This window comes from Sinohyriopsis cumingii, chromosome 3, assembly GCF_028554795.1.
Source record: "Sinohyriopsis cumingii isolate HCF-2022 chromosome 3, ASM2855479v2, whole genome shotgun sequence".
NCBI lineage: Eukaryota > Metazoa > Mollusca > Bivalvia > Unionida > Unionidae > Sinohyriopsis > Sinohyriopsis cumingii.
Genome location: NC_142963.1, coordinates 25,992,813 through 26,281,170, shown reverse-complemented (window position 1 = coordinate 26,281,170; position 288,358 = coordinate 25,992,813). Strand labels below are relative to the sequence as shown.

General features: G+C 34.7%; 2 protein-coding genes across 4 annotated transcripts in view; one reads left to right on the top strand and one right to left on the bottom strand.

The window, feature by feature from the left end:
- Positions 1 to 109,740, top strand: part of LOC149802580 (uncharacterized) — a 139,416-nt gene extending 29,676 nt beyond the window's left edge. Inside the window, exons 6-32 of one of the 2 annotated variants that reach the window (XR_016420062.1) lie at positions 2,770 to 2,850; positions 3,569 to 3,661; positions 9,580 to 9,642; positions 10,778 to 10,837; positions 16,363 to 16,467; positions 17,025 to 17,111; positions 23,354 to 23,416; positions 32,581 to 32,640; positions 40,612 to 40,815; positions 42,952 to 43,132; positions 52,649 to 52,725; positions 53,818 to 54,112; positions 56,735 to 56,811; positions 57,182 to 57,476; positions 64,586 to 64,674; positions 66,039 to 66,279; positions 70,519 to 70,598; positions 75,275 to 75,470; positions 76,744 to 76,826; positions 80,120 to 80,333; positions 83,433 to 83,518; positions 92,745 to 92,961; positions 94,694 to 94,845; positions 100,596 to 100,676; positions 102,173 to 102,346; positions 102,761 to 107,562; positions 107,711 to 109,740. Coding sequence is in view for 1 of the 2 variants with exons in the window: in XM_089951852.1 (XP_089807978.1) it covers positions 2,770 to 2,850; positions 3,569 to 3,661; positions 9,580 to 9,642; positions 10,778 to 10,837; positions 16,363 to 16,467; positions 17,025 to 17,111; positions 23,354 to 23,416; positions 32,581 to 32,640; positions 40,612 to 40,815; positions 42,952 to 43,132; positions 52,649 to 52,725; positions 53,818 to 54,112; positions 56,735 to 56,811; positions 57,182 to 57,476; positions 64,586 to 64,674; positions 66,039 to 66,279; positions 70,519 to 70,598; positions 75,275 to 75,470; positions 76,744 to 76,826; positions 80,120 to 80,333; positions 83,433 to 83,518; positions 92,745 to 92,961; positions 94,694 to 94,845; positions 100,596 to 100,676; positions 102,173 to 102,346; positions 102,761 to 102,802 (3,396 nt within the window). In the remaining variant the exon portion in view is untranslated. Of the gene's footprint in view, positions 1 to 2,769; positions 2,851 to 3,568; positions 3,662 to 9,579; positions 9,643 to 10,777; positions 10,838 to 16,362; positions 16,468 to 17,024; positions 17,112 to 23,353; positions 23,417 to 32,580; positions 32,641 to 40,611; positions 40,816 to 42,951; positions 43,133 to 52,648; positions 52,726 to 53,817; positions 54,113 to 56,734; positions 56,812 to 57,181; positions 57,477 to 64,585; positions 64,675 to 66,038; positions 66,280 to 70,518; positions 70,599 to 75,274; positions 75,471 to 76,743; positions 76,827 to 80,119; positions 80,334 to 83,432; positions 83,519 to 92,744; positions 92,962 to 94,693; positions 94,846 to 100,595; positions 100,677 to 102,172; positions 102,347 to 102,760 lie in introns of both variants that reach the window. The other variant, XM_089951852.1, reaches the window with a different exon arrangement.
- A 10,542-nt stretch (positions 109,741 to 120,282) lies between these two features.
- Positions 120,283 to 267,369, bottom strand: LOC149802579 (kinesin-like protein KIF19). 2 transcript variants are annotated; one of them, XM_089951850.1, is made up of 21 exons: positions 266,985 to 267,369; positions 254,741 to 254,821; positions 228,101 to 228,211; positions 197,228 to 197,315; positions 192,717 to 192,850; positions 171,419 to 171,544; positions 162,589 to 162,868; positions 160,976 to 161,160; positions 160,268 to 160,424; positions 154,452 to 154,548; positions 153,273 to 153,350; positions 152,485 to 152,555; positions 151,352 to 151,536; positions 149,935 to 150,148; positions 144,931 to 145,043; positions 142,836 to 142,906; positions 137,591 to 138,182; positions 133,792 to 133,879; positions 129,711 to 129,743; positions 123,222 to 123,290; positions 120,283 to 122,007 (listed from the first exon to the last, which is right to left on the bottom strand). In XM_089951850.1, exons 1-21 carry the CDS (start codon positions 267,030 to 267,032, stop codon positions 121,871 to 121,873), a joined length of 2,958 nt encoding a protein of 985 aa, XP_089807976.1. In that variant the 5' UTR covers positions 267,033 to 267,369; the 3' UTR covers positions 120,283 to 121,870. The 2 variants fall into 2 exon arrangements, with proteins under 2 accessions (XP_089807976.1, XP_089807977.1); XM_089951851.1 differs by lacking the exon at positions 129,711 to 129,743.
- Between the last annotated feature and the right edge of the window lie 20,989 nt (positions 267,370 to 288,358).

The following is a 288,358-nucleotide window of genomic DNA, read 5'->3' as shown; positions in this document are numbered from 1 at the left end:
ATATTAAAATTTTTAAAGTTTTCTGTGTTATGTGAAAGTGTAGGACAAGTATATATGCTACAGAATGAGTTTGAGCTCAGATTGCATTTATGTGATCCCAAAACTGATTTAGCATCACAGGATAATAATTTGACAGGTTCTTTTTGTCCCTGACACTGGTGAATCAGAACATTTGGATTTTTTTTTATTTCACAATTACATATCAAGGCGAAGTTGAGTGGTACACATATGAATTCACTTTATTTCTTGAGAACACAATCCTAACTGATGGGTAAACAGGAATAAAGGACAGTGTGCTTATAATAGCAGATGGGAACTAGATCCATTGTACAAGTATCTGTTAAAACAATTAAGAGAGACACTGAAAGGCATTGTGTACAGCATATGATTGAATGTTAGACATTTCTAAAACTGGTGAAGGTGTCCTGAAATAGCATATTAAAGGTATCAGTCATACGCAAAATGCCTAATATTAACCTAGTCTAAAATACTTCACTCTTCGGTGCATATTCATTCGAAAGTGATTCAGAGAGAATGAAGCATGTGATGATTTGGGGGAGGTAATAGTACCCACTCTCCCCACAAGTCCAGCAGAAATATGAAATCTGCTCCTTCATGCAGTCGTCAAAACTTTTATGACCAAAGTTATTCTTAAAGCTGAAAAAATATTGGGGACATCGAAACTGGTGATTTATCACAATTTATATCAGTCTTCTGAAAATAAAATTAATTTTCTTTCCTGCTCTGTTTTCTTATAGTAATATTGCAAAACAGTTTTTATGTGGGAAGAGGAGAGCATCATGCTTGTGTGTACTAAAAAATGATATTTCAGGACCATTTGTTGTTTACTTGTCAGTGTTGTCTTGTGTTAATGTTTTGAGGTGTGATAGCAGTGAAATTCAGATAGGACTTGCGATAACAGCCAGTGATGTTTTTAATGCATGTTGTAATTCTTAGACTCCAATGCACTTGCAGCTGATGTTTTAACTATCATAATAGCGTACGGCAAATAAAACGTACAAAAAATATTACATATCTTTGTCAAAAACAATCCTTAAAAAGCATGAAGGTTGCTTCTCTGAATCATGAAATAGTTCTTTTTACATGCACATTAATAATGAAGTTAGTCAACACTGCTAGTCAATCATAATCACTCCATTTGTTATGATACATGTCTGTTATGCAGTTTCTGAGATGTTCTTACTAGTTTGAATAACACAGTGACCATGTGATGAATGTACCATATATACTCATCTCACATACAGACGCAGAATACTGTTATGCATATTTAACTTGTATTATTTGTTGTCTTTTCTTACTGATTATATATTACTTACCTTTGTATTTTGTCCTGACTAGGGACATTGAATTTTGTAAGCATCGTATTACATAGCTGATATTTCTTTGTCAGAATCAATTGAATTTTGTGATCATTATCAATGGAAGTAATTATGTTAATATGAATCTAGGACATTGAAATTCCCCTTTGGAAAAAGCTGCTGTACCAGATCTTTGCCATGTTCGTATTCTGTTTTCATGTCTTAAATTTTGTTATATAATGTTGTTTACTTGAGAAATTGGGTTGTCATCTTAAGTTTTCCCAATAAAACTGATGGCCTCATTTCCATGATAATGATGTATTTAAAGTCTGTTTGATAGTTATCACATATAAAATTGAAGAAAGCTGTACTGGGGAATGATTACTGTTGCTGTGACTCTCAGAATACTAGTTTTAGTCCTCCAGGATACGTACATGTTTACAGCTTTTATTACATTTTATTCAGCACATGTAATTCAGTAAACCTACAATGATCCTCCCTATTGACCACTCCTCCTTTTGGATGGAGCTGCTGAGTCGGTTATTGTGTGTTTTGATGTACAGTAAAACCTGGAAAAGTCCTTGTGCTGTGGGACCTCATTTTGATATGCAGGTCAGAAGGCTGGAGCATTTAGTGTTGTGATGTCCATTAAAACATCCATCTGTGACATTTTTCTAGTTTGTTCTATAACTTTAGTTTTACAATGTCTGAAGAAGCCTGTTCGTTTTGGTTTCCAAAGGTCAGAGTTACTGACCAAAAGAATAAAAATGGCATCATGACTTAATTTTTAGATTAAGTTCCTTGATGAAACCTTGTGGACTTTTTAATAATTAAAAACATCTAGACTTTGTGGTCTTGAAGTTGGAGGTCATGGTTACGGTAAATTAAACAATACGGTAATAGTTTCTGCCAGTAAATTTACTTCTAGACCATATACTGGATGAAAGGTCATGGTCATTAAGATCTGTTGGTCAGTTGGCAGTTGATCATACCTTGCCAGTACTTACATAGAGGGCAATTCAACACAGGGCAGGTTATGATGTGGCTTTCGTTGTACACATTTTTCTTTTAAGTTTTCATGTGTTTCAAGTTTTTGGTGGCTTTTCAACTGATGGTTTGATGTTGGAACTATCAATCAGTTTAATATTTGGTGTTTGAGTTATCAAAGTTTTACGCTATCTCAAGGGGAAGATGGGTATATAATGTGTTTCCTTGGATGTATTTTTAGCTTTTGAAATTGGCATGGATAATATGAATTGAAATTTAGTTTTCTTTTTCTTCCTCCCTATACTTGTAATTTTCCCTCTAACACTTTCCCTTTTCTTAAATTACATCTAGTATGTTCATTTATTGAAAGTAGTTAAAAAAAAATCATAGGAGTAGTCTAAACCCTACTCAAATCCACCGTTTTATTGATTTATCTATTAAAATTCTTAATCATATGTTTCAGAGTGCAGATGTGATTTGTTCTGCTCTTGGGTTCTGCACTGGTCTAGAGGACCATGTTCCTCACTCGATTCAATCTCAAATGGTGAGTATTCAGTTTGGAGGGGGAAAGTTCATTATTAATAAAAACCAAGTTGAATTTTCTATTGCAAAGATAAGCTCAGTTTAATATTTTTTTTATTTTTAAATTGATGTGTCTGTCTGCAAATTGTTCATTCATTCATATGTCACTGTGTTCATCTTGTAATCTCACCCCATCTATACAGATTGACAGAGAGGGATCATATTTAGTAGAATGTTTTACGAGGATGACAATAATGGTTTTGGATTCTGGATGCAGCATCTGAGTGAGAAGGTCATATAGTTGAATGGTCAAATTTTCATAAGTAGTATAGATTAATCCTAGTGTCCTGAAATCCATCAACAACATTTGGTAATGATTGTTCATATTTGGTATCATATTTTAAGAGAATATGCAGATTGTGAGAAGGTGATGAAGGTTTTGAGTCCTGATTAGAATCAGTTGGGAAGTTCAGATCAAAGGTAATATTTTCATGGAAAATATTTATGGACTTCTTGTAACCTTAACTCAGAGACACTGATTGAGTTAGGGTGATAAAATATTTTATATTTTGTGATGACAAATAGAAGACAAAAAAGTGTATAATCCTGAAGAATGATGAGGCTGGTATGGATGGGGGATGGGGAGTGGATGTGGGTGGATGTTTTAATAAAGAAAAATGTTAGGAATTTTGTGATGGCTACCATCCTGTGTACTTTATTAATTGAATTTACATTAACAGATAAGCCAGCCATCCCAGCCAAACTCTACCTGTGATGATTGTAAAAGGTTTATTGGAGATATCCAGGCCATGATAGTGAGCAATGAAACTCAAGTAAGTACTTTCTAAGGTTTCTCCTAGTTAGCATTTTAAACCAATGTATATAGTAATTCTTGAATTGGTCTGTCTGTCTTTTCATCTAGCTTAGTCTCATTAGCACAACTAGTTTTGCAGGTTTTGATTGATTTGCATAAAACAGGATAAATAGTGTGGTCAATATGTGCATTCCTTCTGCATTTTTGTAAGAGTATATGCCCCTTTAGACTGATGCATTCTTTAGTGTAACTAGCCCCAAATATTTTGATAGATTTTTATGAAAGTTGGTAAATACCATGGTCATCACCTGAAGATGTGCTTACTGACAGATCACTTTATTATGTCACTTCTTGGAGTTATTGCCCTTTGTCTTTGTTCCCTAATGCACAGTCTCCTTAGTGCAACTAGTCTCAGTTTTGATGAATTGCCATGAACCTGGTAAGTATTATGGTCATCACCTGAAGATACACACGTAACAAAGCACTTGCTCCTGCAGTTTTGTTAGAATTATTGCCATTTTTGTCTTGTAGCCTAGTTCTTTATGGGGGGGAGGGCGCTCACCAGTTATTATGTACTTTTGAGAGAGTGACGTATGTAAGGTGAAGTTGTTTGCATTTAAAACATGCACAATGGAGAGAATGTTGGCATACCTCTGTGCTACATTAATGTAATGTGGATGGTATTTCTTTGGAAATTGTACATGATCTAAACATACTTCTTAGTAAAATGACTGCTCCATTGTGCTAAATAAATCAGCCTGAATTAGTCTAAAGTACACTATCCACAGCAGTTATTAAAACAGGGAAAATGAATTTTGCCAGACTAGACAATACCAGCTTCTGAAAGTGCAATGAATGAATTACCAGATATATAAAATGTAAAAAAAAGTTATCTGCTCTTTTTTGTACAACTTACCTCTGAAGTTCAGGAAGTAAAAATGACCAAGTGGAGCTAGCACTTTTTTGAAAGGTGCATATCTGGAGTAAGGCCAAGCTGTATGCTCTATAACCCATATTACACCCACCAAAATAAAGGGAATTAAAAGTTCTTTGAATTATACCTAAGATATACAAGGTCTTTTTTAAATAGCCAGTATAACCAGTGAGGAAAGCCGGGGAAATTCTTTTTCTTTAAAATTCTAACCCTATGCTAAATATGAAACTGTAGAGTGCCACATATATAAAACAATCTTGTTGGCACAACAATTCCTGAAGTTTTTTTTCATGAATTGTCATGAAGCTTTGTAAATAATATGGCTGTCATAAGAAGATGCACATATTAACCAATCACTTTGCTCTCTCAACATTTTCTTGAGTTGTTGCCTTTTTGTCTTGTAACTTAATGCAGTCTGGTGCAGTATCATTAACACTAGTTCTAGTTTTCATGTATTGCCATCAAAGTTTGCAAATATTATGAAGATGTGCATATCGACAAATCACTTTGCTCCCACAATTGTGGTTAGAATTATTGCCCTTTTTGTCATGTAGCTTAATGCTTTGTGTGACACAATCACATTAGTGCTACCAGTCCAGCAGTTGTTTACAAATTGCAGTGAAGTAAATATTATGATCATCACCAGAAGATGCACATGTCAGCAAATTACCCTGCTCTCATCGTATTTTCTTAGAGCTAATACCCTTTTTGACTGTAACTTAATGCTGAGTATGATGTGGTATCGTTAATGCAAAGAGTTCCATAGTTTTTTTTATGGATTGCCATCAAAGTGCATAAATATTATGGTCATCAAATGACAATGCACATATCAACAAATAATTTACTCCATTTTTTTGTTATTGTTAATTTCCTTTTTGTCCTGCAGCTGATTGAAGTGTCAAAAAGAATCTTGGGAATACAACTTGTCTTGAATATTTTTATGGATTGCAGTATAGAACAGAATCTTGGGAATACAACTTGTCTTGTTTATATTTATGGATTGCAGTGTAGAACAGAATCTTGGGAATACAACTTGTCTTGTTTATATTTATGGATTGCAGTATAGAACAGAATCTTGGGAATACAACTTGTCTTGAATATTTTTATGGATTGCAGTATAGAACAGAATCTTGGGAATACAACTTGTCTTGTTTATATTTATGGATTGCAGTGTAGAACAGAATCTTGGGAATACAACTTGTCTTGAATATTTTTATGGATTGCAGTATAGAACAGAATCTTGGGAATACAACTTGTCTTGTTTATATTTATGGATTGCAGTGTAGAACAGAATCTTGATAATACAACTTGTCTTGTTTTTATTTATGGATTGCAGTGTAGAACAGAATCCTGGGAATACAACTTGTCTTGTTTTTATTTATGGATTGCAGTGTAGAACAGAATCTTGGGAATACAACTTGTCTTGTTTATATTTATGGATTGCAGTGTAGAACAGAATCTTGGAAATACAACTTGTCTTGAATATTTTTATGGATTGCAGTATAGAACAGAATCTTGGGAATACAACTTGTCTTGTTTATATTTATGGATTGCAGTGTAGAACAGAATCTTGGGAATACAACTTGTCTTGTTTATATTTATGGATTGCAGTGTAGAACAGAATCTTGGGAATACAACTTGTCTTGTTTTTATTTATGGATTGCAGTGTAGAACAGAATCTTGGGAATACAACTTGTCTTGTTTTTATTTATGGATTGCAGTGTAGAACAGAATCTTGGGAATACAACTTGTCTTGCATATTTTTATGGATTGCAGTGTAGAACAGAATCTTGGGAATACAACTTGTCTTGCATATTTTTATGGATTGCAGTGTAGAACAGAATCTTGGGAATACAACTTGTCTTGTTTTTATTTATGGATTGCAGTATAGAACAGAATCTTGGGAATACAACTTGTCTTGCATATTTTTATGGATTGCAGTGTAGAACAGAATCTTGTGAATACAACTTGTCTTGCATATTTTTATGGATTGCAGCTTATAGCGGAATCTTGGGAATACAACTTGTCTTGTTTATATTTATGGATTACAGTTTAGAAAAGAATCTTGTGAATACAACTTGTCTTGCTTATTTTTATGGATTGCAGTGTAGAGCAGAATCTTGGGAATACAACTTGTCTTGCATATTTTTATGGATTGCAGTATAGAACAGAATCTTGGTAATAGAACTTGTCTTGCATATTTTTATGGATTGATGTTAAACTTTGCACATAATATCATTATGTTAAACCTGTAATTGACAAATCTTTATCTTCATTTTTGTTGTAGTTCTTCCCCCTTTTTCTTAAGCTGAATGAAATGTGTGAAAACATTATGTGAATGCAACTAACCCTGCAGTTTGTTAGTTGGACTGCTCTAATACATAGTATATATTATGATCATCATCAGAAGATATGCTTGTTGACCAATCATTGTACTAAGTATAATCGGAAGCCTTGTGCCCTTCTTTGGACTTAAACTTGTTTCTATATGGGGTATAGATGGGGTCAGGGAGATGTGGGTATATTATTTAAAATTGCTCACAATTTCTCTTGTCATTTATATTGTTCCCTCCTTTGGTGCTGGACAGTGTATTTTTCTGTCTGTCCATTTATCGTTTTGTTGTTTTGTTATCCATACATTGGGCTGTCCATTAAATTGCTCTGTGTAACTTTTAAATCTTCAGAATTCTTGAAACATGGTGTACTTACAATTACTATCGAGTGTGTTGCTTTGAAATCTTTTAATTCCATGAAACTCAGTATGAATACCATTACTACTATGGCTTGAGTTACTTGACAAGTTAAGTATCCAAATTTCAAAATAATGTTTGCAGTTTTTATGCTAACCAGGATTCAGAATGTTATTCTTTTTATGCCCCACCGGAACATGTAATAATACCCCTTTTTATGACCCACCAGGACATGTATTGTTACCCCTTTTTATGCCCCACCAGGACATGAAATTGCTACACCTTTTTATTTCCCACCAGGACATGTAATGTTACCCCTTTTTATGCCCCGCCAGGACATGTAATGTTACCCCTTTTCTGATTATCCATAAGTCTTTGCATCTTTCACACCTTAGATATATTTTGCATTTATGTCAGTTGTTAGGTGTTTTATTAAGTTTATTTATGTTTGATGAATTCATTTCAGTTTTTTTGCCACATAACTCTTAAGTTTTCTGGCAAAGAAGGATGAAACTTGGTGATTGTATGTATTACTATGTAGGAATTTGGTGAGTACTGCAGTCATTTTAAGGTAAAGGTCAGAGGTCCAAATTATTAAGTATTATATCTGATCAATCTGTTTGCAGCCCTTAAAAGGGATGAAAGAAAAACAATTTGGACAGCATTTTTTCTCATTGATATTTGCATGCATTCTGCATATAGCCTGATCTTAATACATGATGGTGCACATCTTATACATTTTTAGATCATGAAGCCCATTTTTCACAGTGCTGACACTTTAGTAGATGTTACAGACCCACTTTACACTTGGTCCTCTCAGGTTATTAGATATCGCGCCCCATCTTACACATGACCCTGACAGGTTATTAGATAATGCAGGACATGGTCCTGACACATTATTCAATGACACAGACCATTTTACACATGGTCCTAACAGGTTGTTAGACGATGCAGTCATTTTACACATGGCCAGGACTGGCTGATAGGTGATAGTCATTTTTTTACACATGGTCAGGACTGGCTGATAGATGATACAGTCATTTTACACATGGTCAGGACAGGCTGATAGATGATGCAGTCATTTTACACATGGTCAGGACAGGCTGATAGATGATAGTCATTTTACACATGGTCAGGACAGGCTGATATATGATAGTCATTTTACACATGGTCAGGACAGGCTGATAGATGATGCAGTCATTTTACACATGGTCAGGACAGGCTGATAGATGATGCAGTCATTTTACACATGGTCAGGACAGGCTGATAGATGATAGTCATTTTACACATGGTCAGGACAGGCTGATAGATGATGCAGTCATTTTACACATGGTCAGGACAGGCTGATAGATGATAGTCATTTTACACATGGTCAGGACAGGCTGATAGATGATGCAGTCATTTTACACATGGTCAGGACAGGCTGATAGATGATAGTCATTTTACACATGGTCAGGACAGGCTGATAGATGATGCAGTCATTTTACACATGGTCAGGACAGGCTGATAGATGATGCAGTCATTTTACACATGGTCAGGACAGGCCGATAGATGATACTCATTTTGCACATGGTCAGGACAGGCTGATAGATGATAGTCATTTTACACATGGTCAGGACAGGCTGATAGATGATAGTCATTTTACACATGGTCAGGACAGGCTGATAGATGATAGTCACTTTACACATGGTCAGGACAGGCTGATAGATGATAGTCATTTTACACATGGTCAGGACAGGCTGATAGATGATGCAGTCATTTTACACATGGTCAGGACAGGCTGATAGATGATACTCATTTTACACATGGTCAGGACAGGCTGATAGATGATAGTCATTTTACACATGGTCAGGACAGGCTGATAGATGATACTGTTCATTAGGATCTGGATCTGGATCTGCATTGTTCTGCCATTGTGTCACATTATTAACATAACGGACCTAACATGTGCTGATTTAAAATGAAATTCATAAAATTAGTCAATAATAGCTTTTGCAAGACTTGGTTAACAAAAGATAAAAAATATTCAACAGGTTTCATAAATTTTGTTGGAAATGAGTGCAAATATAAGATTGTTTACTACATATCATGAGTATTGATTTTATTTATTACAATGGCAAATAAAGTGGAACAAACTAACTTAACTAACTTAAGAATAAATTCAGATGTCTGTAAAAATTGCTTGGCCTTAATGGGTGTCATATGTGTTATGTTACTACATGTGTGTAATATGGTTAAAAATTATGTGGGCTTATTAACCTAAGTAGCAAGGTGATCATGTGATGAAAATAAGTATAGTATCATTTCTTACAGAAAGAAGTGGAAGAGCTTCTGACACAATTACTTTGCCAGTGGCTGGGTCCCTTAGAGCCCTTGGTAAGTTGGGTCATGTGACCCCAGTCTGATCTCAGGTCTTTAAATTCAAGTTTTTTACTTTTAATAATGCTTTCTCACATGAATCATATACAGTGTAATCATTTTTTTAATTTAAGCTTAGGGACCAATCATATATATTGTAATCAATTTGTATATAAGCTTAGGGACCAATGGGGAAAAAGAGTTTGTTTCAAACAGATTGCCTTAAAATTGGTTTTAATATACAGATTAGTGTCACTTCTGTGTAAGCTTGGTGTTAAATATGTAGATTAGTGTCGCTCCTGTGTAAGCCTGGTGCTAAATACAACTATTATTACTGCTCCATTTTAAGCTAGGTGTTAAATACATAGTGTAGTATCACTCCTGTGTAAGCTTAGTGTGACATGGGTATCCCTTGTCCAGCAGTGACTGAATTGCTGTCAACTTAAAATTTTGTGTGGAAGTTTCTGTAACAGAGGATAATTGGCCATTAGGAAGCTGGTGATGCAGTGAGCTCTGTGGAATTGTATTTTTTATTATTACTTCCACCAGTTTTAGGACATACAAAAAATGGAAAAACATTTCTTTCTTAAAGTTAGCAATACAGTATTATGAAAGACTTTACAGATTTTAAAGACTAAAATATTTTAAAATATTTTGTATTTGAGGGCATGTCTCTTTAGTGCTATCAGTGTGTATGATCCACTGTTATAACCCTGTCTGGTGAATTCCGTGAAAACTGTCCCCACTCAGTGTGTGAGATTAAAGCAATTGTTTGATAAATCAATTTGATTTTAATTGATCTCTAGTAATTTGTCTCTGTTAATGTAGTTATATTTAAATTAAAGTGATAGTATCATATACTAATTTGTTGTATTGTCATGGATAACAATTTTCATGTCTTGGAAAAAAAAGCTATATTTTCATTTATGCTTAATTTGACAGTTATTGAGAAGAGGTCATTTGTTTTCACAGAAAAATAATGTTTTCTTGGATCTTTAAATTTGTTGTTTATAGCAGATATGAAATCCACCTAAATTAGTATCCCTCGAATAGTGTATTGATTGTAAATAGAAATTAGATAAATGAGATTGGACTATATATACTGTCTTGTCTTTAGAGTAATTATACTTACCATTTCTTATTCCTCATTTAGTGCCAGCAGGTTATAGAGGAGTATACCCCCATGATACTACAATTCCTTGCTTCACAAGTGGTGAGTACAGCAATATAGATGTCAAGATAGATGGTACAGATATCAGGATATATTAATTTATTCAGTATTTTTTGCATTTGTCATTATGGAACATTCATAACATTGAAAATACTATATTGAGCCTTGAGCTAAAGTATAGGCTTGTTTTCATCTCTCTCCTCATTAGGCCCCCCAGACTATGTATGTTTCCATTCAACTGTCAGCACACTCCACCCCGACCCTCTGGCTATCAAGAAAAAATTAATTGAAATTGATTTGAGCTTCTAATTGAGCTGCTTTTGTCTAGTACTTGAAGTGCTTAGCACATTATATATATATAATATTTTTTTTAAAGAAACTATATACACTAATTTTAAAACCAGTGCAGTAGGAAACACATACTATATTTTGGGGACTTAGCAATAATATTTACTTTTACTTTTGTGGGTAATGTGATTAATGAAGGCATAATATTTCAAACATTGAAACATACAAACAAGGCAAATGTCATGACTCTATGGTCATAAACTAAAAAACAGAAAGAAGCAAAACCAACAAGTTTTGTGAAACTTAACAAATAATTCAATCAGCCAAGTTATAAATGAAAATGTGAGAGGAAGTTACAGTATTATGAAGTGAATACAAAATAATCCTGTAAGAGTTCTATTAAAGTGCAAAAGTATGAAAAGGTTTGTGTAAACTTCAGAACTGGAAATGTACTGGTCCACCAAGATTGTGACATTGTCAAAATGGCATTGTCCAGATCTCCGTTGAATAATTCAAAATAGTTCCAGAATAATATTATAGTCCAAAAAATTAGCACATACTTTCTGTTTCCAGTCCAAACAAATGTTTTTCATCGAAAATAATATCTAAGTACAACATAAAACACATCTGCATACTTGATGTTACAGCAGGAACAAAAGAAATAAGAATGGCTCCAAAATAGGAATTAAATCTGATTGCACAGTTCTCTCCTTCTATTCACCTTCTAGACCTAACCCATCCAATAATAATTCTTCTAAGACACAACCTATCCGATCTGTCCAGGGAGAAAGAGACAGAATATTGTAAACATGTTTACTACTTATTTTTAGTAACTGTGAAGACATACATAGCAACTATTTGCAATTTTGTGTTCTTTAATATCTTAGAATAGACCCTATGCACTTACACCACCAACTAAACATAATCTGTACAATTTACAGCCATGAATAAATATTACACCAATGAGATAAAATTGTGTACGAAGAGTTACAAAAAATATAGATGTACATAAGACATTAAAAGAACAGTGTACATAAAATGTTATGATAATGTCATACAGTAATTTATAAGCATTTGAAGCAGAAACATGTTACTGTATACCAGCAAATCATCAGATGAAATAAAAAAAAGATGAAAATGTTTGCATTAATGGAGTGTTGGTGTACATAAAGGTATATCAGCTTCAGTTTGGGTGGTATGCAGTATATTTATAATAGCAAAATACATATTGGAGATCTAACAGCTTAGAGTGAAGTCATAACTAGTTATCAAGCAATTCTCATATTTGTAATTATGTACTTCAGGACTGCCTTGATGATCTCTTTGTTGACCTCAACCATTTGCAATGGGTTATGCTTTAATAACAAAGTTATATCTCTGATATAATGTATCATTCCAATTGTTTGGTTTTTGAGGGTAGCATATTTTTTACAGTCTAAGAGAAAATACTTTGCAGTTTCTGGTTCACTGCATGAATATCTGTTGCTAAATGACAAATGTTTTTTTTTTGTTTGAAAAGATTGTCTTTGAATAAAATACAACTAAGTCGAAGTCTTATGTACATAATTTGTGCTCGTCTTTCTCCTTGATATTAATAGATAGGAACTTTTTCTTGATTCATATTTAAGTCCGATATAAAAGAATACAGTATTTACTCACATATAAACCTGTTCACATATAAGCTGACCCTCAAACTGAATAGGTATAACCACTAAAAAGTGCATGACCCACATATAAGGCAACCCACAACTTTGTGACATCACGCGGTAAGTTCTAAATGCATTTATTTTGGCAAACTTATATTAACAAAAATTATTAAACAGAAATGGTATAAACTTTTTTTGAAAAGTAATTTATTTAATTTTTTGTTTTCTTATTGTTTTTGCCTAATTTAGATTTGTTTATAACTTGATTGAATGATGATAAGAATTGAGCATTCGCAAGTTGCTGTAACACTACCTCATCCTTTTGACTCAGTTATTGTTTCTTTATGCATTATTGCATTGGACATTTTATATCAGTGCACCAGTAAGTACGTTTTTATTTTGCCTTGAAATTGTTAACATGTAACTCTATTAAAATGTGATCCCAGTATGACAACACAACGAATAACAATACAGTTTGATTCACCGCTTGCAATTAGGCAGCAGGACATATTACATAATGGTGCCACCACATGTCCATTGTAGGTTTAATCATGCGTTGAATGAAGTACATCCCTTGGAGTCAAATCATGGGCACCACTGCACAAAACTTAAATGATATCTCCAAAATACAATAATGAAGTTTGAGAAATAATGCTTAGAAAATTATGCTAATGCCGTAAAAGCCGAGTTTTAGTTTGCTTTGATGTAAGTTACCTAACACCATACATGTCAACTCTCACACTGGGAGGAAAAAAAAAACTCCCGATTTTTAGGTTCATTCCATGCCTACCTCCCGATTTCATATTGTTTCCCCGATTTTTGCAGAGAACTCCCAATTATTACATTATGTCTTTGATTTTCATTTATCCTTAAAAAGAGAAGCCCTACATAAATAGATACATCAGATGCAATCCATGGAAGCCATGTTCTGTTGTATCACCTGTGAATATTGTTGTGACGAAATAAATACTTTACTAGAAAGAATTTGCTTCTTCAGTAAAGAAAATGTTACATTTAAACATTACTCACGTAAATTTACGATTGTTTTACCTCTACAAGAATAAAAAAAGTCAGAAAATAAACCACAACAATAAAACTGTCAGCGATTAATTTAAATCCCAAGAATGATCACAATGAATGCTGCAACTCCATATGCTATAGTGCCATTCCCACCAAAGAAACTTACATGAGTGAACACTGGCATTTTTATACCGTATATACAAGTGTTAATTACCATGGTTAAATCGAAAGAAGGAATGAAAATACATAACACGCAGCATATGTGCCCTCAGAAGACTAATTCAGACATATGTTTATAGTAAACAATACTAAATGCCTTATGAATTGACAATAAGGAAATTAGATTGGATATGCAATGAAGGGAAAATACTTGCCACATGTACGGTACTGTGAGACTGCCTATTTAAGTACCTTTTGGTTCACCACAATTGGGAATCCTTTATTTGCCAATCGATTGCTTATGCTTGCATAACTCACAGTAGTGTAGAACATGTTTTTTTTTGAATGATGACGGAGGGCCAGTCATTTTCATAAAATAGTTGCATCAATAAGCAGGATTAACTTTCACTTAGTCACGCTGGCTTTGTTGCTTGTTTATTTAAGACTAACATTTAGCTATTGTGCAGTTTGACCACAGCTGAACTGAATATGAAAATAGGGCATGTCCTGGAGGAAAATAAGGGGCTTCACAGGGAAAAACGACGCATCCTTTGTAAATCTCATGCATATTGCACCCATAAGATCAGTTAATATTTAGTGAAAACGGGGTTTTAAAAATGCCATGAAAAACCTCCCTATTTTAGGTCCCAATCTCCCTATTTTTTAGTCAGTCTCCCTACATGGATTTTGAAAAGTTTACAGGTATGCCTTACATCCTGTTTTACAAAACTATGGTAATCGTGCTAATATTATGGAATGAAAGGCAATTGCACATCAATGTACTGGTATACTTGCCGGTCAAAATTCCCTCTCAACACAAGCCAGTTTCAGGGTTTTAATGATTAATTGGCCTGTATTGCTGTCAGAAAATGAAAGACAAATCAGGCCAACTATCAACAAAGGAGCTGCCATTGTGTGGAAAGTTTTGATGTTGTTCAGCCAAAACACAAAACTAAAGTAGATTGATGATGGTAATGAGAATTTAACCTTTATTATTACAACTCTTCATGAGTATGTAAGTTATGCTGGTTATGTGCCTTGTACAATTAAATGTGCTTACATTTTCATAATTATTACCTCAGTTTGTAGGATAACTTATATCATTGAAAATGAGTAACTTTTGAGCACATGATTCAGCGTAAATGAAACAGCTATTAAGGACTAGCTAAAATGTTATCTGGAAGAATGCAATTTGGTTGAAGCAATGAATAAAGCAAAATCTGCATCTAATATGCTTGGGAATAAATAAGGATTTAAGTGACACTATGCACGCTTTGCACTTTGTAAGTACTGTACATTATAGTTCAGCCTGGTTTCCCAGGTAAACTCAACCGGCCCGTAAATTATGATGTCTGTATTTACCTTTATTTAATTTCATGTTGGAGAAATCAGAAAATATGCACATGCAAAATAATAACAAAATCAATCATTGTACTTTGTAACAGTTTAATAAGTGTCAGGAACCGAAAATTTTTATTTTACATTCATGTCTTAGGATATAGAAAAAAATATTTTTTGTGTTCCAAGATTTACAGTCATTACGGTAGTCAACAAAAAGACTTAAAAACTGTCAAGTTTAGACATTGGACCGCCGATAAGCTGACCCCTTTTCTTCCAGGGCTTTATTTTTTCCTAAATTATTCGGCTTATAAGGAAGTACACAGTATAATGAGGAGGTGTTTCAAATTTTCAAAGAGAAGATTCCATTCTGTGACAGACTTTGGAAAAGAAAGCTGACTTTGATAGAGATTTGTCCTGGCAAAGGGCATTTGTAGGCTTCTTCCATAACAAAGTTGTATATTACTTTACTGCTGTACACATGGCTGAACCAAAGCCTATATGTACCCAGGAGCCTAACCATGACAGAATTTAAAAAAATTATTCCTTTGTGAAAACTCTGATCTTAAAAATCAATCTCCAATTTGTAACTTCATGAAACATTTAAACTGCATTTGTATCTATAACTGAGGACTCGTAACAAATACACTAATTTGACAGTTGAAAATCATGTTTTATAATCATGTTTTATATGTATCATGTAAGCAAAATATTGTACACAAAAAGATGCCTACTTCATTTATACAAAATTAAGTTTTAGTCATGTGATCTGTGATCAGCATTTCACATACTTAACAATCAACTTTGTTTCTCCTTTTCAGTCTGTCCACTTTTATGTAAGTTTATTTTCAGCTAATTTCCCATCAGTACTACTTGCTCTACCTTTACTGAGGCACTTTTAAAGTGTTAGGATCCACAGCACATGCCAACCTTCTGTAAACATTACCTCCCTTGAGCAACGATGACTTGTTGTTTATCCAGCCATTGACCGATTTTGTCAACTCATTTTGCACTATTTCCCTTGCTTACACATCCATCATCATATAACAGATTTTGTGGCCCCATTACTTGGCTGTTTATGAGAATTATATGTATTTCTGCTTCCGTATCCCCCAGGATGCAGACGTAACTTGCCGAGTGTTGGGCTTCTGTGAACAAAACCTGGAAGCTGCCTTCAGACTGAGAATCAAACTTAAGGAAATCTTCAAACAGATTCCAATGGTATAGTCTCTTTGTTGCATGTTGAATACCCAACAAATTTAAAATATGTGAAAATTGCAGGATAAATCTAAAATTGTAGAACTTTAATTTTAATTATATATTTAAGCTTAGACATTTGTATTTTCAAGTTCATATATTTTGAGTTTAAAATGTGGTTCTTTTTATCATTATTTAAAATTGATTTGTATGTAACATTAGTTGTCCCATTGAAAAGAACGGCCAGTGATAGGGATTACCCAGCCTAAGCATTTTTTTGTATGGATGTATTGGTGTAATGGCTATGATCAGTACTACAATCTTATGCAAGTCGTGAGGTTAACCATGGGGAGGTAGAAAATCATATGACTTCTTGTGGTTATGTTTCTGAAGTTCAAGATCCTATATTTAATTTTAAGATTAGTGGAGTAAGAGAAGACTGTTTATTATAGCTCTCATGTTGGGAGGGTCATTAAGCTTACCTATTTACATGTATTTGGATTTTACAATCCTTATCGTGGCTGAAATTCTTACTTTGGCTAAAAATCCCTGTTAATGACCAAAATTATACCATTTTGCAGAAGCCTGTTGGAGGAACTGAGGAGTGTGAGATATGCAAAGTGGTGGTACAGGAGCTTCAGAACTTGGACAGAGATGAAATAACGCAGGTAGTCTATCAATTTAGAAAAAAAGCATAATTCTGTATTTGCATTTTTGCTGACATCAGCATGAGTTTTGTCCTAAGCTTACTAATTGGATTGCAATTAGTCCTCAGTTTTGGTAGTAAAAAATCGTATTGAGTGTTATTTAAGTATGAAATGTTTGAAAGTAAATAAATACTATATACTTCAAGCTTGATATGTAAATTAACTGAATGCATGACAATTAGGTATTATATTTTCAAGACCCCTACCTCTATTTCTTCATTAAATCTGTCCTTTATTCAGAAAATTATTCACTTTTTAAAAACTGAGTTGGGAAGTTCACCTCTTTCAGTTCTAGAATTGACCCATTTAGCAGTAGGTATATTGTATCCCTTTCATTGTCCTTACATTAAAGTTAATGTTTTGTGACGTCAGGGTTTTGTTTAGTAATGTCAGTAGGTGTTATGTGTTCATTGCTTAGTAATGTCAGTAGGTGTTATGTGTTCATTGTTTAGTAATGTCAGTAGGTGTCCTGTGTTCATTGTTTAGCAATGTCAGTAGGTGTTCTGTGTTCCTTGTTTAGTAATGTCAGTAGAGATTATGTGTTCCTTGTTTAGTAAAGTCATTAGGAGTTCTGTTCTTTCATTGTTTAGTAATATCAGCAGGTGTTCTGTGTTCAATGTTTTGTAATGTTGGCGATTTGTGTTCAATGCTTAGTAATGTCAGCAGGTGTTCTGTGTTCATTGTTTAGTAATGTCAGTAGGTGTTCATTGTTTAGTAATATCAGTAGGTGTTCTGTGTTCAGTGTTTAGTAATATCAGTAGGTGTTCATTGTTTAGTAATGTCAGTAGGTTTCATTGTTTAGTAATGTCAGTAGGTGTTCATTGTTTAGTAATATCAGTAGGTGCTATGTGTTCATTGTTTAGTAATGTCAGTAGGTGTTCATTGTTTAGTAATATCAGTAGGTGTTCTGTGTTCATTGTTTAGTAATGTCAGTAGGTGTTCTGTGTTCATTGTTTAGTAATATCAGTAGGTGTTCATTGTTTAGTAATGTCAGTAGGTGCTATGTGTTCATTGTTTAGTAATGTTGATAGGTGTTCATTATTTAGTAATGTCAGTAAGTGTTCTGTGTTCGTTGTTTAGTATAGTCAGTAGGTGATACTGCTGGGTATTATCACAGTGCATCATGTGATAGCTTTAGAATGATAATGATTACTCTTTGTATTTGCATACGAACCTTGTCCAACTGCATATTGCAGAGACTCAGATCTTCCATCATGCAGTTCACCAGCTGATCAAGGTTTATGCAGTTTCTTAGGTGTTATCAGTAGGACAAGCAGTACAGACCCATATTTGCTGGTGAATTATGGGATGGCATTTCAGAGTCTGTGTTGTTTGCAGATGGACCTGACCTTTTAGTAAGTACATATGGTGGTGCATCCATATCAACAGTATGTCTGAAATCATTATTGATGATGTGTTTGACATGGTATTGACATATCGTTAATATTAGACTTTAATGAAAAATCTACAGACATAAAAATATGTTGTGCAGTTTATTAGGATTATAGTGATTATTTTGGTACTTATGACCTTTAGTTTACACTCCAAACATAAGACATTGGAATATTCTTAATATTTGCTACTTTCTTTGAAGACAAAAATATGCCAAATTCAGTTTCTAATTACAGTTTGGAGAAAGGCACTAAAGTCTTTTGTTGATGAAAAATGTTGTTTTTTTTTTTGTTTTTTTTATGTTCCTAATTAGGCAGGGGATGTATTAGGTCCATCTGTTTCCTGTTTTATTTCTCCACAATTAATATTCTCCACCATCCACTGTTACCAAAATTTGTAAATAGTTTGCATTTAGGGTAAGGGCTATTCCATTTAAACATACCACTACCCCAACGGACGGCAAAATAAAAAACTTCCATGCATGGTCATCAGTAAACAATAATCACTTCTGTGCCAGGTCATATCAAAAGAAAAAATGCTTCTATCGGTGGTGCCTATTTTATTTTAATAATATGTTTCTATAATGCCACCGTTGTGTTTGTTTTCTCTTCTGTCCCCCCCCCGTGTTAACAAAAATAACGTCATTGCGGATTACTCATCATAATTCGCTGGATTTCCGGGAAAATAAAAACTAAATCAGCAATTTCCCGATGAATTGTAACGGAAATACGGAAACAATGGGAATGTGGATATCTGGAAGTCTTTGGATGTAGCCATATATGGTAAGGATGCTGCAGCCGAATATTTAGAACATGACATAAAATGGCAACAGAAATACAATGCAACATGTGGTCCGTCGAAGATGTGGGGATATGGCTGACTTTTAGAGGTGAGAACTTGACGATAGACAGAGACAAGGTTGAGACATTCTTCACCCTCAGAATTAAGTTTGAAAATCGTACATTTGAAACTCTGCAAACCTGGAAAAAGTCCCCTTCTCTTAGCTTCCATTTGATTGGTTAGAACTATTTGTATGACAAGTACGTGCTTCCGAAAAAAACACGACCTTGAAATAAACCGGATTGTGCACTTTCTCACGCGACTTCATATGACCTTTTAACCTAAACTGCACGTAACATAATAATTTTGGTACCTATGTTTTGCTCTGACAGGCATTCGACTTTGTATGCATACTAAAACTTTGACATACTGTTATACATTTATGGAATGCCAGGCCATTTTCCGCACACTATAGCTTGACATGGCCATGATCGCACCTACTTAATATGCAAGTGCACTGCACTGCACAGAATGGAATGCTGTCTTCTCATTGGTTGACCGAAAATGAGGTACTGAACCTAGATATAAACTGATTTTCAGTTGACTATAACGGGGACAGTATTCCATTTTTTGCGTTGCACTAGCATATTAAATGGGCACGGTCATAGTCATGTCGAGCGATAGTGTGGGAAAATGGTCTGGCATTCCGTAAATTTATAAATACTACGTAAAAGTTTTAGTAGGAGTATGAAGTCGAATGCCTGAGCGAAACATTGCTACCAAATTTATTACGCTACGCACAGTTTAACTTAAAATATCAGCGTTGATTCTTCAATAGTTAGTCGCAACAGGGGATGCTGCTAGAGGGCACTGGCGATCAAGATTAACATTTTCTCAAAATTTCAACCTCATTACACCCAGTACTTTCTCCGCTTTAACATGTAAAAAGCCGACATTATTACATCCGAATGTATTTATGGTTGAAAGGTCAAATGTCTATATTTAGCATATATAAGATTGGGCCATTTCTACAATGTATTCAGGGGGGAATAAAAACCGAAAAACGAATTTTTCAAAATGCTGGAAAACTAAATAAACGACCATATACGCTCACCTACGCCTACTTTTTAAATACTTTGAATTTTTTTTTTCGAGAATAATGGTAAAATGTGTGCGAATATTTGCGGAAAACCCATGAATTACAACTTTTTCAAAGGTCACCCATGCCAGCAAGAATGGTAACTCTTCCCGGCACATGGGTACGTACAAAATGTAAACAATGACAACAATACGACATAATTTGGGTTCAAAAACACACAAAAACGATTGTATGAAAAGGCAGACGTTTATACAAAGGAATCGGATTATACAGACGTACTGTCATTCATTATACCAAACTTATTACAAAATATTTGTACAACTTTTGTTGTGTAATATATTTTCGAGGTTAGAGACTCGACGGGAGTATCACTCACTGGCTCAGTGATACTAGACATATTGATAATATATATGTGATTGTTATCACTGAGATATTATCAATGTCAGGTCATCTGTTCTAAGTAGGATTTTTGTCTAGAGACACTGGTGTTACAATTAAAATGTTCATGTTTAGTAAGGACGGAAAAGAGGTACAAGTTCAAATATTTTTCAGAATTTTGAAGAATGAAAACAGATTCATTTAAAATTTTCATGCCATTATTTTGTGAATATCTGTGAATATTGTCATCATTAGTCAAGTAATAGGGAATCAATCTGTAGTATTTCTCCATTTAAACAAATACCTAATCATAAATGTTTCTTGATGACCAACTTAGTGCCAGTTTCTTCTCTATCTCTGACACCACAGTTGTCTTTACTTCACAAACTATGTATATTGCTCAAAACAAGGGTCAGAATTATTATGAAAATATGCAAATTTAGGACATCCAAAATTTAATGTTGCAGCATCCAAGAACACGATAATGAATATGCACTATTGGTTTTAAGAGTAACATACAGTTTCAACTTGGTATGACTCATGATTATGCTATTTCATGCAAAAATGTTAGGGGGCGTGTGATAAAAAGGCACAGAAAGTCTTCAGAAGTACATGGAACATAGAAAAAGTGAATTTATTCTTGAAGCTGAATGTTCACGACACATTTATATATAACCATATTTAAAAAAAATGCAACTTTCAGCATGAAATAACATGAGGTCATGAATTTTCAAAAAGTGACCAAAGAGCGATATTAAAAATGGTGGACGGTACATGTGTTTGAATGCTTCTTGTGAAGTTATTTGAAAAGCTTACACTTTTCTATGTAAGCCGGAAATGGACTGGTTCCCAGCATGTTGTTCTTATCTTATTACTCACTGTGGGTTTGCCATTGGCTGGCCAAATACAGTTTGGTACTCTCCATAAATAATGCACTGTTACTTAAATCTGCTGTGAGTTGTAAGATAAAAGACCAATTCCGGCCAGTTAATGTAAACATTCATAGAAGAGTCACGAGTTTTGAAATATTTCCTCTAAAACAATCATATCTCTGCATTTTCACTGTTTGAAGACAGCAATATTTAGATATGAAATGATAAATTATTGAAAATTGGACAAATTATTCACAAATCACTGTGAAAATAATGGTTTTTATGGTTCTACAAATATGTCAACCTTGTAAAGAAACTACCATATTTCCAAATACTACTCTTTGTCATGGGAAAACTGTTTTGTGGAATTGTTTTTGGTTTCTGAACTACATGCATCTGCTGATCCAATGAGTTTTGTGTGGTTGAAAATTGCAGAAATTTTACAGGTGTAATATTTGACTAATTAAGGCAAGATACAACAGTAGAGCCTGGGAAAGACAACAACCATGTGTGTGTATATATATATATATATATATATATATATATATAGTATGGTAATGTTTTTGTTTTGTAATGTTTGAACATATAAACATGTAAAAACTTCAAATGGGTTGGCTGAGTATCCAGTGATACTGTGTGTAAAAGGTGTGATATGAGATGTGTCATCTTTATATAAGACAATTAAAGCTGCATGTTCGCAGTCTGTTGGGGAAAATTTTCCATGTTTACAGAAAATAAAAGTAATTCAGGCATCTTGTGGTTTTTAAAATTTCTTTAATCCCTTCATATAAAATACATATTACCTTGTCTAACTTGAAAATAATTTTTAAAACTTACATGTATGGCCCTGCTATCAAATTTCGTATATAATTTCTGGGTACTATTATTTAGGAGCTGTTAATCATATTGATCTTAAACTATGTAAATATTGTGCTTTTAATCCAAAATAAACTGTCAAGGCAATGTTTTGTTCTTAAACTTGAAAACCATAAATACCCGGTTGATCAAAAATGAACAGCTCATTTTATTATTACTATTCACAAAATGTTTTTATCTTTAATTATAAATATTGATTAGATCCATTATATTTTATTTCTGACTATTAAGTTTAATACTTATATTCAAGTTACAAATACTAAAAATTCATCAACATATAATTCACTTCTATTAAAGTGATTTGTATGCACGGTAATGAATTTCCAAAATTTGCTTCTATGCATGGGCATGGGTGTCCAAAATTCACTGCTATGACTGGTAGTGGTAAAAAAAAAAATCACCTCTATGGGTGGTCACCCATTTTTGAATGTGCCTCCCCCCCCCCCAGGGGTATGTTTAAATGGAATAGCCCTAAGGATGAAGCCTATCTATGGGAGTTAAAAATCAATGGTCATGGTCACTGTGCCAGAGGAAAAACAGTGTCTGCACATTAATATTAGTTATACATCATGTACCATACTTTGCGGATGGCTTGCACTTCTGGTAATAAAGCAACTTTTAAATTGTGGTGTCTGAAGGTCAAAGGTCATGATCATGGTAAGTTTAATAAGAAAATAATGGTTTTTACAGTTATATTAGTTCAAGTCTGCATGTGCTGACCGAAGGTCAAGATCATGAGAACCATTGGTAGATAATCTCCTGAGTCAGTGGCTTACTTGTGCCTACATGCCTAATCTTTTTTTCAGGAGAAGGTGAAAAATTTCATCGAGACAAAACTGTGCCCCAAATTGGCATCAATTTCAGGCTTTGTGAGTACTTAATATTTACTTATATTTCTGTTTGAATTCTTTGTATTGAACTGGCACTGTTTACAGGATGAAGGAAATATCTGATAGACATGAGGATTTTCATTGCAGTGAAATTTTGATAATTCGGATTAAAATTTTCTTGACTTTTTACATCTTGTTTTGGCTCTAATAGAGCCTTTCTCCATCAAATACATTACCAGTCGCATTAACATTGTGAACATCTTTCTGCTTTGCCTGGAAGCCAGCTGTCCTTACACCAGAAAATGTCTCTTTGTCAATAAATGTTGTAGGCAAAAGGGATGCAACTCCAATAGATCATCTCTTATCCCACTAGGTGGCAACCTGTAACTCAGATGTTGTCAGTTTTTAACTTTCACTTGCACTGTCAGTAGGCCTTCAAGGAATCAAGTGGATTTTAAATGTTTTCATCCATCCACCTTTTATTGTTGGTTATGCAGCAAGTCTGAGCATTGTAGTATATATTACAATTTTGCATTTCACCTTCAGATACTTCCCTGATCACATTAACATTAGGGATATAAGCTTAATACCTCCTGAATCAGCCCTTGAAAAAGACAGCATGCTGTCTTTTCCATTTATATCTTATAGACAAAAGGTAGTAGCCCTCCTTTACCCATTATCTTCCCTTGCCACTGCCAGGAGTCCCATGTTTTAACCTTTTGCTGTTGATTCAGTATACTTGGGAATTTCAACTGCATCTTCAAATTTGGATAATTTGTGCATAATGACATATCTGCCACAGGTTGTATACATTATTTTATTTCATTTTTGCCAATTTGTTTATGCTTTTATCACATATGCAGACTTTTCTATTTCTGACCATATGCATGTTATTGCTCGCTCTGTTAGTAACATCTGTTGTTTTTGTGACATATTGACACATTGTATTAACATTTTGTTGCTCTTGCCATTTCAAAATCTAAAATGAATGTTCCAAATGCAAGAAATTTAAAGCTAAGAAGAAAAACCTTGAGTAATGCCTCACTTGTGTTAAGTGCACATCTTCATGGACGTGCAATGTTTGCGCAATTTGGTCCAAAGATATGTGATTACTATTCGAAGCAAAATGGCAAAGAATAGACAGAGAGACTAAGCCCAGCATCGAACAATCAGATGGCATGAGCATCCATTCTAGAAATGAATCAGCAGTCACCTAAATGGGGTTCATTGGTTCCCATTTACCCCACCAAATTCAAAATGGAAAATGCCGTCTGCTGTGGTAACCTCCATGGAAGTGGAGGGGCCAGGCATGGACATTTTGCCACCCTACCACTGCCTAGATTGTCACTGGAGCTACAGTTTCTCAGTTTGGTTTCTATGGAGGATGTACCCTCTTTTCTTGCCAGCCCACTGGGTGTAAGTTCCCCTGCCTGCCCAATCATGGCCTTTTGGTCAGAACAACATGGGAACCTAAATGACAGTTCCTTCTGCTTTACAAATAATATGGCAATACTGGTAAGGCAGCTGTCTGAGGATCTCAGAGAGATAGCCACCTGTTTCTCCACACCTGTGATGTTACTGTACTAGACCTGTATAGAGATCATAATGAAAGATCAGTCCCTATCATTACTTCTATTGCATGGCCAGTAAAAAAAAGCCCCAAAACAAGCCATCTGTATTGTTGTTTACAAGTCCACATCAGGATCTTTCATGCTTCTGGTAAATCAGCCATCCATACCAGGATGACAAGTCCTACAGATACAGACATGTAGATTTTCTCCATGGTGAATGTTTTGATGATTCTGATGATTGATCCTATTCCAGCCCAGCTATGGAGAGGACGGAGTTAAATTTGATGCTGCTGTGGAGATATATTCTGTGCTGCTGGCTTTGAATGCACCCACATCACCACACAAACCTTTCATTTCAAGGTCTCTGTACATTTAAAATAGGCAGCTGATTGTCTATTCTTTTGTCTTCTTCCAGAGTCTCAAAATCAAAGAGATAACTGACTGCCTCTCCAGCAAAATTAATGATCCAGTCAATTCCATGGCATTTTGTTCCTGCCTTTAATACAAATTTGTGGCTGTCAGTGTAACTTTTTATTTCTATTAAGTGGCCAGAAAGATTTTTACCTCATTATCAAAGTTGGTTTGAAACATTTTGCCATCACTTCAGTGTTAGATCTTGCATCATTAGTGATTTTTCCCCCTCACTGAGAATTTGGGTAACGATCTTTGATTGGCATCCACAGCATGGATCGCCAGCTCATTAACAGAGCAACTCACCATTTCGCAGTTAATACCCAGACTGCAAATCTTGTGCAACAGGATGCTTGTCCATGTACAGCAACTCCCAAAGTTCACATGTCTTGATATTAAGGACATATTTTAGGTTGCCCCAGCCCATTGGAGGCAAGATAGAGGAAATGAGGAAACAGGCAACCCAAGAACTGCCACTTCAACTTGCAGCTCAGCCTCCACAACCCTACAGATGCAGTCAGTCTCTACCCCAGAGGAGAAACAATTGGCATTATTAGGACAAGGGATCATTCTCTGGACAAACACAGAACCAGTCACAACCCCAATCCAATATCAGGCAGCCATAGCAAACTCTGTTTAGGAGGTTGGCTTATCAGGGTTGGGTGGCTGCAGAAACAAAGTTACTACAACCCAATGCCTCCTAACTCCAGCTGACCACCTGCAGACAGCCTACTGGTAGGTGCCAGACTCCTGCATTTCAATTTGCATTGGATTACTCTATTTCCAGAAAAAGAGTGGGCAATACAAGAAATTCTGGAGGAGCATCAGATTTCATTATCCAACTGTCTCCTCTTTTGTCTGATCCACTAGTTAAGGGAGTCTTGTCACAGCATGCAGTGGGAGATCTGGTCACTGATTGGTGAAAATTGTTTGCAAACCACAATCCCTATTGTTGTATTCCTTGTACCAAAAGCCAGTTTCAAGCTTGGGCCAATCATTGACCTGAGCTGGCTGAATATATTTCTTTGTTCAAGACGGAGACTCAGTTGATCCAATTCTCCATCAGAAGAGACTAGTTTGCTATATATATTGACTTGACTGATGCATACTTCCATGTTCCTTTACATCCAGTATCATGGGAATTACTTTAATTTGCTTACAACAAAACTAATGACCAATTTCTAGCTCTCCCATTTGGCCTAAACATCAGTTCATGGGTTTTCACCAAGATTTTGAACAGCATTCTTACTAGTACCTTTCAGCTTCATCTGCATCAGCGGTGGCATATCTGGACAAAATCCTCCAGAAACATATGGTATGTCTGTTCTTGTCAAGTGCAGAGATGATCTCGTATTCCTTTTACATCTCAGTTTATTTGTCAACTGGGAATAGTTTGACCTCTGTCCATCCAAATAGTGCTTTGTCCACCTTGGTATGGAATTTATAACCAATCTCAGTCTCATACGACTACCTCACATTTCAGTGATACATATCATCAAACACACTTCCAAGATGAAGTGGTTCGTGCCAAGAGAGTTTTGTAGCTCCTCAGATTATTCAATACTGCAACAGACACGATACCACTGGGCCATCTTTTCTTGTGCCCTTTTACAAATGACATTTCTAGCTCAGTGGCATCCCTGCCTGTCCACTCAAACAGAGTCACAGGTGAGATAATATCATTCCTATGTCAGTGGTGCAACTACGGTTGACTCCTGAAAGGGATTCCACTGGAAATGTCCCAGCCTGAAGTTTCAGTATGTATGGACATCTGTACACATGGTTGGGTGCCAACCTACTGCTGGGCTTTGAGACTGCCAGCAGCATGTGGGATCAGATGATTTTTGTCTCCAAATCAACCTACTGAAAATGAAGGCTATAGTCAATGCCTTTCATTTCTATAGAGGCCAGCTCTGTGAGGAAGTTGTCTTAATTGTGTCAGACCTACCTCTTCACGCAAGCAGGAACTAAGTCACCTGACTGTTGCATTTTGGATTGACAGCTGTGTTCAAATCACATTTCTGGCAGAATCGGTGTCTTGGCTGATACTTTGTTCGGAAAAGATCAGACTATTCATACCAGATGATCTATTCACCAATTGATCTTTCATTGGATTTGTGCACTTTGTGGGCAACCAATGATCAACCTTTTTGCAACAAGGTGGAATCACAAACTGCCCACCTTGTCTCCAGTCTCAGATCCAGCAGCCTGGGCTGTGGATGAATGTGTGATCAGTTGGTAGGGTCTTTGGTCCTTTGCCTATCCACCCCCCAATTTTAGTACCAACAATTATTCAGAAATTGTGGTCAAAAGTGCTAACTGATTCAGATCACCCCTCTCAAATGGGACAATCCCTGGGTCAACAATCTTCTTTATCTGGAGATAAATCTAACCAGGGAGATTCTGGCAAAGCTGAATCTTCTTAAACAGTGGTCACAGTTATTCCATCCCTGTCTGGAACTGACAGCTTCTTGCCTGGTTCTTTTCAGGAGTGCCCTGTGAAGGAAAGCTTTAAAGCCTTTGATCATGGAAAGAATCTCATAAGTAACAAGGCTTTCTGCTTTGAAGACCTGCAAGGGAAAGTGGTGTATATTCAGGGACTGGTGAAGGACAATAACATCATTTTCAGTGCCTCAATCTTACAACTGGCTAAATTTTTCCTCTGACTTTTGGAGGAGAAAATTTTTGGACTGTATTGCCACCAAAGGCTGCCATTCCATGATATCTAACACATTCTAGTATCATGGCAGATGAGATTTTGATCATAAGAAAGATCTGTCAGACCTTCTAGCCAATTTGGACTTGAATAGACACAGGTCCCTCACCCTGTTTCTGAAATGGAATCTTGCTTAGGTCCTGATATGGCTCAATTCAGACAAAAAAGAGGTGTTTAGTCAGGGCCCCGATGAAACTACTGTCATCCAAAGCTTGTTTTCAGTGTTGGCTTGCAGTGGAGTGAGTTACATGTGCTTTCAGCAGACCCGAATTATCTTCAGTTCAGATCAGATGGTTCTGTGGTAATGATGCAACCAAGTTTTGTTGCCAAGAATAGGCTGTCTTCAGTATGCAATCAGAGTTAATATCTCTTTGACAGATAAGTCAAGAGAGGCGTCCTTGCATGATCCAGTCTGAGCAACTTAAATCTTTTCACTAAAGCACCGAAATTCAAATTTGATACGGCAAGGTCTGCCCTATGCTTATTTTCATATCCCTATTTATGGCATGCAGATACCTTCATTTTGGTTACTGTGGAGTGATGTACAAGTTCTAAGTACTTCTGTTTTTCCTCAGCCTCAGCCATTGGGCTTTCACCAGGACACTAAACTGCATCATAACTTACTTAAGGATGACCTCATCCATGATGATGTTGGCTTACCTGGAAAATATTTTGCACAAACTTTTGGTAAGTACACTTTTGTTTCAAGACATGAACAACCTACATTACCTTCTCTGCAGTCTTGGGTGGATAGTAAATCTGGAGAAATCGGACTTTGTTTCTTCCCAAGAATTTAATGCATCCAGGTATGATGTTTCAAACCCATATTGTTCATCTCCCTTCCAAACAGATAGACTAGATTGTTGTATCGTCTTAGCAGATCTCTTCCAAAAGGTTTATTGTGATAAGAAAGTTTCTTTAAATCCTCTGCATCCTCAGCGGTAGATGTATTATCCTTTTATCACCTCGCATGTGCCCCCAGCAGATGACACTCCTGTCTGTGTCTCCCAGTATCTGCTCTGCTGAATCACTGCATCATAATATCAATGAACATCAAACACTTCCTGTCTCAGTGGCAAAACTGGGAATGGCTAGCAGTGAGATTCTCATTATAGGCTCCACAACCAGTGTTCACAATCTACTCAGATGCCACATTTTTAGGTTATGGAGCACACTTGCTCCCATACTTCATGACAGTCAGTGGCAAGTGGTCAGATCAGGAGAGGATCTGCACAACAGCCTGCTAGAAATAAAAGCTATTTTTTCCACGCTTCCCTCCCATGGCATGATCCCATTCATTCAGTTACTCTCTTGAGATATGTCATATATATATTGACAGTTGTGACTTGCTTCATCAAACAAGGCATTCTGATATGGTGAATGCCTCCACTGTTGTCCCATTAGCAGTCAAGTCCAACACATTATGGACAGGCTCATTGTCATGGCAGACTCTTGATCAAAGGGAGACCAGATGCTTCACATGGAGTGGTCTCTCTATATTTCTGTCTTCTGTCAAGTCTGCACCGTATGGGGATGACTGGGCCCTTGAGCCCTTATCTACCACCAGGGACTTTTCCTACCATTCATGGCAGGAGAGCAAGATATAGCCCCACAAGCTTGGTTAAAGGGAGTTATTAAATCTGCATACTTTGACCTCTCAAAGGACTAAGTATGAATTATAAAGATTTCAGTTGATAAAATTTGATCTCTTTGAGCTTGCCATTCAAATGCAATGTCTCAGTTCAAGACAACATGTAGTTGGTGGGCTGGCATGCCCAGTCTACTTTTTTCCAGTTTCTATTTACATGACCTGTCCTAGCAACAAACTGAGTTGAATCTCGTCAGAACTCTGGTTGCTGTCCAATCAATCTTCATGCCCCACAAATGATAGCACAACCACCAACTCACTCATGACCAGTCAAATTTTGGTAGAGTCACTGGAGGATATTCTTTTCTCTTCATAAGCAATTGTGTGCAGGAACCCTTAGGGCCGGCCCTCCTTGCACACACATGACCTGAGTCAGTCAGTTGTGCTAATTAACCATTTATTGCACTTCTACAGCATCATTCAGGTAGAGGATGGATTGTCAACATTTTGTCATCCTCTTACCTAATTTCCTAACATTAATGTGATCAATTAATTGATGGAGAAACAAAATTTTGTAGTAGATTATGTTTAAAAATACTTACCTGATCACATTACCATTAAGCCATCTCAACCATCCTTACAAATGCCAGCATCCTGACTCATGGACAGTTCAAATTAAAAACTGACATCCAGGTTATATATTACCACCTAGCAGATTAAGGGGAGGTAATGTATAAGAGCTGCTTCCCTTTGTCAGTATCATATACATGCACATTTTCATGTCTATAGGAGTTCTGTATTCTAGTAGCAGAAATTATTTTTGGAGAAACACAATTCACTTCATAATTTCCTTCCAAGAGAGAGAATTAATGTTATACTATTATTGACAATCTAGAGGAATGATTGTCATGCCATATCTGATAATTAGTCATGTAGTTCCTATATGTTCTCGTGCATAAATTGGCTCTTCTGCCAACTGTATAGACCCAGATCTATTGTTGCATAATGCACCAACTGATCTTGTTCTCTGTAGTTCGTTAGCCCTGACCAGCAGAGCAGGCAGCATGGACCCTGATCTGCCATTGTATGTGGGTCTATGTTGTTAGTAATTGGACTTGTACATGATTATGTACAAATGTACTTCCTCCAAAGATCATTTATTGCAGTATTTCCTTCTAAACAGAGAACAGCTGATGACATTTTGCATCAACTTCTTCCTTCATCGGCAGTTTGTAGTTATTACATGAAATGCTCAGTGTTTACAAATGAAGTGATTGGTTTTTATGGTGTCCCATAAAATATGTTTCATAATCTATGAGAGAAACACGACAGCTAACATCTTTACTTTTATGGCAACTGGATGTCATGCTGGCTTTTTTCAGTTGAACAGTACTGTGCTACTCATCTTGATCGTTATCAGTGTTAATAATAGCCAGTAATTATCAAAGGATAATTAAAATACTCTATGGATTAAAGTGATGTACTTTGTTAGCTTGTTCAAACAGGTATTAGTATGCTGAATTTAGAAATCATTTATGAGATTAGTTTCTGCAAAACCCCATTATGTGGCTACTTATGAAAGATAAATATGACAGTGGTTATACTAATATGCCAGCTGGTGGTCATATTAGAAGGGTGGCTGTCCAAGAGGGGTAGTTTTGAACAAACTGATTGGTGGCATAAATCAAATGGAGCTGTTCGAGAGTCGGACCACTGTATCAGAATTCATTTTATTGTAATATGATTTATTGTATTAGATCATTAAATGTATTGACCAGCTATTAGTCACTGTGATTTTTTTAAGGGTACATCACAAATTACTGATGCTGTAAAGATGTATCTGTATCACCAGGAGAAAAATTTGGTTGATACAAAATAATTTTAGTCTTGTCTTGGTCTATTTCCTTCATGAAGATTGGCAGTAGAGTCTGTTGAGATTTACCACATTTTCCTTACCAGAATTGAAGTAGCTGTACCAATTAAACTTTGTTCAAAATTTACTCTTTTTTTCAATTTTGAATAAATGTGTCATTTGTGAATTTATTTTGGTAAATGGTTTATATTTAAATCAGCAGTATAAAAGTGATCACAAAATAAACATAGAATACATGATTACTACATTCCAGACATGTGCTTATGTCATCCAAAATTCCAATCCCATGATTCATAGCTTGAACTGGATACATTGCTTGATGCAAGGGAGAGAAAACCATATTGCTCAGTAGTCAATCTACTATTTGTGTTTTGTTCTCCTTGATTTGAATTCCATACTGAGGTGAGAGATTATTGCATCATATATGTTGTCATATAAAAATATTTACATGCAGTAGACAGTGATTTTATGGGTGAAAGTCCAAAATGATTTGTTTGCAGAGTGGGATATACACTGAAAATCCTGATAACTGTCCCATCACAATAACTTGTAACTGGCCAGTAACATGTACACAGTTTTGTATAATACACTTCTAGTATGAACCTGGTGTATGTGTACATATTAACTGTCAGAGATGCATATTATATATCCCGTATCATGTTTGTACTTGTACACAAGTACATTCATGTATTTATAAAGGTTCCTCTATCTTCCTGCACCATCTTGGAGAGAGTTAAAACCCTGTGACATCATTTTCAAGGAAATTTACAAGTGCACAACATGTTTGACTTTGAGTTGAGACTAGGAAACAGGGGTGGTCAAACAGGGCAGGCAAAACGAGGAACTTAGAAAGTATTGTGACAGTGCAGCTTGTCAACAGATTCTGGTTTTCTTGTGACCATAGATTCAATATCAAGATTATCAAACATTATCAAAAAGCTTTTTATGCAAAATGAAGCAGACGTAATCATCATTTAACATTGGTATAAATATTATGTATTGATAATATTGCTTATTAAAATGCATGCAATGGTTGTTTTGCAGTGCCAGCAATATGTGGAAGAGTATGCACCAGTGGTCTTCATGCTTCTAGCCAATGAGTTAGTAAGTATTACTTGCCATTAATGTAGCAGACTGCTCAATTTACAACCATAGACTGTTCATATTGAACTAAATTTCATCGTGATTATGCCGTAAAGTGAGACATTTGTCACCATACTAGCTTTGTTATTGTTGTTATCATTCTGCTATGGCCTACCTGATGGCAATTTACATATGATTCCATAGGTTTGAGCCCTGGATCTGATCTGATCGTACATTATTAACAGTTTTGTCACTTCTCACAGCCAGTTCTTTTTTTAAAAGAAAACAATAAAATTTTGTTTATAAAAATGAAATAAAAATCAGAACTTGAAGGAAAATGTGCAAGTGTATAAAAACTGCAGACTTTATTGATACAGTGCTGATACTGTATTTTTTAGGATATTCTATGCATCTATGATTAAATCATTTTGATGCTGCTTAAATATAGCAGATACTTTTTTAATAAACCATCAAAGGCAGACCTGTTTACATGTATTGATCCTGTATATTTTGTACAGATGAAGCCAGAAAAATACTATGGATTGTCTTGGCAAGAATACTTAGAACAGCCAAATCAGCAAATAACTACATGTCTTAGTATTTCTTTCCACTTCCTAATTTTCCTTTTTTTTTTTTAAAGTTATTTGATCAATGTCAAGGAAGTGCATATTCAATGGTTGCGGTGCAAACCAGCAAAATGTTTGCAGGCATTTAAGGGAAGCAACCAGTAGTTGTTTTTAAATATGGACCAGCGTGGTGTGAAAAGAAAATTAGAAGTCGAAAAGTTGAGTACTAGCCAGAATTATATAAAGATTTATTTGGCTGTTTATAAAACACTATTTTAAAAAAAGTTCATTATGTTCACTGTGGTGTGTGTGAATCGGATTTTTCTGTCACACATGTTGGTAGACGTGATTTAAGAAGAGATACTGAGTGCAAATCCCACAAGAATAGGCTGATATAAAAGCCTCAGATAAGACTCTATCCTCATTTTGTAAAGCATAGTTTCGGACAGTGAGGAAGTGCACATTATCCATGCTGAAGGGATGATGAGTGAGCTTTTGACAAAGTTAAACTTGGCATTGAAAATAGCTGATTCATTAAGCCAGGAGTTTTAAAAAAATGTTTCTGGACAGCAGAATCTCAGCATGGAAGGTAAACTATTTAAGAATACAGGTAGAACAGGTAGAGTGATACTTGTGTTAGGAAAAGGTGTTTATTTTTTGGTAAAAGAAACATAATTCTGTATTTGTCATTAAAGACAATAATTGGATTTGAGGATGAATTTTTTTAATTTTTGAACTGTTAGCTTTATAGCTATACTGTTGACAGTGGTTGAAAACTATGGAAAGACTGCTTTCGGACAACCGATTTAGCTGGGAAAAGTTAAACAGATCTGCAGCAATCAAGGTCATGCTAAGTCTAATAAGAAAATAATCATTTCTGCACAGTTAGTTTAGTTCACCATGACCAAATGTAAAAGTCAATGATATTATTGATAAGTAAAATCCAGCATCAACCATGCCCTATCAGAGTCTGCATAAAGAACTATTACACATGGGACAGGCATAATGTATTACCATAAGGTAGTGCATATTATGCTATGCTGTCCATCAGTACATATGTCTCACCATCTTACCCTTGTTTATTTCCACATAGTAGCTTGAGTTTTCCATTTCAAAATTTTTGTAGGTAGCTTGTATTTTGGGTAAGGAAAAACAGAAATCTTGAGGTCAAATGATCAAAGGTCAGTACACTTTGACCTGAGAAGAAAAATTGTGTCCAGTAAAATTTGTTCTCTGTCACAGACCTGTGTCAAACTTTGTGTATGGTTTGCACTCTAAGTAATATATAATCTTTTGATTTTGGGCTGAAAAGGTCAAAATCATTATGGCAGAGGAAAAAAGCTGTTTCTGCATAAAATGTTCGTTTCTTAGCCATGAACTTTCACCAAAGTTTGTGGATGGCTTACATATTAGGTAAGAAAGAAGCCTATTAAATTTAGGGTCAAAAGGTCAAAGATCATGGTCACTGTGACTAAAAGACAATGTGTTTTTTTTGTAACTATTCTTCTAGACGAAATACCATGGCCAAAGTTTTGTGATGGGCTTTTACTTTAAGTATGGTCTATAGATTTTGGGGTCTGAAGTTCAAAGTCATGGTCATGGTAAGTTTAAGAAGAAAAAAATAGTTTTTGTAAAGTAAGTTTAGCTGAAAAACATGTTCTTTGAACTGAATTTTAGGTGATTGAGACACAATGCCTTAATAATGCCTGGATAGATGACTTTTTGTGTGGGCATTTAATTCTATTCTCACTACTCATGTTTCTTTCAGATTCTGTAAAAAGAATATAGAATATTTCTCATTTATTTTACTGAATCAGCTGTGTATCATAGATTCATATTTTCATAATCATTGTTTCAATGCTTCTTAGTTTCAGTATTGACATAAGTACCAGCATGTGCATTAATAAATGAACAACACTTTATTTGGTCAAAACTGGTAAAGTAGTTTTCCTTCTTGAGCACACATTTCTCAATCCCATCATGTTTGCAGCTTGATACCCCATTGCTAGACATCACTGTAAACTGCCACACTGCAGACATCTTAGCAATATAACTGAAAAATTGTTAAAGCTGTGTTAAAACTCCAAATCACACACACACTCAGTCCCAGCATTCTTCATGGAAGAAAGTAGCTGCTTAAAGCTGCTTAGACCTTTATGATTTTGGTGAGCACACCATGGTGGAAGTTTGACATGGTGAGCACACCATGGTGGAAGTTTGACATGGTGATCACCTGAGTGTTTTATGTGTGTCAGCCTGGCATGCTTCATGAAAGGGGAGTAGTTGCTTAAACTGACTAGAGCATCAGGATTTCTGTTGAGCCCACCATGGTGGAAGCTTGACAAGTGTCCATGTGTGTGTTAGCCCTTGCATTTGACCACATTAGATTAACCTTGATGTTGACAATTTTTTTACTTTCCTTCTTTTGAACACGATTTTATGATACCTTTGTACCAGTTGGACTATAGCCTCATTATGCACCAATCTTTGTCTGGCTCAAAAATAAATTATTCAGTGACTCCATATTGGGAGAAATAATGTACTACCAAAGTAAATAGCTACCAGTAGAAACAAAGGGAGCTGACTCTTTATACTCATATGAGGAAAATATGATAGTGTCAATATGCAATTAAGATGATCTTTAATCACATGTAATTTATCTAAATAAAATTCATTATATGCACAATAAATGTATTGCTTAAATTTTGGCATATTGGAAGCTAAGCATTTTTAATCTGAGCATCTGCACTAGTTGCTTTATGTTTCTCTCAAATTTGTAATGATGCAAAATAATTGGAGCTAGTAACAGCAATCAATAAATATTGAATGAAAGAAACACTTTTTTGTGATTCCAACTAATGTTTTTTAATATCAAGCATAAATGAAAAATTGTGTGGCACACAGTTCCATACATGAATTGGTGCAGTCCAAATCATTCTTTGCTAATATAGATTTTAGTCATGTTTGGAGAGTTACATTCAGGAGAATGTTTAAGATGCTGACACATTTTGGGAAAAACAGTTCCTCCTTTAGAATGGTAGCTATTTCATGCAAGCTGCATGTTGCCTGTATTTGGTTAAAATGTTAAAGAAATTGCGTTGACCACAGCAAATAGCAATAAGTACAGGGCTTGAATTTAACACAAATTTCTTTGTAGCCAGAAGGACTAGTGTACTGAGAAATTTACTAGTCCTGACAAATATTTACTAGTCCTGTCCACAAAACAATGTCACACACTTGTATTGAGATTAACAACAATTTTATTTCATAAATAGCATTATTGTTTGAAATGCAGAAGTACAGAAGTATAAATCCTACTTCAAATCATCAATCAGTCAATTCACATTTCTTGTTTCTCAAGACAATCTGGGTCCGATTCCAGAAAGGGATCCAGGTGTCCTTTCTCATCCTCCACCTGCACTCTGGGTCCATATGGTGTTTGTTCTGGTCTCCTGACACGAATTATTTAAAGTAAGAAAAGGAATGGCACAGTGTCCTTTGTATAACAAAGTCCGAGCAAGAAACACATTTCAAAATACGTGCCTTTGCCCCCCCAATTAAATGGGGTCTCCCTAATAAAGATGTGACTTCAGTGGATGTTCTGCAGGATCAAAGCAGTGGCTATTGTAAACACAGTTATAATATTATTAACATCAAAAGATAATGTTTCAGCTTGGAAAATGTGTGTTCCTATCAAACGAAGCCATCTGACACGGCGCATTGTATTTAACAGCTCCATTTATGGTCTCGTCATTAATAGCGTAAGTTTGGTAATTGTTCCTAATTAATTGGACCTCAATGTATTGTTGAAATTAATAATAAGCGGGAAAATTTCAAATCTTAGATGCCCTTGCTGAGAGATTTAATTCCCAACAAAAATGTACGGCATTCTGCTTGGATATCTCCACGTGTATTCAATTATTTGTTCATTCTTGTATGGGAAAAAATATAAAAACTATTCTTATTATCATAGAAAAAGTAGTTGTATGGAAAGGATGTGTCATTAATGTAATCGTAATAAATTGATCCAATTATTATAATTATTTCAATAGAAACATAAAATATGCAGTTTCCCCTTTGTGAATATTGGAGCATTTGGCTAGCAAGCAAAGAATAAAATTAAAAAAACCTTAAACAAACAAACATGGAAACTAATTTCTTTGACTAGTTGATGCCATGTTCTTTTGTGTGGTAAAACGCTTTGTAGTTTGTTACTGTGGTCGCGTGAAAATAGTGTGATTCCAGGTTATTTTTCATTTAATTTGCTATCAGATTAATTAGGATCAGTTACCAAACTTCCGTTGTTAATGATGGGACCATAATTGGCGCTGTTAAGCGAAATGCACAAAATCAGATGGCATCTTGTTATAGAAACACACATTTCTGAGGCAGAAATTGACTTCATCTTCTCATGCTAATATTTTATGACTGTGTTTACAACGGTCACTGCGTTGATTCTACAGAACATCTGCTGAAGTCAAGTCTTTATAAGGGAATGGCAAAAACAAATGCTGATTGTTGATAAACAAAACTTACTAGCCCACTGGACTAATAACATTATGAAAGTTACTAGTCCGACAGGAAATCTACTAGCCTCTGGCTAGCGGACTACCGCTAATTTCGAGCCCTGAAGTAGCATTATCATGATTTTTTGCAATGTATTTCAAACTAGGATCAATATGGTGGTTTGTGAGACCTCTCATTTTTGTTGTTGAAAGATCCATAAATTGACTCTGTCTCTCTCTCTCTTTATATCTTTTCTAAACCTCCAAACAAAATAACTTTCATGTGCTCTGCTCCTGTCTAGTAATATCGTGTTCACTAACATAGAGGATTTTTAAAATAATTTTGCACAAATTATTTTTCAGTTGGTAAGATTGAATACACTGGACAACAAATTTTTACAAAAGTCATGTTACTGAAATAAAATTAGTCAATTCTTATCAATTTTTATGTGCTGAACACGAATATGACAGTCAAATTGCAAAATTGGCTCTAGTTTTTTTGTAATCTGCAAGAAATTAATGTTTACATAACGAAATGCATTCCAATAGTAAAAGGTCAACTGTAATAGCCTACCTATAAAAAATCAAGTCATTGACTACATCTTAGATTTCTTCGCCTGTCTCTTGTACAGCTGTTCGGGAGCATCTCTGAGGAGTGTCCAGCAGTAGTCAGCCAGCATTGTAGTGGACCATTTTCCCTGGTATCTTTGTTCCACTGTTGCGATATCTTGATGAAAACGTTCGCCGTGTTCATCACTAACAATACCACAGTTGCTAGGAAAGAAATCCAAATGGGAATGAAGGAAGTGAATCTTTAGAGACATATTGCAGCCAAGTTTCTTATACTTCATCAACATGTCTTCTACTAGTTCCTTATAGTTTTCTGCCCTAACATTTCCGAGGAAGTTTGTAGAAACTAGGCGAAAAGCATTCCATGCTTGTTTCGCGTCACCTTCCAGCAAGTTGTTGAACCGGTCATCTTTGAAAAGCTCTCGAATCTGAGGACCCACAAAAACTCCCTCTTTAATCTTTGCTTCGCTGAGTCGAGGGAATTTTTCATGCAGGTATCGGAATGCTGGCAAAGTCCGGTCAATGGCTTTCACGAAGTTCTTCATCAAACCTAGTTTGATGTGAAGGGGTGGTAGCAAGATTTTCTGAGCCTCAACCAGAACTGGGTGTTGGATATTCTTCTCTCCAATGGCTACATTCTGCCTGTGAGTCCATTCCTTCCTCATGTAGTGCATTTCCCTTGCTCGGCTATCCCACTCGCATAAGAAACACATGTATTTTGTATATCCTTGCTGCAGTCCCATTAAAAGGGCAACTACCTTCAAATCACCACAGAGGTGCCAGCTGTACTTGTTATACTCAATGGAATTCAGTAGCTGCCTTAAGTTATCGTATGTCTCTTTCATGTGGACAGCATACGCTACTGGAATAGATGGAAGAATGTTTCCATTGTGCAAAAGCACAGCCTTGAGACTCAGTTTCGAAGAGTCCACAAATAGTCTCCATTCTTGTGGGTCATGAGTGATTTTTAAAGCATTCATGAGGCCCTCAATATCGGAACAGAATATCAGATTACTTTCCTTTCTGAAGAAAGGCTCCAATTGCTGGTGGCGCTTTCGATATGCATTAATTGTGACATCTTCTTCTAGAAGATTCCATTGTTGGAGTCTTGATCCTAGCAATTCTGCCTTGTTCTTTGATAAGTCCAAATCACGAATCAGGTCATTTAGTTCTTCCTGTGTTATTCTGTGTGGGGTTGATGATGCACCACAGTGAAAATCTGGATCACTGCATGCTGATGGACCAGGGGAAGAACAGGTCGACTCACCTTTGTCTTCGTCAGATGAATCAAGAGAATATTCTGCTGGAGGTTCTGGAATAGGAAGTCCCTCACCATGTGGAACTGGTCTCAATGCAGACGGAATGTTTGGGTAGACTATTCTCGACTTCTTTCGCTTCGTTATTCCGCCGGAAAGAGGAGGAACCAAGCAGAAGTAACAGTCATTTAGGTGGTTGCTTGGCTCTCTCCACACCATTGGGACTGCAAACGGCATTGATGACCTTTTGCAATTCAACCACTGTGAAAGCTGTGTTGTACATGTAGCACAGCATATATGCGGAGCCCAAGGCTTGTCTTGGTCACCAACCTTGCATCCGAAGTAAAGATGATATGCCTTCTTCACTTGAGAATTGATACTTTTCTTCTGGTTGGCAAATGTCACTTCCCCACAAATATAGCAAAAATTGTCCGCGGTATTAACACACTTTCGAGGCATTACTGTTCTTTATTGTACGTAAATGGATAAAATAATAAGTTTTATGTAACAGTAGCTTGAACTGTCTCGCACAACGTCTAAAATATTTTAAATGCTGAACCTATCTGATTGGGCTTTATATAGTACACTGCTTACGTCAGCTTCAGCAGCCGCCTGGCATTAGTATAATAGGCCTACACATGTATAGTACACTGCTGACGTCAACTTACTTCAGCAGCCGCATGGCATTAGTATTGCATTGCATCAGAAAATGATGCAATCAACTGTGGATGATGTGAGCATGATGGTATTATGCAATGTTACATCATTATTCCGGATGTTGCTGCAGTCCTACTGGAGAAATTTACACAGTGAAACATAGAAAATGAGGTATATGAATATCTTCAAAACGAGAGCCAATACAAATTTTTCAAGGTTATATTCGTGTTCGGCACACCAAAATACTACAGATTAGGGCCTTTTCAAGTCAGTAATGATTTCACTGTTGACCAGTGATATCTGTCTTTCTTTGGCTTATATAGTAACAATAAATCATTTTAAGCTATAATGTCATAAATAATGAAGCAAAATAGTTCATATTGAAGTTAGAAAAGTTGATGATAATTGATTTTCACATTATTTCATTTGTTTTGTCAGGATCCAGATACACTCTGTGCATTCATAGGCTTCTGCATAAATCCAACAGTCCATAAGGTTATTGATGCCCCACTTCTGACTTTGGCCAGACCAGTTTCAACCACCAAGCTACAGTCAGATTCAGTTAAACTTGATATTTTGTGTCCAGTCTGCCATCTTGTAATGGTGGAACTGGACCAGATGTTGGGAGAAAAGGCAACCAAGGTATGGAACAAAGTGCTTACCATGCATTTTTAAATTGTGAGTAACCCACTGCTTATGTGCCCTTTCACTTACTTGTTCCATTTTTTAGAATTTAAAAATATTCCTTAGAGTGTCTCTAAATATAGAATTTAAAGACATTTTGGTCTGTTGTTTGGCCTTTATGCCTCAAACAAGGCTAGTTTAGGTCTTTAGACTACTATCACAATTAGATATGATATACCTTAGCAAAAATTAGAAATGTAAAGACTGCTAGTAAGGGTAGAAAACATTGTTGATCATGTCAGATTCGTTTATCTGGACCTAATTTGCTCTGTACATAATTTAATATACAAATAAGCCCATGGTATGTACAAATAAGGAGATTTTAGTTAGAATGCAATTTATTTTGAGCACAGACTGAGAGATTTTCAAGATGTCCATTATGGCAGCCATATTAGAAATCAGATCAGCAGCATGTTCATTTAGGATTAACTAGTCATTGCAAGAAATCCTTTGGTGAAAATCCCATGTTGGTGTGGCCATCTATTTGCAAGGAGAGGCAGTAAAAATATTTTCAAAATGGCTGTTATGGTGGCCATATTGGATGTCAGATTGCAACTGTTTTCAACTTTGACCAACTAGTCTTTTGCTGAAAATCTCAATTAGTATGACTTTTTATTCAAGAGGGGTAGTTATAAAAACATTTTAACATGGCTGTCATGGTCGCCATAGTGGAAATCCCAAGCAGCAATTTTCGAAGTTGCAGTAGGGATAAGAAACTTGCACTAAGGGAATTGATGGCAGATGATGAATGAAGGACCATCCCATTAGCTCTTCTGGTTTATCACCAGTAGAGATAAAAGTCTGGAGAAGCGTCATTTTCTTTTTATGATGACTTTCATTAAGAAACAAATTAATGTGGAAAAAACAAGAAAGGAATACGTGATATGGTGGAACTCATACAACCACCGTGTGACAGGACATGCCTCAAAATTAAATGCCTTTAGTCTAATGACCACAAAACTTGTATCTTACAAATGTAATTAATTATGTTTTAACTGTTTATGTTTTTGGGGACTCCCATATTTCCAAGAAGTGTACAACTATGGTACAGTGATCAGGAGCTCTTTACCTCAAAGTCTTGTATGATTAGTTCCACTGATACATTGTTATATTTTCCATGATACCCGGTAACCATTTTAAACAAATCATTCAGATATATTTCAAAGATAGCCGATAAAACATAACTGGGACATTTGCGGATGAATGATTTGCCATTTATTACTGTCAGAGTACATTGCATTTTTTGTCTTAAAAATATGGATAAAGGTAATTTTAAAAAAGTTCAAATTTGTCAAGACAGGTTTAACAGAATATTTATTTACCTCAAAAAAAGGTTTGCTAAGGTATATTATTTGGACATTTTGGAATCAATGCAAAAACCAATTCTGGCTAAGTATATACATTGATGTACTTGGGTCATAAAAACATGTACATTTTACCAAACATGTATCATAAAAGTATATCCAAAATCAAGATAAACAAATTTGAAATGTTTAAAATTACTTGAGTCTATAAGTTGGTCCTGCTGTCAGTTCTCAGTAAAAGAAAAGTAAACTGTAACCAATGCATTAACTGTTGTCTTTATGCAGTCTGTAAACATGTTGGGGAAAAATATTATTTAAAAAAAAATATCTTCACCTATAATTCTGGTTATTTCATATGAATATGTTTTATGTCAGAATCATGTGTTCACTGTAGCAGAAACATCAATTCTTAATTGTTAATCATTACTGACAATGCTAACAGACTCTAATTGTCATATTTTTATAACATGGTCCATGTGCAGAATGAATCTATATTTTAGTATTAGGTTATTCACACATGCCTTTATAGTATGTAAAAATGTGACCATTTTTGTCACATGTGGACCACTTGAAATTTCTTTAAATGGTTCTGATTTTAGTCTGTATTGTGTAGCCAAACCTGACATCATAAGCATGTGCATATGTCCTGTTCAGATTTTTTAACCTCAATTGCAATTTCAGACAAAGCCTAATAGTACCTACCCCTTATTTTGAGAAACAATTGGCAGGGCTGTAAATGGGTTCCATTGGATTTAAAATTTACTGCCACATATAAAAAATATAATTTCAGGATGAGATCAAAGCAGCAGTGGACAAGGTGTGTGACCGCCTCTCAACCTCTGATTTACAGAAGCAATGTGAAGCACTTATTCAGCAGTATGAGGATGCCATTATTGATTTCCTAGTACGGGAGCTGGACCCATCTAAAGTCTGTGTCTATCTTCGCCTCTGCTCATCTCAACTTAAAAATGGTAAGAACCTAAGCCATTGTAGAGGAGGGGGTATGTAGGAACCCTTGACTCAATCTGTCTGTCACACAATCTTATTAACTGCACTTTTTGATAGCTTACCATGAAACTTGGTAAATATTATAGTCACCACCTGAAGATGTGCATGTCAATAGATTACTTTGCGCCTGCAGTATTTAGCTAACCTGGCCAAAGTTCAACGAGTTTATGATATGAACTTCTGTGTTTTGTCCATCAGCCATCCATCAACAGTTACTCGCAAAAACTAAAGAGGTTTCATTTCTGATTTTGATTTGGTTTGTAAGCATATATTATCAACACCTGGAATGAATTCAGGAATGAATGACATTATTTCAGTAATCCACTCATATCAATGAGGTAGGTCATCTTGCATTTGATTGGCTGAACTTATGAATACTCCAGAGGCAATATTTCTGATTAGATTCTGACCTGAGTTGATATATAAGGTTATATCCACTAAGTTCTTGGATGAGCTTGATTAGGAGCAGTTTTCATGCATATTAATGAGATGATCTTGAATGTGATTGGCTGAGCTTGTGACCACTGTCAAGGCCATATTCTGATCAGATTTTGACCAGATTTGGTATGTAAGCTTACATCATCACGATCTTGAATTATTTCCATTATGAGCAACATCCATGCATGTTAGTTAGGGGATCTTGCATCTGATTGAATGAGCTTGTGAACACTGTAGAGGTCATATTTCTGTCAGATTTAAATATATTTAATGTCAGATTTAAATATATTTAGTATTAAGCTTGTATCATCAGGATCTTTGACAAGTTGGATTATAAGTGGGATCCAAATGAGGTGGTTTTAATCTAACCTGCAACTTTTAAATTATGAGTCCAATGACTTAACTATTGAGCCACTGCAGCTCTTGGTGGGAATCTCAGTACAGTAGTTTCAAAGTTATGACAAGGGATGGGACCCTGAGGAGAGAAGTAATGACAGACCTAGTAATTCATGTTGACTGAACAGATTAATTCCCCTTACAGTGTAAACCAAGTTTGTTCTTTAGGGATGGAGCTATGTTTCAGAGTTTTGAATCAGGGGGAGGGGGAAAATCAGGAGGGAATGCAGATGGTATAAATGACATTATTTTTGTGCTGAGAAAGTGATCTGCTATAAATGGTTTGCTTTTGCTAAACAAAATAAATTACAATAACATTTATTGACAGTGCAGCATCTATATGCTCAAGCTTTTTCTTTCCTCTTGACAGTTTCAGTACATATGTGAATTTACATTCACAACTTGACACATGTCAACTACCCGAGTGAAATTTGGGCCACTTGTAACAAGAGTTGTTGCCCATTTTGATAATCAGTTGAATGTAGTATACGACAGAATCTTGGATCCGCATGAAATGTGATAATTTTATGGTCATCTGGAGACATGCATTGCAACAAATCATTACTCCAACAAGTTTTTGTAAGAGTTATTCTCCCCCCCACCCTTTTTTTGTTGTTGCAGAACAGGAGAATTGTATGAATACAACTGGTTCAAGCTTTTGATGAATTGCTGTGATATGTATCATAGTCATCATCTGCAGATGTGCATATCAACAAATTCAAGTTATTGCCCTTTTTGGATTGCAGCTGGATGTAGTGTATAACAGAATCATATTTTTAGAGTTATTGCACTGAATGATAGTATTTTTTGAATGCAGCTAATCTCACAATTTGTAGCAGAGTGCCATGAATGTCTGTACATGATAAAAGGTCATCATTTAAAGATATGCATATAAACAATTTAATATCATTCATATATTTCCTGTCACAATTACATAGCTTAGCTTTTGTGGGAGGGAATTATCCTCATCCATTTAATATGAATTCTTCCATGGAGTGAACATTCCAGAAATTTCTTTTAAGATCAGATGAGTAGAACATAGACCCAGTCTCTGACTGCTCAGGCTCATGTGTTATAGCCATCATCTTTCTTTCGGATATCATTTATATTTGCTCTTTTTAAAATCTCGGTTGACTATTTTGCCTTCAGCCCATGTTTAAAGCACACATTTGGCATCTGACTGTAGTTTTCAGTATTTTAGAGTGTTGTACCCTCAGTCCTTGAATGTTGTTCCTTGAAATTATTATTGTATTCATTTTGCTTCAGATCTGAGTTAAGTATTGCTTGTGTTAGTAAATCATGCTTCACCACAGGTAGTATTCACATCAGTTATTATAATTACAATGAGCCAACTTGCAATGTCGCTTTTTTTATATTATTTTGCTGGTTTCACTTTACTGTCATCAATACCTAGGTAGAATACTGGAATTTTAGATAATGTCTGATTACAAGTCTCACACCACTCATTCATTTTCATTATACCCTGCCAACAAGTAAGGTATTCCTGTTAATACGTAATCTACTATGATCATCAAATTTGAATATTGTTCTTGTTTTAATACATTTTCTTTGCAGAGCAATATTTCAAAACTGGTGAAATGTGAGCATAGTAAGGTCCCTTTATACACCACCCCACCTGCCTGCCTTTTACCAGTTACAGGTGTCTGTTCTGCTGCCTATGGTCATATGAGGTTTGTGATCTTGCAGAGAAAAAATCTACCTAAAAGGGGAAGAGGAAATGGCCTCCCTTCCCCTCATCTGAACTCTCAGGATTCCTTTGCTGAGATCCTTAGATGTTTGAGAGGAAAGATTAGTTCTTCATCTCAGAAGGGCATTCCTTGATCTACTAAGAGCAAGTAGTGCCCCTTGCCTAGTGCGGAAGGAGCAGTACATCTAAGTCCAGTGCCCTTTGGCAACAGGCAGATCAGGCCTTCCAGAGAGAGGAGGGTTGAATATAGCCCTATAGGATCTGAGGAGAGGTCCTCTATAGATCACAGTTGCCTGACCAATCATTGACTGGTCATCAACCAGTCACTGGTTAATGGCAAGATGGGGACGGGGATTGGGTTGAGATTGGTAAACTACCCTTCCCTTTGATCCCTCTTAATCCCTAGGTATTTGGGGACATCCACTTCAAGGAAGTGACATGTCTATCTTATTTATGCTATGATGGACATTAGGGCCTTTGCCTTACAGCAGGGTTGATATAGTGCCTTGCAGTCTAACATAACCCCCTCACCATGTGGAGTCCTAATGGAAGGAGAGATGCAGGTCTTCCCACCTCCCCTGATGCTCCAGGAAAGTTGAAAGATGTTCTTATTCTCCTGCCAGATCTGTCACAAACAACATCTTCCTTATTCACCATGAGGAATTATGGGATGAGGCTCCTCTTACTCTCAGGTCTTCCCTGCACCAGAGAAACATGGGGTCGCAGGAGTGAGAGCAGGACAAAACATCCTGTTAGTCCTCATGGACTCTCAGGAGTTTCATGCAGAACATTCTGAAGTGATATCTCCTTTTCCCTTTTGTTCCCCTTCCTCCTCCCGCTTGTCAACCCAGGTAGTGGAGGAAAACCAGATTTGATCTTTTGGCAAGGCAATAAATGGAGTTTGCTGTCTTCTACGCTAGGATTTGAGTCCCCACCCCTCATGCATAGAAGACACAAAATATTCTCTCCAGATAACTTCTTCTTCTTCGTTAGCTTCTGCTGAGATATGTTGTTGCTCCCAAACTCCATCATGGAAAGGAACCTTTCTCACAGGTTTAGTAAGGGTCAAGAGAAGTGTAAATTTGGTCAGCCCAGCCCCTTTTTTATTGAGACCTGTGGTCATGGCAGCTAGCTACAGGGCACACACCAATGCCTGACCTCTTAAGCTTCCCACCTTGGATGCTGAGCATCACAAGTGGATATTTCCACAGGTACCTGCGCCCACCTTCCAGCCAAGACATTGGAAGCCTTAGAATTTAAGGCTGAGTCACTGACTCCAGCTGAATTACAGCATGTGCTGGAGGAGGTTGCCTAATCATCTGTGCATGCATTATCCAAGTCCATGGTACTGTCGGTAGGATCTGGACACTTTGAAGCTATTACTGGAGCACAGTGAAAACCAGGAGACTGCTGCCCTGGAAACAGAGACTCTTCAGAGGGCTTATTCTGTCAATGATTTCTCAGGACCTGAAAGACCAGGAACACTGGTCCCTCGCATCCTCATCTGGCCTATCAAGAAGGCTAGGAAGAGGAAGCAGGGTCATCCTGACCACCTGTGGCCATCAGTGAAATTCTTTAAAGCTGTGCAGCCTCAGTTCAAGAAGCAATCCCAATTTAAACCTCAATCTTGCCCATCATGGAGAAAAAAGATGGTTAGACAGGGTCACAAGAAAGGCCTAGGGAGAAAGTTTGCAGGCCCTTCTTCTTTTCCAAATGAAAGAGCAAGGAGATGGCACCCAAAAGGATTTGCTTCCTCCTCTGCAGTTTACCCTTCTGTCAATTTCCATTAATGCCAAACTAACCCTTTTTTCAAGAAGTTTGGTTGAGTATAACTTTGAGCAGCTGTAGCTAGCTAGGCAGATGTAATGTTTTATGAACTAAGAGGAAGAAAATGGTGCTATGCACTAGGTGACCGCTCTGGTGGCCTAGTGGTTAGAGCATCCGCCTCAGATGCAGGAGGTCATGGGTTCAATCCCTGGCCGAATCATACCAAAGACTTATAAAAATGGTACTAAGAGCTGCCTCGCTTGGCACTCAACATTAAGAGGTTAGTGTTAGGGCTGGTCAGCCTGGTGTCCGGATAATGTGACTGGGTGGGACCTCATGCTACATGTCTGCAGCATGATGCCCTAGTTACAGATGTCACTATAAACTACCACATTGCAAACATTGTAACCATATGACTGAAAAATTGCTAAAGCTACATTAAAAATCCAAATCACACACACACACTATGCACTAGGTGAAAATTTACCCGTAAGGGTCCATCCGGCTGCAAAATCTTGTGAATGCAACTAGTCTTACAGCTTTCAGTTGATCACCATGATCACCATGGCATTTTGTATGGTATCCTCTGAAGATGTGCATATAGACAAATCACTGTGCTCTAACAAAGTTTGTTGAAGTTATTGCCCTTTTTGTCCTGCAGCTGAATTTTGTGTACTACATAATCTTGTAAATGGAACTTGGCCTGCATTTTTTATGGATTGATGTGAAGCTTGGTACATGTATTATGGTCATCATCTAAAGTTTCACATTTTGACAACTCTTCATGTACAAAAGTATGAGCTGTAAAAGTATTGCTGTGACAAACAGTCCTATGAACACCGAGGTTACTACTTCTGCTTGTGCTGTGCTTGTGCCATGTAGAACACTGAGGTTACTACTTCTGCTTGTGCTGTGCTTGTGCCATGTAGAACACTTCTAATGAAAGGCCTCTCAATCCATGTACAAAAGCTTGAAAGTTATTCCACCTTAAAAATAGGAAGTAAACCCAATAATTTTCTAATTTTTTCTTGCTCATTTCATTTGATGACAGTGTCTTTTTTCTGTTATAGAGTCATACATTTTTCGTACTCACACACATTGCAGCCTTTAGTCATGGGTCCATAGTGCATCATCACAGATTGGAGTAGCATTATTTTATGTGCAGGTATTATGTGTGCTTTAATAGACTCAAAAGTAAATTGCTGTATAATTTCCACATACAGGTAAGTTTTCTGTTTTCTGTTTTCTTTACATAGCCTAGGTTCTAGTCATAGCATATAGTTGTACCATATGTACTGGCTTATTAGGTATTGTCAAACTGCAAGTAACAAAGATCCTGATCTGCCATAGCATAATGCGACTGCAGACGAGGGTATATGTTTTTTGTTCTACTGATTACTCCCAACAGACTGCACAGACCCTGATCTGCCTAGGTATTATGTGAAGGCGGATCTGGGTCTGCAGTTTACTCTTGAACACATCTTATAAGTGAGTATATACAGTAGCTTTGGTGACTTGACCAGTATTGGCAGCAATATGACCATTTGTAAAGGCAAGTTCATGTTAGAATTTATTTTATTACATCCACTTTGTAAATATTAACAGCAGCACTTCATTACTTTTTTTCTGGTACTGGCAGCCACATGGGCCCTTCCATGAGAGTTTTATCATCATCCTTTTTTTCCATCAACAGCCAGATGTACAGTTTCGGCTTCAGTTGACTTAATAATCAAGAAGGGAAAAATGGCACTTATAGTGCTACTACAGATAGATCAAGTTTCTGACCTCTTGGTTGCTTACAAGTACTGGACTTCAATTATGGCAGACTTTTCTATTTGCAGCAACACTTTCCAGCAAATTTTATGAGGTGGATCTGTAAGAATGATTTTCACATGGACACCCCAGCAGTAGACAGAGATATTGGCAGTGTTGAAATGATACACAGTATTTGAAGTTTTTTAATGACACAGAACTGTTGGTGTAGAATGTGATAGCAGTGGGTTCTTTGTTGGACTTAGTCTCATTGACAGTCTTCCAGCAAGCTGAAAATGGTTTATAATCAGTAAAGGCAGATGCACTACAGTGAGAGATCAACAACCGTCTCCAGAAAAAGGGCAGTAGAGATTGTTCATAATGTAACATCATGGGGTGGGGGGTGGTAGACTGTTCCTGGTCCTAAAGGCTTATGGCAGTTTTGATTGGTGATAGATCTAAGCATCCTCCATTGTTATATTTGTGCTCCATAGTTAAAAATGGAAACACCAAAGTGGGTTTTAAAAATGCTGTTCAGCATGGAGACTTCGCTATCAGTGTAGTCCTGTAAAATGGATATCTACATCAGTGTAGTCTTGTAAAATGGATATCTACATGTTCCAGTTCATAAAGCTACCAGTAAGTTCCAGCTGTTCTCTTTCAGGGAGACAGTTTTCCTTTTTGGGCACTCTCATTTTGACTTGGCTCATGGGTCTTTACATGTTTAATGGACAGAGTAATGGCCAATTTCAAGATCATCTCCATAGCTGTGACAGCCAGGAACCTGGATGGCATTCTTCAAAAACGCCAGTTGAGTTATATTTTTTGGAGCAAGACATGATATCCCTTGTTACTTTCCTTCTCAGCCTTGGATTCCATGTAACAAGGTAAAATCCGAGAACATGCCAACTCAGCATTTTATCACTTTGGGTATGGAGTTCAAAACATGTGTAAAAACAGAGTACGTCTCCCATAGTAACATGCACTGAAAAACAGTTCAATGATGGCTTCAATTCTTACACAGGAGAGTTTCTCAGCCAAATAATTCCTTTGCTTACTGGGCATAATTAATGCAGCAGCAGACCTTTTCTTCATGGGTCATTTATTATTATTTTATGAGACCATCGCAGATGATTTTATTCCTTGGCCCAACCAATACTAGTCTTCATGTATATGAGGTTCTGTCTCAGAAGATGGGAAGAACCTCAGTTGACTCATGCTGGGTGTTCTCTTGAAGGTACAACCTTCAGAGATGATGGCTTCCTTGGTTCACCTATTTCTTCCTACTTGCTGTAGTGACTGCAAGCAGAATCAGTGAAATACATGCCTTGTCAATGAATATCAATCAGGATAGGTCAGTGTCACTGCCATGAACAGGTTTCTGCTCATGGGATATCAGTCTTTTGTTGTAAAACCTCATTCTATCCCGGACCCTTCTTCTCATGATCTCTGATGTAGTACCTAATAACAACAGAGCAGATGCATTGACAAAGACCTTCATCTATTCTCTCCAGTGAAAAGGAAAGGAGAGCAGGCATTCTCATCCTGGATGAAATGGTTATCTGCTCCACATATTGAAAATTAACCCAAGATCACATGAAATTGCTTTGCATTTTGGCTCATGAAGTTAGGGCAGTTCAACAAGCATTGCATTTGAATGAAACTGTTCCCTAGCTGACCTTGAGTCGGAGCTTAGAGTAAACTTTCTCAAGCTTCTACCTGTGTATATATATATTGTTTAACTCCTGGTATATGATTTGATTAAAAAAAATTAAGTTTTTATTTATAGCTGTAAATTGTACAGAATATATTTTTTGCCTACATGACCTGAATTTGTTAAGGGCCATAATATTGCATAAGCTGTATAAAAAGATGTTTCTAGAAGAATTCATTAACTTCCCATCGGTTGGGATAGGTCACTTGCTGACAAGTTTGATGCAAAATCAGTAGTGTGATCTGTCACATGGAATCTATTGCAAAATATAGTTGCAATAGACGGTGTATATAAAGAGAGGACTGAGCACTCAGTTTCATTGCGATTTTGGATTCACTCACATTTCTTGTGTTCCTGTTGTAGGTCTGCAGATATGTTTTATGTTGTACTTAGATATTAAAGAGAAAAAGCATTTGTTTGGACAGTTCATTGGAAATAGAAAGTGCTCATTATTTGGACTGTAATATTCTGGAAATATTATAAATTATTCAGAGGAATTCTGGACCACACCATTTTGACAACATCATGGTTCTTTGAGGACCAATGCATTTCTGGTTTTGAAATTTAATAGAAACTTTACATTCATTTAGGACTTTCATAGACCTTTATAAGGATTAGTTTGGATTCACTTCATGATAGTTCCTCTCACATTTTTATTTTAACTTTGATAATTAAATTGTTTTGTTGAGTTTTACAAAACTTATTGGTTTTGCGTGTTTTTTTCTGTTACTTGCTTTATGACCACAGAGTCATAACGTACCTCAGAGATTGTTCATCCCAAAGAGCTCTGCTTGACCTAGGTTATTCAGCAGCTTCTTAAAGACAGTTTGATGATTTCCACTGGATTTGTGCAGGGAAATTTTTCCCTTGCATAAAATATGTGCCTTGGCATATGGAGTGTTCCAGCCAGGTTATCAGAGATGCTCCCAGGGTGCATGATCATGTGATAGTGCAAAATTTGTATGATTCACACACTTGAAAAGCTTTGGTACACAATAAGTCCTGCAAATTATTTTAAGTTGTACATCCAAAAATGTAAAGCAGTAATACAAAAATTTCTGTTATGATAAATTGAACAAGACTCTAAAATAAATTCAAAATTATAGATATTTTTTTATATCACCATACCTCTTCCACTCCAGTGTCTGCAGATGTGCACTAATACAAAGGGATACATGGAAATCCTGCCAATTACTTATAACTGAAACGTGTGTCCTTTAGGAGTTCTGCTATTGATACCCTTATTTTCATATGCACATATGCAAACTTTGGTCCATTTCCAGAAAGTGAAATCAACCATGGCAAGACTTACTGATTATATTCAATATGAAGTTAGTGGTGGCGGAATGTGGAAAGTGGACATAGGTCGGTGGTGGCGAGAAGGTGAAAAGTAAACAAGAGAATGAAAGAAAATAGCATAGTTTCTTGCAAAATGGAGGACAATATGTCAGTAGGAATGTCAGATGCCAGGTTAGATTTATTGCCATAAAAAAATGGCTTATACAACTAGAGGAAAACGGTTGAAGATTGTGACTTTGATAGAGTCCTGACAGAGGCAGATATTTAAGTGTTAGATAAATATTAAACTGTCTGTTTTCTGCCCCCCCCCCTTTTTTTTCTCTTCTACTTCTCCCCTTATTGTGTTGACAAGGGGCTAAGTTATAGCAGTGTTTCCTGAACAATTATTTCAATTTTTGGTTGCAGTTGGTGATGACTTGGACTGTGAACTCTGTACAGCAGTTGTTGATGCAGTGGAGAAGGTCCTTAAGGGAAAGACAGAAGTATGTATACTCCCAAAATAATACAGGACTGTATTGAAAAAGGAAACTCATTTGGAAACATAACACTAGTTATATTCTGTAAAAATGTACCATTTAACAAATAAGACTATGTTGTCATTCAAACAATAAATGTATTTTGGGATTGAAAATAAAACCCAGTAATTTCTTATTGTATATACTGAACACAGAAATTTACTGTGTAAAGATTTGTAATTCTTAAAATCTTTTTTGCCTTTGCATTTTCTTATCATGCATACACTTTTTTGTGTTCTTTTATCAAACTTTGATTTATTTCATTAATGATATGAAAAATTCTTCACCCCAAGATTTTGCTACAATCAAGTTCTAGACTAAGAACATCTATTTAAATCTGGTGAATTCATTATTATGAAAGGTCAGCCAATTTTTGTGGAATTTATAGTTGTTACAACCTCTAGTTTAAGGTCTTGCTCCCTTCCCCAGTCCTTAAGTTGAGATACCAATAAAAACTTTCATGTTTGGGAAAACCATGAAAATAGATGCTTACAAAAATATATGAATTCACTGTACATTAGAACCTTCTGGGGACCCATGAAATGTGTACAATAGAACCCATGTGTAAATAAACTTCTGGGGACCCATCAGACATGCACATCAGAACCAATATATAAATGTGTACATGGAATCCAAGTGTAATGACCCATGACACATGCGCTTCAGAAACAATATGTAAATGTGTACAAAGAACCCAAATGTAATGAACTTCTTGGGGCCTATGAAATGTATACATCATAGCCCATATGTAGGGAACCTCTGGGGACCCATGAAATATGCACATCAGAACCAATACATGATTAACTTCTGGTGACCCATGAAGTGTGTACATTAGGGTCCATTTGCAATGTTCTTCTGGGGACCGATGAAATGTGTACATTATAACCCATATGAAATGAACTTTGGGTGACCAATGAATCTTGTACCTCAGGATCAATATATAATGAACTTCTGGGGACCCATGAAATGTAGAATTTATTATACTTCACATAGACAAAGATAGACTACTGGAAGAAATTGTTTTAAGGTGATTATCATTTTTTCTTTTGACTTTTGTAGAAAGATGTTGAAGCAGATTTGGAAAAACTGTGTGACTTCTTTGGACAATACAAAGCTCAGTGTCAAGCATACATAACTGCTTATGGTTCCTTAGTTTTGAACTTGCTGATTCAGCAAACGGATCCCAAGTATCTCTGTGGTATTATCAAGTTTTGTCCTTCCAAACTCCAAACCCAAGTAGATGCAGCAATCATGAAACCCATATATGTACTGCCAATTGTTTCTGTACCTGAAGTGTTTGCAACAATTGTGAAACCTGATCAAGTACTTCCAATTGTTCCAGGACCAAAATATGGTAATGGAAATCCCTTCTGGCTCTACCTTTTGTCCTTATAGTTTGATCTTTCTTTTTTTCTCCAATGTATATTTGCTTCTCTTGGTCTGCATGTATGCATGCTCATTGTAGCATGGTCACATATCAGCAGGTGTATAGGGTGCATGTGTGTGTGTTTGTGCATGTGTGTGTGTTTGTGAGCATTCATGCATGGTCACACACATGCACATGTGTGTGCATGCATGACTTTTACAAAATAGACATTTATTTACTACAAGCATGCCTTTGTCACAGTATGGTAAAATGTGGTAAATCTGTCCCATCCAGACATGTTTAATTGTCTCCATCTGCTGCCAGAGTTGTATCCCCATGGTTTCAGTGTCAAGTGTGGGTATATTGCGCTACCCTCCATCTGTCCATCAATCCAAAACCCAGTCTTCTGTTCATCAGTCCATAACCAAGTTCCTTGTGTCTATCAGTCCATAACCAAATCTTGTGTCCGTCAGTCCATAATAAAATCTTGTGTCTATCAGTCCATAACCAGATCACATTATTTCCTTCAATGAATAACAGATCTCATTGTAAACGACTGGGTGAAGATTCACAAAACTTAGTAGCTCTCTTTTTTCACTGTATTATTCTTAAGTTAGGTCCAAAAATTTCAATTCCATGACATTTTGAAATGTTTTTAAACCAAATTTTGTGTATGCTGTCACAGCAAGAAGATAAATCATGGGTTTAATGGATTCTATGTTATGACCCATAGGGTTTCACTAAAAGACTTCTTGTAATGTGAAAGGAAAATGGTGCCCATATGGTGTGCTGTATTCTTTGAAAATTGTTATTGCTACTCCTCCTGAATGAAAAGTCATATCAGCATAGAGTTTTCACTAGAAGGCTTATTATGATGTCCAATTGGTCATTGTCGTAAATGGTACCACCAGGGAATCCAGTATGGTCAGTGCATTGGCTGTCTTGGAAATCTTGGTATTGCCACTCCACCTAATTGGATGGTCATATCAACATGGGATTTTCACTGAAAAACTACTTACAATGTCTAACTTGTCTGAAATGAAAATGGTGCTGATGTAACATCCAATATGAACACCACAGCAACTGTCTTGAAAATATTCTTGTTGCTACTCCTGAGTGGAAAGTCATAACAGTAGGTTGTTTGACTTCAAGACTTCTTATGGTGTCTAGTTGTGATGATTGTATTTAATATCATTGCTATTCCTTGGTGAAAAAGACATCAGCATTGTTTTCAGTAGAAGACTTCTTTGGATGTCTAATTAGCACTAAATGGAAATGGCAACAATTTGATAACCAGTATAGCCACCATGGGAGTCATATTGAAAATCATATTATTGGTACCCTCCCTTAATGAAAAGTCATATTTTCTAAAGCGTTTCATCTGAAGATAAATTATGATATCTACTTTGACCTAAATGAAAATGATGTCAAACTAACCTATTAATAGCAGCCATAATGAACATATTGAAAAATCTTGTCACTCATTCCCCTGATTGGATTGTATTATCAACTAAAAATCTTCTGATGATATCCAGTTTCTCCTAAATGTAAATAGTGCTGATTTTAATTCTAGAATGACTGTCATAGCCATAGATGGTTTCAACACTCAGCAATTGAAAAGATACTGTCCTATCTTCAACTCTTGGAAATTCTATTTTTGGACTTTTGAGTATCATTCCCACTGAGGGAGTCTTCTTACAGTTATTTCCCTTTTTGCCCTGGTTGTAAAATAGAATTTTTTAATGCAAGTTGTCTTACATTTTGTTTTGGGATTGATGTGGTATTTGGTATGTATCATGGTCATTATCTAAAGGATGCACAGTTTGACGACTCTTCATGTAACAAGTATTGCCCTGGCTGACTATGAGCTGTAAAATGTATTGCCCTGATTGACTATGAGCTGTAAAATGTATTGCCCTGGCTGACTGTGAGTTGTAAAAAGCATTGCCCTGATTGACTGTGAGATGTAAAATGTATTGCCCTGGTTGACTATGAGCTATAAAAAGTATTGCCCAGATTGACGATAAGCTGTAAAATGATTGCCCTGGTTGACTATGAACTGTAAAAAGTATTGCCCAGATTGACTATGAGCTGTAAAATGTATTGCTGACTGCAGGTACTCTTCTAGTTTTTAGTAGATTGTTTTGATACTTAGTTTATTTGTTAGTCATGATCGGAGTGTGTATGTTGACTAATCATTGTACTTGCCATTTTCAGAAGAGTTCTGCACTTTTTTGACTATAGACTCATCTGCATCATGCATGTGGGGGTGGGATGTAGGAGAGATAGAGGTATATTTCAATGAGCACACTATTCACCATGTTTGTACAAAGATCACTGCTTGAATTTTCTCCCAGTTTATTTATAATTTGAACATTGTTCAAGCTGTAGTTCTTCATATATATAAATTACTAATATCATTTTTGTCATTTCTTCATCAGCATGTCAGATTGTCTGTAGTAATGTTTAAATTTTAAGAGGTTTTGTCAACGTTTTTGAGTGTCTTGCATCATTATAGCAATGTTTGCAAGTAAAACAGTATTTTGTTGAACAGCTAATGAGTATTTTGTAAATGTAATATTTCATTTTTATTTCAAATTTTGTTTGCAGTTGGTGATGACTTAGACTGTGAACTCTGTACATCAGTTATTGATGCAGTGGAGAAGGTTCTCAAGGGGGAGACAGTAGTATGTATACTCCAGGACTATATTTAAAAAGGAAAATCATTTGGAAACAACACTAGTTATATTTGTAAATATTCTGTAACAAATGCAACATTTAACAATTAATGATATGTTATTCAAACACTAAATGTATTTGGGTGGGTGGTGGGAAGAAATAAAAACCAGTTATTTTGTAATATATATTCTGATTATTGACAAATTGATTCTGTAAAGAAGATTTGTAATTTTTAAATTCTGAAATGTGAACATCTGGACCGATATATATTTAGAGTCAGAACTTTCTTGTGTGTAGATTATCAGAATAAGATCTTGTTATATGTAGATTATCAGAATCAGATCTTGTAGATTATCGTAATTGTTTTGTCTTTTTCAGGAATATGTTCAAGCAGAGGTGGAAAAAATTTGTGATTTACTGGGAGTATACAAGAGTACATGTCAAACATACATAGCTACTTATGGTTCCTATGTTTTAAACTTACTGATTCAGCAAGCAGATTCTAGGTTACTCTGTAGTCTTTTTAGGGTCTGTCCCAGCAAACTCCAAACACAAGTAGATGCAACGATCATGAAACCCAATGATGTACTGCCAATTGTTTCTATACCTGAAGAGTTTGCAGCAATTGTGAAACCTGATCAAGTACCTCCTATTGTTCCAGGACCAAAAGATGGTAATGGTAATTCCTTCTGGCTCTACCTTTTGTCAATACAGTTTGATCTTCTTCAGATGTTATTTGATCAGTACTTTAGGAGTACTACCACTTTGATCAGTACTTTAGGAGTACTACCACTTTGATCAGTACTTTAGGAGTACTACCACTTTGATCAGTACTTTAGGAGTACTACCACTTTGATCAGTACTTTAGGAGTACTACCACTACCTCGCAAATCCAGCCCTCCTAGCTAAAAGTTTTAGGTATTGGAGTTAAATATTGTCTGGCCACATGTGGCAGTCATATTTATCTCCTCTTGATATAAGGCTTGTTGCCAAATTTTGTGAGTACCTCAGTTACTACTACTTGTTGTGCCGAGCTGCATGCTCTCTCCAGTTGAGAGAGACCTTGCAAACTGTTTGTAAGCTGTAAGACTGATACGACATGGGTTCAATGGCCATTTATCTCTTCTGGCTACATATAATCAAGAATGAGGTGAAAGCAAGCCAGTTCAGATATTGTCTTGCACCATGAAAGTAAGGACCAGTTCTGTGGATAAAATATTCTCTAAGCCATCCCAGCCTAAAGAACGACAGCATCATGGAAGATAAAATGGCACTGTTCCACCATATCTACCTGGCGTCAGAACCCTGGCGCTCTTGTGGATCAGCATAGAGTGCCTAGAGACACCAAAGGAACCCTATGCCCCAGTACTCATACAAGTTTGAATCTGTCAGTCTAAGGGAGGATGTGCTTTGTGATAGCCCGGAAGTTATCATATCCAATTTGGGATGATCTGCTTTAGTGAATCTCCACCAGTGCCATCGCAAAATGTGCAAGAGGTATTGGCATTGCCACATTCTTCTAGGGATGACAGAGTTTGCTTACAAGCTGTATAATCTTTGCTGTAAATAATAATGCCTGCTAGACCTAACAAGAGAAGGCCTTTTGAGCATCAATCAAGCAATGCCTGCTAGACCTAAAAATATCTACTAGATCTAACAATGTCTACTTGACCTAACAAGAGAAGACTCTACCATTTGAGCATCAATCTAACAATGCCTGCTAGACCTAAAAATGTCTACTTGACCTAACAATGTCTACTTGACCTAACTCTACCTTTTTAGCATAAGTCGAAGAAGTCTTTGCCTGTTACGCTAGTTTTGTCCTGCTCCTTCATAAGCAGCTTGGTCCCAAGTTCAGCATCTGTTGATTTGTTAATCAAGAAAGACAAATGTATGTTCAAGATCCCACCACAGTCTGGTTGAGTAGCTGACCCATTGGGTTGATTACACATACATTTACAGGACCATTGTGTCATTTGAGCTTTCTTTTTGCAGTAAAGCTTTCCATCAAGTTTTAGTATGAGATTCTATAAAACACACTCTCCATTGTTCCACATAGATACCCCAGTAGTAGAAAGAGACATTGCAGCCTTGGGGATGTCAAAACCATCCTTATTGTAGATGGGATGAAAGTCCTTTAATGATACACCACATTTGGTCTGGAGTGGCGTGGCAGTAGGCTCATGTGGGACTTAGTTTCAGTGGCAGTCTTCCAACAAGCAGATAACAGATATCCTATCCCGCCATAACTTCCACTGGACATGTATCAGAGTTTGTCTTTCAGATGCTGCAGGTACTAAACAGCTGCATAGAATATTCTTGCCAATGACATAACAGCAGCATCAACTCTTGCCAATGACATAACATCAGCATCAACTCTTGCTAATGACATAACAGCAGCATCAACTCTTGCCAATGACATAACAGCAGCATCAACTCTTGCCAGTGACATAACAGCAGCATCAACTCTTCAGCTGGTGGAAATGGATGCATTGCTGTCTGCTTCCACCTTTTTAAAGGACCACTGTAAAGACAAGCTCTGTCGTTCTCTGGCAACTTCCTTTTCAAAGGCTTGGTGGAGGAAATATATAAACAAGCACACTAGGAAACAAATCTCCCACAGACATAGTCTAATAGACAGAGGAGATATTTTCTAGGACACAGCTGACAACGAAGCATTCCTACTGTGAAAAGGTCCACAGGTCTTGAGAACAAATGTGGACAAGAAACATTGGGAAGGGGATTTGTTCATGTCACAGTTTCTGTCTGTGATAGCCTTCATACAACAAGAAACAACAATATTCTCATGCCACCCTTTTCAGATATCATGGTGAAGGGAAGACTTCTATATTTGCTCTTGAATGAGACAGAATTGCCGTGATCAATTCACCCAGCAAGTGGTTTCAGTCTTGGTATCACATTCAACACCCCTACCCCATTGTCCATGGTCTCTTCATTCCCAAGGACCCACTTAACGCAGTACTGCAATGAGAAATCAATAGTACTTTTTCAAGACTGTTCCTTGTCCTAGAGGCCAGTGGCACTGTTTGACCAGTCATAGATCTAGGCACTCTCATCCATTTCATCTGCACACACCATGGTTTAAAATGGAAACACCAAGGTGGGTTTTAAATGCTGTTCAGGAGGGAGACTTAACTATCATTGTAGAGCTGTAAGATGTGGATCTACATGTACCATTTCACAGATCTTCTTCAAATTTCCTGCAGTCCACCTTCAGGGAAAGTTTCTCAGTTTCAGGCACTCCCATTCAGACATTATATTTGTGGGTCTTTGCATGTATTAAGGAGAGTAATGGCTCATTTCAGGACCATCTCCATGTCCGTGACATCCAGTTACCTGGACAACAGTCTTCACAGGTACCAGTTATATTTTAAATCAACACTGAAATCCTTTGTTACACACTTCCTCAGCTTCGGAGTTGTCAACAAGGAAAAATCTGATGCCAACTGAACATTTTGCCCACTTGGGTATGGAGTTCAATACACATCTGACCAGATTATGTCTCACTCAGGAATACACTCTGAAAAGCAGTTAAAAAACAGCAGTTTCAATTCTAACACAGAAAAACCTCCTCTCCAGAGAATTCTTTCACCCATTAGGGTTACTCATTGGATCAGCAGATCTCACTGACCTAGGTCACCTGTGTATGAGGCCATTACAAGTGATACTGTTGTCTCAGCAAAGGCCAAAACTTTGCCCCTTGACAGAAACTGTACCATTTTTCATACATATGAGGTCCCATCTCAGGATATTGGATAAACTCAATTGGTTTACATTGGGGGTTAGATAACAGCTTCTAAAGTTAATGGTTTGTACAGACGCAAGCACAACGGGCTGTGGTGCACATCTCATTCCATCATTCCAGGAGGATAGTGTACAGTAGCTCACTCAGGATCATCTATTGCATAGAGATGAAAGCCATACAAAAATCATTTCATTCTTGGCAGAAGAAGCTACGTGGAAAGGGCAGTCCTATCTTATCCAATAACTAGTATGGTGAATTACATCAGAAGGCAAGGGGGAATCAGATCCCAGACCGTGGCATCGTTATTTGTGATTTTCTAAATTTGTGTCATCAGTCACAAATCCAGATATAAGTTTATCATATTCCAGGCAGAATAAACGTTTTAGTAGACTCACTGTCCCAAAAGAATCAACTAATATAAACAGAATGGTAATTTCATCCTTTTCTGTCATCGACCACTGTTGGATCTATTTGTGTCAAGAAGGACTGGTTAGTTAATGCTCTTTCCATAGATGGAATGGCTTGGACTCTTATGCTTGTCCTCTGATTCCAAAGGCAAGAGAATTGGACTGTCATCCTGATTGCTCCTCTCAAATGGTAAAAGTCATGAATAAAGGAATCTAGCATGGGAATTCCAAGGAAAAAAAGTGATATTACTTCTTATTTATCTGAAGCAACTATGATTGCAGGTATCCATAGCGGTTGAATCTGCACATCTGGATTATGTTAAATAAGTCCTCAAATACAAACAATTCTCAACAAGTGGTGTAGAGAATCAACTGAGTGAGAAGGTTGTTCTCTTTGAAAGCTTATGAGGGGGAATGGAAACATTTCTCACAAGGTTGTGCGCATAAACACATTTCTCAGCTTAAGGCATCAATAGCTGACTTCTTACTTTGGCTCTTTGATGAGAAACAGATCCACAAACTGATACATTGCATCATTGCAGAAGAGAGGACATAAGACAAAACAAAGACCTCTCTGATCTATCAAAGTTTGATTGCCACCCCCAAAGGCACTGGCACTTGGCCCAAAGTGGAATCTTTCATGGGTGCTAACTTGACTATAATGCAGCTTTGAAATAATTGCAGGAGCTTCATTAATTCACATATTTTGTAAGACCTGTTTCCTAATCATATTGGCTACAGCTGGCAGAAGCAGCCAGATACATGCCTTATTGGTTGACCATATACTAGTTTTACAGTTTTGACATATGGGTCATTGTCATTATTACTTACGATGGCCTCTGCTTTTATTGTTAAGCACAAGCTTCTATTCCAGGGCAATTGATCTTTTGTGGTGAAGCCTCATTCTAGCCAGGACCTGTGAGAGCTCTGATGTGGTTCCTGAAAAGAACTGAGCCAGTGCAATGAGGGAGATCCTGTCTCATCTTACTGCAGAGAGGGGGAAAAGATGATATTGGCTCAAGCTCTGTTGTCCAGGATATGAGGGGTTATACATTCATCTTATACCCAAAATCAAATGAACTTAGGCCTTTTGGCTCATGAAGTTAGGGCAGTCGCAACAAGTGTTGTATTCAAGTGAAACTGTTCCCTACCTGACATTATGCAAGGTGTGGTGTGGAGGTTGTAGCATGCTTTCACTAGCTCTTACCTCAATTTCTTTCATTGCAGATGGCTTATTTAGATCTAGTGGAACCTATCACTGCAGCACAACAGACTACCATTCTGGGTTGTTTGGCAGTTTCTTAAAGACATGCCAACTTTCTTTGAATTGTGGGAGGGAAAATTTTCCCTTTCCAAAAATGCATCATTGCACATGGAGTCTATGTTCCAACTGCATTCTTATTCTAGAAGCTGTATCACATAACTTAGGGGACCAGAGATGATTTTTCTGGGGCAAGGGAATGTAACTCCCTCTACCTCCTACCTATTCTCCTGAGGCAAGCATTGGCAGCCTCTTAGAATTGCTGTGTCAGGTATGCTCACTTGTAGAGTGCTGCATGCCAAGTCATATTTGTCCCTTTAATTATTGTTTTTAGTACAAAACTATAACCCATGCCATGTGCCTTTCAGAAGAGTCAGGGAAGCCACCATTGGCATGCATGCCACAGGTTGCCGACACCTGTCATAAGGTATTATGATTGGTTAACATATTTGGAGAAGAAACCAATTTTTTTTGTAGTAAAATGTTTCTTCAAAAATACTTAACCCCGTCATAATATGAATGGACCCTCTCAGAATGTCCAAAGTTATATCTTGCTAGGAGAGCATGCATTCTGCTCCAGTAGTAACTGAGGTCCACATGGGATTGGGTGCCAATTCCTTTTTCAAGGGGTGATTAGTTGCTAAAAATGTTTAGCTGTTGGTGGGGGGGGCTGAATTTGTGAGGTGGTGGTATTACTCCTTAGGTATTATAAAGTAAATAATACTGTAACAGCTTTTTTTTATAGAAATATTAGGTTTTATCATGTTTGCCTCTGTAGTCCTAATTGTCAGACAACAATAGGTGTGAATGTCTGTGTGGGATGTGGATGTGTGTGATTGTTACAAAATAGACACAGATTTGCTACAAGGGGGCCCTGAGTGGCCAAGTGGTCTGAAGCACTCACTGTTACAGATCACTGCCATCTCACCTGTCTGCATGGGTTCTAATCTTGGGCTTGGCAAATGTGGGTATGTGAGAAAGCTTGCCAGTAGCTTCTCGTGGATCGGTGGTTCTTTCTGGGGTTTTCCCAGGTTCTTCCTCCACCATTTATACTGGCCACCATGTGTAGCCTATCTTGTGCTGAAAAATGGAATTAAACCTTAAATTAACAACAACAACAATTTACTACAAGTGATGTGGCTTTGTCACAGTATGGCAGAATGTGGTAAATATGTCCCATCCAAGCACGTTTAATTGTCTCCATCTGCAGCTAGAGTTGTATCCCCACGCTTTCAATGTCAAGTGATGGTATATTCTGATACCCTCCATCTGTCCATCAATCCATAACCAAATCTTGTGTCCATCAGTACACAACCTAATCTTGTGCCAATTAGTCTGTAACTAAATCTCCTGGTGTCCATCAGTCCATGACAGAATCTTTTTTCAATCAATCCATAAACAGATCACCTTGTTTCCATCAGTCTATGACCAGATCTCATTGTTTCCATCAATCCATAACCAGATAACCTTGTTTTCATCAATCCATAACCAGATCTCCATGTCCTTCAATTCATAACCAGATCACCTTGTTTTCATCAATCCATAACCAGATCTCCATGTCCTTCAATTCATAACCAGATAACCTTGTTTTCATCAATCCATAACCAGATCTCCATGTCCTTCAATTCATAACCAGATCACCTTGTTTCCACCAATCCATAACCACATAACCTTGTTTCCACAAATCCATAACCAACTCAATTTGTTTCCATCAATCCATAAGCAGATAACCATGTTTCCACCAATCTATTACAAGATCACTTTGCTTCCATCAATCTATAACCAAATCTTCTTGTAAACCACTGGGTGAAGATTCACAAAACTTGGTAGTTATCTTGCCTTTATATATTATTCTTGATTTATATCTAAATATTAGACATTTAAACCATTTTATTATGCAGGAAGATAAATTATATGTTATATATATTTTATGTTATGACCCCTTCGACATTGTCAGGAAGGGTAGGGTGAGTAAAGGGGTTGGAATAAATAAATAAAGTGACAAATCTGAAAGACTGAAAATACTTTAAAAAAGACATGATACAAATGAATGTGAGGCATGTTTCTTTGTAGACTTTGAATTTTTATAATTATTCATGTATCAGACAAAATATATGGGATGGGATGCTATTACACCACCATTTATTTAAAGTATTATCAACCAGCGTCTACAAAAAGACGGAGTAATCCACAATCATTCTGTCAATGTTCAGAATCAAATAATTTATGGCAAATGCAGTCAGTTTGCCAGTCAGCAGATGAGTACCCATCCTCACCTTTCAAAAGTAATTTTCTTTTAACTACTTTTTCCAACAAATGTTAAATTCCAAGATAATCTCTTTGAACAGGGAACCCCATTGGAGCCAACAATCTTGAGTGTGATGCATGTCAGCAAATGCTTAGCCTATTGGAGGAATTTGTAAAGAATATGTCTGAGGTAAATAGTCTGACAGCTTTGTATCTTCTGAAAAATTGTCATCTGGATTGTAGGAATTTGGGAGGAAAAAAAATTTGATATCAGAATTAAACCAAGTTCTTTAATATTGTATTTCAGTTGAAATATTTTTCTTTTTATCCAATTTGCATAAGCATGGTGAGACATATTATTTTGACTAGAAGCTACAGCACTGTTTTCACCATTAAAGTTTGTGCAAGTTACATACAGGAGGATACATCTTCCTGTTGATGCATGTGAAAGGGACACTAGGTTCAACAGAACATGCTCAGAAGCAGGCAAGCAAGCAAATTTATCTAATAGACTTAAATTGTTTGCTTTGTTTGACCATTCATGCCATGTTTATAGCTTATAGCGTTTCTATTTAACAATCTAATTTTTTGTGGAAGTTATTTAGACTTGTTTAATAGGAACCTTTTGATACCATATTTATTATCCTTTTTAGCCACTGTATGCCATATATATGACATTATGTATATCTATATTATGCATATATATCTTCATAATAATAATTACATTTATGAATATTACTATATATGAACACAGATTTGCACTTTATAGAAGAGATCATTCATGTATTAAGGGTATAAAATTCATTATTCATTCACAAATTTCAAGGTTGAGTTGTACTTCTGATTTTGATCGCAACAAACATTACATGATCTGATTTCAGGACAAGAGTTCTTCAGAGATCAAGAAGACCTAATTTCTGATTAGCTAGTGTAAACCACCTGACCTTGCTTACAGTTGATATTATTCTAGAATCAATGTGATACTCACTTTTATTACATCTTTACTTTGCTTATAAGAGATGAATTGTGGGGAATTTGGCATTCCTAGTATTAATATCAGTCTTGGAAGAATTTTAGTTGTTTTAATTGAGAGGAGTGATAAATTTAATTCAATCATTAATTAGAATTACATAGTGCTCAGATTACTTGACTGCACAGGGGATCACAAAATGTTGTCTTTATACTTTATAGGTAAATGGTCTTTTATACACTGGTATGTCACATAAGTAGATTTGAAAGAAACAATAAAGTATAGATAGATAGACACACAGACAAGCAGAAGGAAGAGAAGAGAGAAAAATGTAGAAAGAAAGAAATCAGATAAGGTTTAATAGTAGACATTAACCCCTAATAATCACTGGTTTCCATAAAGAGAACACATACATGTCTTTGGTCACATTGAGCAATTGGTTGCCTTAGTATATACAGGCAAACTATGTTGGAAATTTCAAGGGAACTGAAAAATGGTGCTCTTTTTACAGGTGGTTGCTGGACCAGATATGTGTATGTAAATAAAAAATTGTTTTGTTGGATTTCTTGATTTTTTTTTTATAGCCTGATTTGATGTCTGAGTTGGAGAAGGTGTGCAGTGTATTGCCTGTCTCCATACGTGATACCTGTGTTACATTAGTGAATACATATGGACCTGTCATCATTGACCTCTTGAAGCAGGGAGGCAATGCCAAGGTCATTTGTCAGCTTATCAAGCTGTGTTCAGAAGGGGATTCAACTCTACGATTGTCATCTGACCCATTTATCAAGCCGATAGAGGTGCTTCCAGCTGTGTCCAGAAAAGGTAATAGTTACATTGAAAAAGAAAGATCTTAGCAAGTTTTGCTGAATATAGTCTCAGTAAAAAAAATGTTTTTAAAGAGTAAATCACCTTTATTAAAGAGGTTAATTGTTGTGGATTAAGTAAGAGGTGTTTCATGTTGACCAACACGTGGTTGTGCTTCACTCAGTTGATCCTATTCTGTATGAATGATTATCCTATTCTGTATAACAGGAAAAAAAATGCTCCAGTGGTCTCTCCATTGTTATTTATGTCTGTATATTTTGTAACTGCTTGTAATTTTTAACATTTTTATTCATGGATGTAAATTGTTAAGAATATCTTTAGTTACAGTTTGCATATATCACCTGAGTCTGTTAAGAACATAGTATTACATAGGATCTATAAATAGCTGCTTACGTATGTGTTGACAATCAGTTTCTTATTGGCTATGGGGTTCTAATGTTTCTGGAAGAATTCAGTAACTTCCCATTGACTAGGCTAGGTCAATGCAAAATGAGTAGTGTGAGCTGTCACATGAGGTATATTGTGAAATAATATTCATAATATTAATTGTATGTAGTGAAAGAACTGAGGAATCAGATTCATTCAGGTTTTGGAGTCATCCTCATTTCTTGTGTTCCTGTTGTAAGTCTGCAGACGTGTTTTATGTTATACTTATATATACTCTTCGAGAGGAAAAACATTTTTTTGGACTGTTCTGTGAAAATAGAAAGTGCCCATTATTTGGACTATAATATTATTTTGGAACTGTTGTGAAATATTCGAAGAAGTTCTGGACAACACCATCTTGACATCTTGATTCTTGGCAGATTAGTACATTTCCAGATTTGAAATTTATACAGAACTTTCAATTCATTTAGGACTATCATAGAACTTTGTCAAGATTATTCTGGATTCACATCATAATACTAAGTTCCTCTCACATTTTCATTTGTGACTTAGATAATTAAATTCTTTGTTAAGTTTTACAAAACTTACTGGTTTTTCTTCTTTCTTTTACTTTGTTTGTGACCATAGAGTTGTAACACCATCCTTTCAAATTCAATCAAGTTTATTATGCTGCTTTATGATAGATCTTTTCATGATCAGGTGGAACAACAAATTGACAACATTTATTTCCCCTTTTCCTGACCCAGAAGCATTGGCCATCAATGCTCTGTCAGTCAGCAGGGAAGGAGTGTGGGTCTTTGCCTTCCCTCCATCAATCCTGATACCAAAAGTAATTCAGAAGGTGAGGGACATGAACTGATAATTCTTATCACCCCTCTATGAAGGGACAAATCTGGATCAACGTTCTGCTCACCTCAGAAACGGACATACCCAGGAAAGTCCTAGTCTTCATCCACTCTGCTCAATGTTGTGGGTTCGATCCCTGGCCGAGTCGTACCAAAGACTTATAAAAATGGTACTAACAGCTGCCTCACTTGGCGCTCAGCATGAAGAGGTTAGTGTTAGGACTGGTCGGCCTGGTGTCAGGATAATGTGACTGAGTGGGACATCATGCCACATGTCTGCGATATGACGCCCCAGTGCTTGGCATCACTATAAACTGCCACACTGCAGACATCATAGCAATATGACTGAAAAATTGTTAAAGCTACATTCAAAATCCAAATCACACACACACACCACTCTGCTCAAGCAACCCAGGTTGCTGCTGTTCAGAGAAACTCCTCCTTTATGCTTGGCTCTTGTTTGGTATGCCTTACACAAATAGTAATTCAGAACTTAAGTTGTGGTGAGGATCACAACAGCTAGAATGCCCTTCACTTTGAAGGCATACAAGGGAAATATCAAGTTTTTAATTACTGTGTCAGATCATTGATGTCATACTGCTTTCTGCCTCCATTCCTCAACAGGCCATCTTTCTTTTTGAAGACAGGAAGTTAACCCCAATCACCATAAAGGAATTTTGAACCATGATCTCGGACATGTTCTAATGTCATGAACAAGACAATATTGGACACAACAAGGATATTTCTGACTTCTTGTCCAAATTTGGTTTATCCTGACCTCTCTCACTCATGTTATTCCCAAAATGGACCCTCTCCAGGGTGTTGACATGCCTTAACTCATCCAAGCTTAAGCCCCCATCATCCACCAGATAGCTACCATATCAAACTTGCTTTCTGATAGTGCTTGCCACTTTTCCAGTCAACTTGATTACAAAGTCTGGATCACAGTCAAAGTAGTAGTATTCCTGCATCAGTGGTGCCGCAAATATTGGCTAACGACAGTGAAAAAACCCAACAGGTTGTACAGTTTTGGGAATGCACTTGTTGCACTGCTTCAACATGGTCTTTGGCATGTCGAAGCAGATTAAGTACCACTTATATCAATCTCTACAAATGAGGCTATAATGAAGACTTTTCATATCTGGAAGGACTCAGCAGGAAAGTAGTCTTATTTTGATGGTCAGTTTGGTGGTGGTACCCTACTTCCTCAAACAGGAGGGGACAAATCACTGATCTGTGGATTTTGGTTTGGAAATCTCTATACTTGTGCTCCCAGTTAAATACAACTGTACAAATTGGACACATTCCAGGCAGCATCTGTGTCCATGCTGACTCAGTCAAGAAAGGGTCAGATCTTTCATACAGAATTGTCTGTTCATCAATCTTTTATCCGATTTGCATGCTTTAAGGGCATCCAATGATAGACTTTTTTGTGACAAGGTGTAGTCACAAACAACCCACCTTTGTTACCCCATTCCCTGACCCAGAAGCACGGTCCAAGTTCAGGAAATTTAGGGGTCAGAGCTGCAAGGTGGGACAACTACTTGATCAGCAATCAACTTGATCTAGTGATAGATATGTCCAGGAAGCAGAACTTACTGAGACAGCTGCCATCACAGGTATTTCATTTTTGTCAGGACCAGTTCCATCTTCAGTCATGCAGAGAATCTTGCGAGCTAGAATAACCTCCACTTTGTATGAGGGGGAAGTGGTAAGTATTTTGTGACTAGTGGAAAGTGCTGCATTGTTCCTTTGAGTGCCTCAATCCCATAGCTAGCTGATTTCTTTCTCTGTTTGTTTTAGGGGGAAAAAATAGCCCCAGTTACTATCAAAGGCTACGATTCCATTATTTCCAATACTTTCTGGTATCATGGTAGAGGTGATATTGATTATGATAAAGTTCTAAAAAGACTTACTACCCAATTTTGACTTGAAATGACCAAAATTCCTTGCCCAAAATGGAATATCTTGTGGGTTTTGACATGGCTCATTTCAGATTAGTTCGATTGAGTTATGCTTTCTGATAGCATGCAGGGTGAGCAGATTACATGACCTATCATTATCTCCAGTCCAGACCAGATGGATGCACATTCCTTTTGACACTTCCAGACTTGTCCATTTTATTTTTAAAGAAAGAATCTAGTTCTGTTGTGAATCAGCAATAATACTAGAATGTATCCACTTTCACATACAAAGTCAGTAATGTAATACAGCCTGTACTGAAACTTGTTTCAAAGATTGGCGGTCTTGAAAAAAAAGGCAATTTATAAATAAAGGCAAGCAACTTCTTAGAAAATAGCTATTTGTTTCATTAGAAATAAGCTATTTATTTACATTTATTCCCAACACGATTATAAAAGAAGTTTAACCATTACCCCACCCATCCCCAATACCCTCTCTTCTTATTGTTGATGCTCATCCCTTTCTTAATTTTTCAAAGGTACCTTGGCAGGGTCTTCCATTAGATTGAAAGTGGGAGGATGAGTTGCCAAAGTAGGCATAGGTTTGATGCCCCCCCCCCTCTTTTTTAAAGTAGCCAGGTGTCAAGTAAAAGTAGCCAAGTAGATCACCAGACTCCCGGCTGATTAAATTGCTCCATCACCTATGCTTAGGTCTATGTTTAAGGATCCCTGTGCATGACTTGTTGAGAGAGGTGAACTTTATTTGATTATGTTCTTGCTAATTGAGAACAAAATAACAGTTGGCTTCATGTTACTCAGAACCTCAGTATAAGGTCCCATTGCCAGTTTTATAAGAGGAAGCACTGTACCTTATACAGTGTTAATATGCTTTCATATAACTTCACATGATTGGTATTAATATTGTCTTGTATTCTGTGTATGCCAGTCGTGAGTGTATAATTTGTCTATTAAACAGTATTGCTGCATCTGCCAGCCATGAGTGTATACTTTGTGTATTAAATCTGTCATGCATTGCAGCATCTGCCAGCCATGAGTGTATACTTTGTGTATAATTTGTGTATTAAATCTGTCTTGTATTGCAGCATCTGCCAGCCCAGAGTGTATACTCTGTGAGTTTGTTATGAAAAAGCTTCAGAAGTACATTGAGCAGAACTCCACAGAGGTAAGATGCTTGGCTTTTTTAAATAAATTTAAGTTAAGCATATTTGCTTGTGTATACCACACTCATCTATTATCAGTGTAATCAGTTGATGTGTATTGTACCAAGTTTATGTTCTGTTTCAACTTTTGTGCAGTATGAAAACATTATCTGGAGAAAGTTCAGATTCCAAAATGAAGAAAATACTTCTTGAAAACTTTTAGAAGTTCATGAATGAAAAGTCTTCGAAAAGATCTTTTCTTAGTTTGTATTGACAGTGTGTTAATATTAGATAAGTCCTTTTAAACTACAGACAGGTGGCTGAAATTATGGACAGACTACCAAGATATATCTGTCAAGGTAAACTGGACTGAATGTGCCGGTAGGTTATAATTAAGAGTTTAAGCTTCTTTCTTTCATTGATTTCAAGCAAACAGCATAGACCATAATCTGCTGGCACATTTTGTGATGCTAAGCTGTATATTCCAGTATGTTCATGGTCAACAAGGTCTTACAATCCATAACAATACTTTGCCAACAAGGCCTTACAATCTATAACAGTACTTTGATGGTCAACAAGGCCTTACAATCCATAACAACCACTCTGGTGGCCTAGTGGTTAGAGCATCCACCTCGGATGTGGGAGGTCGTGGGTTCGATTCCTGGTCGAGTCATACCAAAGACTTACAAAAATGGTACTAACAGCTGCCTCGCTTGGCACTCAGCATTAAGAGGTTAGTGTTAGGACTGGTCAACAATGTCTTGCAATCACAACAGTACTTTGCCAACAAGGCCTTACAATCTATAACAGTATTTTGATGGTCAACAAGGCCTTACAAGCCATAACAACCACTCTGGTGGCCTAGTGATTAGAGCATCCGCCTCGGATGCGATAGGTCGTGGGTTCGATCTCCGGTTGAGTCGTACCAAAGACTTACAAAAATGGTACTAACAGCTGCCTTGCTTGACGCTCAGCATTAAGAGGTTAGTGTTACGACTGGTTGGCCTGGTGTCAGGTAATGTGACTGGGTGGGACATCATGCTACATGTCTGCAGCATGATGCCCCAATGCTAGACATCACTTTAAACTGCCACACTGCAGACATCGTAGCGATATGATTGAAAAATTGTTAAAGCTATGTTAAAAATCCAAATCACACACACACACACATACAATCCATAACAGTACCTTGATGGTCAACAAGGCCTTACAATCTGTAACAGTATTTTGATGATCAACAAGGCCTTACAATCTGTAACAGTATTTTGATGGTCAACAAGGCCTTACAATCTGTAACAGTATTTTGATGGTCAACAGGGTCTTACAATCTATAAAAGTACATTGATGGTCAACAAGGCCTTACAATCTATAAAAGTACCTTGATGGTCAACAAGGCCTTACAATCTATAAAAGTACTTTGATGGTCAACAAGGCCTTACAATCTATAAAAGTACTTTGATGGTCAACAAGGCCTTACAGTCTGTAACAGTATTTTGATGGTCAACAGGGTCTTACAATCTATAAAAGTACATTGATGGCCAACAAGGCCTTACAATCTGTAACAGTATTTAAATGGCCAGCAAGGCCTTGCAATCTATAATAGTACATTGATGACCAACAAGGCCTTACAATATATAATGGTAATTTTGATGGCCAGCAAGGACTTGTAATACACAACAGTCAGTTTTGCATCTGTGGCACAGATTTGCAGGAATCCTGCAGTTTATTATAAGCTGGTCCAAACTGAATGAATCTGAGCACCAAGAGTCCTGCAGTTTGATTGATGATGGTGCAAATTTTGTACTTGGTTGAAGGATAATTATTTTATATTTTATCAAAAAAAGAGACTTAGTTGGAACAAAGTGCTGTACAATAGCATTCTATTTCCATCTCACATCACATTGTCTTTCATCAACACCCCACCTTTTTTCTGGTACTAAAATATCAACACCCCGCCTTTTTTCTGGTACTAAACTCTTGACTTATCTAGGCCTATCATATATATTAACATTTTTGTGATCCTATTGGACAGGATAATTAAATATTGCCATATTAACTTTGCATCATATGCTAACCTACCTGTACAAATATAATTGTAAATGTTTTATGATAGATGTATATCTTTATTGCTATACAAAATTATTTTGACATGAAATGATTGCAATATCTTGATGTTAACTATAAATAAAAAATAAAATGCATGTGCAGCAATTGTGGTTATTTTTTCTTCTTAAACCTGCTGCATTTTGACCTTGAAAAATGGTAATCTTGCACAAATCTGTTATGAGAGACCATATTTCTATCGAGATTGGGTTTTTTTGTTGGCAGAAGAGGTTGTCTCACAAGTTAGGCCTTACTGTGTTTAAACGTATAGACTTGTGCCGATATTACATTGATATTACATGAAAAATGTAGAGAAAACGGGGGTTTTTTTTGCAGTTATCTGCACAGTATGTTTGGAATAGTATTTCATTTCTGTATATTATTTTGTCAATGAAGAATTTTACCATTAGAAACTTTGGTCATGAACAGAATTCTGTTCTTATGTTCTCCATGCAAGTTCACTCTGAATATAAAAAAGAACATTACTGGATTAGTTTTAGATGTTGTAACAAAATCAGATGATTCGATTGTAGCACCACCAGCAGAGTATGTGCCAGCCAGCAGATATTTGAGAATACCTTTAGTTGAACTGTCAATGGAAGTGGTTATGGCTGGAAAAGTCATGATGGGTTGTTGTGTAAACTGTATGAAGAAAAAAAAAATGACACATTTAATGTAGGATGCACCAACTTTAGGACCGTCACAAGATATGGCACTTAAATTCAGCTGGTCATAATTTAGTTGTATGGGTAGAATCAATTAAAAGGATTTTTAACAGATAGTTACTTGCCTGCCTTAATCTTACATCTTTTAGCACTATCCCATATTAGTATTGCTGAAGTTAGGCATAGATTTAAGAATCTGACAACCTCAGCAATTTTAAATTTCATAATTTAAAATAACTTGTTTGATCAACTTAGCAATAATAATGAGCTAATTTTGTCTTGAATATACCCATGTTTGACGTACATGAACACCTACAAAATGAAACATGTTTTCAAGTAGTAAATATTTTTAAAATTGTGGAAAGGTAATACAGGCTAAAAATAACCTTTTTCCCAAATGCCTGTTTTGAGGATATGATAATCACTTGAAATATGTTCTTCCATTTGACCCATAATTCTAAAGTAAGACTGCTGAATTTGTTGTATTGAATTTAGAATTGGTCCACTTTTGGACATTGAGGATGAGGATTTGTAACATACAACAGTATTTTGTTGGCCTAGAAGGATTTGCACTGTATAACCAGTACTTCGATGGCCATCAAGGACATGCAATATATAAATTCAGGGATGTGCAATATATAAGAATACTTGGATGGACAAAAGTGACTTGCCATATATAACAGCACTTTCATGGCCAACAAGGACTTGCAATTTATAACAATACTTCGTTAGCCAACAATGACTTGTAATATTCAACAGTACTTTCATGCGCAACAAGGACTTGCAGTGTATAACAGTACTTTGATGCCCAACAAGGACATGCAATATATTACAGTACTTTCATGCCCAACAAGGACTTAAAATGCCTACCATAGCTTTGATGCCCAACAAGGACTTACATGCCTACCAGTGCTTTACTTTGATGGCCAACATACAACCGATGCTCAATACAGCAGTCTATTTCACAAAGTGAACTTTTAATGGGAGGGAAGTTCATGGATTCTGATTGCATGAGCCCTTACAATGATAAAATTAACTTTTTAATTTAGTTCACAATTTATAACAGTTCACAAAAATTTAAGATCATTAAACTCATTGAGAGGAAAGTAAAATTTCGTCTTTAAAATCCGATATTTTTGGCAAACATCAAATCTTTTTATGCTATAGCTGCTGAGGTTACATAGAGCACTGTATTTCTTATAACACTACCAATGTACTTAAGTGATTTTCTATTTTGCTAAGAAGATAATGTGAGTTTATGTAAGATAAATAGACATATAATCATACAGACAGAAACATATACAGATGCATAAAAAAAAACTGCTATAGGAAAGTGTTCTAGAATCCATAGCAATACATAGAGGATTTTTGCCACCTCCCTGTTGCAAGCATTGTATGTTCCAATCAATTTTAAATTCCAAAGAGCTGTTATTTCTACATCTTTAAAATATACATGAAAATCTCTTTGATACAAATGTCTTGAACTTGTGTTTTATGCTCACTGCATCAGTAGCAAGACCACCCCCACCCTCTGTAAAAAAGCTGTGTAAAGTATGAGCAGTAAAAAACTTATTTTCTGGATTTAGCTTTACAGAAAAAGTACTATCCACAGTGGATGGTTGGTTTGGAAACCTAAATTATGTAAAATATTGCGAACTTGAGCTTTTTGTGGGCATTAGAATTTCAACACAAAAAAGTATATATTATCACGTTTTTGTTGTTGTAACAAAGCTAGGATAAGGGTACCAAAACAGTAGTTGGAGCATATAGACCTATGTTTGTCTGTCCTTCCATCTATTCATTCAGCAAACATTTAGCAGTGTTTTGTGTTTATGTTAGTTTTCAGGCACTGTGAGTGTGTTTGTGTGTGTGTGTGGGGGAGGAGCATTCATGTTCCATGAATACATTTTTAGTTCTTTTCATGTCTATAGGCACAGATCAAGAAAGCCCTAGAAAATGTCTGTACCTACTTCCCTGCCACCATTAGCCAGGAGTGTAAGGACTTTGTGGACCAGTACACTGATGTAATCATCAGTCTGCTACAACAAGAGATTGAGCCTGAAAAAATCTGTTCTGCCATTGGACTGTGTTCTGGCAAACTACTTAAAGCTTCTCAACCTGTAATGGGTAAACAAAATTAATGGCATTTACCCATTGGATAATTTTCTTATTTTTGTCAGATAGTTTAAGACAGTTATTCTGATTAAGAACGTGGGTGAAATTCTTTGTTAGAAATAGTTTCAATTTGTTGTATAATCTTATTTTTTTCTTTTAACATACCAGACCTGCCAACTCTTAAGATTTTGCCATAAGTCTTATGAAAATTACCCTTAAAATACTGACTTGTGGCATAAAAGCAAAAACTACGGAAAAATGATAATTGACAAAAAATCCTGAAAATATGTTCATCCGTGTTTGATTTGGATCCAGGTTTCATATTAGGAGTAATGAAATTGGTCAGGGAACCAGACTAACTTTACAGCAGCACGTTAGCCGCTTTAATACGCCCTATTTGTTCATGCGAAGCATCTGCATGATCAAACCGTTGATCATATACAAAAAAAATTTTAAATTGTGTCCAGAAATAAGCCTCTTGGAAAGTATTAATAATCAACAAAGGAAAATTAAAAAGGAATATTCAGATTCTTGTGAATAAAAGCTGGAAGGGACACAATTATTTTTATTGGACATCACATGCCAATTTGAGTATGACTCGTGGCGGGAAATATGTTTGAGGTCGTCATGTGAAATGGAAAAGAATTTGAAGGAATTATGTCAAGTTGAGAGACAGCAACAAGCCATTGAGCTGCATAGGGTTTGGAACTAAAATGTGTGCACTGTACTAGTGGTAAATAAAGTCTGCACATACTTTACAAACTTTTCAGGTGAACATAATGTTTATCATCGCTGCTTATTCTGAATACTGAACTTTTAATTACGTTTTTCAGCCTTACAATGGCAGTTTATGATATTTTGTTACACCTTACTGAAAACTGGTCAAACTTACAGAAAAAATCAACTGCCTTACTGATATGCAATCGTCAGGGTTGGCAGGTCTGACATACTGGTTTTGTCTGTCTCTAGGAATAATTTTCTTACCTGTTAGACAACTTGTCTGATTAAGGGTGTGTGCAGTGAAGAATTTTAAGATAAGTTTAATCTTGAACAGATTAAAGAATGTTTGTATTACTAATTCATACATGTATATCAATACATTCTTACTACCACATTAAAAAAATGCTGACATAAACAAACCGCTTGATAATAACATCAGACATACATTTTTATGATTCCTTATTATTTGTATTTGTTTTGTGAGTTTTTAAACACTTTTCCTTCCTTCTTTAGCTCTAGCTTAATTTTGTATGTCCGTCAGTAATTTTTTAATATTTTCATACAGTGGGTGTACCAGCTGTTGGATGTCAGATCTGTGAGTTTGCCATGCATGAACTGGCAGATGTACTCAAGCAGAATGCCACCAAGGTAAGGAAATGCACATCTGCATACCATAAAATTAGGATATTAAGCTATTTGCTTATTTTTTGTTCAGCTGGTCATAGACTGGACAGCTGTTGGGATGGCCTGTTCACTGTAGTCTATTAGCACAAGTTTGTTACCACTTTTCCTCCTGAACTACATAAAGGATTGACATGAAACTTAACATGTACATTCATCCCATGGTCTTATTGGGCCTAAATGAAAATGGTGCTACTGTGAGAGTCGCTATTTCTGACATTGAGATTATCATGAAACTTGTGTTATCATTACTTCTCCTCCTTAATGGATGGACATATCAGCATGTATGTATGTATGTATGTATGTATGTATGTACTGTATTTTCAGAGAGAGAGGGGGGAGAGATGTTTTTTGCCATGGCTGCAATCCTTAACTTATTGCTGTTCCTCCCGAATGGAAAATAATAATTGACATGGGGTTTTAGCTAGAAGACTTTTTATTAAGCCTAGTTGGTCTCAGATGAAAATAATGGTACTTGTACATCCAGTATGATCACCACAATGGTTGTATTGAAAATCTTGATATTGCTACTCCTCCCGAATGGAAAGTTATATCAACATGTTTTCATGAAAGATTTCTTTTTACGTCTACTTGGTCCTAAATGAAAATGGTGTTGATATTGCATGCAGAAGGGGGGCCCAGAGTGGCCAAGTTATAAACCATTGCCATCTCACCTATCTCTCCGTGGGTTAAAGTCTCAGGTTCAGCCAATGTGGGTATCTGAGAAAGCTTGCCAGTAGCTTCTTGTTGGTTGGTGGTTCTTGGGTGGGGGTGGGTCTGGGTTCTTTCTCCACCAGTTACTGGCCACCATGTATATTCTATCTGGTGCTGAAAAATGGTACTAAACCCTACAACAACAACAACAACAACAACATGTAATATGGACACCATGGTAGGCATCTTACAAATTTTGTGTTACTATTTGTCCTGAATGGAAGATCTTATTAGCATGAGGTTTTAACAAGACATCTTATGGTGTCTAATTGGTCTCAAATGAAAATGGTGCTTATTTGACCTATAATATGGCCACTACACTGACCTCTTGAAAATCTTATTACTACTCCCCCCCCATATCTTGTCAACTTTTCACCAAAACACTTTTTGTGATGTTTTGTTTGTCCTAAATGGAAATGATGTGCATCTGATATCAGTATGTCTTCCATAGCTTCTGTCTTAAATTTTTTGTTAATGCCATTCTTTTTTAACAGAAAGTTGCATTGAATTGGGGTTTTTGATGACAAGACTTCTTACAATGTCTAGTTTGTCCTAAATGAAAAAGGTGCTGATTGTACATTAAGTATTACCACCATGGCAAATCTTAACACTACTCATCTTAAATGGAAAGTCTTATGAACCAGAAGACTTCTTATGGTATCTAGTCGATCCTACATGAAAATTGTGCCAATCTGCCCTCCAGTATGGCCTCCACAGCAGCTAATTTGAAAATCTTGTTATTGCTTTGAATTATCACTGGTGGTTCCAGTGCTTCAGTTAGAAAGAAGAAATGGCCTTTACATGAATACCTGAAAATTATTTTTAGTCGGTAGGGCATCAGTCCCTTCAAGGGACTTTTCTTTTCTTTAGCCCGCCTTGATCATTAGAAAGCATGATCATATGTTACAGTCATCAGCCCCATCAGAAGAGTTTTCTTTAGCCCGCCTGGTCATATAACAGTATGGTCTTATGTTATAGTCATCAATCCTTCTGTCAGTATTTGGTCATTGCCACTCTTGCTTGCCATGTTTTTATCCAGTTTTAAACCTGGGATATAATATAATTAGTATATTGGATGAATTTGAATATGAGGGAGATCTGCACATATTAATGAGGTGGTCTTGCATCTGTCTGGCGAAGCTTATTACCACTCAGGAGGATATATTTATAATCTTTTGCCATTCAAGGGACAGTTTATGATGTGATTTTGAGTAAATTTGGTAAACATGTAAATCTTGGTAAAATCTTCAGAATGAAGATAAAATCAAGTTTGATAGTTTACATAGGGTGTGTTCTTACAGTGCTAGGTAAGCCTGCTTAATGAAGCAATGAACTGCTGAATTATGTAAAGCAGGTGTCAGGTCCACTTAAACCTTTTATAAATTAGGGTGGGTCTTGTACTTTTATTTTTTGTATGTTATTGATGAACATGCATGCACATATTTGTGCTCTAACAATGCTTCTAGACCCCATATGCCTTTATTTTCTATGTGTGCTTATTTTCCATATCAGTTATTTTCCATAATCATTTTGTAATATAAACACTTTGTTATATAAATCATATTATTTCAGGATCATAATCAGGAATTTAGTACAGGTTACTTACTTGTGACAAAACAGTAATTGGAATAGGTTAATAACTTTGCATAGTCTCTTGATCAAAGGACTGTACTTTAAAGGAAAGAAAATTTTAATCTCTTTCCATGACCATATATGTTTTACCATCACTACTATTAGATACATAGAAAACTTGTTGTGTTATTGAAGTTTCACATAACATTTTTCAAAAATGCTGAATAGTTGCTGTCTGCACATGATCAGTTTGTCTGATTTGATAAACCACTAAACTATATCAGGAAATTACCTTGTATTATATTTGGACATGACAACCATTCAGAATTTGGTGGAATTATTAAGAATTTTTAGGGAAAATTAAGCATTCCAAATTATATTGACAGAATTCTGAGAAATCAAAATTCTGGAGGGGAAAGGATAGAGGAAACAATTTTAAATAGGAGTTTTCTAACTTGACACCAGTATTGAAACAGTACTTCAGCACTAGTATGATTGACTTACATAAAATATACTTTAATTCTTCAAAAACAGAATTAAGTAATGAAAAATCAGTCAACTTGAATGTAAAGAGGAAAAAAAAAATAGCATTAGAGATAAAGAGAAAATAAATAATTCACGAGGAAAACTAATATTTATAGTCATTGTTTTGACAAAAAGTGTTGAAATAATTCAAGGTCCTGGAATTGGAGGAATTGATTCACTATTATTTTTGGACCTTGTTGCTGACTGAGGTATGTATATACTCTAAGCAACATAACTGTATAGAAGTTTGTCATTTTTACCAAGCCTGATGTCCATTCCAGATGGGCTGCCAAGTTTCCCCAAAATGGAGTCTTGAATTCCTGATAAGAAGATTACTTTTTTTTGCCTTGTATTATGTCATGACATCACATGTTAATTCCACATGTCCAGTATATTATGAAATGGCTTTGTAACACATTATATAGGTCATATGCTTTTATGTCTTGCAGGAGGAGATTGAGCAGGCTCTGGAAAATCTCTGTGCACGTTTGGCAAGTACAGTTGTAACAGAGTGTGACAATCTGGTAAAGCAGTATGGACCTCTCATTATTTCCCTGCTGCAACAACTTAAGCCAGATCAAATCTGCACTGCACTGGGTCTCTGCTCTGGTGTAAAGATTCAACATGGTCTAAATGTTCCCTCATTCAAAGCAGCACAGAAAAGTAAGCTGAATTTCAGAGTGAATTGGAAGCCAGTCATAATATTTTTTTGTATTTATTATTATCTAGGATTTTTTTACAAATGCTTATGAAAAAATGAGCACAATTAATATTTGAAATAATGGTGAGATATTTTTAAAAAAAACATGCCAATAATTCAAGAAAGATGTCTCTTTTTGAGCCCTACCAGCACACAATTCACAATTCACATTACCAAGATGTTAACAGCAATGTACTGAACATGTATCAGAAATATATATAACCATAATGCATATGTAATTAACTGGATATTATAAATTGTTACCATAATTCATATGTACTTAAGGGGATATTATAAATTTTTGCCATAATTCATATGTACTTAAAAGGGATATTACAAATTGTTATTGGGGCCCCGAGTGGCCGAGTGGTCTAAACGCTCTCTGTTACGGATCACTGCCCTCTCACCTCTGTCTACGTGGGTTTGAGTCTCGGATTTGGCTAATGTGGGTATGTGAGAAAGCTTGCCAGTAGCTTTTCGTGGGTGGTTCTTTCTGGGGTTTTCTTGGGTTCTTCCTCAACCATTAATACTGGCCGCCATGTATAGCCTATCGTGTGCTGAAAAATGGCATTAAACCCTACAACAATAACAACAACAAATTGTACTTATGGGGATATTATAAATTGTTGCCATAATTCATATGCATTTAAAGGGGATATTATAAATTGTTACCATAATTCATATGTACTTAAGGGGATATTATAAATTGTTACCATAATTCATGTGTACTTAAAGTGGATATTATAAATTGTTACCATAATGCATATGTACTTACAAGATAGATTGTTACTAGTACCTGGCAGTCTGATTAGAATTGAGGTCTCCAACATAGTGGAGATTGGATAGACATCAATATGAAGTCCTGTTTCCTTGACCTTTTGACACACATATAAGGCCATGTTTTTTTGACATTTTGACACCAATTCAAGGTCATTTTTTGTTAACCTTTAGAGCCACGAATCACATTACAGCTTTCCTATTGCTGAAAGTGAAAAATGTCATTGAGAACACATGCTTACACCACTCCCTTGATAACTTGCACCCTGATAACTCGCGAACCCGCTTATAATGTGGGGTCAGGTGTGGATCCCATTTTTTAAACCAGAAAATACCCCAAAAATTGAACCCTATTTGTTGAACTTGAAGAAAATCGTGAGCAAAATTGGTAACGGAAACTTTGATGTTTCACTCGTTTTATCATTGAAAACGGTAGATAGGACCTGGAAATTTTAATCAACACTGTGAAATATCAAATTTAAAATAGGTCATATAATTTTTTACATATTCTTTCCAAACGACATTCCTAGTACACTACAAATAACAATATGTAAGGAAATTTTGATCGATGAAAATGCCACTCACTCCGAGTGGAGGCAGTACTTTAATGAATAAATACAAATAAAATAATTTTTTTAACAAAAATTTGTGTTCTAGTTCTATCTTTTAGTTCCTTTTAAGTGTAATCGTCATAAATGCAATGTGTCCTCTTGTAATTAAACTTAAAAGCCATCAATCTACTGTAACAGCTATGTCCACAAGCGTTTCTTGGAGAACCTAATTAAGTGCCGACAGTGTTTTGATAACTGACTTCTGGAAGTTTTTGTTGTATTGTTGCACTGAATTAAAAGTTGTCCTCCTTTGTATTATCACATTAATTACGTCTTTTGAATCAGATAAAGGAGGTGGAATAAAAGAAGAGTTAAAAGGCACGAAAATCCTACAAACTTAAAATCTAGTGGCCCCGGTCATATGTCAGGTGAACTCACTTCGTTTGATCAATCGAACACTTATAAATGGTATTGTGTATGTAAAATAAACTAAACTGTGATCAAATATAACAAGGCAGCCAAGCGAAACAAATACTTTGTAAAATAAAGAGCTTGATTTCACAGATACAGACCATTGTGGGCAAGCGAGTTTCAGAGAATTCTTGAACTGGCACTTAGAGATATACTCAAGGATGATAAGTTTCATTATTAATTCCAAATAATTAATTTATGATATCAATTTTGTACGAATTGAGCAATAAAAAAATTGAGTTTCAATGTAGATGATTGTCTCACGAAATAAATGTTGCGTGTTTTTGAATAAAAGGAATCTTGCTTGGTGGTGTATCAACAGTTAGTCTAGTTCCCTGCTTGTGGACTCCTGATTTGGCAACGATACTAGTAAACACCACTATGGGAGCCAGACTCATCAAGAAAACAAAAAGCAGTGACCTATACACAGAATTGTTTGCGTACAGAAGATGGTTGTAGAAACCAGTTGGAACGATCTTTCATATGTTGGACATTTTGAAAATAAATGTACGAACAACTTCATTAGAAAAAGCGCATCATTAAAAATTATTACTGACGTGATTGTAAAATAAGGATTCAGTCAATAAACAGCCCAGTTCCCAAATGCCGTTTCCCCTCATGGTTTTCTTGATGTCAAAGCGATTTTTTTTTCTTTCTCAATTTTTGGAGGTGCCTCGTTAACTCATGCCTTGCACATACTGCGGCCTATGTTTTGGACCCCGTTGTGCACAAGTTATCGAGGGAAAGATGTACTTTCAAATTTCATGGACTTTTAAATTGGTTCTAAGTAAATCTTGATTTTATCAGATTGTATTTCTCAGCAGCCATTATTTTGGGCTTAACCTAAGATGCTTTTAATGATTGTGGTGAGATCTAAAGAATCCATACAAATTTTTATTGAAACTTAAGAATTTTATTGTGAAGAAATCAGAACAGTCCAAGAAATATAAGCTGTTTAGTCTAGCTGATCCCTGCTCTTACCCATAAATAGGTGTCTATTGTTTAAGTCATAATAGTTATGTTTAAACTCAAGCTATGCCCACTGAGCAAAATTCAGAAACCATTGCACCCAATATTTTACCTAATGGTCCAGATAATATGGTCTCTTTACGTATGTGTGTGTTTTAGGTAAATGTTTAAAGCAGTCATTTGAAGCAGTTCTTTTTGTGTTTCACCAAAGTGTGTTGGTTTGATATTTATGTTTTTCCAAATAAGAATTTTTGCTTGAAAAGAATTGCATCTACTTGAAATTTATAATTTCAGCCCAGTTGAAGGCAGGTCCCACATGCATCATTTGCGAATTTGTCATGACAACATTGGATGAGCTGCTTAAAGCAAAAGCTACTCAGGTAAATGAATTTAATGTATATTTTATGTAATGCGTTTAGCAGTAAATACGACATAACTCAAGTGCAAACAAGATACACTCTGATTGGTCATTGCATAATTCTGCATGTTAGGGTCTAGGGTGTTTTGCTTGAAATGGGAAGAGGATTAAGTGTCACATATGTAACATGTTTGATACAAACAACAACTTTGTTCCTTCTTATAGCAGATGTTAGGAATGTGGCAAGAATGAAACAGCCCACTAAACTAAAACTAATCTAAAAAACTAATTGGTTATGTCAATAGTAATAGATTTAATCCCTTGTTAGATGTATGGGAAGATTTTGATTTTTTCCATGTGTATGTGAATTAGTATCATTTGATCCATGGGAAGGTCTTGTTAATAGTTATTCAAGGATTACAAAATGTAGTATTGCAGTGTAATAAATATTTCTGTTACTGTACCTAATCTGTACGATTCCAGTAAATTATGTGATCCTGTTAATGTTACTTTTTCTTCCAAGGCACGGAAGTGTCTAAATATGCAGTAATGCTGTCAGGCCACGTGCGCATGCTAATCACTCTAAATTTATTGTGACATGATTTGAAATTTGTTATGCATAAGAACTTGCACAATTAGACCTGTCAATAATCAATTTTCTGGCCATGTTTTTCTCTGTGTTTTTCTTTCTGCTTTAATCTTGGTTACTATTGTGCTTTTGTGTGTCTAGTGGCCTTCTCCGTTTGTCTTTGACACTAAGGGCACATAACTGGAAATCCATTCAGGCAATTCACAAGTTGATAATTGGTAACTTCAGAGTTCTTCTACCAGGATTTCTGGCACAGATCAGGATACTGAAAGTGTAAATGATAACTTGGAGACCATTAAAACTTAGGATGCTTCTCCAGGGACATCTGATTGAGTCAAACAAAGTTTTTCAGAAAATTGGTTGACTTGTGTAAATCAGTCTCACATTGAACATTCTGATGTGTCCAGATCTACTACTTGTGTTAATCAGTCTCACATTGAACACTGATGTGTCCAGATCTACTACTTGTGTAAATCAGTCTCACACTGAACACTCTGATGTGTCCAGATCTAATACTTGTGTAAATCAGTCTTACATTGAACACTCTGATGTGTCCAGATCTACTACTTGTGTAAATCAGTCTCACATTGAACACTCTGATGTGTCCAGATCTACTACTTGTGTAAATCAGTCTCACATTGAACACTGATGTGTCCAGGTCTACTACTTGTGTAAATCAGTCTCACATTGAACACTCTGATGTGTCCAGATCTACTACTTGTGTAAATCAGTCTTACATTGAACACTGATGTGTCCAGATCTACTACTTGTGTAAATCAGTCTCACATTGAACACTCTGATGTGTCCAGATCTACTACTTGTGTAAATCAGTCTCACATTCAACACTCTGATGTGTCCAGATCTACTACTTGTGTAAATCAGTCTCACATTGAACACTCTGATGTGTCCAGATCTGCTACTTGTGTAAATCAGTCTCACATTGAACACTCTGATGTGTCCAGGTCTACTACTTGTGTAAATTAGTCTCACATTGAACACTCTGATGTGTCCATATCTACTACTTGTGTAGATCAGTCTTACATTGAACACTCTGATGTGTCCAGATCTACTACTTGTGTAAATCAGTCTCACATTGAACACTGATTTGTCCAAATCTACTACTTGTGTAAATCAGTCTCACATTGAACACTATGATGTGTCCAGATCTACTACTTGTGTAAATCAGTCTCACATTGAACACTCTGATGTGTCCAGATCTACTACTTGTGTAAATCAGTCTCACATTGAACACTCTGATGTGTCCAGATCTACTACTTGTGTAAATCAGTCTCACATTGAACACTGATGTGTCCAGATCTACTACTTGTGTAAATCAGTCTCACATTGAACACTCTGATGTGTCCAGATCTACTACTTGTGTAAATCAGTCTCACATTCAACACTCTGATGTGTCCAGATCTACTACTTGTGTAAATCAGTCTCAAATTGAACACTCTGATGTGCCCAGATCTACTACTTGTGTAAATCAGTCTCACATTGAACACTCTGATGTGTCCAGATCTACTATTTGTGTAAATCAGTCTCACATTGAACACTCTAATGTGTCCATATCTACTACTTGTTGTCAAGATCTAACAAATGAGGCTTGTGTGTTCTTTTTGTGTTTATGTCAAAATTTTCATGGCTGCACCTTCTTTTGGGAGAAAAGGGCATGTTCAGAATCATCTGAATATGAAGTGTTAATCAGTCTGAATTTAGAACTGTTGGCAAATTTTATGGGTTAAGATACCCAGAACAGTACCTATAGCAACAATTACTTTGGATCCTGTCAAAGGTACAGCACATGATTCCACAATGATGATTTAATTCAGCAAATAGTGATGATGACAATGATTTTGAAAGTTATGAAGTAGATTAATTATTGGAGCTAAGGAATAATTAATGTAAAATATCTGTTAGCGATTTTGAGCTGAATACAGGTCTGAGTTAATGGTTATATACATGTTGGTTAAATCTGAGTTACTGGTTATATACATGTTGGCTAAATCTGAGTTTATGGTTATATACATGTTGGTTAAATCTGAGTTACTGGTTATATACATGTTGGTTAAAAAGAACACAAACATCATGTGGGTGGGTCAGGCTGTCTGTTCAGCAGTATTTTTAAATTAAATGGATAATATGCAGCTGTATACTTTCTTTTTAAGGCAGTTTTTTTGAATGAAGAATGCTTGCATTCGATCATAGATCAGAATTCACCACTTTACCATTTAAGGTCAGCATCATATGGAAACCTTCATGTGCTGAACCAAGACCTGAGCAGATTTAAAAAGCATCCAGTACTCTGGTACAATCTGTTCAGTACTTTTCCATTGCCTGTGCAATGTTTGGAAAATATTGCATTATTGAAGAAAGGATACCATATGTATATATTTTTTAAATAATAGATTATAATAAAACTTAGTATTCAAAATTCTGAAGATATAAGCAAATTAGTGATTACTGTTAACTTGTTGTGCAATTAACAGATATTATGAACATGTAGGTTTAACTAATAGTTTATTTTATAATTGTTACGACTTTATGGTCTTAAACTAAGTAACAGGAAGGAGAAAAACCAACAAGTTTTGAAAACTTAAATAATTTAATTCTCAAAGATATGAAATGAAAATTTATGAGGAACTAAATCCAGAATAATCCTAAAAGTTCTATAATTTGTTTTTCCTAAATTAGCAGATGACAGAACATAAAATTATTGCTTTTCTTATGCTGATTACACAGTAGATCATTGCTGATGTGAACAGTCTTGGATTTTGTTGTAAAGTCATTTCAAAGTCAAATAACTTAAAAGTGTTGTTTCCAGAAATGATCCAGGTTTTTCATAACCATGGTTACTCTTTTGCACTCATGTGCACAAATGCAAATGCATGAACATGCATAAGGCTGCTCACTGGATGCAAGGATTTGGAAAGTAGAACAAAGATTTAGCAGAACACTTTATGATAGTGGTGTACTTAACATGTACTCAGCATACAGAATCATAATATTGACAGCCAGCTTGTTACATGATATCACAGTTCATATATTAACATGTACTCAGCATACAGAATGATAATATTGACAACCAACTTGCTATATGATATTGCAGTTCAAATATTAACATGTATTCAGTATACAGAATCATAATATTGACAGCCAACTTGCTATATGATATTGCAGTTCAGATATTAACATGTATTCAGTATACAGAATCATAATATTGACAGCCAACTTGCTATATGATATTGCAGTTCAGATATTAACATGTATTCAGTATACAGAATCATAATATTGACAGCCAACTTGCTATATGATATTGCAGTTCAGATATTAACATGTATTCAGTATACAGAATCATAATATTGACAGCCAACTTGCTATATGATATTGCAGTTCAGATATTAACATGTATTCAGTATACAGAATCATAATATTGACAGCCAACTTGCTATATGATATTGCAGTTCAGATATTAACATGTATTCAGTATACAGAATCATAATATTGACAGCCAACTTGCTATATGATGTCACAGTTCAGATATTAACATGTATTCAGTATACAGAATAATAATATTGACAGCCAACTTGCTACATAATATCACAGTTCAGATATTAACATGTACTGAGCATACAGAATCATATTGACAGCCAACTTGCTATATGATATTGCAGTTCAGATATTAACATGTACTCAGCATACAGAATCATAATATTGACAGCTGACTTGCTATATGATGTCACAGTTCAGATATTAACATGTACTCAGTATACAGAATCATAATATTGACAGCCAACTTGCTATATGATGTCACAGTTCAGATATTCAGCTTTCTTATTATCAACCAGTCACCAGATAAATTGCTATCTACATTTCCATCTGAGTTGTCTACTTTTACAACATTTCTTGCGATATTGTTGCATTGATTTGCTGGTTGTAATTTTGATCCAGCTATTTTAAAAGATAGCGACAAGGCTGGTTAGTAATCATTCTATAATTTGAATATAAAACATCATTGGCTGAATTCCCAAATAACTTCAAATTTTCACATTAGATTTTTGTTGGAGGTACTACCACTGTAAGGGGCCCAAGTGGCCGAGTGGTCTAAAGCGCTCTCTGTCACGGATCACTGCCATCTCACCTCTGTCTGTGTGGGTTTGAGTCTCAGGCTCGGCCAATATGGATATGTGAGAAAGCTTTCCGGTAGCTTCTCGTGGGTCGGTGGTTCTTTCCAAGGTTTTCCCAGGTTCTTCCTCCACCATTAATACTGGCCACCATGTATAGCCTATCTTGTGCTGAACAGTGGCGTTAAACCCTATAACAACAACAACAACTACCACTGTATTACTCAGGTCTTCATATTTGTTGACTCTGGTCACCTGACTGCCTTTGTTTTATGTCCCACAAGAACAATGATGGGGGCATATGATAGGGACATTTACTGTTACCTGTGTCCAGTCTGGTCATTTGTCTGCACTTGTTTTATGTCCCAGAAGAACAATGATGGGGGCACTTACTGTTACCTTTGTCCCCTCTGGTCTTCTCTCTGCCCTTGTTTTATGTCCCACAAGAACAATGATGGAGACATTTACTGTTACCTTTGTCCATTCATACATTCATCAGTGATGCTTTAGATCATTTTATGTACTATTTGAGATAGCCAGTTTTAGTTTTCTTGTATTTACACTTCTGTTTGTACAGTCATATTTTATGTGTCATGTTAAGTTATTAATGTTTTAAGTAGGTCTTTCATTTCTGTTGATCCAACTGTTTTATTTTGTGCATGTTAAATTATGAAGTCTTGTTTTTGGTCCAGTGTTTCTGCATTTTATGTTTGTGTCTGTCAGCCAGTACTTTTTAATGTTTTTATGCCTTGATTTTGGTTCTTTCTGTCTGTCTGTCTGGATTCAAAATGTCCATCTGTCTTCCCAACAAGCTTGTTACCAAGACGGTGAAAGAAACCACTCGGTATAGATAGATTAAACATTCTAGCTTATTTTTATCCAAATATAGATGGCCTGATGAGATTTTCAGGCTCTTATGGCAGTTTTCAACTTGTTTACACAATTTAAAACTTTAGGCACTTAAACCATCTGTGTATAGCCTGTCGTTTGCTGAAAAATGGCATGAAACCCTACAACAACAACTTAAACCAACTGAGAGAAGACAAATTAAGTTTAGTATGATTCTCTGTAATCATGTGTAGATAACCTGACTGGAAATTTCAGATCATTACAGAAGTTCTTAATTTGTTAAAAATTTGATGACTTTTGGACTTTCCTTTTTTGCAATAAAAACCTTTTTCAATAAAAATCTTGTCATTGTGGTTTGGCAGAGACCACTTCATATAGACAAATGAAATTTGTTAGGCATGTTTATATACATACAGTGGAACCCCGTGATAATTGGGGTTTAAAAAAATTGGATCATATTAACAGCCAGGTCACATTAATGTGGGGTTTTACAATATTTTACTTTTTTCAGAGAACAACTCATTGGCATATATACATGTATTTATGTCTAATGTATATGATGAGTAGGGTATCAACACCATTTACCATCGTGCTGTCGTGGCATGCAGTTCATCCATAATGCATGTAATTCCATTGAAAAATTGCACACAGATTTACAATATTCAATAACTTTGTCCCAGATTATTGTGTCTGAATTCAGCGTCTAATATATATCATGAACAGAGGAGTATTAACACCGTTTACTTGTCGTCTGATATCGTACTGTTGGGGCTTGCAATTAATCCATAATACATGTAATTCCATTGCAAAAATTGCATACATATTTAAACTATTCAGTAATTTTGTCACAGATCATTTTGTGTCTGAATTCAATGGGAAAAATTAACAGCATAATTAGGTTAAGAAAGACGAATCATGTGCACAGTTCATTATGTTCCAGGGTCTCTGAATGGCGTCTGTACAAATTTCATACTGCTAAAATTTTCTCATATGCATTTATCCATTGTAAATTTACAATAATTAACACTTGTACGCCTATTCGTTTGAATGACTACAGCAAGAATAATTAACAATCAGCCCATGCTTTCAGTGTGCATATAACTTTTACCTCAGATTTTGGGAATATCGAAAGAAGCATGTGAAAACTACTATACTAATCATTGTGCAAAGTGCAGAGAACGACTTGCTTTTTTGTGAACTTGCTTTACCATAATGATTAAATATTTTTATAAATACAGTGGTACCTCGGGTTACGAACTTAATTCGTTCCAGAACTCGGTTCGTAACCCGAAACGTTCATAACCCGAAACATTGAAATCAATGAAATAGAGACAATCCGTTTCAAGATGAAAGAATCGTTCTTTTTTATTAACATCCGGTCATTTACCTGACAAAGCGCAAAGAATACGTGTACTTCACGTATTAAATGAAGAGAAAGAAAACAACCAAATAAATAAATGTAAAATAAAAAAAGATTTAGTCCATCTTTCTTACCAAGAAAACGATCATGGGAAATTTGTCACTTTGTTTCCTATTCTGAATCATTAGTTTCAGGAGTTTCTTGTCGCTGTTTCTTGGCAGCCAACTGGGAATCTTTCTGCACCAAGAAACTATCAAGGGAAATTTGTCGCTTCCTTTGCTGGAGAATCTTTCTGAAGTGGGCCATCGTGTTATCATTCATCAGGTTTACTGCCCTGTTAGCAACAAGTTTGTTTGGATGATGGTTCACAATGAAGTCTTCGACGTCTGCCCACTTGCTGCAAATTTCTTTAATCCTGGCAGTTGAAACAGTCACTGGCTCCTCATCATCGGATGACTGCTCCTCCTTTAATGTCTTTAGCTGTTCATTCTGAAGATCCACAAGCTCATCTGTAGTGAGCTCTCCACTGTGGTCCTCAGTCAGCTCCTCCAAGTCATTGCCATCGACTTCCAGGCCCATTTTTTTTCCCAAAGACACAATCTCATCCACTACAGCTGTTGCGTCTGCCTCTAATCCTTCAAACTCTTCTCTCTGGTACACACGATGGCCAAACTTTCTTCCAGGCAGACTTCAAGGTACGGGTGGAGACATCATTCCAGGCCTTGTTAGTACTGCGTGGCCTTCGTTTGTACTGTACGCGATCGTTTGTCTCCGTTAACCCTTGCTCTCTCTCTCTCTCGCCTTCGTTCGTAACCCAAGGCACTGTTCGTTACCTGAGACAAAAAATTTTCGAAGTTGTTGTTCATAATCCGAATTGTTCGTGACCTGAGCCGTTCGTAACCTGAGGTACCACTGTAATAGGAAATTAATAACGAGTTCATAAGCAAACACCATGCACCTGTAAAACCCGAAAAATTAGTACAGTAGGCCTGCAGTGGTCACGAGTCACTTTTATAAATTTTTAAAGCTGAATGCATGTACAATTTCATACCATTTCAATTTCCAGCTAATAAAGCAGACATTATTTACTGATCAACTGATTGCATCTAATAACACCGCCAAGCCCAGCAAACATGTTGGCAGCTTTCGTTTTTTTTTAATGTTTATTAAATTGTGAGAATCTTTTATCAACCACCGCATTGTCTGCTGCTTGGTTGTTTATACAGTTAAAGGAGAAACACATTTTGGCCATTGTTTGAGCAATGATTGTATACAGAATTAATTGAAGACAATCACAAAGACAACTTACTGGTTTTACTCATGGATCAGTAATAAGTAACATTTCTGATAATGTTTATTTCAAGGACCTGGTGAAATTGTTAAAATTCAGAAACTATGCCACAGTCATATTATATTAAAATTCATATGTGAACTCTTCCCCAAAATGATAATAAATGTTTTACACACTATTTCTCGTACTTAAAAAAAAAATCCTGATACAAAGAAATACACATGTATTTAAAATTTCAGGAACCACGCCACAGTCGTATTGTATTTGAATTCATACGCAATCTCTTTCCCAAAATGATAATTAATTTTTTTTTCACAGTTTCACGTACTTTGAACAAAGAATATTTTTTCATATGCGAATGAATATACACAATTTTGGGAACCATGCCACGTCTGCGTTTTATCCAAATTTGCATTATTGCAGGATATGTTATGGCGGGTCGCACTGTACGTAGATGACCTGATTTTAAAAGTATTTCAATTTTTAACAATTTGAGTACTTTACATAAATGCATTGCAAACAAATAGTTCTCCCTTTCGTTTTTGTCTTGTAATTTAGCAATCATGCAACATTTGTATAGAAATCTTCTAATGGCTGTAGAAAGCTGATATACAGAATTGTACCCCAAAAATGTATATTGGCCTTCCTTCCTTGTATGTAGTGATAATCCTTAGCTTTATTCATCTGCAAAATTTTAGCATCAGGTCAAAAGTATCAATGTATTTAAATTAGAATAACCATACATCTTACAGGGTCTGTATTTTGATTACATGATGCAATCAGTGTTTAAAAATGAGATCATATTTTCAACCTGTACCTTTATTTCTTCAATTAATTCCACTATATTCAGATGATGGCTCTCCCCATTTTTTTTAAAGGAAGGGTGAAACTCCTCTTGTAATTTTCAGCTTTGAGATAGATCCTGTTTTTACATTTGCATTCAATGAAGATTTTTATGAAATTGTCCAGATCCTAATTTTTCCATCCTGTGTCATAAACATTACATTTTTATGTTATTTTCTACTCTCATTACAGCAAGAAATTGAAAATGCCCTGGAAAAAGTATGCACATTCCTTCCCTCTACCATCTCCCAGGAATGTGGTGGTTTTGTTCAGGACTATGGACCAGCTGTTATTTCTCTGCTAATCCAAGAATTGGACCCATCAAAAGTTTGCACATCTCTCAAGCTGTGTAATTCTAAAGTTTTGGCACCTTTAACAGCTGCAGTCCATATCTTAAAAGAAGGGAAAGGTAATTTTGTGTCTTTGATGCAGAAACACAAGCTAATTTTGATACTGAGATGCAAATCCTTGGACTTGGGATGACTCTCAAATACTTCATACTGGACTTGGGATGACTCTCTCCAGCTCTCTTAGTAATCCTATAGAAACATCATGATATTAAAAATTCAGTAACTTTAAATTTCTGAATGAACGTGATCAGATAAATATTTATCAGTGTAGGCATATCTATGATGCCAGCTTCTGAGTAGAGAAAACCATATAAACCATGGCAGTTCCTGAATCTACACATGTTTGAAACTTATGTTTTCAATTCTACCCCAAAGAGTTGGGTGCAGATTTCAGAGTTTCCAAACTCATGTCTCTAAAAAGGACAGAAATTCCATCAATAACACATTGTCTCTATTTGTTTCATTTGCAACTAATTTAAGCTCGCAAAAGATTCTTTGTACTAAAATCTTGCTCTCATTATTGACCTGCCTTAGCATCGAGACCTGTATATACTCTATTTTATGTTCATGCATTTCTAGACTGGTTCCCATTCTCCCTATCATTAATACCATGATTCCTGTTGATTAACCTGACTGATAGATGAATGAATAAGATTCAGAATGAAGTGAAGTAAATTGTTCCTATCATAATGTCATTTTGAGCCAAATAATTCATTTTTACCAGCAACTTAAGATGACTTAGTTAAATGTTATGTCAACATCATGACATCATTCATTAAATCTAGTTGGTAGGAACCATGGGAGATATTGTCATTATGATGTTATAGTAATATTTTTATAATATATTAGAATGATTTGTTTACCATATATACTTGCCTATAAGTCCAGCTGCAAATAACTTAGATCCGGATCTGCCGTAACATAATGTGCCTGTAGATCAGGGCCTACGTTGTTTGTTCTTCTGATTACTCTTAACAAAATGCACAGACCTTGATTTGTTAGCCCACAATGTATAATGTGATGGCAGATGTGGGTCTGTCATTTTTGCAGTTGGACGCTTATAAGCGAGCATATGCTGTATTTGTTTGTTATTACACACATACAGCCAATTATTGCACATATGCAGTATTTGTTTGTTATTACACACATACAGCCAATTATTGCACATAAGAGCTCAGAAAGATAACTTGTAAAATTGACCCACTTAAGAATAAAGAGCAGCCTTTGTGGTACATGTAGTCCTACAATGTTTTGTGTATAATTTTATCATACTAGTTGACAGTTAAACTTCACACTGCTAGTTACTGTAATAAAGTTGACATTTAAAGCTGAAATTAACTATTGCAAGCTTAATGCTTAACATTTGGGTGTGAAAAATATTGTACAAACGAATACAGAATGAATTGTATAGATTGTACAAATACAGGATGATTTGTATTGATTTTACAGATAAATACAGGATGAATTGTTTAGATTGTACAAATACAGGATGAATTGTATAGATTGTAAAAAATCAAATGAATTAATTGCTAGAACAAAAACTTGGATCTGGCTTTTCACTCTTCACCTTAAATCACAAGCATGATAAGCAGCTTAAACTCTATTCAGCTGGTGTAGAATATAGATTGCCTTTGCAACTATATTCTTGTTGGAGATGAGAATACTTGGATAGGACTGAATGGCACATCAGAACACCTGGATATATAAAAGTTATGCAGTAAAACATGTCATATATAGCAAGTACTGCACACACCTTGAAGGCAGGTACTGAAATATTAAATCTGTTTGCAGCGAGTCCAAAAGCAGGAGATGTGGAATGTGAGGCATGTACAGCTGTTGTTACCTTTGTAGACGATCAGCTAAAAGAAAACAGTACAGTCGAAGCAGCCATACATCTTCTTGAGAAAGTCTGTGCCCTTCTCCCATCTCAGTACACGCTACAGGTAAATCCATTATCTTTTAAATTTGAGCGTTCAATATGAATTAAAGTACAATGGAGGTGTTGTTATTGGCTTTGGCTCACCTCATGAAATTGATAATTTGCATCTTTGTTACTTTTAAACCATTACAGCTAAGAGGGTCATCATGACCTATATATCATCTTTTACCAACTTAAAGTGTTTGTATTTAGCTTGTGAACGCAAGGTTTTGGCATGTTATATGCGTATTGTGCTATCTAGAATCATCAAACTTATCAAGTCTCTTGTCAAGTTTTACAGCCTTTTTGCAAAAAGCTGTCTCCATGACCTATATTTCATGCTTAATTGACTTTTTGAAATTCTGTGTTAAAGGACATTTATTGGGTGCTGATTTGTTCAGTCATGACACTTAATAATTGGATACACCTCTGTCACTACCACATCCTTAAAATCAGAGGTAACTGTTTATGACTTAACTAACATGTGTTAAGTATTTGTGAATTTGATAACATTGATTCATCCATGTTTAATGTACATAATTCCTGTACTGCTCAGAATGGAGTTTGAAGTAGGAATAAATGTTTATTCAGTGGTAAACTTTCCATGTAATGACTATGCATTGTACAGTCAAACCTATCAATAGTGGCCACACATAGGAAAGGCAAAGCTCGTCTGTACTCAGGTGGCCTATGTACACATTTTAACATTTCAAAATTGGGTTTTGAACAAATACCATGCACCAAATATCCAGCTTGTATAAATTAGGCATGGAAACAGCTGTTCACATGTCAGAAACAAATTCACAGGCTAATGATGAAGATGTGGAACTATACCTGTCACTATTCCCACAATTAAACAAATGGGTTGACCCATACCCTAATGATAATTTCTGCCTTGCCTTGCTTAAGAATTTGTCATATTGACACCTGAAAGTTACATTGTAAGTGAGATGAGAAAGGTTTGCACATTGATTTACATGCTATTTCTTTTTCTGAATAATGACTTCCTCATGAAGCAGACATTTAGAGTGAGCAGTCACTGCTAGGTGTACTCCAGTGACAGTTTATGGCAGGGTGAACCATTAACAAAAAAGGTTGCTTCCTTGCTTTGGATAATTCATGATCATTAATAATTTTCCATACTCAGAGTATAAATATTTTCAGAATTCTACATTTTCAGCAATATCACACTGCCTCATATCATGTGACCAACATTGATCATTGATGAAGGCAGTGTGATGTTGCTGAAAATGTCAAATTCTGAAGATATTTATGCTCCGAATATGGGAAATTACTAATGAGCAGGGAGAATCATTGTTTGGTTCGGAAACACCTGGTTGCTGAATGTAAAAAGCAGGTGACTGTTACACACATTAAATTTACAATGGCTAATGAAGACTAGTTACGGCTGTTCTAATAATACATACATGGGACCCATGGAAGGCACTTTTAATGTGTGGTACTCAGTGATAGATGCAATTTATAATTTTCTTATCATTTTAATATTAACTCCAAAATCAAAGTACCCTGGCACATATTTTTAAAACACTGCCTTCACTGGGTAGCATGTAAGTTTAAATGGAATGCCCTAAAAATAGAGGTGAGCCATGCAATTGATAACACTCTGGTTTTGCCTGCTTTGGCAGTCTCTCCTTCATTTAGTTTGAAAAGTTTAAATATAATGATAGCAGTTCTTCATTGGTTAATTTATCATGAACACATACTGCACTTGTACTGCTTTTCTTATTATATTAGTGGAACTTGTATATTTTGAACTTTTCCAATATCCCTACATCCCATTTATCACTACTTGGGTGGTCTTCAGTACTTTTTTCAAATTGATTAATGAAAGTTCAGAATTTTCATGTTTATGTCTGATTCCCATGACCATGCCAGTAGAACTTGAAGAGCTTTTCCTTGTAATTAATGCTTGAAGACTAAAGCTGCAGTTTATACAGAAAATGCAAGATAAATGTCAGTCAGGCATGTACATGTATTACTTTGCATCTCCTTAGCCTAAGGATGAAATCCTGTCTCTTGAATGTTTAAACATAGCTGCCAAGTGTCCCATTTTTCCTGTATTTGTCCCATTTTGGACCTGAATATGGGTGTCTGTTTTCTGGCTAAAAATGTTTTTTCATATTTAAAAAAAAATTAAAAAATTCTTGCAATTTTCTGTTTAGAACGGGCACTCAGTTTCATTCTAATAGAAATGTATTGCATGTATTTAGGAATAGAGTTCTAAAATACAGTTGGTTTATTCAAAATCGAGGCTACCATGTCTTTAACCACAGTACTGGATTGCACAAACAGTTGCCACTATCACAGTATCTCATCTTCGTGATATTCAGCTTCTAATCATGTCAAAAAGGAAAGCAGAATATTTAGAATTTTCTCCAGGAAAGACAAGAAAACAACTGGAAGAACAATTGTGACATCTTGTTTAGAGTTGTGAAATCATCTAGTGAAGGAGAAAACTCTATGTTTTGCAAATTATGTAATGTGATTTTGCTATTGGGCATGTAGGTGCCCATGACATACAAGAGCATGAAAAAGCTAATAAACATCAGCTTGCTGCTTCATCATAACAACTTTCGATGTATATAAATACTAGAGAGTACCTTGATGTAATTTTTGATCGAAATTCAGCTTTTTAAATTTCTTTTAGAAATGAACCTTTTCAGTTACTAGTGTTGCTGGTTATTTATTTTCCAGCAGTTAAATTGCAAAGGATTACTCATGTGCTAGAATGAAAACAGTTCAGTAAGAAAATCACACAGACTTCAGATCATCAATGAAAGGTGGTACATTGGAATCAATAATGATGGAAGAAAAAGGTTTTGAAAAGGCTCCTATGTCTCAGTGTGAGTGCACCTTCTAAATGGGCACTTAAGAGAACAGGGTGCTTGTTCAGAAGGTGCAAGGGTGTAAAATATGCATCTTTGACTTTAAATAATAAAATTAGGTACTGCCCTCTTTTACTGATGGTTGTAGATGTTGTAAATAGTTAAATATGCATTAAAATTTTAAAAATCAGCATTTGTCCCTGAAAATCAGTGTTTTTGCCATAGGCAGTCATTATTTTTGTACTCTGGGGTTGGCAGCTATGTACAGTAAAGTCTGATTTCTTCTACTTTCTTTGGTTTCTTGCAATCCATGACCACCACACCCATCTACATCAGAAACATCATGCCCCTTGTTTAAACCATTAGACTTTTGTAAAAATAGTGTTCATAACTAAATACACATATATGTATGTTTCATGACATAACCAAATAGATATGTATGTTTCATGACAACCAAATAAACATGTATGTTTCATGACATAACCAAATACACATGTACGGTTCATGTCATAACTAATACACAGGTACATTTCATGATGTAACTAAATACACATGTACATTTCATGATGTAACTAAATACACATGTACATTTCAGGATGTAACTATATACACATGTACATTTCATGATGTAACTATATACACAGGTACATTTCATGATGTAACTATATACACATGTACATTTCATGATGTAACTATATACACATGTACATTTCATGATGTAACTATATACACAGGTACATTTCATGACATAACCAAATACACATGTACGGTTCATGTCGTAACTAATACACAGGTACATTTCATGATGTAACTATATACACATGTACATTTCATGATGTAACTATATACACATGTACATTTCATGATGTAACTAAATACACATGTATGGGTCATGATATAACCAAATACACATGTATGTTTCATGATATGACTAACTTCACATGTATGCATCATGATGTTACTAAATTCACATGTATGTTTTATTGCATCTTTATTCAGTAAATAAACATAAATGGCCATTGCTGGATGCTGTGCTATGATTACCTCAAAATACCTTATCTTCCCATTTGGCTGTTTGTATGTACCAACTGTGAACCCTAGGCTCCACCACTGATCCAGGTGTGCCTGTCCTGGAGTTATTTGGTAGTGACCCAGACAATCATGATGAATTAGGTATACCTGCAAGGCCCAAAAGTATAATGGTAGCTGAGAAGAGTAATCATGGTTTTAATATGTCAAAAGAATCCAACTCCATGCAGATATTTGGTGAAATGGTGTATCATTGTGTAAAGCCTTGTTAGGTATGGACTTATGGTCTTTTTGCTCTTTGAGGAGTCTAAGAATTATTATATTGTGCAGTTATAATAGCAGTATTAAGAGTCATGTTCCAACAGTGTTATGAAGTAGAAGAGTTCTCTTTCTCTTCAATCTACTTATTTAAAAAAAATGAGGTGTAAATATTATGCATATATGATTAATGTGTTGGTTATGAATGATTAGCTTCACTGGTTGAAAACCTGACGTGATATTCATTTTAACTTAATAAGCAGGAAACTTGAGCTTTAATTCAAAGTCCTAAAACTTGGACAGTGTATTACTTTAAATGAAAAATTTTGACTCCAAGAACTTTCAGGTTTTCTAAATTCCAGTCCCTGTGTTAGACCACCTAATTTCATTGATCTAGAGGTTCACACATGTCATACCAGATACTGGCATCGTAAGCTTTAGCTTTCATTTTGTACTCAAAAAGTTCTCAGTGTTCGGGACCAGAAGTACTTATGGAATGGTTTTTTGTCCATCATTACTTGTCCAGCATCCATTATCAACATTTTTGGCTTGGATGGATTTTTTCATAGGAATTTGATCAAACTTGATAAAGTGGCGTACATCATGAAGATCTTGGTTGAGTATGATACAAGTGAAATTCATGCATAATAATGATATGACCTTGGATTTGATTGACTGACCTTGTAAACAATTAATTCTATTTCTGATTAGAGCCTAATCAATCAGACTTTTTAAATAATCTTGCATTATCAGGATGCTAGACGAGTTTTATTAAAGAACATACTAATTTTTAATCTTGTATCTGATTGGCTGAGCTTGTTAGTGCTCAGGAGACCAAATTCCAATTGGATTTTGCTTCACCGTAAGTTTATATTATCATTGTTATAAACAGGGTCTATAGTATGTGAGATCTGTGCATGTTAATGAGATACCTTGCATCATGATTGATTCAGCCATTACATGTAAATAGCGCCAATCTGATCTTAATTGCAGGTGCTTTAATATTGCTGAAAATCTAGTTGGGGTGGGGGGCATGTGATGACTGAGTAGTCTAAGGTACTCACCTTTACAGATCACTGCCATCTCACCTGTCTGTTTGGGTTTGAATCTTGGGCTTGGTCAATATGAGTAAATGAAAAATCTTGCCAGTAGCTTCCTGTGGGTTGGTCGTTCTTCCTGGGCTTTTCCTGTGTTCTGTTATGTGTTGAAAAACAGAATTAAACCCATAAACTAGAGCTGGGTACCATGAAAATGTTTAGTTTGGTGATTTAATAGTTGCAGATCTAGCTAAAATGAAACTAACTTTTTAGCAGACCTATTAAACAAGCATTGCTCATCCATTTTGACTTCATGAGTACAGGTTAGAGGTTTCCAGGTGTCACAGTTGTAATAATAATTTGCAACAATTGTAATCTGAGTCTATGCTGTTGAACTATTTTTCCATGATATGCAGGTACATTTCACTTGTATTTTCAGGGTACAAGCAATAATGACAATATGGTACATTTTAATTGCATTTACAGGGTACAAGCAATAATGACAGCATTGGTACATTTCAGTTTGTTTGACAGGGTGTAAGCAATACTGACATTATTTGTGTCATTGATATACTTACTAATAATTGAATGTACTTTCTTCTCAGTGTCAGGATATCGTCAAGGAATATGCTCCTGCAATTGCTGAACTCCTGGCTCTTGAACTGGACCCAACTACTGTCTGCAAGGTGAGCAGTCTGCAGGATGGGAGTCATTTTTATAACATTTGCACGCACTAAACTGTATGACAGTTATAAGCTCACCAGTCTGTAAGATCCAGTAATCTTATGGTAAGGTCCTTCATTCATCATGACCGCTCTGGTGGCCTAGTGGTTAGAGCGCCCACCTCAGATGCGGGAGGTCGCGGGTTTGAACCCTGGCCAAGTCATACCAGAGACTTACAAAAATGGTACTAACAGCTGCCTTGCTTGTCGGTCAGCATTAAGAGGTTAATGTTAGGACTGGTCGGCTTGGTGTCAGGATAATGTGACTGGGTGGGACATCATGCTACATGTCTGCGACATGATACCCCAGTGCTAGACATCACTATAAACTGTCACACTGCAGACATTGTAGCGATATGACTGAAAAATTGTTAAAGCTACATTAAAAATCTAAATCACACACACACACACTCATTCATTATGCATTATTCATTGCTTAAGACCAAGTAATCTTATGGTCTTTCATTCATCATGCATTGTTCATCTTTTCTTTTTACAGCTTCTAAACAATCACTAGACTAATTTGCAAAAGATTTGACAGAAAACAACCTGGCATCAAGGCCTTTCATATTTGTTCACTGGATGCAGATCCATCATGCAGTATGACTGCCATTACTATAAATCAAAAAAGCTTCAAACAGCTTACAATGCTGTAACAGCAGAGTTTGACAGAATTTTACAGAAATCAAAATGGCATGAAAATCATTCAAATTTAATCAAAATTTTGCATAACTATGACAAATATGCTTACTGTTGCCCGAAAAATAGGCAAACCTTTACACGATTTCTTCCAATAAACTGCGCAACATATTTTGACCAAATTTGACAGAAAGAATTCTAGTGGAGATTGCTATCAAATTTTTGCAAATAATTCAGACTCACTGTGAAATATGGCTACCATTACTAAAAATAGAAAATCCTTTAAATTACTTTTAAAACCAATCAACAGAATTTACCAAATTTGATGACATTGTTTCTTAAAGGACTTTTCACTTTTCTACATCTTTGCTAGCCAAGGTCCCAATGTGTTAACCCTATCTACACCATGGCAGATCGATCAGATATTTCATTGCTTTGCCCTTGTGAGATTTATTGAATTTCATGAGTTACCTCAGTTAGTATGTAATGCCAACTAACCAATAGGATGTAACAGCAGTGCATTGTACATTGGGCGAAATTAGTGAAGCCAATTAACTTCAAAAGGATACAGATACTTTGTTATTTTAACATCAAAAGTATGACTACGTGCCAGAGAGAAGCCATTACAGGTGTATTTGAGTGAAAGGATATATTCAGGGAACTTCAAATATTATCATATCAGGACTCATGCACAGACAATTTAAATCTTAGACCTCTGTATAATTATTACATTTTATTAATTCTGAATATGATTTCTTTTGAGCATGGTACATCAAACATTTATATATTCATTAATAGTTTTTCCTGCCTTGTTTTCTTAGGAGATTGGTCTCTGCTCAGCCTCTAGTAAGAAGAACTTCAACCTGCCAGATTCTAAAGGGCAGGAGGCCAATAAACTGTTCTTTAAGCCCAGACAGCAGCTGCTGGGCAGGAAGGAATGTACTTATGGCCCATCATACTGGTGTGCCAGTAAGGAGAATGCCGTTAAGTGCCAGGTAAGGTGGAGTTTAAATGTCTGCAGCCAGCTATATGGCAGTATAATATTTTGGCAGGTTTCTCTTCAGAAATGCTGATTTAACATAACTAACCAAAATTAAATGCCACTGGAATAGTCTAATTTACAGTTGATTAAATGAATTATATGGAATTAACTAAGGTCATTCTCATTTACGAATATTTAATGGTACTAGAATGTTATAAATTACTGCCTTTGAATCAATCCCTGTTATAAATATATAATTCTACAAGAATTCTATTGTAGTACAATATTGTAATTTACAGGTGTTAAATTACATTGTCTGGTTTAAAAACATGACAGTGTTACTAGACATTTTAAGATTGATTGGTTGTTTAATGCACTGGCTCGGCTACATGATTGGAATTGGACCTTATCAATTTTTCTTTTGCAGGCTGTAGAACACTGCCAGAAGCATGTGTGGAAGTTCAACTAGAGCCCATTCACCACAAATATTTGACACATTATCAGCAATAGAAATTTTGAGAAGAGATTCGGACTTTGTTAAGCAGATCATCATTGTGTTATACTGAGATAGATAATCTTGTGTTACATTTTTTTATTTTTATTTTGATGCATCTACCAAATGAAAACATTGTGATTTTGTACAAGATAGTACAGTATACACAATACCAGAGGTTTATAGTTTCAACAGCAGTTGACATAATCAGTAGAGCATCAGAATGAAACAGAATGAAACAGAATCTGTCAAATCATAAGCCAGCTCATTAAGAGTTTTCCTTTTTTAATTAAAAATACTGTATTCTTAGCTATTTTGTTGTAACTTTACCCTTTTTAACTTTCAGTTATATCTGTGTTTTGTAAATGTAGCTATGGCTAATTATGGAAAATCGCTCTGGTACCATTTGTCTTTTGCTTAGTTATAATTTCAAGAATAAACGAATGTCATTTATGCTATGTTTTTGAAACTCTCAAAACTCTGACACTTAGAAACAGTATGTATAATTATAAGGGTGGCATTTTATTTTATTTTAATTCTGATTTTTTCTCAGTTTCTTTTCATTTTCAAAGTGATTAAAATTTTGCATTTCTTGAGTGGGATTCTTGTTGCTTAGCCAGGTTATTCATTTGTCAAAGATAAAGTTTGAAATTAAAAATAAATTATGGCAAAATTCATCAGATTCAACTTTTTCTCACTGCAATTAACTCCACATATAGTTTACATTTTTTTTTAAAAATTCACCAGACTATCAGTATGAAATTATATAATTGATTATTTATTATATTCTATAGTTGATTATATATTTTATAGCTGATTATATATTGTATTAATGTTAGTTAGTATATAATGATTCTTGTTCCCCAACAGGTTGCAAGTAAAGGTAATAGACATGTTTCTATACCATATGTACTTGCTCATTGGTCAATTTCAACCAGGATATGCAGGTTGGGGTCTATGTTGTTTGCATTTGATCTCAACTGTATGTATGTATATATGGTATATGAACTAACAGAGAAAAGGAATGTTATTTTTGTTGGATATGTGTACAAATTGGCTTGGTTGTAAATATAAATAATTCTGAACCAGTTTTAAGAAACTGCTGTCACTTTTTTCAGTTTTTATACTTGAACTTAAATCGGTTGTTTTTATCACTTTCTTACTTAATTGTTTACCTTTAATAAAAAGCATATATATTAATTATCTTCAAATATTTGATTAAGAGGGTTGAAATTTGTATGTACACTTAAGATTTCCATTCATTTTCTTCCATTTACTTGTATAAATTCTGTATAATGTTTAAACGGATGCTGGACAGAATAATCATCAGTTTTATTTTATCCTTTCTTCACTATCCTATTAATTGCAATTTGGCTTTGACTAACTTTATCCTTTGAAATTTCATGGTCAAGAACATTTGATTGTCCAAGGGCAGAAACTTTACTATATGTAAATAATACTTTGTTTTACTTGCATATAATGCACACAAGCTGAGAACAGCATGGACTGTGATCTGCCATTATATTATGTTCCATTAGATCAGGATCTACAGTTCTGTTCTTCCTATGTCTTCAGTATAAATCTGGCCTGAATTTGACAAATAGAACTCAAGTTTAGGCTTAAAATTTAAGTGTAGAATCCAGTGATCTGATTGGCTGAAAATTGTCTGACTAAAACTTGGCCAATAAAATTTGTTGATGTCTAGACTTGAGACTTATGTTGGTGAAATTGAAGCTTGGATTTATCTTTTGTGTCTGTTAGGTGCGTGATATGTGTGAGAAAGAAATAGTGTATTGATCACAATTGATTGGCCTGCCTGATTAGTGCATATCATCTTTTACTGTAACAGCGATATTATACATGAGATCTGTTTCGGTAATTTTAGGTCTGTTTAAGATTTCTCAGCAAGCTAGTTTAAAATAATTAGTAGTTTTCAGATGTCTTAATGCCTTAGTGATTGTGTCAAACATTGACCATGCTGTTTATATTAAAACTTGAGAAATCATCTTTTGATTCAGAGGATAATGCTAAATGTTACAGTTTAAATATCTGTAGTCATTGTTCAAGCTGATAATTGTCGCAATCATTGTAATCAAGTTGATTATCTTCACTTTACCCATCTGATTTTTTTATATAGATCAGTCTAGTTTGAATGATAATTTACAAAACACTTTTTTCTTACATATGGGTAAATACAGTGTGATTATCCTCTAGAGATACTGTTTCTGATTAATGTTAGCTTTTAGTAAACTGTCCTTGTTTGGAAAAAGATGTAAATTTTTTATTGTCTTGAAAGATCATGAATAAATTACTTACATTCTTGGCAAATATAGGTCTGAAAAGGGCATTAGTAGTTATCATTAGTAAGGTTTCAAGCATATCACAGCTGATCTTAGTCGACCACCAAAGTAGGGCTAGATATATAATGGATGACATGAGGATATGTTTATATGTGTGTGTAATCTCTTTCATTTCACATTTTAGTTGTGATGAATTGTTTCATCCTCACAAATTACACAAAATGTGTGTACTTAAAATATGTTTTGTACAATGGACTAATAGAAATGTTTGGAATGAATTAAAATGAATAATCTGGGAGAAAAAGTTAGAATGCTAATTCACTCATCCAGATAATGTAACTTTTACATCACTGATTCAGGTGTGATTTTAAATGCAGCCCACTTTAGGAAACATCTATTAACTTACAAGTGTTGGGACAAGCTCCCAAATTAAAGCAGTTGTGCAGAAACAAACACACAAACACACACACACTTTTTTCCAAGTCATCATTCCAGTAAGTTTTAAATTTATTTTGTTAGTAGTATCCACATTTCCTTATCTGACATCCAGGTTGAAATTTATTTTTGTCTTCGATAGTATCCACATTTCCTTATGGGACAAACTGCTTTGACACCTAGCAGATTATCTGTACATTGTTTGTTTCTTTATTTTTTTAATTATTGCAGTTTTACTCGATTGATAGATTTCTTAACACACTGAAACCTGTTTATCAAGAACATTTTATGGACCACAGTTTGTTTCCTGATGGAAAGGTGTCCTTTAAGCAAAAGCTGAATATAAAAGTGAAATCAAGAAAAGAGGTTTGTGTTTGTTCCCATGTGTTAAGTAAATATCCTTCATTTTCAAAAATAGAAAACTTGTATTATACAATGAAGTCATTGAGTGATTAACCTAAGCTCCACGATCTGATATTGGAAATGTTGTAATGTTAAATACTTTTTTCAGTAAAAATTATTTACCAAAGAATTTGTTGACTCCCCTTTTTTAGCTCATACGTGCTATATAAATGAGAGCTAACTTTATGATTTACCTGTTATTGTTGACAGCATGGGATAGAATTAGGTGGATTAAATGACACTTGGCATAGTTGTCAAATAGAGTATCATCCCTTTGCTGAAGTGGGATGCTAATTAATTACATGTATTTCCTTCTGCTTTTGTAAATATTTTTGCAGTGATAAAATACTATATGATAAAATCTAAGTTTAAGTCATACAAAATGCTGCTTGAAAACTATTGCCCTTTGAAAAATACTTGAAAAACAACTCTGGGTCCGAACAAACCTTGGTTTATTTCCTTGCCACAGTAAGTTACAAGGGCTTAATGGTGGGCACCATTGTCCCATTGGCCTACCAATCTAAAATGTTCTTTTGAAACCTTTCTCCAAATGTATCAGATGTAAAAAAAATATCCATTTTGTCACAGTTGTTTAAATCCTGCTGAACCCCATATTTTCATTTATTTGGCTGATGTTTTTTTCTGGATGATTCCCAACAATTCTTTTCTGTCTCTAACAGTTCCTGTCAATGACTAGGAATACCCCAACCCCCAAACTTTTATTTCACCAGTACCAGGTCTCACAGAGCTTCATAATGATGCAAGTTCCTGTCAATGGCTAGGAATACCCCATCATGCTGAGGTGATATGCCAAGCCCCAAACCTTTGTTTCACCAGTCCCAGCTCACTCGGCAGTTTCGTAATGATGCCAGTTAATGTGTTGTTTTTCTTGCAGTTGCAAATTGTTTTGCCTCTGGATGGTGTCCACTTATTGACCTATCCAAGTTGTTTTGCCCCTGGATGGTATCCCCCCAGACTGTGTCCATTCCATTTATTGAATTATGCTAACCTTAGCCTCAATCTAACATGAGATGCTCCCCAAAGTTAAATTCCTGGAAGTGCATGCAGTTCCATTCCAGTAATAACGTATTGACTGAATAGGGTACAAATACAAAGATCAAGATGACACCTGTTTTGCATTATTATTTGCAAAACAAGCCAAAAGATGTGGTTAATGTCTTATTTAGCATGCGATGACTGAATTTAAATGTAACGATGTTCTTCTAATGAGTTGTAATTAAGTAAGCATTGTCAAGCATTCTCCTTCCAAAAAATAGGTTTCACTCTTTTACATTTTATGTTGGCTCATTTTCTTGAATTCTACTACTTCTGCTATGATTAAACTTAATATGTGCTTACTTCCTGAAGAGTACTATGCCACCACCACCACAACTATAGGTCATGATGACATGAATGATGCACTCCATTGATCGTGTACACATTTTAGGCTTGGCCAGTTTCTTGGACATGGCTAATCGTTGTCATCAAAATAGAGTAGTGCACACATCTTTAAGAATAATACCCAACTATACCAAAATTAGATCCGAGTGATGTACTTTGAATGCTCCAACGATCATGATGAATACTCTGTTTAGGTAGGTTTTTGAACACTTGCTAGTAGTGTTATGATCCCAGTGTATGCATACACCATGATAAATACTCTGTTTAGGTAGGTTTTTGAACACTTGCTAGTAGTGTTATGATCCCAGTGTATGCATACACCATGATAAATACTCTGTTTAGGTAGGTTTGTGAACACTTGCTGGTAGTGCTATGATCCCAATGTATGCATGCATCATGACAAATACTCTGTAAGGGTAGGTTTTTGAACACTTGCTGGTAGTGCTATGATCCCAATGTATGCATACACCATGATAAATACTCTGTTTAGGTAGGTTTGTGAACACTAGTGCTATGATCCCAATGTATGCATACATCATGACGAATACTCTGTTAGGGTAGGTTTTTGAACAATTGTTAGTAGTGTTATGATTAGTATGCATACATCCTGATGTGTAAATACAGTATGATACCAAACTAAATCACAATGGTCTACTTCTTGCACTGCAACCACTGTGTGTACCTTGATATTCAGGTGAGTTTTTATCATGCCATCAGGGTCCAGAGTGGCCAAGTCATCTAAAGCACTCTCCATTACGGATCACTGCCATCTCATCTCTGCATGGGTTCGATTCTAGGATTCAGCCAATGTGGGTATGTGAGAAAGATTGCCAGTAGCTTCTTGTGGGTACGTGGTTCTTTTCGGGGTTTTCCCGGGTTCTTCCTCCACCATTAATTCTGGCTGCCATGCATAGCCTATCTTATGCTGAAAAATGGCGTTTAACCCTACAACAGCAACAACAATTATCCTGCCATCTCTCTGTCTGCTTGGGTTCGAGTCTAGGATTTGGCCAATGTGGGTATTTGAGAAACCTTGCCAGTAGCTTCTCATGAGTTGGTGGTTCTTCTCGAGGGGGTTTTCCTGGGTTCTTCCTCCACCATTGATACTGGCTGCCATGTATAGCCTATTGTGTACTGAAAAATGGCATTAAACCATAACAACAACAACAATTATCCTGCCATTAAACTGAATATGAGCATAAATCATGAGAAGATTGTCACCATATCGAAGATAAAAAGACTCTAGACTACATCAACCACTTGATGTATCATCATCACTTGGTACTAATTATCTGGAGTTACAATAAATACGCAACACTTATTTCAGAATAAATATGTGCAGGTGATCTGACAGTTTCATTTCATGTTCTCCCTATACATTTTTAAAAAGGGAGGGATGCAGATATACAATTAGGCTTGTCCATCCATCCATCATTTGATTGCCATATTCATAATTCTGTTATTGGATTTTGACCAAATTCAATATGCAAACTGATAGTGATGAGACCTTGTCTGAGTTCAGTTGTAAGTATTCTGTGTTGTCATTTAGGTGAGTTATAGAATTTGATTGTAAGAGCCACTTGTGTTTTAACAAAACGAGTCCCACAATTACGATTGGATTTCATTAAAATTTGATATGCAGCTTGATACTGATGGGATCTTGGCAGAGTTTGTCATTTGTCATCATTCAAAAGAGGTCTTATTACCCACCTTCTTTCATATATATATATATATATGTATATACATATATACCACTCCCTCAATAACTTGTACCCTGATAACTCGTGAACCTGCTTATAATGCAGGGTCACTTGTGGATCCCATTTTACTAGAAAGTACCAATAATATGGCTCCTATTTATTGAACATGATAAAAATAGCTATCAAAATTGGTAAATTAAACCTTGATATATCACTCATTTTATCATAAAAAAACAGTTGATATGACCTGGAAATTTGAATCAACACTGAAATTATCAACTTTTACTAAGAAGCAATGTATTTTGGTTAAAAAATTCCAAACAACATTCTTGGTACCATAAGATTCTTGGTAAATAACAGTATGCACCAAATTTTCGATCAATGAAAATGTCACTGATGCCTACTTGAGGCAGCGCTATAAAAATAAATACCAATTAAATATTTTTTGTATATATCAAGTGAATTGTATGTTTTAGTTTGGTTTAAGTGTAATGATCATAAATACAATGTGTCTTGTTGTATTCAAACATGAAAATATGTCAATCTACTGTAACAGGTTTCTTTGAGCATTTCTTTGAGAACCTAATCAAGTGCTGACGATGTTTTGATACCTGATTTGTGCAAGTATTTGTTGTATTATTGAGCTAAATTAAACGCTGACATTCTTGTATTAGTATTCCCATGTTAATTAGTCTTTTATATCAAATGAAGGTGGTGGAATAAATGAAAAGTTAAAAGGTGTGCAATTAAACCTGCCTAAGAGCTAGTGGCCCCAGTTGAGTGACAGGTCAACTCATTTCAATCAATCACTGTTACAACTCTTTTGGGTACCGCTTCGGTGGCCTAGTGGTTAGAGTGTCAGCCTCAAAAGTGGGAGGTCACGGGTCCGAACCTTGGCCAAGTCATACCAAAGACTTATAAAAATGGTACTAACAGCTGCCCGCTTGGAGCTCAGCATTAAGAGGTTAGTGTTAGGACTGGTTGGCCTGGTGTCAGGATAATATGACTGGGTGGGACATCATGCTACATGTCTGGCATGATGCCCCAGTGCTAGACATCACTATAAATTGTTAAAGCTACATTAAAAATCTAAATCACACACACACACACAAACAACTTTTGGGGGGTGAATGTAATATAATGAAACTACTTTAAATTAGCATACTCAGTCACAACTGTCATCAAAGATAGCAAGACAACCAAGCGAAATGAATACTTTATATATATTCTGTTTCACAGATACGTTTTATTAATGAGAAGCTAGTTTTAGATGTTTTTAGGTAATTTGTTATTACTGAATTGGCACTCGGAGATTTCCACACTGATAAGAAGTATCACTGTTACTTGGAATGAAATCATTGCATCAATATTTTACTAATAGAAAAATTTTAAAAATTGACTTCTGACGATGACGGCTGTTTCACGACCAAAGTGTTCTTTTTTGTTTTAAAAAAAAAAAGGAATCTTGTTTGTATGTGAATTTGAATCAGTAGTCTGGTTTCCTAATTAGTATGCTCCTTGTGTTGCATTCCACTATAGTAGAGAGCAAAGTGAGGAGCATACAGATCAGGGAACCAGACTAGTCAACAACAACATAAAGCAGTGATGTAATAGTGTTTTCATGTATGGGAGACGGTTGCTGAAACCAGTTTTAATAATGTTAACGATCTCTCAGCGATTGGGCATCTTGAAACTAAAGGTCATTTTTACAAAAAAAATGAATAACTTTGTTAGAAAAAGCACTTTATTGACTATTATTCCAAATTCAATTTTAAAATGAGTATTCAGCCATTAAACAGACCCGTTTGCTCTCCCCCTTGCGGTTTTCTCAATGTCCAGCGAGAATGGCATCATTTCATATCATTATGGAGGTCCCTCGATAACTCACACCCTCACTTATAGTGCGTTTATATTTTTGGATCCCGTTGTGCACTAGTTATATAGTCAAGCCTGCCCTAAAAGTAATTTAACTCAGTGGTCACCTGTTCACAATGGTCACTTTAATTTCCCACTGACAAATTTTCAGTATAAATGTCCTGTGTGTAGTCATCACCTGCCTTTTGAAGTCAGCAGCCAGGTTTCCTAACCAAACAATGATTTCTCCCTGCCTTAAGCAGTTACAAGAGCATATTTACATGGACCGTTCAGTTTAGGCAAACTGAATTTTTGCTTCATGAAGAAGACACTGTTTTGATAAAGGAATATTGTGTGAATTGATGTGCAGACATTTCCTACCTCACAACTCCAGTTGTGTTGACAGCATATGTCAAAGGTGTCATTATGTCTCATTCAAAAGCAAGGCAGTTTTTTTCCAAATATTTTTTTATAGTGTGAACAAACTAAGATTGGTGTATATTTTTAAGGTGGTGATTGCATTCATAGGATGGATCAAAGTGAGCAGGACATGGTAATCTTGTGTGGAACACAAATTGGGACAAAACAACATATACCCGTAATTATTATTTTTTGGGGTCCAGTACATACAAAACAATTTTGATGATGTAATAATAATACAATCATAATGATATTCCATGCATGGTATCTGTTCAAAAGCCAATATTAAAAGGTGAACTGGAGCACAGTGGTTACCTGTGTGCATTAGCCAGTTTTGTCTTTTCCTATGAGTGGCTTCTAGTGACATATATACATGCACACACACATCCATCTTCTATCATCTATCTACATATGAACATGTTTACCCCTAAGTATTTGTGAATCTGTCTGCTTGTATGTCATTGTCAATTTGTTTGTTTTAAGGCAGTTAAAATACATCTAATTTGTCGTAACATTCATTCAAAATCACTAGATCGCATCATTTGCTCCTTTGTTCACTCATTGTAAGGAATTGCCATAACAGAATAGCAGAACAAAAGAAAAATCACAAATCAACAACAGCTTTCAAGCAAAAGCTTTATAGGAAAAAGAAAAAGGAAAATTCCAATAATGCAAATAAAATCAAAGACAAATTCTTCTTTTTAAAAAAAAAAACTAGTCCATATGTATGTTATTGGTATGATCACAGACAAGTATGAAACACATGTATATTATTGGTATCATCACAGACAATATGAAACACGTGTATATTATTGGTATCATCACAGACAAGTATGAAACACAATCCTAAGATGTGAAGATAAATTTAAAAGGGAGGATATACGCACATCCCAACTTCATCAGAATTCTCTGGTTTTGGTGTTCCAGACGAGACACAGAAAAATGTTTATAGATTTATCATTAACAAGTGTAACAACATTGACTGACATTGCTTACATATAACACTGCTGGAAAATTCGTGAATGTAGAGAAATTTGCAAAAACTACATACAGGATATTATGACAGCAGATCAGGGTCTGCACTTTTAACCTGAAGTCATAAGAAACAGTACAGAACAATTACAAATGATAATGCATCAACAGATCAGGGCCTACACTTTTCACTTGAGTCATAAGAAACAGTATAGACCAATTACAAATGATAATGCATCAACAGATCAGGGCCTACACTTTTCACTTAAGTCATAAGAAACAGTATAGACCAATTACAAATGATAATGCATCAACAGATCAGGGCCTACACTTTTCACTTAAGTCATAAGAAACAGTATAGACCAATTACAAATGATAATGCATCAACAGATCAGGGCCTACACTTTTCACTTGAGTCATAAGAAACAGTATAGACCAATTACAAATGATAATGCATCAACAGATCAGGGCCTACACTTTTCACTTAAGTCATAAGAAACAGTATAGACCAATTACAAATGATAATGCATCAACAGATCAGGGCCTACACTTTTCACTTAAGTCATAAGAAACAGTATAGACCAATTACAAATGATAATGCATCAACAGATCAGAGTCTACACTGAGGTCATAAGTGGAACAGAGCAGACTATGATCTGCTGGCACATTATGCAATGACAGATCTGTGTCAATGCTGTTCACATTTGGGTACATATTATGGTTTTTGGGTGCCTGAATATTATGCCAAGGCAAGTAAAGAAAAATGCCTTGCCCTAGGACACACCACATTAACAGATCCAGGTTGGTATGATGATGGAAAATACTTCTGGTCACAAGTCCAATGTCTTGGCCGGTCAGCCATTGTGGTTATACTGGCTTCATTTTATACAAAAGTCAATTTTGTACTTTTACACATTATCAGTTGTAACTGAATCATTCATGATGTTAAATACCAAAACCAGACAAACACAATTAGTAAAATATAACAATATTTTGTAAACAAATGATTAATATGTGACAGTACCAATTGTAAAAGGCACAAAATGTTATCACAGAAAAAAAATATACATATAATAATTGATATCTTTCATCTATGAATAACTGAGGCCATACAGATTAACATTTTAATAAAATCATTAATATTTTAAAGTCCATGACTTTACACATTCAGATACATTATTGGTATTTAAGTTTTCATATCAAGAAACGGAGGCTTAAATGTAAGGGAAAGCATAAGGGGATGCTACTGTGGTGTGTATGGATGGATTTATCAACATAGAGATTGTGTAGTAAAAGAATCGTTAAAAATAAATTCTGACATGGTCTCAATGACAAAATGATGGTCATAAAAATACATGTACAACCCTAATTACTTTAATCAATGTGCATGAAAGATGTCTGGTTGGAATACTTTAAGATTTAGAAAATGATGCCCAGAAATTGTCTCTAGTCCATAGCTGAGAAGGAAGCCCATTTAGGTATTTAAGTAACATAGTCTGGATATAGCAGCAATGTAGAAAGAGAACCAGTCATTGCATCTTGACTTTGGAATTAGAGGTTAAGTTTCCATTGTAAGAAAGAGAACCAGTCATTGCATTGTGACTTTGGAATTAGAGGTTAAGTTTCCATTGGAAGTAAACATCAAATGATGCTGAAATAGGTAGCCATTTATATTCCAATCATCAAAAGTTCATACTCCACATAAAATAAATTGAACTTAAAACTCACACTTTAAGAAAGAAAAATATTACCAGTTTTTACCACATGACTACTGTGTTATATATGTTCATAAATTTGTATGATAATATTTCCATATCACTTGTGTATAAAAGCTTGTAATGTCACAAATGAAATTATGTTATCATGACAGGTGAAAGAATATTGTCCGTGCATTTAAATGTACTAATTTCACCACTTTAAAGATTTATTGCATAAATTAAATTTGGTGAATAATCTCAATCTTTTGCTGGCCAAGTCTTGCAAAGATATAAATAATTTGACTAATTATAAAAAAAAATTCTTAAATGTGTACTTGTGTAAGATCGTCAAAATGTACAAAGAGGCATTACAAGATATTCAGATTACTCAGTCTGGAATGCTTCTATATCCAAGTAAAACATGTTCTGAGGGTCTGCACCAGCTGTCACTTGAATCTATGCAGAATTTTTAGTGTTTGGAGGGATTGTGATCCCTCCGTGCCATTGGCATAATGTCCATTCTCTTTTAGAAACTATAGTTGCAAGTACTAATAATAGCAACAGACTCGATGATTTTACTAAAATCAGTAACAAAGTATCAATCCACTGGCCTTTTGAGTAAATCTTATCACAAGTCAAATTTAATGACATGATTGGACCTGATGACAGTTATCTCCCTTTGATATCATTTCACTGGTGACAAGACATAAAACAGTTGTAGCAAATGCTTTAAAAAGGAAATCACTATAAAAATTCTTAAAATAATGTTTCAAATGTTAACATAAATTCTCTCATAACACACTATAAAAAAATTAAGCAAATTATTTGTGTTTGGAGTAGTATTTTGTATGATAAAGGACCGGCAACATCTCTGTAATTACATTCTTCCATCCATTGAATGTAAATTAAAATCACTTCAAACCTTGATGCCATCAGTATTCACAATACTTTGATCAATTAGTGGAGCAGATGTAAACATCAAATATAATTGCCAGCTACTAACAAAGACATTGCGGAGAACCAAAATTAAGTGAACATATTGTGTCAAAAGGTTAAGTGCCACAATTGATGAATCTCTACAAGAACAGATTTCCTCAAAATTCTTTGAATCACTTAATCTGAATTCAGATACTATCAAACTAATCAAATGAAGGAAACTAAATCTTTCTAAAAATGCCAAAATCTGTATATCCAAATAACATAATAAATATACTGTCAGTTTTTCATTTATCTAAAATGTACATGTTTATGCAATATGTGTTTGCTTATTACCTGCTTACATGCTACTAAATGGAATCTTTTAAAGTGTGTTTTTTCCATTTAAGAATACTTTGTACCAAATCTGAACATATGGCATGAAGAGTTCAATTTCAGCCAATTAAAGCAAAAACAAACTAGATATGTGTTCATGAAATATAGATGTCCCAATGCAGTGCCCAAAATGACCTAAACAAATCTTAACTAAGGTTTGACTGATAGACATGCTGCCACACTGCAGTGCCCAAAAAGGACCTAAACACAAACCTTAATCAAGGTTTGATGGATGGATATGGTGCCACACTGCTGTGCCTGAAAAAAACTAACCACAAATTTTAACCAAGATGTGATGGATGGACATGATGCCACACTGCAGTGCACTAAGTGACCTAAACACAAAAACCTTAACCATGGTGTGACTGATAGACATGGTGCCACACTGCATTGCCGAAAATGATCCAAACACAAACCTCAACCAAGGTGTGATAGATGGACAGGATACCACATGGCAGTACTAAAATGACCAAAACACAAACCTTATCCATGGTGTGATGGATGGACATGATGCCACACTGTAGTGCCTGAAATGACCAAAACATAAACCATGTCCAAAGTGTGATGGAAGGACAGATGGAGAAGAATAACACTATATGCCTCTACTATTATTATGGTGGGGAATTTAAAAAAAACAAAAAACAGCAAACCACACAACATAATTTGGAACATTAACAATATTATTCATGATTTTTACCTCTTAGTTGCAATATTGATAGTCCTCAATTTTCAAAAACAGTTTCAGCAATGTGCAATCCTAACTCTACAAAAAAGAAAAACCAAAAAAGTAGTTTCTGATTTAACCAGTTAATTAGCAATTAGCAATCAACTGCTATTCAGAAGATTTTGTCAAGTTTCAACAAGCAACGTTAAAAAAAAATCAACAGGAACAAACAAAATGCATAAACCGTTTAACAAGAGTATAGTGAATGCCACATTATACACAACCACCCCATTTTAAGAGTCTTCTATGTTCATAACTGACATTTTTGTGTGGAAACCATTTTTCTCCTTTCAGTCCAAGTTGCCTTGACTTTTGCACTTGGGACTCCAACCTGGTCCAAGTATGCAATATAGAAATAATGTTATTCTGCATAAACCATTTTTGCTTCTTTCAGTCAGTGACCTTCACCTTTGAAATTTTGAACCCAAAATCAAAAACATTCATCCTTACCTGAAGTGCAAGCCAGCCACAAAGTTCGAGATAAGTCATGTAAAACTAACTTGGGGAGGGGGGGGAATCATTATTTTATTCTTTCAGTCTCTGTAACCTTGACCTCTGAGCTTTTTATCAAAAAATTACTTGCCTTTTTCATTGTGTAGAACATTTTCTTCTTTCAGCCAGTGACCTTGACCTTTATACCCTAAAACTGATAGGGTTCTGTACTGCATGTGAAGACTGTCCACAGAGTTTGATAAATGTAGATACTGAACCTGAATTATGGTAAGCAAACCATTAGCCTTGTTTCAGTCACAGTAACCTTGACCTTTGAGTTTTTGAGCCAAAACAGGGTGCTTCCTTACCCTAAGTGCAAGTCATCCACAAAGTCTGGTAACTGTACATGTTGAAGAAATTAATTTATTGTACATAAACCAAATTGGTAAACGAAAGATGGAGAAATATTCCACAATATGCTGTACTTTATGTGTGATAGAGATATATTTAAAGCAACAGGCTGATAATTTAAAAACCCTAATTTTGAAAGAGTTGACAATAGGAGACAAAAATGATCAATACCAACAATGGTCCAACTGGAAACGCTGGCTTAAAAAAGAAATGATACAACAGTCATACTTTATACCGCTAATATAAAGTCTATTTCTGGAATTTAAAAAAGCTAAAAATATTATCAGAGATATTTAGAACCGTAAAAAACAAAATACAGTGCTAGTGACATAATTAAAGAAAATGTGGGGATTTTTTTTTTTAATCGATTGCCCTTGTCTTCTATTCACACCAATTCTGTCTGCTCACCAAAATCTAGTATAACTCCCAACTAGAAAATGACTACCTACACCTAAAGTTTCCTGGCATCATTTAAATTTTGCATGAATATATCAGTATAAAATGGTTAAAATTTAAAAAAAAAATACATTTTCTAGGATTAATAGCTGCTAACAGTAAGACTATGTATAAATGCTTGAATATTTAGTACAAGTTAAACTTTGGTGTAAAGAATATTCCTTTACTGCCTGCCTACTGATGCCCTTCTGATGACAAGTCTATACTCATTTTTATACAATTTGGACAAGCTGTCCATCAAAAAGCCATCACCATAATATCACAGCAATCTTGTAAACACCATCCTGACTATCAATATTCTGTACAAGTTACGAACCATAACAATTACCTCACATATAACACTACAATAAATTAGCTTTCTGTCTCATTACTTAATGAATGGACAAGTTTGAAAAATTAAAAAAAATTGGTCAACCCCAATGACTACAGATTTATGCATGAAAAAATTTGGTGGTTTTTTAATTTTCAACATGGTCTCAGAAATCATGAAAATTCTACTAGTACAGAAAATATACATAAAATTCCAGCATTTATTAACAAAACATTTTGTTACTATGTCATATACAAAAATCAATTCAGTGCAGGTTGATCTTGAATATTGCTGATGCCACAAAATCTGGACTCTGAAAACAGAGATGAAATATCCTGTGACTTTGCTGGGTAAAGAACTTTTAAAATGTATAAGAAGTTTCTACATTTTTGGGGTAAATCGTTTGAATATTGAAAGAAAAATATAAATATCCTATGACAGGCATCAAATGGTTTGCTTTGCTATCTGCACAAGCCTATACACATACAAAAAATATTTCAAGAGATATATATTTACAACAGCCGTATCTCTAATATGTTTGAACTACCATAAATACTTGCTTATAAGTTCAGTAAAACAGCAAACAACATAGATCCTTATCTGTCATTGCATAGTGTGCCTTCAGATCCCAGTCTATGTTATTTGTTCTACTGATTACTCCTAACAAACTGCACAGACCCAAATCTGCTGGCACATTATGAGATGGCAGATCTGGGTCTGTGCAGTTTTTCAGTTGGACTTGTCTTACAAGCAAGCATATACAGTACCTGAAGCTACAAGATCCACCATTTTATTATGCAGTGAAACCCATTCCTAATATGTGAATTTAAGCGCATTCCAAGCCCAATTAATGTTCTATGCATAAAATTTAGTCTTAATTAATAAACTTTATTGATCTCTTGCAGCTTGTTAAAAGTGGATGCCACTGTACATTATAATGCATGGCATAACTGATGAATCCCCTAAAATGAGACACCATTTATGCTTGCTTTTAAGTTGAATCCAACTGCAAATTGAACAGACCCATGCCTGCTGTTACATAATGTGCCAGCATATCTGGATATGTACAGTTTGTTGACACTGACCCTGCTCTGCTGGCACATTATGCAATGGCCAATCACTGTATATGTCATTTGCAGATGAACAGGACTTATAAACTAGTATATACAATACCAATGCCAATCCATCAGCATAACATTCTCTTATGATTTATTTCATTGAAGATTGATCAATGACATATTTTTACTTGATGCTGAAATATTTTCCAGCAAATAAATGAAGGTTATTACAAGATGAATTAACATATGCATACAGTTTTAACAGTCTAGGTGTCTAACAATCAAAACCATCTGCATTTTGAATATCAACACTGGCAAGGCAGCTCAGAATGATGTCATTATTGCAATCTCATACCATTGACCTAAGTGTATAATTGCACTGTGAACTGTGTGGGAGAGACTGGATTACACTATGAACTTTGTGGGAGAGACTGGATAACACTATGAACTGTGTAGGAGAGACTGGATTACGCTATGAACTGTGTGAGCAAGACTGGATTACACTATGAAATGTATGGGTGAGACTGGATTACACGATGAACTTTGTGAGACTGGATTACACTATGAACTTTGTGAGACTGGATTACACTATGAACTGTATGGGAGAGACTGGATTACACTATGAATTGTGTGGGAGAGACTGGATTATGCTATGAACTTTTTAAGACTGGATTACCACTATGAACTGTGTGGGAGAGACTGGATTACCACTATGACTTCAGTTCAACTGGTGAAATTCATGTCAGATGCCATTAATGACTGACACACAGCCTCGGACAAGACTGGCCAGCAGTCAATTTTTGTTATTCAGAATAAAGAAGGCTTGACCGAGGCAGATGGTGATGAATAGGTGGTGTATGGGGATTCATCATCTACGTCATGATATCAGGATGCACAAAGCTTTGTATCTTTGTAGGACAAGTTAAGGAATTATAAATGTGGAATTAACTATTGCAAAAGACAGAAATTCCCACTGATAAACTGTACACTAAAACAGAAATCACAAAATTAAGATACAAGATGAAACTTTTTTCAAAATTTTCAATTTGGGACAGATGGAATGACTAAATCCATAACAGATGATAAAATCATTTTAGAGATATGTACAGTGATAGAAAATCACGCACAATTTGTAAATATAAAATTTAAAATACAGTTATATATGTACAGGAAAGAAGTATGTAACATTATATATATATATATATATATATATATATATATATATATATATATATATATATATATATATATATATATATATATATATATATAATTCATTCATACAGTAGAAAATATACAAGTGAAGGAAAAATGAATGTCTACACACAATAGACCTACTGCATAAAGAAAATATTCAAATAAATAAGTGAAAAGTTTAAATTTAGAATAGTTAACATACAAATAATTACAATACTCAGTCATTATAAAAGGACTGGTGTTATAACAAAGAATCCCATAATGAAAGAGTACTGTAACTTATTGATTAACCAACTCAGACATGTTTCTTAGCACATGTACCCAAAACAATATAAAATATTAGGTATGAAAAAAAAACAGTACTTTGTGAAGAAAATAGATTAAAGGTTTTAATATAATCTCACCATACACAAAATTGTACAATTTTTGAGCTATTTAAAGAAAAATGACATTATATTAGGGATGAGACAAAGTAAGAATGGTTAAATATTGTTAGATTAAAGAAAGAAACACCCTTGTTGTGGTCTAATGAACGGTTGCATTTACTATGAATCTGTTCAGTATAGGATGGCATCCATTTGGCTGTACTTAATGACCCATTTGATGCAATTAGGATCATACAAGCAGTCACTGAACAGGATAAACAAGTCCTAAATAATGACCATGTCTTTCAAGCTCAGACTCAGTCAATATCGAAAAAACAATGCTGTATTATCATCTTCAGCACCTTTCAGCACACCTCTCCCATGAAGGTTGCAAACAGTTGATTTTCTGCCCATTTTATCTGGATGGTCGATAACCTGGCAGTTTCCCCTGTGCAAATGCTACCCAAATCTGACATTTTCAACAATCATAACAAGGCCAAATTACCATATAAATCACAAATAATGATACTGGAGAAAAGACTGTTTTGTGTTGTTTCTATAAGTATTGTGCATGGTTTTCTTGAGTACAAATGTTTGCCAAAGCAATCAGAAGTGGTTTTTAACCCTTGGGCTATGCTCCTGAATTTAGAATCTTCCCTTGTTATCCAGCAAACATTTGCACACATCAAACCATGTCTGATCATTATTATTACATATAATATTTTCTTGAATTCAATGGATGTATTTCAATTTCCAAAAGTCATATAAAATCAACAGTAGATCTGTCTGCAATCTATCAATATGGCCAAAGATGGTCATGTAGCAAGAACCTACTATGAGATCAACTTCAATTTTTGTGCCTACATTTAAGAACTGGTGAGCTGCAGCACCAATAAAGTAAGAGCTTGTTAACCTAACCTACTTCTCTAAAATAAAATGATCACATTTACAAGGACCTTTTTAATGAGTTTTAAAGCAGACAGGCTTTGTCAAGAGAAAGGAGATCAAAGTTATCAAATCAGTAGGGTGACCATCATCTAATGAATTTACAATTTCAAACAAATGGTGGCCACTATGCATCCTCAGTTGCTCATCTGTTTATATGACAAAGTGAGCAGAAACAATATTTCATACAGTTCAAAAATCATGAAACTCAGTCAGGATTAATTTTTTTGTCAGATTAACAAGAACTGTCACAAAATCAATATTGATCCATCAGTTCAAAGTGATTAAGGCCCATATAAACAGTCTCTGCCTTTTTTCCCACACAGTATCTTGTCATAATTCTAGCACAACTTCTTTGCAATTGGGCTTCCTTTCCATCCCATATCACGGAATATTCTCTCCTGATGGAGAACTGAACCTTTTTTGTATTCAATAATTATCACTCCCGAATTGATTATCCTTCCAAAAAGGAACATATTTCAACCTTGTAAATTATTTTGTAGAAAGTCAACCAGGTATCCCTTTTTTTGAAAGTCATGTAAAACAGTGTATAATGTTCAAGTCTATGGATGTGTTATCACAAATCTTCCTATATGACACTCCATAAATCCAAAAGTGAAATTCCAAACTGGAATCTCCTCTTCAACAATAGCTCTAGTATCTAGGCAAGCTGAAGCCAGTCACAGTTATGTCCCCTTTTCTGTAAGCTGGGATTGTGGGTGGAGGTTTCTTGCTTTTCTTCTTGTTCTGAGGTGTACTGACTACAGAGGAGTCTGAGAAGGTTGTATTATCTGAAAGAGATGATAGAAGCTGCATAAAAATGAAATCTTTACTTTACATTTATGAATTTTGAAAGGAAACTGCAATATGTCTCTCACCCACACACATTAATTAACTTAATTATGTGACAGAAGGCATTTGGGTTATCTGGCTCTATGTTTCAGGTTTTAGACAAAAAACATCCATGTGAGACTGCCTTGATCTCCCTAACTGATAAATGGCTTCAAGCACATGACCAAGGTAGAATAATAGGATCTGTATTTGTAGATTTCAGAAAAGCTTTTGACATGGTGGATATGAAATCCTTTTGAAGAAACTGAAAATCTACCATTGTGATGAAAGAACAATCAGATGGTTTACTTCTTACTTAAGTGAGAGAACACAACATGTTTATATAAATAATGTTCTGTCTGAACCTGGAACAGTTAGATACGGAGTACCACAAGGCTTAATTCTAGGTCCATTACTATTTATTTTATTTATTAATGACCAACCACTTTTACTAAAGGACTAAATGTCATCTAATAATAAGGTATGGGGTAATTCAAATGACAAAAACATAGCAAAGCTGGCACATCTTCAGAAAAGAGCATTTGAGCTAATATCAATCCAGAAAGAAAGCAAGGAAAATTTAGCTGGTAAGTTACAAATATTACCTATTAAAGACTGAATCCATGTGAGAAAAGCCAAATGAATGTACAGGATATCCAATAATAGTACTCCTGAATATTTAAAATCATTATTCCAGTATGGGCTACCTTTCAATACTCTCCATCTGCAATCCATGTCTACCAAACAGTATAAAATTCCCAAACCAAGTAAGGTATTATTTTAAAAAAGTTTCCAATAGTCTGGAACTTTGCTCAGGAATAGTATTCCAGTTGAGATTAGAAATGCCCACTCTATTTCCCATCTTCCAAACTCAATATATCGTGTGGCTTCCAAGATGCAGCTAAAATAAATTCCTTTGTATAAGGGCCTCAAGGTAGATTAGTTCTTAGCTAATCGTGTTATTCTCTTTAAATAAATTCGTTATATTATTATTATAATTATTATTATTATTATTATTATTATAACTGATACTAAATTTGTAGACAAAGAGAAATAACTCACACGAACTGATACTAAATTTGTAGACAAAGAGAAATAACTCACACAAACTGATACTAAATTTGTAGACAAAGAGAAATAACTCACAGAAGCTGATACTAATACTAAAACTTACTTCTGTATCCTTTTTTCTTGCCTCCATTCTTGCTCTTTTCAGAAGGAGTGGTTGGAAATTCTGTCTCATCTGCGGATAGAAAAGATCCAATAAAATATTTCACCCGTATAAATCTAAACTTGTATTACTACATGTACCTGATATGACGATGAATTGATAGTTCATCTGAACTTGGGGACAAATTTACAGATGAAATTATTTAGACCAGATGGGGTGGCTGAAAAATCGTGAGAAGTCATTTTAATTATCATTCAGTTGCTTTTTCCATCAGACTACAATGTAGTGTGGTAAAGTCTTATCCAGTCTAAAATGGTATTAATCTGCAGACTTGTCTGCTCTGAAAATAGTGTTAAGTTACAGACTTGTATGGTCTAATAATGTCAGTAAGCTTCAAACCTGTCTAGTTTAAAAATGGTATTAAGGTTCAGACTCATCTGGTCTAAAATGGTATCAGGCTTTTGGAATGAAAGTAGGATGGAGTTTCGGACTTCTCTTGTTTAAAGATGGTACAAAAGTTTCATACCTGTCTGGTTAAATGGGACCAAGCTTCAGTCCAAAATTAATATTAAGTTTTCACTTTATCTGTTCAAAAACGGTAGGTTTTAGAATTATCTGTCTAAATAAATTCCATTTTTGGTATATCTCTCATTAACTAGTACTGTTCGATTTGTGAAATAATATTCTCCAAGTAAGCCATTCCTTTCATGGGTTTTTGTTTGCATAAAATGAACAATATGATATAATCATGCATGTTAGTTTAGAACTTGTTGCAAAATTACATTAAATTAGTTAATTTATATATAACATCAGCCTCATCAGTTTATTTTAAAACTTAGCAAACAGAAGTTATTTTCTAATTTCATTTATCTATCTCTCTTTTCTAAAAATTATAAAATATTTAGTGTAAAATATTCCAAAATTTTGTTGTTTCTGGCAGTTAATTTAGATATATAAACTAAAAATCAATAATCCAAACACACAAATCTTGAGAGTTCACTCATTTTATAAGACCACCTTGTCCAAGACTAAAATATTATATGTTGTCATAAGTGACCTAGTAACTTTCAGGTATCTATATTTTCAACCAACCAAACAAATGCTGTCATCACAGCTTAGTAACTGCAGACATCTATAGTTTTAAACAAATGAATGCTGCCACACACAGCTTAGTAACATTTTGCAGGCATCTAAAATTTTAACGAAATAATTAATGTTAATTCATTGAAAATTAGCAAACAAGTTGTCATAAATTTCACCCACACCAGAAAATTGTGTACAAAAATATAGTTAAGTGTACTGCATGGCTAGGCAAGGATCAAAATATCTGCCAAGATGTGGTTTAGAAACACAAGAAAATTGTCAATAAACTACTAAAATCTCAATTGACCAATACAGGTAGTATACAGAATGCTTTATATAGCAAATCTCAATTTGACTGACTCAGTAGGTATACAACATGCTTTGTACTGCAAATCTCAGTATGACTGATACAGTTAGTACATGACATGCTTTATACCGCAAATATCAATTTGACTGATAAAGTTCGTATACAACATGCTTTATACTGCAAATCTCAATATGACTGATATACAGCATGCTTTATACTGCAAATCTCAATATGACTGATACAGTTATTATACAACATGCTCTATATTGCAAATCTCAATATGACTGATACAGTTAGTATACAGCATGCTTTATACTGCAAATCTCAATATGACTGATACAGTTATTATACAACATGCTCTATATTGCAAATCTCAATATGACTGATATACAGCATGCTTTATACTACAAATCTCAATATGGCTGATACAATTTATATACAACATGCTTTATACTGAAAATCTCAATATGACTGATACAGTTAGTATACAACATGCCTTTAACTGCAAATCTCAGTATGACTGATAAAGTTAGTATATGACATGCTTTATACCACAAATCTCAATTTGACTGATAAAGTTGGTATACAACATGTTTTATACTGCATATCTCAATATGACTGATACAGTTGTTATACAACATGCTTTATATTGCAAATCTCAATTTGACTGATAGTTTATACACAACATGCTTTATACTGAAAATCTCAATTTGACTGATACAGTTAGTATACCACATGCAGAAGGCATTTTACTGTATTTATTAATTATATGTACATGTATTAGTGCACCCAACTGCAAACAGTGAAGATACAAATCCATTATCTCCTGATTTTAAGCAAAGTTTATCTGCAAGTTCATTATCACTCTCTTGCATAGGGTCAGAAGTCCTGAACTTCACTTAGCTTTGCCACCAGTTACATTTTGCAGCAATGTCCATGAGTTGTTTTATCATCGCAATATGTTTTCAAAATCATGAAGTAAAATGCTTTACAATATAAACACTTATTTTTGAGAAAGAGTTGCATCTTTGTGAGAGACTTCTGATAAATCCAAGATATTCTGATAGAAAATAATTTACAATGCTTTATCTGGCCAGTTGTTTATAACTGGTTTCAGAGGTAAAGGAAGAGAACCAATCAAAGTATATGTGGGAAGAGAGTGGTGTATTTTGGGATGGCATATAGACTGGGTTTACTCCAGCTGTTTGCATTCTGTGGTGCATGAACATTATATATTAAGTAAAGGTGAAAGTTAGCTGGAGTATTAAGCAACAACCAAGCACATTGATGTATCTAAATAAGGCATTGATCAAGCACACTCATGTATCTAAATATAGCATTAATCAAACACACTCATGTATCAAACCCTGAAGATGATGACGAGTATTATATAAGAAAATGACTGTCATGTTAGGCAGCCCGTGTTGGCATCAGACATCAAACACTGATACTTCATCAGATATGTTGTAAGCCTGAAATTTCACTTTATGTAACAAATCAATCATATAGCGATTCAATGTCATTAGTAACAATGAATGAAATTTGCTAGTCTTTGGTTTCCAAGGCTTGTAATATAATCTGTATTATTTGTATGAAAATTTTTCAGGAAACACCAAGTTAGCTAACTTACTCATAATCGCCATTAACAGAAACAAGAGTAATTTTTCAGTTAAAATCAATGAAGTATAAATTATCATTTGCTGTAAAAACTAAGTTTTATGTCTCTTTAAACTAATCATAAATGTTGACCATTTGCCTTAGTTGTCACATGGGGTGTCTCAAGTGTGTTAATCTAAAGTTGCATGCAAAATCTGATGAAAATCAAACAATGCAAGCAAAAGAAGTGCTCTGATTGCCATTTCAAAATCATGTCAAAATCAGTATGTCAGTGTCAAAATCAGTATGTCTGGACATTTCATCTCTAGAAAAAATCTAATGTTAACACTGTAATCAGTATGTCTTGACATTTTCATCTCTAGAAAAGATCTAATGTTAACACTGTAATTAGAATGTCTTGACATTTTCATCTCTAGAAAAAATCTAATGTTAACACTGTAATCAGTATGTCTTGACATTTTCATCTCTAGAAAAGATCTAATGTTAACACTGTAATCAGTATGTCTTGACATTTTCATCTCTAGAAAAAATCTAATGTTAACACTGTAATCAGTATGTCTTGACATTTTCATCTCTAGAAAAGCAGTTATATCCTCTCATTTTGATCTTGGGACAACAATGTGAATCAATCTTATAATGTCTACTGGAAGTTAACTATTTGCACATGAAGAAGTGCAAAGTGAATCTACATTATGATGTCTACTGGAATTAGACATTTGTACATTAGGAACTGCAATGTGAATTGACCTTAAAATGTCTACTAGAATTAGACATTTGTACATTTGGAACTACAAAGTGAATCTACGTTATGATGTCTACTGGAATTAGACATGTGTACATTAGGAACTGCAATGTGAATTGACCTTAAAATGTCTACTAGAATTAGACATTTGAACATTAGGAACTGCAATGTAAATCTACATTATGATGTCTACTGGAATTAGACATTTGTACATTAGGAACTGCAATGTAAATCTACATTATGATGTCTACTGGAATTAGACATTTGTACATTAGGAACTGCAATGTGAATTGACCTTAAAATGTCTACTGGCATTGGCACATGAAGTACCACAAAGTAAAGTGACCATATAAGCCATGATTAGTTAAACACAACTACACTCACCATTTAATTCTAGATCAAAGTATAGACAATTTTCAGGATGCAATGAATAATATAAAAAATTTTAAACTACATGAAAGAATATTTCTTAGAAAGGCCAAATCAATGTATAAAGTATCCAGAAAAGACATTCCTGTCTATCTAAGCAATATCTTTTACCAAAGAGATGCTGATGGCACTCCAAATTTAAGGTCCATAAGAAGAAAAAATTACATTATACCAAGACCAAAGAAGGAATTGTTTAAAAAAAAGTTTTCAATATACTGGTCTACTGGTATGGAACAACATTTCCAGTGACATAAGACAGGCTCCTAGCATTTCTTCTTTTCATAATCAATGTCTTAAATGGGTGAAATCTTTAGAAATCAAACAGTTCTGGTACAAAAAATCCTTTTCTGTAATTTTGCATCATTTTCATAGTTGAATTTTTCAATGTAGGATGATATTTTATGTTTTATATATTTATGTTTTCACAGATGCCTGTGTATGTGTTCCAGGCTTGATAATTTGAATTTTAAAATTACTTAATTAGTTAGTGTCAAGCCAGATTCTTCTTATCAAGTTGTATATACTGTATACATTGTACATAATAGATACATGTAGAAAGCCTCAAGGTAGATTAGTTCTGTAACTAATTGAGTCTAAATAAAGTCTTTATTATTATTATTATTATTATTATTATTATTATTATTTATTACTAACTACACTAATTCATGAATGAAATTGTTCCATGGATGATGATATGATATTAGTAGACTGGTCCCATATCCATCATAATAAAAAGCAAACTACAAATAATGATCCCTCATGTATATGCAAATGAAATGAACCAATCTGCATACAGCCTGATCCTAATCTGCTTTAACAAGTACTATACAATATCATCTATTTTTTTCCTAATTCCTTATTATTTCAAAATGTAAGAATTTATACAAATTTTTTTCATTCTAAATTATACTTGCATTAACTAAAATCAGATTTGTTGTAAAATATTTGCTCATCCATTTTGTGGATCAGTTCAATTAAAATATGGCTTAATGAAAAGTTTTTTAAAACAATAATTTTCTCACTCTCTGTGCTCACAAATTTAAAAATAATTATGACCAAATTATACTTGTACATAAATACTCTTTTCCAATGTATAAATAGTTGTTATTGCGACATCAGACATTTCTTTATATAAACTACTAAATCTTTGCCTGTTCTATGAAAGAGACTCAAATACACAAGAAAATAAGAGAATAAAGTAGTACGTTGTTATGACAAATTTTACCTTAACAAATGTCCAGATACATCACTCCCTGAATATCAGACCCCTCATTATAACTGTTCCTGTTATAAGCCATGGATCCCATGTCATGTAGTAATATTATACATAATGTACTTCATTATAAGGTGATACAACCTGTATGTGAATGTGTGTGATTTGTATTTTTAATGTAACTTTAACAATTTTTTAATCATATCACCATGATGTCTACAGTGGGGTAGTTTATAGCGATGTCAAGTACTGGGGCATCATGCCACAGACATGTAACATCATGTTGCACCCAGTCACACATTATGGTGATACCAGGCCAACTAGTCCTAATACTAACCTCTTAATGCTAAGTGCCTAGCGAGGCAGCTGCTAGTACCAATTTTATAAGTCTTTGGTATGGCTTGGCCAGGGTTCAAACCCACAACCAATCACATCTGAGGCAGATGCTCTAACCACTAGGCCACCAGATGATGCAACCTCTGGTTCCCACAGACAGTACATGTATTATAATGAGGGAATGCTGGGTAATAAACATGGTCGAAATTGCATGAATACATGACAATTATTTTGTACAGATAAATGAAGTTAATATAAAGAAAAAGTTGTAGGTGTCAAAGATTTGTTTTGTTGTTGCTGTTTGGTGTTTAATGGCACATCAACACATGAAAGGTAATATCATTCCAAGGCAAGGAGTAAAGTACCCTTGCCCAGTGAAACACTACAGCATCTAACCCAGCCTGGCTTGAGCAGGATTCAAAGCAACACCCTTCTGGTTGCAAGACCAGCTAATTGTGCATGGAGCCACTGCACTTCCATTGTCTAGCAGAATGAAAAATTTAGATAACTGAAGAATGGATATTTGATGATGTACTGTACTATGAATGAATCATTTAAATTATATCTTACTAGGGACTTCATCTTTTCCTTATGAAAATTTTTACCATATTTTCAAACAATCCTATGTAAAAATCTGATATAGATGGCAGAAGAATTTGGTTCAGGCTGATCAGTTTTGCTCTTCCCTCAATGCAAATACATAGGATCAAGAAGTGAAAAGTCTACAACAAGTGTAAGAGTAAGCATGCAGAATTATGATTGTACCTGGTCTCAGACTGGCATTCCGTTTGTAAAACACTACAGGCAAAAACATCATGCAATTATTTTTTGTCTTTGTATGTAAGTAATGGTTAAAAACTCCGAATTCTTTTTAAGTACCATAAACAGCCTAAAATTTCATTTTCATTTTAATTTAATTTTTACTTTCCTTAAGGTAACTAATACAATTGTTTAATAAATTTGTTCAAAATCCAAGGTATTAAATTCTGAACAAATCCCTTTTAATATACTGGAAGCAAAGTTTTTCCATTTATTGATATTTAGAGAATTTTTCTCCAAAATCATCTCTCCATATTGATACCGTATATACTTGCTTATAAGTCCAACTGCAAACTGCACAGCTCCAGATTTGCCATTGCATAATGCACCAGCAGATCTGAGACTATGCAGTTTTTTTAATGAGTAATCAATAGAACAAACAACACAGACCCTGATCTGCCAGTGCATTATGTTATGGCAGATCAGGGTCTATGTCTTTTGTAGCTGAACTAGACATACACACAAATATATATGGTAACTAAGAGTAAGGGATTTCAATGAATTTTATTGAAGTACATGTACACACAAATGAAAGCTTAAGTATAAACAAACATTTATGCTGACCTACCAGTGAAACAAGAAGTTAATTCTAGCGCTATAATCCTTTTGTGACTCAAATAGGTTCTAATGGCCCAGCTGGCATTTGCTTATTAGCAAGTATCGATGTACTATAATGTACCATATGGTACGCCATGGTTGATGAAATCATAGCCTTCTTATTCAAAACTTGGAAAATTTCAAGTTTAAAAAAAAATCTCTTGAAAAGGAGTCATTCCACCTCCACCCTCCTTTGTAAAATTGACAAAACTGGCTGCCTAGGCTTATCGAGAGAGAAACCAGTATTTGTCTAAGTAAAATATGATTACACAATAATACTTAGCAAATCATAATGTTAGAAGTAAATCCACTTCCTCACTAATGAATCATTCCCAACCTAAAGGAGACATTCATCACATCTCCACTTTAAGGTCAGAAGTGCTTAAAGGTTATCTGCTTGCTTAGGTTAAAAAAAGACCAGAGAAGAGTGGTCTCCCATTGGACTGGAGCCAAATTCTGTCCATTGTCTGTTGCTACCATTCTTGCCATGCATACTCTTTCAGGGATGCAATTGTGTGGGTTTAGGAGGGTGTGCTGGTACTATAAAAAGCGAGTATTATTGGAGAAACATATTTTACTTTTTGAAAAATTGTTTTCTTCTTAAAATACATTCCCCAATGAAAAACTTTTTGGAAAATAAGTAAGAAGGAGTGAGATATATCCATTGATCCAGAGTTTGCCTGGTCACTAGAAGAAATGTATTACTTCATAAATTGGTTTCTTCTTTAAATATGTTACACGATCATAATATTTTAATGAGAATAAGTAAGTGATGAAGGGAGGTACATCTTCTTAACCCAGAGTTAGCACTGTCTCTGTCTCCTAAAGTATGTAGCGAAGTTTTGAGTCTTGCACATACATGGAATGGTTAGCATAGAATCATATGCAATGGATACAGTTTATAGAAGAAATATAGGACCCTGCAAATCTGGTGGAAGAAGTTCCTCTGGTTTTGGATAAGTTCCTTGTATGCATTGAGTGGATATCCCATTGCATCCAGGACAACATAGCCATAGCACAAATATTGTCTTTAATTCTGTAAGTGGTAAGGACAAGTGAGAAATCCCTCTCCTAACTGGATCAGTTCACTTCAGAACCTTGATGGAATCCTGCAGACACCTCTGGGAATAAGTGTCCAAGAAAGACATCAGATGTGACTCTTTCAACACTAAGTAACTACAAGACATCAGTTTGACTCTTTCAACACTAAGTAACTACAAAACATCAGTTGTGACTCTTTCAACACTAAGTAACTACAAGACATCAGTTGTGACTCTTTCAACACTAAGTAACTACAGGGGAAAGACTACTATTCTTCAGTAAGTAACTTTCAAGATGTTTAATAAAATACAGGCACTATATTATGAGTAACTTGTAGACATTTTATTTCTTGTGATAGAAAAAAGGACTATTGTAGATAAGACAGATTCAGGTATCTGAAAATAAGCTCATCGACAAGTTTAGTCTCACATAGGTAATTATACAGGTAAGCTGATGACCTTCAGCACTTCTGTTTCTACGACAAGCTACAAGATATATCTCTTATAGCTTTGCAAGGCTGGGGTTATGAGGTAGTTGATAACTTCTAACATATCAGGAAACATATCTGTATACAGCCTGATATCATCATCAAAACAGATCATGATTTAGATCCATATCAATACAAAACAGATCATGATTTAGATTCATATCAATACAAAACAGATCATGATTTAGATCCATATCAATACAAAACAGATCATGATTTAGATCCATATCAATACAAAACAGATCATGGCTGAGGTCCATATCAATACAAAACAGATCATGGCTGAGGTCCATATCAATACAAAACAGATCATGGCTGAGGTCCATATCAATACAAAACAGATCATGGCTGAGGTCCATATCAATACAAAACAGATCATGATTTAGATCCATATCAATACAAAACAGATCATGGCTGAGGTCCATATCAATACAAAACAGATCATGGCTGAGGTCCATATCAATACAAAACAGATCATGATTTAGATCCATATCAATACAAAACAGATCATGATTTAGATCCATATCAATATAGAACAGATCATGGCTGAGGTCCATATCAGTACAAAACAGATCATGGCTGAGGTCCATATCAGTACAAAACAGATCATGGCTGAGGTCCATATCAGTACAAAACAGATCATGGCTGAGGTCCATATCAATACAAAACAGATCATGGCTGAGGTCCATATCAATACAAAACAGATCATGATTTAGATCCATATCAATACAAAACAGATCATGATTTAGATCCATATCAATACAAAACAGATCATGATTTAGATCCATATCAGTACAAAACAGATCATGGCTGAGGTCCATATCAATACAAAACAGATCATGGCTGAGGTCCATATCAATACAAAACAGATCATGATTTTGATCCATATCAATACAAAACAGATCATGATTTAGATCCATATCAATATAGAACAGATCATGGCTGAGGTCCATATCAGTACAAAACAGATCATGGCTGAGGTCCATATCAATACAAAACAGATCATGGCTGAGGTCCATATCAGTACAAAACAGATCATGGCTGAGGTCCATATCAATACAAAACAGATCATGGCTGAGGTCCATATCAATACAAAACAGATCATGGCTGAGGTCCATATCAATACAAAACAGATCATGATTTAGATCCATATCAATACAAAACAGATCATGGCTGAGGTCCATATCAATACAAAACAGATCATGGCTGAGGTCCATATCAATACAAAACAGATCATGGCTTAGATCCATATCAATACAAAACAGATCATGATTTAGATCCATATCAATACAAAACAGATCATGGCTGAGGTCCATATCAATACAAAACAGATCATGATTTAGATCCATATCAATACAAAACAGATCATGATTTAGATCCATATCAATACAAAACAGATCATGGCTGAGGTCCATATCAATACAAAACAGATCATGATTTAGATCCATATCAATACAAAACAGATCATGGCTTAGATCCATATCAATATAGAACAGATCATGGCTGAGGTCCATATCAGTACAAAACAGATCATGGCTGAGGTCCATATCAATACAAAACAGATCATGGCTGAGGTCCATATCAGTACAAAACAGATCATGGCTGAGGTCCATATCAATACAAAACAGATCATGGCTGAGGTCCATATCAATACAAAACAGATCATGGCTGAGGTCCATATCAATACAAAACAGATCATGATTTAGATCCATATCAATACAAAACAGATCATGGCTTAGATCTATATCAATACAAAAAGCAGATCATGATTGAGGCACATTTCAATAACATTTAGTTTATGAGCAAGTTTTTGCAATAACTATCACATATATTATACATATGCATGTTTCTGTATTCAAATTTGCAGCATCCAATAATGGTAGTCAAAATACATAACCCTACCTCTGTCATTGTTTCCAGTCCTGCCAGTCTTGTAGACATCATCTGTCATCTTGGGCATTGATTTTCCTCGTCGGCTATGCTTGGCAAACTAAAAAATAAAGAAATTAGTTTTATTTCAGACATCATTTCTCATGGAATGAATTATTTTATTACATGTTTAGGCTTGCAATTGGTTACAATTTACTTCATTGTAAAAATCAACAGAAAACTAGAAAAGTTAAGAAATTAAGTACAAATAAAAGATACTGTATATACTTGCTTATAAGAGGAGTCCATCTACAAACTGCACAGACCTGGATCTGCTGTCACATTATGTGCAGGCAAATCTGGGTCTGTGCAGTTTATTAGGAATAATTAGTACAAACAAACCACATAGACCCTGATCTGCAGGTGCATTACGCTATGGCAGATATCGATCTATATTATTTGCAGTTGGACTCAACTTATAAGCAAGTATATATGTTAATTAAATCCCTATTTAAACTTGATAATCGTAGAATAGTTGCTGAAGATGTTTTCTAAAATCACATTTTGTGTTTCTCTATGTTACCAATTAATCATGATTTCCATATCAGCATTAAAATTCAAGATGTTTTCCATATCAATATTAAAATTCAAGATGTTTTCCATATCAGTATTAAAATTCAAGATGATTTCCATATCAGTATTAAAATTCAAGATGATTTCCATATTAGTATTAAAATTCAAGATGTTTTCCATATCAGTATTAAAATTCAAGATGTTTTCCATATCAGTATTAAAATTCAAGAAGATTTCCATATCAGCATTAAAATTCAAGATGTTTTCCATATCAGTATTAAAATTCAAGATGATTTCCATATCAGTATTAAAATTCAAGAAGATTTCCATATCAGCATTAAAATTCAAGATGTTTTCCATATCAGTATTAAAATTCAAGATGTTTTCCATATCAGTATTAAAATTCAAGATGATTTCCATATCAGTATTAAAATTCAAGATGTTTTCCATATCAGTATTAAAATTCAAGAAGATTTCCATTTCAGCATTAAAATTCAAGATGATTTCCATATCAGTATTAAAATTCAAGATGTTTTCCATATCAGTATTAAAATTCAAGATGTTTTCCATATCAGTATTAAAATTCAAGATGTTTTCCATATCAGTATTAAAATTCAAGATGTTTTCCATATCAGCATTAAAATTCAAGATGATTTCCATTTCAGCATTAAAATTCAAGATGATTTCCATATCAGTATTAAAATTCAAGAAGATTTCCATATTAGTATTAGAATTCAAGATGTTTTCCATATCAGCATTAAAATTCAAGATGTTTTCCATATCAATATTAAAATTCAAAAAGATTTCCATAACAGTATTAAAATTCAAGATAATTTCCATATCTGTATTAGAATTCAAGAAGATTTCCATATTAGTATTAAAATGCAAGAAAATTTCCATATTAGTATTAAAATTCAAGAAGATTTCCATATCAGTAATACAATTCAAGATGATTTCCATATCTGTATTAGAATTCAAGAAGATTTCCATATTAGTATTAAAATTCAAGAAGATTTCCATATTAGTATTAAAATTCAAGATGATTTCCATATCAGTATTACAATTCAAGTTGATTTCCATATTAGTATTAAAATTCAAGATGTTTTCCATATCAGTATTACAATTCAAGAAGATTTCCATATTAGTATTAAAATTCAAGATGTTTTCCATATCAGCATTAAAATTCAAGATGTTTTCCATATCAGTATTAAAATTCAAGATGTTTTCCATATCAGTATTACAATTCAAGATTTCCATATTAGTATTAAAATTCAAGATGTTTTCCATATCAGCATTAAAATTCAAGATGTTTTCCATATCAGTATTAAAATTCAAGATGTTTTCCATATCAGCATTAAAATTCAAGATGTTTTCCATATCAGTATTAAAATTCAAGATGTTTTCAATATCAGTATTAAAATTCAAGAAGATTTCCATATTAGTATTAAAATTCAAGAAGATTTCCATATTAGTATTAGAATTCAAGATGTTTTCCATATCAGCATTAAAATTCAAGATTTCCATATTAGTATTAAAAATCAAGAAGATTTCCATATTAGTATTAAAATTCAAGATGTTTTCCATATTAGCATTAAAATGCAAGATGTTTTCCATATCAGTATTAAAATTCAAGATGTTTTCCATATCTGTATTAGAATTCAAGAAGATTTCCATATCAGTATTAAAATTCAAGATGTTTTCCATATCAATATTAAAATTCAAAACGATTTCCATATCAGTATTAAAATTCAAGATGATTTCCATATCTGTATTAGAATTCAAGAAGATTTCCATATTAGTATTAAAATTCAAGAAGATTTCCATATTAGTATTAAAATTCAAGATGTTTTCCATATCAGCATTAAAATTCAAGATGTTTTCCATATCAGCATTAAAATTCAAGATGTTTTCCATATCAGTATTAAAATTCAAGATGTTTTCCATATCAGCATTAAAATTCAAGATGTTTTCCATATCAGTATTAAAATTCAAGATGTTTTCCATAACAATATTAAAATTCAAAAAGATTCCATATCAGTATTAAAATTCAAGATGATTTCCATATCTGTATTAGAATTCAAGATTTCCATATTAGTATTAAAATGCAAGAAAATTTCCATATTAGTATTAAAATTCAAGAAGATTACCATATCAGTAATACAATTCAAGATGATTTCCATATCGGTAATAAAATTCAAGATGATTTCCATATTAGTATTAAAATTCAAGAAGATTTCCATATTAGTATTAAAATTCAAGATGTTTTCCATATCAGCATTAAAATTCAAGATGTTTCCATATCAGTATTAAAATTCAAGATGTTTTCCATATCAATATTAAAATTCAAAAAGATTTCCATATCAGTATTAAAATTCAAGATGATTTCCATATCTGTATTAGAATTCAAGAAGATTTCCATATTAGTATCAAAAAGCAAGAAAATTTCCATATTAGTAATAAAATTCAAGAAGATTATCATATCAGTAATACAATTCAAGATGATTTCCATATCAGTAATAAAATTCAAGATGATTTCCATATCTGTAATAAAATCCAAGATGATTTCCATATCAGTAATACAATTCAAGATGATTTCCATATTAGTATTAAAATTCAAGAAGATTTCCATATCAGTAATACAATTCAAGATGATTTCCATATCAGCAATACAATTCAAGATGATTTCCATATCAGTAATACAATTCAAGATGATTTCCATATTAGTTTTAAAATTCAAAAATGTTTTATCTCAGATTGTAATGCTGCAACATTTGGATGTATCACTAAGCAGGTGGAGTAAGTAACCTTAGCAGACTTACTAGAATAGAGCAGTGATTTTATCATCAGGTCACATCCCATGTTTTATTGCCTTTTTCCTATGTTTTATTGCTTTTATCCCATGTTTTATTGCCTTTATCCCATGTTTTATTGCTTTTATCCCATGTTTGATTCTAAGGGTGCATACCTCTCCTTGGATGGGATACCATTGCATCAAAGTTAACCTCCAAGTGAATGCATGTACCCATTTACTGTTAGCTTAAATAAAACTAGTAAATGTACAACACCCTGTTAAAAAACCCAAATCAAATGGAAATGACCAGGATAATCTATGGAAATGACCAGGGTAATCTATGGAAACGACCAGGATAATCTATTTATCCTCTAAATTCTCAGGATTTAACAACAAAGTATGCCACACAGTTTTTTTTCATTCTATTTTAATGTACATATATTTATGGGTGTTAAAACTGCAACCCACCTGCTGAGCATAGCTGTTCTCACCCCTCTTGCTTCTCTTTCCCTTTTCTGGTTCCCATTGTCTACCATCTCTGTATCTCTCCCCATCACCAGTTTTTCGCAAGGGAGGTAAGGAAGGATCTGTGTAAGCAGTCTGCTTTGTGACAGCAGACAAATTGTCATCACTGGGCACCTTGATCATCGGTGAATATGTCAATCGGTCTGACACAAATATGCTGTTGTGCTTGTCTAGTCGACTTGGAGTCAAGTAGTTATAATCCTCATTGGACTTGTCACTACCTCTCGTGGTTGATGGCTTGAGCTCCCCTGGCAACACTTTATCAAAATTGTAGCCCTCAAATCCTTGTGCTCTGGAACGTTTTTTGGCTGCCAGAGCTGCAATATTACGAGTGTTAGTGGCAATAACAGTTCTGTCTTCTGTTGAAACCCGGGAAGGGCCTAAGAGCCCAGGACTTTTCCTTGGGGAATTGTTTAATAAATTATCATCCTCTATGCTGAGGTTTGAGTCATTTCTCCAAACTCCAGATAATGATCTTTGATCTTTCAGCCTTAGAGCACGTGGACTCTTTTCGAAAATCTTGTCTTCAGGATTACTGAAATACAAAGAATATTTTTTTAGAAAAGCAAAAAAGACAATACAGTGGGTATTAGTGTGAATGTTTTTAATTCCATTTTTAGTCTGAACTCAGAGGGATTTAGGATTATCACATTACCCATACACTGCTCCCTCAATAACTCGCGCCCGGATAACTCACGATCCCGCTTATAACGCAGTGTCCGTCTTGGCTCCCAATTTTTTCCAGAGAAAATGTATTTAAAATATCTTTAAAATATGCAGAACATGAAAAAATTATGATAAGAATTGATAAATTAAACCTTGATACATTGCTTGCTTTATCATCGAAAATGGTGATTAATGCCCGTAAAAATATAATCCATATTTTGAAATTTGCAAGTTCTAAAGAAGAATTAATTTCAGAGATCTTGAAAAAACTTAATTACACGTATTTGGATGCCAATTTTTGATCTGGGACACAGAAAATCACTGAGGCAGGAGTCCTCCGTACGCATGTAATAAGTGCGCAGGAAAATTAAAAGATTTGCCGGTCCTGTTTCGGCCACCTGCTTTGTGGGAAAATGTGTTGGTCAGTTAACTGTGCTGATATTTACAATGACAGAATTCAGTGACTGAAAGACTCTTTGATGTACATACATGTTGCCATTTTATAAGAGTACATTAAAAAAAAGAACATGATGCAATAGCTAGGCAGTTAGTTCAAAGGCTTTGACTGGCAGCTGGGTGAGAAAATGTACTGATATTTAGTGATTGAATTCAGAGGCAGAAAGACCCAGTTTTAAAATCATAGCGAGACCTCTGTTTAAAGATATCATATATTATGTAAGTTTTTATGATAAATAGTTGTCAGTATACTGTAAATAAACAGTCTGGTGAAATAGCGATCAATGAAAACTTCTGGTAAATGCCAACAGGTGGCAACAGAGAATGAAATAAACACCAATTAAACGTCTTCCTGTGTGAAAGTCACATTCTAATCCTTTAATTCCGTTTCATTGTAAACATTATAATCACAACATATTCTGTTCATTGAAAACATGAAAAGAGTCAATCGACCATCACATCGAAACTCGTGAGTACTTCTGTGAGAACCTAATTACATGCCGGCTTTGTTTTGATCAACAACTTGGGGAAGTGTTTGTTGCATTAATAAAAAAATAGATTACAAGAGACCTGGGGTGCTGGATTAAGGGTCTTGGAGCTGCCTTTGACGTAAAGCAAAACAGTAACAGAGACAGCGACGATGATAGTGACTTCGAAAGTTTCAGTGAAACTGATGTCATTAATGCTGAGGCTGTTTGGGAGGAATTCGTACAGACTCATGGTCCTGAGATGGGCGTTTCTCTTGATGATATGGAGGAGTGGATTTGTGCTCACAATGATTGCCCTACAGCCGAATACATGTCAGATGAAACAATAATTAATTCTATACAAACAAATTTGCAACAGAAGACGATTCTAACTGGAGTAACACAAGTGTTGAAAGTGATGCAGACACAGATGTTGCACCCCCCCCCCCCCTGCACAGGAAGCAATCAAATATTTTGATATTGCCATAAGGTGGCTGGAGACCCAAAATGTTGACTACGTAAAGCTCATGCAGTTGAGAAATCTGAGGGATTTCCCTCGGCGGCAGAGAAACCAAGGAGTAACACACACAAAAAAAATTAACTGATTTTTTCAAAAAGTGAATTGATATTTGTCAAGCGTGGCACAAACGGCAAGTATTAACTTGTTCTAATTTACGTTGTTTTAAATTTGTAGACCAATTAAATATGTTAGTACTGATAAACCCTTGTATTTTTGTTTTCCATTTTACTTCTATCGCATTCAAATCTATCTATCTATCGTTCGATCGACACTGTTTCTCAAAAAGAGTTGATCTTTTGTATATAAAAAACGTCTAATTTGGATCAAACAATAAAACTAGAATGTATCCAAATCAACATAAAAATTAGTGATGTAGTACACAATGTGTGAAGTGGTACACATGTTAAGCGAACGGAAACCACGTGGAATAATGTTTTCGATGATCGCCTCAATATACTGTAATTTATCCTCAAATTAATGTTGTCCTATGAGGAAATAATAAACTACACCGTTATGAAGAGATATTTATTCACAGTTAATCTCAGCAAATTTAAAGTGAGTATTCAACACTATAATCTGCCTACCCCCCCCCATTTTACCCTGATGTGCGCGAGTTATCGAGGGAGTGGTGTATATAAATGTGTACCAATGGTGAACAGTGTAGCCCTAGATGTGCCTGTATGCAATGCATCAGTGATGACACATCGGGTTATATGTTGTTGAAATCAAATAGACCCTCATCTGCAGTGTAGACCCTCATCTGCAGGTGCATTATGCAATGTCAGATTTGGGTCTATGTTGTTTGCAGTTGAATGGATGCTGTATACAAGCATATACAGTATCATGGTAGGTATGTGCTGTTTTGTATGAAGTCAACATCTGTCCATCTTCAAAAATTTCACCATGCATTATGGAAAATTTAAACCTAAAGTATTATATTGTCTATGTTGCCCCTCAATGAACACCTGTATTATTACTTCAACAGTGTGTGTGCATGTGTGTGTGTGCACGCATGCATGCCTGCATGCATGCATATATGTATAAGGGTTTAATGGCATGTCAGCCCAATACTGGCTGTATAGTGCTCATTATAAGTTTAAAAATGTAAATATAAAGAAATACAAAATGTACTTTAGCAAGATAAATACTTCCCAAAAAGAATACACATCAAATACTACAAGATAAAAGATAAAAGGTGAAGTTGTTAAAATTCAGTCCATGGCATAAAAAATATAAAATAATGGTAAAAATGTGAAATCTTAAAAATACTGGAATAAAAGTCCAAACGTTTCTCTGGTGTTACATCATCATTGAGTTTATATTAAAAAAACTTCTGTCTCACAGGGTGGAAGATGACACACTTGACATCTGGTGGTACATCATCATTGAGTTTATATCAAAACACTTCTGTCTCACAGGGTGGAAGATGACACACTTGGCATCTGGTGGTACATCATCATTGAGTTTATATCAAAACACTTCTGTCTCACAGGGTGGAAGATGACACACTTGACATTTGGTGGTACATCATCATTGAGTTTATATAAAATAAACTTCTGTCTCACAGGGTGGAAGATGACACACTTGACATCTGGTGGTACATCATCAATGAGTTCATATAAAAAATCTTCTGTCTCACATGGTGGAAGATGACAAGAATGTGTTCTACTGATAATACAAACTGTCAGGATATGCATTCTACTCGAGTTTCACCCTTCAGGAGTTACACAAATCTCATCTCTATGATTTGTCCTAAATGAGAGATGCCATTCTCCAGTGATAATCTCATTTCTATGATTTGTCCTAAATGAGAGATGCCATTCTCTAGTGATAATCTCATCTCTATGATTTGTCCTAAATGAGAGATGCCATTCTCCAGTGATAATCTCATCTCTATGATTTGTCCTAAATGTGAGATGCCATTCTCCAGTGAAAATTTCATCTCTATGATTTGTCCTAAATGAGAGATGCCATTCTCCAGCGATGGGTTTGGTGTTCTGATGCTTATACAACAAATCTTGTCTGATTGGTACAGTTAGTATACAGCATGCATACTCGTTGTGAAGAACATCCCAAGTTATATAACATTTAAAGCCAGTATATGGAATATTTCATTTGGAAATGGATATGTAGGGCAGCTTTATCTGTCATTTTATTACACATACCAATATGACTTGGCAGCGGACAGGAAAAGAAGTTTCTTTCAGGTTGCACGAGCGAATCAAGTTTCTGCATGATTTAGCATATTAACAGGTAGTCAATCTAAGGTATTGCAAAACTTTCAATGTGGATAGAGAATCTAAATAGATGACAACAATTATTTTCTTTTAGAGGCTTCATTGTAGTTCAAATATCTATCGCTGTAATTTCTGCAGTAAAATTGAGGCTTAAATGGTAAATGGCTCAAAATCATGCCACAAGGTGTTGCTATGGCAGCTGTAACCATGTCTACAACTTCAAACCATCTGGATATAGGTATGTATTGCCACAATAGGAGACTGATTTTTGACATCATATTTAAAAGTTGAAGACTTTTTTAACAGGCAAAGATAAAATATTATTTCAGCTGGTTTTGGTTAATTGTGATCAGGAAACAAAGAATTCTGCAGTATCTGCAAAACTTATTTTCAGCTGACTCTAGACAAGACTGAATTTAATTTGCCTGCCAAAAGTTGGAATTTGATATGGTTTATGACCATACAAGATTTGATATTCAGACCTAAAGATGACATCACTTTTGGGATTAGATCAATACTTTGGTAACTATTCATTTGCCTCAGTATTCTAACGGAGAAGTTCTGTGTGCCCCCAGATCAAGTCCAAGTCACTGACTGTGTACTGGGTCAAGCAACTGCAGATAAGACATTCAAGACGATTTAAAAGTGTTTTTTGGTGGGTATTGTGACTAAACCAATGTCAAGGACACTACCAAAATCAGTAATATGCAGATAGATGTACAAGCAACATCACAGCATGATATGTTCCATCTTATTAAGAGCGTATCAATATGGTATCAGTCTATTAGTAAAGATTTTAAGACAGCTATAATAGATTTTCAGAAGAAATCAACCAAACATACTTGCTCCTTAATCGCATTCTGGCAAGGGGTTCGGTCTCCTCTGTCAACACACTTTGTTGGTCTATGTCCCCCTGTGAAAAAGAATGTTGCAATACTAATAACTATATGTGGTGTTTATTCATTCAGTACATATTTTGACATCTTGGCAGATTTATGGATGACATATGATTCTGGAAGCTTTGCTTTGATTCACTGATGTCATGGTTCTGGATCTGACATTATAACTAAAATGTTAGTTTATCTGTGTGTGCATAATCTTAAGACCATCCTGACATCATGCAATTTGTTTGGAGTAATTAGTAGAACCCTGATCTGCAGGCACATTATGCTATGGCAAATCAGTATATTGTTGTTTGCAGCTTGACTACTTATAAGCAAATAGATATGGTAATAACTTTTGCCAAAATGTCATCATTAGTGTATGTTGTGAATCCCTTAGCTGCCACTTGTGTGCTGATGATTGATAACAGCACACTAGTTGTAGCAGTTGAACAATTAAATCCTCTTGAACTACTGACAAATCAGCCTTGTTTAAAATCTACAGAAAGCCTTCAATGGTAACACAATTTCCACTGATTATGACTATGGTGTGTGTGTGTGTGTGTGTGTGTGTGTGTGATTCAGATTTGCTATGATGTCTGCAATGTGGCAGTTTATGATGTCTAACACTGGTGCATCATGCCACAGACATGTAGCACAATGTCCCACCCAGTCACATTTTTCTGACACCAGGCCAACCAGTCCTAACACTAACCTCTTAATGCTGACCGCCAACTGAGGCAGCTGTTAGTACCATTTTTGTAAGTCTTTGGTATAACTCGGCCAGGGATCAAACCCATGACCTCCCGCATACAAGGCGGACACTCTAACCACTAGGCCACCAGAGCGGTTATAACTCTGGAAAGTTTTTGTGGGATTTAAGACCATTTTTCAGTACATGATAGGCTATCCATGGCAGCCATTATATCTGGTGAGGAACCTGGGATGATATTTAAAAAAAGTAGAGGAAGCTACGAGTAAACTTTCTGATATAGTCACGTCTGTTGAGCAAAGACAGAGACTCATGCAGACAGAGGTGAGATGTGATCTGTAAAAGTGTGTGCTTTAGACTGCTCTACTAACTTGGAACCTTTTCTGTTCATCATCAATGTGACAAAATAACTAATTTCATACATATATTATAATCATTTCATACATTAGGATTATAAATAAGATATGTATATTTAACTTCTTAAGTAATGGTTGTCTTCCATTTTGTGTTGCCAATTGTATATTGCCAATGATCACGTGACCTACTTTTACAAAAATTTGGGATTTATATCTTGTTAACTATCTAAAAATTAGCAGTTTGTTTACACAGCAATAAAGTTGATAGAAAAATTTAAGAGAGGTTTTCACAATGTTGTTGATTTTCTCAAAGAACCCCAAGTACTTCCATTACCCTCAAGTTCACACACTTTAGTAAAATCTCAAAACATGAATCTAAACTTGTAAAATGGATAATATAAAGGTCCAAATTACACACTGATGTAAAATTGGTAATGTAAAGGTCCAGACATCTTGAGGTAAAACTGGTAATGTCAAGGTCAAGACATTTTGAGGTAAAATTGGTAATGTCAAGGTCAAGACATCTTGAGGTAAAACTGGTAATGTCAAGGTCAAGACATCTTGAGGTAAAATTGGTAATGCAAAGGTCCATACACCTGCCTGTCATTTTCATGTACTAAGAAAATGTATAATAATGAAAACTGAAATTGCAGTGAACTCAAATCATTGATTTCGGTATGGCCTCTCAAAATGCCAGAAAAAAATCCATATTTCAAAATTTCTGAGGTGCCAGGAATAAGTGTGATATAGAAACGCACCCCCCATTCAACCTTGTTAAATATGGATTATGTAGTAACAAATAAATCTGGTATGAAACAAAGAATGGCTACTATGTTGATAAATTAAGAACAAAAATTATACACTGCAAGATATATGCTTGGCTGTACTTTAGAGAAAACCCAAAAACATTATTTGGGTTATATGTCTACACCGAAATTCTATTTAATAAGCAGGTTAAAATATCATTGTTTTGTCAGTTTTGTAGTACCTTTGTATTGAGTTCTGATACAAATCCATCAGTGTCCTCCCTTTGTAGTTTTAGCTCCAGTTTGTACAGATCATACAGTTCTTCCAATTCCTGGGTGGGATAGATATTTTTATCTGGAAAAAATAAGCAATGATAAGTTGTCAGGTAAAATCAATAAGGTCCATGCTGTTTTATTTTTGAGAAAAACAAATCATACATTTGAAGTATGAAATATTTTGCAGAAGCAGAATAACAAAGTCATTTGTCTGTGTCACCCTCACTAGCTGATACCTACACACTTTATTTCCAGCATTCCTTTGTGAAAACGTAGGGCTAAAGTAAGGCTAATTTTTAAACAAGAAATGAGGAAATTATGGATATTTTACAAAGAAAAATACTATAAAATTTATGTAAATTACTGAAAAAATAAAAGCTAAACTTGACTTGCCATTTTAAACTTGAACAAAAGTATGCTTTTACAATCTGTCTCTTAGTCAAGATTGCCTCTATATTCTTGAACATCCACATTTCCTTTTGTCCAAACATTATGAAGAAAAATATTGACAGCAACAACAGAAACCCCTCAACATATGTTAGCAAAATAGCAATTTTTATTGTGTGTCAACATAAAGTTAGGAAGAAATATGAAAAGTATGGCTAGTTTGGAAAAATTATTTTAAAAAACACAGAAACTGACACAAAAAGTAGGAAAAAGTAGGAAAAGTAGGAAAAGCTAGGGTCATCAGAGGGCATAATAGATAAATTCACAACCAATCATGACAATGTCATTATCACTAATTACAAGATTTGTTTTAAAGTCATACAATTCATTGGTTGACTTTGTTTCCTGACAAAACATAATGCAGTGCTAACTATGTATCCATCTACAAATTAAATGTATAATCTATTTTCTTAAAATACACTCTTCCTTGATTTTAGTACAACTTGATAACTCACAAATATTTGTATAATGTGGAGACATTCATGGATCCCATTGATTTTTGTATATGAAAGACTTCTACTTTCCAATTCACAATATGTACAAATTTGTAAATCTGTCTCTGATATATTGCTTGTTTTACCACTGATAATGGCAATTAACGCTTTAGAACTTACATGATGAAAGACGAAAGCAAATCTTTTGTCAGATTATCAATAATACAAATATTTTCTCAGTAAATAACACAATATCCAATGAAATATTGATCAAACAAAAATGATAAGAAATACTTACTGTTGGCAAAACTAAGAAATAAATACCAAATAAAGTCTTTTATTTTACAAAGTTTTAATGTAATCATTATCAATGTGATGTGCTGCCTTCTATTCAAATTTGAAGTCTGATATGTGGCAATGCTGGGCTTGCTCAACAGCCAAGATGTTTATTTTTACAATTGTTGGTCCTTTAGTACAAGACACAAGCTAATTAACAGGTTCATTGTCTCAGCCAATTGCAATACATGAAAGTCTAAACATCACATTAACACTGATGTGTAAAGTCAGCCAAATTTCTTTTCAAAATCATAAAACCAATATAGGCAACTCCTGATTTTTTTCTTCAGTATTATCTGAGATCATTCTTTAAAATTTGCCATGTCACAATTTCTAACATAACTTGTAAATTATAATAAAATCCACATTTTATTTATTCATTCTCTTTCATTTGGTTTGTCTTTCTTTCTTTCTTTTTGGTTGTTTTTCCTTTCTTTCAATCTGTATGTATTGTCCATGATCATGCAACTGCCATGTTTGTGATTAGTACAAAGACTATAAGTGTGTACTTCATACGTGTACTACCAAAGAAGAATAGTGATAATTAAAATTACTATCTCAGGGAATTAAAGAATGCAAATGCATTGATGGGTTTGGATCCAGTGGTTTATGGGTGTAAATATTACCCAATAAGCTTTAGTTTGTTAGCAGTTCCTAAAAATGAAATCACATGGTCTAAGTTTAAAAGGGAAATAACTCCAACTTTACTGATAAAAGGAACTAAGAGTACTCCATCTTAATTAAATTATTACTAAAAGCCATCTCTCATTAATTTTTTACTTTAAATGACTTCTTCAGCTCTAATGTCCATAAATATCAAAATACATGAAATAAATATTTGTGTAGGACAGTGAGATTATGATTCTTGCATAGCACTGAAAATTGCTAGCACTCCACTAATCCCTTTCCCTCCAACTATTAATCAGAATTGTTGTCTCCCTCTCTATCTTGCAGTATATACTTATGGGCAATGTCAGTTGTGTGTTATTAAGATAGATGTTTACTGTAGAATGGGCTAAGTTATGCATGGTGAATATTAAACTCTAAGTCGACATTTCTGAATCTTTTACGGCATGCCTTAGACTTTGTTACCCATATAATAATAATTTCACAAATGACCCTTTCAAAAACAAAAGTTTGTCTTCTAATTTTACCATTTACAAACCTTGTGACCTTTTTATACATAAATAATAGTAAGTAAGAGACTAATTTATTCTGTACTTGCAGATCTGTTTTTTCTTTTCTTTACAGTTGCTCGTATATCCATTACTTCAAATACCTTTCTATATTTCCAACCAGGCCTTTTTAGTGGAGCCATGGTAGACAGGCTGGATGAGTGTCAGACTCAAAATCTAAGGATTGCAGGTTCAATACCCACCCATGCCAGCCAGGGTCTGCTTCCTCAGCATTTCCTTGGGAAGGTCACTTACCTCCCATTGTCTGTATTGTACAGCCAATAATGTGTTGAAAGTGCCATTACAAATAAACCAAAAAAAGCCTTCAAGAGCAGTGATGCTAAGTTCTTGTTGTAAGAAAGAGTAAATACAAAAATACAATGTGAATACATTTAAAGTATAACTCTAAGATTAGGAGAAACAATTATTTAGTAATAGCAAAGATCAATAATGTCTATACTAAGATTGTACCTACCCTCTAGAATGACTTTTGCTTGTGTATGATTTTAGCATACACCTCTCCCTCGATAACTCGCACACAACAGGGTCCACAAACATAGACCGCACTATAAGCGAGGCGCGAGTTACCAAGGAACCTCTAAAATGTGAAAAAAATTGCTTTGACATCGAGAAAACCGTTGGGGGGTGCGACATTAGGGAACTGGGCTGTTTACTGACTAAATCCTCATTTTACAAGCACATCGATAATAATTTTTAATAATGCGCTTTTTCTAATGAAGTTGTTTGTTATTTTTTTAAAATAACATTTATTTTCAAAATGTCCAACATATGAAAGTGGTTTCAACAAACATCAAATCTGTGTATTACATCACTGCTTTTTGTTTTCTTGATGAGTCTGGTTCCCATAGTGATGTTTAATATTATCCCGCCAAATCGGGAGTTCCGAGAGCAGGGAACTAGACTAACTGTTGATATACCACAAAACAAGATTCCTTTTTTTTTAAAAACACGCGACATTTATTTTGTGAGACAATGTTCTACATTAAAACTCAATTTCTGTATTGCTCAATTAGAACAATATTGATGTCATGAATTAATTAATTGGAATTTATAATGAAACTTATCATCCTTGAGGATATCCCTAAGTGCCAGTTCAAGAATTCCCTGAAACTCGCTTGCCCACAATGGTCTGTATCTGTGAAATCAAATTCTTCATTTTTATGAAGTATTCATTTTGCTTGGCTGCTTTATTATCTTTGATCACAGTTATGAAAAAGTCAGTTAATTTAAGGTAGTTTATGTTACATACACATTAAAATTTATAACTGTGTTCAACTGATCAAAAGAAGTGAGTTCACCCAACATATGACATAGCTGCTAGATTTTAAGTTTGTAGTATTTTTCTGATTTTTAACTTTTCTTTTATTCCACCTCCCTTATTTGATTCAAAAGACATAATTAACATGATAATACAAAGGAGGCCAGCTTTTAATTCAGTGCAACAATACAACAAATACTTCCACAAGTCAATTATTAAAACACTGTTGGCACTTAATTGGGTTCACTGAGAAATGATCACGGACATAGCTGTTATGGTCGATTGATGCATTTTACATTTAATTACAAGAGGATACATTGCATTTATGACGATTACACTTAAGAGGAACTAAAAGAAAGAACTAGAACACAAATTTCAATTGATAAAAAAAATGATTTAATTTGTATTTATTTATTAAAGTACTGCCTCTACTCGGAGTGAGTGACATTTTCATTGATTGAAATTTTCTTACTATTATCAATCGTTAATTATGGTGTACTAGAAATGTCATTTGGAAAGAAAATGTAAAAAATTGTATGACCTATTTTCTAATTTGATATTTTATAGTGTTGATTAAAATTTCCAGGTCCTATCTACCGTTTTCGACGATAAAATGAGCGATACATCAAAGTTTCTGTTACCAATTTTGATCAACAAATATGGAACAATTTTTGGGGTATTTTCTGGTTTAAAAAATGGGATCGATGCCTGACCCTGTGTTATAAGCAGGTTCGCAAGTTATCAGGGCATGAGTTATCAAGGGAGTGGTGTACTAAGAATGTACCTACCTTTTATAATGACTTTTTTGCTTGTGTATGATTTTGGCTCCCTAATAATCTACCTAGCTTCTAAAAACACCTTTTTGATTGTGTATGATTTCAGCTCCCTAATAATCTACCTAGCTTCTAGAAATACCTTTTTGCTTGTGTATGATTTCGGCTCCCTAATAATCTACCTAGCTTCTAAAAACACCTTTTTGACTGTGTATGATTTCGGCTCCCTAATAATCTACCTAGCTTCTAGAAACACCTTTCTGATTGTGTGTGATATTAGGATACTAAGAAGAATGTACATACCTTACAGAAGGACTTTTTGCTTGTGTGTAATTTTAGCACACTAAGAATGTACCTACCCTCTGAATGATTTTTTGATTATGCATGATTTTAGCATATTAGAAATGTACTTACCTTCTAGAAGGACTTTTTGCTTGTGTGTAATTTTAGCATATTAGAAATGTACTTACCTTCTAGAAGGACTTTTTGCTTGTGTGTAATTTTAGCATATTAGAAATGTACTTACCTTCTAGAAGGACTTTTTGCTTGTGTATGATTTTATCACACAGATTCTGGTGTTGTTTAAATCGTGAAATAACCATGTCCTTTTTCTTGATTTGGAAGTTACGAAGCAAACACATGGACTGTACTTCGGTCTTTTTTATTTCTAGCTCATGAACTTTACATAGCAGGTGCAAGACCTCTCTCTGTTCATCTGTACTTATTCTCTGGGGAATTTGCTATAAAAAAATATATAAGAATACAGTATTAATCCTCACTAAAATTTAAATGAACAGTTTAGTCAACAACCTAATATGGGAAAGATGGTATGAAAATTAATAGCATACTGGATGAGAAGATATATTATACAATTAACAAAGATTAATATGCTTCAAAACTAATTGAATTTTCAGACTATTATCTCTCCAAATAAATCATTGACAAATCCCACTTGATTCCAGTGATAAAAATACTCTGAGAGTGTAATTTTGTATTATGGCAATCATATCTGTGATATTGTAATTTTGTTTTATGGCAATCATGTCTGTGATATCATAACTTTCTATTAGGGCAATCATATCTGTGATTTTGTAATTGTGTTGGGACTATCATGTCTGTGATATTGCAATTTTCTATCAGGGCAACCATGTCTGTGACACTGTAATTTTGTATTATGGTAATCATATCTGATTCTCATTTAAACACAATAACTCTTCATTGTGCTGTACATACTGGCTTACAAGTCCAACTTCAAACAACATAGACCCTGATCTACTGTATATACTTATATACTGGCTTACAAGTCCAACTTCAAACAACATAGACCCTGATCTACTGTATATACTGGCTTACAAGTCCATCTTCAAACAACACAGACCCTGATCTACTGTAAATACTGGCTTACAAGTCCAACTTCAAACAATATAGACCCTGATCTACTGTACATACTGGCATAAAAGTCCATCTTCAAACAACATAGACCCTGATCTACTGTAAATACTGGCTTACAAGTCCAACTTCAAACAACATAGACCCTGATTTACTGTACATACTGCTTACAAGTCCAAACTTCAAACAACATAGACCCTTATCTACTGTACATACTGGCTTACAAGTCAAGTCCAACTTCAAACAACATAGACCCTGATCTACTTTGCATAATGTGCAATTTTGCAATAATCAGCTAAAAACACCCAAAGGAATCATGCTATATATTTAGTTATATTCTATTTCACTATACATGGAATTTACTGCATCTACCAATTTTACCTGAATCCATATGTACATCTTTACAGAAAAATGATTCTGTGAAAGAACTTTTACAATTACAAATAGTGGATATTTCCAGCCATCATCTGAAAATATAATAGCCCTTATTCATCAATCCTACAAGAAATGGCATAATGAAGACAAAATGTGTATGCTCCAGCTTTTGTACCAACCTCTTCAAGTTTGTGTGTCTTCTCTTTGGCCATTTCCAGCTCCTTTCTGACTGTTGATCGTACTTTCTCTGTTCTGTACTTCTCCTCATTAAGGACTTTCAATTCTTCCCTTGCCACTTTGACATCTTCTGGCTCATTTAGTTCATCCGTGCCTGCTCCTGACAGCTCTAGTGCCTTCTCATTCTCTGTGTGAACAAAACAGATAGTTCACAAACACCATTTACAAAACAAAGATCTATCCAGGTAGATCAGGGATTAGTTCACCCAATACTTTGGACCAATGCTAAGTGCAATGTTCAATCCTCAGTGAGGCACACAAAATATTGCTCATCTACAGTCATGACATGTACTTTCTATTTTCTTCACCCCAAGGACCATCTAACAAAAATACATTATTCCCTCTATTTAATGTTCACCTAACAAAATACAATATTCCCTCAATTTAATGTTATCTATGAAAGTCAAAGAGTATATGAAGACTGCTTTAATGAAATACACAATTCACATAACCACTAAATATATACCACATCAACCTTATAGCAAGAACTGTACTAAAACGAAGAACCTTAAAATGAGGGAATGCAGCATCATGCCATGAATAGCTGAGAGTTCTTACTGTACAATGAACATAAATCCATTCTGGTTTCTTTTTCATTAATGTAATGAAGATCAGTAATTGACTGTTCTCAAGTTACAAAATTTAAATACAAATTTTTAAAAAAGTTTTTAACACATCATATATCTAAATATATAATACCTTTCATGGTAAAGTCCAGTACTGAATTCATAATGTACAATAAACTCAAAGCATTTGTGCAGGTCATAATGTACAATAAACTCAAAGCATTTGTGCGGGTCATAATGTACAATAAACTCAAAGCATTTGTGCGGGTCATAATGTACAATAAACTCAAAGCATTTGTGCAGGTCATAATGAATACTTTCTTAAAACTGCTCATATTGTTTGAGATATGCAGACGGTAATGAACATCTGAACAATGTCAAGCTGGAGAGATTTGTAAACTATGATGCATCATATAAAAGTTTTAATTAAATGTGAATTTTAAGTAAAAGTCTGTGCAGAATATATTCCACGATTCTTGGGTCAGAAACAGCCATGAGGTACTTCATACCTTTCATTAGAGATTCAAGACTCCTGTCAGGTTTTTCCATTTTGCCAGCTCGAGCTCTTTCCACTTCATATCTGAAAAGGAAGAATGTCAACAATGATACTGATTAGCAAATAAACGATGCCCTATTTGTAACTAACGGTGCTTAAAGTGTGTGTGACTTTGACTTAACAGTTCAAATCTGAAGTCTCAAGCTACCATACATGTAGCAACTATTTTTCCCGGGTTTTATATCCCACCTTATTTCCTTATTGTCAGCTAGTAAGACATTCAGCACTGTTACTAAATAACATATTTACGCTGAAGTAGTTTTTTGCTGGTACATATGCTTAAAACTTGAGATTCTATTTACCGAAGAAAAAACTTCTTTGAGTGTGATAATAATTATTTAATCACAACAATATTCACAGGTGATAAAATAAAACATTGGGATCTGTAGATTGCAACGATATATATAAGTAGAATTTTTTAAGGAGAAATTAAAATTGCGATATAATGTAACAATTGGGAGTTCTCTGCGAAAATTAAGTGACATTAAGAGATAGGGAGGTAGGCATTGAACCAGAAAAATGGGAGGTTTTTCACCCATCATGAGAGCTGACAGGTATGATGGACAGGATGAGACAGGATAAGAGAGGTGTGGACAGATGGACATGGGAAACACTATATGCCCTCTCCAAAGATATGGCAGGAGCATATGATGGGACAGGATAGCACAGATCAAATATCAGAATGAAAGATCAGATATATCATGGAGATTGAGAGTAAATCTATATATTCAGGGTACTTACTCGCTGACTGTCATCTGGTTTCTGTTAGTTTCCAAACTGATTTCCATGGAAGCATTGTTCAATTCCATCAGGCTTTTTCTAGGAAAAAAATTAAACAAACACATCAAGGTTTGAACTATACCATAGTAAAGACAAAATCCCCCAGAAATGAAAAAGTGTGTAAACAGCTTGTAACAAATACTTTAAAAATGATCAATTATTCTGAGAAATTAGATAGTATAAAACACTCTTAAACTCAACCTAAAAATAACATTTCTTTTCCTACTTTTTGAAATTAGAACATTGTCCTTGCAATAGTTTCAACATAAATTTTCAAAAAAGAGTAAAAGAATTTCAGGCTCAACAGCTATGAAACCTGATTTGTGGTTATAAATCATGTATGCCCCCAACTGCAAACCAATCGGAAACAGATAACATTAAAAAAATTGAAAATTTTCAGAAAAATCTTAAAAATTGTTTCAATAGCATGTAAATCTAACCAAATCATTTACATATTCATACCAACAAACAGGCCAAATTTCATTAGTCTAATTCCAATGGTTTCTGCTTAGTTGTACAAACAAAGTTTGTAAATGACAACAAGTCAAAGTCTAAAAAGCTGAAAAATGAATGAAAACAATTAAAAAATTTGCCGCATTGCCTGAAAATGTAATCAGCCCATCTGCTTATAATTATGATACAGTGCATAAAATTATAAGGCTCCAAACTGAATAGTTTCTACACTAATGCACTACAGCAGATTTGGGATGGATGTATGGACATTTACACAAATGGACAGACAGCAGTAAAACAATATACCCCACTTCTGCAAGTGCAGTGGTGGCATACACATCAGAAGAATAAGTAAACAAATATTTCTCTATCATTCATAAATGAATGTGAAACAAATTTCCAATAAGACCACACATTCCTAGCTTTCTGCAAAATCACACATTCCTTCAGAAATTTATATTGTTTCTTTTATTTCACATGAAACAATTACCTACAAAATAAACTCCACTATAAAAAGTTTTTGTTGATGCTCTGTGTCAAATGACTGTGTGACAACAAAATTGTATCTCTAACAAACTGTCCATTTATTTAAAACCATGCAATTTTACCATGACATTTATAATTTTACAGTCCCCATCAACCAGTTTTAAATCTGTAAACATTACTGTAAAAGATCATATTACCAACCTTAATTCCATTTGGTCTTTAAAAGAAATCAGCAGTTGCTCTTTCAATTTATGTAGCTCCTCTGTGTCAGCATTCCTCCTGGCTTCCAACACCTCAGCTATCAAAGAGAATTAAATCCCAGGTACTTCATCTTCATATCATTTAAAACATAATGCTTGCCAAGAATTACGCAAAAGAAATCTCTAAGCTGATGCTTTATGCAAATTGGGGTAGGGGGGCAAGTGGTCTAAAGCACTCACTGTTACATATCACTGCCATCTCACCTTTGCTGTGTGGGTTCAAGTCAAGGGTTTGGATAATGTGGGTATGTCAGAAAGCTTGCCAGTAGCTTCTCATGGGTTGGTGATTCTTTCCAGGGTTTTCCCAGGTTCTTCCTCCACCACTGATACTGGCCACCATATATAGCCTATCTTGTGCTGAAAAATGGCATTAAACTCTACAAAAACAGCAAATACAGCCCTCCCTCACTATAAAATAGTAGTCAGGGTCCAATATCTACCTACTGCGTTATTTAACAAACAGCATTATAGTGAGAACTGCTATATGTGTAGAATGGTGATATAATGAGAATAATGTAATACAGTGAACCATGGTATTCAGGGCACTGTCACATTATTTTTAATACTGGTGTTTTGAAAAGAAAACAAAAATATAAGACTAAGTTTCACCTTGTTTTCTTTCAATCCATATTGCTGTACATCGGAATGATTTTGGTCAAGGAGTCCATAGTACTGCAACATTATATCCATAATCACAAATTAATGTGGCATGTTATAATGAAATAGAGCTGTATACAGATATTAGCCAACTTTGTATCATTTAATGTTTTTTTTTAAAAACTAAATTTCATGTTTTGTTGAACAGCGTCCAAAATTATTCTTATATAATAATAATAATAATAATAATAATAATAATAATATCCACTTATATAAAGTTTGTGTACATCCTCATTATAGACATTATTGGGCCATCTGATGCCTGAATTCACATTTAAAGGAGTATTCAGAACTGGCATGAACAAGTGATTTCACATCACAATGAAACTTTTTACTTGCTTACATATTACATATAGCTATATTGTGCATTTAACTTTTGTCCATGATTGTAGATTGTAATAATCATTTTCAAGCAATATATTACATAGCTAATTTTTGTCCATGATTGTAGATTATATTTTAAGATAATAATCAGTTGTAAGCAACATGTTAACTTGGATTTGTTTTCATGACATTGGTTTTGCCCTTGTCAAAAATCTATTGTCTACCTAATGTTTGTCAGGTTGACTCACTAAAATTAAAGTAAACAGACCTGACCTTATTTACAGTTTGTGGTAAATTTCCTAGGATAATGTGTTTTTTTCTTCAAAAAAGTTTCTTGCAACATAGGTCCAGTGGGGATAAGTTGGTTTCCATCACAATTATTTACTCCTATTTAGTGGAATCAGTCTAGACTATTGTAAGAAGTCTTTCAGTGAAACGCCATGTTTAGATAACCATCCATTCAGGGGGTTAATAATAATAGGATTTTCAAGGTGGTTACTATCAAGGTTATATTGGATATCCAAGCAGCAACATTTTCATTTAGAACCAAGCGGATTTCATAAAAAGCCTTGTGGTGGAAACTCCCACGTCAATAAAATATTCCATTCTGGATAACAATATTTTCAAGGTATCTGACATGGTGGCCATATTGGACATCAAATAAGTACAAATTGATTTAGGACCAACTAGACATCATAAGAAGTCTTTTAGTGAAAACAACATGTCTGCATGACGACACTATCAGAAAGAGTAGCAACAGACAAGTCTTTTAAGATGGCCAATGTTATGATCATATTGAATGTCCAAGTGACAAACTTTTTGGACTAACAAAACCACAGGATAAGTGTGTGTGTGTGTGTGTGTGTGTGTGTGTGTGTGTGTGTGTGTGCGTGCGTGCGTGCGTGCGTGCGTGCGTGCGTGCGTGCGTGCGTGTGTGTGTGTGAAGTTTCATGGCCATCCTTCCAAGTAGTTTAGCATAAACAAGCTTGTGCTGATGGATAGAAGAATGAAACACAATGAACAACAGGCCATCCCATAAACTCTTTAAGTCTAGAACAAAAAAATTCCAGAAATATTGACTTCAGGTGATGACCATAATATTTACCTAATTAAATTCCATGAGACATTGACACTGGTTGCACTTTGTGCTGGATGGATGGACTGATGGACCGATGAATGGACACAAGGGTGCCTATATACCCCTGCCTCTTTAGTGGTGGAGTGAATTATAACAATTGAACATCCTTCAAACAATCAAGATTTTGACAAAAGTTTGGAAAATAATGAAAAGTAATATTCTGAAGTTCATGTAGATAAAACAGAAAATTCTGCATTTTTTTTACCTCCTGCAAGCAAAGTGAAGGGTAGGGTATGCTGTATTCACTTTGTCAGTCCGTCTGACTCCATCACACATGCATTTACCCAATATTTACTTACCTCTTTGTGATATCTTCATGAAATTTGGTATGATTTTGTACTATGATATTCCCTAATATACGGACTCTTACTGATCAGCACTGAATGAGTTCTTCCTGTTTTTGTTACAAATTGTATCCATGAATCACACTCTTGTCAGGTTAATGTCCTCTGAACTGTTTGAAATATCTTTATAAAACTTGATACTTAATAGCTTCATAACTGTTTGAGATATCTTCAGGATGTTTGCTTACTGTAATTGTATCATGAAAGGAATGTATGTCCATTTTTAAGTATATGTCTTCATCAGATCATTTGTACCATTAGAGTTATCCCCCCACATTTTGTCATTATACTTTATATTCCCCATTATAAGTATCCTCATGAAACTTGGTATCCTCTTTTATCCTGCCTATATAATATATCTATTTTAAAAATTGGCTCTGGATGATCAGAATTTAAAGAGTTATCCCTACCCCTTTACCTCATGCAAGCGTCTTTGGACGCCCCTACTTCATTCGCATGGAAGCGCCTTTTGATGCCTTTACAAGATTCGCATGCAAGCGCCTTTTGACACCTGCTGTAAACATCAGCCATTTTGAGCTAGTTTTCATAGCACCACCTTCAGGGAAAACCCCCCTATTAGATGCTACATTCATTTCTGCGAATGACAATTACATCAGATCACGTGGTCGATATTCATGCACTGGTCGATATCTGCTATTTAAAGTAACTGAGTCATTATCTCCACTCTCCAAAATGGCAGCCGCGGATTTCATTCAGTACGTACAAAGTTTTCACAATTAGAATAACAACCATGAAAGATTCAATAAATTAGGTAAAGTCTCTGATATTGAAGTAGGCAGCAATTAGTTTTTATAAATTATCAAATTCAGATTACTTAGTGATGTAGACGCACACGAAAACCTTGTAAATTTCGAGTATCAGAAATGGCAGCTATGGTTGGTCACACGGCCTCACTGACATGACGGTGAACAAGTTCTCTCTCGATTTTGAAGCACATAAAAAACTCTTCCTTGAAAAATAATTACACAGCTATAACAATCGGACTTTACTCTTAAATTTTTCCACATATAATATATGTGTACACAAAATCTAAAATGGTTAAAATTGCTGTTAAATGTAACATAGACTACATTGCTTAAGAGTTCACAGGCAGGATTTCATTCAGTACTTACGAAGTTTTCACGATTAGAATCACAACCATGAAAGATTCAATAACTTAAGTAAAGGCTCTAATATTTATGTAGGCAGCAATTAGTTTTTATTGATTATCAAATTCAGATGACTTAGTGATGTAGATGCAGACGAAAAAAAATAAAAATTTTGAGTATGGGAAATGGCAGCTATGGTTGGTCATGTGGCCTGACTGACATGACGGTGAACGAGTTCTCTCTCGATTTTAAAGCACATAAAATATTCTTCCATGAAAAATAATTACACAGCTATAACAATCGGACTTTACTCTTAAATTTTTCCACATATAATAGATGTGTACCAAAAACGTAAAATGGTTAAAACTGCTGTTAAACGTAACATCACTACATTGCTTAACAATTCACAGGCAGGCCTATGCGTATGCGGTCGATTAGGTAACAGGTGTTCTATTTATAGCGTGCTGCACTTTGTCACTATGCTCTATGAGGTAAAGGGCTATTTTGTTTTTAAACTGTCTGTCCATCACTCTCATGGTTATTATCTTGCTAAGTGTTTCAGATATCTTCCTGAAACTTGGAATGCATTTGTATCTTCTGAAAAGTTTGTCTTTACACTTCAAAACCTCCTTAACCATTTTAAGTAAATTCTACTATATGTTTTAGGCTTTTAACATATGTTCCTTTATCTGTTATTTCATAAAAATTTTACAGAATTTTAACATCTTTATGTTGTATATTTTATCTTATTTAGCTTCATGCTTACATTTCTTTGGAGGGATTTGTCTTCATGAAGTTTTTGTGCAATTAATTTTTAATTTTTTTGTAAACATTACCTTTATCTGGCATATTACTGTACTGCAATTGAATAAAATGCTACAATATAACCATATATAAGTATCATGACTAGACAATGTGTCTTGTCGGATCATCAGTTTATTTAGTTTTCATTTAAAAAATAAAATGGCATCCATTCATCTCTCCATCGCACTCTTCAACACCATTTGAGATATAGTCATGAAACTTGGTATGCATTTGTATTGACATGACAAGAATTTATCAGAATGTTAGATCATAACTTTCTTAGTACGGGCTATTCCATAAGCATCCCATTACTGACAAATCCTGAGCTCCAAGTTTATTTTATAAATTTGACATCTAAAGCTGAAATACAAACAATATAAAAATTGACAGGATCAGTGATCAAGTTTTAAATCGAATCTGACAAATCTTGTGCAACTATATATGCAATTCATGCAGTGTGTTCTTGTTACATCAGAGTCAAGGGAGGTAAGCAATATAATACCAGTGATGGTGACTTTTTTTCTAATGAAAGTACTTATTTAACATTTTAACCTATACAAGTTTTTTCTAGATTAGTGATTGGAAAATTTCACATTATAATAATAATCTCACAAACCTCTTAATACATATCTGGCTAGTGTTTAAATTAAAATAATTAATTTTTATGGGCATTTTCTTTTATAATAGTACTGCACAGGTTAGGAAAATTTGTTTACTGCTGTTGGACAGGTTGTTGCTACATACAGATACATCGCCACCACCCACCCTATATCTCACCTCAATTAACTCCATAAATATAAATATTTCCCCACAACCTGCTACATCCTGTTTTTGCTCTGCAATAGTGCAAAGTCATCATATTATGTACCAAAATGTGTAAAAATAAATATAGGGCTTATTACATTTATTTGTTCCTGACTGTTAGAGAGTAACTCAACTGTTTGTTGAAGATCGGTCTTTAACCATGAAATCAAATGGTTATAGTACTCCCAAACTTAACCGATATTTGGCTAAAGCAGTCAGTCACATCATACTATTTTCAGAGAATCCCACATGTAGCTGCACACCTGTTGCTATGTTCATTTCAAATGCATTGTGCTCATATCTTTATATGAAATTCATGTAAAGTATTTTCATCTTAAATTCAAGTTTCTTATTAGAACTAACAACTACTGTTCTGATACATGCCAATGTAAACATCAAACATGTAATTGCTGTTTTGAACATTTTGTCCATACACATCCACAGCACTACCCCATCCCACCCCCATGCCAAGAGGATATGCATCCAAAGGTTTCTTCAGTTAACTTGTCTTGATAATGTACGATACATTATAATAACATGTTAGTTTGTATTTTAATGGGGGTTTCATTGTACTTACAATGGACCTGTTGAATATTAGCACTGCTTTGTACTTTTTTTTGTGATGGCTGGTCTTGAAGCTTGTGCCGAAGTCGCAGAATTTCTTCACGTAGTTCCTGAATTATGTTTGTATACTGTGCTATGTGGTATGCAACATCAGTTACATTGCGTCTCACCTGGAGAAAGAATATGGGCATTTGATTAAAGTACAACATTAGTTCCACTGCATCTCACCTGTAGATAAAATTTAATCATTGATTTAATATACAACTTTGGTTACAATGCATCTCACCTGTAGATAAAATTTAATCATTGATTTAATATACAAGTTTGCTTACAATGCATATCACCTGTAGATAAAATTTAATTATTGATTTAATATACAACTTTGGTTACAATACATCTCACCTGTAGATAAAATTTAATCATTGATTTAATATACAACTTTGGTTAAAATGCATATCACCTGGAGAAAGAATTTAAGCATTATTTAATACATATTGATAGGCTTTTAAGATCACAAAATTCCTAAAACAAAATGCACTTAAAGAAAACAGACTCAGTAAAACTCTTTTAAAATTACACTCAAATCTGAGCTCCAAACAGAGGAGCTGCAAAAAGGTTTCTTCAGTGATTGTCAAGAAATTATGATCTAGTAACATAATACCTGTAAATTCTTTCCAAAATATGACAGAGAAGGGATTTTAATAATTCTGAGATGTCATACCTTTGTCTTTATGTGTTTTGCCCTGTCTGCATAGATGAGGGTATTCCTGGACTCCTCAAAGTGAATGCTGGCAGGAGAAATGTGGGCAATCATAACTGTCTTACAGTTTCCACCAAGAGCATCTTTCAGTAGCCTTGTCAACTTGCTGTCACGGTAATTCACATAACCCTTACCATTTTTATCAGCTGCAGAGAAAAATATTAATGAAATATTTTTAACAAACTGTCACAACTTTTGAAAAAGTCATGTCTTTTCGACATAGTGGACACCTTATTGTTTCCAACATTATGTTATGCAGAGTTTGAAAACAGTTTTCAATCTGCTGCCATGCAAAATTGGCCAAAACAAAGAATAGTTCTTATCACATAAAGTTACAAATCTTCCTCATTACATAACTGTATTTCAACAAGGTATGTTTAGAATGGTAAAACAGTCTACCAGTCAAACATCGCTAAATTCTCCATCAGGGAAAGGTAATATATATAGCGATCTGTCACAATGTTAATATGTAAAAACAACAGACCAAAGTGTGCCAGATATTACTCACTGGGCTTACATAACTGAACAGTTAACCATTCTGCTCAGCAGGCTTATGTATGCTGTAAAACCACAATCTATGTACATTATCTGCCAATCTATATTCACCTATAGTTTGATTTAAAAAAAATTCCAAAGATAAAGGCCTAATAAACATGCACTGCATCTTGCCCATAATCATTTGTGGTAAAAAGAGTCAAATGTCATTCACATGAATTGAAATTATAATTCAAAGGGAACTTTTTAAGTCATGGTTTATATTACTCCTAGTAATTCGATCTGGCAGTGCTTCAGAATAAAAACATATTGGGGTAAAAAAAAAATTCATAAAACCTAGAAATACAACATCTAAATTTCAAAATATTTATTTAACAATGGCACTAAAAATAGGAAATGTTATAAAATAGTGCACAATATATGTGTTAAAATATAAAGGGCAAAGTTTCAGGAACATTATCATTGAAACACAAACAAATGTCAAACTCTATATCACAAAACATATCAAAGTTGCTTCAAAATATTTAAGAATTTAAAATGGGGCAAAGTTTTAGAAATAAATTTCTGCACGTAAATGTCTTAATTTATACATGACTTTTACACAATTATGTTCTTATTGGAGCAAAATCAACATTAAAAGAAAAAAACAAAAGCTTGCAAAAAATATCCATAATTGTCTAGAAACAAAAAAAACTGATCCTTAATTACAGCACTGGACATAGTTTGTGAGCTGTAATTGTACATTTTCTCTAGTGATACTTCTATTTTATACTTTTTCTTCAGTTACAAATTAAACTTTTGTTATTTTAATCCTGAAGCTGCATTATTTTGCTAACTTTTGTATTCAAATTACACATTCTGTGTTCTAAACTTTTAAAAAATCTAGAGTTCAAAATCTTTGCAAGGGGAAGAACTCTGTAATCCCAAACTTGTGAGTTAAATAGTCATTATCATACATTACTGCCCTTGATCTAAAAATAATGATTAACTCCTCTCATTTTCTTCTCTCCAATCTAAAATCTCAACATGAGTTAAAATAAAATAAAACTTGCAAATATTATCAACCGTTTTATGCTTACTAAGGGCATTGATACAGTTTCCTAAAGCCAGCAATGATCTGTTGATGTGAGCACCCTCTACCATGCGCTTTCCTCGGTTATGGGTATTAGCTGCTCGTTCTGACCCAGCAAGGTCTACCAAGAAAAGTTTCCCTGTGCGAACTTCTTGCATGATGTTGCGGGCTTTATTTTGCTGTCTCACAATAACCTGAAGAACAGCATGGGACCGTGATGATGTCTTGTTGGCGGCTGTAGGCTCCTGGGTTCTCTCCTTGTTCCCTTGCATCAGGAGACGCATCACCTACAAAATAACAACAGTTATCTTTAACAAATGTTCATTCCAAATGGTTCACCAAATTATTCAAGCCAAAAAATGTCTTCTTTGGCTGTCATGTTTAATAAGTGTGTGTGTGTGTGTGTGTGTGTGTACATGCATGCATTTGTAATAGGTGCAAAATGGGGTCACTGCTGAGAATATACACAAACATATTGGGGACACACCTCAAAATGGAGATATCCCTTTGTTGTAATTATGGTAGAAATGCATTACCATGGCCTTGGTGATAAAATCCCCCAAAAAAGCACATCTGACCAGATCTCCATTTCAGGTAGACATTTTTCACATCATTATAACCATACACAGAAATACATATATCCCTTGTATGTATTAGGTTGGAAAACTGAGTTCCTGTTTATGTGGCAAAATATAATATGATTCAAATCAGGTACATAGCATATACAAATATTTAAGAGACATTTTCATTTTGTCACAAAGAGGAAGATCAAATGTATGTTTAATAATGGAAAGTTGACTATTCATAACACTTTCACAGAATTAGACAAATCAGGAAATATGAAACTTGAATATCAGATATTGCCGATATTGTCAATACCACTTTTTCAAATAAATTTATAAGATTTATACAGATATTGTTCAGAAAAATTATGATGGGCAAAATACTCTAGCCATCTCAAGCTCTGCTTTTACAATTTATTTTTCATTAAAAGTGGCCATTTGCATTTTGAAAGAAGTACATTACAAAATATTCAAATTATAAAATGTAGTTAAAATATGATTGGAGGTAACAATGTGATTGGAGGTAACATTGTGATAACAAAGATTGTTGTTGTCTAATTGTAAGGGTATGTAGTATGATCTGAGTTTTCATTTTAGATTTAAATTCTGAAATTAGTGATTTGGTATTTTTGCATGCAGTTTAAATATTTGTCTCCATCAAGTTATTACAACTACTATTGCTACTACATTATAGAAGTAATGCTATAAAATATAAAACAGCTCTCATAATTATATTCAATATGTCTTAAATGTGCAAGCATACAGCAGTACAAATAATGTAAAGTATTGAAATGATTATGGATGACTTATAGCTAAACTGAAGAATATTTCTTTCTTTTCGTTTCATTTATTTCTTGCTTTCTTTAATATTTTTTATTCCATTTAGTCAGTATTTTTTATATTTTCTACATTTTTCCTAAGTTCCTTCTTTCTTCTTTCTCTCTTTATCTTTCTTTATCTGTCTTTCTTTCTTCTTTTAATCTTATTTGTTTTGTTTTTTGTAAGAAATCCTGAGACCAATCTACCTGAGCTATTAAACCATTATATTTAGGTATGATTGTAATAGCTCAGGTAGAATGGTTTTATGGAGCTCAATCGGATTTTGTAGTTGTAATAAAAAAAGAAAGATTCTCTGATTCAGCTATTAGCAATAAATTTCTATAAGCAATACATTTCCTATCATCATGGAAGATAAGATACATTTAATAAACATGCCTGTTTCAGTGCTATGGAACTTTGTATTATGAGTGTATGATAAATTACTAGTGGCGCCATATTGATTAAAATGTCAAAGAACAAATATTCAGGTTGTGCACCAGTCTTTCAAGACTTGAACTTTTAGTCAGGATTTCTTACAAAAAACAAAACAAATAAGATGTGGGGGGGGGCATCGAACACATATGCATCATATACTCTGTTGAGATATTCCACCTTTTCAGGAATCATATAAGCAGACAGTTATTACCTTGCACCATTATACAAAGGAATGGCTGAAATAATAGCTCCAAGTAGTAATACAAACACTGTTTCCAGGTACTCTAATGCAGTTTACATACATATACTTTTTTTCTTATGTACACTGTATTTAACGTTCAAATTTATTAATTTTAATTATTTTTAATTTGCATTTTATTTCTTCCACATACCTTTTTCATCCTATAGTTATAAAAAAAAATATTTTCAATAAGCTGGTTATGTTGAAGAAGATTTCTTTTTGTTTTGTATTTTAGCAAATGAGACTTTGGGCTTTTACCATGAAATTAACATTACATTATTATACATTACATAATACATTACGTTATTATACATTACATTATTATACATTACATTATTATATATTACATTATTATACATTACATAATACATTACATTATTATACATTACATTATTATACATTACATTATTATACATTACATAATACATTACATTATTATACATTACATTATTATACATTACATAATACATTACATTATTATACATTACATTATTATACATTACATAATACATTACATTATTATACATTACATTATTATACATTACATTATTATACATTACATAATACATTACATTATTATACATTACATTATTATACATTACATAATACATTACGTTATTATACATTACATTATTATACATTACATAATACATTACATTATTATACATTACGTTATTATACATTACATAATTATACATTACATAATACATTACGTTATTATACATTACATTCTTATATATTACATTATTATACATTACATATTAATACCTAAAGTATATGATACATAGTGAGTTTGTGAATAATGCAGTAAAGATAAGATATAGGGGCTGATGGGGGTGTCATGGTGTTTGACTAAACTCAATTGATGTACAAGTATTACACTTTTCAATTAAAAATAGACAAATGTGGCCATTATAAGCAAAATGAATCTCCCCAACTTTAAACTCAAACCCCATTTGAAAGTTATAAATCCACCTATGAGATAAATGATACTCTAATGCTGTTGTTGTTGTAGGGTTTAACGCCATTTTGCAGCACACGATAGGCTATACATGGCGGCTAGTATTAATGGTGGAGGAAGAACCCGGGAAAACCCCGGAAAGAACCACCGACCCTCGAGAAGCTACTGGAAAGCTTTCTCACATACCCACATTGGCTGAATCCGAGACTCGAACCCATGCAGACAGAGGTGAGATGGCAGTGATCTGTAACGGACAGCGCTTTAGACCACTCGGCCACTCGGGGCCCCGATACTCTAATGCAAAACTAATCACAATTGAACATAATTCTTAAAAAATCACACTCCCTTTTTAATCTCCATCCACTCCAGAGAGAAGAAGAGACAGATCACACTAAATGTGCCCATAAATGTGTGAAGACAATGCTTTTCTTTAAAATGATGTTTGAGTTACCATACATGTGTGTGTGCATGTGCATAGTGGGTATGTCATTAAATTTTCATTAATTTTCACACTAATCTGAAGAATAATCATTTTTCATTACTCTGTCAATAATTCTGTCTTAGAACATACTATCTGAAAGTGTTATTTTGCTTCATTTATTAATTAACTCTAATGCAGTGGTCATGGTCAAATGAGGCACACAATACCTAGCAACAAATATGGAACTCACAACAGACCTAATTATTAAAACAATGTCACATATATTAGATCAAATTTGATTCTTACTTTAAACAAGGACTCTAATTATTAACTAAATCATTCAGTGTTTCAGAGACATTTAATTGGTACATACTTAAAACTGGAAATTTTATTTCAGCCTTAACTTCCTACCACATGATTTTTGTTCAACTATATTTATCTCAACAAAGTATTCATCCACAGAAATAACATGGTGTTTCAATCGACATACTTTTTGTAGCTTGTATGAATACCAACTTTCTCCGTACTTTATGCCATATGTGAGTTCTTGTCTTATTGCAACTTTGCGGACTTGGAGCTAATATTATTAAACACAATATATACTGAAGATAAGTTTTGTTTACATGATATTACTGCATAGTACCTCCCTTATAAAATGTCTTGGAATACATCCAGGCCCAACCAATACACATACACAATGATGTACCAATCACAATTTTTTTCCAAAGCAATTCTCTTACAAATAATAATAATACAGTGTAATAATAATAATAATGATATTAATAATAATAATAATAATAATAATAATAATAATAATAATAATAATAATAATGATAACAATAATAATAACTGGTAATTTATAATCATAATAATCGGAATATATAACCAACATGTATATTCAGAAATTGGTTAGCATTAATTATTTTATTCTCAAAGATTTTTGTTAGTTTGTTTCAATCATTATATTGGACAGAAAGATAGATTCATTATATCTGAAATGACCCTGCATAGGTTGAATTCATTTTGTTGGGAAGCAAATATAACATAAAATAACACAAAGCACCTATAATCAGTCTGAAATAAGCTGAAAGACTAATTAAATCCAATTTTTAATGAAAGTTGCACACTCCCCTTGAATAAGTAAACTAATATATGAGTTAATATTGAGGTCTAATCAATGCAGAAATATATTTCTAACATGATTTTTTATTGTGTCCTTTAAGCAAATGGGTTTCAAGAACATACACCCTTGTAATAACAAAGCTCATGCTATTACATGATAAAATAATCTAATGCACTATACATGATTTTTTATTGTGTCCTTTAAGCAAATGGGTTTCAAGAACATACACCCTTGTAATAACAAAGCTCATGCTATTACATGATAAAATAATCTAATGCACTATACAAAACATGATTTTTTTTAATTGGTTAAATTGATAAAACGCATCAAGCAAAATGCAGCTGAAACATACCAAGTTTTCATACATGCAGAGCAAGATTCCATGTAGAAAAATAGATTGATGTGGTTAATTTCACATGGATATTCTTTATCATTCTAATTTGAAATCCAAATGTTTATTTCTTTATTTTTTTATTTATTTATTAATTTATTTATTTATCCAACATCAATTTCCTTTTCAAGGTCGATGTCACAGTTACAAAAACAGAGTTTTCAGATGATAATTTCATTCAACTAACAGATTTCAATTTAGCTTGCTAGATGTATTGTCCCCAGATTTAGAAAGAACCGTACTGAATAGGAGTCAGTAATACCAAAGTCAAGAATAGGAGTCAGTAATACCAAAGTCAAGAATAGGAGTCAGTAATACCAAAGTCAAGATTAGTTGTCAGTAATACCTTTGTCCAAAATAGGAGTCAATAATACCAAAGTCAAAAATAGGAGTCAGTAATACCAAAGTCAAGAATAGGAGTCAGGATTACCAAAGTCAAGATCAGGAGTAACTAATACCAAAGTCAAGATTAAGAATCAGAAATACCAAAGTCAAGATTAGTTGTCAGTAATACCTTTGTCCAAAATAGGAGTCAATAATACCAAAGTCAAGTATAGGAGTCAGGATTACCAAAGTCAAGATTAGGAGTAACTAATACCAAAGTCAAGGTTAAGTATCAGTAATACCAAAATAAAAATAAAAATAAAAATAGGAGTCATTTAAACCACAGTCAAGAACAGGTGTCAGTAATACCAAAGTCAAGACTTAGGAATGAGTAATACCAAAGTCAAGGTTAGGAGTCTGTAATACCTAAGTCAAGATCAGGAGTCAGCAATACCAGAGTCAAAATTAGGAATCAGTAATACCAAAGTCGAGGTTAGGAGTCAGTAATACCTATGTCAAGATTAGGAGTCAGTAATACTTAAGTCAATGTCACTATTATTTAAAACAGATTTTCTTTGTATTTCATTTCAGGCCAAAAGCAAAACTTGTCAACATTTGTTTTATAAAATTTTTGTAACAAATAGCCCTTCTAACTTTGGAATTGGCAACCTGAAGTTACGGGTCAAATCGTATGGCTGCAGGGTATCATATGCCATTTGCAGCACTTATTTTTAGCTATCAATAATACACAGAATAAATTTTCCTCATTATTGGACCAATTTACATACAAAAGTGGCTCATTATCTCACCTTGATCATTACTGCTGCTTGTCCCAAAGAAGAGTAGGTGTAGTTGATATATATATAATATAATTACCCTTGCTTTGTAAGGAGAATAAAGTCAATTTGTTTATTGTTTTTACTGGCTTTAACAGCACTTTTAACACATTATTGATTATGTCATTCAGAGGAAATTGGAGCTAAATGCTTTTTCTGAGGACACAGAAAGACAGGGATGGCTTGGGCAGGAATTGAACCCATGACCTTGGATGACAAGTCCAATGCTTTAACATCTTATCTACCATGGCTGCCTCAATTTGGAGCACAAGGTGGATGAGGTTACGGAAGATCAGGAATTTATAGGTTAACATGTATACCATAAATACTAGCTTATAAGTTAAGTCAAACTGCATACAACAAAGATCCTAATCTGCAATAGCATAATGCACCTGCAGAACAGGGTCTGTCTTGTTTGTTCCACTGATTACTCCTAACAAACTACACAGATGGCAGATCTAAGTCTGTGCAGTTTTCAGGTGGACTTGTCTTATAAGCAAGTATTCATGGTATAAGCAATTTATGATCATATTCTCATGTGGAATCAATATTGTCTGTTAATTATTAAATACCCAGTAATTAATTTGGTTATTTTGTTTCTTTTGTAAAATAAAATAACTGCTTCTCACTGAAACTAACAGTGCAAAGAAGTGAAAAAATTACTTCATGAATCAGAAGATTTAAGAATATATATTACCTTTGAGTAAAATTTATATACATTCATGACTATATAGCAATGTTCGGGCTGCCTTTCCTCAATAATTTAATTTTCAATAAATGATATAATGATACAATACACTGCTGGGAGGGTGGATTATACATAGCCTGACCACACTGAACAGTATTCATGACAGATACCATTTATTGGTAAGTGACATGAAAAATAAAGTTTGTGAATATACTGTACTACTTTGAAACAGAAAAGGTTTTCAGACAAAAACAAATTGGACAAAAACTCCCAGACAACAGCCCTCCCCCACCCAGGAAATAAACATGGACACCCCTCCAGACAATACCCCCCTATGTCATTAACACCAAGGACAACTTAGCCCATATCCATACAAAAATGTTGAGAGAAATATATATCACACAATTCAGAAACATCGTCTCTAATAGCATTACCAAATGATGAATATTTTCCCTTATAGGTGTGTCAAACTGCAGCAATAGCATTTGTGCCCATTGCTTCAGTTACTGATGCCTCTGAAGTTACTGTTGGGGAGATTCCACGAGAAACATGGTCCTGGAAAAGAATGTGTACCTCTTCTTTTAATGACACCAGATGGATTGGTGAAGAAGTTTGAAGGCCTTGATAGAGGGGGTTGTTCATGAAACTGTACTTGGTGAACCCTGCTGGCAATGCAAAGAACCCATTAATTGTCTGTGATGTTTGACCAAGCCTCTGAAATGAGGACCAGATAAGCAGCAACAGCAGGCAGTATGGGACTCAGATGAGTGCACAGCAGGATAGGGTACATCCGTAGGGCTGTCTCCTTCACCCTTTCCATATAAAAGGAAGGAAGGTGAGAGAACTTCCTCCTTAAGAGTCTTTGGCAACCACACCCTGGATGCAACAGTTGAGGTAAAGGTATAATCGAGGTTGGACAGGGGCTGCATCTGTTTCAAGACCTTGCAGATGGCCCACAAGAGATTTACCCATTACCATGCTGCCTGGCCAATTGCAGTGGGCCAGGAGCAGTTGTAAAGGAACTGTGTTGATTACACTTCAGGGAATGAACGTACTATGGCACCTGTAAAAGCTATGAGTGTTCTGCTTACGGGCATGAAAGGTACATAATTGTACCATGTCTTATTGACAATACTCCACTCTGTGGGAAGATGTATTCACATCAATTGTAGACAAAGTTTTCCGGCAGGAAAAATTAATAGCTACTCAACAGCGATGGGTAAGATATTGCTGCTATTAAAACATGTTTTTTTCACACACTTTGGACAAATAAGTTTTCTTCAAAATTGGGTCCATCATTGCATGAATTAAACTAAATTAAAAGATTCAACATAAATTTCAATTTGCCTGTAGTTTGTCAATATGGAAGAAAAATATGTACAAGAGTTAAAATTATACTCTAATATTTGGATTCATTTTGCAGCTCTTTATGGAATGTCAGTCTGATTGTATAATTCCCACAACTTGTGTACATCTGTGTCCCCATTCTGATGACAACAATTCTAATATACTGTAGTAATGTTTTGCATATCAACAAAACTGATTGTAAAAAACAGAGATATATCCAAAGCATAGAAAAACTGATCTTCCTCTCCAGAAATGTGTTAACATAAACAAATCCCCATTTCAATGGTGAAAGACATATCTCCATTTCACAGATTTTACAAACATGTGTGTGTGTGTGTGTGTGTTGTGATACTGCTCTGAAATAATTTACTAATGAACAAAATGATATAATAAAATCTCACTCACTGGAATATTTAGGTCCTGCAAATGTCCACAAATGTCAAATGATTATCAAGCAAATTTTCCTATAAATTATTTTCTAAAATCATTAAAAAACTTTACAACTAATTTCCAAACAAAGTTTCTGGTTAATATCTTTTTTATAAAGCTGTTGATGGACCATTTCAGTGAATTCAATAAATGCCTAGTTTGCTTATAGTCATCTGTCAGCTTCCCCAAAACGAGTAACCATAACTGTTTTAATTATTTCAACAAGATAATTAATTTTATATTTTAAAAAAATATTTACCTCTTCTGTAGATCTGGCCTTAACCTCCACTAGTCCAGCAACCTGAACACCTCCTTTAGAATCCTCTCGAAGGTCAAGGATACCTGAGCCTGGATTCAGAAGGTCTCTGATCATCTCATTGTAAATCTGAAATTGTAAGCAACATTATCTTGAAAAAGGAAACATCATTATATATAACTGATTTAGTTTTAGTATTATCCTAACATACTTCACTAGTTGTCCATCAAACTATTAATTTATAAAATGTATACTTTTTTAGGAAACTATACAATAGAAATGTACCTCACAACAGTAGTTTATGGCATTTAGCTGTATTAAAAATTATTTATTTTTTGGCAACAAGACATCACTTGCTACATCAACAAAACAGAACAACTAATTGACACCATTTCCAGTCAAATCTAAAGGTAAAGTTTTGCTTCATCAGTTCCTAAAACACGTGTTGGACAATTAAAATAAAGGTTAGTTTTTGTTGCTAGTATCAATTTTCTTTTTAATTAGGGTCTTGAATGCACATACTGTATTTTGTTCTAAAGGTCTAATCTATTCTGACACACTGATGCATTCCTATACAATACATACCTTGGTGTGTGGGGCTTATTAAAGGCCTGATCTGTGCAAACAAATTGACAAATTCTTATGCAGTCTATGCCATGGTATGAGTGGGCTTATTAAAGGCCTGATCTGTGTTGACACACTAACACATTCTCATACAATACATGCCTTGGTGTGAGGGTCTTATTAAAGGCCTGATTGATGCTGACACACAAATTCTTATACAGTAGATACTACAGTATGAGGGGCTTATTTAATAAACCCCTGATTTGTGCTGATACTGACACATTCTTATAAAATACCAGTACATGCCATGATGTCAGGGGTTTATTAAAGGCCTGATCTGTGCTGACACTGACACATTCTTATAAAATACCAGTACATGCTATGATGTCAGGGGTTTATTAAAGGCTCAATCTGTGCTGACACATTCTTATATATTACATGCCATGGTATAAGGGGCTTATTAAAGGCCTGATCTGTGCTGACACACTGACATACTCTTGTACAATACCAGTACATGTCATGGTATAAGGGACTTATTAAACGCTTGATCTATGCACATTTTTATATAGTACATGCCATGGTATGAGGGGCTTATTAAAGGCTTGATCTGTGCTGACACATTTTTATACATTACATGCCATGGTATGAGGGGCTTATTAAAGGCTTGATCTATGCAGACACATTTTTATACAGTACATGCCATGGTATGAGGGGCTTATTAAAGGCTTGATCTGTGCTGACACATTTTTATACATTACATGCCATGGTGTGAGGGGGTTATTATTTCAATGTCTATTATATAAGTACATAAGTATAGACTACATGTACTTGCAGGCAATTCTAGTCAATGAGTACCATAAATGGGCAGATTAATTTTCATCTCTTTCAAAACAATCTTAATCCTTGTAGATACGATACGCATAACAACAGTCTTGAAAGGAACTTGTGTACTTATCAATAATCTTCTTCAATTCCCAGCTGGAAACAATTTCTACTGATAAATTACTCTATTAATGTTTCAGAAATGCAAAGTCCCTTATCCAGTTAAGCACAAAAAGTCATTTGTGATCAAAAATGTACCAGGCTTACTTTGCATCAAATGTTCTCTTAATTCTCAAACAACTCTATCTGATAAAATGCTTTAAATGTTTTTAATGTTTGGAAGCACTAGCCAATAAGTAATGCTAACAGTTAAGCCAAATTCTAAGTCAATTTGTTTGCTCACTGAAAATTGCATCCAGTTTGGTGATGTGTCCTATAGTGTTTCCTAGTGGTTCATTTGCATGTAACAAGGTTGACAAACTGCTTGTCTTACTTTATAACAAATCATAGGTTTTTCACCAAGTGGGTGTTGCTGATGTCAGTAAGGTTCATAATGGAATACTCAAATTTAGAAATTGGTTGTAGATATACAACTCAAAAATAATAAAATGGAATATGATCTATACTGTAAACCTAAAAATAAAACTGTTATTTACGATTCCTATCACAGGGTTTTATTATAGTACAAGAAGTCCAGTCCACATACAAATATGGTCTATTCTAGAACAAGAAGTCCGGTCCATATACAGGGTCTATTACAGTACACACAAATGCAGGATTCTGAGAAAATCAAACCAAATAAGTAAAGCGAATGCACCAGACTGTACCTATCTGAATACAGTAGTAAGTACGAATAGTGTGTGTGTGTGTGTGTGTGTGTGTGATGGACTTTTAACATAGCTTTAACTATTTTTCAGTCATATTGCTATGATATCTGCAGTGTGGCAATTTATAGTGATGTCTAGCACTGGGGCATCATGCCACAGACATGTAGCATTATGTCCCACCCAGTCACATTATCCTGACACCAGGCCAACCAGTCCTAACAGTAACCTCCTAATGCTGAGCGCCAAGCGAGGCAGCTGTTAGTACCATTTTTGTAAGTCTTTGGTATGACTCAGCCGGGGATCGAACCCACAACCTCCCGCATCTGAGGCAGACACTCTTACCACTAGGCCACTGGTATATGAATAGTATTATTTTCAGAAATAGAACCTACTTTTTTTAATTGAATTCAGATAAGACTAGATTTTATATAATAAATCATATAGCAACATTACTGACAACACTTCTGGAGGCAATGAGAAAGAAAATAGTAAATCAGTGTGTGTGCTTAAAATTTACAATTCATGAAGTACATATTTAACAGTTCATACCTATCAAAACCAGATTTGCACCAGCTGATGTCAAAATTACCAAAATACATGTACTACTTGTCATGCTAAAAACATGATGTTTTACTTTCAAACTCCCTGACACAGTCATGTTTAGAAAATATTTTCAAACCCCACCTCTGTATATGTCTGTAACACACAGCATATACAAATGATGAACAGTCTTGCTTAGAGCTGATGTAAAACTATGTTTGGGGTAGTTTATACAGCTAATTGACATGGAGGCAATTAAAATGCAAGGAGGTCTGGTATAAACAGCACCATTTTAGATATTACTTAAACATGACTCTATTGAACTAATGACATTACAACGACTGCATCTAGTTATACCTATAGTTTACCACTGAATGTATTTCAAAGACAGACTTGTGTGTATGTTTTCATTTAATGTCAGTGTGGTTGTGATTATTAGAGTGTTTGTACATATGTGTATGTGGTGATGATATCTAATAATGTTAGGTCTACAAACTGTTGCTTTCCTTTAAAGAAAACAGAAAAGTTAATTTTCAATTCAGATTTCAATTTCCAATCATTCTGCTTAGGATTTTATGAAAATATAGCTTATTCTTAGCTGGATGATGCCGCTTTCTTTGGGACACATTCACTGACCTCAAAACATACTTTCTGAGTCTCAATAAAATCCCTGTCTGGAAGTGTGTCAAGTATGAATTACATTACTGTAATTATCTTTCTGTAAATAATTTAACCATACAAAAATGAAAGATTTTTTTCTTCAAGTAACAATTCTTTCAGCTGTCAAATAATTGGAACAGGAGTAAAGGAGTTCTGTGGAATGTGGTGTCCTGCTGTGACCTGATGATGACACAGCTTTCTATTTACAATGACAGCCAGGTATACCAAACATATCAGCATGATAGTATCAGACAACTGTGCTGTGACTTGATGACACAGCTTTCTATTTACAATGACAGTCAGGTATACCAAACATATCAGCATGATAGTATCAGAGAAACCAAAAACAAAACCTGTATCAGTTGGGGAATTAGTAGCTCAACTATGCTCACTGCCAAAGAAACATAAGATGATCAATTTCATTGGCTGACAGAAATTAGCTAGGGCATCACTTGAAAACACACAGTCATGATCATGGAGAGAAATTATAAAGAAGAAAAGATGACAACTTCACTGAAATAATGCTGCATTTATTTTCAAAAAGTAGCATAATGTGAAAAAAATGTAGACATATGTCCATAATAAATTCTTATTCAGAACCGTTACTTGAGCATGGGAATTCAAATTCTAGTACAGAAGACTTGCTGGTGGAAAGGCTGATAATTATATGTGTTTGAATTTTCTTGAATGAACATGAAACAGATAAGGATATGTGCAACCCATTCTTTCTAAATGACTCCACTTTTGACCTGTTAGGGGAAGGTGGGCCCTACTTTTCCCATTTCTGGAAAAAACACTGATCATTCCATATCATATTCAATTTGTTATACCACTGACTAAGGGGTATTTCAAAATTATGAGCCCTTCGGGGATGCTGACCACTGCTTTATTAAGTCTGATCATAGTCTGTGGCACAGAACTTAAGTAGTTTTGTGGCAAATGTCTTCTTTCTGGAGTCCTTCTAACTTTGACCACTGACCCTGAAACCCCCAAATATACATGTCTCTTCCTTGTCTCATTTGAAATCCATTTTCATTATTTAGTCAAGGCATTTTTTAAATAGAATTTAAATAGTTGTGTAGAAATAATATTTTCTCTTTAACCATGTGGCCCTGACCTTTTGACCTTTTGACTCCAAAATGAATAGGTACCATCCTTTTCTCAGTCCAAGCCATTCATAAAGTTTGATAAAGGTAGGTGACAAAAAAAATCAAGCCCATATGGAAATTATTTTCTTTTTTAAGTCAATGTAATCATCAATTTTAACCTCTTGACCCAATATTATTAGGTCTCATAACAAGTACAAGCCATTTACAATGTTTGGTCAAGGTCTCTGGTATGCGAATCAAGTTACTGTGCTGAAACAACTGTCCTTCTTTAAGTCTCTGTGACCCTGACATTTGACCTTTTGAGCCCAACATTGATAGGTTTCTTTTCTTACCCAGATAAAAGCTACATACTATACTGTGTTCTTGAACAGAAATGAAACAGGGACTAGACGGACTTCACAACACAATATGTTTTGCCTAATGTCAGGGGTCAAAACAGGAAATACTGAGTCAAATTTAGAAATTACTGCAAATCTTAATGTTCTAATCAAATTTGTTAGATATGGTCTCCCAAAGGTAACAATTAATTCAATTTTAACATTTTGGAGTAGGTAATATTGATTTTTATACTCTTTCATTATCTTAATGTTTGATTTGCAAATTTCAAACAAAGGTACAGTGAAGCCAATTTTAGACCTCTCCTTGTCGAAAAAAGCCATGGGATTACTGGATTTTCATTGTTTGAACTTTTTGTTCTCTTAACAAAGCAAGTCAACAGACAGACTGACTAAAACATTTCAATAACCTTGCCACAGAGGATAATATTTATCAAAAGTAAACATTAAAGCGGTCAATATCCCCTAAAGTGGACATGTTCAAACTATTCCCCATAACAAAATCTCTTAACTCTAGCTGGGTTAACAATCTGGCTTATTAAATAGCCATACAAAATATGGACCTTTTTGATGTGGCTAATTATTACATTCCAGTATCAGTTCAAGGGCAAAACAGTCATATTCTCTAAACCGAACACATAACAAAACAACCATGTTAAACCATGAGGGAAATATTTATTGGTTTAGGATAATTGTTTTTTATGTAAATAATTCTGTTCCTTGGTCAAACACTTGCACTTGAAATACATCGATGAAATATTTTTAATGTGTGATATGATGTAGCTGGGTAAAACTTGGGAATGAGTATACATGGAATTTGAAGGAGGAAAGATGAATAGACTCAAAATAGTGTCAGCAACACATATGATCCATATCCTGATAACATGACTTTAGATATTAATTTTAAAAATAAACATTTCATGCTATTCAAGCCATATAACACTGAAATTAGTTGTGTTTGCCTAATTTAGACCATATAACACTGAAATTAGTTGTGTTTGCCTAATTTAAGCCATATAACACTGAAATTAGTTGTGTTTGCCTAATTTAAGCCATATAACACTGAAATTAGTTGTCTTTGCCAAATTTAAGCCATATAACACTGAAATGTTTTGTTTTCAAAGGATAAAGGAACACTATTACACCAAAAATGTTCCATATACCAAGGATATGGAACATTACCATGCCAAAATGTTCCATTTAACAAGGATATGGGAACCATCTCATGCTGAAATGTTCCATTTACCAAGGATATGGGAACAATCTCATGCTGAAATGTTCCATTAACAAGGATATGGGAACAATCCCATGCTGAAATGTTCCATTAACAAGGATATGGGAACAATCTCATGCTGAAATATTCCATTTACCAAGGATATGGGAACACTATTACACTGAAATATTCCATTTACCAAGGATATGGGAACACACTATAGCTGCACCAGTAGTTGTCTCAACAGATGCAAAACTAAAACTGCCATTCCTCAGCTCTGGAAAGAGGTGCAAAGAATAAAACCAAAGGCCAAAAGGGGACAAAGAGAGTTGAGGAAATGCAGTCACAAGGCAAACAGAAGATGCAGAGATATCTCATGGCAACAAGTGATAAAATGAGACAGCCAGACAAGAACCTGCACAAAGCAAAGAGACTTGAGACTATAAAAGAGACAAGAAAATATCAAACAAGGTGAATGTAGACAAAGAAAGCATCAAGCAAAATGTGGCTGTTGAAATCTATATATCAAATAAGGCTAAAAGATGGAAAAAAGAGACTCACATATTACCATTGATGAAAACCACTATGGTACCCAAATGCTACTTACAGAACCAGTCTAAAGCATTACAAGCTGTGTATTTTATTTGGAACGTAACCTCATAAAACTCTCTCTCTCTCTCCACACACACACATACAAATTTATACATACATACATACACACTAGAGGTGTGCTGTATTACTGATATACCACAGTATCTTTTCACTGTATCGGTAGGTATTTCATTAGTTTCCATCAGTACGGAATCAACTGATCAGACTATGAATTTAATGATATTAACAGTATGTTTTAATTTCAACAAAATAATTTCAAAAACTATTATCTATTTTGCAAAGCAGTTGTAATTTTCAGCAAATTAACTTTGAATATTACAAATATAATTATATTTAGGATCATTTAATCACATGTTTGTGTCAAGTATGCCAGTCAAATACAGAAGATATCTGGGCCAAATTCAACTTTTGGAAAAATTTCAGATTAAATAAAAGTTATTTTCTTTTGCCATTTACTGGAATAAATGTCAATGTGCTTGGTACATGTATTCTTCTCTAATATTGTAAACATATATATTTTTTAGGACAGCAGTTGTTCTCTGTTTTCATGTTTCCATAATTTCATAAGGCCCACTAAATATTTTTTCATTTGTTTTACAAGCTGTTTGATGTTTATTGGTCCCCTCTGAAAATTATTTTCCCTAAGCATTGACATCCCACTCAAAATTTATCTGCCTATTTATTATACCAAAAGTGTAGCTAATAAATTGTAGGCTTCAGTGTCAACACATCCAATTGTCTTTCACTTCAGTGTCAATACATCCAATTGTCTTTCACTTCAGTGTCAACACATCCAATTGTCTTTCACTTCAGTGTCAACACATCCAATTGTCTTTTACAGGGTCTCAATTAGAGTGTAATCTCATTCATCTCACTTTAGTTACAGTGTTTAGATGACAACTTGTGCAACAATTTAACACATCAAATTCATCTACTAAACAGGTACTGACCATTTAGTTGTCTGATGGAGGGGACTGTGATTTTCTTTTGAGCTATCTTCTTTTATCTCAAGATAAATAATTTTTCTCCATATAAAATAATTGATATCATATGGTTTTATTTTGCTATAGAATCACAGCAAGATATTTTTAGCTTACAAGTCAAGTCCAACTGCAAACAGCACAGACCCAGATCTGCTGTTGCATAATGCACTGGCAGATCTGGGTCTGTGCAGTTTGTTAATAGTAATCAGTAGAACGAACAACATAGACTCTGAACTGCTGGCATGTTGCCATGATTATTGCACATCCGTGCATATCACACAACATATTTTCATGTCTTTTTAGAACATTTTGGAAGAAAAAAAACAATAAAAAAAAACACGCAAGAAACACCAGGCAAAAGCAACAAGAAACCAGCGATGTGAAGCAACCAGGACCGTTCCTGAGCTCTCCTTCCCATTAATGAGAGCCAACCATTCAACTGTAAGGGACCTTTATGGACCCACAGATTGAGGCCAAACTATCAGGGTTCCTTGAACCCATAAAAGCCTGGGGGAGGTGGCACCATTCCCTTCCCCAGGAACAACTAGTAGGCTGCGGTGCAGTCAGAAAAATAGACAATATCACAGGTGATGTAGGCCACGTAAGTAAATGGTATGAGAATAGTTACAAGAATATTTACATCACTGAGTACTTTGTTGGAAGAACAATATGGTGGAAGAGAAAGCAGCCAGAGGGAATGACCTCATGGTCTACTTTTAGCACAAGGTCAATTTCAGTGCAAATGCCATTGCATCTGGACACTCCCAGCTCATTTTCAATGAAAACGTGTTTTGATGACTCTACCATATTTCGATATAAGGGTAAAGACACTTGGGCATCCCAGCAATATCTCCACACAAGTGAAGTACCAGTTGCTCATGTAAACAAGCACCACTGGCATGGTCTTCCATTCATAGCACCACCTAATGGATTATCCCCCCTTTTCAAACAGGCGTTTTGGTAACATTTCTATGACATCATGTTATATACTAGTGTAATAGAGGAATCCCAAGTAGCCAATCATTTGGCCAAAAATCAAATGGCTGCTGCTGTCCTTGCTGGTATAAGCACGTACAGTATAATATCAATTTGAAGAGTAAAGTATCTTTTGAGCTTAATCATGGAAAATTGTTTAATAAACGAAAAGATCAGAACAAAACCAAATATCCAATATATAAAGCCATCATAAAAATTAGTTTTTGAAGTCCTGTACAATGTGTACAATATATATAGCACACAGACTTGGGACCCACCCAACAATGTACAAGTAAACAATAATTTAACTTTAATGCATACTGTCAGCAGATGGTATGCTGTTCTATTTACAGCACATTTTCTAAAATTTGAGCCTGAACTGTAGTTCAGTGAAAGACACTATGAAGGAAATGGTAATATTTATATGCAAGTTGATATGGAGTAGAGATTAAGTTCCAGCTATTGTTAGCAATCATTAGAAACTGTGCTAAATCTGAGCTTGACAGGATTTATAAACTTCAGAAACGAGCAGCATGCCTAATTTTAGATGCATCTATTGATCATCCCTCAAAAGCATTATTTACGGAACTCATCTGGTTCACAATATATGAAAGGATAGATGTTTGCAAGGCAGTTCTTTTATATAAATATCTACATGGAACTGCACCAAAGTATCTTCAGGAGTTATTCAGGCTTTTTTCAACACAATACCAGTTAAGCACCTAAACCAAGACAGCAATTTTAAAAAAGCTTCCGATACTCTGGTATAGTTCTGTGGAACCAGCTTCCACTACATGTAAAATCTGCTGAAAATATTAGAGTATTTAAGAAGAGATATGATAAGCATGTATGTGCTTCTAATAGAAAATGGAATTTAGTATTTTAATACTAAACATGTTAAAATAAACAGTTTATTATTATTGCTATCTTCATACAATGTGCATTGTTATACTCTCCTTAAGAGGGCCTCAGAGGAGAATAGTCCTTGACTAATGAGTCACCCTTTATAAATAAAGCATTATTATTATTATTATTATTATTATTATTATTAAATAACCCTTTCCATGTCAAATCCAGTGAAGAATACCTTATTTTTATTGTTGAAGTCAATTGTATTATAAGTTACTGATATGACAAAATTATGGTACACAATGATTCATCTTAATTTGTCAGTATTTCACTGAAATACCCATATGATGATTAATTGACTGAGTCCAGCCACAGCTATGGGTCAATTTGTTTGATATGGTGACTGAAATAATAATAATAATAATAATAATAATAACAATAATAATAATAATAATATTAATACTGACTTTATTTAAAGAAGAAATATGTTGGCTCAACAGACCAATCTTCCATGAGCCCTTCTGTGACAAAATGTATACATAACAATATGATGTACAATTTTTACAAGATGAGGTGTCTTTAGACAACAAATGCTTTAAAAAATTTAGACAATTGATTTACTGCTACAATAAAATATGTAAAGTCTTTAAGGATGAGTACATACAGGATTCATACAAAGAGTAGCTGTCAGAGCAAACGTGTAAAACATTATAGTGAGTAAATGATAGCAATGTTGTAAAAAGTGGTAGTGCTGAATTAAACAAAATCATACAAAAATTATTGTTTCTGCTGCTGTTGACTAAGAAGCTTTTAAAACCTTGGGACAAGTCATCTGACCTTATGTATGACAAAATGAAATTTCATAGTTTGACTCCAGAAAAAGGAAAAAGTCTAGATGGAGAATCATTTTGATGCAAATAAAATCACAAAAAAATGGATTATTTAAGTCTGACAGTGAACTGATTTTGTGGCATGATGATATCCATATTTAATATGCACATGGTATTGCTCATTTCTCGCAAGGCAGGTCCCATGCCTTCAAACCTTCAAACCTAACACACAAGAAATGTATCATAGGTTATGAGAAAATAAAGAAAGAAAACATTGAAAAGCCATTTTAAAAAAGACTACATGAAACTTAAATACTGTTGTATCTGTTTTTCTATATCATGTGTGAAATGTTTAAACATTTTTAAAAAATATATTTTTACATTGGCACGGGTCCAAGCAATCCAAAATCAACAAAAGATTATGGGATGGTGTACATTCTTGAACTACTCTTAGTATATCTATCCCAAAATAATTTTTAATCATATGTCTACCCCAAAGTAAAGGTGATTATATAGACAGGTATAATATCTACCCCAAGTTAAGGGTTCTTTTATAGAAAGGTATAAGAAAATATACCACAGATCTACCCCAAGGTAAGGGTTCTTTTATTAAAAGGTATGAGAAAATATGTCACAGATCTATGCCAAGGTAAGGGTTCTTTTATTAAAAGGTTTAAGAAAATATGTCATAGATCTATGCCAAGGCAAGGGTTCTTATATAGAAAGTTATAAGAAAAGATGCCATAGATATACCCCAAGGCAAGGGTTCTTTTATAGAAAGATATAAGAAAAATAACGTCATTCCTTACTCACATAATAAAATGATGAAGTATTTACACAATTATTGGGCTCACATAAGTTTTCCACAAAAGAAAGCATGCATGGCTATTTAGAGCAATTTGAACATTTCTAAGGCTTTCTAAAGAAAGCATGTATGGCTATTAACAGCAATTTGAAAATTGCTAAGGAATGACAATGGTCTCATATACTCTTTGTACATTATCCTTTGCTGTGGACTTTAATTGCGATTATTAGAACTATAAAAACATTTTTCTTTTACATTATTCAATAAGAGACTGAACTGTGTCATTTTAAATACAATCTCTCCTCGAGTTATAGTGCCAAAACATACGAAGATAAAAAGTAACATGTCAACAGCATCATAACGTAATCTTCATCTTGCATCAATAACATGATCATATCTTGATCATATAATATCAACAGTATGATATGTAATGACCATGTCATATCAATAACATGATCATGTAATTCATCATGTCATATCAACATCATAATGTAATCATCATGTCATATCAACATCATAATGTAATCATCATGTCATATCAACATCATAATGTAATGATCATGTCATATTAACAGCATCATAATGTAATCATGTCATATCAACATCATAATGTAATCATCATGTCATATTAACGGCATCATAATGTAATGATATGCTATTTTGAGCTGGGTCAGAAGCATTGATTTTAGAGCACCATAATGCTAGATTACTCTATTTCATTCCTGCATGTGCTATTCACACACATATCCACCCCTACTGTGTACATAGACCCAGAATTGGATCTGCATACACCATGTAGATATGGGTCTACCCTGTTCACACTAGTTATGCAACCAGTATATATACCCTTATCTACAAATGGAGAATGTGTCAGTGTGGATTGAAGTTCTTTTCACATAATGTTGGTTATACTACAAGTGAGTGCTATTCTTGGTAAAGGGGTGGCAGATTCCAATGGTGTCCTTTCTGTTTTAGGAGGGCAGGCTTGGACCCTGCCCTCTCAAGATGGTGTCATGCCCTCTCTGGGGTGCATCATGGCCTACTTGGAGTTAGCAATGTCCTAAAACTCCAGTGTTTAAAAAAAACAACAAAAAAACCTCAAGCAAAATGGTAACATTCAACATTGGCATTTTGGGGATCAGCTTGGCATCATTAATCTTCTGCTCTTGACTTTCAGAACAAATACTATGTTAAAGACACCAATGGAATCCCTAAGAATGTCCATCTCAAAATCTACTCTCATATCAAGGGTGCCCTCAAAAGTGACTCTACCTCATTGATGCTTGAAATGCTCCAATGTCACAGGCATCCATTACTTTGCCTTGACAATAATATACTAGATTCTTAAACACAAAAATGTAACCAGATTTAATTTTGGTTTCTGTACATGATTTATATTGAAAGATTATGGAGTAAATACAGAACACTAACTAAACAGACTTAAGTGCTATGGCCTCAAGGAATTAATGGAGGTCATAAGATAAAAAATCAGCACAGTGAATAATGATCAGCCATGGAATCAATACCAACTGCTAATTACAGCCTATTCTAATGTAATGGCTGTATAATGATCACCTGTAATGCAATGGCTTGATGACCTCCTTGCCTCTTTGGGCACAATACCAACTGCTAATTACAGCCTATTCTAATGTAATGGCTGTGTGATGATCACCTCTAATACAATGGCTTGATGACCTCCTTGCCTCTTTGGGCACAATACCAACTGCTAATTACAGCCTATTCTAAAGTAATGGCTGTGTGATGATCACCTCTAATACAATGGCTTGATGACCTCCTTGCCAAAGAGGGCACAATACCAACTGCTAAGATTCCAAACAAACAAAACTAAATTTGGTCATGAGACTTTTGTAAGAATCACACATCAGACAAAATACTTATACTTAGTTTGTTAGGGAATATTCCTAAAGCAATAACATTACATTATCTACAAATGTACAGGTAGTTCAAAACTGGTTTTTAATGTGAGTAAATAAGTCTCATTAGGTAATTACTAGAGACTAAATTTTTTTTACAATGACAATAAATTTACTAATATGTTTATTATGTCTTTTTATCTCTAATGTCTGCCTTGAGAATTGACAACTTTACACCAATGTCTGCACTGAGAATTGACAACGTTACACAAATGTCTGCTTTGAGAATTGACAACTTTACACCAATGTCTGCACTGAGAATTGACAACTTTACACCAATGTCTGCTTTGAGAATTGACAACTTTACACCAATGTCTGCTTTGAGAATTGACAACTTTACACCAATGTCTGCATTGAGAATTGACAACTTTACACCAATGTCTGCATTGAGAATTAACAACTTTACACCAATGTCTGCATTGAGAATTGACAACTTTACACGAATTTCTGTGGATCTTATGATTCATAACACATCATAAACAGAAAGACCTAATCTATATTGATCATTCTTAAAATCAATTTCCAATCCATAAAATTTTAAACAACAAAACAAATGTCATTTTCTATTGTTGCAAAGCCACATAAATTTAAACTTACCAGTCATTATAAATGTCCAGCAATTAAATATTCAATACTTTTAAGAAAGATTCATATGCATCCTGAGTCAATGGTTCTAATGTAAAATATGCATTATGAGTCAATGGTTCTAATGTAAAATATGCATCCTGAGTCAATAGTTCTGATGTAAAATATGCATCATGAGTCAATGGTTTTAATGTAAAATATGCATCATGAGTCAATGGTTCTAATGTAAAATATGCATCATAAGTCAATAGTTCTAATGTAAAATATGCATCATAAGTCAAAAGTTCTAATGTAAAATATGCATCATGAGTCAATGGTTCTAATGTAAAATATGCATCATGAGTCAATGGTTCTAATGTAAAATATGCATCATAAGTCAATAGTTCTAATGTAAAATATGCATCATGAGTCAATGGTTCTAATGTAAAATATGTATCACAAGTCAATAGTTCTAATGTAAAATATGTATCATAAGTCAAAAGTTCTAATGTAAAATATGCATCATGAGTCAATGGTTCTAATGTAAAATATGCATCATGAGTCAATGGTTCTAATGTAAAATATGCATCATAAGTCAATGGTTCTAATGTAAAATTATATTTTTAGTATTGAATTTTCAGGAAACTTATATATAAACACCCACATTTGTCCTTTCTGTGTGCAATAGCTGCCAAACAAGAGGTAGTGGGTTTTGAAACTCATGGCAGCATCCCAAATTTAATTTTTTTGTTATATTCAAACTTTCTTTTAAACTAATTTTAAATCCAAATTTTCATGGTTTCTTTTTGCTTTTTTATTCCTGTCCTAGGATGGGCAATTAAGCTAGTTTTCTTAATATTTTTACAATATGGTGCTTTTATCAAATTATAGAATTAAACAGTCACTGTTAATTAAACCTTTACACCTTAAAACAAACATTTTCAGGTCTTTTTCAGTATTTTTTCTTGGACAAAATACTTATTTTCAAGGTTAACTCAAAACCTATACTGAATGGAATTAAAACAAACACCGTTTTGGCTTTGAAAAGTTGCATTTTTAGACTCAAAAGCTGTTTATATTTTCTTCCATAACATGTGAATGAGAATTTAACCAGGTACTAATCCTTGGGCTATATCATGAAAAACAGATCCACTTGCTGAAATTCATATAAATTTGCATGGAAATTACACCAATTTACAGAACAATATGTTAACTTTACTGCATACATCAAAAGAGGTTTTTAGAATTGGTTGTTTTCAATTTTGATAAACCCTTAAAATTTTTATACCTCTATCTAAAATGAAGGACTGAATTTTGATTTTAAAAATCCACTTAACACAGGATAATTATCGCAACACTCCTTAAGCTTCTACTGAAAGACCACTAGCACCAGATACAAGCTTGATGTTTTTAACCTTCTGTATTCACTCTGAACATAATATTTTCATCACCTGAAACCATTATACTATCTATCATGTTTGTGTCTGCTACACACTGTATATAAAGAGTAAAGTCAGCTACCGTGGCAACATGTTCTGGACTGAAAAGTTGGCATAACAGGCAAAAGTAATTGATAGCTGACATATTCTAGATGCCAAGTGATGCTGAGCTTCAGAGCTTGTTAAGGTTTGATAATAAGCACAGATCTGCTCAAGCTGTGAATCTGCATTTACTTGGCTCAGGGATGAGTAAGTGGAAAAGTTTCCTTGGCACAGCCATTTTTTATGTGGTCGGGATGAGATGACATTGGTGGTTGTAATGAATACTGCTTATATTTGGTTGGTGTCCTAAATCTATTTTCAATGTAATCTATGGACTATACATTCAATGCAGTCACTTTTAAGGACACCCTGAACATGGGATCCTGCACTAAAAATTATGCACAGAAGTTGGTAGATTTATATATATATATTTAACAAGGTCTGTTAGCAAAATTTGCTGCACAGATGGCAATATTATGCCTCTACATAAAATGGAATCCAGTCAGAATGTGAAAACTATAGACCAGTGACTCTGACAAGTCAAACAATTACATTGTTGGAAATTATTTTACAAGATCAAAAAACAAACTTTGCAAATAAAAACAAAATTATATCTTTTGATCAACAAGGTTTCCATGATAATGTCCAACTATTAGAATGTTAAAACAAACTGACTCAATAATGTGATCATAGTGTATCAAGTAACACCATATATTCTGATTTCACTAAAGCCATTGATAGTGTTCCTGATACAGAAATGCAAGTAGCTATTTAGTGCCAATGCAACTGAGTAAAATGCCATGCCCAAGGACACTTTTAGTCCAATGCAATTGGGGTAAAATGTCATGCCCAAGGACACTTTTGGTCCAATGCAATTGGGGTAAAATGCCATGCCCAAGGACACTTTTGGTCCAATGCAATTAGGGTAAAATGTCATGCCCAAGGACACTTTTGGTCCAATGCAATTGGGGTAAAATGTCATGCCCAAGGACACTTTTGGTCCAATGCAATTAGGGTAAAATGTCATGCCCAAGGACACTTTTGGTCCAATGCAATTGGGGTAAAATGTCATGCCCAAGGACACTTTTGGTCCAATGCAACTGGGGTAAAATACCGTACCCAAGGACACATTTGGTCTAATGTAACTGGGGTAAAATGCCATGCCGAAGGACACTTTTGGTCCAATGCAATTGGGGTAAAATGCTATGCCTAGGGACACTTTTGGTTATGACTCTGGCATGCTAACCACTGAGCCAACACAGCTCCTGCTTCTATCAGTTGCCTCTTAACATATGCAGGAAGGCATGTAGGGCCTGTTCTACATCCCACAAAGGATTAGCTCTAGGTACTGATTTTATAATGTCAATACCATCAGCTATAGCAATTGCTGCAAACAATTGATACCATTAGCTCTAGGCCATAGCTTTATACTATTGATGCCATCAGCTCTAGGCATTGGCTTTATACTATTTATGTGATCAGCTCTAGGTACTGGATTTATAATATTTATGTCATCAGCTCTAGGCCATAGCTTTATACTATTGATGCCATCAGCTCTAGGCACTGGCTTTATAGTATTTATGCCATCAGCTCTTGGCACTGGCTTTATGCTACTGATGCCATCAGTTCTAAGCATTGGCTTTATACTAATGATGCCATCAGCTTTTGGCATTGGCTTTATACTACTGATGCCATCAGCTCTAGGCACTGGCTTTATACTATCGATGATATCAGCTCTAGGTACTGGCTTTATACTACTGATGCCATCAACTCGTCACTGGCTTTATACTACTCATGCCATCAGCTCTAGGCACTGACTTTATACTGCTGATACCATCAGCTCTAGGCACTGGCTTTATACTACTGATGCCATCAGCTCTAGCCATTGGCTTTATACTATTGATGCAATCAGCTCTAGGCCATGGCTTTATGTACAATATTAGGCCTCAGTTCCAGGTCATGGCTTTTTATACTTAATGATGTCATCAGCTCTTGGTGCTGGCTTTATGCTACTGATGCCATCAGTTCTAAGCATTGGCCTTATACTAATGATGCCATCAGCTTTTGGCATTGGCTTTATACTACTGATGCCATCAGCTCTAGGCACTGGCTTTATACTGTCGATGATATCAGCTCTAGGTACTGGCTTTATCCTACTGATGCCATCAGCTCTTGGCAATGGCTTTATACTACTGATGCCATCAGTTCTTGGCAATGGCTTTATGCTACTGATGCCATCAGCTCTTGGCAATGGCATTATACTACTGATGTCATCAGCTCTAGCTTTATATACAATATTAGGCCTCAGCTTTATGCCATGGTTGTATGAACTTAATGATGTCATCAGCTCTTGGCACACATGTATATACTACTGATGCCATTAGCTCTAGGCCTTAGCTTTATAAGCTACATTAGTCTTGAGCTTGATGCCTTGGCTTAACTACAAAAGGACTTAGCTCTAGGCCTTTAATTTATATCCTACTGATGCCATGAGCTCTAAAAAGGATTAAAATTATGGATAATGTTTACTTGATGAAACCCATTTATTTGAAACAATACAAGTGTTATGATCTTAAACTAAGTAACAGAAAAGAGTGAAAACCAATAAGTTTTGTAAAACTCAATAAATATTGTATTTCCCTGGAACATAAAGTGAAAATTTAAAAAGAACTTACAGTATTCTGAATTAAAAAACAAATAGTCCTTAAAGTTATATTACAAGTCCAAGGTATAGAGTTCCAAATGAATTCTAGTAGCGTTCAGAATGAATGCTAATTTTGAATGTACTGATGTGCCTAAAGCCTGGAATGTGGAGACATGTGAACAGTCTTGATGTATCACAATGATATAATCCAAAATGACCTTGAATGGATTCACAATAATCCCAAAGCATTGATTTCGTCTCAAAATCACGGAGCACTTTGTAATTCCAGTGAATAATTTAAATAAACAAATCCTCTCAAATATTAATTGAAACAAACACAACTTAAAATGATTCATCTAAGACTGATGTTAAAATATGGAGTTGAGAATTTCTGTTTACTTCTCACTTATATAAAAATGTCAGGCACAATAACTGAACCAGGATGATGGTTATTTTTCCATCAAATTCATTTCCAAAATATTTTAAGTTGCAAATAAGGTCAGGTATCTTAGTAAACATTTAGTAAAAAGAACATGTAAGACAGCAGGTATACCAGAGATTCCCAAGGGGAACACCAACATCCTAAATTCAAATTCAAGTAAACATGTTTACCTCCAGTAATAATAATCTGAATATTTAATTAACAATCATAGACAAATATTAGCTACATAATATATTGTTTACAAAATAACAAGATTTCTGTCAGGTAAGCCCTAAACTCAATTACTGACCAATGTCAATCACACAGTATAGAAAACATATAATCATGGAGAAAGGCCAACACATATAAAATTTAAATGTATATAAAAACAATGCTGAACCTGAACCAATTTTAATGCCAAACCAACCTCCTTATTTTGCCTACCATCACTGTATCTAATTGGCTGTAATCCTAAAGTGGATTTCTTATTTACCTGCATGGAACTAACAGAATTAATATGTTGAAATATTGATGGGTTGATGACATGTTAATGATATGACTCCACTCTATTAACACTTTCATTCTTGCCAATATCTTAAACACTGCTACTTCTTACATTTGCCTTCAAAAAGTAATTGATACTCTTAATGGAATTACCCATAGGTTCATCAATGAAAGCAATGAAATCTACCTTAATGTACACTCATCCTAGATTTTTTTAAAAACTGGTCATAAATGGATTTTGATAGTACCATTTTAAATGCTGTATACTTTATACATCTTTAATTTGCAGACACTTGTGAATAATGAACAGAATGAGTCACTCCCATGAGTATCTGCTGAAAAATGTTTAACTGTAAGCCACTAGGGCACAGGACATAAATTCCCAAACAGGAATCCCTTGGACAAGTCGGCTGCAAAAATTACTCATCCATATCCTCAAGGTACCTGATGCAAGTCTGATACCAAAATGAGTGAAAACTATGAAAATAAAATATTCTAATATATAGATGTGTCTATGATGACAATGATTGTTGTTGTTTTGTTGTTGTAGGCAGCATTCAGGATGGCAGAAAGAGAAGTAGATAGAGAAAAAAGTGGATTGACAATATCACAGAATGGACCAGGAAAAGTTTTGCTGAGACACAGGCATTGGCACATGATCGAGACAAGTGGAGGGAACTGGTCAGATGTTCAGCAGCACAGCGCCTTGACGACCACACTTTGTCAAAAGACTGATGATGATGATGATGATGATAATGATGCTGCTGATGTAGGGTTTAATGCCATTTTTCAGCACAAGATAGACTATACATGGTGGCCAATATAAATGGTGGAGGAAGAACCCAGGAAAACACCGGAAAGAACCACGACCTATGAGAAGTTACTGGCAAGTTTTCCCACATAACCACATTGGCTGACTCCAAGATTTGAACCCAAGCAGACAGAGGTGAGATGGCAGTGATCTGTAATGATGAGTGCTTTAGACAACTTGGCCACTCGGGGCCTCAGATGACAGTGAGGGAAGAGGTTAAGTGCAAAGGTAAAGCCTTGCTGTGAGCAAACATTTGCCAGAGCATGAGGGAAGAGGTTAACCTCAATGGTAAAGTCTAAGGATTAAAAGTCTTTATGAAATGCTCAGCAGCCAAAGTGCAATCGCTATGCTTCATTATTACTGAGATATCCTCTTAAAATAAGGAGTTGTTTATTATTATTATTATTATTATTAGCAATGACCAAGTATATTCATTTTATACATAGTGATGTACCTACAAAGACAAGTGTTAGTTTATAAGGAACTGGTACTCACTGGGCATGTGAAATTCTGATGCTGGAGTAGAGATGACATCACAAAATTGTCATTAAATAAGGATTTCGGTCAGTATGGATTGATTGATTGATTGTTTGTATTTTTACGGTGCACCAGCACTCTTAGGCTATCTAGCACCATACAAAAGTTTATATGTATGGTCATTTAAAAATGATAAAAGGTTTCATATTGACCAGCAATACCAAAACCAAATAGCTGAAAGTAAAATTATAAGATGGTAATGGTGATATATAAAGCTTCCAAATCAACAGGGAATGCAAATGGTGTATGTTAATAAAGACAGATGAAAGGTTATTGAAAATAAGGGGTGTTAAGTACATTTCTTGCAATGAACCATACCATGTTAAGCACTTTACGATAGAGTGTTGTGACCTGCAACCTATGCGCGATCAGTATTACAGTGTGCATGAAATGAAGGAACACTTTTTTTTACGTAAAAATGCTCAAGATGATGGCATAAAAGTTATAGCTTAGAATAAATGTTTACTTCTTTCAGGAATTCTAAAATACAAATGGCATTTATTGTATCAATGTGTTCCTTCATTTCATGCACACTGTAATACTGATCACGCGTAGGTTGCAGGTCACAAAACTATCATAAAGTGCTTAACAGGGAATGGTTCACTGCAAGAAATGTACTCTGGTGGGTCTTTGCCTTTTAGTATTTGGGAGTGGGTTATATAAGTAGGACCAATTCTAATTCTTGCAATGTTGAAATATTGATGGGTTCTGTAGGAAGGAGTCCATTCTTCTAAGGTTTATTATTCACTGCATCATTCCATGAAACCTGCCACTTCTGACGTAAAGTCTCTTTGATACTAGGTTTAAAATCAGTATACTGTATTTTAAAATCAGATGGTTCTTGGGCCATTTCAGCAACATGATCTGCTTTTTCATTACCCTCATAAGTGGTTTTGTTTACAAAGGATTAATATAAAAGTGCTTGTAATGTGGTCATTCACAGCAATGTTGTTTAGAACAACTTCATTTTGTCTGCAGACCCTATTATCTGATGATGGTTACAAAGAATTAAATAAAGGTAGGTGGTGTTTATTCTGTTTTTGCAATAGTAATCATTCAAAGCGGTGTCAAATTGCTTATTCTGCCCAAAAATCACGGTTGCATTCTGCAAATTTCCAATTTTGAATGTGCTCAACACTGTATTTATATAATAAAATTGAGTGATGCATGACAGGTGTGGTCATAACTGACAGGTGGTCATTCATAGCTGAGGTCACTCAAGACAGGTTTTACTGCAGTACTGATTAGTAACTAAAATGTGTAACCATAACATCCACTTACCTCAAGGTAGGACATAGTGACCTTGTAAGCCATGTCATCACTCTTTTCCATCTGGAGAAACAGATCATTAAGTGCTCTGGCCATAATTCCTGGCTCATTATCTGTTCCCAACATGGTGTACGTTTTGCCCGCACCTGAAGGGAAAAAACTTAATTTTCATGCTAGCAACGAACTTTAACATTGACCTACTTGACCTACTGACCTTAGCACACTCTCTCTCTCTCTCTCTCTCTCTCTCTCTCTTCACTTCAATCTCAACCTTTTATCTTTATCCCACTGCTCTCTGTTAAATAAAATTGATGACACACTGACAATTCTCAGATGATGACAATGATGTGAATCCTGCTGATGATGGTAATGACAATGATTACCCCTCACCATGAAAACAAATGATTACATATACTGTGATGACTCTATAGTTTTAAACTAAGTAACAAAAGAGAGTGAAAAAACCAAGTTTTGTAAAATTCAACACATAATTTATTTAAAAGTATTACAAAGTGAAAATTTAAAAAAATCTTACAATATTGTGAGTTAAATCCCAAGCAGTCCTAAAATTTTGATGAGAAGTCTGAAAAGTATAGGGTTATCTGAATGAATTCCAGTGATGTTACAAATGAATTCCAATTTTAGATCTGCCAATAGTCTTGAATGTGCTAATGTTCCAACAGTCTTGCTGTATCACAATGATATAATCCAAAATGTCCTTGAATGAATTCACAATAATCCCAAAATAGTGATTTAGTTCAAAACGTTTTGAGCACTTACGTAATGCCAGTGAATAATTTGAACAAATAAATCCTCTCAAATATTAACTGAAACACAGCTAATACTGACCCCTCTAAAGGCTCAGTTAAAATAGGAATGAGTAATTCTGTTTACTTCTCCCTTATTTAAAAACCTAAGGCACAATATGAGAACCAGGATGAGAGTCAAAAGTTAATTTTTTGAACATTCTAAGTTGTCAGCAATATCAAGAATTTCCAAATGAAAAACTAATGTCCTAAACTCAGATACAAGAAAACATCTTACCTCCGGTAGCAATGATCGTAATATATAATCTAAAAACATTGTTAAATATTAGCTATGTAATATGTTGTTTACAAAATAATAAGACATTAGGCAGGTACACCCTAAACTCAATTACTGCCAAATGCAATTAAACAATACAGATATACTAACATACAATCATGGAGAAAAGACAACATGCAATACAGTTTAAATATACATAACAATACATATATAGTACATATCTTTTCTTATAGCATGCTGTTTGTTATAACCACATGTTCTATTTTACTTTTAGATTTTTTTTGTTGCCCGAGGGCGTTCATAATAAACATGTACTTGTTGTTGATGTGGGGTTTAATGCCATTTTTCAGCACATGATAGGCTATGCATGGCAGCCAGTATTAATGGTGGAGGAAGAACCCGGAAAGAACCACTAACCCACAAGAAGCTATTGGCAATCTTTCTCACATACCCACATTGGCAGAATCCTAGACTTGAACCCACACAGACAGAGGTGAGATGGCAGTGATCCATAACAGAGAGTGCTTTAGACCACTCGGCCACTCGGGGCCCCCGAAAAGAACTTGTAATGGTCATATTCTTATGGCAAGAAATATTATTATTATTATTATTACTATAGCCATTCCATATTAGCTTGTATAAAAAGTTGATATTAAATGGACAGGAGACATATATGTAGTGAGACAGACACTGTGACCTAAAATCTCCACATGGGAATACCCAATACTGATGGAAGTATAAGAAGTACATAAATACAAAAAGAAACCCCTTGCATGCACAGACAGAAAGTCAATATTTTAAATATTGTCTTGTCAAACCTGATGAGTTGCTAAGTACAATCAGAGGATTCTAGCCTAGTTTTTGCTTTTGATAGTACATTAATACTTTCTATAGATAATCTAGACATGTTATGAGCAGATTTAAGCAAGACAGTGTCAATTTATTCTTTCTATGTACCTGTACTCTAAATATTCTGCATGCAACTATAAATCAAGGTAAACAATTAATTTTTGTTAAAAAGCTTATGGATATTCAAAAGAACCTGGTCATGTCTTCATTATTTTACATAACTTCTTCCAAAAATAACAAAAATGTTTAACGTGACAGAAAATTTAAATTGTACATACCAGTAAATTATTTCTTGCACAAAATTTTCATCATCAGCTTGGTTAATGTATTAGTACCATAACCTCAAGCTTATAAAGAGTCCATGTCAATGGAATTACATTATAACAATATTTTATTTTTACTGTTTTCAAATTTGTTTTCTGAAAGCATCTTAACACAAATTGCAAATGATAACATTACCAACAAATTAAGATATTTATCATTTTATTGGTCCGGATGGTGTTTTAAGATCATAAGAAGGTTTTTTTTACTACTGAGACAATTGGAGTAAAGTGCTGTGCTGAGGCACACCAAAGTAGCCAACCCAAGCTGATCTTATGGAAGGATTCAAACCTACAACCTTTTGGTCACAAGTCTAGCACCCTAACCAGTGAGCCATTATATCCTCTCTCCACTAGCAACTATTACAACATTCATGAGGGCATATCGGGCCTATTCTAAATCCCTGAGACCACAATAGTAACTGAAGTATTTGCTTTTTTTCTCAGAATATAATACATATTGTTATGTTACATCTTACACATATGCTTATGTAAGTTATTTTGGATGGTTTTAAAATACATATTGTTGTTACATCTTACACATATGCGTATGTAAGTTATTTTGGATGGTATTACTACAAATTTTAAATGAATTCAAACTATTTACTTTTTGGTAGGGATTTGTAGGATTTATTTATATGTACCATTCCCTTGTCCCATGTGTATATGTACAGCATGGTAAGCTATACTTAAACATGGCATGTTTACACTGTTCCAATGCTGGACATTACATATATAATAGTTATTCTAGCAAATTCATATACAGTTGGGTATTGAGATCATGTCCAGTACAATGTCCAGCCTAAGAATGTTCTGTATGATTGACAGATAATTTTTATTCTGTGCTATGTTCAGTGTCATAATGTATTTACAATATTCACCATCATTGTTTTTGGAGGCAATTTGTGTATTGGAGGCGCATCCAATTTTCACTATGCAGTATGTACAAGCATGACTGAACATTAATAAATAGTTTATATACCAAGTTTTTACATCAAATAAGTTCTGCTTAACAATAAAATAAATGTACTTGCCAACTCCTGCAAAGATAACATATTGATATGTTATGCATGTTCTAATTTTCCTGCATCACCTACCCTATTTGGAGGCCAGTGTTTGTTGTTTCTTGTCTCACACAGGGACTTTAGTGTTTGGTCATATATTTGTAATTAAAAGTGTAATAATGTAATTAAGCCTTCAATATTTGTCTTAAATCACAATATTTTAGACGTAGTTAATATTTATTGTCTTAAAGCCCCTGTTAAAAATATGTACTATTTTGGCACAGTGTTACACGGACTAGTGCAATCAAGTTATAAATAGAGTGTTGTGCATACCAATCAGTTTTCCTTCAACCAGCACTGAGTTCATGTGAAATTAGAAAATATACTGTATTCCTACTTTGCAAGTTTGCTTTCAAAAGTAGTACAAATTGTTATCATTCTCTAAACAGGAATTAATTTAAAGTAATGATATTTGAACTGTACATTCATTTCTGCAATATAAATAAGTACAAAATTTCTGTTTTAAAGAAAATCAAAACCCATTATGGCATATTGTACTTATACATAGGGGTATTGGGCATCCATAAAACTTGTATCATTCCAGTACATTTTTAAGACTATAGTTTTATTATAAATAATTTTATTGTAACGGAAATGGTCATCCACTTTACATGATAGTTCTATATATCTGATTTTGTTTGTTATTGTAATTTTGATGTTACCCCTATGAATATTCTCGAATTTTACTAGCAAATTGTTTGTGACCACTACTGTTATTTAAAACAAGTTGTTGAGAATGTGGGCTATTATGACATGTCATGAACTAGAGGAAGTTTAATAAAAGAACATTATTTCTATTACAGTAATTTATTTATTAACAAATATAGCAAGTTAAGACTTGAATAAATCCTTTATTTTTCTCATTCAGAATTTCTATTGTCCCTATACTTGGATAGATTATAATTTCTTGAAATATAAATAGCTAATGTAACAGCCATAACTTGTATGGGGACTTCATCTGCTATCATAAGACTTTCTATATAGTACATTACAATATTGCAACTAATTCAAGGTTTCATTTTAAGGACTGATGAAATCTTGAAACAGAAAGTAACTTTCTAAATGTAAGTGAGCTTTTACTGGAAATTAAACCGGGTTAGAACATGGCAGTATGTTTGAAGTCTGACCCTTAAACCACTGGTACTCTGCACCATTTTACCAATGCACCATTCCTTTACACCTTCTGGAGAAGTGTGGTCTTTTATGCCTTTACTGTTAATTGCATGATTCCAGAATGAAGACTCACCAGTTGCACCATAAGCAAAGACAGTGGCATTGTACCCTGTGATGACATTTTCTATCAGAAATTTGGTTGTGGCTTCGTACACTGTCTCCTGAAAAGCAAACAAACAACACCAAATCAGTATCTTCTACATGTACAGTGATGCTCAACAATGCAGTACTCCCTCACCATAAAGTTTTTCTAACACTGTTCCTGTTATAAGGTGGTAATGTCCCATTCCATTGTGTAGCAGTAAAATGATATGCATCAAGTACCATATTATAAGGCAATCTCACTATATAAGGCTGTATACTCTATGGTCCTCATGGACAGCATTATAAGGATGGAGTACTGTATCATTATAAGGTGGTATACTCTATGGTCCTCATGGACAGCATTATAAGGATGGAGTACTGTATCATTATAAGGTGGTATACTCTATGGTCCTCATGGACAGCATTATAAGGATGGAGTACTGTATCATTATAAGGTGGTATACTCTATAGACAGTCTTTATAATGACTACTGTCTCATCATAACATGGTATACTATATTTGTAGTTCCCACTGATAACATTATGACAAAAGAATACTGCATTATTCAAAGGAGGTATATTCTGTGGAGAACTTTATAATGAAAGAGTACTATCTCATTACATACAGTCTTATAAGAGAGTATTGTATCATTATATTATAGACATGGATAGCATTATAACAATGTATTTATTATAATTATAAAAGAAAATTCCTTAAACAGTGCTTCCTCCTTTGAATGTTATTCATTTGAACCATAAATAGAGCTGAACTATCAAGGAGGCACTTATACTGAGGTATATTCCAAAAGGCATGCATTATGGAATACAGAAAAAAGGTATTCAATGAAGAAAAACTACATTTCACTTGTTTCTCAACATCCAATAACTAACCTTAAATGAAATAATTTAACCATCAATAAAGGTATAAATTTACCAAACTTATTGGGATCCATGATGATACATGTACCTGCATCATAGGAGATCTTCAAAACTTACTGAGCCATTTCATCACAGTGGTACAAAATTTTCATTCAGGGCTGTGACAAACAGTCAGGACCATAGAGAGTGATCATGGGCCCTGGGGTAAGAAACACCTGGGCCTTTCCTAGTTCTTGTTTAAACAAATGTTTTCTTGTATAAAATTAAGAAGTGTTGTCTGGCCCAGACCCCCTTACGAGCCTGGGCCCCAGCGATATATCCCTGGTTGCCCACCCCCTTGTCGGCCCTGCATACAAGCAGCAAATAAATTTGGCACTAAAGGATCATAATTACAGCTTGTGGACATTGCAAACCATAAACTCTGAAACCTATCTTAGCAGAAACCTCCATTGAAAGGACATTGGCTCATCAGGGACAACATTTATGGGTGCCTGGTCTTATTTTATAGCCATTTTAACATTTATATGAAGGGAACTTGTCAATTAAGGACATGTTATGGGACCCTTGCATGTTCATTCCAGAGAGGATTCATTGTATATAATTTTGTAAAAGTTTTGGATCTGCTCCTAATATAAAAAAGAAAGGTATTGATTTGTGTGGGGAAAATATGTATGCCCCTGCTGCAGAAACTGCATAGCACAAATGTCCTGGTCCCAAAAGAGTAATACTAGAACAATCTGAAACATTGCCATAACGACATCTAAGTTTAATCAACTCATGTACTTAATAACATGCATACCTAAATTAATTGGTCTACTGCATATGAATTTTCCTAATTTGTGCCTCGCACAGATGTCTGAAATAGACTAAAGATCTAACAAGGCCATCTGCTAATGGCCATGACTAAGTGTACAAAATTTAAAACATACAAAATTTAAAGATAGAGTGTACAAAATTTAATCTAATAGTTTTTGTGCTATCATACTAAAATGAATTTGGGTCAGATGGGCAGACTTGCTGACATCTGAGAGACAGCAGCAAAACATTATGCCCCCCTTCTGCTATAGATGTAGGGATATGTTGATTATTCAAGAACAATGATAATGCACAATTTGCAAATTGCAATAGATGCAGGCACATGATGATTAGACAAGAACAATGATAATGCACAATTTGCACATTTTCAAATTTCAAATGTTAACCAATACACATAGACAGTAATCTGAACCATCCATCTCAGCCATATAGTTCAGAAATCTTCCCTTGTGTTCTGGCTAAAGTTTTGAACTTTGCAACACAATGCATTATAACATCAATCCATTTTATTTTCATATAAAACACACAAAGAGAAATTCAAACCATTGCAGTATCAGGTGAATCCATTTCATTTTCAGAAAATGAATCATTTTCCTATACAACACACAAAGAGAAATTCAAACTAAGCAAAACAACGCACTGTAACATGAATCCAATTCATTTTCCTATACAACACACAAAGAAAAACTTTGCAAAACATTGCAATGTAACATGAATCCATTTCATTTTCCTATACAACACACAAAGAGAAAGTGGAATTTATCTCACAACACATCTCTTGTGCACTCCAGATTGGAAACAATTCTAATGACCGAAAGCAGACAGTCATATAATAAAATAGATATGTCTTTTCAAGTAATAATTTCAACTCATCAACTAAAACAGGTAAAATTATGTTATCTAATTACAGTATGAGACATCACCTGGCTTCGTGTTCTCAACTCAGCAGTGAAAATGATATCTATTACAATAAGTGGCATCACCTAGTCTGGTATTCTCAACTAAACAGGTAAAATGATGTTATCTATTACAATAAGTGGCATCACCAGGTCTGGTATTCTCAACTAAACAAATAAAACGATGTCATCTATTACAATAAGTGGCATCACCTAGTCTGGTATTCTCAACTAAACAGGTAAAATGATGTTATCTATTACAATAAGTGGCATCACCAGGTCTGGTATTCTCAACTAAACAAATAAAATGATGTCATCTATTACAATAAGTGGCATCACCAGGTCTGGTATTCTCAACTAAACAAATAAAACGATGTCATCTATTACAATAAGTGGCATCACCTAGTCTGGTATTCTCAACTAAACAGATAAAATGATGTCATCTATTACAATAAGTGGCATCACCAGGTCTGGTATTCTCAACTAAACAGGTAAAATGATGTCATCTATTACAATAAGTGGCATCACCAGGTCTGGTATCCTCAACTAAACAAATAAAATGATGTCATCTATCACAAACTAAATGACATCACCAGGCCTGGTATTCTCAACTAAAAAGGTAAAACGAAGTCATCTATTACAATAAGTGTCATCACCAGGTCTGGTATCCTCAACTAAACAAATAAAATGATGTCATCTATCACAAACTAAATGACATCACCAGGCCTGGTATTCTAAAACATTTCAAACCTGAAACTGAAGCTCAAGCTCATAGTCCAAAACCTTTGACAGTCTGAATCCTGAAATAAAATGCACTGAAAGACAACTTTCAAAATATTCTTCATTCGAGTAAATTTCCTAAATTGTTAAACTTTACAAAACTAATTGTACTCCAAGTGTCATATCTGATTTTCTTTTAACCTTAGCTTGAGTTTCATGCACAAAATGTTTAAAGAATTCTGGTTAAGAACTCAAACATCTTACATTTGACAACTATATCTTATATGGCTGCTGGTGATCACATATGATAAGCAATCACAAGTATATAAAAATATATTTTGAAGCAAATGAAACTTTTTTTGTTCTAAAATTAAAGTACAGTGACAAATCAATTACAAACAACATGATAGGACTCTCAGTCAAAAAGGTGGTCCTAGGATTGATTCTTAAGTCTATGAACAAACTATCTGGAAGCAACATTTATGGCCACACTCCAATTTGTGAAATGTGTCCCAGATTCTACTCAAAATGATGCTCTAAAAGCTTGAAATTAAAAAATAACATTTTTTTATTAATGCTTATTTTTTTGGCCATAAAATGATTTTTGCATCATTAATACATGACTGTTGTACAGCAGACTCTAAGTTAGCTTTTAGTCCTTCACCTATTTGATCTTTGGACATTATAATGTGCAATCATCAATACAAATTCAAACGTTTCAGAAAATTTTCATAAATCTTTGAAACAAATAAAATTCCACAGTATGATGGTTTCTTCAAGTGTAAAATCTAAATTATTAACATCACACAACAGGCAATGAAACTTCCATGGTCACGGCAGGTTGGCAATATTGGCTGCAATTCCCAAAAGATTACTTTGTGATACCCACCCCCCACCCCAGCATCCAATGTCAGTTTGAAAATCTAGATGTGTGCAGTTTGTTTGGAGTAAACAGTAATACAAACAGTACAGACCCTGATCTGCAGGCACATTATGCTATGGCAGATCAGGATTCTTGCTGTTTGCTGTTTCACATGACCTATAAGTAAGTACACCATATATACTTTAGTACCATGCCTGTTTAATTTTGTTTGGATCCATAGCTAATGAAAACAAAGAAAAAATGATATAATTTATGGTAATGTCAGTGAGAAATGAGAACTATTGGTGAATGTGACATGATTGTAGACAGAGACAAACATCAGGATACGTCAAACCTAAGATTCTAAGACTTCCATTTCTGATCACATCCCTAAAAGTATTTGCATTTAGCAAATGTATAACTCAAATTCAATATATATTTTTATTAAAGGGATTACATTTGTACAACTGTAAAGTTACTTATACCCTGTATTGCAGCCATAAATTAGATGCATGTTTTGAGGCAATTAAAAGTCAGAAAAAAACAATAAGAAAGTCATGTAAGAAGATCTTTTAAAATCTGTCATTCAAATTAAATCAGAGTGTAGTACATGAGATCAAATCAGATTTTAGATGAGATGAAATGGTCTCAGAAGTTTATAAAATAAAAGAAAGCGATTGGGATGTACAAAAGCTGAATTAAAACTTAATGTATTTAATAATACGAGAATACAATGACTACTATACTTCTTACTTAAAAGTTGAGTCCAACTACAAACTGCACAGACCCAGATCTGCCATCAGCACACAATATACTGGAAGATCTGGGTCTATGTAGTTTGTTATGTGTAACCTGTAGAACAAACAATGGAGACCCTTACTGCTAGGGCATTATAAGATGAGATGATGTTGTTTGCAACTGGACTCAACTTATAGGCCAATATATATGGTATAAAAATATAAAATGAAAAACTGTTTTTTTGCCTTCTCACTCAATTTCAAGCATAAATACTGAATGTTTAAAAAATGTTTGACTTTCAAGCTGTGTGCACTGATAACTTTGAAAATGTACAGCCCAGTTTGAATGCTAACTAAATTTGGTAGAAAAACCAAGTATTCATAACAAGATACTATGGGTCTGGATAATGGCAAACTTATCAGATTCAGTTTCTTTGTTCTTGAAGTGCCTACCATCATACTTATATCTACCTATTCAAAACAAGAACAAAGTTGTGCTGTTCTCAATTACCAACATGTACACGACTTCAAGGACTTGTTCACTCAAACACCAATTTCATGTTTCTTAATAGGGTTTGCCTATCCAGTGCAATTAAGAATATAACAAAGGGGCAACCAATACTTCACTTATCAGCTGCCAAAATTATCTTACCTCTCGAGTAATTGGAATATACTGTTTGTGTGTACCTGAGGTAAATGCAGTGTGAAATCACTAAGGGCTTAAGTCTGTGACAAAAGTAATGTGCAAATATGACAATGTTGGCTCAAGACCAAGAAGAGGACCACAGTGATAATGAAATGACACTCAAACTTTTTCCTGTTGTTAAGTGAAAACCATAACTGAATGAGACGGCTCTCATACGATAAAGAAGACTACATTTAAAAAAAAGCAAACATCAGTAACATTTACTAGAAATGTTTCCCTTTTGAATTTTATTTTCCATTTCTTTTATTCCATAGTCTGTAGCCATTCTTATCTGTGGGAGCTATCAAAATGTATGGAGCAGAAAGGTTACTGCCCTATAAAACTTGTCACTAATGCAGGCCATATGTTTTTTTTGGGTTTTTTTTAACCAAGTAAAGCTATTGATGGATGGCACAAATGTCAAATTAAAGGCAAAAATGCAATCTGTTCATGTACCTGACTTCAATTTATATTGATCTACAGTATTATACATCACCAGCAAACCAGGTCTATGCCGTTTGTCTTTTATAGGATTTCAAGCTAACATACTAAATGCTGGTGTGCTTATGCTAGTGAATCATGCGGCAGCAAAATGGATCCTATGCAGTCTCATACCATTGGACCTTTCCTTAGTTTTGTGTTTTTGTTGTTCATCTTTCAGGTTCAATAGATGACCATGACATCATTGACTGGTTTGGTGTCTTTGAGTATGTGAGTGGCTAATAAGGCTCTGAACCACCTGCGGTACACTGGACAGAAGATGCTGCTTGGGGTAGCTTGACCAAAAGAGGACATGCTGGAGTACTGAGACTTATGCTGCTCATGCTTCTGCACTGCCTCTGCAATTCTCCTCAGTTAAAAATCTGCAGCTCCAGTATGGATGAGACTGTGCCAGGTGGAATGATTCTTTACAAGACCTTCCCAAGACTTTGGGAAAATGATGAAATGTTTCAAGGATGACTTGAGGGAATCTCTGAAGCATGTCTTCTGACATTCCTTAGAGTGCTTTCCATATTTCTGCTCACTGCACAAGGTAATTCAGCAGAATTCTGGGAAGGGTTTTGATTGCTATTTACAGCAAGGAAATGCCTTGATGACTTTTTCAGGATTGTCTGTTTCCTTCCCACTTTAACAGCTTCAAGAGGAATGTCCAATGCAAACTCTGAGAGTTGAAAGACTCCTGGCTGAGCAGCTAGGCAGACAAGATTCATTACTATACAGACAGGAATGACGTACAGAACAATCTGTTGGGATACTCTCAAATCAATGATAGATGCATCTTTGTACTCCTGGGGTATAGTTCCTTGAATCTACATTGAAAGAGTACAGTCAGTTTCTCTGCCATGTGCAAGCCTCCAGCTTTGTAGATTTCTGCTGGTATAGCATCTGCTTCAGGTGCTTTGTCAGGATCTGACAGCAGATTGATTGCTTTTACAGTTTCAGTCAGCTCTAGAGGATCAACAAGTGATATGTTGACCTCCATAATGGGCAATCTATCAATTGCCTCCTCACTGATAAACTGCTGTTGATTGATAATGTTGTTGAAGTGTTCTGCCCATCTTTGTAGCATCTTCTTTGTCAGTAAGCAGTTTTGTGTTAACAGCACTCAGTATTGGACATGTTCCCAATGTCTGTGGCCAACAGATTGTTCTGTACATCATTCCTGTCTATATAGTAATGAATCTTGTCTGCCTTGCTGCTCAGCCAGGAGTCTTTCAACTCTCAGAGTTTGCACTGGACATTCCTCTTGAAGCTGTTGAAGGCTGTCTCCTTGGATGATGAAGTGCAGTCTTCCAAACAGGCCTATTGAAGCTTTTGTTTTTCATTCAGTAGTCTCTTTATGGCATTATCCTTGTTATCAAACCAGTCTCAATGTTTACATATAGTGAGACTGAAGGTTTTGGATGCAGCTGAGTACACACAGTCTTTGAAAGATGTCAGTTTTCCTCTATATTCTCAGAGTTCACATCAACTGTTTCTATTTTGCTGCACTGTTCCTTAACAAATGTCTGTTTCACTTTCTCCTGTTTTAATTTGGAGATATTGCATGTTTTGGACACTTTTATTTTGTCATGTAGTCTTCCGCTAGGCTCAGTCTGGATACTGAACATGGAGACTAAGAGGCTCAGGTCAGTCCAGCATTCTGGGAAGGGTTTTGTTAACAAAGTGTATCTATGTAACACTGTTCCATGGCACCTCAGCACAAAAGTGGCTAAGCAGTGCCAACCCGAGGTAAAGTTGAAAAAAAATGTAAAAATAAACTGCATAGAAACTTCAGCAAATAAACCCTTCTAAATAAATGCAGACATTAAGTACACCAGACAAAGTATAAAACATACAGATGTCAAAAATTTGTAATATCTATATATAAATACATGTAATATATGAAGGTAACACTGTGAACAAAGTGATGTAGACATAAATTTTTAAGCTTACAATATAATTTCTGTCTTTAATGATTGCATAAATTAGATCTAGGTAAATTTGGAGTTTGGGAGAAAAGTCCCTGTGGTTTCACTTTTACAAAGGTACACTGATACACCTTCCATTGATAACCATGGTAACTGAGGCATTTTACCAGAAACTTGTATACTGGTAATCTGGTTGGCATGAAACTCACTTCATTCATGTATCAAAATGCCATGAAAGGTGGTCCTCTACAACAGTCACTGCAAATGCACAAAAACCATTCAACAAGTTTGATAACAGTATTATTCCCTGATCCAAAGCTGATATGTTTATACAGAGCTAAATTTAATACAGAATTCATTCAATCAATCCTGCCTTGAAAGTCACCTGCACACACTTAAAAACCCTCTGTTGCTAAAACACATTATTTGCTGTTCTACAACCTATGTCATGAAAATCATGCTTAAGAGGACAAAGTGTCTACAATTACTTTTAAGTTGAGTCAAACTGCACAGATGCAGCTCTGCCATTGCATATCGTGTTGCCGATCTAGGTCTATGCAAGTTTTTTTTAGGAGTAATCAGTATGATGAACAAAACAGATACCGGTTTGCCTGTGCATTACAAATTTATGGCAAAATTGCATAGAAAAATAGTTATTAGACTAGTCAAAAAGAGATTAAAAAAATTCCAGACAGCAGTGACTGCAGAAAGTCTGTACTGTCACTGTGTCAATACCTGCATTATGTCTTTATCTAATTTATGTGCTTATATGAGAAAAATGTTGAAATTTTATTTGTACATTTTGGTGATATGTTTAAAAGGTTTGCCTATTACTGCATCTTATTTAGAAACATCACATATTTTGTGTTTTGTTCCTCAACACAAACTGAAAGAGTTTTAGAAATCTAAACACTAAGAAAAAGTTGGACAGTTGCAAGACAATTAAACAAATCAAATACTTCCTTTGTAATTGCCAATTTAAACAGAATCTCCTAAACATTGAAATCACAGGAAGAAAGAAAAAACAAAATAAAATTTTGATAAAAGTGCAATCAAGGGTTTAACAGCATGTCAGCACAATACTGGCTTTTTTGTGCCAATTAAAGATGTAAATAAATAAAACAATCAACAAATTCTTATTTTTTACTTTAAAAAATACGTCTAAAATATTTAACATATATGAAAAACAAAGCACCTCATTTCAACTTATATTAACTGTTAATTCTCTTCCCAATTTGTGACTATATTATTCTCTTACAATGGTAACAAATTTGGATAAATATGAAACAATGAAACTCTAGATAATAATTTATGATTATAAGAGTTGAGATAATAATGTAAGATAAAAATGTGACAGGGTCACTACATTCAAATCACAATATTAGCATAACTATTTTGACTGGGTAAGTATCCATTATGTGTATTTGTTATCACTGGTTTTTAATTGCATGTCTTCCATAACAAGTTTCATATAACTGGTGTTTAATTGCATGTCAACCATAACATTTTAGGTAATTTTGATCAACTGATATTAAATATATATATATATATATATATATATATATATATATATATATATATATATATATATATATATATATATATATATATATATAACTAGCAAATACCTGATTTAAAATCTGACATGTCTTTTAGTTATACAATAGAACTGTTTTGGTTCCACCTTTCTGGGCTTAAGGATAGACTTCAAGGAGAAGGTTAACATTGTTAAGTGGGCCAGGATAATTTTCTGATAGAAGTTTCTTGACATCTAAATATCTTAAATGTGATCTTATTTATTGTTACTGATACACAGACATGTGATTACTAGGAAATTCAAATCTTTTTTTAAAGAATCTCTCCCAAATTACTTGGATATTACTCAGTCCATAAAAACAATTAGATGATTCCAGAAAAGCTATCTTGCCAAGTGCAACCACAGTTATTAAACAAGGACAATAGAATAATGTACTTTATTATTTCATACATCTAAAATGTTTCTTTTTAAAACAAATAATTTTGAATACTTTTTCATAATTTTTTGGTACAGAAAACAGAAATGTTCCATACCGGTAGTTAAGAACAGAACAATTTCTTTAATAATTAAAATGTTTTAAAAAAAGCTTGTTTTCTATTAGTACCCTCATTCCCCATTTTTTCCTCAATAAAATATATTTTTGGTCAGTAAAAAAGTCTTAAAAGAACTAAAGATATATGTCAAACATTAAACCTGACTTCAAGCATTAAATCAGACTCTGAAAATAGATAAATCACTTTTGTCAGTTAGGAAATGCCATGGTTGTGAAGCAATGTTTTGGGTATTTATCTTTATATTTAAATGCTAATAAATCTGCAGCCATATATTATCAAATTTCAACCAATCTGGATCTATGTGAACATTCTGCTAATGGCCTAAAATACATAATTCAATCCATTTGTTGTGTTTATTGTTGTTATATAGTCACAACTCCTCTTATTACTGGTGATCTAAAATTATCAATTACATACAATGCGTAAATTATGTTTAAAGCAATGCCATGTAAACGTATTGTTAGTGTAGTCACAAAATGTGGTTAAAATCTAAAGAGTCAGCTTTGTGCCCAGGATGGCACTGGCATCAGTTTTGTGCCCAGAATGTTACTAGATAACTAGAGGAAGGTGTATTTATGAGGTAGTCACCATACAATGACAGCTTTGTTTTGGTCTCCTGTGACCTTGACCCATGTGGTTCAGCAGCTAAGGTCTACTGATTGGCCTAAGGAGAAAACCACAAAAATTTGCAACAATCTTACAGCTAGAAAAGATTTGCTGAATCATCAGATATTGCTGCTAGTGGTAATCAAAATAAATAAAATTTATCCTATAAAAAGTGCACTTGCTAAAGTGACAATATTGACAGTGGAAATTGCAAGAATGGATTTCAGCTTTTCCTTTGTTAATGAGGGCCATTTCTTTTTATACCTGCCAATTTTACAAGAATTAATATCAATATGATTGAGAAACACTGTAGTTTATATTAAAAATAGGCAGTCTCCAACTTTGTATATCCCACTGCTATTTAAGGAGGACTAGTTTGTTAGTATGACACTCTTTGATGATGTCCATAACACATAAATGTTTCAAAGGATTCCATTGAAAATCTTTAATGATGGATTCCACTGAAAATCTTTAATGATGCCCGTAACATGTAAATGTTTCATGGGATTCCATTTAAAATCTTATAATGATGGATTCTATTGAAAATCTTTAAGGATGCCCATAACATGTTAATGTTTCATGGGATTCCACTGAAAATTGTGATTCTTGTTGCATTCACAAGACAATGTCATGCACAACATCCAGTGCAAATAACTCTGAAAAAATGTAAAAATATTACACTGGCACAGTCATTTGTAAATACCATCATGCACATAATTCAATTATGACAATAATATCTTCTAAGTTTCACAGTGATGCATCAAAACCTCTGAGACTGTGTTTACTAGCTTCTGTCACACAATGCATTCAGCTGCAAAACCAAAATGGCAATCAGTCTAAATGAAAGTACAGAAGCAATATGACAATATCCTTATCTTCAGATGTCAACATTTACCAACTTTTCATGTTGTTCCAATCAAAATTGAGAGACTAGTTCCAAAGTTTTGTTAGACACTACATTCAGCCGCAAGCCAAAAAGGGCAATAACTCTTATAAAAGTTGTAGGAGCCAAGTGATTTCTTCATGTGCGCATGTTTCATAACAATCCATCAATAAAAGTTTACTCAAAAAGACTGACGCTCTACTGGCCAAAAATGATTTTTGGGAATCGAACATATGTCCTTTTACTCTGTCCTTTTCTTCTGTTTTAAAATCTTAGTAATGAAATATATTTATTTATTGGTTACAAAAAATATTTTCTTATCTGTATAATTTGTCATGGTCTCAAGATTCATGCAAGTGCAGGACAAAATTCCATGTCATGGCCTTTGATTCTGAACTCAATATAATGGAAAGAAAATCAATGAACCTAAGAAATATTGCAAGAAGTATTTTAGAGAAAATCTTCTTTCAGAAATATTACTCTTGTGATAATGGTGGCATTGAAATGGCCACTATGATGCCATGTTGATGGTAATATGAGCACCATTTTCACCCAAAATCAGCTATCATGGACTGAGTAGAAGTAGCTATATATATTCAGAGTGGCCATTTAGGTAGCTATTAGAAGGGCAAGATCATTGTCATTTTAACATAGGAGCAACTGCCGTATATACTCACTTACAGGTTGAGTCCAACTGCAAACTGCAAAGACCCAGATCTGCCATCACTTAATGCACTGACAGATCTGGGTATGTGCAGTTTGTTAGAAGTAATCAGTAGAACAAACAACATAGACTCTGATCTGCAGGCACATCATGTGATGGCAGATCAGAATTTTTGTTGTTTGTAGTTTGACTTGACTTATAAGCATGTATATATGGTGCCATTTACAAGATTCCAAATTTGGGAGGCCACATTGGCATTGTTTTCATTAAGACCAACTACATATCTAAGTTCATAGTATTTTTGTGAAAACCCAATGTTCATATGTACATCCTTTGAAGGCTACATTGGCATCATTTTCATTTAGGAACAACAACACAACCACGTTTGAAGTATTTTTGGGAAAACCCAATGCCGATCTTGTTATGACTATAGTCTTAATCTAAGTAACAGAAATGAGCTAAAACCAACAAGTTTTGCCAGTGTCAACAAATAGTTCATTTCCTTAGAATACAAATTTGAAAATTTAAAAAAGAACCTACAGTATTGTAATTAAATTCCAAATGGTCCTAAAAGTTCTATCACAAATCCAAATGTATGAACTTCCAATTGAATTCCAGTGGTGTTCCAAATAAATTCCAATACTGAATATGCTGATGTGCCGGTAGTCTCAAATGTGCTAATGTCAATGGCCTGAAGTATGGTGATGTGTTAACAGTCTTTTGATTATCACCATAATATAATCCAAAATGTCCTTCTATGAATTACCTACAATTCCAAATTAATGATTTAGTTCAAGAATATTACTGAGCACTCTGTAATTACAGTGAATAATAATTTGAATAAATTAATCCATCCAAATAAAAAATTGAACATATCAATATGACTGCTTCTGCTTCTGATGTTAAGGCAAGATTGTATAATCCCAATGTCAACAAGATTATAAAAACCTCTACTTGATCTAGGTTGTAATTACCATTTTCTGAAAATAATCTGTCAACTAATAGAAAATTTCCATTCTTGAAGTTTCTAACATCAGTATCAAAGCTGCATCTTTAACTTAAATTGAAATAAGCATGTTTACTAATAATAATAATCTGAGTATTTAATACACAATGATAGAGAAATATTAGGTAAGTATTACTGTATGTTATTTAAATAAAAAATTACATTAGTCAGGTATACCATTAACTTGACTTTGAATAAGATCAAGTATCAAATACAAATACACACAACATATAATCATTAAGAAAAGCTAACAAGCAATACAAATTAAATATATGTCACAATATGAAAATTGTTTCAAGATAAAAAGTGATAATACGATTTTCAAGATGACTAAATTGATTAGTACCACTTCCATTTAGGATTAGGATCAAGAAGATGTGAGAATACTATTTAAAAAAACCCACATGACTATATGACCATCCATTCAGGAGAATTAGCTATACATAGATTTTAAGCCTGACTACAGTGATTGCCATTTTGGAAGTCAGATCAGCACCATTTTTATTTAGCACCAACTACATATCACCAGAAGTCATTTAGTCAAAATCCATCAATTCAAGAGATGTAGAGATATTAAGATTTTCAACATGGTAACCTTGGCATGAAAATAGAGGTCTGAATAGCACATTTTTATAAAGGTACAACTACTACACAATGAACTACTTTTTTACATTAGTGAAAACTCAAGGTCAATATGACCATCCATTCAGGAAGAATAGCAATGAGATATTTAAGTCTGCTATCATAGTGGCCATGGTGACCACCATGGTGGCCATAATGGAAGTCCAACGGGCATCCTTTTCATTGTAGGATCAACTTGACTTTATGTGATATATGTTGGTGAAAACCCTATGCTGAGATGATCCCTAGCTCAGGAGAAGTACTGATAACAAGATTTTCAAGACTGCCGCCATGGCAGCCACATGAATGTCCCAGGGGCACCACCTTCACTTAGAGCCAAGAAGACATCATAAAAAGTCTTTCAGTGAAAACCTCATGTTAATATGCCCATTCATTCAGTAACAAGACTTTCAAGATGCCCTCCATGGCACTCATTATGGATATCAGATCAGATCCATTTTCATTTAGAGCCAACCAGGTGTCATCAGGAGTATTTAATTGAAAACTACATCTTCATATGACCATCCATTCAGGAGATGTAGCAACAAGGTTTTCAAGCTGGCCACCATGGTGGCCATACTGGATGTCCAGGAGGCTCCATTTTCATGTCTTGGAACAAGTAGACCCTAGGATGGATCTGTATGTAAAGATCCATGGCAATCCTCCCAGCAGTTTAGGATTAGGATTGACAACAAACTCTTGCTAATGGATGCAGAATGGAGAAACAATGGACAAATGTGTAACAGATGACAATGGATAGGTGTAACAGATGACAATGGATGAATCTGTAATAGATTACAATGGACCAAGTGTAAATAATGACAATGGACAAATGTGTAACAGATGACAATGGATAGGTGTAATAGATGACAATGGATGAATCTGTAATAGATTACAATGGACTAAGTGTAAATAATGACAATGGACAAATGCGTAACAGATGACAATGGATAAATGTGTAATAGATGACAATGGATGAATCTGTAATAGATTACAATGGACTAAGTGTAAATAATGACAATGGACATATGTGTAACAGATGACAATGGATAAATGTGTAATAGATGACAATGGACTAATGTGTAAAAGATGACAAATGAGTAACAGATGACAATGTATAAATATGCAACAAATGACAATGGATGAGTGTAACAGATGACATGGATGAATGTGTAACAGATGGCAGTGAACAAATGTGTAACAGATAACAATGGATGAATGTGTAATGAATGACAATGGGGAAAAGTCTATTGCAAAAACTCTTGTTCTATGAACATTATAACTAAAAACTGCCGGACTTCAAGTCACATTCATAACGTAATGGGACAGATGGAAGGATGGATGTACACAAAGGGTCATTAAATGGCATAAAAAAAATTTTATCTGACCAAATTTTGCTGCAAAGAAACTTGATACTGATCTGTTGATGGAGACGAGAGTTATAGGATGGCAAATAAATACAGCATTCTCCAGTCTAGATTTCAGATAAACTAAAAGTAAAAGCAAAAAAACACTATTAAACAAATAATTACCAAGAATTGTGACATCTAAGCTTGTAGAAATTTGTCAAATTATATTGTAAAGTTAAGTGTCAATTTGCAAATATACAATCAAAATGTGAGAGACATTCATGACAAGGTTTGAGGTCCAAATTTTAGCTACAAAATTAGGTTTTGATAGATGCTATATGGATAATTGTTATGTAAAGAAAAGATTTTCTAAGTTGAAGAAATTCAATTTCAGATCTATTGATTTTATGTTGTTTTGCTGGGGCTTTAAAGGCATATGTGGTTGTACACTCAATTTCCATTAGAAAATCCATCAAGTGAACACGTGTTACCTTTTAAGGATCTTGAAAGAAGTGTATAAAGTTTGCAACTCCATGACAGCGAACACTTTCCTTTCAAATGGTCTTTCTATGTTTAGACAGTTGGCATTGAGAATATCAATGTACTTATTAATGTATATGTATTTCAATACAATTTGAATATAATGTAAAGATAACTGACTTTAAAGTCACATGTATGCACTAATGTCATTTTAATGTGTTTATCTGATGATAATCCCATGACTGGTGATAAGACCGCGTACCATTTTTACAAACACTGGTATATAATTATTATTAAATGTATCTTTGATAATAAGCCATCTTGCTCAATTTAAAAAAAATTATGGGCTGGCCCATGTTCATATCATAGGAGAAATATTCAAACAATAGTTACTTAGGAAGAGGACAAAAATCATACAATACGGACTGACTAGTATAGGCCACCCCATAAAATTTGCTTTTGTTGCATTGAGCAATCTTTTCCTTTATTCAGTCTGTATGTCCTGCAAATTCAAATGATCCATTGATATCAACCAGTTCATGTCTAATAATGACCAGTCACATCTGATATTCTGACCAGTCACTATATTCCCTCATTCACTCTGAATGTGGTGCAAAGCAACAGGCTTGATGTGACATCTGATAGGGACCAGACCAGTTATTATACAATTATTCTTTATATACCCTGAAGTTAAGTCAAACTGAAAAAAACAACAACAAAGATCCTCATAAGCCACTTCATAATGCACATGCAGATCAGGGTCTATGTTGTTTGTTCTACTGATTACAAACTGCACAGACCCAAATTTGCAAGACTAGCCTTGACATTGAATTCAAGATGGAAATGACGCATACAATAGATGAAAGAAACTGCAGCCAGGTATAAAGAATGCTCTCCACATAAATGACAAAATAAATGTGCTGTCATTTGTACTGTGGCAATATTGCAAGGTATAAAACTTGCAGAACATTAAAGGCATTAGGAACTGAACATGACCACAAGTCAGTAAATTAGCTCACACACTGTTCCTCTATTTTACCCAGATCACTGATGTTAAATAAAATTTCTTATATCTTGTGTCCCCCTAAGTTTTTTTTAATTGTCCACAGGCAAGTGCATTGCAGAACCGATTTTGAGTCTGCATACAACATTTCATCCAATTCAATCTCAAACATACCTTAAATTATAGGGCCAATGGAAAAGTGTGATGAAAGACTTAAAATAATGAACTGTGACCTTGATCTTTAAGATTGGACCCCCAGTGTGATATGCCACACAAGAAAAGGTGGTGGAAAACTAAAATATTGATCCAGTCTACTGACCTTGAAGAACTGTTAGTCACCCAACTTTCTATTGATGATGTATACATGGTTTCATATCTCAGTCAGAGCAGATGGGAAAAGGTGATGAAAAACTGAAAATGATAAGTTGGGACTTAATAAAGACCCCACTACCATCTTCTAAAAAGTGATGTACAACTGAACAAAGTCATTCCTTACACTCATACAGCTTCAAAGTTGGTGAGGAGAAATGAAAGAGTGACAGATGGGTTAATGGACAGAAAGATGAGAAGGCAGGTGACATCAAACACAGCCCATAACACATAAGAGTCCATATCATAAAGCTGTTCACATTTCAAAGTGTGCTACATGCAAACAAATTTACTACTTTCTAATTCTTAGACTCTAAATTTTTATTTCTTCATGCTAATGCTAATAAATTGATAACTGCCTTGCTATAACAATACATGGTTTATTACAGTAGTTCATGGTTTATTACAGTAGTTCATGGTTTATTACAGGTAGTTCATGGTTTATTGCAGATAGTTCATGGTTTATTACAGTAGTTCATGGTTTATTACAGATAGTTCATGGTATATTACAGTAGTTCATGGTTTATTACAGGTAGTTCATGGTTTTTTACAGTAGTTCATGGTTTATTACAGGTAGTTCATGGTTTATTACAGGTAGTTCATGGTTTATTACAGTAGTTCATGGTTTATTACAGATAGTTCATGGTTTATTACAGTAGTTCATGGTTTATTACAGATAGTTCATGGTTTATTACAGTAGTTTATGGTTTATTACAGTAGTTCATGGTTTATTACAGTAGTTCATGGTTTATTACAGATAGTTCATGGTTTATTACAGTAGTTCATGGTTTATTACAGGTAGTTCATGGTTTATTACAGGTAGTTCATGGTTTATTACAGGTAGTTCATGGTTTATTACAGATAGTTTATGGTTTATTACAGTAGTTCATGGTTTATTACAGATAGTTCATGGTTTATTACAGATAGTTCATGGTTTATTACAGGTAGTTCATGGTTTATTACAGATAGTTTATGGTTTATTACAGTAGTTCATGGTTTATTACAGATAGTTCATGGTTTATTACAGGTAGTTCATGGTTTAGACAAACGCAAATTAATTTAATGCAGATATGGCAATACTCATTTTATTAAAAATAATTAAGTACAAATATAAAAGTCAGCAAAATTGAATTTAAACACACACAAAGTAACAATGAGTCTGTCTTGGACCAGAAGAATTATAACACACATAAGGTAACAATGAGTCTGTGTTGGACCAATGAGTCTGTGTTGGACCAGAAGAATTAAAACACACATAATGTAACAATGAGTCTGTCTTGGACCAGGAGAATTACAATACACACAAGGTAACAATGAGTCTGTCTAATGGACCAGGAGAATTACAATACACACAAGGTAACAATGAGTCTGTCTAATGGACCAGGAGAATTACAATACACACCAAGTAACAAGGAGTCTGTCTAATGGACCAGGAGAATTACAATACACACCAAGTAACAAGGAGTCTGTCTAATGGACCAGGAGAATTACAATACACACCAAGTAACAATGAGTCTGTCTTGGACCAGGAGAATTACAATACACACCAAGTAACAATGAGTCTGTCTTGGACTAGGAGAATTACAATACACACCAAGTAACAATGAGTCTGTCTTGGACCAGGAGAATTACAATACACACCAAGTAACAATGAGTCTGTCTAATGGACCAGGAGAATTACAATACACACCAAGTAACAATGAGTCTGTCTTGGACCAGGAGAATTACAATACACACCAAGTAACAATGAGTCTGTCTAATGGACCAGGAGAATTACAATACACACCAAGTAACAGTGAGTCTGTCTTGGACCAGGAGAATTACAATACACACCAAGTAACAATGAGTCTGTCTTGGACTAGGAGAATTACAATACACACCAAGTAACAATGAGTCTGTCTTGGACCAGGAGAATTACAATACACACCAAGTAACAATGAGTCTGTCTAATGGACCAGGAGAATTACAATACACACCAAGTAACAATGAGTCTGTCTTGGACCAGGAGAATTACAATACACACCAAGTAACAATGAGTCTGTCTTGGACCAGGAGAATTACAATACACACCAAGTAACAATGAGTCTGTCTTGGACCAGGAGAATTACAATACACACAAGGTAACAATGAGTCTGTCTTGGACCAGGAGAATTACAATACACACAAGGTAACAATGAGTCTGTCTTGGACCAGGAGAATTAAAACACACACAAGGTAACAATGAGTCTGTCTTGGACCACGAGAATTGTTGTTGTTGTTGTTGTAGGGTTTAACTCCATTTTTCAGCACACAATAGGCTATACATGGCGGCCAGTATTAAAAGTGGAGGAAGAACCCAGAAAAGACCCGGAAAGAACCACCGACCCACGAGAAGCTACTGGCAAGCTTTCTCACATACCTACATTAGCCGAATCTGAGACTCGAACCCACACAGACAGAGGTGAGATGGCAGTGATCCATAACAGAGAGCGCTTTAGACCACTCGGCCACTCGGGGCCCCCCAGGAGAATTAAAACACACACAAGGTAACAATGAGTCTGTCTTGGACCAGGAGAATTACAATACACACCAAGTAACAATGAGTCTGTCTTGGACCAGTAGAATTACAACACACACAAGGTAACAATGAGTCTGTCTTGGACCAGGAGAATTAAAACACACACAAGGTGACAATGAGTTTGATTTAGACCAGGATAATTACAACATAACTAAAAAGGAAAACAAATTTTAATATCACTGATAAAAAGATACATATTTGACAAAACATTTGAGAAAAAAAACATTTCTCTATACAGTATTAGAGAAGTGTAACACATGTGACATAATTGTGTACCCATACATATATCTTATACTGACAAAATCAAACCAAATGCAACTCTAAATCTCTCCTTGTAGCAATAATGATTGACCCACAAAAGAAATGGGAGATTTAATGCATCAAGATATGCAGACATGTGATACTTAAAAATATTGCCTAAAAAGTATAGTTCAAAGTAAAACCATTAATTCAATGTTTACTTAATGTTCAAGACCAGTTTTATAAAAACATTTCTGAAGGCCGACAAAAAAAACTGTCTTTTATAGTAACTAGAAAATTAATTACATGCAGTATTTTTCCCTAGATAAGATCAGAGGGGCTGCATAATAAATTTGTCAAAGTACGGAATCTGTGTTTTATCAAACAGAGATATCCTTGACAAATATCTGCCAAAGTTTTATAAAAATTAGTGTGTAAGGGCTTGTCATCAAGCATGTATTTTGATACGTGGCAAGTTAGTACTATTGCCAGTGTTTCATATTGTCTCAGTAGTACAGATACATGAACTGTGTAGCTTGTAAAAAGATGCTCACATCAATAAGTCATGAAACTACAGAGTGACTCATGCTGACATCCATAAGCCATCAAACTATATAGTGACAGTAACCTGCTCATATATTTTCCTAGCATCAATGACCTCCTGCAATAAATTTCTAACAACTCATGGCACTTATCAATTTACATGCAGATAAATATTAAATTACCTTGAAGTCTTTAAATATTTATGCTCTATATCCTAGCAACATGCGAACACTTAATTTTTCATTCCAAAACTACCTAAATAATTTAACAAAACATAGTTATGTTCTACCTGGAGATGTGCATGTGACAATTTTAAATAATTAGCACAAAGAGAAAATTATAAAAACTAATGAACATAATGTTGTACCAAATTAAATGATGAAATTCAATTTAAGAAAAACTGTTTCTACTACTGGTAGTATACAAGATTCGATTGGACAATGGTGTAAAAGATTAAATTTTAAATATGCCATTGTCACGGAATTGTATAAATCCCTTTATTTATTAAATACATGTACTCAGGTTTCATTTTTTGTGTACAACGATACCTGAGGGTGATTTATGTATATTTTATGATATTGCACGTGCGAACTGCTTTCAATGGAGAAAACTGAATACTTCTAGCACATAGCCGATGTTAAGGGCTACATTGTCTATGTATAAATACCTCAATGTAGGTCACAATCTTTACATTATGGAATGTCTTGTCAGTGAGCGGTCTACTTAAGGACTTGCCCATCTTCAATTGAAGAGGTACGTGAGTTATTTATTAATTTCTTGTGTTTAAGTTATAACTATTGTACTACCATGTTTATTTTTGTATATTTTCTATGTAGCTTTGGCTTACATAGCATAATGCAAATATTTTCTATTCTTGTCTATGACTTAGCTAGAGATTTATATTAGCAATATAAAATTACATTTTATTAAGAAACATTTAGTCCCATAGGCTTCTTATCGGACACAGGTAGGTTCACTTCTGAACCCTTTCAATTGCTTTGTAATGTCATGCCAATAATGTAATTTCTATAGCTTACCATATATAACATCATTACATGTTACCGTATGTGCCTGTGTCATTCATAGTACATGGTGTTAGATTTAATTTCAGCTGATCGGAGTTGATGTGGTACCAGCTGTAGAGTTAACCATAGAAGTTGACCGTAGCAGCTGTAAAGCTAAACCATAGCAGCCACAGAGCTGAGTGAACAGTGTTGCTGGTTGAGTAGCAGGTGATCAGGCATTGCTGACCAATTGCTGGGCGCTGATTGCTTGATTGACCAAGGAACTGAATCGTGGTCGGTGACTACTTGGAATACTGACTGCCTGATTGACCAGTGTGACTGGTAGCCAAGTGTGCTGGTGACAGAGTGTGTAACTCCATACATGTAATCTTTGAGCTGTGGGCTAACTTTGGGTTTGTAATACCCAGTTTCTTGGGATTGTAAAGACATTTTGTATGATATCTGTCCCTTTGTTTCAACATTTAACTATTTGAGAAAAAACCCTGATTTTTTTCACCATTTAAGTAATTTCATTTTTACTATTTAAGTAAAACACATCATTCTTTTCGTCATGTCAAATTGCTGTGAATAATTCACCTTTGTCATTGTACAGTGTACGGTCATTTAATTGTATTTTCATTTGTTGCATTATGTTAATTTGTCCACTATTTGAATCTTATACACACACATATTAATCATAATTCTTTTTTCATTCAAGACATTCATCAATAAACATTGTATTTGTATCACCATCAATAGTGTTCTATTATAAATCCGAAAACCAACCTGGTTATCTTGCTACAGCCATATAAAAACATTAAGATTTACAATATCTAACTGCACAGTGATCTCATTTGGGAGACAACCTTATGATGATACAAGTAGGTATTTTGATGCATTGGAGGGAGGGGTATGTCCTAACATGCATAAATGTAATAAGAACTTAAAAATGCTTCAATTCAATTTAAATGTGTGCAATTAAGATAAAATGCTTAATGGTAAGAAATCATGAATATATAATTATGTGCAATATAAGTATGCAGAGACTAGTGTATGTTTGGCCTTCATTACCCCAAGTAAATAATTCAGCAAGAAATGGATGGACAACAAAGTGGATATAAGTAAATCTTGAATTCTTGGTGTGATGAAAGAAATCTATCCAAATTTTGTAGGGCACATTGCTTTTGCGTTAAGCCTGAATAAACTGCAGTCAGCTGATTTTGACTGAATCGAAATGACTTAAATTGAATTCACATTATTGTACTCAAGATATAATTTCTGTTTCTTTGTTGATAAAAAATAAAAAATGAAAAATTCATAGGCTTGTCCTATTTATATTTTTATAATTACATGTATATATATATTAGCTTGTTAATGTGACTTTGTGAATATTAATTAGAACTACCTTAAGACAGTAATATTTTTGGTGGAGATTTGTAAAAATCTTTAATCAGAACTACATTAAGACAGCATAATGTTTGTGGAAATTTGTAACTATGGATGCTGTTATGGTTGACAGATACAGCCCTTTTTGGTAACTTATTATCTGCCCTTTTTTCTGAACTCTTTAGTCTATGGAGGTTGCACAAGAAGCATTTCTGGTGGATATTGCCACTGGTCAACATTCACCGATTGGAACACAGAAAATAAATGAAATCAAATTTCTTGCCATGGACAAATTTTATTGTTCAGACACACAGTCATACTTATAGAGGAAAGGATATAATGGTAGACAATTGTAACACTGAACACATTCCCAGTACAAAGAAAGTTAAGATCCATCTGGGCAAGTCACATGAGCCACAAAAACAGGAGAATAACAAGCTATTCTCCTCCACACAGTCACACACACAAACACGCAAAAGAGATACAAAACCAGATGTAAATTGGTGTATGCTATATACTTTTAAATATTATTGTTTTAAAGGGTTAAACAATGCTGGTTTGAAATTTGTATGACATCAGCATTTCCCACTGGACGAGTATTTACAAATTGGAATATGTACTTTGTATTTAAATTCAATTCAAATAATTGTCTTCCCCAAATTGTGATGTTTAAATATTTTCCTCTAATACTCAAAAACCACTGGATTTTCAATGAAAATTCAACTGTCATCAAGGTTCAAGTCATTCATAACATCCAGAATTCTCCTTACGCTATATTCCTGCATAGCTTAAAAAAGCAAGTCAACTTCCCTATTCTTTGTCACAGACACTAAGAAACATGTTAAATGCCATTCATCATGGATGAGAGTAATTACTCTAAACCTAATTTACATAAATTAAGACATATCAGACATACCATATACACTTATTAATAAGAAAAGTCCAACTGTAAATGCACTGACCCAGATCTGCCATCCTACAATGTACTGGCAGATCTGGGTCGCTGCAATTTATTTGGAGTAATCAGTAGATCCTGATGTGCCTGCATATTATGCAATGGCAGATCAAGGTCTATATTATTTGCAGTTGGACTCCACTTGTAAGCAAATATATATGGTTATATATCCACAATTTTTTTAATTAATTTCTACACTAATTTTTCTTTTGTGGTTCCAGTAATAATTTTTTTTTATCAAGGTGCTACACACAACATACCCATGCCAGATCATGCTTCTATCACATTAAATGGTCTTTTCAAATAACTTCATTTTAAAGACAATCTTTAATTGTACATGAAATTGTAATTTAAAACTACAATTATAAAGAATCAGAATTTAAAAATTATTTGTAAAAGAAAAGTCTTGACATTTAAAGTGTGAGCTTATCATGATGGTCCTATTACTAATGACTGGTTTTTCTTTACTAAGAAAAGTAACTGTACACTATTCAAGGCAACAAATTGTATTATCAGTACTTTTTTGAGGCATTCTTGTAAAGCTTAGAAGGAAAATATTTCTTCCTTAAAAAAACGGTCTGCGCTATTAAGTTACAGCTTCTGGTTATTGAAAACACAAATGAGAACTGACTATTGGTCATGTAAATGAATACCTTTCGAACAAAGTGTAAGATTGCTTTTGTGTGGCCATTATCTGGTGAAACTTATACTGGCTTGACAGTGACAATACAGAGGCCAATTCCATGATTACCAATTCTCACACAGTTTTTCTACCACATGTGGTTTATATTGTTCAGTACAATGCCATCGACTCAGTGACATGCAAAAACTAAGTTGTGTACTTTTTGAACACAGAATATAAGCCTTTCTAAGCAGAATTTAAGGTCAATAATAAAGTCCTAATGATCTCGATTTCTTGAACCTGCAGCTATGAAATTTAAATTTTATTCACTTTCTGCATGATAATTCTTTTAACTACACTAAAATATATCTGATAGTGCATTTTCCAGTATACTTTATCTGTAGCTAAATCTTAAAAAAGAAAATAATGGTGCCTAACTTTGTGTATTTCATGACTGATATATGGTTTTCAATTCTAGGGATAAACATTTTTGTCCATAACATATCACCAGTCTGCCACATTTGTCAAAAACTTAGATGAAAATTATTACATTTTTATTTATTATTTATTGTTTTTTTTATTTTAATGCTCTGAAATAATAATTTTAACATTTTCCCCACTGGATGATTTACAATTCAAGCCAAGATACACTTAAAACAATTGTGAAAACCGTCATTAGTACTAGGACCATCATCGTAAGTCAGATGTAATAATCCGCTATGCTCATTTATCACCCGTGGCTGCCTGTGCTCAGATTTCCTCATTTTCCGTGAATATACATAACCAAAAATACATCATCAACAACATAATGTAACAAATCAATGAAAGTGTCCATTTTATCAATCGATAAGTGACTGTGACTGGAAGAGAAACTTTCATTTGCTCAGTAAAAACCATGAAAGGCCATGTTTGGTTACAATGGTGAGAAATATTTATTCACACTAGTAGTGGTTGGTTAAATAGACTTATTCGTATTCAAGATAAAGGAGAAAATCTCTATACAGGTTATAAAAGAGGAGCAGATGGTCACCCGTGTATTGTGACAATGTAACAGTACAGGCTTTACACCTCCACTGCAAACCAAAAGTTTAAATAACAAGTGTTCTAATTGCACATGCTGCTTCTGCATCAAAAGCACTGAATTTACCATACTTAAGATTATCAAGGTCATTGAAATAAATAAAGTTTGCAAGAGAACCCAGGAGTCACACCAAAAGTTCACTGACTTGGCTATCATCTGTTGTCAAGTCAACAAAATAAAAGTCTTATGATTCCTATAATAAAGCACTAACTCTTCGACTAAATGCAGTTATGATCTACATTGTGATAAGTTTTAAATGTGATCCACCAGACTGTATATACCCTTCAATTGTTCCACCCTTCTTCCCATTGTGTATTTTCTATTATCAGTGGCAATTATGAACCAAGGCAATGGTAAATAATTGTGTGGAACGTCTGAACTCTTGACGTAAACTAATGTGACCTTTTTACAGTACATACTGTGATGCAAAAACAAACATGAATCTGGACAAGTGGCTTCAGTAAAAACAATATCTGGAGATATTGTCCTAGCAAGTCAGAATCTAGACAAATTACCTGGTAATAAAAACTGTCTTGTGGTAGCAAGTCAGAATCCAGACAGCAATAAAATCTGTACTGTTGTGGCAAGTCAGAATCCAGACAGTAATAAAAACTTTATCCAGAGAGTAATAAAAACTGTACTGTCCTAACAACCTAACAAATCATAATCCAGACAGTAATAAAAACTGTACTGTCATAGCAAGTTACAACCCAGACAGTAATAAAAACTTTACTGTCCTAGCAAGTTATAACCCAGACAGTAATAAAATTTTTACTGTCCTAGCAAGTTATAACCCAGACAGTAATAAAAACTGCACTGTCCTAGCAAGTTATAACCCAGACAGTAATAAAAACTGTACTGTCCTAGCAAGTTATAACCCAGACAGTAATAAAAACTGTACTGTCCTAGCAAGTTATAACCCAGACAGTAATAAAAACTGTACTGTCCTAACAAGTCATAATCCAGACAGTACTAAAAACTGTACTGTCCTAGCAAGTTATAACCCAGACAGTAATAAAACCTGTATTGCCCTAGCAAGTCAGAATCTCGACAGTAATAAAATCTGTACTGCCCTAGCAAGTCAGAATCTAGACAGTAATAAAAACTGTACTGTCCTAACAAGTCATAATCCAGACAGTAATAAAAACTGTACTGTCCTAACAAGTCAGAATCCAAACAGTAATAAAAACTACTGTCCTAACAAGTCTAAATCCAGACAGTAATAAAATATGTATTGTCCTAGCAAGTCAGAATCTCGACAGTAATAAAATCTGTATTGTCCTAGCAAGTCAGAATCTCAACAGTAATAAAATCTATATTGCCCTAGCAAGTCAGAATCTAGACAGTAATAAAATCTGTATTGCCCTAGCAAGTCAGAATCTAGACAGTAATAAAAACTGTACTGTTCTAGCAAGTCAGAATCTCATGTGTAATAAAATCTGTATTGTCCTAGCAAGTCAGAATCTAGACAAATTACCTGTATGGTAAACACTGCATTACATGCATTCTTAGCTTTGTTTACCTTATTAAAGAATAGTTTTCTGTGCACAAACTGCAAAAAACAAAAACACTTGAAATTTGGTATTCTAAGCTCTTAGAATGAAGAGTACCCCAATGCACTGCCCAGCATGTCATTAACAAGCAATAAGGTAATCTGTCTGCTATGTGATCAATGCATCTCATATCGATATTCCACCTGAGAGTCTTTGATGTCTTTTTTTAAATTGCAGTATATGTAGAAATAGTCTGACTTCATGTCTTAATAATTTGACTCTTGTTTGGGATGCCTTCATCTGGAGTTCTTGCAGTATATGTAGAAATAGTCTGACTTGTTAAGGATTTGGCTCTTGTTTGGGATGCCTTCATCTGCAGTTCTTGCAGGATATGTAGAAATAGTCTGACTTGTTAAGGATTTGACTCTTGTTTGGGATGCCTTCATCTGGAGTTCTTGCAGCATTTTTACCTTATATCTTTGGTTTCTTGGTGCATATTTACTTTGAAGGACTTTGCCTTCCTTGGGAGACTGACAATTATTCTGACAATACCATATTTGTTACCTTGCATTTGCTTGGTACTATATAGCCAGGACTGTGCTGATGTGCCATTAAACCTGATCCATTAATACTGGTGTATACATAATGCGCTCTAAAACAAACAAATAGACCAAACAAAAAAAATTGCTAAAAGCTGATACAATAAATAGGATTTAATAAACTTGGCATGTTTGGGGTTTTTTTTATACAAAAGTTCCTTCATCTTCTTCCTAAAACCAGCAAAAAAACTGGAGAAATTATAAAAGTTCAATTTGACATGTGGTTTAATACATGATATACTTTTGACATGTGGTTTGATATATGATATACATTTTGTAAAATGGACAACTGGAGGTAATGAGACGTGTAGTCGATTGTGTAAAGTGGTGTTGGCTGATCATTATCATAACACCTTCACTTTATAAAGCCATAGTTACGGTGTACTGGGCTGTCCCATATAACCTAGTCTCTTTGTAATGATTGTTTCTATTGATCTACAGGTGAATGACTGCAGTACATTGTAAAAATATAAAAATAGAGGGAATTTATGGTGGATCCAGAAATATCATTGAGGACATAAACAAATTGGTGAGAGGCCTGTACGATGGAACTCCCAGGAAAGCAAAGCCCCTGGAAGCTCCTGCATTTTAAGCATTTCTAGGGCATAATTTAACTATTGAACTAAAAAAAAAAACTTGCTCTAATTAAAGAAAACAGTGTGGTTGTTTTGCTTCCATTTTTAAGGGGTGAGGAGAGCATACTGTTCAGTATTCCCATGAACAATGAGCATAACTCACCAATTATATGTCATTTCAAAGTGTTGTACACCCCTTCAAAGACCTAGAATTTATCATAAATTTCTTTGTAGCCAGAAGGACTTGTAGATTGAGAAATTTACTAGTCCTGCTGAATCTTCACTTCTCCTTCCCACAAAACGATGTTAGCAACACTTAAAACAACTAGCCATTTGACTATTCAAATTATGAAAACTACTAGTCTGCCAGCAAATTTATTAGCCTTGGGCTAGAGGGCAACCACTCATTCTGAGCTCTGCCTTAGTAAAATGCAAGCTGGGCACAGAGAACATTGCCTGAATTAATTCCAACCAGCTTAAGAATCAATTTCATTGTATAGTCACTGTAACCTGTATAAAGCTAATTTCATTGTATAGTCACTGTAACCTGTATAAAGCTAATTTTGGTTATATAATATGTTGTTGAAGGCTTAAATCAAGACATGAGGTAATAGAAGAAACAGCATAAATATAATCATGTCTCACTTATGTAACATAAAACCAATACAATTAAATTCATCTAATTAACCCAATCACTGAATTTACATAATGAGATCTGAACAACATTGTATGATTAATTCCCATACTGTATGTATGTTAATGCATCATGAATGAAATTGGACTGTACTTCCAAGTTCTATGCACAAATTTCTGTTTTACATTGAAAATTAACTTGCTTAATTTTCCTATGTGCCATTTCTACCTTAGGAATTTAGATATTGTTAAATTCTGCAATATACAATATCACAGAAATAGCAACAATTAAATGTGGATATTTCCCAGGTATATCAATATGCCATACTATGGAAATAGTGAAAATTAAATCATGCAGCTATTTCCCAGGTATATCAATATACCAAACCATGGAAAAAGTGAAAATTAAATCATCCAGCTATTTCCCAGGTATATCATTATCCCATACCATGGAAATAGTGAAAATTAAATCATACAGCTATTTCCCAGGTATATCAATATGCCATATCATGGAAATGGTGAAAATTAAACCATACAGCTATTTCCCAGGTATATCAATATGCCATACCATGGAAATAGTGAAAATTAAATCATACAGCTATTTCTCAAGTATATCAATATACCATACCATGGAAATGGTGAAAATTAAATCATACAGCTATTTCTCAAGTATATCAATATACCATACCATGGAAATGGTGAAAATTAAATCATACAGCTATTTCTCAAGTATATCAATATGCCATACCATAGAAATAGTGAAAATTAAATCATACAGCTATTTCTCAAGTATATCAATATGCCATACCATGGAAATGGTGAAAATTAAATCATACAGCTATTTCTCAAGTATATCAATATATCATACCATGGAAATGGTGAAAATTAAATCATACAGCTATTTCTCAAGTATATCAATATACCACACCATGGAAATGGTGAAAATTAAATCATACAGCTATTTCTCAAGTATATCAATATACCATACCATGGAAATAGTGAAAATTAAACCATACAGCTATTTCTCAAGTACATGTATATCAATATGCCACATCACACAAATAGCAACAATTAAACCATACAGATATTTCCTGAGTACACCAATCATTGGTAATAAATGCAAAGTACAAAGTCTGAAATATATTCATACAATGCTTTATTTATGAGACTGATTCTCACTCCAACATAACAAGACAATATATTAAAAAGAACTTGTGCAAAAATGAATAACCGAAAACCCAAAGTGAGACAAAAGTATGTCCAGCTTCCTTGCAGCCAAATAATACATGTAATATTATGGTGTAAAGAGATTTTGAGAATACCTTTTTCTTAAATTAAATCTGCATTATATTTTTAACCTGAAACTTAAGTGGATATTACTGAATCTAGATTCTCAAATTAAAATGAATTTTGAAAATTCTGCCCCCCCCCACCAAGAGCAGATTTAATAAAATTATCTTATATTTATATGCCTTAGAGACATTTAGAGCATTTAGCTGAGCATAAAGTAGGGTAAAATATATAACATTGGCATGCATGGCTTGAAAATTCTTGATTTAGTTGATAATTTCATTAATTTCAGGAAGTCGTTACTTGAGTGGCATTGAAATTTCATGTTTTAACTGATAGTTTTCAATAATTTCAGGAAGTCCTCACCTGAGTGGTATTGAAATTTCATTATTTAACTGATAGTTGTCAATAATGTCGAGAAGTCCTTACCCGAGTGGCATTGAAATTTCATTATTTAACTGATAGTTGTCAATAATTTCAAGAAGTCCTTACCTGAGTGGTATTGAAATTTCATTATTTAACTGATAGTTGTCAATAATTTCAAGAAGTCCTTACCTGAGTGGCATTGAAATTTCATTATTTAACTGATAGTTGTCAATAATTTCAAGAAGTCCTTACCTGAGTGGTATTGAAATTTCATTATTTAACTGACAGTTGTCAATAATGTCAAGAAGTCCTTACCCGAGTGGCATTGAAATTTCATTATTTAACTGATAGTTGTCAATAATTTCAAGAAGTCCTTACCTGAGTGGCATTGAAATTTCATTATTTAACTGATAGTTGTCAATAATTTCAAGAAGTCCTTACCTGAGTGGCATTTCCATCAAAGGACCGATCAAAAACAAAGGTTTTCTCTCTTGACCTGTTTGCTCTCAGGATGTCATCAGGGTCCTCTAATGGATCCATCAACACCACCATCTGGAAATTAAGAAATGTTCTGTTATATTAAATTGTCTTATCTTCTGATTATCCATCAAGAATCTCTCAGTTTGTAATAGTTAGTGAACCTCATTTATCAATAAATTTGATAATGGTATTGTGTCATCCAAGCCATTATCCCAAAGTGTGTTCTTGCCTATCATCTTGGGAGCCACAGTGGCTCAATGGTTGTCTCACAAACAAAAGGTGCAAGTTTGAATCTCACCATAAGACCAGCCAGTTTCAGTTACCATAGCGTGACTTGGGTTAGGTACTTTACTCCAATTGCCTTGGCACTAAATAACTACTTGTGTTGCAATGCCATAAATTACCAACCCTAGCATCTTGCACACATCTGATACTGTCAAAGATGATTGTACAGATTTGTAATGTTTTAAATATGTTCAGCATTTGTTCCAAAATATTTGAAATACATGTACATTGACATTATCAAAAGGACTTGATATAATAGGCCTTGAAAAGCAGCAGCACCTGCTATTACAGAGAAAATTATAACCCCATCCTAAAGACTGATCAATCTCTCCATTTATGGAAAACTGCAAAGGTAACTATTCCACAAGAAAGTAGTAAAAGATGACTCAACAATTTTTGGGACAATTTCTACCCTTCCAGCTCTTTGAAAATAAATAGAAAAGCATGTGCATGAGTTAGTTGTGACTTATCTTAAAAACCTTACACTTCTCAATGATACTCAATCAGGTTTTAGGCACAATCATTCACTAATAGCAGTGGCTGATGCATGTGTATGAGTTTTCGATAAAAGAAAGTTACCTGGTTTTCAAATAAGCTTTTGATCTTGTGTATGATTACATTCTGAAAAAAAAAAACTAAAACTGAATCAATTTAATGACTCAGCTCACAAATATTCAGTTTCATCCTTAAATGGCAGATTTCAAAATGTGACTCTAAATTAATACATATCTCAAAAAGGAATATTAAACTGTGCCTTGCCACAAGGATCAAACTCACATTTTGTTAATTGTATCCAAAAGGATTAAACTTAGACCACTTCTTGTTTGTTGTACCGATAAGGATCCAGTTCAGACCATGTTTTGTTTGTTGTATCCACAAAGATCAAACTCAGACCACTTTTTATCTGTTGTATTAATAAACAAACTTCCCCATAAGATTAAAAATACAGCATTTGATCTATACACTGATGATCTCTTTCTCAAACAAACAAAGCTGCAAAAATGAACCAGAAAATAATTTTCAAATGGCATTAAACTACTTCAAATGTAGTATAAGAAGAATGGCATGGTTGTAAATGCTGAACAAACAAAGCTCTCATTGGTAACAACACACCAAATAAGGATGATTAACTTCAGTATTATGGAAGCCAGCCTCTACATGCATATTTTGTTCCATTAAAAACTATGTGATTCCGCTATCTGCTTAAATTCATATACACTGTAAAAATAGGCACTATCTACCTTTGTTTGTGCTAAAATCATATTATACAATTTACAGAACAGAAACTGGACTTATATACAAGTCAGATCAATCTGTATAGACATACAGAGGCCATTTCATTATAAAATGGCATATTTGGCATATAAGTTTGTTAGGAGTAATCAGTAGAACAAACAGCACAGACCCTAATATGCCATGCATTATGCAATGTCACATCAGGGTCTATGTTGTCTGAAGTTGGACCTGACTTGACCTGTATTGAGTATATAAAGCATACTAAAATCTATATAAATTTCACTAAAGTCCTACTAAAGTAAAACAAAGGTCATTAGTTAAGAGGGGTACAGTGGATACTTATGAGGTCTTAATAATAATAATAATAATCTAGAAGAAATATGGACAAGATATTTAAAGTTGATTTACAATGTCCCTTCAGCTTCTTAGGTTTTTCAGTATCTTTTTGCACTGAGAGATAGATTCCTGGTCAAGCGAAAAAGGAATATTTTGAAAGGACAGGGGAGGGGTGTAGTTTAAACCATATTTGTTTCACAAACTTTACCAAGACGCTTAATAATAAGTACCAAGTGCTACAAGAGCTTTTCAAAGATGATGAAGACAATGCAGAACAACAGACGGCAGAAAGTTAAGGAGGCAGTAAAATCATCATGCCAAGAAGTACTAGGCCCTATGAAGCGCCAGCAGAAAGAATGGATTTCAGCCAAAACATTGCGCAAAATCCAAGAGCTGAAACAGAAGAAAGCAGCAGTAAATAGCAGTAGGACAAGACCTACAAAAGTAAAGGTACAAAAAGAGTACACTGACGCCCACATAACTGAAAAGAAGCATCAAGATAGACAAGAGAGAAACTATGTTGAAGGACTGGCAGCAGAGGCAGAAGAAACATCCAGAAGTGGAAACATGAAGAAACTGTACGACATCACAAAGAAGCTGTCTAGCAAGTACAACAAAACAGAGAGACCCATAAAGGACAAGCAGGGAAAGACCATAGCAAGTACAGAACACCAAATGAATAGATGGGCAGAACATTTTGAAGAACGTTGAACAGGCCAGCACCACTAAATTCCCCAGAAATCCACCCAGCCAATGCAGATCTCATAAGCTATGACAATTCCACCAGAGATGAGATCAGGAAAGCCATCACCCAGCTAAAGAACGACAAGGCAGCTGGACCTGATGACATCCCAGCAGAAGCCCTCAGAGCAGACCTAGAGGCTTCAGTGGAAATGCTATACCCCTCTTTGAGAGGATCTGGGAGGAAGAAGAAACACCAATTGACTGGAAGGAGGGATACCTCATCAAGATCCTCAAGAAAGGCAACCTAAGCACTTGCTCCAATTACAGAGGAATCACACTCCTGTCAGTACCAGGGAAAGTCTTGAACTGGGTTCTCTTGGAGAGGATGAAGGAAGCTGTCAACCCACAGTTATGACATGAGCAAGCAGGTTTCTGGCAGAACAGATTGTGTATGGACCAAATAGCGACTCTTTGCATCATAGTTGAGCAATCGTTGGAGTGGAATTCTTTGCTCTACATCAACTTTGCCAATTATGAAAAGGCATTAAACAGAGTGGACCAAGAGACACTCTGGAAACTTCTTTGCCACTATGGCATCCCAACCAAGCTGGTAAACTTGATCAAGAATGCTTACAACGGATTGTCCTGCTGAGTCATTCATGCAGGACAACACAAAGACAGCTTCCTAGTGCAGACTGGCATGAGGCAAGGCTGCTTGCTGTTGCTGTTTCTCTTCCTTCTCACCATCAACTGGATTATGAAGACATCCACAAATGGGCGGAGAAATGGGATCCAGTGGACACTGTGGAGTCAACTTGAGGACCTGGACTTTGCTGATGACCTAGCACTCTTGTACCCCAGTCAGCAGCAAATGCAGGACAAGACCGATGTACTGGCAGCCACATCAGCACAGGTTGGCCTCAACATCTACAAAGACAAAACCAAGATCCTCAAGATCAATTATGTCTGTAAAAACCCAGTCACACTGCATGGAAGTCCCTTGGAAGAGGTGGAGTCCTTCACGTACCTGGGCAGCATTATCAACCAGCAGGGTGGCACAGAATCAGACATGAAGGCAAGGATCAGAAAAGCAAGAGCAGCTTTCATACAGCTCAAGAACATCTGGAGCTCCAAAGAAATTTCCTTGACTACCAATGTGAAGTCAGTCCTACTGTATGGAGCAGAGACCTGGAGAGCCACCAAGTCAACCGTAAAGAGAATTCAGACCTTCATCAACAGCTGCCTAAGAAGAATTCTCCAAATCTGCTGGCCAGATACCATCAGCAATGCCAACCTGTGGCAGAGAACCTCTCAGCTTCTGGTAGAAGACGAGATCAAGAATAGAAGGTGGGTTAGATAGGACAAACCCTATGTAAGCCACCAACCAACACTACCAGACAGGCACTGAGGAGGAACCATCAAGGCAAACAAAGAAGGGGCCATCCAAGAAACACCTGGTGATGTGACCTTGAGGCAGACATCACTAAGCTGGGTCACAAATGGAGTCAACTCGAGGGAATGGCACAGGACAGAAGTCTCTGTTGATCTTTTGTGGGTGGTCTATACCCCGGCTGAGGTGACAGGCATAGCTGACTGAACTGAAACTTTACCAAATAGAAGAACAAACATGGGATTTGCATTTTACATGTGTTACCTTTACCTTTTGTTCAGTATACCTTTAACGGAATCTAAACATCTTTATTTTTAGATTTTAAATTGTACCTAACTTCCACATTTTTGACAGAATTTATCTTCCTAAAGCATTTGTGCAATTATTAATTTCAAACTATCGTACTGAGGCACTACATGCCCGCATACTACATACATACTACATGCATACATATTTACATACATACTACATGCATACATATTTACATGAATACTACATGCATACACACTACATGCATACATATTTACATAAGACATAAACAAGATGGAAAGAAAGATATTTTATTACTTTCTAATTCGTCAGTAGATATACTGCCATCTACTTTAAGCATAAAATTCAACAGGATAAATCATCAATCTCTCAGATATCTCTACACTTTCAACCAACATTTGTACATTTCCTTGATTTAAAAAAAAATAGGTTATGACTCTGAGCTACTCCATCAAGGTCATGCAAAACATTACAAAATTGGCCTGTAATAGTGTGAATCGCTATAATGTGACTCTGGCAATCAGAAGTATCCGCCTAAATATAACCAGAGTCAGTATCGACTGGACTGATTCAACCCGTCTGGGAGACACGCAAAGTACATTGTAAGTGGTAATAATATTCATTTCTGAAGCACCTTCATTTAGTAAGCAAAGTGTCTAAATGGAACACTGGCATAACCTAGCTGCTATAAAGACAAAGTGTCTTGGACACAGTGGTTAAATTAAGAGGAAAAAAATTGGATTTTAAATGCATCCATGATAAAATGATCAGTGTAACTCAGATTCTTTAAAAAGAACTAATTTATTCCCCTTTAAATGTACATACAACAATAAAGTAGACTGACAAGGTGTGGACTTTAACCAAACAAATGTGAGATGGTTATACTTGCATAACATGCAGACAAATGTCTATTCAGATTTCAGCTACCATCAAACAGTTCATCAAAATAATATATTATGAGAGTATAAAAGATCAATAAGTATAAAGCTTGACAAGGTTGAATGCCTACAATAACTCCTTTTGTTCCTTACCTAAACAAGTTACATCAAGAATATATGATTCCAAAAGACATCAAAGAAACCTGTACCCCATAAGAAATGCAAAACAATCTTTTACACAAAAATATACATATATGACAGAATGATATACCAAACAGCATATTTACCTGTATGCAATACACATGTAACTGCTAAGAATATATACCCTGATCTGCTGTGAAATGATATACCAGCAGATCCGGGTCTATGTTAATGCAAATGGAATTGACATACATATAAATATATACTGTATTTGCCAGCATATCAGTATATGTTTATAAAGTTTGATCAAGTTACATGAGTATATTAAGGCAGGCAGCTCCATGTACATTTATGCAGTCAGATCTATACACAAGTTAATACAGCATGTCACAGCAGCTCCAAGTACATTTTTATGCAGTCAGATCTATACACAAGTTAATACAGCAAGTCACAGCAGCTCCAAGTATATTTATGCAGATGGATCCTAGCTGTACACAAGTACCTACCCAAAGCATCAGAAAAGTAGAGTCTATGTTTATGCAACTGAATCTCACTTTGCAAATACGTACGGTATACAACAGCAAATAAGAGACTATATTAATATCATCAGATCAGCCATACACATGCATACATAGTATGAACAGAAAATTAGCCCATGTCTTATGCAGTTGGATCTAATTGTTATGCAACACCATATATCTGAGTCTGTTTACACAAGTTGATCTTACTTCTTCATGAGTTACACATAAACCAATATGATATGCAGTTGGAGCATGTTACACACAGATGTGTGTGTGTGTGTGTGTGTTGGATTTTTAATATACCTTTAACAATATTAGTCATATTGCTATGATGTCTAAAGTGTGGCAGTTTTATTGTGATGTCTAGCGCTGGGCATCATGCTGCAGACATGTAGCATCATGTCACACCCAGTCACATTATCCTGACACCAGGCCAACCAGTCCTAACACTAACATCCTAATGCTGAGCATCAAGTAAGGCAACTGATAGTACCATTTTTATAAGTCTTTGGTATGACTCAGTCAGGGTTAGAACCTGCAACCTCCTGCAGTGGATGCTTTAACCATTTAGGCCACTGGAGTGGTCCCAGGCCAATATGATATTCTATCTGGAGCATGTTACACAGTGACACATACCAACATGATATGCTGTTTTAGCGTATTACACAGTGACAGACCAATATGATATTCAGTTTGGAGCATGTTACACAGTGACAGACTCTGATATGCAGTTTGGAGCATGTTACACAGTGACAGAGAACAACATGATATACAGTTGGAGCGTGTTACACACAGTGACACAGACTTGGAGTTTTATAAACAGTCTTGCATTAAAATTCTAAATTCATCAATTTTGGAACAACTTTAAAATAAAATTCTAAAAACTGAAGAAATAACACATTTATCTTTTATAAAAGTGGATTTTCCAAAAACATAAACCACTTCAGTTTCAAGATTATATTAGTCAGGTGTGACAGGGATAAATATGCAATAAATTAACACTTGAAATGATATATTATCAAATTCTGATTGGCTTTTCCACAGAATGACAATAATTATGACGCACTGCATTGTGTAATATGATTACAAAACTTCTTTCATTAATATCGTAAACATCAATGGCCATGTGGTCAATTCATCAAGTAATGTGATTATTAAAACAGTCTTCACACATGAAACTAGCCTGGTGTAGTATGGATCCCAAGCACTTATTTCATTACTGATAAAAAAAAAATGGTACAGGGACTCAAGATAACATTGGCTAGTCAGAAATGGTCACATTTGCTGACTCAAATCAAGAATTATACTGAACAAGGTGTTTTAAATATTTATATCCTTGCTGATAAATATTCAATGCATTGTACAGTAACATTTGTAAACATGTATAAGTATCTGCAAGGTGCACAGCTGCCACAAAAACAGCAGAAATGAGATGCTGACAAAAGAGTGTTTTATAACAAATACAACAAGAAAAGAGACAAAGAAAGTATCAAAAATGTCTGAAAAATACACATATGGCCAACGTATAACCCAGCTGAGGCTGTGATATTGTGCACTTTCTGTTCAGAGCAATGCTGTGTACTTCATTCAAATGTCATGTTGATGAAATAGTTATTATTGCTTCAAGTTAATGAATACTAAATGCTGGATCAAAAACTAAATTCATTTCTGTTTAATTTTAGCAGGATCAGTGAAATTTAGGTAGGCTCAGTAAAACTTTATTTTGGTGATCTTATGGGTTAGTGAAAAAAATCCAGATTTCAAGTCCTGCCAGCTGATACAGATGTAGTGAAGACCTGATCTGCTGACATATATCTAGTGATGACCCTGTCCTTGCTGGCACCTATCTAATTAGAACCCTGTCCTGCTGGTACAGATCCAATGAAGACCTGAACTGCTGGCACAGATCAAGTGAAGATCCTGTCATACTGGCACAGATCTGATGAGAATCCTGCCATGCTGGTACAGATCTGCTGAAGACCTGATCTGCTGGCACAGATCAAGTGAAAATCCTATCTTGCTGGCACAGATCTAACGAAGACGCTGATCTGCTGGTACAGATCTAAAAAAGACCCTGAGCTGCTGGCAAAGTGAAGACCCAAGCTGATTTTAGTCTGCATTCTTTACAATGGGATGAAGACAGTACGTGGGTGAATTACATTCAGGCAGATAATTTGCAATAAAATTAATAAAATTCAAGATAGAATAATATAATAACAGTATTGCACACATCATAAACTTTGGCCTGTGCATTTTACATCAATATAAAATGAAACCTTTCAAGACAAACTCCATTTCAAAGATTGAATTACGACTCTTACAAGTACAAAATCTATAAATTTATTCTGACCTTGCAGTAAACTTATGAAGGCAATACGAAAAAAATTTCAATGGGGTTTTAATACAGTGATTAATAGCTCCCTCATGGTTGACTGCCCACTATTTAAACCAATATACAACTTTATATTTATGAAATCTGTATAGTGAATTTTCTAGACCCTATATGCTGACCAAGACCTGATGAAAATAGATATCAAACAAGTAAACAATTTATGCCAACTTATATTCTCTTGATAAAATTGAACTTTGATCAATCATGTCTTGCATTAGATAAATATAGCCATGGATGCAGTACAAATAGGAACAAGGGGTACATATTATTAGCAAGTCAAAAACTGGTTTATTCATTAATCCTTAAATGCTATGGCAGAACTGGGATGAAAGCACATTTATGTTGCATAATGGGTTTGTAACCATCAAATACTTATGATGGGTTTGTAACCATAGAATACTTATAATGGATTTGTAACCACTGAATACTTATGATGGATTTGTAACCATTGAATACTTATGATAGGTTTGTAACCATCGAATACTTATAATGGGTTTGTAACCATCGAATACTTATAATGGGTTTGTACCCATCAAATAATTATAATGGGTTTGTAACCATCGAATACTTATAATAGATTTGTAACCATCAAATACTTATAATGGGTTTGTAACCATCGAATACTTATAATGGATACGTAACCATCGAATACTTATAATGGATTTATAACTATCAAATACTTATAATGGGTTTGTAACCATCGAATACTTAAAATGGGTTTGTAACCATAGAATACTTATAATGGATTTATAAACATCAAATACTTATAATGGATTTGTAACCATTATAATGGATTTGTAACCACTGAATACTTATGATGGATTTGTAACCATCAAATACTTAAAATGAATTTGTAACCACAGAATACTTATAATGGGCTTATAACCATTGAATACTTATGACAGATTTGTAACCAATGAATACTTATAATGGATTTGTAACCACTGAATACTTATGACAGATTTGTAACCATTGAATACTTATAATGGATTTATAACCATTGAATACTTATGATGGATTTGTAACCATTGAATACTTATGATGGATTTGTAACCACTGAATACTTATGATGGATTTGTAACCATTGAATACTTATAATGGATTTGTAACCACTGAATACTTATGATGGATTTGTAACCATTGAATACTTATGATGGATTTGTAACCACTGAATACTTATAATATGTTTGCAACCATCGAATACTTATAATGGGTTTGCAACCACTGAATACTTATAATGGGTTTGTAAGCACTGAATACTTATGATGGATTTGTAACCACTGAATACTTATAATGGGTTTGTAACCATCGAATACTTATGATGGACTTGTAACCATTGAATACTTATAATGGATTTGTAACCATTGAATACTTATAATATGTTTGCAACCATCGAATACTTATAATGGGTTTGTAACCATTGATTACTTATGATGGATTTGTAACCATTGAATACTTATGATGGATTTGTAACCATTGAATACTTATAATGGGTTTGTAACCATTGAATACTTATGATGGATTTGTAACCATTAAATACTTATAATGGGTTTGTAACAATTGAATACTTATGATGGATTTGTAACCACTGAATACTTATAATGGGTTTGTAACCGTTGAATACTTATGATGGATTTGTAACCATTAAATACTTATAATGGGTTTGTAACCATTGAATACTTATGATGGATTTGTAACCATTGAATACTTATAATATGTTTGCAACCATCAAATACTTATAATGGGTTTGTAACCACCGAATACTTATGATGGATTTGTAACCATTGAATACTTATGATGGATTTGTAACCATTAAATACTTATAATGGGTTTGTAACCATTGAATACTTATAATGGATTTGTAACCATTAAATACTTATAATAGGTTTGCAACCATCAAATACTTATAACGGGTTTGTAACCATTGAATACTTATGATGGATTTGTAACCATTAAATACTTATAATGGGTTTGTAACCATTGAATACTTATGATGGATTTGTAACCATTGAATACTTATAATATGTTTGCAACCATCGAATACTTATAATGGGTTTGTAACCATCAAATACTTATGATGGATTTGTAACCATTGAATACTTATAATGGATTTATAACCATTAAATACTTATAATGGGTTTGTAACCATTGAATACTTATGATGGATTTGTAACCATTGAATACTTATGATGGATTTGTAACCACTGAATACTTATAATGGGTTTGTAACCATTGAATACTTATGATGGATTTGTAACCATTAAATACTTATAATGGGTTTGTAACCATTGAATACTTATGATGGATTTGTAACCATTGAATACTTATAATATGTTTGCAACCATCGAATACTTATAATGGGTTTGTAACCATCGAATACTTATGATGGATTTGTAACCATTGAATACTTATGATGGATTTGTAACCATTAAATACTTATAATGGGTTTGTAACCATTGAATACTTATGATGGATTTGTAACCATTAAATACTTGTAATGGGTTTGTAACCATCAAATACTTATAATGGATTTGTAATCATTAAATACTTATAATGGATTTGTAACCATTAAATACTTATAATGGGTTTGTAACCATCAAATACTTATAATGGATTTGTAACCATTGAATACTTATAATGGGTTTGTAACCATTAAATACTTATAATCAATTTGTAACCATCAAATACTTATAATGGATTTGTAACCATTAAATACTTATAATGGGTTTGTAACCATTAAATACTTATAATGGGTTTGTAACCATCAAATACTTATAATGGATTTGTAACCATTGAATACTTATAATGGGTTTGTAACCATTAAATACTTATAATCAATTTGTAACCATCAAATACTTATAATGGATTTATAACCATCAAATACTTATAATGGGTTTGTAACCACTGAATACTTATAATGGGTTTGTAACCATCAAATACTTATAATCGATTTGTAACCATCGAATACTTATAATGGATTTGTAACCATTGAATACTTATAATGGATTTGTAACCATCAAATATTTATAATGGGTTCGTAACCACTGAATAATACTTATAATGGATCTGTAACCATTGAATACTTATGATCGATTTGTAACCACTGAATACTTATAATGGGTTTGTAACCATTGAATAAATATAATGGATTTGTAGCCATCAAATACTGTATTAAAAATACAGTTCATTTATAGAATATCTACACCCACTGTAAACTTGATAATCCCCGATCTGTCGTCACATGTGCACTGGTAGATCAAGGTCTATGGTAAACTGGACAGTCCCCCATCTGTTATCACATGTACACTGGTAGATCAAGGTCTATGATCAACTGGACAGTCCCTGATCTGTCATCACATGTGCACTTGTAGATCAAGGTTTATGGTAAACTGGACAGTCCCTGATCTGTCATCAAATGTGCACATCACATGTGCACTGGCAGATCACGGTCCACAGTAAACTGTACAGTCCCCAATCTGTTATCACATGAGCACTGGTAGATCAAGGTCTATGGTCAACTGGACAGTCCCAGATCTGTCATCACATGTGCACTGGTAGATCAAGGTTTATGGTCAACTGGACGGTCCCGGATCTGTCATCACATGTGCAAATCACATGTGCACTGGTAGATCATGGTCTATAGTAAACTGTACAGTTCCCAATCTGTCATCACATGTGCACTGGCAGATCAAGGTTTATGGTAAACTGGACAGTCCCCGATCTGTCATCACATGTGCACATCACATGTGCACTGGTAGATCATGGTCTATAGTAAACTGTACAGTTCCCAATCTGTCATCACATGTGCACTGGTAGATCAAGGTATATGGTAAACCGGACAGTCCATGATCTGTTATCATCTGTGCACTGGTAGATCAAGGTCATTGGTAAACTGGACTATCCCAATCTGTCATCACATGTGCACTGGTGGATCAAGGTCTATGGTAAACTGAACAGTCCCCGATCTATCATCACATGTTCACTGGTAGATCAAGGTCCATGCTGTTCATTGTGAATTTATCCATTTATTCAAATATGGTTGATCTTGTTTTTGATTCTGATGTTCAATCCATTAAGATAATCTTCCATATTGCACAATGACTGGAACTATCATATAGTACATTTTCAATGATGCTGATATGTCAATATGCATCAGTACACCAGAACAAACTCTTGCAAATCTAAATGTGTTTGAATTCCATTTTACACAACATAGCACAAAATACATGTAAGGCATAAAAGATGTTATACATAAAAAATACAAAACAACATTTGTATTTTGCACTGATGGCTCACAGAAAGAATTCTTTTGATAATGGGATATGAATACATCAAAGCCTACTGGCCATTATGTATACGTATGTCATCTGAATGTCAATGCCTAAAGACCATGATGTATACATATGACATATGATTATGCCAAAGCCATGTCAATCATGTATATCTATGCCATATAAATACACCAAAGCCAAATGGCCATTGTGTATACCTATGCCATATGAACATGCCAAAGTCTAAAGACCATGATGTATACCTATGACATATGATTATGCCAAAGCCATGGAATCATGTATATCTATGCCATATAAATACACCAAAGCCTAATGGCCATCATGTATACCTATGCCATATGATTATGCCAAAGCCATGGCCATCATATATACCTATGCCATATAAATACACCAAAGCCTAATGGCCATCATGTATACCTATGCCATATGATTAGGCAAAGCCTAATGATCGTGATGTATACCTATGCCATATGAATATGTCAAAGCCTAATGACCATGATGTATACATATCACATATGAATGTCAAAGCCAAATGGCCATCATGTATACCTATGCCATATGAATATGTCAAAGCCTAAAGACCATGATTTATACCTATCACATATGAATGTCTAAGACAAATGGCCATCATGTATACCTATGCCATATGAATATGTCAAAGCCTAATGGCCAACATGTATACCTATGCCATATGAATATGTCAAAGCCAAATGGCCATCATGTATACCTATGACATATGAATGTCAAAGCCTAATGGCCAACATGTATACCTATGACATATCAATGTCAAAGCCTAATGGCCAACATGTATTCCTAAGCCATATTAATACACCAAAGCCTAATGGCCATCATGTATACCTATGCCATATTAATACACCAAAGCCAAATGGCCATCATGTATACCTATGCCATATGAATATGTCAAAGCTTAATGACCATGATGTATACCTATGACATCTGAATGTCAAAGCCAAATGGCCATCATGTATACCTATGACATATGAATATGTCAAAGCCTAATGGCCATTATGTATATCTGATGCCATATGAATGTCAAAGCCTAATGGCCATCATGTATATCTATGCCATATTAATACACCAAAGCATAATGCCCATCATGTATACCTATGCCATATGAATATGTCAAAGCATAATGCCCATCATGTATAGCTATGCCATGATTATGCCAAAGCCATGGCCATCATGTATACCTATGCCATGATTATGCCAAAGCCATGGCCACCATGTATACCTATGCGATATTAATAGACCAAAGCCATAGCCATCATGTATACCTATGACCTATGAATGCCATTGCCATGGCCATCATGGATACTTATGCCATATGAATATGTCAAAGCCTATGGGCCATCACGTATACGTAACATATTAAACTCATTTTTTCCACTAACTTGAATAAAACACATAAATAGCTTTGTGTATAGAATGAAAAATAATCCTGATCTGCTGGTACATTAATTGAAATAAGATTTGGTTCTATGATGTCTGCTTTCAAGTGTGTGTAATACATCTGCAAATACAGCAATAAACCATAGGGCCTGAACTATAATGGAAAGGATGGGTGGTTGAGTGGATGGTTTACCGGTATGTGTTATGACAATGACAAGGAAGGAAACTTGTCAGGACAGTGTTTCCTGTATCTGTTATGTTCAAGCTTCTGCATCAATATTACAAAAAGCTAGACATGGCATGACTTAAACTGATCGAGTCATCAAACATTCATCTTATTTCTCACTGCCGTTCAATAACTTTTTGATTTTGCTTTTAATCATGAATTGACCTTCACTATGTAAGCTTCACCTACAGTTAATCTGACTGACAATAGAAAGCAATTCCCCTTTCATTTTTTGTTTATAACAAAATGAGATGTGGAAAGATTGAAAATGTGAACAATTTTGATAAAATATACAATTGTTCTCCTTTTCATAATGACATTTAAAAATGGAGATGGCAAAATGTTTTCTAACCATTCTTTTACTTCTAAGTAAGTTCATTCCTGATTGTTGTGTGATCTGCACCTAGTGATTTTACCAATGTTAGTTAATTCCTGATTGTTGTGTGATCTGCACCTAGTGGTTTTACCAACTTCAGTTCATTCCTGATTGTCGAGTGATCTGCACCTAGTGGTTATACCAGCATCAGTTCATTCCTGATTGTCGAGTGATCTGCACCTGGTGGTTTTACCAATGACAGTTCATTCCTAATTGTTGTGTGATCTGCATCTAGTGGTTTTACCAACTTCAGTTCATTCCTGATTGTTGTGTGATCTGCACCTAGTGGTTTTATCAACTTCAGTTCATTTCTGATTGTTGTGTAATCTGCATCTAGTGGTTTTACCAACTTCAGTTCATTCCTGATTGTTGTGTGATCTGCACCTAGTGGTTCTACCAATGTCAGTTCATTCCTGATTGTTGAGAGATCTGCACTTAGTGGTTTTACCAACTTCAGTTCATTCCTGATTGTTGTGTGATCTGCACCTAATGGTTTTACCAATGTCAGTTCATTCCTGATTGTTGAGTGATCTGCACCTAGTGGTTTTACCAATGTGAGTTCATTCCTGATTGTTGTGTGATCTGCACCTAATGGTTTTACCAATGTCAGTTCATTCCTGATTGTTGTGTGATCTACACCTAATGGTTTTACCAACTTCAGTTCATTCCTGATTGTTGAGTGATCTACAACTAGTGGTTTTACCAATGTCAGTTCATTCCCGATTGTTGAGAGATCTGTACCTAGTGGTTTTACCAACTTCCCGATTGTTGAGAGATCTGCACCTAGTGGTTTTACCATTGTCAGTTCATTCCTGATTGTTGAGTGATCTGCACCTAGTGGTTTTACCATTGTCAGTTCATTCCTGATTGTTGAGTGATCTGCACTTCATATATAAGATATAATAAATCACAAAACAAACAGAAAAATATTGATTGCTACAGGCTCTTCAAAATGGTAACCTGGCACTAAATTGGTCAAGAAAAGTGGATGCTGGGTTGAATCACTGCCAGAGCAGGGGAAGTTCAAATTATGTCCATTATAGGGCACATTCTTTGCAACATCACATCATGACATTCAATCTGGTTTACATTGGACTTGCACTTCTTTGTTGGTCTTGTCTAAAATGATCAATATATTTTAACAGATTTTTGTTGCATATATTTCTCAGGGCATTAAAATAATGACCTTCCAAAGAATATTGATTGATAAAGAATGAACTAAAGTGAATAACTGCCACTTTTAGGTAGCAGTATGTGCTGTCAATTCTCAAAAATGACACCTACAGCTGAAATGGTCAGTTCCAAATTCTTACATGACCTGTATGACTTGTTCTTAAACATTTACCTATATGATTTGGTTGGTCAGCAATTGGTTGGCCAGTAACCCTCAAAATTGTTTGTTATAGTTGATTGCCATATACTATACAAAGTCAGGAGGTCAACTGACCATGGGATAAGGTTCCTGTCAACACTGACCTTGTGCTTTGATTTAAATACATTTCTAACAATGTCTCCTCAAAGGGATGTCTTCAACATGATACTAATGACAATTATAACATATTTTGTATGGCAGGGAATGCTACAAAGAAATTTAATAAACCTTTAAATTGTTAAATTGCACCCCATAGTGCCGCCAGAAAAAGAGTTCAAGGATTCTATGAATCTCAGGAAATCCTGCAACATTGTTCTGAAGTGAAACAAGAACTTTCTATGGGAAATAAAAACAAGAACTGTTAGTGCAAATTTTATAAAATACCGGCCAAACAAAATTTAAATTCTCCTACTGGATGAAAAAAGGACATAACAAAGACTTGTCCTTACCCACCCACCATTCAATCAAAATGAGTGGATGTGTGGATTGTTCAAGCTGTATATGAAAAGACAAAATGACATGAAAGATGCTGAATACCAACTCTCACCCTGAATTCTTCCTGGAAAAAATTGATGTTTAACTCGTTAGGCCCCAATCCCACCTGTAGGTGTGAGTAGATTTTACTCTATTTCTGAGCTCTGCAGCATCAAGGTCATTTAAAATACACCAAAGTGGGTGGTATTACAAATAAGCAGACAGATATAACTATACAATGATACCAAATAATCTGGAAGTTCTAGTTGCACTACAAAATACAGAGGGAAAAACCTAATTTTTTGGACCCATTTTTTTTCACCCAAAATTTGCTCGTGGTCAGAATGCGACTGTGTCTGGATTTTAGACCTTTTGGCCTCAGATCTAAGGCAGACCAGTTTGAACTGCACACAGACAGGCGAACCTTTGCAGAAACTAGGATAAGGTGGGCATTTGGAATAAAGAGTGGTCTTCATATGAAAATGACAAGTCCATTAAGAAAAAGAAAAAAAAAGAACAACTTTTACCCTTCTGCTCATGCGCAAGCAAAATACCCAATGGAAAGCGATGTTTCTAATACAACTAGGCATTAGTAATTATTATCATGGAAAATCTGTTGAAAGCTGATGTATTACAATGTATTCAGAAATAGCCCCCAAAATATATTTCCTACTCGCATTTCAGGTGAAAACAACAAAAACCTCCAGGGCCAAATGAGTTAAGACAGCTGCATCATGTGTTAAATAAATGGTGCAGCAATTGTTTCCATTGTTCAAATACAGCTGTCCCTCACTATAGCATTCTTAGTATATCACTACTCCTATATAATGCTGTCATAATCATCAAGAGATCCCATGCAACTGGTTAGATTTTACTTCATGATTGTGTCTCAATATTTTCTACTCAACTTCAGCATTTCAAAAATGAAAATCAATTATAGTGTTGTTTCACATTATCAGTTACCTTATTTATTTTGTTTTTATCCATTTTTATTACATACTTTAAGTAACTTTATTTGAACATCCCCCAGTATAATGTACTTTCACTTAAAATTCAGATTTTATCTCCCATGGACAGCATTATAAAGAGGTCACACTGTATCTTCAGTGTTCACAATCATTCAGGACCATTTGTACAATTCTGAAATTATAGGACCCATATGCCAAGACATACTACAAACAACATAGACCCTGATCTGCTATTGCATTATGAACCAGATCTGGATCTGTGAAGTTTGCAGTTGGACTTGTCTTATTAGTGAATATTATTGTAAATAATGGTACTTGTTTGACAACACTTCCATGTGGAGACATTCAATTTCCTTCTGCTAATGGAACCTGAAATAATGACATTACCCCACAAAGTCTTACATCAAACTGTTATGGCCATGCTGATTAGTCTGTACAGCTTTTATTTATTTGATGTACTTGATTCCTGTACAAATAAAAAATGATTGATACGACCCTTTTCATACAAAAAGACGTGAGGCTCCATTTATCCCCTCAAACACAAAAATAATTAGATGCAGAGATATTTTAATAAGGGTTTCATTTTTCTCCTAAGTTTCACTTTAATTTTGCAGGTAGGGTGTTTTAATTGTCATTAGTGGAAAATAATTATCAGAATATGTTTGTACTTCACTAATGGAGTGCATCGTAAATACATTCCCTACAGAGTGAGCATAGGAGACATTGTGACAATTTCATTTTTTGTACCTTTTCAAATATTATTCAAACATTTAAATCAATATATTGGCAATTTAACAAAGTAATTCTCTGCTAACAGGTACCTGATACAGATTTGTTAGAGTTCAAAGTATTAATGAACAGAGCAAAGGTACCATATCTACTTATATGAACCACATGTCTTTAGGCAGAATTGTGCAGCACAAAGCACACCCAGAGTCAAAGTGCACAGTAGTAAATCAGGTATACTAGTCACAGTGCACAGTAGTAAATCAGGTCTACTAGTGACACTGCATTGTAAATCATGTCTACTAGTCACAGTGTATAGTAGTAAATCAGGTTTACTAGTCACAGTGCACAGTAGTAAATCAGGTGTACTAGTCAAAGTGCACAGTAGTAAATCAGATCTACTAGTCACACAGTGCATAGTAGTAAATCAGGTATACTAGTCACAGTGCATAGTTGATAAGGTCTACTAGTCACAGTGCATAGTAGTAAGTCAGGTCTACTAGTCAAAGTGCTCAGTCAGGTCTACCAGTCACAGTGCATATTAGTAAATCAGGTCTACTAGTCACACAGAGCATAGTAGTAAATCAGGTATACTAGTCACAGTGCATAGTAGATAAGGCCTACTAGTCACAGTGCACAGTAGTAAATCAGGTCTACTAGTCACAGTGCATTGTAAATCATGTCTACTAGTCACAGTACATAGTAGTATATCAGGTCTACTAGTCACACAGTGCATAGTAGTAAATCAGGTCTACTAGTCACAGTGCATTGTAAATCATGTCTACTAGTCACAGTGCACAGTAGTAAATCAGGTGTACTAGTCAAAGTGCACAGTAGTATATCAGGTCTACTAGTCACACAGTGCATAGTAGTAAATCAGGTCTACCAGTCACAGTGCATTGTAAATCATGTCTACTAGTCACAGTGCATAGTAGTAAATCAGGTCTACTAGTCACACATTGTACAGTAGTAAATCAGGTCTACTAGTCACACAGTACATAGTATTTACGATCTACCAGTCACAGTGCATATTAGTAAATCAGATCTACTAGTCACACAGAGCATAGTAGTAAATCAGGTCTACTAGTCAAAGTGCACAGTAGTAAATCAGGTCTACTAGCCAAAGTGCACAGCAGTATATCAGGTCTACTAGTCACAGTGCATAGTAGTAAATCAGGTCTACTAGTCATTAATTGCATAGTAGTAAATCAGGTCTACTAGCCAAAGTGCACAGCAGTATATCAGGTCTACTAGTCACAGTGCATAGTAGTAAATCAGTTCTACTAGTCACACATTGCATAGTAGTAAATCAGGTCTACTAGCCAAAGTGCACAGCAGTATATCAGGTCTACTAGTTACAGTGCATAGTAGTAAATCAGGTCTACTAGTCACAGTGCATAGTAAATCATGTGCATGTAGTGCATAGTAGACCAGTTCTGTTAATTACACAGTGCATAGTAGATAAGTTGATCTGTTCACCTTATGATTTTAAGCAAACTGGAAGACCATAATTTACAGGCTCATCTTTACTGTTGTATTATGTGCTATAAAGGTAAATACATTTTTTAATTTCTGCACTTTACATTATGTGTTATACAACAGTAAATGCGGTTTTTAATTTCTGCACTGTTGTATTTTGTGTTATATAACGGTAAATACGGTTTTTAATTTCTGCACTGTTGTATTATTTGTTATATAATGGTAAATATGGTTTTTAATTTCTGCACTGTTGTATTATTTGTTATATAATGGTAAATACGGTTTTTAATTTCTGCACTGTTGTATTATGTGTTATATAACGGTAAATACGGTTTTTAATTTCTGCACTGTTGTATTATGTGTTATACAATGGTAAATACGGTTTTTAATTTCTGCACTGTTGTATTATGTGTTATGCAACGGTAAATACGGTTTTTAATTTCTGCACTGTTGTATTATGTGTTATATAATGGTAAATACGGTTTTTAATTTCTGCACTGTTTCTTTATTCACTGAAAAGCCTCTGCAAGTGCACACAATTTACTGTCTGGCGCCTTGTACACTAATAGAAAAAAACAGTATCATTATTTCCTCGGACATGAGGATCAATCATGAGAGAAAGAAATCAAATGAAATAATGACTAAGGAAATCTTTTAGCTGCCAATTTCTAAATATTTCTTCATTATCCACTTCTGAATAGAGCTGTCACCAATATTTTCTTTACCACTGAGAATGTAAAATATTATGATTGGGGTTTAATGTACACATGCTATGAATTATTTTTTTGTTTAAAGAATTCAACAGTAAGAGCTTTATTCTAGGGATATATTTAATCAGTATTAAAGAAAGTTCTGAAGCCATTCTGTTTTTCTCTCATTCTCCAAAACTTTTTTCCCCTTTCTTCGCTACAAAGTTTTGGGAGATAAATCACTTGATAAATCCTAGTAACCTACTGCAATGGTTACCTCAGTCAAAACCACTGCCAACAAGTGGGCTGTATTTCATTCATATTCATATCTCTCTTCAAAATCTTCTGATCCAGAATTTGACTTTTCATTATAGGTAAATATGTAATCATTGTGTTGAGACATTTAAGTTTAGATTATGTTCATAATGACAAAACATTCTTTAATATAAAATTGGTTTAGAACCCTACTTTCATGTTTTGCTCAAAGACACAGCAATTGAGGCAACTGGGGCTTTGGATTCTGCAGTTTCTACAAACTGATAAACTGATGGTTACCCTGCTAATTTGTTCACCATATCTTTAATCATCTGTCCATATTACAAGAATCATAACTTGTCACAATGACAGAATACCAATCAAAAGTATTAATTTTCTAGCATATATACAATCATACAAACTTACATGGGGGAAAAACATGTGAAAACAATGATTTTTGCAGTTTTCTCTACAAAAAATATTAAAAATATCTGATAAAATTCCAAAGAAACAATTATCCCTGAAATAATTTCATAAAACAGACAACTGACCAAATACAATTTTATTCAACAAAACTCAACCCATTTATCATTTTTCTATCAAGTTCTGAATATTAAAGTAAACTTGTTTTATTAAATGTAAAATGTGTTGAAAACTCCACTCTTGCCAAAATGTTGCTTTTAGCACTTTTGTGAAAAATCATTCTCAGATTCTTTTCATCAATCAAAAAGTTTTCCTTCATGTGTAAAATACTGCCGTATTTGTAGCTCTTTGCAATCTTCACAAGCCTTTATGGTCGTTTACTAGTGAATAGAGGAAAATATATGCTAGGGATGTTTGCCAAGTAAAAAGAAAGCTTGTCATTTCATGTTTTTATGCCTCTTTAAGGAGGACATCAAGTCTATGTATTCGTTATCTTTCACAAGCTTTAACGCACCCAGGAACATTCAACACAGATGGCAAAAAATGTGGGAAAAATTAGATAACACTTGAAGAACAACCTAGAAATATTATCATCAATCCAATGTTTCAGTTTAATAGATAATGTAAATCTGATTTAAATTCCAGACAGAGATTTTACATGAATAGATTTAGTTACATTAAAAGGAGTGTGATAAACATACAATACACTAGGTTGATACATGTACATAGAACCATTATGCACTGCACCATATTTACTCGCTTATAAGATGAAACCAAGTGCAAACTGCACAGATCCAGATCTGCTGGCACATAATGCACTGGCTGATCGTTCTTTGCAGTTTGTTAAGAGTAATCAGTAGAACAAAGTACACAGAACCTGATCATCAGGCACATTATACTACAGCATCAGGGTTTTTGTTGTGTGCAGTTTGACTCGACTTATAGGTGAGTATATATGGTATAGTAACAAGACAGTCAAGTATGTGTGTTTGTGATTTTCAACTTAACTTTAAATTTTTCTCAGTCATTTTGCTACAATGTCTGCAGTGTGGCAGTTCACAATGATGTCTAGCACTGGGGCATCATGCCGCAGACATGTAGCATGATGTCCCACCCAGTCACATTATTCTGACACTTGGCCGACGAGTTCTAACATTGACCTCCTAATTCTGAGTGCCTAGTGAGGCAAGTGCTACTACCAATTTTATAAGTCTTTGGTATGACTCAGCCAGGATCTGAACCCATGACCCCCTGCATCCAAGGCAGACACTATAACCACTTAAGCCACTGGAGCAGGTAATATCAATTTATAGCGGTACTAAAACATTCTATACGCTACTGCACTCCTGACAGAATCAAAAGATAAATTCCAATAAATTTATATTAATTGACACATAATTTTGTAGATTCTGAATGTGTTTCATCAGGTACATGAACTTCCTATCTGGTACAAATAAAATGTCAGGACTAAAATGGATCAACACCTGATTTGTAGCATACTTTTTATGAACTCCATTTACTTGCAAAATGGTTTCAGTAAATTAAGGAAATAAATGTGTTAATGTCTTTAATGACAAATAATTCTCAATAAACAATATTCAGCTAAAGTGCAAAATCAGGCTGGTAAATGAAATTAGAGGAGTTAGAGGGTCACATACTGAGGTCACAGACCCATTCAAATCAGATAAGACTGACTTTTCATTTGTCTGTCACAGGGATGATGTAAGTGATTAAACTGTGGCTCATGAAAGTGCTGTCATTTTATGTGACTTGATAAAAACAATAATCAATACAAGCCAAGTTGGCCTACACAACATAAAAAGTTTTTAAATGGGATTGGGTGGGGTTATCATAAGGAAGAACTTTCTTACATACTGACTTTCATTTCAAATACCAATAAAGAATAATGTGGAAACAGGCAAGTTAGCACATTACCCCTGGTGACGAGTTTATGTGGCAGGAGGTAGTAGCCTAATGTCAAGCTTTGTAGCGTCAAGGTCATGTATGATACACTAAAGTGGGTGGTATTAGATGTAGCTCTACAATTATACCAAATAATCTGGATGTTCTAGTTGCACTACAAAATACAGAGCAAAAAACTCATTTTTTGGACCTGATTTTTTTTCCACCTAAAATTCGCCTGTGGTCAGAATCCGATTTTGTGTGTGGATTCTAGACTTTTTGGTCTCAGATCTAAGGCAGACCAGTATGAACTGCAAACAGACAGATGAACCTTTGCAAAAAGTAGGATAAGATGGGCATTTGGAATAAAGAGTGGTCTCGATAAGAAAATAATCCGTCCATTAAGCAAAAAAAAAATATTAAAAAAATCCAACTTTTACCCTTCTGCTCATGCATGAGCCAAATAACCAATGAAAAACAATGTTTCTGATACAACTAGGCATTATGTTATTGGAAAATCATCTGGAAGTTGCTTTCTTAGGATTATTTCAGAAATAGCTTTCAAAATGTGTTTCCTACTCAAATTTCTGACGAAAACGACACAAAAACCTCCAGGGGTTAATGTGCTAATTGTTGAACTGGCAAAAATTACATTCTCAGAGTGATTCATATCTTCTGCATGCCTTTATATCACAAAAAATATATACTTTTTTCTGTCTGAAATTTTTTGAAAACATTCAATTCAGTGACTGAAAACAAATGAATGACACATTACATGTGCAATTTAAATTGTCAAAAAATTGGGAGAACCACATTTAAATATTCATTAGCCCACTGACACTGACATAACAAATAATATTTGTTTAAAATTGTATTACATGCCTGTTAACACAAAATCTCAATGGTAAAAACAGAATAAGAATATGCCAGATGTCTGAAAAATATTTTCCATTGTTATGTATATTTTGATTTAATTTATATCTGATTTAATTGAATTGTTTGTAAGTTTTAAAATCTTTTTTATTTTTAATTTCATTACACATCAAAATAATGTAGTTTTGTTTACTAGGAACTCAATATTGTTTTCAGAAAATAGTTTGACCTTGACTCTTCAGCTGTAAACACCTAAGGCTGACCTAGTTCCTGATCTTAATTCAAAATTAGTAACAACCACATGAACAAGTTCTTTTTCTAAAATTTATTTTTATTGTGGGAATAATAAGGGTGAGATCGAGGCTCTATTGGATACGTGACTCTAAACTTGTAAATAGTTTTAGTGAAGTTAACAACTTGTAAAAAACTTTATTCTTAGAGTAAAATGATTGGTTTTTGTCAGGGCCATGTTGAGAGTATGTGAAGTAAGCATGATCATGTGACCCTCAAATGGGTACCTATTCTGCGGCTCAAAAGTTACTGTTTAACCATTGTTTTAGAGAAATATTCTCAGTTTGGGCTTAAAACGTGATGTAAAATCGTTTCTTCTGTTGTAGCCAGTTTTCAAGTGATCTGTTAATTTATTTTCAGAGTGTTTGGATTCTAAAAGATTAATTCATTTCTCTGGAAATATTTGACAGCTCATATAGAGTTCTTGAACAAAGACATTTCTTAAAAATTTTATTAGGATTTCCAACACCAGAGTGTTATTTCATGTGTTTCTACAAGGAACAGTAGACAACAACACTTTACAGGATACAGCATACCTCATCGCCTTCCATCCTGGATTCTTCGTCAGGATTTGAACATGAATTCATTAAAACACTTAATTAATAGGACTTCTAAAATTTTATTCGTGGATTACTTTTGGATCATTTTTGGATTTGATTCTTAAAACCATAAGTTCTTATTTTTTCTTTTTTACAATGTTTTATTCCAGGGAAATAAATTATTTGTTAAATTTTTTAAAGCTTATTGTTTTCACTGTTTCTTTTGTTACTGTTTATTTTAGCCACAACACGTAACATAAGACCATGACTATTGATGGTCAGTGAAAAAAATATTTTTTTTTTACTTCTGTGAAATATCAAGATTATTTCTCTCAGAAAATCTAGTAATTCAAAGCTTTGCTTAAAATAAATAGAGAAAATACATAATGCACACTTGCCCTGAATAGCTACACTGTCAATATGACATTAAGGGAACTGTTGAAATTTTATAGAACCCTTGCATGTGCTGATTTGTTTTAGCAAAAGTTACTGGACTGCAATTTGGCAAATTACAGCACAGAAGACTTCAAAGTCATGATATATTAAATCTGGCTATATCACTTATTTATCAAAATCACTGGATAAATGCTATTGATTTTCAGTAAATTCAATTCTGCGCAGTCATAACGGTGCATTAATCTTTAAGCTACTGTCACTTTATATGTGAAACCAGATTAATAAAAGACCGTACTATTTGTTTTTAATGTTTGTGTACATTACGACCTATGCTGCTGATTTTTAGGAATAATCAACTGCAAACAACATAGATCCTGATCTACCATTGCATAATGCAGTAGGAAATCAGGGTCTATGCCGTTTGTTCTACTGATTACGCCTAACAAACTACACAGACCCAGATCTGCTGGAACATTATATGATGGCAGATCTGGGTCTGTGCAGTTTGCAGTTGGTTTCATTTTATAAGCGAATATTTATGGTATTAAAAGAATATGGCAAATTAATTTCTGAGCAAATATTCAATAAAAACACAACTGCCAACTTCATGGAGTGTAACGCTCTACATATTAATCTATATATTAAACACCTGTTTTGTGTCAGCATGATTAAGAATGTATGTTATCAGACCCAGCAGAGATCTGATTTAAAAAAACATGTCTTTTACAAATATGCAATTGACTTTCTCTGCTGATGATCAATTATCCATATAAAGCAGTCTGCTGATGACTCCACAAATGGTAATTGATTTACAACACAAAACTATCAACTTGGTGTTAATTCCAGAAATGGAAAATGTGGGGCATATTGGCCCCTATCAGGCAAAACAGTGGGGTCACTGAGAGAAATAAAGGGTCACAAATACCGATATCTGTATCTCTTGGGACTTTTTTATGTGCCCTATGGATGCCATGGGAAAAAAACTTGCACCAAAGATGAAAAATAAGGGTTACTGGTGCTAGGGTGCTGCCTAAAATACTGGTAAACCATGGACTTGGAAATTAATCATAACGGAAAATATCAATTTCAAAATTTATAAAAAATAAAATTTTTTTAAAATGCGCCCCCTGAAATCAGTGCCCTAGGCGGCTGCATAGTTTGCCTATATGGTAGCACCAGCCCTGAATATAAGATATTTATGCTCTGAGCACAAGAAATTACTAATGATCATAAATTATGCAGAGTAAGGGAGCAACCTTTTCAGTTGTAAACATTTATTGTAAATGGCAAGTTGAAATTTATTTGCAAGATTCTCCAATATCAATTTTGCTTGAATTAATGATCAGAATAAAAACCAAACTGAAAAAGACTTTAGGTTATGAAACTGCCATGTACTATTCTTTGAACATCTTATTATAAAATGTTGTGATTCCATCAGCTTGCTGTTTTCATCTGCCAATGAGTTTCTTTTATTTAACTTTTGAATACGACAATTCAACTTGGCTTCTCCTGTTGGCATCAGTTTAATCCCAGAAACATACATCGACTGGGATAACCTGGTCATATCTGCATAATGAGCTGTGTTTTCCTTGAGGAAAATATAAGGAGTACATCTTACAAAAAAATGTGGTAAATTCAGTACTTAACAACAAGGTCTTGATATATCAACTAGCACAAACAATGACAAGCAGAAATATTTAAAGCCTGAAATACAGATTATATCAGATTACCAAATAAAACAAAATAACTGACAGAATTTTGCACATAATATACTCACATTTTCTCCCACTTTGTGGGAAATCTGTGTGGCACGCAAAAGGACTTCATCTTCATTCATTGGACGGATGCGCAGCACCACCTGCAATATTAGTATAAAATGTTAATAGAGTTTAAAAGAATAAAACAGGAAGAACAAAGCACAGAATTCTATATTTATTCAAGTATAATGTGTACTAAATGATGAAGTGCATAAACCCAGATCTGACATTCCAAATTCATCAGAACACTACCCACAGTTGCCATACAAAGAGACTACCTTACAGGCGAGGTCACCTTATACTGAGGGCTTTTATACAAATATTATTACTATATATACTCACATGTAAGTCAAGTCAAGCTTCAAACAACAAAAATCCTGATCTGTCATAACATAATACACCTGCAGATCAGGGTCTATGTTGTTTGTTCTACTGATTAATCCTATCAAACTGCATAAACCCAGATCTGACAATGCATTATGCGCTAGCAGATCTGGGTTTGAGCAGTTTGCAGCTGAAATTGTCTTCTGAGTGAGTATAGAATGTAAATAACAAAGTGGGATCAATGACTTTACCCACATCACAAAATAAGACTGCCTTACACTGAGGTACCTTATATCGGGGGCAGGCTATATGTGCAGGCAGATTAGTGTTAATGCTAATGACTTAAAATCTTTCAATCAAATATTGCTGCACACACCTTAATCTTCTGCTCCTATTATGCAACTGCAGATCTGAGTCTATATTGCTGTACAAAGTTTACAGTGGGCCAATTGTATACACAGATATACATGGTAGAATAGAATAGATTCGCACAGAATTTCATGGAACAGGATCTTGTGGGGGCGAGTTAAACATAATTAGTTGATAACTGATAGCAAAGAATTAGGTTAAGTTGATTACTGAAGAGCAGAATGAGAGAAAATTGACCAGAATGATGGGTCCAGTAGAAACAGAATCAAATATAGTGGCATGTGATAAATGTACATTGCTGATGCAGGAAAGATTATGCAGGCAATATATGCATATTTCAATCAAGATGGCAAAAGCAAAAGACCTGATATGGCATTATTGTATATACTGTATTACATTCAATTGATCACAGCACACACTATGATTTCCAGGTTTCATTTAATGCAGAAATGTTATACTCAGGTTTCTTGTATAACATAAATGTTATACTCGAGATTCATTTATAGCATTTCTCTGCAGAATCAGGGATGTAGAAAAGCCTGATTTGTCCTCCCATATGCCACAAGGGCTAACTGATGGAGACAGCTGTAATGGCACCATGGTTAGCATCCCTAACACTTGACCAAAAGGGTGCAGGTTTGAATCCTACCATCAGATCAGCTCAGGTCAGCTCCATGATGTATTGCTGCAAGCGAAACACTTTATTCCAATTACCTTGGCACCAAATAAACTACTTCTGTTGCTGTAAAACACCTACTTGTGTTGCTTTGTTGTAAAACACCTACTTGTGTTGCTTTGTTGTATAACACCTACTTGTGTTGCTTTGTTGTAAAACACATACTTGTGTTGCTTTGTTGTATAACACCTACTTGTGTTGCTTTGTTGTAAAACACCTACTTGTGTTGCTTTGTTGTAAAACACATACTTGTGTTGCTTTGTTGTAAAACACATAATTGTAATGCTTTGTTGTAAAACACCTACTTGTGTTGCTTTTTGTAAAGAACATACATGTGTTGCTTTGTTGTAAAACACCTACTTGTGTTGCTTTGTTGTAAAACACCTACTTGTGTTGCTTTGTTGAAAAACACTTACTTGTGTTGCTTTGTTGTAAAACACCTATTTGTGTGCTACTGTATGTAATAAAACACCAAACTAAATCATTTACAGCATGGGACAACTGTATCATCACCTATTGGTTAATATTCAGATTCTTTTAAACAAGATATTTTTTAAATAATTGAATGTATACACATGGGGTAAGGGAATTCATTGCTTTAATAACTTCATATAAATACATGGGATAGGGGAATTTATTGATTTAATAATTTCATATATACACTTGAGGTAGGGGAATGCATTGCTTTAATAATTTCATATATGCACATGGGGTAGGGGAATTCATTGATTTAATAATTTCATATATGCACATGGGGTAGGGGAATGCATTGCTTTAATAATTTCATATATGCACATGGGGTAGGGGAATTCATTGATTTAATAATTTCATACATACACATGGGGCTGGGGAATTCACTGTTTTAATAATTTCATATATACACATGGGGTAGGGGAATTCACTGTTTTAATAATTTCATATGTACACATGGGGTTGGGGAATTCACTGCTTTAATAATTTCATATATACACATGGGGTTGGGGAATTCACTGTTTTAATAATTTCATATGTACACATGGGGTTGGGGAACTCAATGTTTTAATAATTTCATATATACACATGGGGTAGGGGAATTCACTGTTTTAATAATTTCATATATGCACATGGGGAATTCATTGATTTAATAATTTCATATATACACATGGGGCTGGGGAATGCATTGCTTTAATAATTTCATATATGCACATGGGGTAGGGGAATTCATTGATTTAATAATTTCATATATACACATGGGGTTACTGTTTTAATAATTTCATATATGCACATGGGGTAGGGGAATTCATTGATTTAATAATTTCATATGTACACATGGGGTTGGGGAATTCATTGATTTAATAATTACATATATACACATGGGGTTGGGGAATTCATTGATTTAATAATTACATATATACACATGGGGTTGGGGAATTCATTAATTTAATAATTACATATATACACATGGGGTAGGGGAATTCACTGTTTTAATAATTTCATATATAGACATGAGGTTGGGGAATTCACTGTTTTAATAATTTCATATATACACATGGGGTAGGGGAATTCACTGTTTTAATAATTTTATATATACACATGGGGTAGGGGAATTCACTGTTTTAATAATTTCATATATACACATGGGGTTGGGGAATTCGCTGTTTTAATAGTTTCATATATACACATGGGGTTGGGGAATTCATTGATTTAATAGTTTCATATATACACATGGGGTTGGGGAATTCATTGTTTAATAATTTCATATATACACATAGGGTTGGGGAATTCATTGCTTTAGTAATTTCACATATACACATGGGGTAGGGGAATTCATTGATTTAATAATTTCATATATACACATGGGGTTGGGGAATTCACTGTTTTAATAATTTCATATATACACATGGGGTTGGGGAATTCATTGCTTTAATAATTTCATATATACACATGGGGTTGGGGAATTCTTTGCTTTAATAATTTCATATATACACATGGGGTTGGGGAATTCATTGTTTTAATAATTTCATATATAAACATGGGGTTGAGGAATTCATTGATTTAATAATTTCATATATACACATGGGGTTGGGGAATTCACTGTTTTAATAATTTCATATATACACATGGGGTTGGGGAATTCATTGCTTTAATAATTTCATATATACACATTGGGTTGGGGAATTCTTTGCTTTAATAATTTCATATATACACATGGGGTTGGGGAATTCATTGTTTTAATAATTTCATATATAAACATGGGGTTGAGGAATTCATTGATTTAATAATTTCATATATACACATGGGGTTGGGGAATTCATTGCTTTAATAATTTCATATATGCACATGGGGTTGGGGAATTCATTGCTTTAATAATTTCATATATGCACATGGGGTTGGGGAATTCATTGATTTAATAATTTCATATATGCACATGGGGTTGGGGAATTCATTGCTTTAATAATTTCATGTATACACATGGGGTTGGGTTAATTCATTGCTCCAACAGACAAGTATAGCTAAAACTCACATCCTAATAAAATACATATAGTACAGTCATACAGTCATTGAAATGAAACCCAATAAAATAGCTTTGATAACACGGCAAATCGGTGATCTTTTCTCCTTTTGATCATTCAAACAACAACCACATACGGCAAATAATCTTTTCATGGCTTCCTGAAGCATGTTGCCAAATTTAATATAAGGAATTGTTAAAGTATTATGAAGTTCTTTCAATGTAGTTTTTAGAATGTTTTGTAAATGTTGTTTTGATGTGTCTATGACAATGCACACATATCATATATACTCACATATACGTTAAGCCAGATAATGTGTCAGCAGATCTGGGTCTGTGCAGTTTGACAGAAGTAATCATTAAAACAAATAACATACACCCTGATTTGCAGACACAATATGCTAAAACAGATTAGGATCTTTCTTGTTTGTAGTTTGACTTGACTTATAAGCAAGTATATATGGTACATAGCATATATAACAGAGGGAATGCTGTCAAAACAGTATTGAGATATACTTGAATGTTAAAAAGCAGCTTTTTATGATTGGAGCATGTAATTTGTATTTAAAAATACTCATCAAACACAATAAAGGCTTTAAATAAAAGATGAATAGGTAGGTAGGTAGGTAGGTAGGTAGGTATGTATGTATGTATGTAACATAATGTAATGCATGTTTGTCACCTATCCATTCCATCCTTTTGTATTAATTTAATAATGACCCTGAATATTAAAAACAGGAATGGGTCCAAATTTCATGATCACTGATGAGCTTTCTCCAACCTGTCAATGACTGATTCATCAATAATTAATATTTCCAAATTGTATCTTAATTTAACAAAAATCCATAGCTCAACAGATGATAAAGGATCCACTTTCAAAGAATAGTATATATTTTTGTAAACTCTTTGAAATCTTTCCATCTGAAAAAGGATATATTCAAAGTTGGCTTAAATGAGTACCAAATTTTCCTATTTGAATATTCATCAAATGTATTCAATTGAATTTAAACATTAAGGTTACAATGCTTTCAAAATCAATATTATATGTCTATTTTGGTATTTAGTAACAAACCCCACCCCTGTCAATTATAGTTGCATTAAAAACACTGTGAACTCAGCTTTCCAAATCTAATTAATTACCATTTCTGGGTCTCGAATACATTTATTTTATTGATATTAATAAATTAAATGTTATTTTGTTTTCCCTGTTTAACTTCAAGCTCAGTATGACCAAACACATTTGTTTGATGTTAATGGCAGACAAAAGGTAAGAAATGGCCAGAATCTCTTCCTCAGTCATAATAAGGGTCTATCGCAGCAAATTTTTACATAGAGATCTATTGGATGAAAATTACACCAATCAACTGCTACATAACTTAAACAGAGTGCAAACATGTGAACTCAATTTCACACACACAGTTTGGTTGTGTAAGTTGGCATTCAAAATCACCCTTTTTATTTCATAGTAATCAGGCTGAATTTCCACCCAATTAATTAGGAGGGGATAGTTACAAACACATGGAGACAGAGACTGGTGGACAGACAGAGACAGCCCAGCACAATATTCCCAATGCATCATAAAGAGAGTCACATCATGGTCTCCTGCCCAGCAAGAAGGGTTTACAGTTTCCAATTATTTTTGAGCATCCATGGCACATATGATGTGAGAAGTGTTACTGGATGAAGTTTTGAGCTAAAAAGTGTGAGTCTGGTTGAAGTTCTGAGGTTTTAAGTATAACTGGTTGAATTATGAGGTAAGATGTGTGACTGGTTGAAGTTTTGAGGTAAGATATGTGACAGTGAAGTTCTGAGGTCAGAAATGGGGCATTGAAGTTTTGAGGTAAGATGTGTGACTGATTGAAGTTTTGAGGGAAGATGTGTAACTGATTGAAGTTTTGAGGTAAGGTGTGACTGATTTAAGTTTTGAAGTAAGATGTGTGACTGATTGAAGTTTTGAGTTATTTGTTGTCCTACAAGCTTTCTTTTTTATGATAAGTACTAAAAAGTACACATTTCTGACAGTTTATAAAATGGCAGAAATAATGAATCATGTTTCAACCAACTTTTTTGAAGCAGAAATAAATATTTTAAACCTTAATTTCAAACATTTTAAATTTTTGGAATATCTCTGAAAAAGAAGACTCCTCATTTATCTAAAGCATATTCACAAAATGTTTTGATTAAACAGTTATATGTTCTAGTTAACCATGTCAGAAATATTTTAAAAATAACTTATTTGTTTCATGTTATATTTATTTAAGTCTGTTGGATAAAGTCCAATCCTTTTAACAATAAATCTAAACCATTTAACAAAACTCCCTGATACAGTTCATGGATTCATATAAAGGTCTTTCATAAAAGCAATTGAGGTTATGTCTCACAGTATTTGAGATTTAAATGTTCCAAAAATATTTATATTTTTTAATTTTAATTTGCATCAACATTAAGTCACTTTAAGTACTGAATTTCTCAATTGTGATGAATTTTCCTTTTTAAGATCTATATAAATGTGTATATTTTATACATGGCTTTCTCTTTGAGGTAAACAGACATCTAAAAAAATAAGATACATATATTTGCATTCAGTGTTATCAATTTACACAACACTACTTTGGTACTAAGCATTTATTTGGGAAGGGAGGTTTTCAAGAACAAATTTCTGGACCCAAGACAGGAAAAAGCATTTTTCCTGATTTGTAAGAGAAAACTAATTATATCCATTATATTAGGTGGAAAAATAAAGTATCTTGAGGTAAAAGTAAACAAAAAATATCCTGGTTTGTAAAAAAATATCCTACATACCACGCCTCTCAAAATAATTAAATAGTCAGTCCCTTACCTTAAGGTGGCAACAATAACAAAAAATTATTTGATGACTAGCTTGTACAAATCCCTATGATATTATTTTATCAAAAAGAAGAAATGAAAAATGAAGTAAGGAAACCTTAAGAATTATCTAAAAATAGTAATGAAATGCCATGGAACTTTCCCAAAAAAGGAATCATACCTAGGACCACTGATTTTAGAATTGGATGCTATAATTGACAGCAATTTCAATATATTAAACAAAACTGTGAACTTTACAAAATATACAGTACAATAAAATTGACGGGGTTTCTCAAGTTAAACGGTAATAAACAGTGTCTAACGCAATTTACTACGAGCACAAAAGGTTTATATGCAGTATATAGACAATAATCTGTCCCGTTCTCGAACAAATGACCCAATTAGGGATGCTACAAACCTGTGCCAATTGCAAGTGTTGAAGCATCCCAGCAGTTTTAATAATGGTTGCGGTCAAAACCTATTATCAGCATTGAACGAATGACCCATCCAAACCAATTATCAGCTTTGAACAATTAGTGACCTATCATACAATTAAGTTAAAATCTTTAATGTTTCTGATCAATGAGTGGCCCATCCAAATATCCAATTAAGTTTATCTTGATTCTTGATTGCTTCTGATCAATGAGTGACCCATCCAAATATACAATTAAGTTTATCTTGATTCTTGATTGCTTCTGATCAATGAGTGGCCCATCCAAATATACAATTAAGTTTATCTTGATTCTTGATTGCTTCTGATCAATGAGTGGCCCATCCAATTATACAATTAAGTTTATCTTGATTCTTGATTGCTTCTGATCAATGAGTGACCCATCCAAATATACAATTAAGTTTATCTTGATTGCTTCTGATCAATGAGTGACCCATCCAAATATACAATTAAGTTTATCTTGATTGCTTCTGAATTTTGTCCACATGAAACATTATGCACAAACTCATGCTATGAACTTCAATAGCATCACAACCTCCTTATATTTCCATTTTTAGCCAAATTGGCCGCTTATGAACTTGATGTAAATGGGGACAAAAAATCTCCTAGTAAAAGTATTACAACATTTATCTTATTCTAATTTATTACAACTACATGTAGTATTACAACTTTTATCTTATTCTAATTTATACTGATACATGTAGTATTACAACTTTTATCTTATTCTAATTGATACTGATACATGTAGTATTACAACTTTTATCTTATTCTAATTTATACTGATGCATGTAGTATTACAACTTTTATCTTATTCTAATTTATACTGATACATGTAGTATTACAACTTTTATCTTATTCTAATTTATACTGATGCATGTAGTATTACAACTTTTATCTTATTCTAATTTATACTGATACATGTAGTATTACAACTTTTATCTTATTCTAATTTATACTGATGCATGTAGTATTACAACTTTTATCTTATTCTAACTGATACTGATACATGTAGTATTACAACTTTTATCTTATTCTAATTTATACGATACATGTAGTATTACAACTTTTATCTTATTCTAATTTATACTGATGCATGTAGTATTACAACTTTTATCTTATTCTAATTTATACTGATACATGTAGTATTACAACTTTTATCTTATTCTAATTTATACTGATGCATGTAGTATTACAACTTTTATCTTATTCTAACTGATACTGATACATGTAGTATTACAACTTTTATCTTATTCTAATTTATATGATACATGTAGTATTACAACTTTTATCTTATTCTAATTTATACTGATGCATGTAGTATTACAACTTTTATCTTATTCTAATTTATACTGATACATGTAGTATTACAACTTTTATCTTATTCTAATTTATACTGATACATGTAGTATTACAACTTTTATCTTATTCTAATTGATACTGATACATGTAGTATTACAACTTTTATCTTATTCTAATTTATACTGATGCATGTAGTATTACAACTTTTATCTTATTCTAATTGATACTGATACATGTAGTATTACAACTTTTATCTTATTCTAATTGATACTGATACATGTAGTATTACAACTTTTATCTTATTCTAATTGATACTGATACATGTAGTATTACAACTTTTATCTTATTCTAATTTATACGATACATGTAGTATTACAACCTGAATCTTATTCTAATTGATACTGATACATGTAGTATTACAACTTTTATCTTATTCTAATTTATACTGATACATGTAGTATTACAACTTTTATCTTATTCTAATTGATACTGATACATGTAGTATTACAACTTTTATCTTATTCTAATTTATACTGATGCATGTAGTATTACAACTTTTATCTTATTCTAATTTATACTGATGCATGTAGTATTACAACTTTTATCTTATTCTAATTGATACTGATACATGTAGTATTACAACTTTTATCTTATTCTAATTTATACTGATGCATGTAGTATTACAACTTTTATCTTATTCTAATTTATACTGATACATGTAGTATTACAACCTGAATCTTATTCTAATTTATACTGATACATGTAGTATTACAACCTGAATCTTATTCTAATTGATACTGATACATGTAGTATTACAACTGGAATCTTATTCTAATTGATACTGATACATGTAGTATTACAACTATTATTTTATTCCAATTTATACAAACAAGTACTAAACTAAAAGATTTTAATGATATTAAAGTATACCCTGTATAAAAAGAACATGATCATTTCATCTGCACTTCAACCTTTTTAAATTTAAATTCCTATATGACTTAAATTTACAATAAAATATAACTTGACAATTATCAATTGGTCTTATGTATTCCATATAAATATGCCGAAGGGCGCCCGCAGCAGAGGTCAAGGGGGTCACGTGACCCACAATCATACTGCATATATATATATATATATATATATATATATATATATATATATATATATATATATATATATGAGACACAAGATTCTGTTCAAAACGCTTATTAAATATTAGCTTTAGTTTCAGACTGTTTACACACGGAACTATGCAACTAACTCTCTCAGACGTCACCAACACCACCCCCACTCCAACCCCCGCAAAAAAAATCCTGCGGGCGCCTATGAATACACCTCTATTAAAGAAAAAATGAATTTCAAAAGTCGTTATATACACAGTATTTTGATGATCATGTAGCCTTTAAGAAATAAACTGTTTTGTGTATGTACAATTTAAATACTGATTTAGATATAAGAATTCTTTGTTTCAGACTACATAGTCCATATATCTGAAGTTGAAGTATTTTAAACATAAAAGATCATATATATCTTATGTACAAATATACACACACATCTACAACAATGGACCCTAACCCTAACCCAAACCCTCTGCAATGTTAAGAATTAAATTATGTAGTACACATAAAGAGTAAATTGTTCCATCTACTTAAAATAAAAGAATTTAGATGAATGTCATAGTTCCACAGAGATTTCAAGATACAGTTCTCACTATTATATATTCTTGATTTGTTTTTGTTCTGGCAAATATTATTTGTTCCGTCATAAGTAACGTTTCATGGAATTAATGTTTAACATTTCTAGTAAGAATTTTACTCTTTAAAATTTAAATGTCTCTCACATTAAACTACTGACTATTTGAATGCATTGTATATTGTCTTCCTGATTTCATTGTAATAACTGCTATTCCGTACAGTTACAGCTCAATTTGTTACGTTGCTTGACTCGAGACCTCTCAACTATGCAGATTAAAATCCTGCCCTCTGTCACAAAACTTGACAACACTATTCCAGACTTAAAATTCTTACCAGAAATCAATAAAATCTAGCATCTGGTTCAGGGACGTCATTTAAACTTTTTTCGGGGGGGGGGGGGGGGGGAACAAAACGTCACGGGGGGGGGGGCAAAACTTGACGTGCTTGTTAATTTTCCTTTGGTAAAGGCATTTGCCCCCCTCCCATGACGACCTGATCTGGTTGGTAAGAATATTTCCGAATAAGATCTGGAGTCCAGAAAAGTTTTAGGACGGTGGGGTCAGGACAAGTCTGTCACCATTCTGTATCACAGGAAAAAGCCATTTTACACCAATTATCTTGGAAACATGTACAACAAACAAACCACCAACATTTTACATTCTTTAAAAACTTTTAACATTTTTTAGTCGTTTTCTAACTGGTTTGATAGAATGGAAGTCTGCCCATGCGTAGCCGACGGTTTTTCTATTGAAGTTATTTTTATGTATATGTAAAGGTGACGCATGCATGGATATTAGTACCATATTCCGAAAGTTTACCTGTAAACAAGATTTGTAATGGGTCTGTTGTTAAACTGCCCAAAAGGTAACTTGATATATTGTATTTTATTGCAAAACACGTGAAAACTGCATAATATCTGTCATCTGATATTTATTTTCTTCAAGTTAAGCTTAAAGAATTACAGAGGTTTTTTTTTAACAAGAAGCACTTGAAACTATGTTTTTAGAGGCAAAAAAAGGAAGCTGTACATGCACTCACTTTGATTTTGACTAAAGAAAAGAAACATAAAATTGTATATTACTTGTAATCCTCTCCCTACAACGTCCAATAACAATACTACTACTACTAATAATAATAATAATACATATTTACACATATAACTATACAATGTGAGCAATACGTCCGCCAACCAGCCAGTGAACTATTTGGATTTTATTGTGCAATCTTTTTCATCAAAAGCTATTCAAACATCTCAACAGTTCTATTTCTGTAACATCTAGTACGGAAAATCACACAGTGCATTAAAGGGAGGGGTGGACGGGGCTGCCCCGGACGCCAGATGCCTTGGGGCACAAGAACCACAGGCACCAGAGGTCTTTGGGCGCCAAACCCCTTTGGTCCTTTCTCGTCGCCCGGATGCAATTTACCCTTACCACGCCACTACACACACACACTATATGTGTGTGTGCGTGTGTGTGTGTGTGTGTGTGTGTGTGTACTCTCTTCCTGTGACCTCTGTATTAGCAATTATTACAATCAACGCTTTTTAAATTTTACAACACAATGTATTATCTTATAGGTTGTTTCTAGTATCATCAGAATATTTTTAGTTTAATATATCACACTTTTTCTAACGGACATTTTGTTTTCTTTTTTTAGAATGAATTGCTTTTAATTTCCGTTTTAATCAGATACAAAATTCCATGATACACTTTCGTTACCTCGTTCGATGAAGCCCAAAAATAACAGAAACCGGCAAGTCTGCATGTAATGAAAAACAACAGACTTTCAAATAAAATGAAGATGTAAAAATAGTTTTATATATAATGTGAGGAAATGTTTACATATTTGAAAAAAGGTAAATTTATAATTAACGAAATTACATATATTTTGCTAGGAAAATTAAAAAAAAAATACAAAATACTACATCAACTGCATCCGTATGGTTTTAATGGAATTATTTTTGTTTTCATATGCTGTAAATCAATCAAATAAAACGACTAAGACTTTAAAAGAACGAATGAACGAAGAAAGAAATAGGATGAAGCAGATAGGCTCTTAGTGTAAGCAAACTGAGAAACAAAAATACATAAGACTGTTAAATGCAAAACATTTTACGTAGATAGAAACGTACCGTCAGGTTTTGCTCTCCTCCGCCTAATTTCGACTTACTCTCCGTCATTTTCTTCGATTATTCCCTTCTACAATCTATGACATAATTGTAGAATGACTGACGGAGGTACGGACTTCATACAGTCGAAAAGCCACTCCGTTGTGAGCAGCTAGTATGTATTCCATGCAATATATACCAAGCTTTTTTCGATTTGATGTTGTTGTAATGTACAAGACAAGTGGGTGTTCAGGTATAAACTCCGATTTCAGGGTTACCGTCTCCTAACCGACACTTCTCTTTCGGTCTTGTTCTTAAATTGCTATTACCACAGAATTCAGCGACTCGCTTAAGCACGTGCTGCTAATACTGACAAAACGCCGTTAACAATCATTGCACGTTTGGCAGACTGTCAACCCAAAACCAATTCAAGCTGTCAAGCTTGATTGCTTTTGACCTCGATCCAATATCACTACGCGAGTAGAAACGCCTGTAATTTGTGTATTAACTTCATCGATCGACTACGCGTTTGTACATGCAACAAGTGTGTGAAACTACTATACGATTAATGAAACCTGTATAAGATGCTCACGCGCGTTAACTCAATAAACAGCGCTAGAATGATTTTGCCATACAAAACTAAAATGCTCAGATGACATAAAAATTAAACACAGTGGCTGCGAAAAACATTAACGTTGAGACTCGACACAGCTTCGTAATCAGTTCAAGTTTTCACCTAATTACGTCAGACTTCTTTTTTTTAAAAAAAATGTCGTTTCATCAAACTGTGCGAGTGGAAAAGACTTGTAAGAAGCAAATACTAACCTGTTTTTGGAAGATTTACAGTGCATGCCTTAACAATGATATCAGTTTTGAGGGGAGAAAACAAGTATGTAAATCGATCTCAAAACAAATTTGATTTTATAAAAATAATCTGGTAACTGTGTATATCGATTTACAAACATTAACCTGTCATGCGGATCGTTTATAATTTAATGGTACCAACTAGGTTTATACCAAGATTTTTTCAACCCCAGAAAGAACATAATCTCGTTTCAAGGATTTAAAAAAATGTTGTGCCAACAGAAAGAGAATAGTTTATTATATTACTTTTCTATACTTAAAATCATATCCATTGTTGAAAATCAGAAAGAATTTTTTAATGTTCGTCATAATATACGTAATATGAGAGTATGCTTTGCACAGTAGGCTGGTCAGCATGCCGAATCTTACATCCACACCCAATCCTCTACTACAGGATCCGAAAATCTTCAGTCACCTACTCATCCTCTTAAAAAACATTTTTAATATCATCCCCATCCCTCAACCAGTATAGATGGAGCTCGTGTTTCGTGGAATAATCTATATTACATATGAAAATACGGACTTTGGTCCTCGCCTCTGCTCTTGCAGAGGTTACATCCATGCATGGGCTTCCGCAAGATTTTTTGCGGGGGGGGGGGGGCAGGCAATCACGGCCGGGAGAGTTAGCTGCGTAGTTAGTGTAGTAAGCAGTCTGAAACTAAAGCGAATATTTACTAGGCGTTTTAAACAGAATCTTCTGACATTTTCAGCTTCATTTGCCTGATTAAACTGTCGGAATATATATATATATATATATATATATATATATATATATATATATATATATATATATATATATATATATATATATATATATATATATATATATATATATATATATATGTATATATATATATATATATATATATATATATATATATATATATATATATATATATATATATATATATATATATATATATATATATTTGGCAGTATGATTTGAGGGTTCACGTGACCCTCCATTGACCTATGCTGCGGGCGCCCGTGCATCCACGTTTCAAATCATCCTTCTAAAACCTCGGCAAATATAATAACCCTTCCTCAATCTATGCTGGTGAAATCCAGATTGCAAGAAACCTGAGCGATGGGCGGACGCATGCACGCACATACAGACGGATATGACCGAATGCAATATGTCCTCAAAGGTGTTTATGTAATAACGAACACGTAACGGAGATAAAAAGAACAAATTCGATGCGTGACTTCTTTTCGGTGCTCTGAGTGTATGGCAGGGACGTCATTTGGGGGTGTGGTAGGGGGGCATTTGCCCCCTCCCCCCGAATTTTCATAGGCTGTAAAATTGATGTAGCCTATATACGAAAATTAGCAAGCCCGTCAAGTTTTGCCCCCCCCCTTCAAGTTTTCCCCCTCCCCTAAAAAAGTTGAAATGACATCCCTGGTGTACGGCTATGTGTGTCTGTATGCAAAGGAAGCTTTAATTTGTCAACAAATAGTCTGGTAATTTTTTGACCGTAGTACCGTTTTTCTTTTCATATGGAAGAAAAGCTAATTTTTAATCAGGCATTTTGCAGTCTGTTTCTAGATTATATCCATAGTATTTTTAATCAGGCATTTCGCAGCCTGTTTCTAGATTATATCCATAGTATTTTTAATCAGGCATTTTGCAGCCTGTTTCTAGATTATATCCATAGTATTTTTAATCAGGCATTTTGCAGCCTGTTTCTAGATTATATCCATAGTATTTTTAATCAGGCATTTCGCAGCCTGTTTCTAGATTATATCCATAGTATTTTTAATCAGGCATTTCGCAGCCTGTTTCTAGATTATATCCATAGTATTTTTAATCAGGCATTTTGCAGCCTGTTTCTAGATTATATCCATAGTATTTTTAATCAGGCATTTCGCAGCCTGTTTCTAGATTATATCCATAGTATTTTTAATCAGGCATTTCGCAGCCTGTTTCTAGATTATATCCATAGTATTTTTAATCAGGCATTTCGCAGCCTGTTTCTAGATTATATCCATAGTATTTTTAATCAGGCATTTTGCAGCCTGTTTCTAGATTATATCCATAGTATTTTTAATCAGGCATTTCGCAGCCTGTTTCTAGATTATATCCATAGTATTTTTAATCAGGCATTTCGCAGCCTGTTTCTAGATTATATCCATAGTATTTTTAATCAGGCATTTTGCAGCCTGTTTCTAGATTATATCCATAGTATTTTTAATCAGGCATTTCGCAGCCTGTTTCTAGATTATATCCATAGTATTTTTAATCAGGCATTTCGCAGCCTGTTTCTAGATTATATCCATAGTATTTTTAATCAGGCATTTCGCAGCCTGTTTCTAGATTATATCCATAGTATTTTTAATCAGGCATTTCGCAGCCTGTTTCTAGATTATATCCATAGTATTTTTAATCAGGCATTTCGCAGCCTGTTTCTAGATTATATCCATAGTATTTTTAATCAGGCATTTTGCAGCCTGTTTCTAGATTATATCCATAGTATTTTTAATCAGGCATTTCGCAGCCTGTTTCTAGATTATATCCATAGTATTTTTAATCAGGCATTTTGCAGCCTGTTTCTAGATTATATCCATAGTATTTTTAATCAGGCATTTCGCAGCCTGTTTCTAGATGATATCCATAGTATTTTTAATCAGGCATTTCGCAGCCTGTTTCTAGATTATATCCATAGTATTTTTAATCAGGCATTTTGCAGCCTGTTTCTAGATTATATCCATAGTATCGTCCTGCTTTATCAAGTTTGTATGCGCCTTGAATGTATGTATAGGCTTTAATGGCACGTCAGCACCATACTGGTCATATGCTGCCCAGTAAAAGTTAAGTTCCAACAATTAAAAGGTTCGGAACTACAGAAAGATAAACGTAACATGTAGTACGACAATATGAGACAACTTATACAAATATAAAGCTATATGAAAGTTATATGCATAGAAGATAAAGGTACAACATTTGAAGTACCACTTACGACATCTCAGCAATTTCTCTAAACGACTCCACTCTCTATTCCTTGGCGGGGTGTGGTGGAGGTGGGGAGCAAGTCTACAGTGAGATCCTGCTTCGCCTAACTGTTTGCTCTTGCGTTCATTGCATATTTTCATCCGTAAGCAGGGTACCTACATGTAAGGCGGGGCGTTGGAACGCGAGTTTCTTAGGAACTTAGAGTTTTGATGGGCAAGACCCACATTCATGTACCCATGTGCCGTAGCGTTCAAAATACATATATGCATTTTTTTATTGCTTTCCATGCCATAATCTCAGGCAAAAGTGGAAACAGCGCTCACAAATTCGGACGTTTCTAAGTTTGGTCTGTACGTACTTGATAAGAATTAACTCAAAGTCGCTAATTACCTGTATCTTACTAGGAGGCGCCGTAGCAGACAAAGGCTGGTCCAGTGAGAAAGTTGCAGTTGAAATTTCTATGTTGAATGTCGAGAAATCCAATATCAGGTGTTGGATCAAACTGCATGTCCTTAAAGTTCCATTTTCTTGATCGAGATTTTAAATTTTACATGTTAAATTATACAGTGGTGGTTTAAAGTTCTATTTCCTATGTCGACGTTTTACAGTGTATATTTTGAATTACACAGCAGTGGTTTAAATTTCAAAAGCATATCAACGCCGTGTAATTCAAACGACACAATCTAAAACCTCGATATAGAAAATATAACTTTGAACCATTACTCTTTAATTCAACAGATACAATCTAAAATCTCGACCTAGAAAATGGAATTTTAAGGACAAGCATTTTTGATACAACGCGTGAAATTGGAATTCTGAACATAAGACATTACAATTTCAGCAACACGGTACTGATTGGAACAGCTTTTGTCCGCTACGGCACCTCATACAGGCTTTGAAAGTATCGTCAATACATATTGTCTCTCACAGCTGATGTTCATGAATATTGATTCATCCGGTTATTATCCTGGAAGTTATAAAACCGTTCGTCTGCCCAGGTATTCTGCCATTTTCAATCTATCTGAAAGTCGTTCCTCTCTCTCTCTCTCGAGGGATGGGTGACATAAGTGATGCTCGTGTGCACTGTATGTGTTAGAGGGCATTCCGGAAGTCCGTGAAGCAGTTAAACTACAGTACCTCGTAACTAACCCTTTTGATTCTTGGTTTCGCAGGATCCTTTAGTACGTTATATACACGACTTACTAACTGGGGCTGAGCAAACGTGAATATATATATTCACATTTGCTCAGCCCCAGTTAGTAAAATGTGTATAAACAAAGGTATTATTACAAGCCATGGTTTGATGTCTGAACATTGCCCCGGGCTAGAGTTAATTTCTTACGCAAGGTTACCCTGACCAGAGAGAAAATTCGGCATCTTGGATCGGCACAGGCGTTAGATTGAGCGACTTCCCACCTATGTGTTACAGCTTTGTCCTAAGATCAGAGGAACCGCGAGGGGGAAACGGAGCATGTTCTAAATCCGTCACCACGTGGACAGACAGCGAGAAGGACATTGTCCGCTAAGTTTGATTGGATCTGGTCAAAGAGACATCCAATCGGAAATGTGATAACAATTTCGATCCGAATTATAACTTTTAACTAGCAAGCGAACATTTAGTCTCGCGAAGGAAGATTGCTGAGCATTATAGGAAGGGATGCGAGCCGGGGACAAGCTGTAAACCAGCAAACCTCGCGTCAACGGAGAAGGTGTCACCCTTTTGTACGACACTGGGTGTAGCGTTCCCGTCCTTGTAGACAAGAAGTATGTTAAGCATGAGGACTACACAAGGGAGGAAATTGAGGTCCAGTACGCGAACAGCGCGCGTGACTAGTTGCAAGTAGCTGTAATTGAGCTCGATTCACCGTATGTGAAGGGGAAAATTGAAGCTGGACTATCACATGACGCAAACTGGTATGTCGTTATGTGCTTCTACAACCGAACCCCGAAACCTGCACACCGACGCCGGTGAGTGCTATGGAAACCAGGTCCAAGAGACGACAGACGAAACCGAAACCAATGGAAGTTTCGTCGACACCGGTAAGTAACGTACTTCCTGCCGAATTGAGGAAGCTTTATCAGGAAGAGGCAACTCTCACGCATTTGCATAAATATGCTGAAGATGGAAAGGCGAAAGAAACTCCAAATGGCGTAGCGAAGTTCGTATACAAGAAGAGGATCTTGTATCGCCACGCCAGGAAGGGACACGAACACTTCAAGCAAGACCTCGTGCCAAAGGAGAAGAGATGTAAATTGTTGAAACTCGCGCATGAAAGTATCATGGGAGGACACATGGAAATTGCCAGGACGCGTGATCGTCTAGTCAAGGAATTTTACTGGCCAGTGGTCCAAGGATATGTTAAGCGGTATGTCTATCCTGTGACAAGTGTCAGAGAATGGCACCGAAAACGGATCACCGACCCGTCTCCTTGGGGAATACACCCCGTATCAATGAACCATTTCGACGCCTCGCAAAGAATTTGATCGGACCGATAAAACCCGCGTCGTCGCAAGGAAATCGGTATATTTTAACGGTCATAGATTATGCTACATGCTATCCGGAGGCTGTCGCGTTGCGTAATATTGACTCAGAAATCGTAGCTGCAGTGCTGTTAGGGATTTGGTCAAGAGTCAGAGTGACCGACGAGATCCTGACAGATCAAGGGACACAATTCATGAGTCGCGTGATGGCAGAGGTAAACCGAGTGATGTCGATTATGCACCTCACGATTACACCACCGTGTCACCCCCAATGTAACGGACTGGTCGAGCGGAATAACGGGACTCTGAAAAAAAAACAACACGCTTAAGAAGCTGTGTGAAGGCCTCCCCAACGATCGGGATCGGTACATTCCTGCCATGCTTTTCCCATTTCGGGAAGTACCACAAGCGAGTTTTGGGTTTTCTCCCTTTTAACTCTTGTATGGGAGGACCGTACGTGGCCCAATCGCCGTACTGAGACAGCTGTGGACGGACGATCATGCTGTCGAAGAGGTACGTACTACCTATCAGTACATCGCGAATTTGTGAAACAAACTGAAGAAAGTTTGTTCCCTCGCACAGGAGAACCTCAAGCGAGTGAAGTCGCATCAGGCGAAGTATTACAACAAGCGCGCGAAACCACGTCAGTAGGGGATAAGGTGTTGTTGCTGTTGCCTCAAGAACACAACAAGCTGCAAGTTTCTTGGAGGGGTTCGTACGTCGCAACCGGGAAGGTCGGAGGTCAAACCTATCGGATACGACTACCGATTAAAGAGAAGCTGTACCATGCCAATCTCCTTAAAAGATACAGAGAAAGAAATACCGTCAGCGATTTTGTCGTCACCACGATCGTCACCGAGGACGCCGAAGGAGATACGGAAAGTGCGAACACTGTCCCGAGTTGTCCATTAACGAGGATTCAGACATCCTCGTATGTGAAGTGTGACCCCATGTTCACTGTAGATCAGCGGGAAGAGATAAATACGTTGCTGTCAGGGTGTTCCGGTATCCTTACGGAAATACCCGGGAGAACGTCACTTGTCGAGTTCGGGTTAAAGCTGCTACCCTACCCTTTTCCCCACACGAAACGACAAGTCGTAAGAGAAGAGATCGAGCAGATGATTGCTCTGGGAATAATCAAGCCTGCCGATTCTCCGTAAGCTCTCCTGTAGTCGTAGTCCAGAAGAAGGACGGCACACATCGGGTTTGTGTCGAATATCGGAAGTTGAATCAGGTGACGCAATTTCAAGTCAAAATGCTACGTAACTCAGAACATATTTTCGGTTTTGTATCGAAAGCAAAATATTTTTCGAAGTTGGATTTATGCAAAGGCTATTGTCAAATTCCGGTAAGGGAGGAGGATAGGGCAAAGCTTACTTTTTGTTACTCTCGATGGGACCTGCCAATGGTTAGTAATGATGTTCGGAGTCCAGGATACGTTCAGCGTCTTCACTAGAATGATGCGAAAGTTGTTGGAGCCCTTGTGCGATAGGGTGTTCACAACTTCATGGATGATCTCTTGATAGCCACAGAGACGTTGGGTGAGAACCTCACTCTTCTCGCTAATGTTTTGAAGGGAAACGTCAGGCGGGATTGACGGCTCGCCCTTCCAAATGTCACTTTGGGCTCCGGACGTTGGACTATTTGGGACACACCTTGAAACAGGGCACACTGTCCCCAGAGAAGTCGAAGGTGGAGCAGCGGAGAAACACCGCACGCCTCACCACGAAAACTGAGATGAGGTTATTATTGGGATTGGTCGGGTATTACATGTGGTATGTGACCAATGTCATTGCGATTGCGGGGCCGTTATCTGGCCTGACCAGGAAATGCGGCCTGAGTAAAGATTTTTCGACGGATGCGTGTCAGCACGCTTTTCTAATGCTGTAGAATAGGCTGACATCCGACACTGTTGTCCGTCTACCGGATCTGTCCAATGACTTCATGCTCCGCACTGACGCATATCACACGGGCCTGGAAGCAGTACTACTGCAAGAGCACGAGTGTCGGAAACTGTCTGCTGCCGTGAAGAACTACTCCGTATCGGAGAGGGAATCCATCGGAATCGTGTTCGGGATATCACGGTTCGAGCGGTACATATACGGGCGGAAGTTCATACTGGAGACCGACCTCCAACCCCATGATTATCTCACGCAGGCGAAATTGTCGAATGGACGCTTGGTGCGATAGTCCCTGTTTTTACAACAGTGCCAGATGCAGATCAGATACGTGAAAGAAACCGAGAACGTGGACGAAGATTTCATGAATAGGAGAGCTGAAATGACATAGATCGTTCTGTAGATAACCATATGTTGTGTCTATATTCGTGTCCGTAGTCGGCGTGTAGCGTCGTTATGATTTTGTTTCTTTTATTGCGTGTAGTAACGCACATTTGTATTTGGAGCAATTTGGGGGAATAAAATCCAGATTTTATTTTCAAGCCTGGGGGTGTCACATTTTCTCAGCCCCAGCTAGTAAGTCGTGTATAAACAAAGGTATTATTACAAACCATGGTTTGATGTCTGAACATTTCCGCAGGCTAGAGTTAATTTCTTACGCAAGGTTACCCTGCCCAGAGAGAAGATCCGACATCTTGGATCGACACAGGCGTTAGATTGAGCGACTTCCCACCTATGTGTTACAGCTTTGTCCTAAGATCAGAGGAACCGTGAGGGGGAATCGGGGCGTGTTCTAAATCCGTCCCCACGTGGACAGACAGAGATAAGTACATTGTCCGCCAAGTTTGATTGGATCTGGTCAAAGCGACATCCAATCGGAAATGTGATAACAATTTCGATCCGAATTTTAACTTTTTGTTAGCAAGCGAATATTTAGTCTCGATTAAGAAGATTGCTGAGCAATATAGGGTTACTCCGAGGAGCCACTCGTAATATGGCGGTAAAACTTAGAGAGGAGGTACTAAAGAAAAACAAAGTTTCGTAAAGGTCAGTAAGTTATTTGCTCGATTTTAGCAGAATATTGCGGCATTGTAATTGTAATTACGTGTAGTATGTATACTTAATTACTAGGATCGTTTAGTACGTCGAATTACCTTTGTAGTGTTTAATTTACATGCGTATTTGAGAAAAGAATTTGAGTATTATGCAGAGAGTTATGTAGATTGTTAGCTTGTGGTCAGAATTAATTTTGTCATTCAATAACAGGTTACTCTGTAGTAAACTAGTGTTATATGTTGGATTTTACACATGCTTGAAAGGTGTAAGATTAGTTAATATGGATGTACGAATGTATCAGAGCATGGATATTTGAATATTTCTGTACTATGTACGAGTTGTAATGTAAAGAAATGCATCTGATTGATGTGATATTGTTTAGGATAATAGGATTAGGCAAATGTACTGCTGTAACGCAATTTATTGATGTTTGTATGAGAAGTAATTGATAATGTGCTTTTATTACAACGTTGTTTTACCATACAAGAACGTATGCGTATTTCGATGTGGATGAATGCGTGACCAAAGACATTTAATAGCCGTTATCTGATGCTAGGCTGGCTGTAGTGTGAGATAAGAGGGCTAAGGAAAATATTGTACCGTCCTTGTGTTTTCACATGAAGTATTTTAGGGACAGAACTTCCGGTTCAATTGAATCCCGAGTCTCTAAAAGGGGAAACGGAATTGCGATTAGCAGAGCAGTCGGATTCGACAAAGTCTAGTCGGTGGAGAGTCGAGGAGGAAGAGGAAGGGAGCCGAGGAGGTGAAAGTGGAGAAGGATGGGTATAGAGGAGTCTAGGAGGAGAAGAAATTTGGAGGAAGTCTGGAGGAAGAGATGCAATAGGAGAGAAGAATACACAGATGAATAGAATACAAGGACAGGTGGAAATCTATCTCACACTACTAATCAAATGATGCAATAGGCTATCACAGGGTCGAGCGGAAGGAGAGTACTTGAGAAATTTGAATCATTTGACTAATGAATTGTCATTAAATTGTTAGTCGTTGAATTTCACTTTTTTATATATTCAATCATTTAACCGTCGGCATAGCTGACTGGGGGCTCGGAGCTTTACATCTATCTTTCACTAATTTAACTTCCAACCAAAATCGAGCCTGGGTGGGACTTCTATAATAATTTAAATAGCATATTGAGAGCACCCCATCCCAACCATAACACCTACCTCAGTGGCGGCATAACCACCCCCATATATATATATATATATATATATATATATATATATATATATATATATATATATATATATATATATATAGTCTCCTTTTTCTACGTGATTATGTTCCTTCACACCATTATTTCACAATATAAATAATATAATAATTGTAATTTTGTAATATTTTTAATTCCACATTCAACACGGTACTAGCCTGGTTATCTCGAAACCTACAAAAGTTCCGGACTTGCAGACACATAATGAACTGGCAGACAGTGATGTCTGCTTTCGTTTCAACGACGATTTCAAGCGAAATAAGTAGATCCTAAATTTAAAAAAAAAATACAAATAAATAACTACTACTACTACTACTACTAATAATAATAACAAAGCCACTGCTGATCTGGGTTAGAACCGATCACAATAATCAAGGTTTTTATAGCGAGCGAAAACGGTGTTTACCACAACTTTTAATAACATCAGTACAAGGCTAGTGAAATCTAGAATTCACAATGTATTCTAGTGTGTACGATGCGACCGACCTCAAATAGCGTAGTTCCAGACATGCATCATCATAACGAACACATTGATAAGGTTCTAAATAGTTAGAAATTATTCGTTCAACCAAAAGGGTAAGCCAGGATCATCAGTGAAAGTTGAGGGATGAACATATCTTGGATACACACGGTAATATTTTCAGCAGGACATCAAAAATCTTTGGTGGTGGTGGTGGTCGGCAATATATGCTTCGTGGTATTAGCCAGAATGTTATCATGCAGAATTTCTGAAAATAAATAAATGAAGCAAAATTATATGTAAATAGTGGGAAACAGGTTTGACAATCACAATAAAATTTAGGGGAAATAATAGAAGTTTGGTTGTCCAAAATTGGTAAAGAAACACAATCCTTTTTGGAAACAAAAAGTGATTCGGATGAATAATAAGACAACTGTGTTTACTAATAAACACGGAAACGTGTTCGATATGTCAAAGATTTGTTTTTGACAAAGTCCGGATGTGTTTTCTCCAACATATCCAGTGAATTTTCGCAGACGCTTTTCTGTTCCCGTAGTGCCGAAAGCTTATGTGGTGGTTTGAGTTTTTAATGAGAACAATGTTTTTGACACAAGGGGAAGACGAACATCAACCACAATAATCTCATGTGAAGAATATTGTTTTCACGTCTTGCCAAGATATTCACCTTCCCCGTGTGTACTTAGGATATAAGTCGTCTATTATTGCAGATTTTTTTCTTCTTTTTTGTTTCTTTCTTTTTTTTCAGTTGAGAATGAACCCTTCGAAGGCACGGAGTATGCCTAACAATGTATGGTATACTCGTACGATCTGGAGACGGTAAGGGTGACGGATAAATTCCAGTTGCAAAATGGTCGGATACAGCATATCACATCTCTTGTCGCACATTTGACTATATATATATATATATATATATATATATATATATATATATATATATATATATATATATATATATATATATATATATATATGTATATATATATATATAAAGAATACAATGCATAACGAAAATAATGCTAGATTCCAAATGCGACAAAAATTACCGTTAAACATAATGTGAAGTCAGAAAGTCATAATAAAAAATAAATTGGTCACCATTTGTACAAAAATATATCCAGTAATTTTGTATCCAACATCCCTGGTGGTGAGGGTGTATCGATTAAAAAGATGCCAGCTTTGATGGCATGGTAGAGTGTTCCTAATCCAAGATTAAATTACCACTGGGATAAAGCATGCACCGTATGGATTAACTGGTAAATCGTAATCCAAGATTAATTTATTACAGGGATAAAACACGCACCGTACAGACTAATTAGTAATCACACTATTTAATAATAAATTGAAACAATGTCCTGGACAATCCCTTGGACAAGTTCAAGGTTGTCAGAGAAGTTCGTTGATTACTCTATGAACGGTTTAACATGTCTTAGCTTATACAATTAATTTTTTTATTCATTTGAAGATTATAACTTTGACTTCTATCTGGTTGAGCAAATCTGAAATTTATTAATTTTTTTTCCCAATCGTCCTGTCATGAGGCGTAAATATACTGGAGTCCATATCCTTTGTAAGAATAAATTCGATACACAAATAGCACCGTATTTAGTTTTGTGCACCCGACAATTTTGGATCTCAAACATATTTGAAGGGAGATAAATCGTCTGTTTTGAAAGTGTCGAATATATTTTGTGCAGTTATTCTTCCTTATTTATCCTAGCGACTTGTCGTTTATATATTCATTCATCATTTGAAATTTAGAGCGGTCTCATGCTTGAAAACAAAAAAATCCAACGTGAAACACCCCAATAATTCTGAATAAGCATGCTCCAAAATTGTTTGGGTGTCAATATGTTTTAAATACAATAAATACGATCTAAGATCTTCAAATATTTTTCGATGCGCCAAGAATTAAAACCTCAACATTTGACAAAATAATAATAATAATAATAATAATGAGAACTTTGTATAGCGCCTAATCTTTAGAAGCTCTAAGCCTTTACAACATTAGACAACACCTATAAGACAAAAAATATATATAATGATATGATTACAAAAACAAACACCATGAAATTAGAAAAAAAAAAAAAAAAAACATGCTGAGAATATTTCAGGTAGGAAACATTATTAGGTCTTTAAATTTGTTCTTGCAGTCGAAATAAGTGAGTTTTGAGAGCACTCTTGAATGGGATCACTGTGTCTTTGTGTCTAAGTTCAGTGGGCAATTCTTTCCACCTTGCTGGGCTCTGGTTTGCAAAAGAACGCTGTCCATATGACTTTGTTTTCATAGTGGGAATAATGAGTATACGATTGTCAGAAGAGGAGCGTAAGTATCTTGCTGGTGTGTACACCAGGTTTGTTGGATTAGAGTCCGTCAGTGAAACGTAGCACAGAGAACAAATTTTGTGTTTCATTCTGGATCGAATGGATAGCCAGTGTAGGGTACAGAGCAGCGGGGAGGTGTGATCTGATCGTGGTACTCTAAGTATGAGCCGAGCAGCTGTGTTTTGAACTTTTTGAAGTTTCTAGAGTAGATATTAAGATGAACCAGACAGAACTGAGTTACAATAGTCCAGTTTTGAAAGTACTAATGAACACACAAGTGTTTTAGTGGCATCACTGAAAGATAGTTGCGAATGAAGCTGATGGGTCTCAGCTCAAGATATGCAGCCTTGCATATGTTCAGGACATGTTGGTGCAATGTGAGAGTACTGTCCAGAGTAACACTTAGGTTTCCTACTGATTGTGTAAATTTAATGTTGGTGTTGCTGCTATTTATTGTTTGAGGTAAAGGATGTGAATGACAAGGTCTTTGTGTTGTGATCAGAATGGCCTCAGTTTTATCATCATTCATCTGCAGCTTGTTACGTGTCATCCATGATTTCACATCAGAAATGCACCTCTCTACACCTTGGATGGTAGCATCAACTTCAGTTGGGTGGCTAGATTTGTATATTTGGGTGTAATCAGCGTACAATTGGTGAGACACTGGATGATGATCTATGTCACTTGAGAGCGGCTGAGTGTACAGAATGAAGAGAACAGGTCCAAGAACAGACCCCTGTGAACCACCACAACATAGATCAACTGGGCTGGAGTGTATTTCATTTGCAGACACAATTTGTGTCCTGTTGACCAAGCATGATTTGAACCACAGTAAGGCTGTATCATGAATGCCAAATACATGCTGGAGACGGTGAAATAATATAGCATGGTCTATTGTGTCAAATGCTGCAGACAAATCAAGGAGGGTGAGGACTGTAATCTTTCCGCTATCCAAAGCAGAGAGAATGTCATTAACTACTCTTAGAAGTTGAGTTTCAGTACTGTGGCAAGGGTGATATGCAGATTGTACATTGTTAAAAAGACTGTTTGAATTCAGATGAGATATAAGCTGGGATAGAACAACCTTTTCTAAGATTTTTTATATGAATGGGAGATTAGAAACTGTGCGGTAGTTGTTTAAATCGTTATGGTCTAATGTTGGTTTCTTCAGCAGAGGCTTTGCAATGGCAGTTTTGAAAAATTATGGGAATTCCCCGGATGAGAGAGAGGTATTAATAACATCAGTTAGTGAAGTCAATACTTGATCTAAGCACTCAAGCAGCAGTGACGTTGGAATTGGATCAAGTTCACATGACTTTGGTGCACTCTTCGTCAGAATTGTACGTACGAAATCCATAGAGACAGGTTCAAATGCTGCTAATGGTTGCCGCTCAAATTCTGTATCCCATCTGTATGGTGACGATGAGTCAACTGAAATTGTAGCGTCAAGCATATCTCTAATGGTTTGTACTTTGTCACGGAAGAAATTTGCAAACATGCCTGGAAGGTCAACTGGAGAGAAGTGGTGTAGATTTGTTCCTTGACATTAGCTTGTTAGCTTGTTAGTAATCTCGAAGAGCTCTTTGCAGCTGGAACTTTCCATGATGTTAGTAGTGTAATGGGCTGATTTCGCTGCATGGATTATATTTGTGACATTCTTCTTAGCGGCTTCGTATATTTGCTTATGAATAGTGAGTCTGGTGGAAAGCCAAAGCATCTCAGCTTTACGGCGGTCTCTTTTAGCAGTGCGAAGCTGGTCCCTAACACTGCTATACCATGGAAACCACTTTTCAGTTGATACTCTGCACTTGGTAGCTGGGGCATGTTTGTCGAGCAATGAACGCAGGCAGTTATCGAGTTGTTCTGCTGTAGGAGGTAAGCAAGTTGTTAGGTTTGCTTGGATGTCATGCACTAGTTTGGTTCTATTTATCATACGGAGGTTTCTCTTAGTAGCAGATAAAGGTGGAGGGTTAGGGACTGATACGTCAAGATGGCATATAATGCAGAGGTGATCTGATGCAAGTTCGTGGGATACCAGGGAGGACCGTAGAATGTTATCATCAGGTCTATGAAGAATCCTGTCTAAAATGTGACAATGTTTATGGGTGGGTTGGTTAACTGACTGTTTGAGGTTGAAAACATTGATGGAACCTAGAAGTGTTTATGTGTTTGGGTTTCTGGGACAGTCAAAGTGAAAGGTGAAATCTCCAAGAATAATCAGGTTGCCACCGATCGAATTTCCATACTCCAGGAGATTCGGAAACTGCTCCAAAAAGAGAGATTCGGTCAGGTTGAAAAATATACAGTTAACATTCTTTGGAATGAGCTACCAATCACTTCAGAGAACAAATAAATTTTAACTCATTTACATCACTAATTCTATCATGGAATGGTAACGACTGTACATGTAATATTTGCAAATAATACGCCTCCCCACCCCACCCACGCCAACTCTTCTGCCATGACAGCAGCTAATGTTTGTGTTGCCATTTTAGCTGTCCCTGTCTTATTGTCTTATGCACAGTCAAGTGCCCTACTGTTAGCTCCTTTCTTTTAAAGTAAGGCATAAGTTGCATCACAGCATGCTTTTAGCCTTCTGCATCTCATGTCAATTTTTATTTATACTAATAATTATATTAATAATTATATTTTTAAAATAAATTATCCTAAATTGTGGTTTTAATTTATACAAATACTAAATAAACTTTTAATCACTGCTTTTTGCTTGCTCATGTCTCAAGTTATGCACTGCATATTTTGTCCAAGTGTATCTCTGTATTATGCTATGTTTGTTTGTCTTGCAAATCATGCTTGTTTTAATTACTCCATTGATTCTGGCGTTTTTTTTAAATGTTGGTACAAAGCTCATTAGAGTTTTTGCTGAATTGTTGTTTTAAATGATGCTAACCTAAAACCTTATCTTGAAAACAATTCTCACTTTAGTGCCCTGAATATTTTTAATTTAACAACAAATCAATGGTATCAAGAGAAGAATGTTTTAAAACAGAGGTAAATATGATTCGTGACTGTTCTATATACAGAACGTACAAATACAGAATAAAATGTTCATTACCAGCAAACACAGAGTGTCATTTTATTTGCACCTTTCTTATAGCTCTCCATAAAAGTGGTGGGATAGACAGACTCAGTTTTGTCCGTCTATCTGCCATACCTTGGTTAAATAATGCATTTAAGTCAGTTTATGAATGAGGGTAAAAGAAGACAGAAAGATTGTCATTGAATTACATGTATAATTTTGTCTTCTTCATCATGCAGGAAGCACTATATATATATATATATATATATATATATATATATATATATATATATATATATATAAATAAAATCTGACAAATTTGTTCTAAAACATAAGAAAGCTCAGAATGTACGAGATGTCAGTATCCTTATATTAAAATTCTTAAATATTGCATTAATGTTGTCTTTTGAAATTGTGACTCACATTTGAAATGGCATGAGTGGCATTTTGAAATTGTGACTTCACATTTGAAATGGCATGAGTGGCATTTTGAAATTGTGACTTCACATTTGAAATGGCATGAGTGGCATTTTGAAATTGTGACTTCACATTTGAAATGGCATGAGTGGCATTTTGAAATTGTGACTTCACATTTGAAATGGCATGAGTGGCATTTTGAAACTGTGACTTCACATTTGAAATGGCATGAGTGGCATTTTGAAATTGTGACATCACATTTAAATAGGCATGAGTGGGATTTTGAAATTGTGACATCACATTTGAATAGGCATGAGTGGGATTTTGAAATTGTGACTTCACATTTGAAATGGCATGAGTGGCATACTGTTTGCTTTAGCCAAATGTAAAAATCAACTGTTAACAATTTGTAAATAATCATCCAGACTATTTGTTTTTCTTGAATCAGAAAAAGACTTGAAAATTTAAATATGCACATGCATACCACTATGTATCACAGAACGTCTATTGTTCTTTGCATCATGATTTCACATGATGAAATCATATGTGATATTGTGACAGGCCAATTACAGCATTACTCGGTTTTATACACTGTATTTCATATCGGAGTTAAAAAGCATAAGATCATCTTTAATCTTGCATAAGAACAAAATCTTAAAACAAAACAAAATCATATCATTTACATGATGCTGTCCATGCTGTTAAAGTGATACCTATTTCTCACTATCTGCTGAAGCATGCAAAATTAAAATTTCACTTAATCTCTGTAATCAATGCTATAAACCTATGAACTATGTCTATTCAACAAAAGCTGTTGCTTCTAAATGCAGAAACTTGTCATCAGTCAAAGCAGTTGCTACAATATGGTGAACATATATGAAAGAAGTTATACTTCCGTAACTTTTAGAAAGGAAAGAAAATTATTACAAATAGCCAGGTTTTAACCACAAAGTCAGCCAAATAGTTTCTAACCTAATCATAGGTAATATTCAAATGTTGCTTGACTTAGAAACCATACACAGCATGGATGTTGTGATATTTGCCCTAAAGTTACTTCACATAACTGGCTTACCATAAGAACCTTGTAAAAGAAGAAGAGAGGGACTCTGCAGAATATCCCAAGTTCTAGAGCCATCATGGACTATTGAACAAAAAAGTAACATTGTTTTTTTTATGGATTAAATTGATGGCAGTAGCAATCCCAGGTGTCACATCTTTTAAGTGGCAAAAACCAAGAATTGTATGACCCTATTTTTCTCTCTCAGTCTCTACCTTTCTCTCTCTCTAGTTCTATTTGCTGATGAAATGAGAACAAACAGTGGAATGGCAAGCATTAAATAATGTTTTAAACCTAATCAAATGGTCTGAGTAAAACACATATTTTGTGGTCAGTTGAACAATGTTATGAGTGCACATCAGTACATGAAAGACTGTTTAGTTCTGAGGCAATTGGAACAAAGTACCTTGCTTAAACTTACTACTGACATGGACTAGTGTAGCCAGAATTGGAGTTTGCAACACACTAAAAGTGAGTCCACTAATTGGTAAGCCTCTGCAATTCCCCTTTCCAATACAAATAGAAAGTAAAAAAGGAAGAAAGAAAAGAAATGGTTAATTGACATTCAGCAATGGATCTCCTTCCATATTTGATGTGAATGTTATATGATTCCAAATATGCCATTACATCATGGCTTGGATTTGTTCTTTCTTTCTTTAAATTGCTAACATTTTATAGCAAAGGCTGAACATGCCCTTTATGATATTTTTGAAAAACACTCTTCTTTGACAAATGATACAAGTGTACCCCCCACCCCTTCGTATGTAATACATAGCTGTACATAGCTATCAATGTCTTTTGGTCTGTAAACATTTTTGTTTCAGGGCTCAACTCAAAATGTTCAAGGCATATCAGTCAAACTTTGTACACACCCAGCAAGTTGCATAGAGGTGCCTTTCAATCTGGTGAATGTTGCACGTTTATTATTTTCCACATTACCATGGAAACAAAATGTGGAATGAGTAGTTTAAAACTGGGAATGCTTGACAATAAGTGGTATGTAAAAAGTGAGGATATGCAGCCATAAGATACTGGTATATTTAGAAGATATGTGTCTCCAGTGCAGAAGACTCACAGTAAAATGCTGGAGATATGTGTTTCCAGTGCAGAAGACTCACAGTAAAATGCTGAAAATATGTGTTTCCAGTGCAGAAGACTCACAGTAAAATGCTAGAGATATGTGTCTCCAGTGCAGAAGACTCACAGTAAAATGCTGGAGATATGTGTTTCCAGTGCAGAAGACTCACAGTAAAATGCTGGAAATATGTGTTTCCAGTACAGAGGACTCACAGTAAAATCCTGGGGATGTTTTATCAACATATCAGCACATTCCCAATAAACTTTTAATGTACAAATTTGAGAACAGTTCAAATTTTGTTAAATATTGATTAATGAAAGAAATGTTGAAGACTTTTTAAGACTCATAAGGAAAATTATAAATGTATAAATAGTAGATAGTGATGTCAATAAATAAGACACCTTTCCTCCATTTCTCTAACCTAGTCATACATCACTAAATATATGCACATGTAAGTACACAGTAATTGTATACTAGCCATAAAACATAATATGCATGCCCATTACATAAGATAACAATATAAATGGACATTTTAAAATGTAGGAAAATAGTATTTTGACGTCTTAGTAACATCTAATAATGTCTTAAAACCTTAAGTTTGACCTCCTAATAACATATAAAAATATTTTGAAACCTTAAGTTGGAGACTTTTTATCCAAATCAACTTACATAATTATATTTATTCAACACATTTAATTTTGAAAAGCACCTTTTGAGTGTTTTGTGGAGGGTCTAGTGGCCTGTGCAACTAGCACAGTGCAATTAAAATGTAGAATATTTTAAAATTTCTTTATGTGTTCTCACACTGCTATATGTGTCAATGACAAGCTCATGTATTTGCCCCTGGCTGTTTTTGTGGTAACTCAAAAAATTAAATAAAATGTTATTTCTTCCTTAAAAAATAAATGTTTTTTATTCCTTAAAAATTGAGTCTAATGTTTTTTCTTCTGGTTCATATCCTTCTTTAATTTGCCACTGAGCACCTGTCAAACCATATGCAATGCTTATTCCAGTATTAGTTAATGTAGAAATAATGGTAGGCAGTATGTTTAGTTTCTGAACTTTTGCTGACAACACATTGATTACTGGTGAAACAAATGTATTACCTGGTTTAATCAGCATGTTTCACTTTAGAAAAAATCTCCATCAGTTAAGCTTCTCTATTAATTAGGCATCTAATGGACAGAAAGTTAAAGCCAGGTCCGTGGACCTTATTTTAGGAGAAATATTGCACATATCATGAAGTTTCACAACATAAATGGACGATGTTGTCTTTCAGTCAGGGAATTCTACACACCATATTTACTGTATATATTAGGACACTGTACTTGTTGGGACACCATAAATTAATTTTTCAAGTGATTTTTTTGTGCACTGTATGTTCTGGGATATGTCATTTTGTCAAATCTTAAGTTGTCGGACATAAATCATTTGAAAATTACATATCAGATAATGCACTCAAACTTAAATTTTATTTTTAAAAATATTAAAGTGTGTACTTGAGATAAAACACTTTAATCCACTGTCGCATCTTCTTATCAACCCAACCCTTCTCCTTCCTGCACACATACCATCCATGCTTTTGATGCATGAATAGTTTTAGTTTCCTCATGAAATAAAAAAAATATCATTGGATACAACACATCTCCTGAAGTGGAAACTGCATAAACTAAAATAAAAAGTTTTTTTTTATCTGCACCAGTCATGCAAATTCTCACACTTTTAACCCCCTTTCTTATCGATGGTCAATCCAGAAATGAGAGCCAAGTACACAAGAGTTTCAGCCATGTTAATGATCATATTGCCAGTAAAATCAACTTCTCTTTTGACCTTCACAAATTCATCTAATGATTTTATTTTTTTTTTCTCCTCCAAATCTTCTGGGAAATGCTGGGTCATCAATGTCCATGCACAAAGCACTAGACTGTGTTGCTTTGAAACTGATTCATTGTTTAAATTTGTTTTCAAAATTCCCATGATCACTGGTAAAAGGGAACCAAAGCTGGCTTTCCTATGTTAGCCAACTTGGTATTAAAAAAAACAAAAACCAGCATGCTTAAAAGGATCCAAAGTCATCTTCTGATGTCGGCTTGCTTTGTTTTAAAATAACCTTTGTATTTCATATCCTGTCAGTAAGTTCAAACAATAAGTTTATTTCATCTCTGCCAATTGTGTTTATTCACCACCTGGGCTTTTTATTTGATTGCCATCAGTAATCATAATTGACACAAACCGGCATTGATGTTAGCAGGTAAACAGTATACAGAGCAATAACTTGTTTTAATAATACTTTTTTTTGCTAGTGAACAGATTGTCATTTGCACGCACAGTTAATTATTTTCAAATTATGATTTTTATTTGCAAGATACTGTCATATAGTTACCCTGGATATAATATAATCATGGTTATTTTGCACCATTTTCTATGTCATGCATGAACAGCAGGTGCCTCAAGCCATCGGTTGGTCTCTCTCTCCCTCCTTTCTCTCTCTATTTTGCAATTTTGTTGAATCCAGTTGTCAGTCTG

Coding starts and splice junctions, on each gene's coding strand:
- LOC149802579 (XM_089951850.1), bottom strand. CDS start 267,032: ATGACGGAGAGTAAGTCGAAATTAGGCGGAGGAGAGCAAAACCTGACG. Junction 228,212..254,740: donor CCCACAAAGTGGGAGAAAAT/GTGAGTATATTA, acceptor CTTAATTTCCAG/ATGGTGGTGTTGATGGATCC. Junction 129,744..133,791: donor GACTGGAAACAATGACAGAG/GTAGGGTTATGT, acceptor TTTTGCCTGTAG/TGTTTTACAAACGGAATGCC.